This window comes from Sturnira hondurensis, unplaced genomic scaffold (assembly GCF_014824575.4).
Source record: "Sturnira hondurensis isolate 20B ecotype Veracruz unplaced genomic scaffold, ASM1482457v3 Scaffold0000648, whole genome shotgun sequence".
Classification (NCBI taxonomy): domain Eukaryota; kingdom Metazoa; phylum Chordata; class Mammalia; order Chiroptera; family Phyllostomidae; genus Sturnira; species Sturnira hondurensis.
Window position 1 is genome coordinate 8,670,706 of NW_028073279.1, and position 220,386 is coordinate 8,891,091.

The following is a 220,386-nucleotide window of genomic DNA, read 5'->3' on the forward strand; positions in this document are numbered from 1 at the left end:
AATTTCCACAATTTACTTATCCATTTTACTATTGATGAGCATTTGTATTGTTTCCAGGCCTAAGCTCTTACAAATAGTGCTGCTAAAAATTTCATGAAATTTTAAGCAATATTTTTAACACAATTTTTTTAAGTCAGAGTTCCAAATTCTTGGAGGTAGCCAAGAGCTACCTTATAACCACAGGATCACTGCCTTTGGTTACTCCTGCCCAGAGCCCCAAAGTCCACCAGACATTTGGGGAATCACTTTTTCTACCTTATAGTTACAAAACTAAATGAGCTTGAGAGAGAAAGGCACTTTCTGTAACTGTGAATCGCTCTCATTGTTCGTCTTTCTGGTGCTGACCAAAATGCATTTATTTTTGTTTTCTGTGGTTTTTTGTTCTCTTTGTCCCTTCTTTCAAAGACAAACATAGTTCATTTGGAAAAACAAAATTGTTTTCCCCTCTCTTTCTTTATAAAGTAGTTTTAACTAAAACACAACTAAAGGAGACTCACCGAGAGTTAAGTCCTATCATACTACTCCTGCTCAGATCCCTCTCGTGGCTTCGCATCTCTAAGCAAAAGTCAAAGTCTCACAATCACCTATGTACAAGGCCCATTGGATCTGTTGAGCCCCTCAATGCACTATCTCCCTACACTCCCCCGAGGGTGCTCCTGGCTAGGCACCAGGTGTACACTCCACCTTAGGGTCTTTGCCCCTGCTGTTCCCCTTCTTGGATCATCTTCACCCACTGCCACCCCCATAACTGCATGCATCTTCATTTACTTCCTCCAAATGTCAAAGTAAACCTTTCCTGGCCACTGTATCTTAAATGGAAAACACTATCACCCACCCACACCCACACGCACACTCGCTATACCTTCCTTCCTTTCTTTTTTGTGGGGTTATTTTTTTGCCTTTGTATTTCCACTAACATACCATACATTTTACTTATTTATGTAGTTTATTCTTTGCTCCCCTACAAAAAATAAGATCGATGGGGGCAGGGGTTTTTTTATCTATATCATTCATTGCTATATCACCATCTCCTAGAATAATATCAGGCACATAGTAGGTGCACAACAAAAAATTATTGAAAAAATTAATTGCACCCTAAAAGTAAGCCCCATCATTATGCTCCTTCCTTCTTATTACTCAGATCTCTTCTCAACAATCATCTCTACCCACCCTATTAAAGTAGCCTGCGAGTCATTCTCTGACTTTTAAAAAATATTTTATTTTATTTTTTAAAGATTTTATTCATTTATTTTTAGAGAAATAGAAAGGGAGAGAGAGAGGGAGAGAAACATTGATGTGTGAGAGATACATCGACTGGTTGCCTCTCACATGACCCAAATCATGGACCCGGCCCACAACCCAGGCATGTGCCCCGACTTGGAATTCAACCACCAACCCTTGGGTTTGCAGGCTGGCACTCAATTCACTGAGCCGCACCGCAATGCCTTTATTCCAGCTTATTTCTTCATAGCATTTTCTACTGTCAACTTTTATTACTCAGCTATTTGTTTACTTTGGAGAATTAACTATTTGTCTTGCCCATTTGAAGGTAAACTCCATGAGGACAAGGGCAAAGAGTTTTTCCTGTTCATGAGTTTCCCATTATGTCTCCTTGGCTTCCTTTTTTTAACTCAAAAATCATTTGGCCACCTATGTGTGGTTCTATTTCTGAACCCTTGATGCTCTTCCACTGATGTATATGAGTGTCCTTGCTCCAATATCACGTTGTCTGAACTAATGTGCAACTTTAGAATCAGTCAGGAAATCAGGTCATATATTAATTTCTCCCCAAAATCTTACTGGGATTTTGATTCAAATTGTATTGAATTTAAAATCAGTTTAGAGAGAGCTGACTTCTTACCAATGTTGAATTCAAGCCATTCAGGGATGTATATCAGAAGATCCCATAAGCAATAATGACCAGGCCCTGTTCCCTGGCAGCACTCTGGGAACTTGGGAAGGTCTGGAAGAGAAAGGGGCTTTACACTTTTAAGCCTCATCAGATGCCCTTACACCAATGGTGGCCCCAGAGGTCCAGAAACCATTGACCCTAAAGAGATTGTGTAATCAGAGGCAATGAGTATCTCAGCAGTGATTCAGGATGGGTAAGGATCAATGATGGGTGAGGCAGAATGCTTGCTCAATGGCTGAAGGTCTGAGTTCTCTGTGCTACTCTAGATTTCAACTCCAAGAAAACTGGAGTTGAATTTCTCAACAGTCCCATGATGTGGGAGGCATAGAGTAGAAGTTGGTAAGAGAAAAATAAGGAAATTAAATATATTAGTCTGGGTTCTCCAGAAAAACAGAACAATAGGATAGAGATAGCAACAAAGATAGGGATATGTAAAGAGATGCCTTTAAGGAATTGGCTGATGTGAATATGGAGGTTAAGAAGTCCCAAAATTTGCAGTTAGCAAACTGGAGATAACTGAGAGCCAAATGTCTGAGAATTAGGAGAGCTAGTATGTTTCAGTTCAAGTCAGGCTCGGTGTTGGGGCAACAGGGATGTGGGGAGAGAGAGAGAGTGAGAGAAAGAGAGAAAAGAGAATTCTCCCTTGCCGAGCCTTTTCTGTTCTACTCAGTCCACTAACAATTAGACGAGGCCCAGCCACACGGGGAAGGGCGATCTGCTTTACTCAGTCTGCCAATTAGAAAGTTAGCCATATCCAGAAACACTCTCATAGACACACCCAGAAAAATGTTTAACCAAATATGTGGGCACGCCACGGCCAGGTGACTTAACCATTACAGGAGATAATTATCGTACCCAAATTTCTAGACTACAACTTACGCTTATGATCATAGAATCACTCTTCTAACTCTGTTCAGGAAAACACATATCCACAACCTAGTGTACAGGAGAAGGAAAGGAAGTTGTAGAAGCTTTTCACAAACACTGCCAAAGGTAAGAGAATAGGCATTTTAAACTATTAACAAGAGAGCACAACGAAGCATATAAATATCCCAGGTGAACTGTGAGTTAATATAATTCAGCAATCAGCTCAAACACTCTTTACTCACATGTTAATAATAAGGGTTGCATCAGACCCAAACAAGGGGCAAAGAAAGAAATTGAGAATGACTCATTGTGTGAAAACAGACAAATTGAAAATAAACTAAAGAAACCTTTAAGAAGACAGCACACAGTCCTAAATTACTACATGTTAAAAAATAGAGGCTAAACTATACGTCACAGTGGAATCTCTGTAAAAAAATAAACATATTTTTAGCTAAAGCTATTTTAATCTTACTGCACTAACCCTTCTCTAAGAAACTCCACATCAATTAAATTGCAATTTCCCATTCGGAGTTCCCATTATGTGCTAGCTGTATTTGACATGATTAAAATACTGTATTTCTCACTCTAAAAAAAAAAAAGAAAAAGAAATCCAAACCAAAGTCAATTTCACCTGATAAAACATGTGAAATGAAACACTTCTAATTGCTAATGCTGCCCAGAATTACATGAGATTCAACAGTTCTCTAAAAGCTTTTGAACCTGGATAATCACTTGGTTTATCTCAGAAAACAATGGGGTTTGTCATTGTATTGATTTGGCTTAGAATTTAAAAAGCCCATAAGAATTGGCTGTTGTGGGCAGTTTCCAACCTGCATGAGGATAATTTCAAATAATAAAGAAAAAGTCTTTATAAAAATAGAAAAAGAAAACCAACAATTTCCCTGACATACCTTCATTAGTCCTCAAAGTTAACAGCTGCTAAATTCAGACACCATCCATGAGGGCCACTGTACTTACTCTCCAACTCAACCCTCCTTTCTGGTCGTGATCTGGCCCGAGTCCCACCTAGCACAGGACTTCACTTCCTAGATTAAAAGCTGTTCCATTTATAATTTTTATTTGTCATGCTATAGATGCCAAAGCTAATTGGAATATTTTTTAATAAAAGAGGAAGAAAAATTAGTGCAGAATTGTTCTACCAAATTTAAAACCATGTTGTAAAGCTACACACATTTTTTTAATGTGGTACCATTTCAGGAATACGTAAATCAAGGAGAACAGAACAGAACATCCAGAAACAAACTATGTGGATATAAATGTTTGATATATGTTAAAGGTGGTATTTGAAATTAAACATATTATTTAACTGGCTCACGAACTTCCTGAGATACTCAGCTAAAGATATCAGAAGAAATACTCTTATCTGATATCATTTAACAAAGTAAATTCTAGGTGAACTAAAGATACATGTATTTTTAAAGACATTAAAAAATGCTAAAAATTCTCTTTTCTTTGAATAGAGAAGACCTTTTTAAGAGTACACACAGGACTTCCAGCCTGTGGAAGCATAGGAGGAGGCATAGGTAGACACACTGTGCCTTCTCACACAACCAAAAGAAAGGCAACAACAAATTTAAAAACAAAAAATAACCAGGCTGCCAGAAAATCGAACTGTATGGAAGTCCGACAACCATGGAGTTAAAGAAGAAACACTCATCCAGACTGGTCAGAGGGGCAGAGACAGGCAGTCAGGGTGGAGAGGACTCGAGGCAAGGCAGCAGCTGGAAGACCGGGACAGTCAAGGTGGCGACTGGTGGACAGGGCAGTCGCAAATTTGCTTGCAAATAAAATGTGAGGAACAACTGGGGAGCGAGATAGACCATGCAATCCAGGGTCCCAGCACAGGGAAATAAAGCCCCAAAACCTCAACTAAAAAACCTATGGGGCTTGAGGCGGTGGGAGAAACTCCCACACTCACAGGAGGGTTCATTGGAGAGACCCATGGGCTCTTAGAATGTACACAAGCCCACCCACCCATCTGGAATCAGCACCAGATGGGCCCAATTTGCTTGTGGGAAGAGGAACAAGTGACTGAAAGCCAGCCAAGAACCAAGCAAATGGCATTGGTACTTCTCAGACCCCTCCCGACATACAGCATCACAATGCAGCGACATGGGTTGCCCCACCCTAGTGAACACCTAACGCTTGGTCCCTTGCTACATAACAGATGCACAGAGACAAAAAAATATGCCTCAAATGAAAGAATAGATTAAAGCTCCAGAAAAAAATACAACTAAGCAATGAAGAGATAGCTAAACCTATCAGATGAAGAGTTCAAAACACTCGTAATCAGGATGCTCACAGGATTGATCGAGTATGGTCACAAAATAAAGGAAAAGGTGAAGGCTACAAAAAGTGAAATAAAGGGAACCAACAGTGAACAGAAGGAAACAAGGACTCAAATCAACAGTATGGAGCAGAAGGAAGAAATAAACATTCAACTGGGACAGAATGAAGAAACAAGAATTTTAAAAAATGAGGAGAGGCTTAGGAACCTCCAGGACATCTTTAAACATTCCAACATCCAAATCATAGGGGTGCCAGAAAGAAGAGGAGGAGCAAGACATTGAAAACTTATTTGAAAAATAATGAAGGAGAACTTCCCCAATCTGGCAAAGGAAATAGACTTCCAGGAAGTCCAGGAAGTTCAGAGTCACAAAGAAGTTGGACCCAAGGAAGCATACACCAAGGCATATCGTAATTACATTAGCCAAGATTAAAGATAAGGAGAGAATCTTAAAAGCAGCAAGAGAAAAGGAGACAGTTACCTACAAAGGAGTACCCATCAGACTGTCAGCTGATTTCTCAAAAGAGACCGTCCAGGCAAGAAGGGGCTGGAAAGAAGTATTCCAAGTCATGAAAGGCAAGGACCTACATCCAAGATTGCTCTATCCAGCAAAGCTTTCATTTAGAATGGAAGGGCAGATAAAGTGTTTCTCAAATAAGGTCAAGTTCAAGGAGTTCATCATCACCAAGCCCTTATTACATGAAATGTTAAAGGGACTTATCTAAGAAAAAGAAGATCAAAAATAGGACCAGTAAAATGACAACAAACTCACAACTATCAAGAACCAAACCTTGTTGGGGACTACTTCGTGTGGTATCAGGAATTGTAGCCCCTGCACAAGCCAGGCCTTGAATAGGGCCTGTAATTCTTGACCAGAACGCTGGGAATGCTGGGAGGCAGGTAGGACGTGATGCTAGCATCAAGGGTTCCCGTGGGAAATCTGGCCCAAAGAATGCATTGTATCTACTGAAGTTTGCTCTGCTACAGCCCTGATAATGGATAACCAGGTGTTTAACTTCAAGGCAGGAAAGAAGACTCCTGAGTCCTGCCTTAATGACTGTCTGGTGTCAGTATGTCTAACAGACCCTAACCTTAGGCTAATCTCTGTGTTCCTTCTGTTGTTACCTCTAAATAATATCAGTTTTGCATTAACTGTAGCCCTCTAACACTGATTAATGAGCTATGCATGCATGCTGTACACCCGGACACATATTGTTCTCAATAAGTCTCAGGAGAAAGGACCCCAGGGCTCTTCTCCTCCAAGAGATTAGCTAACCTTTTCTTCCCAAGAAGATCTTGCATTGAGAGCCTCATTTCATCCGTGACTCCAGGGGACACTGCAGGATGGGGTCCCTCATAGACACCCCCTGCCCAAAAAAATCGAAAACAAACTAAGCAAACTACACAGGAACAAATTCACAGAAATAGAAATCACATGGAGGGTTATCAGTGGGGAGGGGGAGGGGGAAATGGGGGAAAAGGTACAGGAAATAAGAAGCATAAATGGTAGCTACAAAATAGAAAGATGGAAGTTAAGAATAGTAGGGGAAATGGAGAAGCCAAAGAGTTTATATGTACGACCCACGGACATGAACTAAGGTTGGGGAATGATGGTGGTGGGGTACAAGGCAGAGTGCAATAAAGGGGAGGAAAAAATGGGACAACGGTAATAGCATAATCAATAAAATACTTTAAAAAGAAGATTACATGCAAATTCAGATTTGGAGGGGTGTGGTGGAAACTAACGTATTGGGCTACACAAAACTCAGAAAATTCTGTATGTAGGAAAATTACAGAAGCAAAGTTTAAAATCATAGGACTACTTTTGCTAGTCTATTATCTGATAAAATGTATATTTGAAAAATACAATCCTAGTATGTAGAGAACTCTTCCAAATGAATAAAAAGATAAATGTTCTAAAAGACATTTAGGCAATTCACAAGAGAGAGAAAAGCAAGTATAAAAAATTCAATATTACCCGTTTTTACTTTTATTTTTTAATATGATCAGCGTTTTAAATAAGCATTTAAAGTGACAATGAAGTTAGGTCTGTGTCCTGAATTAGCAATTCTTTTAAAATATGAAGTCACATATTGTGGTAGGGAGAGAGCATTCTCAGAACTGCTGAGTAGGAAGCGATTTGGCACAATGAAAAGTGTGGATATTCTTCAATCCACCTTTGCTCTCCTAGAAAAGCACTTTAAAGAACTCAGTAAGGATGTTCACAAAGATTGACATTTACGTCAGAGATTCACGTAGCTCTCTTTCTCACACTTCTGGGTCTGACCTCAGTTGGCTCCTTCACAGGGAGGCCCACAGGGCTGCCCTTTCTGTGCCTGCAAGGCCTCACATCCTGTTTACCCCCCTTCCCTGCTATAGTTTTCTCCCATGCCACCTATGAGACCATGTATTTTATTTTGTACTTGATTTTTCAGTTACAGTGGCCATGCAATATTATTTAATTTTTATCTATTTTTTTCTCCTACTGAAATATAAACTCTCTGTGGCTAGTGCATTTATCTGGGTTGATGACTGCTATGCTAAGACTTCTAATGGACAGTCTTAGATTTGGGGGGCCCGACACTTATATTGTACAATTTTAGGGTCTTTCTTTAAAAAATAAACTGTTTTTAGATATAGTTAAAATTTTCAAACTTAAAAAAATCTGAGAAATAAGAACAATTTTATAAAATCTGTAAATATGACAATGCAAGTAAATTAAAACCCCCTTATAATTGTCAGTATTTTGGTATTGGCTGGATTTCTGAAGATATTGTCCCACAAAGCCTGAAATAACTGATATATATTTTTTGTAGTTTGGAGTTCATTCATTCGTTTATTATGTTTTACAGATTTATTGAGATATAAATCAACGTACCAAAAAATTTGCCCATTTAAAGCATACAATTCAATGGTTTTTAGTACAGAGTTCTGCAAATAGCACCACGATCAATTTAGAGCAATTTTATCATCCCTAGGTTTACACTACACTCATCAGTTAATTAGATATTTGGGTTGTTTCTACTTCTTTAACATTTTGTTTTTGGGGTTTTTTTTTTCATTGAGATAAAATTCACACCCTGGCTGATGTGGTTCAGTGGTTGGAGCGCTGGCCTCCAGACCAAAAGGTCACCAGTTCAATTCCCAGTCAAGGCACAAGCCTGGGTTGTGGGCCAGGTCCCCATTTGGGGGCGTTCCAGAGGCAACTAATCAATGTTTCTCTTCCTCTTATTCTCTTTCCCTTCCCCTCTCTCTAGAAATAAATAAAACCTTAAAATTAAGTTCATATACTACACATTTCACCTTTTTAAAGTGTAGAGTCCAATGTCCTTTCGAATATTTAAAGAGCTGTACAACTATCCCCACTAATTTCAGAACACTTTCTTCTTCCCCCAAAGAAACCCTGTGCTCCTCTGCAGCCGTTCCTCACTTCTTTCCCTGGAAACTATTTATAGTCTTTTTCTACAGAGTTGCTTATTCTGGACCTTTCAGATAGAGGATATTATGCAATATGGGGGCCTCTGTGACGGACTTTTATTTTCACTTAACACAATGTTTTCAAGGGCGCAAATGTAGTAGCACGTATCAGCACTGCTTCTCTTTTTACGGCTGAAAAACATTCCATCCTGGGGATAGACCACATTATTCATTCATCAGTTGACAGACATCTGGATTGTTGTCACTTTGTGGCTACTGGGAATAACGCTGCTATGAACATTCATTTACAAGTTTTTGTGTGATGTATGTTTTCATCTCCCTTGAGTATATGCCTAGGAAGGGAATTTGGGGGTCCTCTGGTTAGCTCAATGCTTAACATTCTGAGGAACTGCCAAACTCTTCTACAGTGGTGAGAGCATTGTACATTCCCACCAGCAATTTATGAGGCCTCCAATTTTTCATATCCTTGTCAACATTGTTGTCATCCGTCTTTTCTGTTTTAGCCATCCCAGTGGGTGTGAAGCAATATCTCATAGTGATTTGGATTTGCATCTCTGTGATGTCTAATAATGTTGAGCATCTTTTCACGTACATGTTGAGGGCAAAGTGGAACTAGCCAGAACATAGCTGTAAGGAAGCAAAAGGTGTTTTACTAACTAACGCAAAGAGGCTCCGGAGCACACCTGAGGAGCAGGGTGTGTTCCAGGATGTGGTGTAAGAGCAACGGTCAGTCAGGCAGATAGCCATCTGGACAGTCACTAGGGGGAAAAATTTTACCCCTGAGCACGAGTTCAACTGGCCGATCAAGTAAAGGAGCACGAGCCAGTGCATGAGTTAACTCACCAATAATCAGTAACCCTACTGTGCCCCTGAGCCAACCGCTAACCGCCACATCTGCTTCTGTATCCAGCTTGCTTGCACGCCTCCTTAAAACCCTAAGCCTGTAAGCGTTTGGCGCGGCTCTCATTTGCAGCCCTTGTGGGCACCATGTCTCTGGACACTTTGTAGAGTTCGCCCTTGCGCAGGTTAAACTTGGCCAATAAAGTAACATCTTTGGAACCCTGAAAGTCTCCGACATTTGTTCTCGCGGTTGGTGAATGCAACATACATATTTTCCACTTATACGCCTTTGGAAAGATACCTATGCAAATCCTTTATCCATTTTTTAAAAATAACTGGGTTATTTGCCTTTTTATTACTGAAATTAGGTGGGATCCCTTTGGAGCAGAGGAGTGACAGGATCTGATTTACAGTTTACAGGCTCACTGCTGTGCTGAGACTAGTCTGATGGAGGAAAAGGTCAAAAGCGGGGAGACCAGGGAGGAGGCTAGTGCAATAACCCAGAGAAGACACAATGTATCTTGAACCAATAGAAGCAGTGAAGGTGTAAGAAGTGTTTTGATTCTGAATACAATCCGAAGGTAGAAGTGAAAAGATTTCCTGATGACTTGCATCTGGTATACGCAATAATGAGAAGTTCTCAAACACTTTCGTTCTGAGAAATGGAATGATAGGGAGTACCAGAAGCTTGATTTTGGACAAGGCAAGTTTGAGATGCCTAGTAGGCAACGAAGTAGTGAGTTTATACTGGCCGTAGGATATACAAGTTGGGGGTTTAGAGAAGTCTGGGCTAGAGATGAATATGTGAACAAAAAAGGGGGGATTCTATGGAAGGTAACCTTATGAAGTGCTCTGATCATAAATTCCTAACTGGGCAGATCATGAATATAACCTCTTAGTAAAAGGTTTATCTTCTTTTTTCCTTTGCTTCAATTGGATGATTCTATTTTTTAAGAGCTTTAGACAATTGCAGAGAGTTTTTTCCCCCAAACACAAGAGGAAACAGGGCACATACTTCCTCTTTTTAAAGACAAGCAAAGGTTAAGGGAGACAAAGTGGAATGAATCTGCAGAAGACAAAGGAAGGGAGAAGAGGGGTCAGAGAGGGCTGAGACAGAACACATGAAAGAAGAAATTACCTTACAGCTGGGCATGAAAATAACGAATGCAGCATACTTCTTAAAACTGTAAAGACCCTGGCTGGTGTAGCTCAATGTATTGAATGCAGGCCTGCGAACCACACGATCGAGGTTCGATTCCCAGTCAGGGCACATGCCTGGGTTGCAGGCCAGTTCCCAGCAGGGGACTCACGAGAGGCAACCATACAGTGATATTTCTCTCCTTCCCTTCCCCTCTAAAGATAAATACATAAAATATTTAAAAAACTGTAAAGAGAAGCAAAAAGAAAAACTGCGACATAGTTTTCTGCCATCATCAAAGGGGAGTTTAAAACAAGCAGCAGCAGTAATACATCGCACTACAATTCATTTTAAGAGCTTAGGAAAAATCCCAATGTGATCAGGAAATTATACATACTCTCAGAAGAACAGGAATAAACCAGTTCCCAAACTGTCTGGTTGAGAATCTTTGGGATAACAAAGAAAACACAGCATGTTCTAATGATCTGGTTTTAGAAATAGATTTGGAATATAGGTTACAAATATAGGAATTTGTCAAATTTCCATAACCAAAATGAACTGTCTTCTCCAAAACTAGTAATAAAATGTGAAAATTAATAAAAAGAAACTTTATTTAAAATTGAGTCAGGAAGCTTGAAGACAGAACTCTCATGCACCTGTCACTCACACTACTGACCCCAACAGGAAGAGAGTACCCTGCATCTCCCACAGGAAGTGATACTACATTACCACCTCAGCTGGTGGAAGATTTCTTCTTGCCCAGCAACAGCTCAGCCAATGGGATACTGCCAGAACTCAGCCAATGAAAAGTCACTGTACTTCGAATGTTCAGTTTCCTCCAATGGACTCTTAGTTTACAACAGCCTTTCCCTGAGTCTATAGAAGATGTTCCTCTCCTTTGTTTCTTGAACTCACGAATAGTTTGTCTTTATTTTTATTTCTTAATTTATTTTTATTACAGTTGGACAACTTTATTTTTGGATTACAGTTTGCATGTGTATTAGTTTCAAGTGTACAGCACAGAGGATAGACATTTATATAGGTTAAAAAGTGTTCCCTCAAATAATTCAGGTGCCCACCTGGCACCATTGATAGTTATTATAGTATTGTCATGGGGATGTAAGGTAAAGCACAGGGAATAAAAAATTATCTTTGTCTTAAGCAAGCTCCATCTGTTATTTCTTTGCACATGGGTCAACACACCTGTGTGCTTTCCTCCTACTCTGAAGAAAGTACACAATCTTGCTAACTATCCTGTACTCCAATCCCTGCCTTGCTTCTTTCCACCTCGTGTAATCTTCCTTACATTCTCTCCTTAATTTCAAATGAGTAAAAGAAGCTGCAAAACTTCTCAGGACCATTTGAGGTCTTGCTCCCCAGCATGCGTGGTCAGTTTGGCACAAATAAACTCATAAAAATTTTCTACTTGTTTTCTACAGCTGCCTACAAAAGCCATGAGACAGCATGAGATCACCAAGTCAGTGAGTATAGAGACAGAGTAGGAAAGATTTTTATTGAATAAATGAACTTTACTTATTAGTATATGGTACATATAATTTTCCAATGACTGAACTTCAAATTAAATGTGTGGAAAGTGCATTCATTCTGTAGCTACTCAATAGCCCTCATAAACATTTTACATGACACCCTGCATTCAGCTCTTTCTGATATGCTTTAGGTCAGAAAAGTTCCATCTTCAAACTGCTTGTGTGCCTTCCCCACAGGCTTCAACTTCTCCTTATTGATAGGCAATAGGAAAAGAGGAGGAAAATGTTGGTGCTATTTTTCGGGAGGGCCTCAGATTGATTGTCCCAGGGTGACAGAAAACCTCCCTAACAGGAAACTCCACGCTTACACAAATTGAGACTAATATTCCAGAAGTGAGTAGATTACTGTAGATTACAACTGAAAAGCACATTGTTAGGATTTGGGCTGTCCTGGGTTGTCTTAGGTGCAGCTGTGAGTCTCAGCAAGTACTTAGTGCGGTATCTCGAATAAATCAAGCATCAGAGTAAAACCTGTGTTTAAACTCATTTGACTCATTTCCATCACCAGTAAGTGGATTTTAACAAAAGCATTATCAAGGAACCAGAGTCTGCAGCAGTAATAAATAGCTAGAAATGCTGAAGAACTCTGGATTCGTCAGGGAAACAACCATAAAGTCTTGTTGGGAGAGCTGTAAGAGTCATGACACTTTACAGAACGAGGTGATAGAATTCATTTTTCTACTCAGAGGACATGAAAACATTGCGGCAAAAGCACAGGTGCATCTATGCTGTAGATTATTAAGTGAAATAATTACTTAACAAAGGTTGAACTGAGGTTTTATTATCGAGTTATTTTAAGGACAAAGAAATGAATCACAACTTTTTACTTAATGACACCTAGAAATTAATTTGGTAGTGTGTAAAGCAGCTGTAATTATCCAGTTTTGGTAGAGATAATCAACAGTGAAGACATACTGTGCAAAACCTTCAAATGTGTCCTCCAAATGAGCAATCTTAAGACTAGGGCCACTTTATCTGTATACCCAATATTAAAGATGAATAATTGTTTCAAATGATCACCTATTAATTTTGCTCTATGCCTAGTGATTACAAGAAAATTTTAAAAATTGAAATTTTCTACTTTTTAAAAACATGAGGAAAGGCTTGAAATGTAAATTCCTCGCTAACTTTAGTTCTTTTTTTTAAAATAGACATTTGTTTTCTACTTCTGCAAAAACAGAAGATAAAACTCGATTAACTGAAATGGAAACTTTTCAAGAACCACGAAGAAAGTACAAAATAATAATCTCCCAATTATATAACTGAACAAGGTCTTTTTATTCACATTTCATGGACCCCCCTCAAAAATTATACACACACACATACATGGTCTGTCCGGAAAAAGTTGGGCCATTGATAATATCACAAAAAGTTTGTGCAACATCGGTGGCAGCCAGGGAGAGTGGACTGGAATGCACATGCGTGAACAATGGTGATTTCACTGTATTAGTCAGTGAAAGTGGTAGATGCCGATGAGTGAGCGTGTGTACTGTGTGGCCATCACATTCAAAATGATTGAGTAGAGCAACAAATCTGCATCAAACTTTGCATTAAGCTTGAACATTTCTCCATGATAACTATTTGGATGATTCAGAAGGCCACAGTTATGGGCAACTGGTGATTGGCAGCTTCATCACAACATGCCCACTCATGCATCCTGTCTTGAGCAGAGATTTTTTTTAAAGCTTTTATTTATTTATCTCTAGAAGGGAAGGGGAGAGGGAGAAAATATCAATGTATGGTTGCCTCTCGTTCATCCCCTGCTGGGAATTGGCCTGCAACCCAGGCATGTGCCCTGACTGGGAATCCTCTGGTTCACAGGCCCGTGCTCAATCCACTGAGCTACACCAGCCAGAACTTGAGCAGAGATTTTTGACAAAACATCAAATCACTCTAGTAATTCAGCCACTTCACAGCCCAGATTTGGTGCCCTGTGACTTCTGGCTTTTCCCAAAACTAAAAGTCACCTTTGAAAAGGAAGAGACTTTAGACCGTTGATAACATTCAGAGAAATACGACAGGGCAGCTGATGGCTACTGGGAGAATTGTGTAGGGTTCCAACGAGCCTACTTTGAAGGAACTGAGGCGTCATTGTCCTATGCACAATGTTTCTTGTATCTTCTTCAACAAATGTCTCTGCTTTTCATATTACATGGATACCTTCTGGATAGACCTCATACACACACACACACACATGCGCACACGCAGATGTTAAATAGTACGTAGGAACATGCTCTCCCCCGACATTCCCTCTCAGCCCAGATGAAGTGTATCAATGCATCCTGCATGTTTCCCTAATGACAGTGCGCATGTACAAAGCCCTGGACCGGAGATGCTTCCTTGGGAACTGTTTTTTCTCATGGGCATTTTCTAATTGTGTTGGCAATGTTAAATCTCTCTACGTATTTAACTTGATACTTGGTTGGGCAACACAAAGAAATATCTAACTCAGTTTCTTTCTAATCTAGCTGCATAAATCTACCTGTAAGACATAAAATGTTTCGTAAATGTTTGTGCATAAGGACACTTCATACACAAAGTAGTCCACTTTATGCATAAAGTGTCCTTAGGCACTACTTTTCTTAAGTAGTATTTTATATCAGTGCTTTTTTTTTCTGTAGTGTACAAAAAGTCTTCAGAGCATGTACAGGACTTTTTTAAGGTATGAGATTTTCTCTCTTTCTCAATACATCAAACTTTATCAGCCAGGCCCCCCACACCCACCTCTACCCCCGGAGAGTGTCAGAGGCAGCAAAGCTATCATTAGGGACTGGATTCCTCCCAGTTAGCACACACTCCCGGACTGCTTCGCTTCAATTACAATGAAATACAAACAGTGTAATAACGTACATAAAAGTCTTTGTTAAAGTATAAATGCCAAGTTTATTTTAAAAGTAATCATCCTCATCATACATACACAATAATGCATTCTAAAGCAGTCTTGAGTTTACATCCTAAGGGTTCAGAATGAGTCGCCCCAAGGTGTGCCTTGAGGTATGCAGATTATGTTAAACTAAAGTTAACTGAGACCCTGCAGGATAGAGAAACGTCTGCCCCCTTCCCTCAAATACCTAAAAGAATTTGAATTAGAAGCCTTGCCCCCAATAAGAGATTATTGGAAATAACCTCCTTTGACCTATGTATTTGGCAGGGCAAACCACTGATTTAAAACAAAAAGCAGTCTTGGGATCTTTCACATCATGTGTGGGGTCACTGCTCTCCTCCAGTGGCATGGCCGCTTACAAGCAGATTATTAAGTCATGAGCTATTTAATACCAGAATTTTTGTAAATAAGGTACTCATGAGGAGGAATGGCAAGAAAATTCAATTGAACAATTTATATTCACCTACAAAATTACTATTTCCCAGTTGTAAACCAATTACTGTGCCTGGAAAATGCTAGCATCCTCATAAATATTTTGGTGACGTGGCGCAAAATCTAAATTTTGCAAACTTTGAAAAAGCACATTTTTTGTGACATCTAAGCATTTCCTTAAGAGCATAGGAATGTTATTCATGTAATGAAACACTTGAGCTACACTCTGGAAGAGTCTTCATGAAGAAGATACCTTGAGGAGACGGTAAGAAAAATCTGTGGGTTCATAAGTAGAGGAAAAGAAACAACTATGAAAAGTGGGACGAGCTGAGAACTCACCCTGAGGCAGAGATGAGATACGACCAGTTGTCCCTGCCCCCAAACATTATTGTCCTTCTACAAACTGTGGGAATGCCTCCTCCACTGGACTCTGAAGCATCGCCGTTTTCTGTGGAAGTCACTGGGTCCCAAGGCGTGCCCTTGTAAGAATGCAGCAGCAGCACCGTGTGTGGCAATTGCCAATGCAGGTATTCGTGCGTTTCGGATGTGGGGAAGTTGATCCCAAGTCATTCATTCTTTCTGGGAAGGAGTTTGATCACATGATTTTCTTCTTATCACCACATATCAGTTATACTGAGAAAACTAATTGGTTGGTTGTAAGAAGTGGGTAATTCTGGAGTATGAAAAACCTCAACAGGTGGGGCAGGCTAGAAGGAGGGCCCTGGTCCGGGAGAGGAGGCCAGCAAACCTCACAGGGGTTCACCTGGCCCCTAAGGGTGTTAGGGATTGGAAAGGGCTGCAAAAACAGATGACAGACCTTGTTCTTTGGAAAAGAGATAGGAATTTGTACTTTCCTGCCTCCAAACTATCCACACTCCTGATACCTGGACCCAAATCTCAGGCAGGTACCAAGAACGGCTAGCTCCTTTAGGGTTTACTTCAACACTGAAGGTGTGGCCTGGGGACTCCATCACTAATGCATGACCTTGTTTCTGTGGGAAAAGTGCTCCAAAATATACCTGTAAGCCAACAGTTTGGAATGCGAGGGAATCCTTTTATGAGATTACCTACTTACAGGCAATCCTTTATGTATACTCTGTTTTAGAATGTAATCAATGTGCTTTGAATCTCCAAGACATATTCTATGATATATATAAAAAAAAACATTTTTAAGGAAAGAATGCCTAACATTTTTGTCACCAAGATGAAACTGTTGTATTGCACATTCATCTAGAGCAAAACTTCCTATTGACATTTACTACTTAAATGATAGGTAGGCATTTCAGAATAAATGTCTCTGTTTTCAGACATATAGCAAATCCAGTAATCTACCACTTTGACAAACCATTACATTATTAGGGAATAGCTACAAATATTCTATATGAAAGTATTTTATATTATCAAGAGGTAATGCTTTAAGGCTACACAGTAAGGCTACCTTGGTTATTTGAAATGGGTATAAGCAACAAAGACATTTTTCAAAAGGTAGTATAAACTCAACACTATTTCCATCTTAGGAAAAGAAAAGCTATTATTAGCCAACTAGACATTTAAGATGGAATCTTAAATCTTATTGCTATTATCCTATTGCAGGACAGATCAGCACTCAAAACTGCCCCTTTCAGAATAACAAGAAATTTTCACTTTTTTGTTATCTTTTAGTTTAGGCTATATCAGAATAAAGACTTTTAAAAATAAACTTTTCTTTTGTGTTTAAAGTAAAATTTATTATAATACAATAAATGTAAGTGTTATTAAAATGCTGGTTGTAATGATAAAGTGTCTATAATTTTTCTAATATAAATATTAGAAATAACTTCAACAATTCTGTATATACATAGAACATTGAAAACATAAAATCATGCACAAGGTCAAAATATAACTTTGCATACTGTCCTTTTAGGTATCACTTTTATCTTCTCTCGTATGATTCTAGAATACAAAGGGGGATGCAAACTTAAAGGGCTTAGTGTGTCCAATGTACATCAGTTATCACACATTAACAGTATTCTAAAATCACTGCATATACTATTTTGATCAAGTGGTTCTAATTCCCATATTTCCCCTTCCCAATAAGTCTTGGATATAAAGTTGAACAAGAAAGCTGTGATTACAGGATCCAGAATGACATGTATTCCTAGTGATTCATTAAAAGCGGCCAAAAGTGTTATATATATAAAAAGTCCCACAGGACATAAACGACGAGTACATTAACGTATAAATAAAATTAAGCCCTTAGCCCTCTGCTTGCTCACTTGGTTCCATGTCTCTACAGAAAGGAGGAACCAGAGTCATGAAGAAGAGCGACTCAGAATGCCGGGGCGTGTGTTTGAGGGTGGGGGAGGAGCAGCACAGGAAGGAGCGGGGCAGAGTGTCAGATTCTAAAGGGAAATTGAACAAATTACCTCCCTAGTCTACCTCACCCTGCTAAAGCAGGGACTGGTTCCGGCTTGGCCTCCCCCGCTGAGTCCCGGGGAGCTCTGGGGCTACTGTGTCCCCCAGCACCAGGAAAACAGCCACTGCCGTTCAGACAGGGCGAAGGCATGCCTAGCTGTTCCCTACTGAGAGCAATTCATAAATAGGAGGAACAGCCTATGTATTATAGGTTCGGACTTTCCACAAATACCTGAACTAGGCCACAACATGAGGGCAGGTGAAACAATTACAAATGAGTAGCTAACACCCAGAGAGGTTAAGGGGCACAGCAAAGGGAAAGAAAAGGAAGTTGTATGTGATGCTTAGTCCTCTATGACAGCACTTCTCATCCAATTCCCTTAGGTCTGGGGTGGGGCCTCAGGTTCTGCGTTTGTAATAAGCACCTAGGCGATGCCGGTGCTCTTGGTGTATGGACAATGCTTTGTGAAGCGAGGGTCCACCACACAAAGAGGGGCCACCGCTGTCTCTCCGGGCCCCAAGTGTACCTTGGAAGTCCTGAGCAGAACTGAGACCTGCTCCTATCCAAGCACATCCCCAGGTAAAAGGTGTAGATGTGCTGCATACATAGGCAACTGTCTATGAGACTGTGCTACCGTGTTTTCTGAGAGCACCATGACTATGTGAACAGCCAGACAGCATGATTCAACTCGAGTAAATGGACTGATCTATTCGCTGGTAATAAAACATGTAGTCCTCCTTAAAGTGAACATGATATAAAGTATAAAAAAACCCAGCATATTAAATTTCATAGTAAAAGGCCACATGTGCACATACATACACATAGCATGAGTTTGAAGGAATTAAATGCATATCATCAGAATGTAGTGCTACCACTGCTCCCAGCTAAAATCATCTCCTCTTCCAAACACAAGGAAAAAACCTTGAATCGTAAGGAAAATGACCGCATTGCCAGCCAGCACAAGACCACAGGCTCCCCATTTAATCTGGAACACAAAAAAAGAGGGTTAAATCTTTACTCGCTTCACATCGTATTCTTTGAAAATCTATTATTTTCTTCATTAGAAACGTCCAATGAAATATTACATAAAACTGCTACAAGGCTTAATGTACAGGCAGGAGGCAGTGGATTTACTCAGTAATTAGTGTAATTACTTCATGAGGCCTGTTAATCAAGGGCACTATCATCCTTAACACTTCCCCCATTAGACAGAACTATCTCTCTACTTGTTTTCAGTAGACAATGACGGCCCTGAGTAAAACAGGCAGATGACACAGGGTCCCACTGCACACTGGGTACTGAAACCTCTGTGCACACTGCCTTTTGTCATGAAAACAGGAATTGGAGAGTTAAGGACTGATCTGTTTCTTTTCAAGGCAAGAAAAGACAAAAAAAATCTGCATGCAAATGAAAACAGCCTTTTGGAGTGGCACAGGGTTTTAGAGGCACAGCTGGGGATGACAGTACCCTCTAGTGGGCATTTTTTTGTTTCAATTTAACAGAAAACTTCAATGAAAGTTCCTTCACAAAACATGCAGTATTGAAAGGGAAAAAGAGACATTTCTAGAACAAAATTTAGGAAGTACTTAGTCTGAGATATAAAGAGAATAAGGTCATGACAACCTTGCATTCAAAGGCCATCAACGCTTCCTCCTTACCTAGACAGAGCGCAAACGGGCACGACATCCAAGACCCTCTCTGTGATACGCTTCACCAGCCTTTCTAACCTCAATCTCAGTCACTCCTCTTTAGTTCCATCATATTGGAATACTGCTCTTTTTCCACAAATTGATTGCATTTTTCTCACTCGGGTGCCATTCCATTTAATAGCGTTCCCTACTTTAATCAAAATTCTATTTATCAAAAACCACATCAAAGGCCAGTTGGAATTTCACTGTGTTCCCAAGGCACTGTGATCCTGTTTCAATTATCACACTTATCATATGCTTACCTATCAGGCTAGTTTCTGTCCTCTTTGGGAACAGAGAGAGCACCTGACTCTTATTCCTGGTATCTTACAAAAAGCAAATGTTACAAAAATATTTACTAATGAATAAACAAGACTTGTACATATCTTATAGTCAATGCCCCCAATAAGTTTCGTGAAACTGAAACAGTATGTAATTAGGGAATAAGAACAAAGAGTATGAAAGACAGTGAATGTCAAAGAAAGGAATCAATTATACCCACAATGTGTTTTTTATTCACTGTACCTTCAAAGCGCTATATATAGTTGCCCCTCAACATATGCCTATTGTGTTGAGTTGAGGACTGTGTCCATGACCCGCCAGGAGAAGAATCTGGTATGATGCTGTGGTACTGTGATTTATAGAAAATATTTGGTCTTCTCCTCTCTGGCACAGAGACCTAAAACACTTGGAACTTCTAAGTGATAACAGTGATAAATGTGACTTTTATTTTGTTAATGAGGTGACTTTTGGGAAGCCCCTATGGACAAGGGCTGGTGCCCAGAGAGGTTAGCCATGTGACTGGAGGGTTAGTAGTTTTGGTCGCCCCTCCTACCCTGCCCACCTCTGGGGAAGGGAGAGGAGAAATTAAATCAGTCACCAACGATCAATGATTTTACTGATCATTCCTATGTAATGAAGCCTCCCAAAAGCACCAAAACGAAGGGATTTGGAGAGCTTCTGGGTTGGCAGTTTGGTGATATGAGCAGACTGGTACACCTAACAGGACTAGGAAGCTCCTTGCTCCTTCCCCATACCGAGCCCTATGCATCTCTTACATCTGGCTGTTCCTTCTAAAATAAACTAGTAATCTAGCGAGTAAATGGGTTTCCTGAGTTCTGTGAATAAGTCAATCAAACCCAAGATCAGGGTCATGGGGACTTCTGATCTACACAGCCAGTCAGTCAGAAGCACAAGTGCGCAAGATGACTGGCAACTGAAACAGGACAGTCTTGTGGGACTAAACCCTTCACACATGTAGGATCTGATGCTCCCTCTGGGTAGACGGCGTCAGGACTGAGTTGGACGGCAGGACACCGAGCTGGTGTAGAAGACCTGCTCACTGGCCCTGCGGGGACCCCGTTCCACACACACTGCAACTGGGCCATCAGGAGCCATTTAGACGTTTACTTTGAAGCCAGAAGAGTATTGCTATTACAGTCACTGTGGATTGCCCTACCCGAAGAGGCAAGGATTTAAGAACAATTCCAGAAAACAGTGGAATAAAGTACAATATAAAAAACAAAAAATCACTTGATCACGCTAAAAGTTATAAGAACTTAGAAAACATCCTGAAAACATGGCCAAGACATTGATAGGTAGATCTAAAATGTACACTAGATTAACTAAAAGTATACCTGGCTTTGAGTATTAAGTCTAAGCAATAAAAAAGAAATTGAGGTTCCAGACGCAGGCCTCTGAAGTAAACTCAGAGACAACTGGGTAAAACAATGGAGAACAAAACTCACCACAGCCACACGAGCAAGAATAACAGGAAATCCAAAGGCAGAAACGACGATGCCAGTGGTGAAAAAATAGGCCAGCTCCCGACAGGCACTGCTTGTTGCATCAGAGTCATACGTTGCTCTCTTGGCAATGAAATAGGGAATGGGAGAGATGGCGTGAAATACCAGGACGAACAGGGGCCAGTACACACTGTCGGTTGGACCAGGAAGAAATGCAAAAGGAAAAGTTACGGTTAAGACATTCTACTGTTTCAAGGTTAATATTGTTTTAAATGTCTAGGCCCCAAAATTATTTATTCAATTGTCAGTGTTAGCATTTAAGACAATTTCTACCAGGAGCACAGAAGAGATAGTGGTCATTAAAAATTACTAGTCATTAATATATAGATAAATGACATTGTGTTAAGAAACTGCATGATTGCATACATGAAACCTATAAAATTTTATTAACCAATGTCACCCCCATAAATTCAATTTTAAAAAGAAACTACATATATATGTATAATCTAGAATCTTTACTGTTTTCTGTAACTACTGAGCTGTAATTGAAGAGCAGAAGCTTAAAAAAACCCCAGAAGCTTAACTTGACATCTTTGCTTTCCCTATAGAACACAGCACAGTGGCTTGCACGTGCTAGTTCAATAAAGACTTTTTTGAGTGCTTGCATGTTGGAAACCTTTCAATGAGTCAGAATAAAACCCAGATTCCTTGCCCTGACCTACAGTCTTACATGAGTGGGTCAACTTATTTTATTCATTTTGTTCCATCTTCCCTGCATTCGCAGCCACACTAGCCTTCTTTCTGCTCCTTAAACAACCCCATCCTTATTCTAGGGCCTTTGTATGGCCTTTGCTTGGAATGTTCCTCCCCCTGATCCCCTCACTGGCTGGCTCCTTCTTATAATGCAACCTAAACTGAGAGGTCTCCTCCTAAGAATGGTTTAACCAGAGCATCCGTTTTATTGTTTTTTAATTTTTATTTTTATTTATCTTTAGAGGAGGAAGGGAAGGAAAGAGGGAGAAAAATATCAATGTATGGCTGCCTCTTGTACATCCCCTGCTGGGAACTGGCCTGCAACCCAAGCATGTGCCCTGACTGGGAATTGAACCTCGATCCTCTGGTTCGCAGGCCCGTGCTCAATCCACTGGGCTACACCAGCCAGGGGCAGAGCATCCATTTTAAATACCTCAAGTCACCCTTTGAGCATATCCCCCTCTGAACTTTCACACAGCACTTATTCCTACCTGGCATTTCCTTGCTCATGAAAACAGGAATCTGAATTATCTTTACCAATCACCACTATGTCCAGGCCCCAGAATGAGGTGCTTCATTAACATTTATTGAATGGACAAAATAACAAATAGATTTTAAGTTTGGAAGACATGAAAATAGATATGCTTATTAGTAAAAACTTAAGATACACTCTAATTTTTATTATAAGAGGTCACAATAATTCTGTAATGCAAAACATAAAAATTTCAATGTTTTGAATGTATAAAAAATTGCCATCTGCTTTCCAATTACATTTCCTGTACAAATACTTCAGAAGTATTTTTCTCCATCAGTTAGACATTTAGTATATTTTATTCCATGGGAGGGGGATACAGGCATAGTTTCTACTCACATACATACATACATACATACACCCACACATACACACACCGTAATAACACAGATCACCACAAAGCCTTGCTGAACACAGACCCACCAGGGCGCGACACCGCCACGCAGCAGTTGGCGTGAAGGCACTTCGCGATGAAAGCTTCCCATTCCAACCACAGCTCTGGGAGGGCAGGACAGTTAACCAAAACGCAAGAAAGGAAAGTGCCCCTAAGAGACTTAGGACAGAAACACTGAGTTGGGACTTCTAATTTTACAGTACAGGAATTATAGTGTATTTCAAGAATCACTGAACAATACCGTGGAAAGGGAAGGGGTTTCTACAAATTCTCTAGTTCAAGGCCCTTTTTGTACCAGTGAGGAAAGACATCGGAGAAGAGGTCTGGAATAGACCCAGCTGTTGCCTGACATACCCACGGCCATGAGCTCTTAATTCTTCCTAGAACACAGTAAGTTTTCTAAAGAAAATCTGAGCATGCTCCCATTCACTGATTCCAACTGGCATTAGTTATCATGGGCAAAAACAGAAGGAGGGTATGTACAAGTTCAGTGACGGAAAGTAACCTAACAGCATGATCGGGCCTTAAGTTTCTAATGAGCAGGACATGGTGGGTAGTGACACCCAGACCTGTGACTTCTTTAGTAAAAGATTTAACTTTGTCTTAGGCCAGCCCTGTCTGTTTTGCACGTGCGCGTGCGGGGGTGTGTGTGTGCACCGAGGTTAGCGCCCCTCTGAAACAAGAATAACCACCCTCAAGAGGGTGTATAAGCGTAACTGTCCTGCACCTTGCTTCCTCCACCTTCATGGGACCTCCCTGACATGCCTCTTTGACATCAAATGCGTAAAAGAAACTACAAAACTGTCACTCTCCCGAGCATCTGAGATCTTGTTTCTGAGCAACTGTGGTCAGTTTTGGCTCAAATAAACTCATAAAAATTCTCTACAGGTTTGGGCATTTCTTATATCAACAATATAAATTGTACATGCTTCCAAAACAAAATTTGGACCCAACTGTTCTTTTATACACTAGTGAGTTTTTCTCAGGGCCAGAGGTCTCTGTTTGTGTCTGTTTATGTCTACATAGGAATGATGAAAATGTGAAATACTTCTCAACTTCCAAGATGGCATTATTAAAATTAATTTAAAGGCAAGCACTTATAAAAACTGGGTATTTTAAAATCCTCAGAATACAGAAACTAACTCAAATGCTTTTTAAGTTTACATGATCCTTAGTTTACATGAGCATTAATCCTTAGTAAATAAAAGCCAGTTTAAGTTTGTTGGTTTAAGTAGAAGACACGTCTTTTAAGTTGATATTTTAAATTTCATATATTTATATTACATTTTACTTGGGGTTTTATAAAAATAAGTCCATGTTAATAATTGACTTTGATGTCTATGAAATGTTTGTTACAAAATGTCTTCATATACATAACTTCTTAGTTTTCATTAGAAATTGAGGTTTTAAGGGTTAAAATCTCAATATATGTAGGAATAACTTTGCTGTGCTGCAGGAGGGACCCTGGAACAACGCAAAAAGGCTTGTTTTCTCTCCTTACAAAAGAGAAATTTTAAGCTGACCGGGCATTTTTTAAAAATGTGCAGTTGCATGGGAAACACTGTAAAGTGATGGGAGTTCCTGGGGCAAGTTGTACAGGGAAACGACGGCTGTAAATTCAATGAGTGGTTGGGGTGTGGGAAACTCAAGATGGCTGCTTGGTTCTTCCAGGCTCCCTGGCAAACCCCATTTTCACTCGGTGTTTATGTTCCTTCATGTGTCCTAGTGCACTCAAACTGGGCTTAGATGAGATGAAGGAACTTAGGAGCTAACATTATTGAAAGGAGACATTTTATAGAACTGCAAAGGTTTGATGGAGTCACTTCAAGAAAATGCTAAATAGGTAACTGCTTCCTCTCCTGGGGAGCAACCAGGAGATAAAGACTTTAAGAATTATCAACTACCACCTTGTGATTTTGTTCACTGGAAAGAATAGCAAATAAAGACACTCTCCAACCTCATGGGATCAGGCACCTAACCACGAACGGACACCTACCCCCATCTTGGACCCTCGCCTCTGCCTACCCCAGACATCCAAGTCTCCTTTAGGATGAGAAGCTGCTGATGGAGGCCTGTATTCCTAGAGATTGATGCTGAACTCAAAAAATAACTTGACTGTCTTTACTTGTATGCAAATTACATTAGTTATAATGATATACTTGTTCTTTGGGTTTTGCTGATAGTTCAGCTGTTTATAATTACAGAATTTAATATTTTATAGCCATATAAATGTAATACTAGATGCAAAACACAGAAAACTGAACCAGATGGCAAAACTCAGATGGTGAGAGTTTACGAGACAGAGATGACCCAGAGTGTTTCTCGTAATGAAGGCCCGTAACACCTGACCACCTTCCATTTACCTGCCCTTTCCTTTTGGGGAAAGTTCAGCCCCAACCCACATCTCAGGGTTACTGTACTGCCCCGCCCCCAACGATCCACCATTGCAACAAGACGACCACCCTCCCCTGAGCCCCTCTGCCCATTATGACCCTTTATTCTTCCCTTCTACCTCTGACAGCATGTACATTTTAACATCTGATTATCGTCTGTCTCCCCCACTGAAATACAGACTCTAAGCGGGGCAGGACTTCTGTTTTCTTATTTCTGAATCGCCAGTTCCCATTAACTGTAGCTGACACACAGTATGCACTCGGACAACAGTTGCTGAACAAAGAAATTTGTTGAATGTTCCCTCTGCCTGAAATGCCCTCCCCTGACCTGGCCCAATAAACTGGCTTATCCATGAGGTCTCGGCTCAAGACAACCTCCATGCAGCCCTTCCTGACTCTCCCGGGGAAACCGTGATGCTTTCTCAAAGCTCTCACTGTACTTTTCACACATCCCCACCCACTACAGCTGCCGTCCTCCTAACGGGACTGTTGGCCGGTCTCTCACTCGGGACTAGAACTACGAGCTCCTCGAGCGAGGACAGGACTACGTCTCTTCATTTTTGTAGCCCCAGCTGATCCAGAGCAGATATTCAATAAATGCTTATTAAATGATTGTATCAACTGTAAAATGACTACTTCTCTACACGAGTACAGCTGACCCATGATGGGGCTGAGTTCATAATTTGGGCTTCACTAACTCATTGGTTAGAGCTTGGTACTAAATTGACCAAAATCCCTAACAGCCATGACACACCACACACACACACACACACACACACACACACACAATAGTGACAAAGACACAAAAAGAAAAATAGGTTTTTTTTAATAACTTACCCATAATCTTCTAAGGCACATCCCAGCATAAGAAAAGTCAGTCCAATAGCCCCACTGAAGGATAATAACACGAGAGCTGTGAAAAATAAAACCAAGAGTTACAGGTTCCAGATCCCTGGGTGCCAGGACCTGGGGGAGGAGAGGCAAAGTGGGGAGTGACTTACTAATGGGCATGGAGTGTCCCCTGGGGGTGAGGAGATGTTTTAGAATTAGATAATAGTGATGGTTACACAACCTTGTGAATGTACTAAAAACCACAGACTTTAATACTTTAAAAAGGTTAATTTTGTGGTATGTGAATTATATCTCAATAAAATTTTAATTAAAAAGTAAAAGGTCCCAAATTAAGCAGACGTAGCAATTCACTTACTAGCTGATGTTATATTTGACTAGCAAATCAGTGCCCACACACCTGCCCCCTTTAAATTACAGTATTAGTCTCAAGAAGGTCCAGTGCCTGGCTTCCAGCTAAGGCATGAATCCCCTCTATTTCTGTCACAAGCAGCCAGCCAGCCAATCTCGACAACTCCAGTGAAGGGAGCCTCATTATCTCCTGAGGTAGGTCATTGCATCTGACAGTTTCTAAATGTTGAAAATCCTCTTTCCTTAAATTGTATGCAACACGGCTTCCCTGTAATATACACACTTTGATCATTTTTGCCTCCCCGAACCTTAGTACTTTTAAATATTTGCAAATTGCCTTCGTGTCTTCATAGAAAATGATTCTCAACTACTGAATGAAATATGTATTCCTGGCATCTGTGTCTCTCCTTACGCTACTGACTTGTTAAAATTCATGAGTTCTGAGTCACTAACATGGGTTCAAATCTCTTTTGCCACCAACTGCTTGTGTGAACTTCTTTAAATCTGATTTCTCTCCTGTAAAATAGTAATAACAGTGTAACCTTATTAGGAAGCTCATGGTAATTACATGAGATAAATCTGTGGAAAGTAATGGGCAAAAGGAGGGGCCCAATAAGTAAATATTGATTGATGTAGGTATCTGTTCATTTTAGTAATGTTCTTTGAATAAAGATATAAATTAGAAGCATCTGACACTATATTATCCAATTTTGCTTCTGAAAAAAAAATACAGGATCCAGCACAAATAACGCCCCATTTTAAATACAAAATCTTTGATTACAAAATCATAAGCATGTAATTCTGTAACATAACAATATCACACTCAAGCACATCACATGACATGTTAGGGGAAACATTCAAATTAAAACTAGAAACTATCACACCCGTATTATTGCCCTACCAACCACACTCAAGCAGCTGTTACTTCTGCCGGACCCTGTACAGAGCACTCAAAATTAGTCACTGAATAAACTAGTCAGCGTTCAGATGGCTTCCTGTTGCATCAAGAGGAGACGTGGGGAAGCGGGGCACTGTTGTATAGGAAGATGCCAAGGTGCTTTTAGAAACCATTTAGAAGTATGCAGATATTAGGGGACAAGGAAGAACTTCAATTCTAATTTATACATCTTTTTCCATTTGGTAGATGTCACTTTTTAAAGAAAGCGGTACAGAAGTAAGTTTTCATGTTGTTTCGTTAGAGAGGATCTCTTCCTCGTCGGCTCTGTCCCCTCCCTGCCCCTGACCACGCCTGACCACTGCACTCCTTGCTGTCCAGCACAGCCTCCACAGTGGGGAACCGCAGCCGTATTCCTTCTAGTCTGTGACACCAGCCTCTCAGGGTTCCGGGGTTCACAACCGTGTATCTCCAGTAGATTCTTTTTAGCCCTTTTTCCTTTTTCAGGAATTGCATCCTCGACATCTCTTAAAGATGGAGCTGACCAGATCCCAACTTCATCTCTTTCCACTCAACACTCTTGCTGTGACATTACTTTCAACTCAAAGCTCCCCGGCACCACAAGGGCCCGGCCACACGAATGCTACACGTCCAACTCCAACCTTGACTTCTCCGCCTGAGTAGCCAACAAGGACCCTCACATTCACATGTGAAAAACTGAAGCATCCCACGCCACCTCCTCACAAAACACACATCTTCCCTTTGAAGGAAAGTTCTATCTTGAAATACCAATACCATCATTGCGCTCCACTTTACAGAAAAACAGCAAATCAAGGAGATCAATCTCCCAGACCTCACTGCTAAAGACTGAAAGCTTGTATTCTATCCCCATCCCCACTGCTCAACAATTTGCGTTATCTCCTAATGCCTGTGTGACAGTATTGGGAGGCGAGGCTTTGGGAGGTGATTAGGCCAAGAGGGTAGAGTCCTCACGGATGGGATTAGTGACCTTATAAGAGACTTCAGCGAGATCCCTCACCCCTTCCACCATATGAAGGTACAGCAAGAAGACAGCTGTCTATGAACCAGAAAGCAGGCCCTCATCAGACATCAAATCTGCCGGCATCTTGATCTTGGGCTTCCCAATCTCCAGAACTAATAAATTTTTTTGTTTAAGGCATCCAGTTCATGGCAGCACTGTTCTCCAGAACAGCCCCTCTGCCACCGCCCTGGTGTAGGCCCTTATCATCTCAGGCCTGGCCCTAGTCATCTCTTCCACTCCACCCTCCACACAGCAGACAGTGATGTTGCAAACAGATAAAGCTGGTGTCACCCCTTCACAGCTGCTTTCAAGCCTACAAGCTGTTCTGGCACTTGAGGCTCAACATGGCCTAGCCCCTGACTACCTCCCTCACCACTCTCCCACTAAATTCCAGTCTTAAAAACATAGTTTAAGCTCCTGGAGAGAACAAGGTGTGCTCTTTCATGCCCCCTGCCCTAGGTTACATGCTGTTCTCTCCACTTGAAAAAACTCTGCCCTCACCCCTTGCTTTGTCAGGTGAAGCCTTATCAATCTTTTTAGCTTCAATTCAAGGATTACTTCTTGTGTAGAAGTGGTCCTCTTCGTCCCTGGAGCAAGTGACCCCATCTGTGTTAGTGACTTGAGCTGCTATTAACAATGTACCAACTGGGTGGCTTAGAACAGAAATTTATTTTCTCACAGTTCTGGAGGCTTCGCAGTGTCAGCAAGGCCATGCTCTCTCTGAAGTTTCCAAGGAAAGAATCCTTCCTGCCTCTTCCTCACTCCTGGCGGTTTCTTTGGTGCTCTCTGGCTTGCAGCTGCCTCATTCTACTTTCTACCTCCATCTTCACATGGTGTCTCCATATGTCTCTATGTCTCCATATGTCCACATTCCATATGTCTCTATGTCTCCATGTCCACATTCCTCTTTGCTTATAAGGACACTAGTCATTGGGGCAGGGTCCAATCTAATCCAATAGCATCTTAAACTTAACTACATCTGCAAAAAACCCTATTTCCAGACAAGGTCACACTGACAGATCCAGGGGAGTTAGGAACATAGTTCAACCCACAACACCATCTGTGCTCCCACTGTATCTAAGCACACCTCAGTCAGTTAAATAGTAAATTTATCTTTTAAGCCCAAACCTCATGTATACAGTAATCCCTCAAGGGTTGAACTACCAGAAAATACTTCCTTCCCTCAATCCTTTTCCATTTCATAACCTAGCTTCCTTCACAATTTCTAACACATTCGCACATAAACATTATTATTTGATAGTTTCTGGGCATGACTAAATGCAGTACAATTCTGAGATACTACTCGTTGCCTGTTTTCTGCACTGGCTTCAAATGGCTGTATTACTCACAGGAAACTGTCCAAATAAATCATGTTAACTAAACTGATGTTGAAATAAGGCACCCAGAAATAATGACAAAATATGTCTGCTGGTAATAGCTCACACACTGATATATTTCACAGTGAACATACACATGTGTGTAAACACACTTAATACAAGTTTATAGCAGGTGGGGAGATCTTTGGGTACACATTTCAAAGAGAATATGAATTCGAACAAAAAAACAAGTTATGCTACTCTATTCAAAAGATTAGAAATCTAACGGTTTCCACCCAAATATCACAGGAAGCCTTCCAGTAACCTCTCCCTCAGCGAGCATCCCCCTCTCCCCAGAAGGCATACAGATAAGGGAAGAGGTGTTCTTGGTACCCCCTTTTTATCAAGCGCGCCATTCAAAAACACGTAACTGCACAAATACCACTTTCTTGTTTGTCCAATGATGAAAGTACCGATAAAATTCCACCTAATAGGCTTCCCACGACTATGAGAAATACAGCTCTTCTGGGCGCTTCCCATAAACACCCGCCTGCCGTCAACTCCGCCCAATAGGAAAAACTATCAGGAACAAGAGGATTAAGTGCCCCAAATCTGAGAACGCTAGAGACAATAGCTCCTCCGGAAGAAATTGGAAAAGTGCGGGATGAAGGAAAAGACGGAGGAGTTGGGATGCACTTGTCAGGAAGTGGAAACCTCCTCAAAAACAAGGCAGGCGCGGGTGGGGGCGAGGGCGGATGGAAGCTCCTAGGAACTGCAGCCGGTGAAGTGATGCCCCGGGGGCGGGATCCGGTCTCCCAGGCAGGCACCGCTCCCCGCGAGGGTGCCTCCTGGAGGGTCCGGAGGGCCAGGGGAAAGCGTGAAGGCGAGTGACCTAGCAAAAAAAGGGGGGGCTGAGTTTCCCCAAACATCCTTCCACCCGCACCCCAAGAAACGAAGGGAGTGAGCGAGTGCTTTCCCACCCGGGGAGGCGGGAAGCGTGGTGAGTCTCCGGGAGGCCGCTGCCTGCCCACGCGCTGAAAGCGCAGCTCCAAAGCCAGCCCGGCGCGGAAGCGCTGACCCCACCGCAGGGCCAGCGAGCGGGGGCCGCGGATGTACCTTTAATCCCCGCCATGTCTCCCGCAGCTGCTTCCGGCTTCCCGCCACAGACTCCGCCCATGCCCGGCCAAGGGCTGGACCATGGGCCCCGAGCCCGCCCCTGCCCCTCACAGCCCCGCCCAAACTTGTCCGTAACCCCGCCTCCATTTCACAGAGACAAGCCCCCATCTGCAGAGCTCGGCTCGTGTCCCAGTCCAGATCCTGGGCCATCCCCGCAAACCCACTTGCTGCCAGTAACCTTGACCTTGCTCTGGGAGCCCATCTGCTATGTCCTCAGCCCACCTCAGAGGGCCATGTTGTACTTCACTTTCTTCAAGGGAATGGAAAGTTTTGCTTGTTGGGGCAATCTGGAAGAGTACTTCATTTGACCTTTACGGAAATAGGCTCAAAAAGGTTTAGGAGCCTCAGCTCTTTGGAGGTTGGATTAGGGGCCACATATCCTCTCATTCTAACCGAGAACCACTTCAAAGTATGGTGCTTCCCTCCCCTCTATTGCTGTTTCTGACTTTCTAAAGAAACAGAAAGGTAAACGGGTTCATGGGAATTCAGGTTCCCCTAGCTACCTGAAGTTCAAATCCTCAGCACCTTTCCGATTCCTGCTCCGTTTACTTTCACAAAAACCGTATACAGCATATTATTGTCTCAACACGTGTAATTACCTGTGACTTTATTCTTCTGGTTCCTTCCATGTCTCCTCATAGATGGAAGGTACATTTATTAAAAACACGGTGTTGCTAATACCTGGCTCCTGCAGATCTCTGAAGACCCAGAATTACACTGCGCTCTACTTTGTAGCTGCAATCTAGTCAAGATAGTTGAGAACTCTTTTCCTGTTTTGGGTATCCTATTCTTTCTTATACCTGTTAAAGTGCTCAGGGGAAACTACCTATCGCCCAAACACCCACAGTCTGTCTTTTTTAGCTCACTTACTGTAGTGCCATGGAGCTCTCATGAGGAAGTTAAGATTTTTTCTTCTCCTAAATTGATGAGGATTTCCTAATTGGGTCAAATCTCTCTATTTCCCCTTTCGTTGCCAACCACCCAGCAAGTATCCGGAAACCCATATATGTGTTTGCTAGAGCCTTCCATGACAACCTGAGGCTAGCCCCACAGAAAGAAGTGCTTTTGGAGAAAAGTGACATTTCTTCAGAGGCACAGCTTGGCTTTGAGTGCTTTAGGCTCAGCAGTTCGAAACTAGAAGGCTGTCTGAGAAGCAAAAAGATGAGCTGTTCACTCCAGGGTAATGTCAAGATGTAGAAAACTGCAGAGCAAGGGTTGGTCTCCAGGTTTCCTGTCCTTTCCAGCTTACTAAGCACTTAAAGAGAAAGTTAGCTATCTTGCTCGAAGTTTTAACCATTTGAAAAATTCTGCTTCCCTCTTGCCAGATGCTGCACTGAAAAATTGGTCTTCTACTTACCCATTCCATGTTTCTTCAAGAATAAGTGTCACCAAAAACAGAAAGTAAAACCTTGGAAGCTTAAACCCTCTCGCTGACTTGCCATCAATGCGTTATTCAGGTATGTAAGATTGTACCCTCTGTCACGCTGTATAGAACTACAGTGATTGTCTTTGGAAATATATTTCTATTTCCTGCTTGCATTCAGTTCTCTCATATTATAAACTTCACCTATTATTTCCATTTTACGGATCGGAAAACTAAGGCTCAGATATTAGTAACTAGTGAGTAGGGAAGCTGAGGCCAAGCCCCAAATAGTTCAACTCTGAAGTCATGTGGTCAGCACTTGTGCAGTGGGTCTCGCACACAAGTAAGGCAGGAAATGTCCAAGTAATTAGAAATAACAGCCCCTTATATTTCACAGAGCAATAAAATCTGTCCATTAACTTGATTTTCCCTTATATATCCATTTGTATCTTGCATAAAGCATACACAAGATAATGGCTGAAATAACAGAAACTAATAAAGTTCACCTTATATATTATAGTATCTCTCCCTATCCTACAGAAAAGATCTAGCCCCAAACTCCAGCACTGAGTAACCCTCTTCATGTATCCATTTCCTGGTGTAGGATTTACAAAACCTGCCTCTCAGAACTTTTTGAGGATGAAATGAGAAAGAGTGTATGTGTCTATGCAATAGCACATAGGGCCATGCATGAAAGACAGATGCAATGGCACTGCGCTGGGGTTGGTTCCCAGGTCCGTGCATAAGTTAAATGCAAGTATGGTGCAACACTGTTGAACTCAGTCAATGTTAGTTTTCTTTCCTAACTCTCAACAACTACTCTTTTCACATAGTCAGCCCCTTCACAAAACTTACAAGGCAAGTCTTGGCCATTATATGCAGACAAATCTCTGTCAGGCCAAGGAGACAAATAAGAGCAAGGCCCTGGCAGGGTAGGTCAGCTAGTTAGAGCATCGCCCTGACACCCCCAGGTTGTGGGTTCGATCCCTAGTTAGGGCACCTCAAGAATCAGCCAAGGAATGCATAAATAAGTGGAACAGCAAATTGATGTTTCTCTCTCTAATCAATCAATAAAAACTTTTTAAACAAAAAAGAGCAAATCGGTTGCCTGTTCCTATTCATGTCATCCACTTCCCACAACCTGAGGTTTCTGTGTAACTCCAGCTTCACTACTGACCTGCAGCAATGCACTTACTGACTCTTCATAACAGCAACTACTGTTCAGTGAGCACCCATTTAATAACCGTTTATTTGTGCAGTCTCTAATTCCACCGTTACAGGGCTGTTGGGATTATCTCTATTTTACAGACGGTAAGATTAAGACTTAGAGACTTTTAAGAAATCTGCCCAAAATAACAGTCTTAAGCGAAAAAATCAGGATTCAAACTCAGTCTTCTGGTCTCAAATCAATACTGTACCATTATGCACAAACACCACAGTTTAGCTTTAGAACAACCAGAACATGTTTACTTGACCTAAATTCCCTGACAGATGTTTCCACTGGGGGAAACTGTCCTGTTGCTGTGAGAACTATTTCTGGAATTCAACCTTTGTGTTCCTTCCTTAAACAGCGGAGTTTTTCAGCAGCATTAGGACTCAGCTTGTGTGTTCTTGCAGACACAGACAACACAGTGCTGGTTCGAATGCTTTTGATTGGCAGCATTTGTTTCCAAATGAACATGCTGCTTCTGTCGGAAAAGAACTAAACTATGTTTTCTACGACGAAGTCTCAGACTCCCAGGATCGATGCCTCTGCTTCAGTATCCGAAGGAAGCTCCGTAAGCCCATTAATAATATTCTAGTTAGGAGATCGGGATTTCTATGCTGATTCCTTTTGAAACACAGTAGTCATGCAGCATGATCCAACTGTGTGGCCCTATGGGGCAAGGATGGCAGTGGGGATGGTTAGAGTATAAATCCAGAAATACTGTCAGATTATATTTTGGTACAAATGTGCATGTGCTTTTCATATTCTTTCCCCATAACTTTTCTTACATGTGATCATGTCAGGAGGTATAATTCAAGCTTGTCCTTATATTCCTATGAGTGCAAAAATAACTTAGATTTCTCCAAATATTTTTGAGCCTTTTAATATACATTACAAATATTTTAGACCAATCACATTTTGTTGTGTGTAACATATTTACAAAACAAAAATATATTACAATAAATACGAACGAAACAGTGAGTTTGATCAACAAGAAACTCTGTCACAACCAGATATTTGAAACGAATGCAAAAACCTGTTGGCCTGCGTATGCTAAGGGTTTTGAGATAAACAGGGGCCTAGAGTTATACTGTATCCAGAAAAGAGATGGGTGAACCCAAAGTTAAGTTAGGTAAGATTCTTTCTCACTGCTAATTACGTAATGTTTAATGATGTTTTAAACTGTGGACATTGATGAATTATTCATGATTCAAACATGATTCAAAGCTAATATAGATCTATCATTTCAGAATGTATGTGACATTCACATAATATCCTTTTAATTATTATCATTATATACTGTAGTTCACACAATATCTACAATTGTGAATGAAGAAAAAAACGAGTCACAGCAACATGTCTCACATTCCAATTTTAAATAAGACAAGCACATACTGGATCAAATATTATTTTATGACACGTTAATAAATAACACCTAGTTTGTTATGGTTACCTTGAAGAGTTGACAGCTGTAGATTTTAAAAGAACATTTTTTGCGAGTTTCACTTTGTGAATAAAAATTGAAATTTTAAAAAAAGAACACTTTTAATGAAAAAAGAAAGTTCTATATAGAACATGAAGCATATTTTTCTTTTTTCTAATTTGGAACATAAAGCATTTTTAACATGCTGCTTTTCTAGTAAAGTTTGCCATAAGAAACTTAAAATAGAAACAAAAAATGATTGTCTTTGAAAAACAATTTTTGAAAGCTTTTCACAATGTTGAGTATGAACCTTTCAAAGTTAGCATGGAAATCTTGCTGCCCTTCTGCTTTGCACATGCATACTATGCGCACTGTGTGCACGCGCGCCAAAGAGACCTACTAAAATCACGGGATAACAGTGGCTTACCCTCAAAACCAGAAACAGCCCAACACTGAACTAAAACCAACCGGTCTGAATTCTGCAGCGGTTTCACTCTCGTTTTGCTTTCACAGATGTCTCTGTGGAAGGTGCTGTTCCTGGGGATCCCCAGCAACTTTGACAGCAGTAAACCCCACTGAAGGAATCCAAGGGGTCCAGTTTCACCTGCTGGGAGAGGAACATGGAAACCCTGACGAGCCACCTGCCCGGGTCTGCAGGTAGCACAGCTCTCCCCCTGTCGCTGGGCCTGACTGCTGCTCACGCTCAGTGTGCCTTCCCTCCTCTCGCCACAGCCACTCACACACCTGAAGGACTCTCAGTCCACACCAGATACCTGTCCCGATCACACGCGAATGCGCCAAACTGCTTCACAACAAGCTAAGAACATCTTCCTGGCTACGTGAAAGGAAGAGCATTAAGCCTGATGGCGATTTAGACACTTCTTTCAAATCCGGTTGTTGTTTCCGTGTTAAGACTTTTTTCACTGAGCAACCAGGTTTCTAAAGGGAAAGGAAGGTAGCAGCCCAACTTTCTGACCAGCAATAAAGATTTCTACCTCCTCGGAGTCCCTATTTTCTCTAACCAATATTTTCACTAATTTTTAGCTTATCCAGGAAGAGTTGGTGGTCAGCACTGGATTATAGTACCATCACTTCCCACAACTCAGGTTCTTTTGAATGTGTTAGTCCTCTTGACCAAGAAGTATACAGTGTTATTCTAAAAACCATAGTAAGTTTCCATTAAAAAATACTTGGTGGTTATATTCCTGGAGTCTAAAGCAGTTGCTCAGATTATATCTTTCCATAAAAATCTAATAACCATGAGTTAAAATCCATTATGTAATCCTATTACCATAACTTTGCTCATTAATCCTATCCCCAGAAAATGAGATGGGTTATGCTTTTGGTGGCCTCTATTTCCCATTTCCCCACAATATGCTAAGTGGGTTCCGCTGAGGGCAGGCTGGAACGTTATAACTGTGCAAGGTCATCTAACTGAAAGGTCCTGTCCTGCTTTGGACCTTTTATGGTGGGGACTTGAGAAAACAAACATCCACATTCCTTATTAATGAGGAATTAACTCACAAGTAATTGAACAGTTTAGTACTGGTATGCGTTCCCAGAGTTTTTGGTTCATCTTTGAAAACCTCAGAATTATGACACACACTAAGCATTTGCACAGGTCTGCAGCAGAGATGGAAAATTAATACAAGGGCTTTTGGCCTTGATTTTCAAATTCAGACCAGGCATCATTGAGCTCCATGAAAATCATCTTTGCATACTGTTCATAGGGTTGCCCAGTAGCCTACAGAAGAAAAGAAAACATACATTAGACACGAGAGACCAAGATTTTATTTATATTAAATTTGTACTGCTACAAGTGGTCTCTACATTATTAAAATGTTTTTCTATCAGGCCGTTTTTCTTCTTACAGCCCAGTCTACATGACCCTGATTACTATAGCCTCCCCAGAATGCCCTGCCCCTAGACATTCACTTATGGTAGTAGTAATAGGTCAATGAATAGATAACACAGAACTTATTAGGCTGCAAAAGATTCTTCTCTATCCTCCAGAAGTATTTGTCAAATGACAAAGATTTATGACAGCCTATCTCCAGTTGACTGTATTTCTAAACTCCCATTTTCCCATTTCTAAAAGCAGCTAAGTTCTTGCAGCCACTAAAAATTAGTCACTGATAAATCTTACACCTCTCTAAGAAAAGCTCCCATTCTGTTATTTGTAATATATAGTTTGATTTTTCCCCATCCACTTAATAAAATATAAGTGTTTGCTTAAACACCTGATTTTAGCCCACGGATTTTATTTTATCATATAAATTTCTTAATAACCAGCAAATAGAAAGTATGCTTTTTTAATATATGTTTATAAACTAATGAAATAAGGACCAAACAGGCCACACAGGAGGACAGGTTATGCTCACTTTATCTGGATGCACCACCAGCACAGCCTTCCTGTACACCTTCTTCACCTGCTCTGGCGTCACCAGGTCTGCCATGCCAACCGGCTTCCACTTGGTCTCCCCAGCCCAGAGCACAGTGTGCATCGTGGACAGAAGTGCTCTGATATTTCTCTCTTTGCCTTCAATCCACTCCAGAATCTGCAATGCATGGGAATTAAGAAATTCAGAAGGTCTCCATTGGGATTCTGCTCCAGGAACATCAAAGTACCTGAGGCCCCCTGCAAACTCCCAGCTGTTTCCTCTACCTGTAATGCTTTTCCACCTCCACTTCCTGCCTTCTCTTTCTGGTTGACTCTTCACCATCCTTCAAAAGCCTGCTCAGGAATTTCATATTGTTCCCCTTTGGGAGTCTGAATTCCTTCCTCTCTGTGCAACGCCAGAGTTCATTGTTTACTCCTGAAGTATGGACCCATTGAGACACATTATCATGTCTATTTTGGTCTCTATTATGTGATTCTGTACAGTATCTGGCACACAGACGCAAAAATAAATACGCCTTGGAAAAAAGAAAGAATTTTCTGGGCCATGCCCTTAAACATGTTTCTATCATAATATGTGCCACACTTGATTGTAATTGTCCATGTGTTTGTCCTTCCCTGCCATGAGGCCCAGCTGCCTGAGGAAAGGTACTCCTCCTTTTATAATGTCGTATCTCAGAAACCAAATAACTCTCCTGCCACAGAATAGAGCTCACAAAAGGTTTGTTAAATGAATTCACCCATTAAGTCACTCATTCATACTATTTGTAGTTTGGATCTTCATATTTTGAACAAATGATGTAATTAAGTTAATGGTTTTGTAACACTGCACGTGACTGAGGTCAGGACAGGAGCTCGGTGCGTGCTTATTGATGGATGGTTCAGTCAAGGTTAGTGATGGCTGCTCTCCCAAACAACTAAATACCTCTGTACTGACTACATAACCAAGCACGGTTTAAACGGCATACATGCCTTCTTTGATAGAAAACTGCCAGAGTTTGCCTAATGAATAAAAGTCACCAAATGGAACACCAAGATTGAGGAAGGAATATAAAACCTCTGTAATGTTACGTGAAGTGAAAAGCAAATGCAAACAAAGGATCTTTTATCATATACAAAATAGTATCAAAATATCTATACATCTTCAAAACCGTTTGAATCTATCCAGAAACATGTCATATTTCAAAATGACTGCCTGCCTGCATGAGCCCTGGTTCGGAAGAGGCTTTGACGCAGTGACAGATGAGACCCTCGTCTTCCAGTCTGCTCCAGTGGCAGCACGCTTAGGATTCGGTCACACAGCAATTGGACCACCCCCTCTGCAAAGGGCATTCCTATTCTCTCAACGTTTGCAAACTTGCCCACTACCTCACACAACTCACCGGCATGACCACACTTTTGTTTCCAAGCTAACCTGTCCACATAACATCCTCATATACGAAGTATCACCTGCTTCCTCATCTGCGAAAAACGAGGTGAGAGTACCTGGTTCACACACTTAAAAAAAATGGAGAAACATTCTTTTTCTCTAAGTCTATTCTTACCTAGACTTCCAGAATCAAAAACAGCTAAAAGCAAAACCGCTCTGGTTAAACGTGGAGGAAAGCAGCGAGGAGGCCAGGAATGAGCAAGGCCAATGGCTCCACACACCTTGTCACACAGGATAACAATACTGAGTCACGGGCTCCCTCACCTTCAATTTCTCAGGATCCATCTCCTTCGCCATTTCTTCTTTCCTCATCTCAGCTATTGTTCGAGGCCCCTTTTTGTCTTTGTGCGCATTGAAACCTTGACCAGAAAGTAGGTCTTCAAAGTCAGCTGCTTTTTGTTTCCCTTCTGCAATACAGTTTTTAAAAATCATTATAGTTTTCACTCTTAAACATAACTATAATACAATGTCTTAGAACACTTAGAGTCTTCAAGGTGCTTTCACATGCATTAATCCCCTGAATCCTCACATTTACCCTGTGGGTAGAGTAAGAGACTGCTACACCCACTTTATAAATGAGGAAAATAAAGTCTAGAGAACTTTAGAGATTTGTCCAGAATCACATACCATGTCCATGGCAAAGCTAGGACATGAGGCTAGATCGTTAGGCTAAATGCAATTCCATAATTGCATTTCCACAGCACTACCTATTTATAGATGAGGATACTCATGATTCTCCCCGACCCCCTGCCTCAGTCATACAACTGGTTAGCATCAGTGGCAGAACGAAGGTCTGGGTTTTGGTACTTGAAACCCACGCATGCCACTGCTTTCCTCCCTACACCCAGCTGACAGTTTTAGTCCTTCATAGTGGCCTTTTTCTCCAAGTCTGGCTGTGGTCTCAGTCTTGGGCTATTAGGAAAGGCAGCCTAGCATGGTGGTAAAGAGCAGAGACTCTGCAGACAGACCTCCCTGGGGTTGGAATTCCAGCTCTGCTACTTATTAGCTATGTTACCTTGGGGCAAGTTACTTATCTCCATGCCTCAGTGGCCTCATCTGTACAATGGGGACAGTGTTAATGACACTACTTACCTTACAGGTTTGTTATGAGAGTTGATATTAACATTTTAAAGTGTGTAGAACAGTACCTGGCTATTTAAATGTTTGTTAAATTAAAACAAACAGAACCACAACACAGCAGTCCATGCCAGCAGTGCCCATCAACCAAAGCTGGCATCTGAACTGAGACCCATTTGCCATCTCTACACTGTAAGGTGCACTATACACANGTTAATGACACTACTTACCTTACAGGTTTGTTATGAGAGTTGATATTAACATTTTAAAGCTAGAACAGTACTGTGTAGAACAGTACCTGGCTATTTAAATGTTTGTTAAATTAAAACAAACAGAACCACAACACAGCAGTCCATGCCAGCAGTGCCCATCAACCAAAGCTGGCATCTGAACTGAGACCCATTTGCCATCTCTACACTGTAAGGTGCACTACACACACTCACACAAGCACACACTGGGACTAGGGATTTCGTCTGTCTTCTTCGCTGCTGTGTCCCCAGGGTTTTCTACACTGAAGATGCTCCATAAATATTTGCTGACTGAAGACACTCACCCTATATCTACTCAAAATAAAGACAAAAAGAAGCCACAAGACTCACGGATTTGTCCTAGGAATATCCACTGCTAACCACAAATCATGATATTATACATTCCCAACAAAAGAATCCCTATCACATTAGCAGTGTGAAAAGGCACCCACGTCATGGCCGGTAGAGAGTGACAGTGAAGAGAGGGCTTTCTGGGGCCAAATTGCCTGGGTTCAAATCTTAGCTCTGTTACTTACAAGCTGTTTGAATTTAAGAAATTACTTTATCAGTCTCTGTCGCAGATGCCTCATCTACAACATAGGGTTAGTTTAGAAAAGTATATTAAACAACACATGAAAATTGTTTAGAATGGCACCGGATGTCAACCAAGTAAGCACGTACTCAATAAATGTTACTACTGCGAATGGAAAGTGGACTTTCCTTGGAGTCCGCGGTCTCCCCACGGACTCCACAGAGGGAGAGCCCTGTTTCCCATCATGCACCTACACATCCAATTCTTGGATATGGTCAGACCACCTGCAATGCAAAAATGTATCATACCGGGCCTTCTAACAAACTCAAATTTAACCATCCCTGCTATGCAAAATATGGTTTTTCTAAATATTTTTAAAGATTTAATTTATTTATTTTTAGAGAGGGAGGGAGAGGAACGTCAGTCGATTGCTTCTCATATGCCCCAACCAGGGACCTGGCCCACAGCCCAGGCATGTGCCCTGACAGGAAATTGAACCTGTGACCTTTCGGTTCACAAGTTAGCACTCAGTCTACAGAGCCACACCAGCCAGAGTGAGCAAAATGTGTTTTACATGTCAGGAATCCCATTCAGAAAGTAAAAATTAATAAAACTTCCGTATACATATGAAGGCCAAATCTGGGATACAACTACAGAATTAAAAATAAACCTTTTTATTTTATTTAAAAGATAATAATAAAAATAAAAAAGAACACCATCCAGATTATCCTCCAGCCTTACGCTATTGGCCCATTTTGTGTTCTTTTAACTTTCTGCTCAGAAGAGAGAAAAAACACATCACAGGAAACTCAATGGTCTCAGGAACATCCACCAACCAGAGCATAAGAAAGACTAAATGCCTAAAATACACACACTCTCATCAGGACCCAAGGGCACATGTGAACACAGTTCTTCAAAGGTTCCCAAGCCTTCTCTGCTACTCCCTCTTCAAAGGAACGACAGTGTCAAGGTCCATCCGCCCCTCCCCTCATCCACTCACTCTTCATTTAGTGCCGAGATGTGCCAAGCGCCATGCTATGTGCTAATGATAACATGGCAAAAACACACAGAGTCCCTGCCCTCCACCTGGTCTCGGTGTGGCGAGAAACACACAAGTGAGCCAACAGTCCCAAATGCTATGTGTTAAGAGCATGGTAAACGCAGGTACTCTAGGCACAGAGTTGGAGGCAGGGGTCGGTTGTGTCATCTCTACAATGACAAGACTGCCTCAGAAACCATCGGAGTTGTTTTCTGTCTCCTTCTACAGACATACGTCCATACAGGCAGCATGACAACAGAGGCCACCCCACATGGGGCTCCATACCATCACCCTTACCCAAATTGGTCGGTCCTTTCCCACGTTCATTCTGGGCCCCAGGCATGGCTGAGAAGCTCACGTTGTAGTTGGGCCGGTTTTGGGGAGAGGAGTGCGGCATGCTCGGCTGTGGCTTGGACTGTGTCTGCTGCCAGTTGTAGCCACCTCCCTGGGGCCACCCGCCACCCATAGGCTGCGGAGAAGCTTTCTGCGGGGAGCTGAGAGGTGGAAACCCCCCACCCAGTCCAGTTGGTGTGGTGGGTTTGCTGGCAAACGAAGAACTACCTATAGAAAAAAAGGGAGAAAGAAGGTAATGTTATTTTTGAGTAGCCTCTAATGTTTGTGTCCTGAGTTATTGTTTGCAGTAACTTTAGTGGAAATTGCCTTAGTGATTAATAGCACTATTAACCTTCCTAGTAGTTAAAAAACTGCAAGTACATATTTCCTTTAACCCTTGCAATGATATTTTTAAGTTTGTATTAACAGCTCCATCTTTTCTTTAGATGAACAAACTGCAGCTCAGAGCAGTTAAGTGATTTTCTTAAAGTCACACAGCCAGTAAGTGACAGAGCTGGGACTTGAATCCACATCTTTGACTCCAAACCAGAAGAACCCTGGCTCTTCCCCCGGTGCCATCCCTCCTTCCGTCCCGTCTCCTAAGCAGTTTCTATTTCTTCAATAGAGTAAAAACCACCAAATGATAATAGGAAATAAGATACAGTCACTCATTACACTTCGATGATCAGGTTTATCATTGTTTGTTTTAAGTACAAGAGTGCTTAATGCTCAAGAGTAAACAGGTGTGTTTTGAAATCTCACAAGTAGGTTTCAATCTCACACTACTTGCATTCATCTCGGGGAGCAGACGCAGCCAACACTGACAACTCTGAACACGGTTCACAGCCTTGGCTGCAACAGAGCCACTGGGGGGAGTTTGAAAACTCCCTATTTCCAAGCCACAGACATATAAATGCTGGAATCAAATTAATTTAATCAATTAAATCAAAGTAGCTATGGGAGGAACGAAGGCATGAATGTTTGTACTGGAACTGTTCAATGTGCAAATACCTTAAAGAGAAGAACCTGTCTTTTGTCTTTCCCAAACTGCAGCTATATAATTTGGAAGTGCAATTTTTACTGTGAAGCAACTACCAAGGAGTAAAAAATTCTAGCTTGTAGCCCTTGCTCATATTCCTGTCCACTGTGTGGCTTTAGGAGAGTCACTTAACTTTCCTAAGTTATGTGACTATAAAAAGTAGAGAAATTTATAAAACTAATTTTTCCAGCATTTGTATAACTCACTTCATTTCAAAAATGGCAAAGAACACTTGAACTCCCGCTAGTAGATTTGTTACAGTGATATGAAACTATTTTTGTTGTCTGACTATTAATGTTGTTGCCACACAGGGAACAGAAAGATACACATGGATAATACGGGAAGGCAAGGAAGAACACTGTGGTATTGGATGGAAGTCTAGACATGAATGCCCCATCATCTCATATCTCTATCTCCTAAAACGTACAGCAACGACCCCCAGCCCAGCACCAGTGAACACACTTAGTGTACAGATTTGAATTTCTAAATACCATTCCCCACAAAAGGAAGTGAGGATACTTTGGAGAATGACTGTTTCCAGGACTAGGGTATAAAAATTTTAACACAAATCTGAAACATCTTGTTGTACTAAAAAATTCTCAGAAGATGGACTTGTTCAGGGAGAAACTTGGTTCTTCTTCTTTATTGCCAATGCAGTAAAGAATTACCGACCAGCAAGTCTATTAGCTTGCATGCAGTGCTTTTTAGTGGTATGTTCTCAGGGAAGAGATTGGGCCTTGCCGAGGTGGGGGAGAAAGACAGAGGTTCAGGGCAGGACAAAGTAAGGGCAGCAAGGGCATCCAGTCCCTTGTCCTGAGGACTTACATAGTTGGTGGGGTGGGGTGAGGAAGTTACATGTTGAGTGGTGGGTAAAGGTGGTGCCAGTTTCCCTGGGGGGACAAACATACATATGTGTGGGGGTCTGTTAGCCAGAATTTTTATCTTGCTCCAGACTCCATTTGTTCATCTTGTCATAAAACAAGTATGTGACAGGAGATAGTTAATTAGAGTTGAGGCAGCTATCCAAAGTTATTTATGGCTCTTTCTGTTAGCACTAGGGACCCCCTTCTAAAACAGACAGTGACCAGAGGTAGGCAATTAATCAAAGTGGTTTTATGGGCTTCTTCTTTGGGCACTGTGGACCCCCCGCCTCTTCCCCGGTCTAGACCTTGGGATGAATACAGTTTCAAAGGCTTTCTTTTCCAGATAGTGGAAATGATACACAGAATTTCAAGGGCTCCACATGGCATTTCTTGTGATGCTGGAACACCTGGCAATATTATCGGACCAGGCTCAGGACTGCTGGGTTAGTGATTTCTCCCTCCTCCTCCTGCCTTAGTTGTCTCCCCCTATCCTGCCTAACAGAATCTAGTGAAACGGATGCAGAAGGCAGAACAAAGGGACTTTCACAAATCAAATCTGGGACAATAAGGACAGTAATGAGTGATAACCCACTGAGTCAAAAAAAATTCATCAGTCCATCTGATGTGAGGAAGAGGGAGGGAGGGAGAAAGAAAAGATTTTTCCTTACAGTGAAATGCTAATTAATAAATGTAGAAAGAAGGAAAGAATCAGAAAAACCACAGTTTTGCAAACATCGTAGTAATGACTACTTCAGGCAAGAAATATTAATGAATGCTAAAATCAGTGGGTAAAAGTCAGATGGAGAATAAAATATTCTCCAAAAGGTCTGTCTCAAATAGAAAAGTCTCAAATTATCTCCTCTAGGTTACTCATTAATTACAAAGAGAAATATATTAACTTTACAATGAAGGAAACTGGCAGACATCACCTTAAGCAAGTGATAAAAATTAACAAATTGAGACTTTCTTAACTGTCCTGTATCCCTCAAGTATCAGTTTCATAAATGGCAATGAAAGGTTGAAGAATGATTCCAGATTAATGGTGTCTAAAAGGACATGAGAACAAAATGCAAGATATAATGCTGGATTTTAAAAATGAACTTTCTATAAAGGTCACGCTTCAAAGAGGCCTTCCGTCACCACTTGAATCTATAATAACACCCCGTCCAGCCATCACCCACCTTATTGTTTTCATAGCCCTCTGCGCCGGGCTCTGAGCGCAGGCTTTAGCGCTAGAACCTCAGTACTGAAAGCTTATCACTTGGCCATGTCACTTTGCCTTTTGTGCCCAGTTGCTTCATCTACAAAAGGGGGATTACAACAGTCTCTACTTCAAGAGCTTATTGGAAGACAAAATAAATTTGTATGTGTAAAACACATAAAATAGCGCCTGGCACATGGTAAATCCCCTAATAAATAGTGTTATTAGATTATAAATTTATTCATTTATTATTTGTTTTCCTTTCTAGAATATAAGCTTTAGAAGACAGAAATTTTATTTTGGTTTTTTTTTGGTTGGTTGGTTTTTATTAGCACATTGAAAGTACTTACTAAATAGTTGTAAAATGAAGAAATGGACTTAAAATAATAACCCATCAATGAGGTTTTATTTATTTGAAGTAGAAACTCACCTGATGTTATTTTAAATGTTTCAGCTTACATAAAAATACAAAGAACAAAAATAATTTTTAGAGTTCTTCAAAGAAAAAAATTCTCAAACGTGTAAGGAAAGGTCAAGATTCCGACACAGTTACTGTGAAAAATGGTAGCACGCTCTCCTTCCCTGCACACAGTTTGGCTCTAAAGACTTCAGGCATTTTTGAGAACCTGAACTACCAACATGGCTAATTTAAACCATGGCGTCAGGGCTCACCCCCCACTATTTAACAACTCCGCACCACCCAGAGGAGGAAGGGAACAGGAGGAAGACAAGGCTTCAGAACACCCAATGAACTATTCCTCAAAAAATGTTTTCTTGGTGAAACAGTTTGAGAACATGGCAAACTTTGTCCCTTTTGGAAAACATCACTGTGACTACTCATTCTCAGATGTGTTTGCTGCAGTTGGAGTCCACTGAACCCAGTGATTCCCAAACCACTCACTCATGTGACACTTACTCTCTAACAAAAATTGACATGTGGTGAAAACACTGTACACAGAGTGAGTATGTGTGTGTGCAATTTCACAAACGGACCAGAGAGCACTGCAGTCGGTGACGAGAAGGGGGATGCCCACGTGAGGACCTCACGCGTAACATCGGAGGAGGGCCTGTGCACAGCCGGCCCCGTGTGGCTCAAGTCTCTCAGACCAGCCTCGTCTCTCAGCGTTTCCCTACACGTCCGTTACTTCTGCTGCGGCCAAACTCTGTTGTCAGATGCTTCTGGAAGTTCTAACTTTATTCATGTTACTAACCCCAAATTAGGCATTGGAGAAATAGATTAATAGGGGTACATTCCAACCCCTTATTTGAAGCCTGCTGTTTTTAATCAGTCGCAGGATTTAGAGTATATATAGCTTAAGACGATATAAGATTTTAGGTTCCAGCTTATTATAACACTAAAGATTCAGATTTGAGGTTTTGTAGCCATAAGTGAATATGTTAACCTGTTAGGTTTGTACCTAGTGCCCCAAGGTCAGCAAAAGGATCCAGAGTCTGGGGTTTGTTTTGATGGGTGGGAGTGCCATGCGCGGATCCCGTTGGGCTGGTGGCAGCTGACTTGCTTCCCATTCCAAAACCTCCTGAAAAGGAAACAAGATCAGTGAAAATGAGTCAGCTGCCCAAGGCTAAAGGCTGAAATTCAGAAACCCAAACGTACTGCTCATCTTGTCTCCAACTGCAAATGAGGACAGGCTTTGGACATACATTAGAAGTTCACTAGACCTCACTTTTCTGACGTAAGTGAAGAGCGGCTTGGGGCAGGGGCAGGGCACAAAGAAGGCACAGGCTGTTTCCTGGCCATACCTGTGAGCTACTGCCCAGGTTACCTCTCCTGTCACCTGACTTCATTCTTTCCATGGAATTTGCAGTCCAGCCTGCATCTGAATTCTGGCTCTGCTATTTCCTGGATGAGTGGCCCTGGGCACATTGTTTAACTTCTCTGAGTTCCATCATTTTCTTATTGGTTCAGTAAAGAAACAGGAACTGCTTCAGAAAGTTGCTGTGATGAGCACATTGTGTGCATGTGTGCGTCACCTGCACAGTGCAGGGGATGCGGTCACACACATGGCTCTCAACAAGTACCGTCTAGCCATGAGGAAGACAACTTACTTATCAGAGACAAACCCAGCCTTAACCCAAGTCCTTTGTTAAGAAGGAGGACCATCCACATTATATAGCATCTACTCTATGCTAGAAATCGTCATGTGATTTCACTTAAACTGTACAACTGTGTGAGACAAGAATTATGATCACCACTTCATAGAAAACAAAACTGAGATTCAAACTTTTAAAAAACATCCAAGAGCTTCTAAGTGGCACAGTTAGATATACATCCAGATCTGCCTAGTTCTAGTGTCAAAACATGTTCAGCAAATGAGACTGAGAAAAATAAAATAATGTATAATATATTACGTTATACCACTACCATGTCATCAAATGCAACAGGGATGTCCTACCAGAACATGTCTTTAGGAAAAATCAACACAAATTACATGGGTGGGCTATGATACTCTGTACTCACTTATCTTGGATGAATGGTCATGCTTTAACAACTGGCTAAGTGCGCATGGAAAAATACCCTGCTGACCTTTACCTGGTTTAGCATGCCAGTCCCAACCTCCTGAAACATCTGGCTGAATGTTCACAGCAGGTGTACTCGAAGCTAAAAATTAGGAGAAACAAAGAATCAAAACAAGACAGCTCAGAGCCCACTTTTCGAAGTTCACATAGCTATTCCTTCCATGACATTTAGCTAAGGAGAATCAGCTGTATAAGAATAATATACATTGGCACTAAGTTTTTTCTGAATCTATAAAATGCAAGTAATAAACAGGATGTCATAAGAAAGAATTTCTAAAGCGCCTCTAAGTTCTGTCCATAAAGTCAGTGAGTAAAATACTGAGCAAATACTTAACATTAAAGGTAGAATTTGAAACATACACGTATTCATCACCACCACCACCCAAAGAATCATCAATTCACCAAGATTAGCATTACCAAGCCTTATATTTGTTTTGTTTGCTTAGTACAAACCAAGACATCTTGATCTTCCTACCATTAAGTTTAAAAAGAACATGCTATTATGAGTAATAATAGTTCTTTCTATTCTTATTCCACAGTAATTCCTGAAACCTGAGGTGTAAATTAGACCTTTTTTTTCTAACGTTTGCTGTCTGACTTTCTTTATACTCAGACTTTACTTGGATATCTAACTAGGATGAACTCAGAAGTTCAATGTTATAACTAATCAAACCCCAAATCATTATGACTACTTACCATATGCAAGGCACCCTGCCAGGGAACAGAGAACTAAAAGACATATTGCCTGTTTTCAACAAACTTAAAATCTGTTGGAGAGGGGGACATACAAATTAAAAGGTAATTACCTAATACTTGTATTCTCTCTGCCCTTTATTACAGTTATTTTTTCTCCTTCTAACACTATGCCCCAAAGTGCTTATCCTTTTTAGAGTAAATGTTCACTAAGTATTTGTAGAGCAGAAAGGTCATATTCCTTGATTTTAACAAAAGATGGTGGTGCTTTGTGGAAATCTGAGGAAAATGACTCCAGGTTTCCCCTTGCATAGCTGGATACAGAACGGGAACAGGCACCTTTTGCCGAGGTAGGGAATGCTGGAGGTGGGCAATTCTGACCTCCCAGTCTGACATCTGGGTCTCACATATATGTTATCCTATATGAAGAATATGCAACGGACCCACTAACAGTGGGGTGGTCACTGACTTCCAAGCAAGGATGGTGGAAAATTCTTTTCACTCACTGGCAAGACACAGGCCAAAATGAGAAGTGTGGCTCCCAAAGAGGTGCTAACTGGCCTACACTGGGTAAGGACCAGGCTCTAACCAGCTCATAAGACACAGAGAACCAGACCCGGAACTGCCAGGCTGAAGTACGAACATCCACGTCCATGGGGCATGAAAGGTGGTTCTCTTACAGAAACAATAAATTCAAAGTATTAAAATCAGGAAAATAGCCCTGGCTGTTGTGACTCAGTGGACTGAGCACTGGCCTGCAAACCAAAGGGTGTATGGTTTGATTTCTGGTCAGGGTGCATGCCTGGGTTGCAGGCCAGGTCTCTAGTTGGGGGTGTATGAAAGGCAACTGATCAGTATTTCTCTCCTCTCTTTCCCCCTCTTTAAAAATAAATTTTAAAAGTCTTTTTTGAAAAAAACAGGAAAATATACAACCTCATTAATTCTATCATTATGCATCCAAGAGGCTTAAGTAGAAAAAAATGAGTTAATTAATTTTATATTTACATATCAGAAAGATAGATAGATAGCACCTATTGTGTGCCAGTAATTCTTCCAAGCACGAGGGCAGCCTTAACCAACAAAACAAACAAATGCCTGCCTTGCTGGAAGAGAGAGACAGCAAAAAATAAACATACCACATAAGTAAACTATTAAATATATTGAAGTTGATAACTGACATGGAAAGGAAAATGGAGAGTAGGGGCAGGGGGATAAATTGTGATGTGAAATGGAGTGGTCAGAGCAGACCCCGCTGAGAAGGTGACAGGTGGGCAAAGGTCAAAACGGATCGGCCAGAGCAACAGCAAGTGGGCCAGCAGGGCCGGGATGGAGGGAACAAGAGGGAGAGAACGGGAAACGAGGTCACTGGGGTTCCAGGGCACATAGGGCCTACGTGGGCCACTTTGAGGCCTTTGGCTCCCACGCTGAGTGAAATCGGGAGCTCTTTTGAGTAGAACACTGATGTGACTTACATTTTAAGTAAGTGAGCAAACCAACAGATTCAACCTCTACCCCTGCATCTTTCTCTCCGGGTGAAACAACTTCCAGTCAGGAGATTCTCTTAGGTAGGCACCACTCAAGGGTGAGAGGAGCATTTCTTGTATGTTATCCTGTGGACCTTCCTCAAATCATTTGATATATAAGACTAACTGGAAATTACCTATAAAGGTTATTCTGAAATTGATTTATATTTTTAGTCAAGTTACAGTTTGACCAATGTTGTGGAACTCATCTTCCTTTTGCATTTGCAAAACTTCCACGAGGTCAAGCTGATGAGTGGGTGGCAGACTGCAGACAAGCTCAGGGTGCCTTCAACAACATGTCACTCTCCAGGTTGAGGCCAGAAAAGTTCAATAGTCTTCAACGTCAAGAATGGGACACAATTCTCTAGCTCAGAGCCATTTGTCCTTCACTGAAGGGCTCTAGTTTAAATCTGTTACCTACGTGATATCCTATTACTTACAAATGGATGTGACTGCTATTCTTTCCACACAAGCTAAAGTCTCTAACATAAAACTAAAATGTGGGCTGCATATGTAATTTAAAATTTCATAGTTGTCACATTAAAAATGGTACAAATTTAGGCATCAGTAAAATTAATTTTAGGAATGTATTTTATTTAGTTCAATGTATTCAAAATATTAACAAGTGACCAATATAAAAATAGTAATGAGATATTTTATATTCTTTGTACCAAGTGGCCACTTCCTATTAGACAGGATAGCTCTAATTCATCAAGGTGTTGTATTCCTTTTTTTTAAGGGGTTATTTATTTATTTTCAGAGACAGGGAAAGAGAGGGAGAGAAACATCGATCAGTTACCTTCCACACGTCCCCAACCAAGTCCTCAACCCAGGCATGTTCCCTGACCAGTAACCCAACCCTTGACCCTTCGGTTCACAAGCCTGTGCTCAGTCCACTAAGCCACACACAGCATGGCATGGTTTTGTATTCTAAAGTTTGTTCTGTAGAGCACTAATTTTGTGAAATGCTCGTATCACATTTTATTAACTGGACTCATATTTTTTACATTCCAAAGATTTCCCCAACTAGGATATATCTTCTAATCAACTAAAAGTGACAGCATTTTTTCTTCCTTATCAGTACTTAAAAAAAAAGAAACATCCTATAACCAATGGTGTCTTAATTCTGTGTATGTAGCTCTAATACAAAAAAAAGAATTCCACAGTCAAATAAGGTTTAGAAAAGCTGAGTAAAACAAAGTTAAGCAGATTTGTTTATGGTCTGGACAGACCTTTTAATATGTTAGTATGAAATGTTAATTTCCAAAAGACAGAGATACCTTATATAACTTCTCCCCCACCCCACCCAAAGCACCTACAGGATGCTTTTAAATCTAAGTAGCTACTGATAACTTGTGGAAATCTATGTTCCACTGAACACAATGTAAAATCTTCTCACCATGCACTGTAGGTGAAGGACTTCTTGTAGGCTGAAGAAAAGGGTCACTGGAAGCACTGGATGTGTTCAGAAAAGAACCCAGCAGATCCTGACCCGATGGTTTAGAAGGTGCTCCAAATGGGTCAAAGGCGGTACCTAGCAAACAAAGGGAAAACAGACTTCTTTGTCCTATGAGTTCATTCATTCACTAAATATGGAAGAGTTGTCACTATTGCCAGGCCCTAGCCCAAATACCTGAAAAATTAGGATTATTCTGCCTCCTGGGCCCATCTTACCCTTAAATTTCCTCCAGGGCTAACAAGTTTGTGAATGAACTAAGAAGGCCAGAACTAAGTGAGCTTCTGAGGTTTCCAGCAACAATGCAATAACACTAGCGTTGTATCATTCTGTAGGTTACATTGCCTTACATAAAGAATACCTCAGAAGTGGTATTATGTTCATTCTACAGTGAAACTGAGGTTTAGAAAGACAAGTTGCTTGCCCAACATCAAGTAAATAATATGGCTGAAATTCATGCTCAAGTCTTCTGACTCCAAATTCTAGGAACTTCTCAAAGGCACCTCATATTTCTCAAGGTGTAAAATGAATGTGAAGAAAACCACATAGAGTAACACGCATGTAATTGCCCTTTAATATCTCATTACTGGGCAAGGAACAAAACTCCTTCAGCTCTTTACAGTGAGATGGCACTTCCTACTAAGTAATCAACTAATGAGCTGATTGCCTCCTGTAGAGGGACTGACCTATTTAGGAATAGACAACTAGAATCAAAGAAGTTAACAAATAAACCCCACTCTCAAAGCCCAGGTAGGACATATGGTTTAATGCATTCTCTGCAACTTCATTGCCACAGTGCTCTCCTACACTCCACGGGGCAATGAATTAGCCTCGTGCAGCACCAGTAAATCAACTACCTGCCAGGCGCTTTGCTACACAAAGTTTATCGCTTATCATTTAGAACTCACACAATTTTATCCCTTCTATCAGATGAGAACCCTGAGATTTACAGAGTATAAGAGGATACTACATTTAAGTTTGATGCCAACTAGTGGAGGAAGCTAAAAATCTTCTAATGCTTGGTACACTTAACATATCAACTTATGTCAAATTAGAGGCATTCTCCAATAATTAAAAGTGAACTTTCTAATACAAAAAGTTAAGAGCTCAAAACTTAGTCTTTAATGCTGATAGGTAAATATTACCCCCTTTTACAACCAAGAAGATTAAAGTTTTATCAATAATCCTACACAGATAGTTAAGTGTTGATCCTGGGATTCAAACCCAGGTCTTTAATTCTGGACTGTGTTCTCTCTACCGCATTTTTCACACTATAAGACGCAGCCCCCCCCCCCAAATTTGGGAGGAAATGGGGTTGCATTTTATAGTCTGAAAGTAGCTTACCTGGCCCACTGTGTGAGGGGCAGGGGAAGCAGTGGAGCGGGGTCACAGGTTATTAAGTATTTTACCATATTTTTTGCTTCAAAACTTTTTTCCCCATTTCTCTCCTCTAAAACCTAGGTACATCTTATGGTCCTAAAAATACGGTACCTTCTCTTAGGGGAAGAATTTGAGAGGAGAGTTCTAGATCTGGGTCTGCCACCTACCAGCTATGCATCCTTGGACAAGTCAATCAATATACCGAGGCCTCAATTTTATTGTCTGTAACCTGAGGCACAGATTCATCTACTGTCTCAGAGGGTCCTTCCAGTTCTGACACTGGGACAGAACTACGTGCACAGAATTATCACGGATTAAATCATCCAAAGTCACTCGGGGTGCATGGTCTTAACAGGTGACCAGAGAGTGCCATGCTATCTTGGATCCTGGGGATTTTTAATTTCATGATAGAGTTTTCATTCACTTTGGTGAGTAAGAACTAAATGGAAGGAGGTGAGGAAGAGCAGATATCCTGGGATCCAGGGCCCCTCGCATCCTGGCTCCACCAGCAACAGGTAGCAGCTTGAGCCCCAGCACCTACATTCAAGGATGCTGAGGCTCACTCTTACAAAGAAGGCCTCCCGTTGAGCTACCATGAACCAGCGCCAGCCAAGGCCTTCTGAGCAGTGAAGAATAAGCTTGGGGAAAAAAGTTCCCAGAGGCCAACATATACCTGGACTATTGAGACAATTTTCTTTCTTCTTTCTAATGTGATGCTATCCTGGTAACGAGAAGCAACTGATTGTTAGATGCTCTAATAGGCTTTTGTTTACTCAGCAACACTGTCTTGCAAATATCAAAAAACTGTGGATGTCCAGCCACAGGAAGGGCTGAGTCCCCAGCAAGATGAAGCTCACTGAGTCACAGGTGGCTCCAACTCCTCACCTGGCACCAACAGCTCTGCTACGGCCAGCAGTGCTGCTAGAATGGGTCCCTTAAATACATCCTGATGTAACCAAGTACTTCTCTGCATAGCCAAGGCGTATTCAGAAAACTACAATTCCAGGAAGGCGTTACAGGAAAAAGCAAGGGAAAGCCTGGAGTCAAATAGCCTACTTTTGGACACTGGCCCCATCAACTTCTAACTGCATGAACAGTATGCTACCAATTTGACTCTAAGCCTCTATTTCCTCAACTATGAAGTGGGGATAATAATTGCACCAATTTAATGGGGTATTATAAAAACTGAATAAATGTTTGGCATTAAATTCCATGTTTGGCAAATAGTCAATACCCCACAAATATCAGATGTCATTTTTAATAATTATTCATCAGTCTACAACTCAAGCTCAGATACCAAAGCCCTGAAAAAAAAATTAAAGTAAGTACAAGAAGCTCAAATATTCACTCTTACTCTGTCCTACATTCTACTTTGTCTTGTATTCCCCATTTAAATAAAAATATAGACTTCTGAGGGACTTTCAGTGAGACCAGAAATTTCTAGCTTATTAAGAAGGGTCAATTCTACCTGCTTGGCCCAAAGGTTATATTTCAAAACTGCGAAGTCTAGAGCAGGAAAAATTACCTTCCCCCACCCTCAGAGTTGGAGATGCAGAGGTGGAAGCGGCAGACCGGCGTGGTGTTGACTGGGCAGATGCGGGTCCACTTGGATGAAATGCATCTTCCACCCCAGCCTGTCCGGCCTGGGCAGGGCTGGCCGCACCTGCACCCCCAAACAGGTCACTGAGCAGATCAGAATTGGTGGGAGGAGCCACTGGTGCGGAGAAGTTCTGACTCACTGTAGACCCTTCTAGGCCCAGAAGGTCCACATCCTCGGGGGGTGGAGGGGCAGCTGGCTCCTGCTGCCTTTTGCTGGGCTTCTTGGTTCCATGATGTCTGTCATCGGTGCCACTGCCGTGTGGACTGGAAAGGGTCAGAAGTTCATCATCCGATTGCTCACTTTCCTGATTCACCAGGGCAGCATGGTCTTCCTCACAGAATGATTTCTCTGATTTCTGATCTAAGAAAGGCCAGGATGCCAATAAATGTTAGCTACTGGCCACAGCATAGTTTTTTAAATTATGTGTGTATAGGTCAACACACACACACACACACACACACACACTCCAGAAAGACAGAAGCAGTCCTGAGCAAACAATGCTCTCGGACCCTTTCCCATGGGAAACTTGATGTATTTCACTTTGCATTAGATCAGCATTTGTTAAACATCTGAGAGTCACTACAGCATAAGGGTAAAGAGCAGAAAACCTGGAGCCAGATAACCTGGGTTTGAATCCCAGCTCCACCACCTACTGGCTCCACGGCACTGAGAAAGTGACTGTACTCTCGGTGCCCTAGTCTCCTCCCCCTCAAAACAGGGGTAATGAACATGACCTAACCTAACTCACATGGCTGCTGTGAGAATTACAGGAGATGGTACACAGGGAATGTTCAGATAAAGAGTAAGAAGTAAAGTATTTATGTCTTTTTATTAATAATGATAATTATTATTACTGTGGTTATCTTCCAGGCACAATGCTAGGTGCTTTAGAAAACCATTATTTCCTATTCCTTTGCTGACTCCTCTCATGTTTTACTTTTCTGTGTGGCCTGTAGCCAAAAACAAGGCTTTCTCCCACAGTCTGGAACTGAAGCGAACCATACACCTAGTAAGTAACTAGAGGGAATGGCTCTGCTTAGGATGGTCCTTACACCAAACTGAAAGGCGGTACTTTCAGCATAAAATAGGGAGCAGGAAAGAGGCATCTTCTGAGAAGGAACAGAGATGCTGCCTTTCCAGGCCCTCCTTGGGACAGCCCCTCCCATGGAACTTTATTATTTAATGTCAGATAGACCCACATCCCTGACCCCAGTTCTGAAATGAAAAAAGCTATGGGAAGGTAAAGGTTCTCCTAAGTTTGGTGCAAACCAAGGAGGCAGAGTAATCTGACCAGAGCTGATGTGAAAATACTTACGGTCTCCAAGACTTTCGCTCGTGGTCATCACTTACATGTTTCACTGCAGAGATGTTCACATGTCTGAGTACAGGCTGTTGGACATGCCCTTGGGGATGCCACCTGACACACAGTCTGTCCTGCGTCACCTTTCCAAACCCCCCAAATTCTGCACTCCTAAACACAACTGGCTCAGTGAAGTGAGGATAAGAAACTGTGCATCTGCACTAAAACCTATGTCAGAATCACTTACTAAAATCACAGTAAGAGATAAACCTGAAGTTTTATGGAAAGCCCTGTGTGGAAAAGACAAGATGTAGAGGGAACCAAGAGGGAGCTGGGACATCTACCTGCTATCTAGATTTTCCAAGTTTCCCATTTTTAAAAATGTTATTGGTCCTATTTCTGAATGTAGGCCTTTCAGTTCAAAGGAATTCTATGACCAATTTCTTTCACCAACACAGGAAATTCTGTGTAGGCTATGGGAATACTGTCTTATGTCCACACAGCTGTGGAAGGTCCTTCAAGAAAATGGTAAGCAGACCATTGCCAAAGCCAGTGTCCTATCTCTTTCACAGAGGATTTCTTTACTCTTGAATTCTACATTGAACCCTGCAGTTAACTTCAGCAAACTCTGAAGCAAGGATTGAGACAGCATAGGGACTTGGGCCTGGGGCCAAAGGAACACCAGATAAAATAACTGCAGGAATGCAACCATCCCTCCATTTCCAGATGTGGAAACTACCGTTTCGCATTCACAATTAAGGTTTCCCTGCAATACAGCCTTCCTAGGGCAGCAGTGATGAGCCTCACGGCCATCTTGCCCTCACAGTGCAGGCACAAAGATTATTGCTAAGCAACTCAAAGGACAGAGGAAGTGGTCCAGGCCTAACCCAGAAAAAATCCATGTCTTGCCCAACTTTGAATCATCCCTGCTTTATCCGCAGCCTATTAAAAACAACCCAACATGGACAACAACTGAGAAGGGTGGAAATGGGAGGGGGGGAGCATGGGGGGTGGGATGGGATGGGAGTAATAGACAGAATACTGTACTTGAAAAATAACTAAATAAATTTAATAAATAATTAAATAGTTTAAAAAACAACCCAGCAAAGCCATCAGGGAGCGAGTCAGGAACCCTGTCCTTGCATGCTATCTCCCTCACACTTGCTACAAGTCCAATAAGATTTGTCTGGAAATATCTTGGGTGGTTCTTTCTGATTTCCAACTTGAGAAACTCACAGCCCCAATCCTTGGTGACAGGATGGCAGGTGGGTATCCATTAGAATGCCAATGCCAGTCTACCGATGGCAGCAATTGGAAGTATTATGTTAGAAAGATTCTGAAACACCACCAGGTTCAGCAGAAAAGGACCCTGAGATGGAGCCTGATTTCGGCCACCGCTGTTAAAGCGAACAGCAGGGGCCCAGGATGGTGTTCACCTTCTCTGCGGCAAGGGAAGCTCAGCTCTGCCAGATTTTACATTTTTAGAATATTTAGCTGAGGGCAAGAGACAGAGTTCATTTGTGTGTCGTCAGTGTAAAGGGAGATCCTGGTAAATATCATGCTTATTTGTAAACTCAGGGAAAATGTGATCTAAACTATACCCCGCAGAGAGAAACGGCAGCATTCCGCGTAAAGAAGCCTCCGCATTAGGCTAGTGGCAGTTATGGACGGGAAAGCAGGCGGCTGCTTCATTTGAAAAAGGAATGAGCCAAGACAGTGACAAATAAGGGGGAACGTGCTGACTTCCAAGTGCTGCTTTACTTTAGGCTGCTTCGAGAACCAATCACCTTTGTGAAAGAACCACGTGATTTAACCAACTAACCATAGCTTAAAAGACATGCTTGGAAGTACCTTGCCAACAGAGAGTGGAAAAGAAGCCGCCTTGCCCAAAATGCCTGGGGTTGTCTGGAGGGATATCTATCGGAGCCTGTCCTGCAAGACAAGAGGCCACACAGTGTCAATAAAACATGGGAAACAAGTCAGTGTGACTTATTAACAACACAGAGGCTTCCAGCTAAAAACACAACCATCAGGTGACTCTCACCTCCTAAGGCTATAGTATCTTGTTGCTCTTGGTGAGAAGAAAAGAGGATGCTGGGATTGATATCTTTTGTGCAATAATGTTCCCATGGTGGGGTCAAGTCTACCACTTTGTCATGGGGCTGTAGTTCTACATCCAGAGTCACCTGAAATAGCTGAGGATATTTTTCTGGTACATCACATGCATCCAACTCAGGCCTAAATAGAAAAGTAAAAGAATAAGATCAGTGGAAAAACAATGGAATCAGTACAGTGTTCAGCACAGGAACCACTGGAGGCTGACTCCTAGGTTAACTCTGAGATGCATTTTTAGGAAAAGAACCATCATTAACCAGATAAGTTACTTTACTTACGGGTCTAAGCCTCAGTTTACTCCTCTAGAGTAAAGAGGAGAATAATGCCTACTCAGAGAACTTGGATACTACTACACATGAAAGTACTCTAGAAAGCAGGGGTGATATATACAGCCACTATGCACCAGCATGGCCAAATCAGTTATTAATATAGTGACATAGGCCCAAGGCCACCACCCTGAGCTCTCAGATGTCTAGCCCCACCCTGACCCAGCAACTCCCATTCATCACCCCAGCCACCTCCCTGAGGTCTCTAGACCGCACTAAAATACAGCAACGGAGGGTTAATATCTGATGCAATAGGGTCTCAATGCTATGGCCTGGAATCCATTCTGAAGGGCCACTGCTCACATGATACTCCTGACGAAACTGCCATCCCACAAAGGGAAACACAGATGCAAAGGATCGCAGCACTGACACTTTGTTCCCTCTTACTCCTTCATGTGGAATTTTAGGCATTCTGGGCCTTTCTGTTTCAAGTCCTTTGAACCATTCGTGTTCAAGACAAATCAGAACCAGCCTCTCTGCGTTGCTAAGCTACATTCCCAGTCCCGCAGCAGACTCAGGGATGCTACAGCACAGCACTAATGAGCACTGAGCAACTGGCTCCCAGAAAATCACAGCTGTTTCGATTGAAAGGGTTTTCGGCCCAAGCAGCACTCACTTGGTGAACTTCAAAACTGTTGTTTCCACTGGTATGAATCCAGTATGAAACTGCAGCTGGAATATTTGAGTGTTGGTCACCTAAAAACACAGGAGAGAATCCCATTACAGTCAATCCATGAAGAGGGAATCCAATCAAAAGATTATATTTTGGGGAGCCATGAACCTCCAATTGTTTCTAAGTCTGAGCCTGTGCTTATGATGAATATTAAATAAACCCCTATTTGAAACAGGCTGAGCTTTGTTGTGGCCTTCCCCCTCCATGACCTCTGCCTTGGCAAGCCATTTCCTCACCTGCCAATGTCCATGTTCTTACACACTGCTACAGTTTGACTCATTCCACCCCTTCCATCTAGAATGCCCCTCTTCCAACCTGATAAGCTCATCCCCACCTTGTAAGGTCACAGCCCCTCCCTCCGTAGCCTTTCTGGGCCACCACTGGCTAAAACAAACTGCTCCCACTATAGCATCTAATCTGGCCTCTAGGAGGCAGTGCACATTTGTACATGTGCAACGTTTCCCCTGCTAGTCTAAGTGTTTTAAAGACAGGGACACAGTCTTATTCTGGTCAGCCCTGAACTAGGTGGCAATGAATGGCACAGAGCAATTTAAATGCAATTACTTATAGCACGATTTGTAATATCCAAAAAGTGGCAATCAGTCAAATATCCATCAATGGATGAAGAGATTAATGAGGCAGTATAGTCATACAATGGAATATTATTTGACTATATAAAGGAATGAAATACTAATACATGTATGATAAATGAATCTCAAAAACATTATGCTAGGTGAAAAGAGCCAGTCACAAAAGACCATATATTGTATAATCCCATTTATATGAAATATCCAAAACAGACAAATCCTTAGAGATAAAAAAACAGATCAGTGGTTGCCTAGGGGATAGGGAAGGGGGAACAGGCAGTGACTGCTAATTGGTGCAGGGCTTCTTTTGGGGGTGATGAAAATGTTCTGGATTTAGACAGTGCTTATGGCTGCATTACCCTTTGAAAATGCTAAATACAAAGGGAGTTGTACACTTTAAAGGGGTGAATTTTATTGTAATAAAAATTTAAAAAAATATATCATTACTCAATCCCACATTCCCCAATAGAGACAGCCACCCTCATGAGGGTGACTATCTTTATTAGTGTCCAAGCTGGGTAGATCATAGCTTCTCTGAGCCTTAGTCCCCTCCCTTGTAAAACGAGGGAGATGGGCATCAGCAATCTCTAAAGGCTCTTTCTGGGTCTAAAACCATAAGCCTCTCAAGCCCAAAATGATATAGAAGGAAGACTCTGAAACACTCCCATTGAAGGCTCAAAGGTACTTCCGCCGTGACCCTTCCTGAGACCATACCTTGGCCTGTAGCCGGCTCCCGATGGTTGATCTCAAGTGATACATGGAAACCACCACGTCTCCTTGCACAGTGATGCTCAAGGGAATGAAGATTTTCCCATCTTGGACACGGTATTCTCTTTAAACAGACAAGAACATACATGAGAGAGAGTCCAGTTTGGTACAATCACAGGTATAGTCCTCTGTGGTTTTGGCCAAGGGACCTGTTGTTGGCCCAGGCCTGGACCCAGGAATCATGTGCTATCTGAGCAAAGTAGGAGCACAGCCAGTGCTAACTGGGTGCACACTGGTTCCACCATGGCAGGGCACTGGTCCAGAGCCTTGGCCTCTCTTGCCATCCCATTTGGACTTCTAGACACACAATCACCCATCCCTACTTTGCAGATCTCATTTTCTTCAATTACATCTAGCCCTGATGTATCCACCTTTCCTTAACTTTAAATTAATGGTAAAAACAGAGACAGAAAGAACAAAAAGTCCAACTGAAGTCCGTACAGAAGCAGCAAAGACATGTTCTGTGAGGACCCTGGATACTAATCCCCCAATTCAATAGATTCCAAAATAATTTCAGTTCATGCTGCTGCCTGCTACCTCCTCTCCACTCCCTTCCCCTAACACGTCCCACTGGCGGCTGCTCTTTCTTACAGATTCTACAATGTCTTCAATTTCATCAGCATCTACCTAGCTGTTCACCTAGAAACCTCATTATCTCTGACTCCTCCATATACTCACCAAATTTCTTCAAGGTCAGGCCCTCTGTCCCACAGCAGAGTCTTAACCCTCATTACAGCTCAAGTAGTCTCCTTAGCTTGTATTCCACTGGAAAGGGGCCTATGACTTCCCTTGACCTGATTGTGCTTTCCTACATTTACCACCAATGATAAACTTTTTTAAAAAGTATCCGCCATGATCCATCTTACAGAATTGAGCAGTGCACAAGAAGAAATGAAGTATCATGACTTACTTCATTCGTTCAAAATCGGCACAGGTTGTATATATTTTGGTTTCTCCAATCAGCACATCACAGTAAGGGCGACACCCATTTCTCTGTTTGTTAAAAAAAGGGACCGGACTGACAGTGATCGACTTAATTGTGAGAGGTTTGAAGTGAGGGCGGTAGGGCTTGTCTGCCAGGAGGTCACACATGTAGCCCAGGTATCTGGAACAGAAGACAGTCATTCTGTTGGTGCCCACCACACCGGAAGAAAGAAGCAACTGATCTTTGTTACGATGTCTATTTCCGTAAATGATTAACTTGCAATAAAAAATTACTATGTTAGTTTCTTTAACATGAACTAGCAAAAGAGAACGCAGCTGACAGTTGAGGAAAGCTTTTATCTAGTGACACTGCTGTACTTCCCCCTGAGCACCAATAAGGAGTATTTATTAAAGGAAAACACTTCTGGGAGCTTTATATTAGCACGGTATCTGAACAACTATTCCTATTTGATCTAACTGATAAAATTTGTCAGTTAGAGGTTGGCATTGAAAACATTTTAGAATTTTATCATCAGAAACACTTTTAATCTCCCCCCAACATGGCAAGGAGACACAATTTAAAGAAGAGAAAGATAATAAGTCAATTATCTAAAAAGGTGTTTGCTGCCCTGGCTGGTGTAGCTCAGTGGATTGAGCGCGGGCCTGCGAACCAGACAATCGCAGTTTGATTCCCAGTCGGGGCACATGCCTGGGTTGCAGGCCAGTTCCCCACAAGGGCCAATTCCCAGCAGGGGATGCACAAGAAGCAACCATACATTGATGTTTCTCTTCCTGTCTCCTTCCCTTCCCCTCTAAAGATAAATAAATAAAATATAAATAAATAAATAAATGAATAAAAAAGGTGTTTGCTGTTTTTTCAGTGTGTGATACCCATTTGACTATGTCTGCACATCTGCGCCTACCCTGCATCTACTTTACCTCCTGTGGGAAGGCGAAAGTCCTATGCCCGGCCGCTTTGCATATAACAATCGAACAGCTGGTCCAGGAGTAGAGTAGAGATTACAGAAAATGAACATAGCACCAACCAGAATTGACGATGCTGCCCGTCCATCCTGCCAAAGGAAATGCATAAACTTGTCATAAATATAGTCCAACCAGCCACTCACCACTAAAAGAGATGAGTTGAGGGTGGGGTAGGGGGAGAGGAGAGAAATCCTTTTCTCTCCCCCTCCCAGGCTGGCGGCATGACTGTCAGTTCAAAATTGTTTACTCAAAAAACAAACTTGGTCCCAGCTATTTAAATCACCAAGAAGAAAGAAGAGACTTATTCTTAGGATGAATTGACTCTCTACTAACCTAAGAAACCCAGCCAATATAAGTTTGATTTGTGTGTATTTACTAAAAAATAATCTAACCTTCAAAGTAACTTTGGACTTGAGGCATCAGAACAGCTAAGGTATCTTGGTTTGGGGCTGGAAGTAGACTTTGCAGGTTAGGTAAATACTGCATTTTATTGTAGAATATGCTATGTCTAAAATTCATTCAATATATGTTCCTAGATTCATACAAAGTCATATAAAAGAAGACTCAACCTCACTCAGTGGAGGAATACATACAATAACAGTCCTGACAGATGGTGGCCCAACCTCTTCCAGAACACTGGAAGTTACAGGGAGCTTACTGCTCCTTGAAGAAGGCCAGTCCCTTTACGAAGGTCTTCCTTACACTGAATATGTTGAGTTGAAGTCTATGCCACTGGGTGATCCTCATTCTTCCTTCTGGGAGGACCAAGAGTGAACCGACTTCTTTCCCTCTGGGACAGCCCTCCCTCTCCATGAATACTTTTATTTTTCAGGTTAAAAACACATCCAATCTGTGATGGTTCATTTTATGTGTCAACTTGGCCAGGCAAAGGAATGCCCATCTGGGCATCTGTCTTGCCCAGATGGTAAGACGTCATTTCTGTGTGTGTGAGAGAGAGAGGGTGTTTCTGGAAGAGGTCAGCATTTGCATCAGTAGACTTAGTAAAGAGACCCACCTTCATCAAAAGGGAGGAGGCATTATCTAATCTGTTGAGGGCCCAAATGGAACAGAAGGTGAAGGAAGGGCAAATTTTCTCTCTTCTTGTGCTGCGCCCTCCATTTTTCCTGCCTTCAGACATCGGAGCTTCTGCTTTGGGGGCCTTCGGACTCCTGGACTCCCACTGGTGGCCCCCTTGGTTGTGAGGCCTTCAGACACAGACTAAATTGTACCATTGGCTTTCCTAGTTCTCCAGCTTGCAGAGGGCAGACTGTGGGACTTTTCAGCCTATTCCTATAATAAATTTCATATGTGTATTCCTCTCTACATATCCTATTGGTTCTGTTTCTCTGGAAAACCCTGACTAATATACAATCCCTTCAATTCTTCCTCATTTAATATTCCATTTTAAGAGACATCATCATTTGGTGTATTTCCTCTGAATAAGACTCCAGTTTTAAAACAACCTTAAATGTGCTGCCCAGATGTGAAATGCAAGCTATGACATGTGATCTAACTACACTAGAGAGGAAATAGCATCTTCCACAGTTTGGACACAATGCTTCTCCCAACATATGCCCAGGCCAAGCTAGTTTAAATGCTACGTCATACCATAGCTCTGATCTTTCTATCTATTAAGGCCCCTAGCTCTTTTTCAGGTAATGTGTAGACATATATATTTCAATCTTTTAGAGTCATAATTCAAGAGTGTATACTTATCCTGTGTTTAATTTCACATAGCTTCTGTTAAATGACCAATCTCCAAAACTGATCAGTTTGATCTCCATAGTCATTAAAAATGTTCATTAAAAGGGCAACCAAAAAAACTTGGGAGGCTGTTGATCCATTAACCATCTACCTTTGAAAGCAGATATTCAACCACTATTTCCCTAAACATATAACAACCTAGCCCAAGTCTCTCCTTCTTGATTATAAGAAACTGATAAATACCTTGCAGGAATCCAATAAACTATTCTCTACTAATCTGCTAGTCCTCTTGCAAAAAGTTTGGTTGGTTTGATATGTGTGTTCATCACGAACCAATTTTTAGTGTTTTTCCTAAGAGTTGAAAATCACTTGTGTAAAAATTTATATGAGAATTTCACCTGAATTGCTACCAGGCTCACCATCCTATAGCTTTCCAAGATCAACTCCCTCTCTTTTGGAAACAATCTATCTTTGCTTGCCTGCCCCCTCTTCGAGTTTCCTCATACTCCATACGGGATCCACAATTGCTTTTCCTAGTGCTTTTGGCGTTCAGCCCCATAATGTAAGTCTGGAGAGTAGATTACTGTTCAGTACTGTGAGTCTCTCTGACTACATCACTACCTATCGGCTTTGTCTTACTTGTTGCTACTCCCTTTGTAACTTGACATTTGTCCCCACGACAAAGGAACAGAATAAAGGAGTTAAGGCTATGCCATGTGCCTCAAGTATTTATTGTTGTCCTTATTCCAAAGACGTTTTTATTTTATAAAAAAAATAGTTTTCTCAATTCTTTTTAGAATTTAGTCCTCCAGACACCCCTTTAACATGCTCAAGTGCTTAGGTATGCATCCCCTCATTTTACCTGCCATGCAGGTCTTTTAAGAATTTTCATTAGTTTTTATATTAAAAGTTAAGTATTTGAAGTGAAAAGAAGAAAAAATGCTCTGCTTTTTTCCCTTCTTAGCCAGTTGGCTCTCAAGAAGAAGGGGGAGAATCATCAAGTAAGATCATAGTATTAATATACACACATACACACACACCCTGAAGTTTACAGAAGCAGTGAATATTTCCAGTATTGATGCTCAGATTCCATTTGTGTGTTCATTTGTTCATGTTGACAACCCTTTTTTCAAATCTTTCATACTTGTGGTGCAAGAGGAAGAAGACACAGTTCTTGACTGTAATACGCTCACAGTCTAGGGGGACAACAGTCAGTTTGCCACCAAAATAATGATGCAGTGGAGGGACAGTGGGAGTGTCTCCATTGTGAAAATACTCAAAAGCATCCAAAAAATTTTACTGAAGGTTGAGTTTTATTTTTTTTTAAAGATTTTATTTATTTATTTATCTTTAGAGGGGAAGGAGAGAGGGAGAGAAACATCAATGTATGGTTGCCTTTTGTGCGTCCCCTGCTGGGAGTTGGCCTGCAGGGAACTGGACTACAACCCAGGCATGTGCCCTGACTGGGAATTGAACCACGATCGTGTGGTTCGCAGGCCCGCGCTCAATCCACTGAGCTACACCAGCCAGGGCTGAAGGTTGAGTTTTAAACCATAGGTAAGAGGCCTCCAGAAAAGGGAATCGGGAAAGGGACTCTGAGTCAGTTATCAGAAAAATCAGCAGTCCTACTGGCAATTGCTGTAAAATGTTTTATGTGACTACTTATAAAGCACAGGTATCTTTTTTTCATTTTTAATCAAACATAAAAAGTAAAGAAAGCATAGGGAGTACAGTCAATAATGTTGTAATAACTATGGTTCAGCTGGGTACTACACTCATGTTGCACACCTGGAACTAATAAAATATTATATGTATGACAACAAACACACAACTTTCAACAATGGAACACAAAAACAAAAATAAAAACAAACTAAGCAAACAACTAGAACAGGAAGAGAATCACAGAAGTGGAGATCACATGGAGAGAGATCAGTGGGGAGAGGTGAATGGAGGAAAAAGTACAGAGATTAAGAAGCATAAGTGGTAAATACAAAAATAGACCGGGGGGAGTTAAGAATGACAGAGGAAAGGGAGAAGCCAAAGAACTTATACGTGCGGCCCATGGACACAGACTACGGAGGGGCATGCCAGAGGGAGGGACTGCAAGGCAGAGGGCGGTAAAGGGGAGCGGAAGTGGGACAACTGTAACAGCAAAACCAAAAAATACACTAAAATATACTGTGTATCAACTGTAACTGAAAAAATAAAAAAGTGTTTTAAAAGAGTAAGAAAGAATTGCCCTGGCTGGTGTAGCTCAGTGGGTTGAGCGTGGGCCTGTGAACCACACGATCGGGGTTCGGTTCCCAGTCAGGGCATATGCCTGGGTTGCAGGCCAGTTCCCAGCAGGGGACTCATGAGAGGCAACCATACATTGATATTTCACTCCTTCCCTCCCACTCTAAAGATAAATAAATAAAATATTTTTTAAAAAGAGTAAGAAAGAATTAATATTCCAATGTGTTTGTGGCATACAAGTTCAATGGCATTTTTATCTGCACACCGTGGCTCATTTCTACCTTTTGTAATATTCACCACACTCCAGAGGCCCTGTATGAAGTGGGTTGTGTACATACCTGCCTCTCCCACTAGTGTTCAAATTTTAAGGCAAAAATAATATGGTCATTTCTCATTTTTATATCCTTTAGATTACCTAATTCCTAAGTAGGAGCTTGCTAAAATGATAATGCAACTGAAATGTTACCTGTGCATCAGTTTGCATAGGGCCAGCTGTGTTTGACTAAACTACACCAAACTACCACAGACAATGACAACAACAATAAAGGTTACTCACCAAGCAGTGGACAACACAGACGTTTTTGGGATTCTGTAGGAGCCAGTTATACATATTCCGACACACGGCGAAGAGGTTGTGCAGACTGGGGGCCTGCCTAATAGGCCAACTGCACTCCGAAACCTGAAGGAACACAGTAAAAGGAAGTGGGTTCCCCTGGTGACTTCCCCTCCTTCCACAGGTGTTACACCACACAACTGCTTCCAGAAGTGATACCCTATTCTCGTTCAGCATAGCCAGGAACAGCTGAGAGTGGTCCAGATACCGAAAGAAGAACTAACTTAATGCAGCAATTTTTTCATTAAAAAGTTCTGTCTCGGTAAGGTATAAAAAAACATTGTAAAATACATTTTTAATTCAGCTAGGCCATTTAAACTACATATTTGGGCTTTTCTTACTCTGTGAGGTTATCCCAAATTTTACTTCAATTAGCAATAATTATACCTCAGATATACCTCACTGGCTATAATACTACTCACTACACAAAGCTCCAAACTTAATTCTATTAAATATAAACTGTTTTGACCTGCCTACTAGATGTTTAATTACAGATGTGTCTTGTAGATTCCGCACTCGCCCTAATTCTACACCAGCTGTCACGATCACGTGAGAGGCACAGCGGAGGGAGCCAAGCCTTGTTCGGGCTCTTCCCTCTTTGCATGAAGGAGCCCACAACTCCATGGGGCCAACCTTCAGCATTTTCATTCATCTAACACACATATTCTTGTAACACATTATAGAGCACCAACTACGTTCCCAGACTTCTGCTTGGCTCTAATCTGTACAGCAATCATACAAGACAGGTATTGGTATGATGCCCATTTTGCAATGAGGAATCTGATTCTCAGAGGTTGTCTTGTCTAAAATCACACTGCTGGTCAGTACCAGTGTTGCAACTGGGCATCAGCCTCAATTGATTAGATATTCACTAATTTAACTAATAATGAAGAGAAGCTTAGACTTGGGCAAACTTTGGGATCTTGTTAAGCCCTTTAAAAAACTTTTTAATTGAATTTATTGGGGTGACATTGGTTGACAAAATTATATTCAAGCTTTTCTCCATAAAATGTGGTAAATGATACCTACCTGCCTACCTGACAGGGCTGTAGGTACATGAGAATGCGTTTCAAAGTCTTAGATCAGTATCTGACACACACAAAGTGATCAATAACTGTAGCTATTATCCTTATTGTATCAGGTGACTGCCAGTGCAAAGCCCAAAAGCCAGATAGAGCCAAAAGTGTCTTGAAAATGCATGGCTAGAGTATAGACCGAAGGGGGTCAGATCATACATACAAGGCCCTGCTAGGAACTGGGAAACGTATTTAAGAAAAAGAGTGACTCTCGGATCTGCATTTTCCAAAGAGCTCTTGAGATCCAGTATCGGGAGTGGATGCAGATGGCACGAGAGTAGTTGGGAGACGGGTGTGGAGGCCGCTGAGCAGTCTAAGTAAGGGATGGTGTCGGCTTAGGCTTAGATGGGTAGCACTGGGGTGTGAAAAGGCCTGAGGGATTAAGAATTAAAGGAAAAAGTAGAATAAATGTACACAGGAGTGACTGATTGACCACATAGTTGGCAGTGCATGAGAGTGGAGAGGTGTACATAAGAGAGAGACGAGGGAGAAAGAGTCCAGGCTTCCAGCGTGACTGGCTGGATAAAAGAATGGGAGTAGGTGCCATTTGCTGACATAGGGAATTCTGGAGAAAGAACAGGTTTTGTGTGGATGGTGTCATCAGAAAGCACTCTTACAACACTAATAACACTGGCCTAAGAAAATACAAATGTCTCAAATCCCTAATATTTAACAGTGTGGCAAGGGAGGTAGGAGCAATCTGCTTGGTTTGCCCTTTTCTGGAAACCAGATAATAACCAGTCAAAGATAAATGGTAAATTATGTGTGGTCTCTGTAAAGCTGACATCTAAAAGCAAATACATGATGCTCCTCTCTCCAGGGCTGCCAAGAAAGCCCACTCTCTTTTTCAGTCTGTAACTTTTTTTCTGCAAGATGATGATGGGGTAGAGGCAGGGAACTTTTCTGGCTACCCTTTTTTCTATACCTTTGTGAAGGTATAGATGTGGTTTATTAAACAAAGTAGATGAAATATTTGCCATAGCTACCAAACAATGCAGGGTCACCCAGTATTGGGCCTTTGTTACTTTAAACTCCGTAACCGTGGTCCCTTTTACCCAACATGATTCAGGGCTGTTTCTGGCCCATATTTATCCACCAAATATATTTCCATTGATATCTTCTCAGAAAAAGGAGCTGATATACCAATTTAAAAAATAATTGGGAAGATAAATTTTTGCCATCAAAGGAAATACAAAATGTACATTTGCACAAGCTGCTTCCTGTCTGTGATGTTTTTTTCTTCCCTAGTAAATCCCTATTCATCTTTCAAAACGATGAATCCCTATTCATCGTTCAAGTGTTCTCTTGTCTCTGACAGTTTCTCTAACACCCCCACAGGCAGAAATGTTTAGTAACTTAGTCATCTTTGTGCCCAGGCTCTTGTCTATTTTCATCTATTACACCTTTTATCAGTAGAGCAACATGGATGAGCCCACAGGCTGAGTTTTCACCTTGGCCTCACCACTTCCTACCTGGTGAACCTTAGGCAAGTTACTAACCTCTCCACGCCACAATTCTGCTGTGTGGAAAGAGCAAATGGGCATTTGTTTTGTGAGAATTCAGTAGTAAAACAAGGTAAATATAGTAAGTGCCAGCTTATCGTCAAGCTACGTTAAAGTAACTGTTTCTGTCTGTCTCCCATCTAGACACTAAGCTCCAGAGAAGGCAGACCAGAACTTACTCATTTTCACAATTCAGTTCCAGGATGCACGTGCCAGTTGAATGGCAGGTGCTCAATAGGTATTTGCCGAGCTAATGAGTGAAAGGATGAACCCCATTTGGCAATCCCTTCTTGTAATAAGATTTGTCTCCATGTGCACTACTTGCAGAAAGAAACAGATGAATCAATTTTGTTGTGTTTTTAGATCACAACTATGCCAAAGTGTAGGAAATTTGTTTTCCTAGGCAATATTGCAATATTTTTAAGCCTTTTAGAAACTGTATATCGCCCACACAAACATGAAGTGTCAACATCTGTAATGAGTCTCTGCTAAAAGTTGACTAGATTGTTCTTAGCACAATAGGCTAATAGCTTCAGAATAATTAAATCAATCAAGTAAATAATATTAATTTCAAACTGCTCTGTAATTACATATTTACTTGATATATATAATTATAATCATTAAGCAAACATACAATTAGAATTTTTTAAAAGCATGTGCTCTGTCTAAAAGGGAAAATACTTCAAGGCATAAACAAACCAAAACATTTTAAAAAGGAACATAGTCACTCAAGCTATTTCTCTTTCTGTCTGTCTCTCTCTGGGGTTCACAGTTTCACATAGTGAGCACTGTCATAGGGCCAAGTGACACTTCACTATGCCATCTCCAGTCCCTCCGCACACCCCCTGGAGCCGCGGAGCATCAGAGAAAGCCATATGGGTTCCAAGGCTGCCACGGTATCTCCCAGTGCGAAAAGAGGCAAAAACAGAACCAGGGCTGGAGGCCGTTCAATTCTTATCCGTCTGTCTCCCCAGGCACGAGATAAGATGGCACAATGTGCTGAGCCTAAGAGCAAAAGGTGCCATGGAAAATCGGCCTAAAGAGCCAAATCCAGTGTTTTCAGAATCCGAAACCATTTTTGGAGGACAGGGGCATTTCAGCCAGTCATTTACCATGGGAGTGTTATTACCAGTGTTAATCATGGCTACCACTCATTGAATGCTTATTCCATGACAGGTCCAGCTATGAAAAAATCTGTTTCTTAAGCACACTCACAGAGGTTGTGTTCTAAGTATTTAGGAGATAGGTATTCTTATTGTCACCCCATTTTACACAGCAGAACACAGAGCCTCGGGGGAGGTAAAGTAACTTACCCAAGAAGAAGAGCAGCTGAGATAGGAGCCTAAGATAATTTCTAAAGTTTAAAATTTGTGTATATTTATAAGTTTTACCTTAATAAAAACAGTAAATTAAATTTGTGTACTTTCTATTATACCACACTGTCTGATGAATATTGACTGCAATTCCATCTTACATTTGTGGAGCTTCACGTAATGGCCACACGTCACCACAGTTAAGACAATTCACCAAAGCTTACAGAGCTGCACTGTGGGGCACCATGGCCCTCTGGCCCCCAGGCGGGGGCTTCTTTCTTGCCCATCATCTCCTGTCTTTACACCGATGCACAATGGCAGAGGGAAAGATGCAGCACCACCCCGTGGCCAACCCCCTTCACCTATACGCACACCAAAGCAGAAACAAACAATCACCTACAAACAATCGTGCCCTCTCAAATCAAGTTGTTCCCAAAAGGGAAGAAATCCTACAGGACTACGTGGTTCGGAAAGAGTCAAAATGGAGGAAGAATCTAAAAGAACCAGCTGGGTTTATTTTCTCCATGTTCCTAACCACATACCTTCCCTTCCTGGTTGGGCAGAGGGAGAGACAGGCTCCAAGTGGCACTGGAAGAGCACTGATCAGAGTGTGAGAGCCTCAGGGCCAGCTAGATCTGGTGGCCATTCCTCCAGGTTTCCATTTATTCACAACAGCATGACGCATAAAGCAGTGGTTCTTGGCATTCCTGGGCACAGCTAGAAACCATCTGCGCAGAAACTGAACCTGAGTACACGCACGTGCACACACTCCCAGAGTGGATGGGGTGATGGGGAAAGGCTGTGGCTATGATTGCACAACATAGTGACTGTATTTAATGCCACTGATTTGTACACTTAGAAATGGTTAAAATGAAATACTTATGTTCTGTATATTTCTCCACAATAATAATTTTCAAGATGAAGTGAAAGCAGATGCTTAAATTTCCTGAAGCTTATACATGAATCTAAATACACAGTGGACCCCTGTCTTTTTAACTCAGATCAAAGAACATCTGGTCAGATGATGCATCTCATTAGTTCCCAGGACTTTATGGTCAACATTGGTGCTTTTTACTTCCTCCAGGTGGGTACTGGCTAAAAAGAATAAAAAACCTGACCTTCAATACTTCTTCTGTGCCTCTGAACAGGTATGCTGGCACCTCACTTTGAACACAGGACTATCTGCCATGTGATGTTTTGAGTTGAATCTTCTGCTAAAATTGATACTAAACAGAGAATCCTATTTTTAATTTTGTTACATGTATAAATACTCAAAAATGGTTTTTGATTATTGCATAGGATTCCTGTCATTCCATGTGGCTTCTAAGCATGAGAGCTAATCAAAATACAGAATGACACCTCTCAGCAAGTGAATTCTTCCTAGAAACAGCCTGTCTTTTTCACTGCCACCCACATCCCCAAACACACACCAAACCATAAAAATGTACAGTGACTGAGTTCAGGTTTTAAGGCACCGAGGTAAAGACAGAGCTGGACTCCGGTGAGTGCATAAGTAAAACCAGTCTCCTTTTCCCGCTCTGGTACCTATGGAACACTCTGCCACACACACTTATTAAAATGATGTGGAACTGCAGGCCTCGCACTTCGCTGACCTAAAAGGAGGAAGAAATGGTTCAAATCTTCACAGAAGGGAAGATGAGAAGCAAGAGAATTTTTCTAAGTAGTGCCACAGTGAGATGCAAATCAATTCAGTGCTAGTACTGGGGGAAGAGAGGAGTAGGAGCTTGAAAAAAGCCACGTCAAAAAGAGAGCTCAGGTGAATATAGTAAGGTTTTGGGGACTGTCTACCTGATACGTAAGTGAGGGTTGCAGGAGCTCCACCCGCGGGTCTAGTTCCATTCTACAGGGTCCGGAACTACCTGTGAAGGGCTAAGGGCATCATGCAATCCTGTGCTTTAGGGAGAAAGAATTGGAAAAGCCTCGGGGAAATCCTGCCCATCATGAAGTTAGGTTAACAAAGAAGGCGTGGAGTGGTACAGCAATGGGTAGCTTTTTAAGGTGAGGGAGCAGCTCACACAGAGACAGTGCGTGTTGTTGCCTGGATGAAACACGGGTTTCTGGGCATGCAAACAGTGAAAGATGGATCTAGAGAGGTGGGCAGAAGCCAGACCATGAAGAACCACATAAGACACCTTCTACAGTTTGCCTGGAAGAGAAACAACCCACACTGTTCACTAGTACAACACTTCTTCATGCTTCAAGTTTCGTCCTCACTGCTGTCTCCCTTCATTAATCCCCCTCAGTAGGTACCCTACATATTGGTTGCATTTGTCTTTAGAATGTCCTGGGTTTTCTCTCCAGCTAGGCTTAAGTGCCTTGAGAACCAGAGCCAAATATTTATTGTATGATCTGTGTGTTTAACAGTCCTTGACACTTTCATTTGCCTGATAAACTTGTAGCCATTCCAGGCACTGTTCTAGGTAGCAAATAAAATGAACATGCTTCCTGCCCTTCTAAGGAAAGCGAGAGCAGCCTGTGGCAGAGGAAATTCATTGTGTGATTCCCGGTTCCTTTGGTAAGATTGTTAAGACTGGTCATGACACTAATAGATGCCTTTCTTGTAATGACACTAATTTGTAAAATTAGTGAAATTTGTCATTACGAAAATTTGCAATGTCTTGATAGGTATCTTTATAGAAACTGCTTGTATAAATACTACCCCTAGAGACATTTCCATATGTATGAATGCTTCTATAATGACACTGTATTTTTATTTAGTTTCAGAAGGAAAATGTTCCAGACTATCACAGATCTTTCAAGATCAAAAAAAATTTCTATGAAATATCATGCAGGATGTTCCACTGTCCTTCAGTTTTAAAAAGGATGGCACTGATTTAGTCTCCAAGCAAGAAAAAAAAACAATTCAAAAGATGTGCATCTGAATTAGAAATAAAAATACCTACTTTGCATTGTTGTTTGACTATGAATTCACTTGTTCTGAATTAGGTAATAGATGGAATCAGAGTTGGAAGGGCAGTTAATTACAGGGAATTTTAAGGAGCTGCATTTAAAATCTCCATTACAGAGTGGCAATTTGGACCAAACCACTTCAGAATTGGTTTCATCCTCACTTCTCAGAGCAGCGCAGGGCCACAGAGGAGCCGCAGCCAGGCACTGTTACTGACGCAGATTCTCACAGCCCCCTTGTTCCGCTGGAGCAGCAGTGCTGGGCCTGGTGTTTAACAAGCCCTCTAGGTGATCTGGGGTGCACTGCAGCTTTAGAACCACTGGGTTACCTACTGGGGGAACACCCTGAGAAGAGAGGGTCCATACCAAAACCCTCCCTTAGCAGACTGAACATTAGGGCAGGAATCGCAACATACAGATCACCCTTCTTGGGTTTTCTACAGCCTGGAAACTGAGGCCCAGAGATTATCAATGGCAACTGGAATCTGGAGCCAAATGTGGTCTGGCCTCAAAGCTGAAATCCTAGATAACATGGCACAGACAGCCAGCTACCATTTTACGTATTTAAAATCAAGTTTCACTTTTAAGGGGCCAATGCATAGAAAATCCTTTCTGTTTATCCACAGATCCAAATGTAGTTGCAGAAACAATCTTAGCTAAAGGCTAAGTCAAAATATTTAAAGATGTTCTTGAGAGAGAAAAAGTCTTATTTTGGTGAGTAAATCAAGAATTTAGCCACAGAAGGAGACTAGACTTTTGGTGGTGAGCACACCATGCAATAGACAGATGATGTATTCTAGAATTGTACACTTGAAACTTATATAATGTCATTAACTAATGTTACCCCAATAAGTGTAATTTAAAAAAATTCAGTGGCCAGAAATATCAGCCTTGACATTAGATTCAAACCAAAGCCAGGTCTCAGAGCTGCAAAACTAGGAATATTTCTGTTGAGTTCCAAAAACCCCTTAAGAGTACAATCCAACTTTTCCAGGTAATACTGTCTGTCTAGGGTAATGGTTAAGAATGCAAGCTCAAGGCCACTAACTAGCTGGGTCTTGGGCAAGTTACCTTAGCTCCTTGTGACTCAGCTTCTCCATCTACCTCAGAGGACTGTTGAAAGAATTTAATGATACTGCATGTAGTTTCCAGCACAATGTATATGCTCTGTAAGTGTTGGCTGCTGCTCTCACTACTACTAATGTTAGTAACAGTACTACCAAGCCCACAGTGTAGACTATGTGTGTGCTATCTTCTCTTACAAGAGGAGCTTTTGTGCTGAATGTCAGAAAGCTATTTCAAGTTAATACTAGTGTGTCACTGTACTGGACTAGCTACACTGCCTCATCATGATGCCCAAGTAGCAATAAGGAAGGGTTAAAGGCATAATTAATGTTATAGTATAAAGGCAGCCAAATACCTTACACAGCAGTTCGTTCAATCTCCAACTGAGCCTCACAGCAACACACCCTAACAACTGAGCAACAAACCACAGCTGATTTAGGGCCCCAACTCAGATGGCATTTTATTGACAGATAGATTTTCCTACAAATGTCTTCACCCAAAGAAAATCTCATTAAAGCCTAATGAATATTTTGTGTCTAGAAGTGTCCAGAGGGTGCAGTTTTTCAACTTTGGGGGCAAAGGCATTGAAGATAGATGTTAAAAGAGAAATACCCTCTTATATCTTTAACTATGTGACCCCAGAGCTAAAACTCCTTACCCTGCTGTGAAACTTGGCAGTTCGGTAAGACTTGGGTGACAGATTGTACACCGTGTAGTGGTCAAGATGTCTGGAGTCCAAAAAGCTTCGAATGTCATCCACCTGATTCCTGAATCCTATGTCAACGTTGTCCAGAGGAAAGGACATCACTGGGAGGGCCACACAGAAAGAAAATAGATTAAATGAGCAGCAACTGGAAATCGAGTCTGAGCAGTGTGTAAACACGAGAAACTTACCAATAATTCTGGAGGTAACATAAGTGAAGTCTAAGTCTCCCTTTGTGTAGCTAAAAGGGAGACAAGAAAGGCCACTCGTTAAAATGATCCAAATACGCCAAGCTTTCTCTCTCTCAGTCACCTGGGGCACTTCCCTCTAGCTGGCATATTCTCACTCCCCTGAAGGCCTTCTCTCTAACCAGGGAGCATTGTTGAGAGAAGAGTGCCCACACCCCAAGGAGCTTCAATCTACAACTCCCACCAGATCACCCCAATAGTCTTTATAAACAGATGCCACTTTATGAACAGAATCCACTTAGAAAACAATGCTTATTATTAACAATGGCTGTTTCAGGCTCTTTGCCTACAGAGAAATATCACCCACAGGTGTTAGCAGCTAGGGCATAGGGAGGGAAGTGATGGAGAACGAACAAAGGACATCCTTTTCCTACTTATCAGGACCTAGTTGGGGATTAAATGTTGATTAATATATTAAATTTGCCATTTGAATTTATGATTTATAACTATACATTGTAACTTAAAGTGAACCTAAAATTTTATAACTAAGAATAAAAAAATTCATTACGTTCTACCTGTAAAAGTTTCATGTAGTGAAAGGATAGAAAAGTTCTCCCACTAAATAAATTTTAATGGGGTATTAAAATACAAAAACAAAATTCTGTTTTGATTGCAATCCATGAGCATTGCTTATGCAGACTGCATAAACATGATTAGCTCATTTAATTCTCAACACCCAAAGGCACGAATGCTACCAGGGTGAAAAAGCACAGCTGAGAGCTTAATTAACTTGCATTAGGTCACATGGTTAGCAAGGGCAGATAATGCATTAGAATCCAGAATGCTGGATTTGAAAGCCCATGTGGGCAACGCACTGTACTCTCAGGTATCCATCTATGAGCTGAGTCTTCCCAGCCTGTGCTTGTAGCTTTTGAAGGACTCAACTTCATGGTTTCAGTGACCTTGCTCAGTCAGTCAGACCCCATGAAATTACATCACAAAACTGTCAGTCTTTGAGCCAGACAAGCGTTGGCAGGTAACCAGATCCTTTGGGGATGCAGCGGTCCGTTAACTCACTCAGGAAGAGCACACGTACCTGGTAACAGATTGTATAACTCTGGAAGAGGTGTCCTTGAGGGTGTCTTTCAGGTTGTCCTTCAGGTTACTGAAGAGCCTCCCTGCACCCCCTTTCACCATGTCAAAGAGGCCACCCCCATAGCTGGGCTCCATGTCTGGCGATGAGGCACCTGCCAAGGAGAAATGGAAAAGGAGGTGAAGCCACAGGCCACACAGAAAATCAGCCCCTCTTTGTTCCTAAAACATAGCAATCCTCCTTTGGCAGCCTGGGACAGATGTCCCTGGATGTTACATCTTGCTCTCAGCTTACCAACTCTGGGTGACAGAGGTGCCACTGGCTCTCAGAGACTAAGTGAGTCCCTCACAAAGTTCCAGGAACTGAACTCTCGGAGCAGGACAACCAGTACTGCAACCACAAGTCACATGTGCCAACTGAGCACTTGAAATGCGGCTCGTTCGAACATAAAATACACACCGAATTTCGAAGACAGCGGGGAAAAGAAAGGAATATAAAATATCTCGGTATTCTTTACATTGATTACATGTTGAAATTATAGTATTTTGGATATACTGAATTAAGTAGATTATACTAATTAACTAATTTCACTTGTTCCTTTTAACTTTTTGTATGTGGACATACTAGGAAATTTTACACTATATGTGTAGCCTGCATTATACGTCCTTCGGACAACACTGCTCCAGAGAGACTGCTGACGGGGAGCAGCGGGCAGCTTATCAGTGAGTCCTGGGTCTCCTCCGTCCTTTGATGGAGGTGACTGTGTTAGGTGCCCCATTCAATGGCTATCCCTCAAAGTAACAGTTTGCCTCCATCATGGAAAATGTCTTCTGAAGGGCCTTTATGACAGCTTTTAGGCCTCAGGATGCATGGTGGCCATTAGTGTTGTTTGTCAAGTATTTCTGGTTCTGATCCCTTCCAGCTTCAAAAATCGTACCTGCTGGCCCTGTGTAGGTAGCTCAGGGTTTCCCAGCCTTGGTACTATTGACATCTGAAGCCAAAGACTTGTTTGCTGGGGAGTAGGGGCTGCCCTGTGCACTCCAGGGTGTTTAGCAGCATCCCTGGCCTCTATCCACTAGATAGCGCTGACATGCCTACTTCACAGGAAACGGTTAAATGAATGCACATAAAGCTACTGGCAGAGTTCCCAACATATCTAGGGGTAAGAGACTGTAGCTATGATTATGCACTATGATTTAGCACTTACCATTTGCTAGGTATTATTCTAAATATTTTACCTATATTCACTCAACCCATAGCATACCTTTGAGCTAGGTAATGTTATTTCATTTTACAAATCAGAAACTCATCTAAGGGAATATAGCTAATAAGTAAATGGCAGAGTTGGGATTTGAGCCCTAGGCAACATTTCCAACCACATCCCCCATTCATCTCTTAATATTACACTGAATTAAGTATTTATTATTCCAAATAACTTCTTTAAACTTTTATTACACATGTGGGTATCCATAGGTGATATATTAAAATTGTTTTCCATGCTTTTGAGCTATATAAAAATGGTTTTCTGTTTGTAACTTTATTTTTTTCACTCACTATTGTTTAAAATTCACCTATGCTGGTACCACACGTGACTTTGGCTCACTTAAGGTATGCATCCACTACCCGTTAAGGCTGGACACTAAGGTTACCCACTAAGGTGGACAAGGAGGTTATTTTGCTAAAACAATGCAGTTCTAAACACACTGACTTGATTACATATAGGAGATCCTCTCTCGGTTATACCTAAGAGTGAAATGTGCTAGTACATAGCTGGTGTGCATCTTCAAATTTCTAGGTATTGACAAATCATTCTCCAAAGTAGCCATGTCAGCTTAAATCCTACTAGTAGTGTATATGAGCGCCCTCACTCTATTTTTCCTTAGCACTTGATATTGTCAAACTAAAATGTTTACAAATCCTGTAAGTATAAAGCAGTATCTCACTTTGGTCTGTCTTTGTGATTTCCCAGTTATTAATGAGGTGGTCTATCTTTTCTTGTATTTATTGGCCAGGCAACTACATTTTAAATCATACTTGAGGTACCTACCATACTCCTATGTGCTATTTAGATGTCCATACATACACCTATAAATACATGTTGACTGTTACATGCTTCCTTTCTGATCACAAGAGCTATTGCTGTCTCAGTCACCATTCAGCATCTATTTGAAAAGAAGGCTCTACTTGAAATCACAAAGAACAATCAATGCTATGAATAAGCAAGTGAATAGACACATATTAGTAACGTCTACTGCTTACAGAGCTCCCCTATGCACCAGGAACTGTGCTTGGACTTTTATGTTAGTACAATTTCACATAATGGGAGAGGGGAGAGTGTTTATTATACCCATTTTATAGATGAAGAACTGGAGGCTCAAAGAAAGGGAAGCAGCTCACCCAAGACCTCAGCTAACGAGCAGGAGAGTCAGGGATTCAAACTCATATCTGTGCAGTTCCAAAGCCCGTGGTACTTCTACCATTTTGCACCCTTCTACAGCTGCATACCAACTCACAATTCTAACAGCTGTAATTGGAATGATCCTTGCCTGCCTTAAAGGGATTCCTCCCTCTCCTAGTCCTTGATCTCCTTCATCCACCTCCTGTGTGCCTTTCATCTGGTGGCTCTCAGCAGCAGATGTGCCTTAACAAGCACTCTCATGAATCACTGCATCTGTCAGACCAATCTCTTTCTGTAGGCGGCCTGAGACTCTGTCGCCCCCGTGGCTCCAGGTCCCTGAGCAAAATGCCAGGCACTCATCTGCTGGACAGCTCCACAGGCTACAGCAAAAGCTACAAATCTGAGAATGTGCTCTTGTGTCTGTTCCCCTGTCATATAGGGCACATGATCTCCTTTTAAACATACCCCTCATAAAAATCAGCATTGTGTTTTCTTTGTAAGTATAGGAAAGATAAAGCAGTATAAAATGTTTATAATTCCCCTGTTTCCATTGCAAGTTACCACTCCAGCCTGAATACCCTTCTCATTTACTATTGTTCTAAGAGATGACACCAAATTGATTACCCAGACCTCTCTCTGACTCTGTTTCGTGCTGGAATAGAACTCCAAGGCACCAACATAGTAAAAGATATAAATATCCTTGATTACCTAAATATCAGACTCTCGCTATCATTTGGGCAGCACACTCTTTTCATTAGACCCCAGGAACCCTGCAGAAACCAGAACCACTGCTCAGAGTACAACTGTAAGCTTCATTTTCCCAAATTATATGTCAAGTTAGCCAGGACACAAGAAAGAGAAGAGGGATATTAGCTGATTTGGGCCTAATGGTCCTTCTAGGCAGGGATTCTGGCTCTCCCTGATGAGCTACATGAAGGCTAGAAGCTCCAGAGGATATTTGCGCCTCAGCTACTTTAAAGAAAGAACAGGGATGTTTCAAAAAAATGACAACAAAAAAGGAAAAGTCAGAAAGTGATGTAGAAGAAAACCAATAACTATAGATTAGGAGTTGACAAACTACAGTCCATGGTACAAATCAGTCCACTCTCTTGGAAATAAGAATTGCTTTTTCATCTTTCAATGATAGAAAAAAGTCAAAAGAATAAAGCTTAATAAGGTGAGAACAATACGAAGGTCAAATGTCTGTAAGTAAAGTTTTATTAGAACACAGCCAAACTCATGCCTCTACATATTATCTCTGGCTCTTTCATGCTATGATGGCAGAGTTACATAGTTCTGACAGTGTTCACTATCACCCCCTTTGCAGAAGTTCCCTAACCCCTGCACTAGGCGGCTGAAGAGACTTCCATTCTTAGGAACCCAGAGCTTGCCACCTCTGACATGTCTCTACATGCTTCAGCTAAAATGGCACCAGGGGAGGAAGCACTCACCCTGGGCTTAATAAATGGTCCTCGGGGATTTAAGGATGTCACATGGTGGGAGTGAAGAGGACAGAACTGAGAGAGCACCAGAGTGCCCTCCTAAGACCAAGACCTAGATCCATGTTCCTAAGGCTCCAAGGAGATCCTTGATCTTGTTATTTTAAAACTAAAGCCCACCAGAAACACGCATCAGAGAACCGCACCTTGCCCTCAATATCATTTCTAAGGGTGTAGTAAACAATCCTTCTTGGAATTCCTACTGTTTATAAGCAGCATCCTATCCTTCCCAAGTCATCGGAGCTCACCACATGTATAACCTGACTAGTTCTCACTGGTGCCGTGACACAAAATGGGAATCTCCTGGAAGAGAATCTGCTTCCTGCTGGGCTAGTAGTTAGCTATTTGCTCATTTATTTAAATCAGGCTTCATTTCAAAAATGATTTGAGGTGATTTGCTAGTTCTTTGGAACAGAATATATATTTTAAGGAGAACAGCACAAATGTTAAGACTGGTCTTAATCATCTCAAGGTAACTAGAAATACAGAAAAAGTTAAGTGTGGTGACTTTTCTTAAACATCTTACTGGCTATCAGCTTTGGACAAACACCACGAGAAGTACTGAAAGAAGAAGGAAAATGCTGACAAAGGCCTTGCCTGGAGAGACTCTCATGCATAGTGCAAGGCCCCACATACACTCCCACTGCTCATACAATACAGGTGCCCATGACACCCTAGGCCGCATACAATTCTACTGGGTAACCCCTAAGGAGAGGTGCTCCCTCATAATGTAGTTATCAACAGAAAAGGATTGTATGCAAATATTTAGCCAAAAAAAAGATGGTCACCGAAGCATTGTTCATGGAGGTATTGTTCACAGAGGCAAGAGAGTATAGCTAATGCATTATTCTACATAATTAGCTATTAAATCACTATTTATTGTTTAATATACTTTATTTTTAATGTTTATTTTAATTGTTATTTAAGTACAGTTTTCTGTCTTTTACTTCCATCCCAGCCCATTCCCCCAGTCCTCTCCACCTCCCTCCCATTTCCACCCCCACTAGTTTTTGTCTATGCGTCCTTTATACTTGTTCCTGTAAACCCTTCCCCTTTGCCCCTGAAATTTCCTCCCCTCTCCCCTCTGGTCACTGTCCCCCTGTTCTCTATTTCAGTGTCTTTGGTTATATTTTGCTTGTTTGTTTGTTTTGTTGTTTAGGTTCCTCATAAGGTGAGATCATATGGTATTTGTCTTTCACCTCCTAGCTTATTTTGCTTAGCACAATGCTTTCCAGTTCCATCCATGTTGTCGCAAAGGGTAAGAGCTCCTTCTTTCTTTCCACTGCATAGAATTCCATTGTGTAAATATACCAGAGTTTTTGGATCCATTCATTTACTGATGGGCACCTAGGTTGCTTCCAGCACTTGGCTATTGTAAATTGTGTTGCTATGAACATTGGGGTGCATAGGTTCTTTTGAATTGGTATTTCACAGTTCTTAGGATATAATCCTAGCAGTGGAATTGCCAGGTCAAAAGGCAAATCCATTTTTAGTTTTCTTAGAAAAATTCCATACTGTTTTCCATAGTGGTTGTACCAGTCTGCAATCCCACCAACAGTAAACTAGGGGCCCTTTTCTCCCCAACTTCTCCAACACTTGTTGTTTGTTGCTTTGTTTATGACAGCCATTCTGACTGGTGTAAAGTGGTATCTCATTGTGGTTTTAATTTGCATCTCTCTGATAGCTAGCGATACTGAACATCTGTTCATATGTCTCTGGATCCTCTATATGTACTCCTTGGAGAAGTGCCTGTTCAAGTCCCTTGCCCATTTTTTAATTGGGCTGTTTGTCTTCTTAGAGTGGAGTCATGTAAGCTCTTTATATATTTTGGAGATTAAACCCTTGTCTGAGGCATCACTGGCAAATATGTTTCCCCATACTGTTGGTTCTCTTTTTATTTTAATACTGTTCTCTTTAGCCATTAAATCATTATTTAGAAGAGTACAGACATTCATGACAAGGGCTAAGTAAAAACAAGCAGAGTATAAAACATGCACAGTAAAATCTCTTTTTTGTAAAAGAATAATATTTGCGATGGAAAAGAACTCTGGGCAATGATTAAAGTTCTTAGGACACCAACCTTTTTCAGTGGGTCCTCTGGGCCATCACAAAAATACTTCCTGTTTTAAGAAAGTTGCTGTCACACAGTTCTAGTACCTGTGAGTTGCTGTTGTTGTTCTTATTATCACCATCATTCCATAGTCTTCAGGATCAGCCTGTTCAAGGGATGACTGATCACCTGAATTTTGGCATGATGTTCATATTCATGTTCCTTTTCACCAATGGGCGCATTGTCCTCTGTGGTCATTTAAGTGTCATGATGCTACAAGTGTCCTTCCCTGGCTTGTACAAAGTTGCAACTGCAAGATAGAAATTTCCAAAACTAAATGGACCCTGCAGAGATGTCATTCTCTGTCCTAGGACCATGGTGTTTCTTTTCCACGACACTTAGCAAGGGTCAAGGGGCCAGTGTCATCACCACAGAAGGCTTCATCATCCTTGTTTATAACAGATTTTTCAGCTTTTGGCTTCCCACAATGAGAGAAATGGTCACATGGGGACAACAACTAGATACATCATAGAAAAACCCAATGCCTTTGCTTCCACAATCAAAGATGGTTTAAACCTCACTTCCCATTCAACCTACTTAGAGGAAGCTTAGAGGAAAGAGGATGGACCTTCAGGAGGGAGATCTTACACTGGAGACGTACGTAGTTTCTCCACTTAAAATTTCTGAACCACATATCATGACCTTAAGCACGATACATTATTCCTCTGAGATCTCTTCTCCCTTTATAAATTGGAGCAGATTAAGAATGAAAACTTTCCTATGTGTCTCATGTAGGCATCAAAAGGATCAAATGAGATCATGCATATGAATGTGACTTTTAAGTGGTGAGATTTTCTAAAACAATTAGGAATTTTAATTTTGATTCTTAGAAATTCAGCTGTCATGCAGATGAGTCATTCAACTGACTACCTACCACAAAATGCCCAGGAATCCAGCTAGAAATAACAATTTCACAGAAAAACAACATTCTCTACATCAAACAAATAATTACTCATGAAACAAAACCACCTCAGTCAAATATGGGCTTTCCATCAGCCAGAACTGGTTTGACTTCCACTTTTGCTAGTAGCTGGATACACAACCTAAAGAAGTTAAGTAACTATCAAAGTTCTGGTTTCCTTATCTGTAAAATGGATGAATTCCTGGAATATCTCAGAAGGTTGAGGTGAGCATTACATAAGACAAAGTTCTGTAAACCTTAGCACAGTGTAGGGGCGTTGTCAGCACTTTGGGAATGACAGCTTCCAGGTCGTTCTGGGAAATGGAAAGAATAAAGCCATGAGACATGTTGTCTCCAATGGCTAGGCAGCCTCAAGGGAAAAGAAAAGCCATGCTGTTAAGTTTCAGGGTTGACAAAGCCAAACCAAAGATGCGCACAACAAGGACAGAATCTGGCCGGGAACTCCCGCTACAACACTCGTGAACTCTTCACTTTTGGGAGTTCAGAATCCCGAGTACTGAGTAGAGGTGAACCTCTTCATGGCTCTGGAGTCTCCCCTTCCTACCTTGAAGTGAACTGGTGTGCTATGTGTTATTTGTACAACCAATATTCAAGTTCGGTGGTACTGGTTTTTGAAATACTGAACTACTGCAGGACTATTTGCCACGTAGTGTGAGCTATTAAAACTACCAGTCACTTGATGACATTGCACGGCAGTGGCCCTAGACATGGACAGGTCTGGCAGCTGCTCAGTGGACCAAGGGGGTAGAGACCCAGGCATGTGCAGCACCCACCAACAGTTCCCGATGAACTCGGCACTGCAGACACAGGCCACTGAGCAGGTGGTGCCAATGAGTCAGGTGATGAGGATCCAAACCCTGTGAAGCCCTAGCATCCAAGTGCATCTCAGGCCTGACAAGTCGACACATGCTCAGCCCTTCTTCACCTGGAATAACGTGCCTGGGCCCTTAAAGACAATCAATGTAATGGGGAAGTTGACTGAAGGACTTGATGCCATTCCTAAATGTCAAACCATGACTCGGAAATGGGCGTCATTTAGCTAACAACAAGGACACTTTAAAAAAATGTCCAAAATCAACAAAAATGTTGAAAAGTCAAGTAAGTCTTTTGTTCTATAAATATTATCACCTGGTAAGCAGTTACAAATACATGTGTATATTTGTTTGTTCAGATAATTAAATGGGGCTGTACTTTACATTATATATTTATATATTCATTTACATTATCATACCAATTATAAAATATTTTATTATCACTCCTGATACCATCAAATCAGTGTGTATAGTATTTCCACACCCACTTTTCACAACCTTAATGGAAGGATCAGCCCCAGCTAAGTGGCTATGAAAGAATCAGACACTCAAGGACTCAAAAAACACAAAAACAGGAATAAATTAGATGATCCCCTAAATCCCCTCCAGTTCTAAAAACCTCTGACACTATCATCATTGTAAAAAGGCCATCTCTTGAATGTGTACTCCAGGCTACACACTCTGCCAAGCAGTTTTCAGAAACTATGAAATTAGACCCTCAAAACTAAGCACAGTGGCAGGCAGGCATCCCACTGAGGAAACTGAGGCTTTGGGGAACTGTAGCAACAGTCACAGGAGAATGAGATTGGACCTACGTTTGGCTGAACCACAAGCCTCTTCCTTTATCCACCTCCCCATCCTGTCTTCTTTCATGAGGGACTTTGTTCTTCATGCCCCCATTTTCCCACCTCACTTTGTGCCTCCAACCTAGGATTCAGAAGAATCTGACTTGTGTTAGAATTACCTGTGAATGGGTGTGTCCCCCACTACCCCACTGTCTCTGGCTCTTCAATAGCAGGGACCATGTTTCATGCTTCTTCAGACCCCTCTAAAATCTTAACAGAGTACTTGGCACACAGTAATCACTCAATAAATGTATGCAGACCTGGGCTGCTATAGAATACAAGAATCAGAGAGAAGATGGCAGGGATGGCCAGGTACACCAAACAGGTAAACCTTGGCAGAGACCTGGTCTTTGACTAACTGGCAAATATAATCAAATGCTTTCCATGTCTCCTCACACATCTCTGAATTTCTGATTATAGCCTTGTATCTTCTAGCACCCACAAAGCTTGCCTGCCTAAGCGATAGGGACCTTCCTGAAACCCTACAACAACAGTTTTATTGTATAGAAGACTAATAGTTGATGAGCAGACCAGGGAGAAATTTTTACCTTCAGACAGATAAGAGGAGCTGATTAAGTAATCATTACTAACTTCTCTTCCCCCAAAGAATCCAAGATGTAAAAAAAAAGAGAGAGAATGAAAAATGCAGTCAAAGTGAAGACCATATCAAGATTAAAACTGACTCTGTGTAGAATAAAGGCAAGGCACAGGGGCCACTAGCAGGCTGTCAGTGCTAGGGAAGTTCCAGCTAAGTGAATGCAAAACATTTTATTCCGGCATGGATCATTGGAACCAGACCATAGTTGCCAATCCAAACTCTAGCCAATAAACTCTCATACATGGCCTTTATTATATTGAGGAATGTTCCCTCTATTCCCATTTTTCTGAGTCCCTTTATCATAAATGGGTGTTGTACCTTATCAAAAGCTTTTTCCACATCTATTGATATGATCATGTGGGTTTTGCCTTTGCTTTTGTTTATGTGATGTATTACATTTACTGATTTACAAATATTGAACCATCCTTGCATCCCTGGGATGAATCCCACTTGGTCGTGGTGTATGAGCTTTTTGATGTATTGTTGGATGCGATTTGCCAATATTTTATTGAGGATTTTAGCATCTATGTTCATCAGTGATATTGGCCTGAAGTTTTCTTTGTTGTGTCTCTATCTGGCTTTGGAATTAGGATGAGGCTGGCCTCATAAAAAGAGTTGGGGAGTTTCCCTCCTTTTGGATTTTTTGGAATAATCTGTGAAAAATAGGTGTTAGCTCTTCCTTAAAAGCTTTGCAGATTCTCCTGTGAAACCATCTGGTCCAGGGCTTTTGTGTGATGGGAGTTTTTTTATTACTTCTTCAATTTCATCTGTTCTTATTGGCCTGTTCAGGTTTTCTGCTTCTTTTTCATTGAGTTTTGGAAGATTATATTTTTCTAGAAATTTGTCCATTTCACCTAGGTTTTCAAATTTCTTGGCATACAATTCTGCATAGTAATTCCTTACAATCCCTTCTATTTCTGTGGTATCAGTTGTGATCTCTCCTCTTTCATTTCTGATTGTGTTTATTTGGGTCCTCTCTCTTCTTTTCTTGATGAGCCTACTTAAAGGTTTGTCTATTTTGTTCATCTTTTCAAAAAACCAACTTCTGGATTCACTGATCCTTAGAATTGTGCTTTTAGTCTCTATGTCATTTAGTTCTGCTCTGATCTTGGTTATTTCCCTCCTTCTACTTGCTCTGGGCTGTCTTTGCTGTTGATCCTCAAGTTCTTGGAGGTGTCGGGTTAGGTTGTTTGTTTGAAATGTTTCTATCTTCTTTAGGTAAGCCTGTATTGCTATGAACTTCCCTCTTAGGACTGCCTTCACTGTGTCCCATAAGTTTTAGGTTGTTGTGAGTTCATTTTCATTCGTTTCCAGAAGCTTTTTGATTTCTTCCCTAATTTCAATCTTGACCCATTCGTTGTTTAATAGCATACCATTCAGTCTCCATGCTTTAGGGTGTTTTGGGTTTTTTCCTGTGGGGTTGGTTTCCAATTTCAGTTCCCTGTGATCAGAGAAAATGCTTGGTATGATTTCTATTTTCCTGAAATTGTTGAGACTCATTTTGTGTCCTATCATATGATCTATCTTTGAAAATGTTTCATGGGCACTTGAAAAGAATGTGTAGTTAGCTTCTTTGGGATGGAGGGCTCTATATATATCAATTAGGTCCATTTCATCAAGAGTGAAAGACCTACAGCCAAGATCATAGTCAATGGGCAAAGCCTAAAATCTTTTCCACTAAGATCAGGAACAAGACAAGGTTGCCCACTTTCACCACTTCTATTCAATATAGTATTAGCAGTTCTAGCCACAGCAATCAGACAAGAAAAGGAAATAAAAGGCATCCAAATTGGAAAGGAGGAAACAAAACTGGCATTGTTTGCAGATGACATGATAGTGTACATGGAAAAGCCTATAGCCTCTACCAAAAAACTGTTCAAACTAATAGATGAATTTGGCAAAACAGCAGGATACAAAGTCAATATCCAGAAATCAAAGGCATTTTTGTATACCAACAATGAAACAGAAGAAGCAGAAATCAGGAAAAAAATCCCGTTCGATATAGCAAAAATAAAAATAAAATATCTGGGAATAAACCTAACCAAGGAGGTAAAAGACCTGTACGCAGAAAACTATACAACACTGAAGAAAGAAATCAAGGAACACACAAACAAATGGAAACATATACCATGCTCATGGATTGGAAGAATTAACATCATCAAAATGTCCATACTACCCAAAGCAATTTACAGATTCAATGCAATACCTATTAAAGTTCCAATGGCATATTTCACAGACATAGAACAAACACTTCAAAAATTTATATGGAACCATAAAAGACCCCGAATAACGGCCACAAGTTTGAGAAAGAAGAACAAAGTAGGAGGAATCACAATACCTGATATCAAACTGTATTACAAGGCCACTGTAATCAAAACAGCCTGGTACTGGCATAAAAACAGGCACATAGACCAATGGAATAGAACAGAGAGCCCAGAAATAAACCCAACTCTCTACAGTCAATTAATATTCGACAAAGGGGGCAATAACATAAAATGGAGTAAAGACAGCCTTTTCAACAAATGGTGTTGGGAGAACTGGACAGCTACATGCAAAAAAATGAAACTTGAGCACCAACTTACACCATACACCAAAATAAATTCAAGGTGGATAAAAGACTTAAATATAAGCCGTGAAACCATTAAAACCCTAGAGGAGAGCCTTGGCAAGAAAATCTCAGATATTCTACGCAGCAATATTTTTACTGATACGTCCCCTAGAGCAAGGAACATAAAGGAAAGAATAAACAAATGGGATCTCATCAAAATTAAAAGCTTCTGCATGGCTAAGGAAAACAGTATCAAGATAAAAAGAGAAGCAACAGTTTGAGAAAACATATTTGCCAATGATACCTCAGACAAAGGTTTAATCTCCAAAATATACAAAGAACTCACTCAACTCCACTCAAAGAAGATGAGCAACCCAATTAAAAAATGGGCAAAGGACTTGAACAGACATTTCTCCAAGGAGGACATACAGAGGATCCAGAGACAAATGAAAAGATGCTCGATATTGGTAGCTATCAGAGAGATGCAAATTAAAAGCACAATGAGATACCACTTTACACCAGTCAGAATGGCTATCATAAACAAAGAAACAAACAACAAGTGCTGGAGAGGTTGTGGGGAAAAGGGGACCCTAGTTCACTGTTGGTGGGGTTGCAGACTGGTACAACCATTATGGAAAACATTATGGAACTTTCTAAGAAAACTAAAAATGAATGTGCCTTTTGACCCAGCAATTCCACTATTAGGAGTATATCCTAAGAACCCTGAAACACCAATCCAAAAGAACCTATGCACCCCGATTTTCATAGTAGCACAATTTACAATAGCCAAGAGTTGGAAGCAACCAAGATGCCCATTGGTCAATGACTGGATCAAAAAGCTATGGTATATTTACACAATGGAATTCTATGCTGCAGAAAGGAAGAAGGAGCTCCTACCTTTTGCAACATCATGGATGGAACTGGAGAGCATTATGTTGAGCGAAATAAGCCAGGTGGTGAAAGACAAATACCATATGATCTCACCTTTAACAGGAATCTAAACAACAAAACAAACAAGCAAGCAAAATATGACCAAAGACACTGAAATAGAGAACAGGCTGACAGGGTCCAGAGAGGAGAGGGGAGAGAATCATAGGGGAAAAGGGGAGGGACTCACATGAATAAGTATAAAGGACACATGGACAATAATTAAGGTGTGGGGCGGAAATGGGAGGGAGGTGGGGAGCACTGGGGGTCCAGGGCAGGGAATATAAAACAGAAAACTGTACTTGAATAAGAATTAAATAAGTTTAAAAAAAAAGATTTTATATCACAAAAAAACAAATAAAAAAATAAACTCTCATACAAAACATATATGGATATTGCTTAATATGATTCAACAAATATTTTAACTATTTACAGTAAGCCATGGAAACATTTTTATGTAAGAGATAGTCATGTCGAACACTCTATCATTATGAATAAATACGACCAAATCTACTTAAGGAGATCAGAAGCCCCAAAGGGACTCTAAAGAAATAGAATGGGTTCTGCCCACCACATGTCACAGTTTTTTTCTCCCCTGTCTAACAAAAAGGCCAGGTCTTAAATTGCATTAAACGGACCATGACTTTTCCTTTAATTACTAATGTCATTGTCTGGAACAGAGAAAACATCCTCATTGTTATCTGACCCCGTCCATGATGGAAGATGGTGATAACAAAGGACCCATGGCCTGCTTAAAGAACACTGCAAAGAAAAAAATGAATCAGAAATCTTCTTTTCAACATTTCAGTTCCATTTAATAGAAAAAGGGGGCACAACAGAGGCCTCAGAGAGTGACTGAGAGAGTAACAGTCCTCCCAAATAATCCTCAGACACAGAATTTTAGGAAAACAGTGTCTGTTATCCAATTAAGCTCTAAGAGATGTTCCTCAACCCCGTCCCCTTCCAAGAAGACTGTCTTCTCTTAGCTCCTCCTAGGAAGAAATTCTGGAGCTATAATGCAGGCAGACTTCTTCGAGAAAGATCCAATCATTACTCTCCATAGGACAGAAACCATCAGCATCAATGTACATATACCATATACTACATATAACACACGCATCACACGCATATGCTACACATACACCAAGGGAGCCTTACTGCATGCTAAGTGCTATGCAAGAATGTACAGTATTTCACACAATAAAACTAAAAGACAATTTTGTTCTTATTTTTTTAGATAAGGAAGCTGTGTCTCAAAAAGACAGACTAGCTAGGACGTAGCTAAATACAATGCCATGCACTTTCCATTTCCTCAGCTACGGTCAGACACAGATGGCCGCAGCAGCACAAGTCCTGCTTGACCCACGAGAGGAAGCTGTACATGTTTATAACATTTCACCACTTAATGGGCATCAGAAATGGGCCTCAAATGGACACACCAGGAAGGTAAAATGACTTTCCCCAATTATTGCTATGATTAACGTTTTTACAAACCAGATATATTGCCCTGCCTGGTGTGGCTCAGTTGGTTGGGTGTCATCCCACAAACTGAAAGGTTGCTAGTTCAATTCCCCATCAGGACACATGCCTGGGTTGTGGGATTGGTCCCCAGTCAGGGAATGTGTGAAAGGCAGCTGATCAATGTTTTTCTCACATAAATATTTCTCTCCCTCTCTTTCTCCCTCCCTTCCCCTCTGTCTAAAAATAATGAAAAAAATTTTATTAAAATAAACACAGCTTTATTGACACATGAAATTGACATTAAAGAAATTGTGCATATTTAAAATGCAAACATTTGATAAGCTTTGACATATATATGTGTGGGTATACACATATACACATCTCTTTAAAGCCTGTGTCCCTCTCTATATCCCTGAATAGGGTGCCCAGACTAAGAGAAGATAAGACAAACACAGTAATCACCACAAAATGCCATCCTTGATCCTACAGAGCTATTTACTTTGCCACGGCCATTCTCTGCTAAGGTCTGTACTGCGCTAAAAAACAGAAACTGTGCTTACTTACTTGGGACAAGTCAGAGTGAAAACTCCATTCATAACCGTATATCACAGAGCTCAAGGGAGGGGTCAACCAGTAAGCAATAAAGAATACTGGGATCTTCAAGGTGTAAGTGCAGTTGGTCGTGTGTGTGTGTGTGTGTGTGTGTGTGTGTGTGTGAGTGTGAGTGTGTGTGTGTGATTGTGAGGTTGAGGGGAGGAGAATGAAAGGAGATACAATACAGAGATGTCAATTCTGGTTTCTACTTTAACAGTTTTATTTATTTTTAGAGAGAGGGGAAGGGAGGGAGAAAGAGAGGAAGAGAAACATCAATGCGTGGTTGCCTCTCAGGGGGCCCCCATTGGGGATCTGGCCCACAACCCAGGCATGTGCCCTGACTGGGAATCGAACCAGTGACCCTTTGATTCATAGCCTGTGCTCATCCCACGGAGTTATACCAGCCAGTGTTGGTTTCTACTTTAACAAAAGCTTTCATTCAGATGTACATAGCTATATTAATAACTATTATATTTTATTTATTTTTGTTGTATTTTGTTATATGTCACATATACTATAAACTTTACTCTGTCACAGTACAAATATATAATACAGAGGTCATTAATATTCAATATGGGAAATCTGAGCACATCTAAGGATGTATTTCAAGATCATTCTAGAAAAAAAGGAAATGACTTAGAAAAGAGGATGGGATTGGGGATGAAGGGAAAAAAATCTAGAATAAAACCAGAGCATGGCCTTGTGCAGTGTGAAGACTGCAAGGTAGTATGATTACCACTGCTCTGTGCACCTGAGGTTCACTAAATTGGAACCGAGAAGAAACCACAACAAGAGAACAAACAAGGGTAACCACTATTAACATGTTAGAGAAGTGTCTATCTTTGCATTTTTAGTTCTGCATTTTTCTGTATATTGTAAACCCCAAGAAAGAAGACACCTAAAGGGCTCCTGAGGGCTAACTGGACTCAAATTTTTTTTTAAAAGCCTAGCAGCCATTTCCACACTGGGACCTCTCACACAACTGCACTGCAGGAAGAAGCCTGCACTGAACTGCCCACCTGCAATGTGTTTCTGACATCTGAGCCAGCCCTCATTAAGGAGCTCCTGGAATTCTATAGGACTAAGGCTTTCCCCGTCCACAGAAGCTGTGCAGTTCTAACCAACCAGAGCAACTCTACTCTGACCAATCAGGACAGTGCTTATTGGGCCAAACTGTGAGGATTTGGAGTTCTTATTTGCATGAGGACAAAACAACCAGAGATCAGGGACAGGGAATTCTGTCTGTATAATTCAGCTCCCCTCTGGCTCTAAAAGTGTACTTTCCGTTTCCACCAAAAACTGAAAACTATGTTTCCCAGGCTAGGCTGAAGAGCTGAAATATGGAAGATGTTTCATTGGATCAGAGTAGAGTACATCAACACAGCACAAGGCAAAGCAGACCAGCAGGGAGCAGAGCAGAACAGACCATCAAGGAGCAGAGCAGAGCTATCTAGCCAGGGAAGGGCCTGGGCCCAGAGCCACCAGGCCCCCAGAGCCACCTCACAGCCGTGCTGCTTTCACAGCCGTGCTGCTTTCACAGCCGTGCTGTATCACAATCAAGCAGCTTTTCACTGAACACAGCTTCCTTCTTCGCGGAACACCAAATGGGGGCTTCCTGGTGGTGCTGAATTGTTGCAAACAACCATCTGTTGACAATGTGCACATACAATTATTTTCTGTATATACATACACAAAAATAATAGTATATTATATATAGTTCTGTACCTGCTGTTTTTCCCACTTAATACTGAAAAGTGTTTTTCAAGTCATTAATATTTTTTCTCTAATATCTCTCATAGGGCTGCAACATAACTAGCAACTGATTTTCTTTGCAAGGACTCACCAAGTATTATTATACATACACATGCATATAAAGTGGACAGGAATTTAGAGGAGCTTATTTCCAGCTTGAGGAGAGGGATGCAGGTGGCTGGATAGAGGAAAGAGAAATGCTTCATAAAAGAGGTGGTGTTTAAATTGCAGTTTGGGCAGAAATCGGTTACAGGGCATTTTGAGCTAAGGGAGGAGGGCAAGCACAGGCATAAGCAGGGAAAGGGTCCTACCTGAGCACCAGATAGAGTCGTACCAGGGGCCATGCTAGAGCACTGAGGTTTGGACATTACTGTCTCCACTCAACAGATGAGGAAGGAGGGGACTCAGATGATAAGTTATTTGTGTAAGGCACCAAGCTACAAGTTGAGTATCATGCTGTTTCCTCAGGGAACTAGGAAGGGGTAGAGGGTGGTATGTTAGAGAGAAAGGGAGGCGAAATTGAGGAGGTGAGTGGCCCTCAGATCCCAGAACAATTGAGGTTCAAGCTAAAGAGTAAGAACTTTTCCCTGCTCTCAGTACAACCATTTGTGGGGTTGGTTGTCACACTGACATAACAAATGACAAAAATGGTTATCAAGAGACTTCCAAGAAGCTATTCACAGAGCATATTAATATTGTCTCAGACAAGTGGAATTTCCCAGGGCATTTCACAGGAATTTCACACCCTTTAGGGCACATTTCAAAAGCCAGAGCTCCATCTCAGGGCAAAGGAAGGAAATTTCAAGGCAGTACCTTCAGAATCTACTTATCAGATACATGCATTAGTAGGACTCCTTGACAGGCAATCTGTGAATAAGCTGGGCCAGGCATAAAAATGCTCAATGGGGCGAAGCAAACTCAGACTGAGGACACGTGTAAATGCTAACTAAACAGAGAATGCACAAACACTCTGAAGGTGAATCCTGGGACAAACAAAAACAAAAGAAAAGAAAAGAAAAACCCATAGCAAGCATGCGGAGGAAAAGCTACCTAAATGCAAAAAGAATCTGCAACTCCTCAGCTCCATTGGTCTCCAGGACAAAGTCTGGTGTGGACTTGGCTTGTGGAGACATTCTCATAAAGGTCTGACCACTTGCCCTCTCAAGGGGGAAAACCACTGAGAAAATTCAGTCAAAGCCTAGTCTGGCCTCGGCACACAGCAGACTGTGCTAAACCTCAACGGCGTACCCTTCCCTGCTGGGGAGCAGACTGGTTCATAGCCTCTCTTCAAAACCCTGCCACTCAAAGAATGACCCTCCATGTGCTACTTGTGCCAAAAGCCTCAACTCAACAATAAAAACTCCTGGAAAACCAGAAAAAAAGAAGCATTTGGTACCAGCATGATCAGGTTGAAAGAACAGAAGCTTTGCAAATAAGCAGACCTGGATTTATGGCACTGGCCTTTCCTTACTACCTTTGTAACAGTGTAATCTCTGAGACTCAGCTTTCTCCATTGTCAAACAGGCAGAGTATCTTCCTTCAAGAACACGATGAGGTTTAAAAGAGATAATGACAGAGAAGCATCTGCCATCTGAAAGGCAATCATAAGTAGTATCAGCCTGTGCATGCCTACCTTATTCCCATATGGGAAAGTGAAAGAGATCCTATGGGCAAAACATCCATGAGAAAAGGAAAGAAACAGGCACATGGGGAAGGTCCGCATCTAGGAACTGCCATGTTCTTCCACTGACTCAGTAGAAAGGCCACCTACTGCATATAACCTTATGCAAAGAGAAAGACTATGATACCTTCCTCATAGGACCATCGCAAACATTAACTCCACCATCTGTAAGAGCATGCTGTCTGCTACGTTCTCAACTTAGGAAGTGGTAGCTTGAGGTGGAGGTGCATGTGGTGTCACTTGAATTAAGTAAAACATTGCTCACAATGGATCACCAACTGGGACTCTGAAATGCTTTCCTTGCCTGGAGATTTTTCAAAATAGGGGGATTGCAACTGCACAGATGAGACAGCCAAGAAATGGTCCTCAGAGGGAAATCCTCACAGTGCTACTTGAGGCAGGCTTCCCAAGCAAAGAAAGGGAGTCCCTCCCTGGTTTCCAAGTTAACTTGCTGCTCAGGCTGTCTTTCTGGCTTAATTATGCTCCAATAACTCTGACAAGACTGGCTATACATCATGACAGTGGAAATCCTAAAATAAAAGCAAGATTAATGTTATGACCTCAAACTGGGCATAGGGGCCCACTAATTGCAAATCATGGACTTAATTGAATCTTGGGCATGGCACTGCCAGCTGGACTAAATTTCTTCACCTGCATGAAAAATGATGGAAATACACCAATGACAAAGAAGCCAAACATTAGCTGTTGCTGAGGAGACAGGTAATTGGTTATTTCCCTGGCATACTAGCTACCCAACCCTCAGAAGAGCCTGAAGTCATACTTTGGAGAGCCCTTCACCATCATTTCAGATCTCTCCTGTCTTCCACATGCTCAAGGGTTCTTCGTAAGCTCTCTGAACCTCAGTTTTAAGGTAGTAACTGTTAAGTTTTATATATGTATATATATATATGTGTGTGTGTGTGTGTGTATGATATTGTATGTCCTATATACAATATATAAAACAATTTTAATATATTCAACTGAAATATATATATATATTTATGTGAATGTATATATAAATACTCAAGAAATGTGCCATAAGAAGTAGCCGTATCATCATCCCACCTTCACCATCACCCACTATTACAAGGAGCCTAGAGGGGAGGGAAAACAAGAAAGAGCTGTGTGGCTTCTCTTCTGCAGATTGCAGAAAGGCATCACAGGCAAACAGCACAGACAAATCGCTGCACAGCCAGAGCCTCCGTGAGCTCAAGGCAGCTTCTGCCTCTGCTTGGCATCTGGCAGATAAAGATTCTACATCTCTTCTTGTTCCCATAGCCTGATCTGTGTGGATCTATCTGCTCTTGGGACAGAGATCTGCAGGCATGAATCCCCACCCTGCATGGAGAGATGGATGTGACAGCCTCCACTGGAGGAGGAAAGAGGGGTTGCTGAGATGGTGACCAATTTGTCTAAGGCACTGCCCACAGAGGGTACTGGCACCCAGATAGCATGCAGTTTCCTCAGAGAATTGGGAGAATGTAGAGAGTGTGTCATGTGTTAGAGAGGGAGGGAAGGAAGATTATGAAATCCCAAAAGGCTTGAAGTTCAAACTGACTCTGAGAAATATACAGAGTTTTTTAGAATTATGGGGAGGGGTGTGGGAATGCTTTTCCTGGAAGCTGCAATAAGACAAAATTAATTGAGAATGAGCAAGAAGAGCTTAGTGAGAATAGAGACAGGGCTCGATTTATACTGTACCATGGTATCTGTACCATGCACCAAGCAGGACACTGACCAGGGTAAACAGTCCAAAATAGAACACTGAACTAAAGTGAATTAAATGTTGAAAACCATGAGCTCCATTTTGGCCTTAAACCAATTAGAGTTGCATTGAAATGTTGCGAGGTAATAATGGTGGTAGCTATCATTTATTAGTCATCTTCTGATTATTGGAAACTGGAACTATGAACTTTATATCCATTATCTTATTTAATGCTCACAATCATGTTGCCAAGTTAAGTTCTATTATGCCCTTTCCTCAGATGAGCAAACTGAGGACCTGAGGGGCAAATATGGACACACAGTCAGGGATCTTCCCCAGGTCTGTCTCATTCCAAAGCCCGTGTTCTTCTCATGACATTTTGCTGCTACACATGCACTAGTTAAAAGCTTCAACCATAAAAGGAAACAGTCAAACCAGAAAGCATTGCTGGATAATAGAGACCCCAGACCCCGGTCGGGTTCTGCTCTGTATATGATCCAAGTATGCTTTTAAGACCAGACACTTAGGAGAGAAAAACTGCTAACCAGCAGATGCTTGGAAGACACAAAGGAAAGAAAGTGACCTTCTGAGACTTTGACAGGCAGCTAAGGAAAGCCAAGGCCTAGCTATGCTCACAGTCCCTCGTATGGACTTGGCCACACAAAGGGATGGTGGCAGCAGATTAAGATGCTCTTTGCTCGTATGTGGAATCTAAAAAAGCCAAACCAGAGAGTAAAATGGTGATAACCAGGTTCTGGAGTGTGAGGGGGTAGGAGAGATGTTGTTTAAGGGTCCAAACTTGCAATGAGTGGTAAATAAGTCCTAGAGACCCAATGTACAATATAGTTATTATAGACAATAATTATAATAATTGAATATAATAAAGTTGAATATAATAAAACTTGCTAACAGACTAGATCTTAATTATTCAATCCACAAAAAAAGAAACTATAATTATGTGACACGCTAGAGGTGCTAAGTATTGCTGTGATGGCAATCACACCACAATATATAAATGTATCAAATCAAAATGTTGTACACCTTAAATTTACATAATGTTATGTCATATGTATATATATATATTTATATTTATATTTATTTATTTAAAGATGTTCTTTCTTAAATGAGCCTCTTCCTGCTACTCAATCCATCCACCCTCCAGGCACACACTGTCTTTAGGGTCAGCAGCTGCTGCTCTGACTTTGATTCTCAGGTCCACCAGCCACGTGCATAACCATTTCACTGATGGCAACAAAGCACAAGAGAAGGGGTGGGCAAGAGCTCAAACCAGCCTGTGAATAAACTCTCCATCTTCCCCACAGAAACCATTCTACAGACTTTGCAGACCTGCCCATTGTCAAGTCCCTTTAAGGGATAAAATCATATTAGTGCCGGCAAACCCAGGGTCACAGCCTTCTTTGACAAGGCTATGTATGACAGAGCTGATAAGACATTAGCACTGTCTGGTCTCCCTTGGTGCCTTTTAGATCCCAGATAACAAGATCAGAGCTCCTAGGCTGAGATTTCAAAGGTGGACACAACCATAGGAAGATCTTGGTAAAGGAGGGACAGCACGAGAGGCTGAAAGCAGGTAGCCTTCCTTCACAAGTAACGCATCCTCTTCAAAACCTGAAGAATGGTGAGAGTGGGCTAGCAGACGCATTTTTAAGATTTGGTTTCCTTCCTTCTTCTTTTTTTAAAATTTAAATTATTTTATTGTTGTTCAATTATGGTAGTCTGCATTTTCCCCCCACCCCTCCAAACCCACCTCCTTCTCTTGCTTCCACCCTCCCCCTTCATTTTGTCCATGTGTCCTTTATAGTAGTTCCTGAAAACCCTTCCCCCCTCTGCCCCCCCTCCACCCTGGCTATTGTTAGATTGTTCTTAATTTCAATGTCTCTGGTAATATTTTGTTTGCTTTTTTCTCTTGTTGATTATGTTCCAGTTAAAGGTGAGATCATATGGTATTTGTCCCTCACCACCTGACTTATTTCACTTAGCATAATGCTCTCCAGTTCCATCCATGCCATCACAAAGGGTATAAGCTCCTTCTTTCTTTCTGCTGCATAGAATTCCATTGTGTAAATGTACCATAGTTTTTTTTTCCTCAGAGAACTAAAAATGGAACTTATGCTACTGGATTATACCCTAAGAGCTAAAACACCAATCCAAAAGAACCTATGCACCCCAAGGTGCATAGCAGCACAATTTACAACAGCCAAGTAATGGAAGCAACCTAAGTGCCCATCAGCAAATGAGTGGATCAAAAAACTATGGTTTCCTTCTTTAAAAGGAGGAAACAGGGTTTCAGCCAGCTCATACAGAACCTTCGTACATACTGAAAAGGGCACTCTGGCCCTTTGGTATCTGATCTCAGTCCACACTCACCCCCTCAAACACGCCCGTCTGTGTGTATCATAACTATACAAGCAAATTGCAGCAGCTCTGGGGAAAACTGATTTTCACTGGGCTCCCCTATGTGCCAGGTCCAAGCAAGATGCTTCACATGTACCACTTCATGTCACCCTTACAAGGACCCTGCAAAAAAGGTTACGTTGATCCCACTTTACAGATGCCACCACAATGAGGCTCAGAGAGGTTACATAACCTGACCAATTAAGAAGCCCAGCAAGTAGTAGTATAAAAGGTTCCCAGGATTCAATGCCAAGTCTGACTCCAGAATGCAGAGGTGCCAAGACCTCAGGATCAAAGTACCTTGGGATGCCATTTAAAAACGCAGAGTTCCATATTTTTTCTGAATCAGAATACCTGAGGGTGGGGCCCAAAGTCTGCATCCTTCATCACCCCTCAGGAGCTCCTGATGAACATGGAAGTGTAACAACACAGACCTGACCCTATGCCACACGTCCTCACTGAGAAGAAGCGATCTTAAGTGAAGATGGGTCAGGGTTGGGGGAGGGGGAGAGGGAGGAGCTACCGTTTACGGAGCAATTTTTACCTGGCAGGTGCTTCACGTATGCTTTCATATTTAATCCTTACAACAACCAGTGAGTAAATAGTGGATATCATGTAAAAGATATGATGGCCATTTTACAGAGGAGGAAATTGAGGCTCATGAAAGTTAAATAATTCTAGAAAGGTCACATTTCTAAGCAACAGCAGGTCAGAACACGAACCAGGTCTGCCTGGCTCTAAATCCTATGCCCCTTCACTAAATCCTATGCCCCTTATTTCCCATTCGACAGAGAGAAGAGTAGAGGTTTCAGTGTGATCGTCAATAGCAGGTGCATGGGTGGGTGGCCCTGAAACACCTGCAAGGAGACCGAACCCGATCTAATCAGGCAGCACAAATGGCTATGCTCTGGGGACACCCAACTCTCTGGGCAGCAGCCACCATCACTGTGCTCTTAATGGAAGTGGGGCAGCCCGAGTGTCTTCCCCTTTCACTTCCTCCCTGCTGTCCACTGCCTCCCAGGATGAGCCCTGGCACTAGGGAATTTCCATGATCTGACCCATGAGAGAAACCAAAGAAGTTTATGTCCCAAATACCTGTGTGCCCTTAAGTAGATGGCTTTCCCTCTCTGGGCCAAGTCTCTTCCTCTGTGAAATGAGAAGGTGGCATTAGCTATTCTCCAAGGTCTCTCAACACCAGGTGACTCATGATTCTCAGACTCTATAAAACATGTGTTAAACTTTGATGTATGCAATTTGCTACAGGGCAAGGTATGGGGAAGAGCCCCGCCATAAGGACATGACATTTTAAGTGCCACTAAGGGTGGCAGCAGTCAAACAAAAGCATTCGAGTCACCATTAAGGCTTGTTTTCTATTTCTGTCTGGGAAGCCCTGCTGAGGGCTGGTATATAATAGGTTGGCCAGCTGCAAACCCCTTCTGTCCTCTTTCACTGACCTTGGCATCACTCTCAAATTGAATGACCACTCCCCATTCACCAGCTGCCCATATTTATAACCTTTAACATCTGCATCTTGCCTTTTTACCTCAATGTATGCTCCTAGAAGGCGAGCTAGGAGGGTTAGATAACACTGCACACATGGTGCAGGGTGCAGAGCTGTGGACACTGATAGTAAGAGTATCCTAGCGTTCTGCTACTGAAAACAGCAAATGCCCTGGCTGGAGTGGGTCAGTTGGTTTCAGCGTTGTACTGTAAGCCATGGATTTGATTTCTGGTCAGGACACATGTCTAGGTTGCAGATTCGATCCCCGGTTGGGGCACATTCAAAAGGCAACCAATCGATCGATGTTTGTCTCTCACATTGATGTTACTCTCCCTCCGTCTATCCCTCCTTTCCCCTTGCTCTGAAATCAAAAAGTGTGTTCTTGGGTGAGGATAAAAATAAAAACAAAAATCATTGTTAAAATAAATAAATAACAAAAATCAACAATCAGCTAACATTTGAGTGCCTACTATGTGCCAGGCATTGTTTTAAATGCTTTACAATCCTACAAGGTACATATTATGACTAGCTTATATTTTGTAGATGTGGAAACACAAACAGAGAGGTATCCTCACTTTCTGAGGTCACACAGTTAACAAAGGCACTGTGGATAGTCTCCCACACCTCCTGTTAAATGACTACACCAGGAGAAAACAGTTGGGGCTGTGTGCCTTTGGCATCAGACCCGGGCCAAAACTCCAGCTCNAAATCAAAAAGCGTGTTCTTGGGTGAGGATAAAAATAAAAACAAAAATCATTGTTAAAATAAATAAATAATAAAAATTAACAATCAGCTAACATTTGAGTGCCTACTATGTGCCAGGCATTGTTTTAAATGCTTTACAACCCTACAAGGTACATATTATGACTAGCTTATATTTTGTAGATGTGGAAACACAAACAGAGAGGTATCCTCACTTTCTGAGGTCACACAGTTAACAAAGGCACTATGGATAGTCTCCCACACCTCCTGTTAAATGACTACACCAGGAGAAAACAGTTGGGGCTGTGTGCCTTTGGCATCAGACCCGGGCCAAAACTCCAGCTCAACAATTCACTAGCTGTTTCTTTAGACAAGCTGCTTCAACCGTTCTGTGCCTCAGTTTCTCCATCTGCAAAATGGACTAACAACATCTACCTTGTGGTAGATGCTGAAGGCCATAGATAAATACCTAGGAAAGAACCTAGTGTTGTACCTGGCCTAGTAATTTACTGATGGATATGCTGAACTGCTACTCAGTAACAGGCTCTGTGCTAGGTGGTAGGAACACAGAAGAAAGCACGATCCCAGCCCTCAAACTGCTCATAGTCCACTGACTGGACAAGCATAAACAAGAAATATATACCACGTGGGAAGGGCCATGTTACTGTGCATAGGATATCACTGTAACACAGAGAAGAGCACCTGAGGGCAAGGCAAGCTGGACAGAGTCTGCAAGGAGGAATGAGGCTAACCAAGACAGATGATGCCCAAGGGCATTCAGGGCCAGGGGATTCCATTCCATCAGCAGATTGAACCATACCCCAGGGTATTGGTCTTAACCCTATTCTCAAACCACACACTCACTTTTGGGAAATATTATCTGTGCTCCCTTCAAATTTTATCCAGAATCTAAAATGTATGTAGAACTCCTGCTTATCTAAAACGGAATGGAAAGACATGGGGGGAAAAACATATAAAACTACCAATGGGACACAGAGGCAAGGACAGGAGCTGGATTTCTTCTAATACAACTTATTTTATAGTGCTGAACTTGGAACTATGTAAATACGCTACATAACTACAAACACACCTTGAAAAGCAACCTCTACAAACTGAGAGACAAATGAATCCAGCTAAGTATCAAACTGATGATACAGCCACACTGAGGAATTATCTCAAGTGACTTTAAGGTGCAAAGTAACCATCTGAAACAGAAATATGCCCTGGCTGGCATAGCTCAGTGGATTGAGCGAGGGCCTGCGAACCAAAGGATCAAAGTTCGATTCCAGTCAGGGCACATGCCTGGGAAACAAAGGATACACTAACTGAAATACTGAACAATTTACAGGAAAACAACAGTATAGTGGATGAGGCCAAGAATAAAATCAATGATATGGAACGTAAGGAAGCCAAAAAACAAACAAACAAAAAACTAATCAGAACAACAAGAAGAAAAGAATCCCAAAAAACAAGGATAGTGTAAACAGCCTGTGGGACAGCTTCAAGAGGTCCAATATCTACATCATGGAGGTGCTGGAAGGAGAAGAGGAAGAGCAAAAAATTTGAAATCCATTTGAAAAAATAATGACAGAAAACCTCCCTAATTTAGTGAAGGAAATAGACATGTAAGTCCAGGAAGCACAGAGAATCCCAAACAAGATGGATGCAAAGAGGCCCACTCCAAAACAAATCATAATTAAAATACCACAGGTTAAAGAGAGAATCTTAAATTCAGCAAGAGAAAAGCAGTTAGTTACCTAAAAGGGAGTCCCCATAAGACTGTCAGCTGATTTCTCAAAAGAAACTTTGCAGGCTAGAAGGGATTGGCAAGAAATATTCAAAGTCATGAAAAGCAGGGACCTACAATCAAGATTGTTCTACCCAGCAAAGATATCACTTAGAATTGAAGGACAGATAACATGCATCCCAGACAAGAAAAACTAAAAGAGTTCCTCATCACCAAACCATTATTACATGAAATGTTAAAGGGACTTATTTAGGAAAAAGATAAAAATTATAAGAATAAAATGGCAATAAATACATATCTATCAACAACTGAATCTAACAAACTAAGCCAAAAAGAACAGAAACAGAATCATGGATACAGAGAGCATTTTGATGGCTGCCAAATGGGAGGGGATATCAAGGAATGTGAAGAGGTAAGGGGATTAAGAAGTACAAATAGGTAGTACAAATAGGATTAAGAAGTACAAATAAGAGCCCTGGCTGGTGTAGCTCAGTGGATTGAGCACAAGCCTTCGAACCAGAGGATCGTGGTTTGAGTCCCAGTCAGGGCAACCCATGCCTGGGTTGCAGGCCGGTTCCCTGCAGGCCCACTCCCAGCAGGGGACGCACGAAAGGCAACCATACATTGATGTTTCTCTCCCTCTCTCCTTCCCCTCTAAAGATAAATAAATAAGTAAAATCTTAAAAAAAAAAAAAAGAAGTACAAATAGGGATGTAAAGCACAGTATATGCATGACCCATGGAGATGAACAATGGTTTGGGGATGGCCTAAGGAAGTTGGGGCAAAGGGGGGGAAATCAGGACAACTTTAATAGCATAATCAATAAAAAATAAATTAAAAAAGAAAAGAAAACTGCTATCTGTGTCTATGAGTTCTTTGTGTCCTGGGTTTTTTTGCTCAATCCCTTCACCTTATTCACCCAGCCCCGCAACACCTCTCCCTTCTCACAACTGTCAGTCTGTCTGTATCTATAAGCCTGTTTCTATTTCATTAGTTAGTTTATTTTATATTTATCTCTGATGTCTTTTCCCTGATAAGGGGAAAGAATCAACTCTTTTCCTGCCTTTGCAACTCCTAATAAAATAATGAAATTAGGCAGTGATCACAAAAGGAGAACATGCATCATGTTCCCTCAATTGAAATACAGAACATGATCTACAAAGCAGTCTTGCAAAAATCTAATCTGAACCTAAATCTAATCAAGCCTCCACATCTAACTGCCAGGCAACACAGGGGACAGAGAGAAATGAGTTAAGTGCCACCACAGGCATGCCTTCAGCAAAATCCAGATGTTAGGGGAATTTATAGTGCAAATAACCTGGTTTTCAACAAAGCAATTGCAAGGGGACAAAAAAGAGATGAAAGGGAAACTTTAGAAGATACCGAGAATTAAGAAACATTCCCCATTGCCAATGCATGAACATGATTCAGAACCTTGTTCAAACAAACTGTAATCAGAAAAAAATTAAGGCTCCCAGTTAAAAGAATTGGGAAGTTTTGAACAAAGTGGACATTTCATTACATAAAGGAACTACTATTAATATTCTAGGTGTCATGAGGATAGTGTGGTAATGTTTTTAAAAGGAAACCTTATATTGTAGAGACACACTGAACATTTAAGAATGAATTAATATTTTAGCTGGGATTTACTTCACAATAATCCAGAGAGGCAGGTACAGATGAAATGTGATTGGTCATGAGTAGAAAACTGTTGAAGCTAGGTGATAGAGACATAGGTTTCTGCTTTCTATTTATGCTGTTTCTCCCTCATATACATATGTGTGTGTATTTGAAATTAGAAAGCTACATATACTGGCACAGAATACAAATGATATATCATAATAGATAACATACAGATTTTATACACACAGGGATAAATATAATCCACCTTTTCTCACTGCCTATAGTACTTCCAACCATAGATCTAAGTCACCATCATTTCTCACCTGAATTACTGCAGTAGCCTCTTAACTGGTGTCTTCACCTCCACCCTTGTCTCCCTGCAATCTGTTAGATAGAGAGCAACAAAAGTATTCTTTTGAGAAATAAGGCAAATCACGTTACTCTTCTGCTTAATATGGCTTCCCATCCCACTTAGAGTAAAAATCAAAATTCTTATTATGGCCTACAAGGCTCCAGAAGAGTTGCGCCTTTCAGCCTTATCTCCTGCCTCTCCTCCCCTGTCTCTCCTCAGCAGCCACATCACTCCTGCACTCTATGCGTCCCTGCCCCAGGGCCTTGGCACTCACTATCCCACTCTCCCCCAGATACCCACACGGCTGGTTTTCTCCCAGACTTCCTACACAAGTTTGCGTAAACGTTTCTTTTTCAGAGAGGCTTTCTAGATCATCCTATATAAAGTAGCTCCCCCCACCTCCGCATCTTCTTATTCTAGTTTATTTTTCTTCACGATATTTTTGAAAACTGAATTTTATTCTGTCCCCACCTACTAGGTGTCCCCACCTACTAGGTGTCCCCACCTAGAAAAGTTCTGTGAAAGGATAGATATGGTTTGTTGTGGGCACTGTTCTTTCCAAAAGTGTCTGTCTCAATAAATATGGTTGATTTTGACCTTAAATTCTGAACCATAAACTAGTCAGTGATACCTCACAGAGTGCTGAGTGAAGGGTGGTGAGGTAGGTAGGAACCAATTATGGAATGCTTGCATGATCCTTTAAGATACTCAGATTTTACCTTGAAGGTCATAGGGAGCCTCAAGCTACATAGAACAGGCCTTCAGATTTTAGTTACAGTCATTCTTCCCACTTTCACTACCATATTAAAAGCAGCACTGGCATTTTTGGCGTTTATATGGTATATGGTATACACATTAGAAGGTCTACCCCCTTCTAATTTGAAGGTGAACCACTACACTTCTGGTTAGCCACTTAGCACAGTTGTTTCCTTCTGGGTTAGAATAAAATGTCCCTGCATAAAGAGATATGAACATACACAAAAAGGCAATTATTTGCCCACAATGCTCTTTGAATAAAATCCCCCAAAGCATTAGCAACTTGGGGTGGGAGTGGCTACTAGGAAAGAATCTGGTAAGCCAGTAGCAACAAGGGTTTCATGACAGAGGAGACTGGGGCAGGAGTGGGCGATACAAACAAACCTGAGCGCGGCCTGTCTCCTCCTGTAGTCCGTACAGGCGAACAGCAACTCCCCTCCACCTTTCCACACCCACTGCTGGTCAGCACCTTAGTTCAGGCCACTGGCACCGCCAGTCTCCTAACTGTCCTGCAAACTGATCTTACCGCCAGCCTAGCACCCTTCTCTTCCACTCCAAAGGGACGTTGTTAAAGTGAAAACTTAATCTGATCATTCTCTTTCTTAGAAACTCTCAGGGACTCCAGGTAACTGGGTTTTCAAAGCCTTGAATTACCTGGGGCTGCTTACCTCTACAGCCTCCCCTCCCCTGTGCCTCCCCGTCCTCAAGCTCTGTGTTCCCATCTCGAGGAACCACGGGCAGTTCTCCCAACAGCCCCCTTTCTCACTTTCTCTAGAACTTCGCACGTGCTCTCTTAGGTTCCTAGGTTTCCTTAGCTGTCTCCAGGATTTTGTGTTGCCTTCCCTCCAGCAGCAATTCTCCATGTGTTACATGTGTTACATTTTGTGCCTTATCCTAAGAAAAGCTATTCCACAAGGCCTCACATTATTTACCATCTTGCCAGAGGCTGTCAGGTTAAGGGTTTTTCGTAATTTATGTTCTCCTAGCTCTTGTGTTGAACATGAATACATCTTATACTGGCAGTGTTCATGTCTGCCTGCAAAATCTTGCAAAGTATAATCTCTTGGGAGTCTTCTTTTTACTTTGATACTGTTTTGTCATGGCCCTCTCCCAAAGCAGGGGTAGGGAAATTAACCTAACAACAAAACTGCCATCTTGTCCTCAACGATCTCGTCCAAGAGATAAAAAAATCTGTCTTCAAAAGAATTTCTTATAATGAGTGAATCAGATAGACATGGTGGATGTCTAGGTAACTTCGTGAAATAGATTTTTTATTTATTTCTATTCATATCTACGCTTCTTTTTAAATTTTATTTTTTAAATATAGCTGACATACAATATCTTATTAGTTTCAGGTGTACAACACAGTGATTATTTATTTATATAATGTATGAAGTAATTACTCCATAAGTCTGCTACCCCATCTAACACCATGCATAATTGTTACAATATTATTGACTATATTCCCTATGCTGCATCTTGTGGCTACTTTGGTAACTGGAAATTTGCACTTCTAATCACTTCATCTTTTTCACCCATTTACCAGCCCCTGCCCATCTGACAACCATCAAAATGTTCTCTGGGCCTACAAGTGTGTTTCTCTTTTATTTGTTCATTTATTTTGTCTTTTAAATTCCACATATAGGCTCTGGCTGGTGTGGCTCAGTGGAGTGAGCATCAGCCTGTGAACCCAAACGTTGCCAGTTCAATTCCCAGTCAGGGCACATGCCTGGGTTGCGGACCAGGTCCCCAGTAGGGGGTCTGTGAGAGGCAACCACACAGAGGTGTTTCTTTCCCCCCTCTCTCCCTCCCTTCCCCTCTATAAAAATAAATAAATAAAAATCTTTCAAATAAGTTAATTAATTCCACACACATGTAAAATCATACAGTATTTGTCTTTCTCTGTCTAACTTCTTTCACCTAACACAGTACCCTCTAGGTCCATATCCATTGCTGGATATGGTAAGATTTCATCCTTTTTTATGGTTGAGTAATAGCCCATTGTATACAGGAGCCACACCTTTTTCTTCTTCCTTTTTTTATTCCTCACCTGGGACATGATTACTGATTCCAGAGAGATGGGAAGGGAAGGAGAGAGAGAGGGAGAGAAACATTGATGTCAGAGAGAAACATCAATCAGTTGCCTCCTACATGTGCCCCACCAGGGAACCAAACCCACAACCTAGGCCTGTGCCCTGACTGGGAATCAAACCCACCACCTTTCAGTTTACGGGACGACACTCCAACTGAGCCACACCAGCCAGGGCCCACATCTTCTTTATTCATTCATCTACCAGTGGACACTTAGGTTGTTTCCATAACCAGTTATCTTGGTTATTGTAGATAAGGCTACAGTGAACATAGGAGTACATATATCTTTTCAAATTAGTGCTTTGGATTTCTTTAGATAAGTACCCAGAATTGGAACTGCTAGGTCAGACAGCAGCTCTATTTTCAATTTTTTAAGGAATCCCATACTGTTTTCTACAGTGGCTGCACCATCTATGCTCCTTCTTTAAAAAGGTCATGCAGGAGACTTCTGCCAAGATGGAGGCATAGGTGGAAACACTGTGCCTTCTCCCACAGCCAAGTTTGAATAAAACAAAGGTTTGGAGAAACAAAGACACAACCAAAGGACAGAAAATTGAATTATACGGAAGTCCGACAACCTCTAACCGTTCAACGGGGATGGTAAGAGGAGCGGAGCCAGCAGCGAGCAGGGTCGGGCAGGACAGGGCCCCAGACCTAGGCGCGCAGGCAGACGGGAACCAGTTGGGGTGCGGGGCAGACCGCGGGCGCATATTCGCGCACAGTGAGACAGACCACGCAGGTCCCAGGGGGCGAGGGCTGACGGCGGTGGCACACTCGAGAGCAGTGGGACGAAACGCGTGGGCCAGGTGACGGCAGCAACTGCGGCACCGGTGAGGGCCGTGGCGGCAGGCGGCGGACAGGACGCCATAGTCCCTCTTTGACCCCGCCCCCACATACAGCGTCACAACCCAGCGACTTAGTTGCCCTTCAGCACCGGTGAGGGCCAGGGCGGCAGGCGGCACACAGGACGCCAGAGTCGCTCTTTGACCCCGCACCCACATACAGCGTCACAACCCAGCGACTTAGTTGCCCTGCAAGACCAGTGAGAGCCATTGTCTCTCTTTGACCCCGCCCCCACCTACAACGTCACAACCCAGCGACTTAGTTGCCCTGTTCTAGTGAACACTTTAGGGCTCTGATCCTGCTATGGAACAGGCACGAACAACCCGAAAGATGGCACAAGAAAAACTCAAAGTCCCAGAGCCAATAACTCTAAGCGACCGAGAAATTGCCAGCCTCTCAGAAGCACAATTCAGGACACTATTTATCAGGATGCTCACAGAACTGGTTGATTATAGTCACAAATTAGAGGAACAAAGTTACAAATTAGAGGAACGTGTGAGGGCTGGACTGATTGAAATGAAGGGAGATGCACAGGAAACCAATAGCGATGGAAAGGAAACGGGGACACAAATCAATGGAATGGACCAGAAGGAAGAACAAAACATCCCACCAGAAAGGAATGAAGAAATGAGAATTCAAAAAAATGAGGAGAGGCTTAGGAACCTCCAGGACATCTTTAAACGTTCCAACATCCGAATTATAGGGGTACCAGAAGGGGGAAAGAAACAGCCACGAGTGGAAAACGTATTTGAACAAATAATAAAGGAGAACTTCCCCAGTCTGGCAAAGGAAATAGACTTCCAGGAAATCCAGGAAGCTCAGAGAGTGCCAAAGAAGTTGGACCCAAGAAGGAACACACCAAGGCACATCATAATTACATTAGCCAAGACCAAAATGAAGGAGAGAATCCTAGAAGCAGCAAGGGATAAGGGGACAGTCACCTACAAAGGAGTACCCATCAGACTGTCAGCGGATTTCTCAAAAGAGACCTTACAGGCAAGAAGGGGCTGGAAAGAAGTATTCCAAGTCATGAAATCCAAAGACCTACAGCCAAGATTGCTTTATCCAGCAAAACTTTCATTTAGAATGGAAGGACAGATAAAGTGCTTCTCAGATAAGGTCAAGTTCAAGGAGTTCATCATCACCAAGCCCTTATTATATGAAATGCTAAAGGGACTTATATAAGAAAGAGATGATGAAAAATATTAACAGTGGAAGGACAGCAAACACACAGTTATTAACAACCACACCTAAGACAAAAGCAAACCAAGAGGACAGCTAGATCAGGAGTGAAACCATAGAAATGAAGAACACATGGAGGGTTAGAAACAGGGGGGTGGGAGGAGGAGAAGGGGGGAGAAGGTACAGAAAATAGCATAGATGGTAGGTAGAAAATAGATAGGAGGGGAGGGCGAGAATAGTGGGGGAAATATAGAATCCAAAGAACTTGAAACACGTGGTTATAAACTAAGGGGGGGAGAATGGTGGGGGAGGGAGGGTGTGGGTGAAGGGGATTGAAGGGGGGGAATAGAACAACTGTAATGGTATAATCAATAAAATATATTAAATAAATAAATAAATAAAAAGGTCATGCAAACAACCTAAAGTCCTTAATAATGATTCTCCAGGCTCTGCATTCCATATGATACAACCAAACAGAAGGTTATGTTAAAGAGTAAAACTTGAGGGAAAGTCAAACAGTCTTGAGGAATTCTGGACCCAGGGACATTGTAGAAAGCATTTAGGGTTAGTGTGCAACAGAATTTGCAGCTGTTTCCTTAAAATGTTTCAAACAATACCCAATCAGTAAGGCATTGTCCTAAAGATGGCACTGATGTTTTTTAAGACTTTAAAGCTACGGTGTTTTTCAGGAGTTATAACTCTATGCACAACAACGTCTGGGTTGGAGCCCTAATTCTGTTACCTGCTGGTTTTGCTGTGGCCTTGGGCAAGTCACTTAGCCCTCTTAAGCCTCAGTCTGCTCAATCATAAAGTGAAGATAATTAAACTCATACGGCAGTTGTGAAGTGGAGTGAAGTGATGTTATGGAACTGCTCTATAATCTAAAAATACGGCACTGAAGGTTTGTATTCGCGGTCAATGCTAAAGAGCGATGCAATTAGAAGATAAGCTCTTCCTAGGACCTCCGTTCTCCACCTAAGAGCCCATGTATTTCACCAAGCTGCTATTTTCATTTTTATTGGAAGAACATCAAAGGATCTCTGCTGAGCCTTGGCAAATAACAAAGAAGCCCAGAATGTACTACCAAATCCTCACAATTAATTACTGGACTTGTGTTCTTTTGCTTGCTTTTTTTTTAAAAAAAAAAAAAAAGAACATCTTGGTATGCATGTTATAAACTTGAAAATGAATGGCTGAATTAACATCAGATTAAGAACCCAGGTGCCCAAACGGGAACCATGTGCAAATCTGCTAGTGATGGATGGGCTGCTGCTGGCTGATGCGCATCTGTGGGGCTCCAGTCACTGTAAATAAAAGAACCTGCCATCGTTCTCAGAGCAGCTCAGCCACTCTGCCCACAGAACAGCCTCTGAGCAGCCTCCCATTTTCTACCAATTCCAGGTTTGAGACTGGTACAATCATGTGATTTCTACCCCTTGAAGTGCTTAAATGAATTTTAAGAGGAAAGGGTAAGCTGAATATTTTCATAAACCACTGCTAATATCAAAAACATTGCTCCTTTCTTAGTTTCAAAGTCCTTGGGGTATCTCAAAAGAATTCTGAAAGGAACATCATCAATGTGACCACTTTCAAAGGTGAGTTTAGTGAAGCAAAAGATAACAATGATTCATCAAGGATATTGTTGCTCTTTCTTCCAAATATACCTAAGAAAGGGAGGATCTGACAAGCAGGAAGGTGTCACTGAGGCTTGTCCAAAAATAACCACGAATTCTCCACTGGCCATGGGGTGGGGGCACCACTCACAATGAGCTCTGTCGCCCCTTCTATAACAAACAGACGCTAAGATATATACGGCTCAAGCCTGATATTTCTTGCCTGTTTTACATTTTCCCCACTCAGGACATTTGCTTTTGTTATTCCTTCTATGAGAAACTTCTTCCAGACTCTTTTCATGATTGATTCGTTCTCATTCTCCCAAACATCCTACTGTAAATGCTACCTATTCTGAAAGGTATCCCCTCCCACCACCTCTAAAGCAGCCCCCCCTCGCCACCCCACAATTTGCCAAGTATTTGTTATTCTGAAATACCCTGTGGTCTATATATTCTGATTTGGGATTGGGAAAGGGACTTGATTATAGAGATATGCTCTCCTCACAGAATGCCATATGGTTAATATTTGTAATGTATAACTCATTCATCATACTTATAAGAGGAAAAAGAACCCAAATGTTAAAAAGCAAGGCTATCATCAAATCAGGGTCTAGAAAGATCTGTGATCAGTCAGAGCCTACAGTCTCTAATCAGGCACAGCAAGGCTGGCAAACACAGGCCTGGCACCAGGTCTAAGGATATCCTGAGAGACTCCAGAACAGGAGGAAACAGAGTTCAGGCTCAGGGAAATAATGAACATGAGGCAGTGGGCAAACTAAGATTTCCAGCTTGGCATCAGACAACTCTACCACATGTAGTAAGTCCTTTGATATCTCTACGCCCGTTTCCTCATGCAAAAGAAAATATCCCAAGGAACACAGCTGACAGCAAGGTGTAGCACAAGGACAACAGCCTTTCCCAGTTTAGTCACCATATATTTTTTCCTGATCTGAGCTCAAAGTTAGCAAACAGGATGTAAGATCCAGCCCTTCAACTTGGGGCTCATAACCTATTAAAAACAACACTTTCTGTTCAGGTTATATTTAAAAGTGTCTGATTATTACATGACATGGAAGTGCTTTATAAAGTGTTAATGAGCAACTTGGATTTGTATGGCATCAAAGTAGAGAAGGCAATGACCTTAGGACACCAAGGCACCCAGATAAATGAGTGGCAGTGTCATCATGTATTTGCTATGTGACCTTGGGGAAGTTACTTCATCTCTCTGTATAACTTGATCTGTAAAACTAGGGATTAACTTTAAATAATAGTACTTGTTACCTAGGATCCTTCTGAGAATTAAATAATATAATGCATATTAAAATGCATATTAAATATTTAATGCACAATAGTTCTAATCAAGATGGAGGTTGTAGGTGGAAATGCTTCACTTCCTCACACCCCCAAAAGAAGGATAACAACCAATTTAAAAACAAAAAAAAACCAGAACTGCCAGAAAATAAAATTTCATGGAACTCGGACAACCAAGGAGTTAAGGAAGAACCATTCATCCAGAACAGTAGGAGGGGCAAAGATGGGAAGCCAGGCAGAGAGGACTCACATCAAGGTAGCAGACCACCTGGCTGAGGCGGGGGATGGCTGACCAAGAAACTAAAGACTCAAAACCTCAGGCTGTAAAATACTGTGGGGTTGTGAAGGTGGGTGAAACTCCCAGTCTCACAGGAGAGTTCATTGGAGAGGCCCACAGGATCATAGAATGTACACAAGCCCACCCACCCAGGAATCAGCCCCTGAAAGGGGACAATTTGCTTGTGGGAAGTGAGGGAAGTGATGGAAAGCAGGGCCAGAGCTGAGCGAGCAAGCAGCATTGTTCCCTCCTGACCCCTCCCCCACAGGCAAAACCACAATGAAGCAAAAGAGGTGGCCCTGCCCTGGGGAATACCTAAGGCTCCACCCTCTTATAATATAACAGGTACCCCAAGGCAAAAAAATATGGCCCAAATAAAAGAACAGATCAAAACTCCCCCCAAAAAATAAACTAAGCAATGAAGAGATAGACAACCTATCAGATGCAGAGTTCAAAACACTGCTAATCAGGATGCTCACAGAAATGACTGAGTCCAGTTGCAAAAAGAAGGAAGACATGAAGGCTATACAAAGTGAAATAAAAGAAAATATACAGGGAACATAAGACAGAAAACTGTACTTGAACAAGAATTAAATTTTTAAAAAAGAAAGAAAATATATAGGGAACCAATAGGGACGGGAAGGAAACCAGGACTCAAAATAACAATTTGGAACAAAAGGAAGAAATAAACATCCAACAAGAACAGAATGAAGAAACAAAAATTCAGAACAATGAGTAAAGGCTTAAGAAACTCTGGGACAACTTTAAGCACTCCAACATACTAATCATATGGGTGCCAGAAGGACAAGAACAAGAGAAAGAAATTCAAAATTTATTTGAACAAATGATGAAAGAAAATTTCCCCAATCTTGGGAAGGAAATAGACTTCCAGGAAGTCCAGGGAGCTCAGAGAATTCCAAAGAAGTTGGACCCAAGGAGGAACAAACCAAGGTGCATCATAATTAAGTCATCCAAGATTAAGGATAAGGAGAGAACTTTAAAAGCAGCAAGAGAAAAGGAGACATTTACCTACAAAGGAGTGCCCATAAGACTATCAGCTGATTTCTCAAAAGAAACCTTTTGGCAAGATGGGACTAGAAAGAAGTATTTGAAGTCATGAAAGGCAAGACCTACATCCAAGATTACTCTACCCAACAAAGCTATCATTTAGAATGGAAGGGAAGATAAAGTGCTTCCCAGATAAGGTCAAGTTAAAGAAGTTCATCATCACCAAGCCCTTATTATATAAAATGTTAAAGGGACTTATCTAAGAAATAGAAGTGGATCAAAAACTATTAACAGTAAAATGAACACAAACTCACAGCTATCAACTGAACCTAAAAAACAAAAACAAAAGCCAAGCACACAACTAGAACAGGAAGAGAATCAGAGAAATGGAGATCACATGGAGGGTTATCAGTGGGGAAGCAGAGGGAAAAAATGGTGGGGGAAGGACAGGGATTAAGAAGCATAACTGATAGGCATAAAATAGACAGAGGAGGTTAAGAACAGTACAAGAAATAGAGAAGCCAAAGAACTTACATGTATAACCCATGGACATGAACTAAGTAGGGGGGAATGCTGGAGGGAGGGGGGGTTGCAGGATTGGGGGGGTATAAAGGGAAAAAAAGTTGGGGCAACTGTAATAGCATAATCAATAAAATATACTTTTAAAAAATCCTAACCACAAAAAAATATTTAATTTATGTATGGCAAATAAATAGTAAGTCCCAAATAAATGACATATGGCAATATTTTGCCATATGGCATAAATAAGGCAAGTTTCCATCTTTTACAAAGTCTCAAGAGTTTATTGCCATATTGGCAATATCTGCCATATTTTTGCCACTTTGACCTCCTCACCAAAGACTCTGAGTTTCTGTCTTTCACAAAGCCTCGAGAATTTCTCTTGACTTCAGTGAGAGTTCCTGTTTCATCATCTTTCCTAGAAATGGAATTTTATGAGCCTGGGAGGCCACTGGTTCCAGAGTACTGACCTGAGGCTTGTTTCCTAGTGCTGAAATACAAAGAGGGGTATGGCAGAGACTGCTACTGGTCAAACCAATATCCATTCTCTCCTTCTTCTTCCTGAGGAATATTTTTTTTCTGGTCATGTGGCTTCCCAGAATAAAAGACTACACTTCCCAGGCTTCCCTTCATCACAGTGTGACCATGTGATTCAGTTCCCACCAATGGGATGTGAGTGGAACTGAGAGTGCAAATTCCAGGGTGCTGCTTAGAGGGAAAATGCATGCTGGAAAACAAGGGTGTTTGTTGGCCATCTCACCTAACAAGAAAGAGAGTAACACACTAAGGAGCATAAAACAGGACAGAAGGAGCCATGGAAATAGTTATTTTATAGATTAGAGCTGCCATTCAGATCAGCCTTTTATCTGAGCAAGAAATAAACTTTCACCTGATTAAGCCATAATTTGAATGGCCTTTGTTACACATGACCAAACCTATAGCCTCATAAATATTGTGGATAATGTGGAGAAAGGAAGAAGAAAGGCAGAATGTGGAGACCTTGGCACATTATAGGTTCTCATAACTACTTGCAGAATTAAGCATCCTCTCTAGGACTTCAGGCAATCAACCTAAATTTGGAATACTGAGATCATCTCCAAAACAAGAGGGACGGTGGCCAGCTGGAGGGTGTCCACAGCAGAATGACTACAGTAATGAAAGATTCCAAAAAAACATCTCATGAGCAAAGACTGTAAGGGCCAGAAGGAGAAAGGTAAGCCAGAGTAATAGCATTAGGTTTCAACTATCTCAACAGTAGTAAGTTGAACAGGCCTCCTCTCTTTGCACTCTAGTTTCCTCATCTGTAATAGATAAGACCAGAAAATCATTCAAATCCCTTCTAGCTATAACGTGGGGGAGCTATAGATTCAGAGGAATTTGTGTGGCACCATGGGACAAATGTTGGGGACCGCTCTGCCTGGTTTCAGGAATTGTAACTCTACCCCCGGCCGCCCCGTGGCTAAGGATGAGCAAGTGACCTCTGGAATGTGAGCCACAGGAGACAAAGCTTGTCTCTGGTAGCAAATGCTGCCTCGGTTTCCTCTCCCTGCCCCCAAAGCTTGGTCGGAAGTCAATGACAAGTAAGACCCCTCACAGCAGGGGGCAACCTAAGCCAGACTCGATCACTTGGGAGGCCACCATGGAAGGAGTTGGTGGGGAGGGGCTCGGGGAGCTGCAACAAAGAGGGAGCAATGGACTCTCGCCCCCCAGCTTTGACAAAGCCCGAGTCCCCATGTCCTCTGGGAGAAGCGCTTCCTGGCTCTAATCCTCTTAAGCCTGAATACCTGATGGGGAGGGGTGCAGCTCCTTGCCTTGCCAGAGCAGAATGGGGGGAAAGGGGGAATCTGGCATCACAAAGAATTCCTGAAAAACCTGTGAAATCCTCTCTGCTAAGAGTGCTTTCATTCATATGTTAAGGGTTCGAGCAGGAAACCCTAAAGTTTCTGCAAAACTCCCTTCCTGACAGACTCTGACTCAGACTAAGCCCTCAGATTTCTTTGAAATGTTATATCCTGTTTGATCCTTGCCACCCTGTATTCCTGTGTATTACAACCCAATGAAAGCCCCTGGAGGAAGGGGCTTGAGGCCTTTTTTCCTCAGAGAAACTGGCTACTCCAGGCCTTCTTCCTCTGAGAAACTGGCCACCTCTCCTCCCCAAGCAGATCATGTCTTGTCTTGTTTACTTTCATCTGTGGCGGACAGGGGGGGACTTGTGGGAAAAGTCTCCCCCACAGACAAAACTACAACCTAGTGAAATATAGTACTGAGAAAGTAAAGGGAAGATTTCTACTGAACGTCAAAGACAAGTTCCTAGCGATGTGTCTTGTCCTGAAATATAATGGCTGCCTCCCAAAGTCCTGAGTTACCTGACTGGGAGAGTTCAGTCAAAGGCTAGACAGGTTCTTAGAGGAAGTGCTAAGTTTTGGGAGGACCACGGAGTTAAAACAGACTCAGCTCCTTTGTACAGACTGGGCAGTACACAATCCTGGATTTCAGTGCAGTTCTGTCACTTACTTGGCCACATGTCACTTACCTTTCTTAACTCTCCATTTCTTCCTTTTAAAAACCAGGATAGTAAATATAACTTGAGACATACCGTGTTAAAAGAGATAATGCATGTCAAGCACATAGCACAGTGCTAGGTTCATAGCTGCCTATGGCAGTCATCTCCAGCATCCTATTAGCTTTAGAAATGGAGAAGGAAAAGAGAAAAAATGTGAAGAGCTCAGAATGTATGAGTCGGTTATTGTGGTATACGTACCAGCAGATACAGGGCTGCCATCTGTGGACTGGCCAAGTCGCTGCACAGCCTAAATAAACTCGGCTGGCCACACAAATGCTGTGAAGTGCTGGCAAAGAGTGGGGGCTGAGGGAGCTGGCAGTTGGAGGCCCATCGAAAAACAGGGTTGGAAAGAACTAGTGCAGGCTCATCTGCCCACGCAATATGTTTTATCTATGAGCAATTACAAGGTGAGAGGAGTGAGTCCTGGCTGGGTAGCTTAGTTGGTTAAAGTGTCATCTCAATACACCAAGGTTGTGGGTTTGATCCCTGGTCTGGGCACATACAAGAAGCAACCAATAAGTACATTAAAAAGTGGAACAACTTGATATTTCTATCCTCCTCCTTCTCTCTTTCCCTCTTCCTCTTTCTTTAAAATCAATCAATAAAATGTTTTTAAAGTGCACAAAGAATACAGAGTATAGTCAAGGCCCAGAGAAGCAGCAGCTGACCCAGATTTAGAGGGTCAGATAAGGGTTTTCCAGAGAAAGTGAGAACTGAAGCAAACGCGTTCGGGGTGTAGGGCAAGGAGAGAGCTCAAGCTGACATGGTGTTTGCAAGAGGGCAGAGATTCACCGAACCTCTCCTACTTGACTGAAATTCCCACATTAGGTGTGACCAAGAAGACTGCTATGTTCTTCCAACTCTAAGGTTCTACAATTATTGCTTCAAATTAAAATAAATTAAATGCCCTACACATTTGCATTCACTACATTTCTTAAAAAGATCGTGGTGGATGTGGATATGGTTATAAAAGGGCAAAGTTAGGGCTCTGTGTGGTGCTGGAACTTCTCAGCACCTTGACTGTGATGGACGGATGAGCTCACACAGGCAACAAACAGTAGAGAGCACACACAGGAAGACAGATGAAACCAGGGGTATGAGGTGGGACGTATCAACATCAATATCTTGACTGGATATTACACTACAGTTTTGAAAAATATTATCGTTGGGAGAAACAAGCATAGTTCACAAGGATCTTTCTATTGTTTCTCATCAATACATGTGAATCTATAATGATTTCAATAAAAATTTCAGTTATATAAATAGCTACAGAAAAAAATAATATAGTTATATAAAATTGCAGTTATGAGGTACAAATTCATTATTGAAACTGTGGCAAAACACATAAAAATAAAATGTTAAAATTATTCATACCAGGGTCCTGGCTGGTGTAGCTCAGTGGATTGAGCACGGGCCTGCAAACCAGACAATTGAGGTTCGATTCCCAGTCAGGGCAAATTCCTGGGTTGCAGGCCAGTTCCCAGCAGGGGCCAGTTCCCAGCAGGGGATGCACGAGAAGCAACCATACATTGATGTTTCTCTTCCTCTTTCCTTCCCTTCCCCTCTAAAGATAAATAAATAAAATATGTTTTTAAAAAATTATTTGTACCCCACTGTCCCAAAATCCTTTTTTATTTTGATTTACTTCCTTAATTTTTAGAATACTATAGATCCTTACAATGCTTTTCCTGTGTGATTATATAAGTATATGTTTGTTTATATAGCTTAATTCAGCATGTAGTTTGTTTCTTATTTATTCCAAAATTTTATATTTCAAAGATCTTCCCATTATGTTAAAAATAATTCATTAAGTGATTATTTCTGATGGCTAGTTAATAATACTGTTAGGCATATCATAATTATCTGAACCAATCTGTTATTTTAGAACACTTTAGGCAGCTTGAACTTTGTCACTATTATAAGTAATTCTGCAATAAATTAAATCTAACTGGCTGCAGATATTACCAAGATGAAAGAGAACAAGTCACTGAATAATAAAATGTTAAAGTTAGAAAAGATCTTGGAAATCATTTGACCGAACAATCCTCATAAAACATACACCCACACATAAGTCGTTTCATGGTTAGGGACACCGTGTGCCTACTCTCACTTTGGGAAGCAAGGACAAGGCACCACTTCAACAACTACTGGGGTGGGGGGGAAGCACCAACCAGGTTGCTCCTTTGTTTGGAACATCATCCTGTGCACCAAAAGTTTGGGGTTCAATTCCCCATCAGTGCACATACCTACGTTGCGGATTTGATCCCCAGTCAGGGTGGGTACAGGAGGTAACCAATCGATGTTTCTCTTTCTCCCTTCCTCTCTATCCAAAATCAATAAACATATCCTCAGGTTGGGGGGAGGAGAAACAATGAGCCAGGAACCTTGTTCTAAGAAGTCATTTTTGGCTCTGTAGAATCAAATAGAAAAAGCAAAAATGAAGAAACTATAGAGAAAAAATGGTTTAAGATGGAAACATTCTATATATTCATATTTCCAATTCTCTATGACACTAGGGAAGTAATTGAACTATTTTAATATAGTTTTTCATCCATAAACATATCCTTTTCCTAGCAGGTCCTCAATACATATTTGTCATCTGAACAAGTGACTGAAGCACATACAGGGACTCAGCAGCTCACTGTTACTCAAAACTCAGTGTTCTCCCTCTTTTCTAGTCGGCTCCTGTTTGGAATGTCCTTCCTCATCCTCTTCTTCACTTCAGGGCTAGCACTGGTGTCCCCCTTTTTTAAAATCTTCATCTGAGAACATTTTGTCATTGCAAATAGACAGAGGAGGGAGAGAGAGAAACATCAATGAGAGAGAGAGAAGCATCCGCTGCCTTCCTGTATACAACTGGACCAGGAATCAAACTCACATCCAGGCATGTGCCCTGACTGCAAATTGAACCCTTGATCTTTCAGTTACAGGATGAAGCTCCAACCAAGAGCCACACTGGCCAGGGCACTTGTGTCCCTCTTCACAGAAGCCACTGCTTACTTCTCACCCTAATTATCTACCCCTCAACTTTGTTATAGATACATAAATGCCTGTCTCTACTAAGTGCAACTTGAGGGTCAGTCTGTTCCTTTTTCAACTTTGTGTAGGGCTTTGCCAACCGTATTAACAGGGCAAGACGGGCTCCTCACATCCCCCACTCTGGCTACGGCGATTGGATGAGAGGAGCACAAGCAACGTGTATTGAGACAATTGGATTCTTTTCAGGTAGAATTTAGAGTTTGGGATTCAGAGACAGATGATCCATGAAGACTGACTGCTTGAATCGGTGACGTGAAAACTTGGGAACTTCGGGGAAGCCAGGTTCCCAGACGAGAAAAAGAAGACGAGAAAGCTGATTTACAGAGAGAGAGAATAAAGCAAATGCATAAGAGAGAGCAAAACAAAAACCATCAAGCACTAGAGAGAGTGGGATGGCCCAGAAGCTCTCAGCTCAGGAGTTCCAGGCCCCAGTGAAACCAGGCTCCATGTTCTGACCTGGGGTCCAGAGGTGCCCTGTGACTTTACAACTCCCTCTCTTTGGTTTTCAATTAAGATGGACCTTTACTATTTGCAGCCAAAGATAATTTACTAAGACATGCATAAAGACCCCAATGCTTTTCCTTCCATCCCTTTATCATTCTATTTCTTCCTCTGAAATTACTTTTTCCAGCTTCATCTGAAATGCTCAAATCCTACCTATCCTTCAAGACCAGTCTTAAATATGACCTAAAAAGGAAGAGCCTGTCTCTGCTGTCTCTGAACTCCTTCATGGAGCATCATTTCTGTGTTTGGCACACACACCAGAGGTATGCATGTACTTGCCTTATCCATCCCCCTTTAAATTACTTCCTCTCTCTTAATATGAACAGACTGGACGAAATCAGCAGTTATCAAACTGGGGTCCTACACAGCCGCATGTCCTGCAGTTATGCACAGAAACCACTTTTCGGGGTAGAGAAGTGAGTGGTCCCAAGAAAGCAGTGTCTGGCCTCCCCTCCTCATTTTAACCAGAGCTGTTCTGCTTTTGTGATTTCATACATTGCCATTCTGGGCTTACTGAGAAATAGAAGCTAGTACTAATTCAATTGGAAAACCTTAAACCAGATCATTCAGATGGCTCCAGGATTCTAGTAATAATAGTGAAATGAAATAAAAACAACTAAAATTTTATTGAGCTAGACAGTCTTCTAAACACTCCATGTGAACACTGACGCATCACAGCAATCATGTGAGACAGATATTCCTTAGCTCGTCCTAAAATGAGGGAAGTGGCAGAGGCAGAGTTTGAGGCTGGAAACACAGATCCAGATGCGAGCTGTTTGCCACAATAATACGATCTTCTAAGCTCCTCTAGGGAGGATACCATGGCTTTAATTTCTTTTCTTTTCTTTTCTTTTTTTATTTCACAGCACAGTACTTGGGCTATTTGTCACTTAACAGTGTTTGCTGAATGAATAAATGCTTGAATGGACACAGGAAGTCTATCTTGGATTCCACAGAAACTGAGACTTGGACTTAAACTTTCTCATACTTTGGCTGCCTCCAGTAACAACTCTACCTAAACAGAACCATTTTACAACTCAGTCTTTTTCGATGCTATCTCCCCTGCAGCCAGGAGGAAATTCCTCTTACATATGGTTTAACTTGCAGCACTGACCATACCATCGACTTGATGGGCCACGGACCCACATTTCGCCACTTGTGCTATTTTCAACTCATATTCAATACATCCATTCCTTCTCTAACAGGATTTCTCAATCTTTGTACTGATGACATTTTGGGCCACATAATTCTTTATTGTGTGGAGCTGTGTTTAGCAGCACCCTGGCCTCTATTCACTAGATGCCAGTAACATCTCCCCCCCACCACCAACTGTGACAATCACGTGTGTCTCCGGACATTGCCGGGGGCGGTGCAGGGGACACGAAATAGTCCCTCATTAAGAACAACTGCTTTATATGAACTCGCTTTTGCAAGGACACTGGGAAAAAATAAATAAAGATAGAGAAAAATAAGCAATGCCTAATCAGGCTTAGAACATAAATGCAACTTTTCCTTCATCCTTGGAATGTTCCTAGGTTTCATCGTGCATCCTCAAAATTGCCCTCAAACTGGCCTGGCCGGAGCACCAATAATGTATCAAGCCTGTTGACTGGTGATCAATATCCTGCACCATTATGAAGGCCACATAACGGTGCCCACAAACAGCCTTCAAGATTATGAACAATCCCAGAATGAATGTAATGAGAAAAATGCTCAGAACCTAGCAAAATGAAGAGAAAAATGATCCAGCTTGAAGAAACTTCAGGATAATAAAATACTCCCAACATGGTCTCACTTAGCTTCAGCCTCCTGATACAGCCAACAGCAAGCATCGACTCCAGGGCAGGGAACGCAGCAGCACCGCCCTGTACCTGTCGCATTTGATTTTCCTAACAATTAGCGAGAAAGGTATGGTCTGTTTCGCAGAGGAGCCCATGAAGTAAACGGACTTGTCCCAGGTTACAAAGACAGTCGGTGACATCAAACTTGAACCCAGAACCACCACTAGTGCCCACCCAGTGCTCTCTGCACTCCCGTATTGCAGTTTTCTACCAGAAAAATAGCAGCCGTGATCACCGAGGAGCCACGACGACGACGGTGGAAAAAATTTTCACACAGATGGGGGACAAAGAGTCAAAATGTTAACAATGGCCGTCCATGGGAAATAAGTTCATTCATCATTTTTCATTTGCCCTTTTCTGCATTTTCTAAATTGTCCTAAATATGCATTACTTCTGCAATAAAAAAAAAATAATTAAAACCCATCCAACAACCAAAATAACTCAGGGAGTATCAACATTTAAGACCACTTTTAAATGAACCATTACCACTATTTCTCACTTATGAGACTGCCAGAAACAAATAGGTTTGATAATACTCAGCTTTGACATGGATGTGGAAAGCAAGGAGTCTCGTACACTGTTAGTAGGAACGTAAGTTTGTATAGGTTCCAAGACAGCAATCTGGCAAGATCTATCATAACGTGGAGTGCACAGACTCTTTCTCCAGGCCGGTCCACTTCTAAGGATTCATCCCAGCAGCGTACCACATAGGCAGTTTACCAAAATATATGCTCACAGACATTCACTGCCTATTGACAAAGGAACTGAGACAGTGGAATTCAAAGCAGTCACTAGAGAAAATGAGGAAGGTGCATCTCTAGGTACCAATGTAGAAAGTTGTCCAAGACATGGTGTTGAGTAAAACCTAAGTTAAACACCAGCGTGAATAGGATTCTAGGACAGACAGGCATACATTATCTATGAATGTGTACATGTGTATATGTGGTGTACAGGAATCTGCTTATGTCTATATGGCTATGTATAAGCTTACATATGTATGCACAGAGAATTCTGTAAGTCTGTACAAGAAACCATTCATATTAATTATGTCTACAGAGCAGGACTAAAAGCTGGGGAGAAAGGAAATGGACTTTTACTTTCATTTTTATACCACTCTCTGAATTTTGTTCTGTTTAAATTTTTTTTCATGAATATGTATCACACTATAAGCAAAAATGGGTTTTGTTTGGGTTTGGTTTTGGTTCTTAAGATCCAAGAAGCCCCGCTCTCAGGCAATGGTTTGAAAACAAAGCAGCATATGAAACAGAACTGTCTTCTGTTGCGAATGCAAAGGCTCACAAAACAGGACAGTGTGTGAAAGCTTCTCAGGCTGTACGTGCCAGTGAGAGGCATAATGGAGACAGCTCTCTCCTGGCACACCGAGAGACAAAGCCGGCTCCTACCCTACTCTGCCAGGGGAATTAGGGCTAAATTTTAAGACCAATAATTAAATGAAACCCTGCTATATTTTTGAGGAAGCCTCAGCTAATTTCCCTGGCAGTTAAAAGCCAATTTTTCCTGTCCTGCACCTCTAGCGTGTCTCCTCCTAAAGGAGCTGACACATCCTGGCCACGGGGTGCACAGTCTCAGTTCTCCTCCTTTGCCAGCCCTGTCACTCTGCAATATGTCAGAAGACCTGGGCCATGCTGCTGGCTTGGTTGTGTATCAGCTCACTGAACTTAAACGAGCTTCTCATCTATAAAACATGTTGTTGCTGCCCCTACTTCACTGGATAATTGTAACAACCAGATATGATAGTGTATCATAAAGCATGTTGCCAAAACTAAAATACCATGAAAATGTTAGTTCACCTGAACTTGAGAAAAAAATATACATAAAGGCTGACCATGAATGTGAAGAAGTACTGCTGCTGACTTCATCTGTGCCATGTAAATCCAGCCAACGAGCTGGAACCTCAAATTCAGCCCATAGAGCCACCTCAAATTATTTCTCCATGCAAGCAGTCAGAACGGTCTATTAAAAACACAACTCCGACTCCTTTGCAGCCATTGCCTCCTGGCTCCCTAAATGCCAGCTGTACCACTTACCTACTCCTTTCTACAAAACTTTCTCTCTCTTCTAGGTCTTCACGTTTGCTTGCTCTAGACCCAGTTCTTTTTCTTTTTTTCCTGTTTCTGTTTTTTCAGGTGTCATCTCGAATGTTTCCTCCTCAGAAAAGCTTCCCTGATCAGGGTCTGGAGAATAGGCCACCCTCCTCCCACCAGACCCTGAGTGCTTCTCTCCCCACTCCAGTGCCCGCACAGCAGTTAGCATGTGACATAATCCTTTATCTTGGTTTCCTGGTTCACGGTATATCTTCTGCACAACAATGCAAGCTTAAAAGTGCTGAGGTCTAATCTGTCTCGTCCTGCACTGTATCCCAGTACCTCGAACACTGCCAACACATAGCAGGCGGTTGGGAGACATTTGTGAAATCAAAGGTTAGTTATTCACCCATAGTGCTTTCATCTGCGTTCTCACATTTCACCCTGCCTGTGTGAAACGGGTAGGGTCAGTATAATTTTTCTCACTTGCATTACTTGCCCAAGGTCTCAGTTTGTATATGACAAAGCCAGAGATTGTATCTGGGGTTTCTGACTCATGATTCCCTGATACCCACATAGCTCAAAAGCATCCAAAAATTGGACTTGGAAGGGTTGAAAATAGGGCAATTTATCTGGGCTTCAGCAACAGGGGAGAGGAAGAGAAAGATCTGCAGGAGTGAGGCTGGAGATACAGGAACGGTAAAGTGGCAGCTATTACAATATTTTGCATTCCCTTGTTGCAAATTAGTACACAATATTCTTTCCTTCACTTGAATGAAACACAGCTACCTCTGGGATGGAGACTTATGAAACTTCTCATCACCAAGCCATAGTGTAAAACACTTTGCTAATTGAAACAGTAAGTGAAAGTTTAGGTAGGTCAGATACAGTTACCCAAATTGGAAAGTGACACCGGTGTTCACACCTACTGGACTGCACACAGCAAGCTGGGATCTAAGCCATACACACACCCACACACTACCCCCAATCCTACAGTCATCCACACACCTTATGGCACAGGCGCCAAGTCTCCCAAATACGCTGACTCACTGGCAGGGGCCACGGGAGAATCCTGCACAGGAAAGGGCAGGAGGAAAGAGAAGGAGCAGAAGAGCAGCAGACAAAGGAGAGAGGGACAAGGGAGTCACAGATGGAATGGAAGGAGAAAGAAGAGAAGGAAGGGGGACTGTGGGAGAGGGAGAAAGTGAAAGGAGAACAAAGGGCGGTGGGGGGGGGGAAAGGGGAGGACTGCTGTCCTGCTAAGATTTTTGCTGCAGTGCTGAAGTGGCCAAATGCTGGTACAAGGCAGTCCTAGGGTCAGGGTTTTGTTGGGGTTTTTTTCAGGCATTTGTGTTTCCATAGAGACCAAAAATTCCTGCATCAATAATTGTCTTCCAAATTTCACTGGTATTTGAGCTCTCTTCCTGTGCCCACATCACCAGGCAAGGAACCAGAGGCTTGCCCAGTGAGAATGGACATAAAGGCAGGCTGGCCACCCTACACCATGCTAGCCTCCGGCCTAGGCCTGGACTCAGCCCAGGGCCAGAGAGCTTCAGTTCCAGCATTTCCACTGGTTACCTGACCCCTTCCCTAGGCAAACACTGCGCTTGCCGCTGCCTCCTGCCCACTCCTCCGCACTCCCCCGCACTCCCTTGAAGATCTGCACAGCCTAATGGGCAGCCTACCAAAAAGCGGAAAGCCTGGTGAAACCTCGAGCCAACTATATGGAGCATATTCAACCCTCCACAAGGTGTGCCCATAGTGCATTTTGCAGCATAGGAAACCAGCTGGTCACGTTCTCCCTTTCTGGCCAAGGCTGGAAATACTCCCTCCTATCTTGCCATCCAGCCTAGGTATTTCTAGTTTCCCCAAATCTCCCACCCCACATCTGGTCAGTTGTCAGTCTGTCCATTCGTCTGTGTGATGTTTCCCAGGGCTGCCTCTTTCTTCCATGGTCCCACAGGCACTGTCCTGCTGTGGGCCCTCAGTATTTCTCGCTGTCCTCCAGGCACTGCACCCCTCCCCCCTAATTAAACCAGAAATTCCTGGGGCCCAGGAGCCTGTGTTTTCAACTGGCTTCCCAGGGAAATGGGACACAGCTGACAACCACAGATGGGATTCAACCTTTCCATACCTGCAAATTATCTCCAGGACTCACACATTCCATTTTTCTCCCTGGGCCTGCAGTAAGTTTTTTGTAGGTCCTAGGTACTTTTGCCTTCAAGGGCCCATTCATATAAATATAAATATAAGTAATATAAAAATAAATATAAATATAAATTGCATTTGTATAAAGAATAATTCCTAAATGATACTCGTTTTAGAAATTATGATTTTTTAAAGAAATTAAAATTAAAACATATTTATGGGCCTTAAGATTATTGTGGTCCCCAGGCACTATGCTTACTGGATAATTTGGCCCTACCTCACCCCTGTTCCCAAATCTTCCGTGCCCTCCCACTGCCTACAAAATAAAGCCAACCTCCTCTGCAGGCTCACCCTGATCTGGATTCAGTCTCTCTTCCCAGCACCACCCACCGTACGACTTCCCACCTTTGTGAGCTCCAGCTCTAGGCTGAAATGCAGTTTCTCTCAGCACTTCATGCAGGATGATGCCACTGTGCCTCAGCCCTCAGCCCTCAGCCCAAAATAATCTTCCTTTCCTTCTCCACCTACTGACTTCTGGCTCAAGCACCACTTTCCACTATGGCCTCCCTAGTCCTTCTGGTTGAAATTATGGCTCCTTCTCTCCATCTCCAAAGCATTTTATTATATCTATTATTATATTACTTTATAGCCTTGTTGTTGGCCAAATTCTAATGGACTCTTCTTTCACAACTTTAACATTTCTAAAATCAAGAAGTGGCTTATAATATAAGCCAAGACAAACTTACCAGCCGCCAGGTGGAAACTACACTGCAACACCGCAAAGCAATGTTCTGCACATGCAAACCCAGCACTGCACAGAAGGCCCTGAGCCATCTGACTGCTTCCTTGGTGGGATTATGTCCATTGTTAACACCCCACCCAGTTGAATTTTACTTTCTAACCCTGGTGCCTCTTAAAATTATGCATCAATGCATTATTGAAATAAAAAGATATTTTGGGTCCAGGCTATGGCCTGTGACATGTCAGGTAAAGCAATTAAAGGTAAAGAACACCGCCAGATCTCTTGGAGCATGTCATCAAATTTTCTAATTCTTTGGACTGTGAAGGACTTATTCCTCAGATACTGAGTTTTCTGTCAAAAGCTTCCAAGTAAATGTCAATAGATGGTGTTTAATATGCAATAGCTATAACTTAGTTTTTTTCCTGAATTACAAGTTTTGCCAACAAGAAAATGTACAATATAAACCCCAGGATCCTTTTTTTTTTAATCCTCACCCAAGGATATGTTCACTGATTTCAGAAAGAGAGGAAGTGGAAGGAGAGAGAGACAACAAACACTATTAAGAGAGAAACATCATTTGGTTGCCTCCCAGATGTGCTCTGACTGGGAACTGAAACTGCAACCTAGGTTTGTGCCCTGACTGGAAATCAAACCTGCAACCTTTGCTACACAGGACGATGCTCCAACCAAACAAACGACCCAGCCAAGGCAACTCCAGGATTCTTCAGTTCACCTCAAAATTATACATTCTTTCCTAAAGAGGTTCAAGATGTTGAGTGCAGGTTATAAAAAGCAGTAGGTCACCGTAAAACTTACATATGACTGCAGATAGCCAAAGAGTATACAAAGAATTTTTAATACTAAACCTGAAAACAGCTAAGAGTCCAACTTTGTGATAATGATGAAGAAACACAGATCTACAGATAACTACCATATTTTCAGACCATAAGATGCACCTAAATTTTAGAGAAAAATAGAAAAAATTTTTGAAGCAAAAAATGTGGTAAAATATTTAATAACATAAATAACAATATTTCACCAATGTAAATGTAAAGCTACATTTGGACTATAAGACACACCCCCCTTTCCTCCCAAATTGGGGGTGGGGGGGTGTCTTATAGTCCAAAAAACACGGTAAGTCATCTACTATTAGCCTGCTTAAAAAAATTGTGCCCTGGCTGCCGTAGCTCAGTGGATTGAGCATGGGCCTGCGAACCAGACAATCGCGGTTCGATTCCCAGTCAGGGCACATGCCTGGGTTGCAAACCTGTTCCTTGCAGGCTAACTACCAGCAGGGGATGCACAAAAGGCAACCATACATTGATGTTTCTCTCCCTCTCTCCTTCCCCTCTAAAAATAAATAAATAAATAAAATAAAATAATTTGTATACGTTTAGTTTTTCTTTTTCTTTCAGATAAAAAAAATGTTACCGGGATGACGAATCATACAGTAGTTTGCATTTTTTTGGTCAAGAGGGCCCAGTCTTTTGGTGAGCTAATTATTTCTTTACATTTCCACATTACAAAACTCTTGGGATTCTTAACTATGGATTAATCATCTTTCTCTCCCCTCTAGGGTCCTTGCATATGAAACATGCTCATTAATGAATTGGTCTAACTTTGTGCCAACAGCTTCATTTCTTTCAACTCTGGCCTCATTTCTGTTAAATTCTAGCTGTATGATTATTTTTAGTTTGGATGGACATATTTCATTATAAATGCCCTTTAAAAATATTCAAAATCTGTTCATGCTTCCATTCATTCAACAAGTATTTATTAGGCTCCTAATAAATGCCAAGCAGTGATGAGAATGCAAAGGTGAATAAGACACAGCTTTGCTCTGAACTTTACTCATAGTCTGGAGGGAGAGGTGGGCCAGCCAGCATATCACCACTCACAGTGATGACAGCTATGGCAGGATGCACAGGCTGCTGCAGGGGTGTGGAGAATGGCCGCCTCATGCAGCCTACAGGGTTTAAGGATACTGAAGCCAACTCCTGAAGAACGAGTAGGAGGTAACCTGGGAAAGAGAGATCTAGATGGCTACTGGAGAAGCTGGATAAGCTGAGAGAAGAGTGTTTGCAAAAGCACAGAGATGGAGTGGGGAAGGGGACCTACCAGCAAAGAAAAGACAAGAAATTCTGTTGGGCCGGCTTGCAGAGGTACCAGGATGGGCTTTGATGTCCTGTTACGAATACTCTGATGAGGGGAAGACTGGGGAGGGTTTTTAGGAACAACTATAAAGAACACATGAACAAAACCAAGGGAGAGTGGAAACAGAGGAGGGACGTGGGGATGGCTGGGGTCAGAAAGTAGTGGTGGGAGGTAAATGCAGACAACTGTACTTGAACAACAATAAAACAATTAAAAATAAAAAATAAAAATAAAACAATAAATTTTAAAAAGATACTCTGAACTTTAATCTTAAGAGTAGTGGGAACTCATTTTTATTGGCAAGACATTGGTCCCTAAATTTAGAAAGCTGAACCAATTATACAGGGTGGGGCAAAAGTAAGTTTCCAGTTTTCATATAGAAAATATACACTAATCAATAAATAATAATATAAGAATAAACTGCATTTTGTGTATTCACAACTATAAACCTACTTTTGCCCCAGCTATATTTTTCTCTCTGTGTCATATCAGGACTCAATCAATCTTAGTCAATACTACTCTTTCTCTATCTCCTTCATTTCCAGCATTTTGAAATCCTTTGTTATGTTTAAGTCCAGAGAGATGTTTGTTTTATTGCAGGAGATCAAACTGAAAAACAACTGCACTCATTTCAGTTATCTGAGACACTCCTATTTCTCCTTATCTCAGGGAAAGAAGCAAATAGAAAAACATCCACCACTAAATTCTCCACTTGCAATCTTATGGGCATTTCTCTATGGCATTTTACACAGTACAGAATAAGTAGAGCCTGTGTAGCCTCAAGCAACTTGCTTAACCTGGTTTATTTAACTTTAAGAGGAAAGTAACTGTCACCTACCTTCAAAAATTCTTACGAGGGTTAAATAAAATGCCTTATGCACACTGTTTAGCACAATGCATGGATTATAATCATTAAATTATAGTTACTTTTATCTTTAAGTATTACTGAACAATATACATAAATGTGCATGATTACAACTTTAAATTTGTATTTTATTACAATTTTAATGGCATATATGTGACATATGTATATGGTGTACACACGCAAATACACTTTCAATAGAGGTTTTCTGTGAGGCAAAGGCCTAAAGAATCAGGGAGAGGAGAGGAGTACTTTTTCTACAGAAGTATTATGTAAGGGGGAAAGGTGAAGAACCTAGGTAGGATGAGCCTAGAAGAGAGCTGGGCTACGAGGAGAAACAGAATCTATTCTCTGATTTTCAAAAGGTTTCCATGTGGACAAAGGATTGGATTTATTTGTACCTAGCGGGCTGAAAGACTGATTGTGCCAAAATAAAAGGAAGAACTCTACACCAGTGTGAACTGCCCAAAGGCACTGCCTCGGAAGACGGTGACAGCTCCATCACTGGTGTGCACCACAGGCTCTATGGCCACCTTTTAGAAGCTTGATTCAAGTGATTGCCTCTCTAAGTCTTAAAAACCTGGCAGTCTCCGAGAGTTTGAAATCTGACAGAGGTGCATCTGTACATGGTTATCCAGTAACATTTAAACTTTAGCTGCACAATAAGTGAGTTAAATAAATCAACTTTGCCTTCAAATTACAAGACCCTTAATGTGAGCAGTTATTCCTATGTAATATTAGTACATATATGCTTATAATATTTCGATGATGTAGGAAGTTACCCAAATAAAGATTTCATTATGTTAAAGCCTGTGTTTAAACACTACTTAGAATAGTATTCATTAAAAGTAATTTTTGTTTCCAATCAGATCCACATGAAACATGCAAGTATTTCAGCATTCTTCATTATCCTTTTACTTTTAATTGGCCTGCTGCTTTATGGCTTGTCATTACGAATTTGGTAAGTAAAGCCTATCGTTAGAACACTTCAGTGAGTAAAGATTGGGAGTTCTGCTTTTGCAAATTCTACTTTCCATGGAAGGTGAGATGCACACAAGAGAGATGTGGGATTTCAGAGCTAATGAATTGGAACAGCTGAAGAGCCACTAGGATATGAGAGGATGACCTTTGAATGACAATGTTTCATAGCGAAAAATTCAAATGAAGACAAAGTGAGCAAGAGCAGGCAAAGAGCATTGCAAGTTATACCCAGCTATGGGGTTGCTTTGGAATCTACCACTTGAGAATCTGTTGACTTAAACAGTTATTACACTCCTCTGCATCTGTCCCTCTAAAAACACTCATCTAAAGACGGAGGGGAAGGAGACATACCACTTCAACAATCGGTTGGTATGCCTACACAAAAAGACAGTCTAGTTCTGTGTTTTGGGGGAAAAAACTTAGACCTTAGAGTCAGATACCCAAATCTGGCTGTCACTAAGTAGCTATTTTACCTTGAACAAGTCCCCCACCATGTCTAAGAATAAGTTTCCTCATTTGATAGGAAGGGCACAGAGAGCAAAGTGATGAAAAAATGCAAATATATTCTCATGTTGTTTTAAGCCTCAAACTAAAGCTCTAATATGATTCCCCTTTTATAATGGGGAACTAGCTTAAATATTTTCTAGGTTTTACAGCTAGTAACAGTAGTGCAGAGGTTTGATCCCAAATCCCTAGGCACAGGCACACACTGCTTACTCTACCTAATACAATTCTGGGGAAATGAAGTAAGATTACTGTCCAAGTGTTCTATCTGTTACAAAGAGCTATAAACATATTAGGTATTATTATGACTGAGAGAGACCTCAACTCATTTTCTCCATTCATAAATATGTCTGTTAGAGCAAAACCTCCATGAACCACCTAGCCTATGTGGTATGTAACAGTGCAATCAGTTAAATGAATGGGCAGATTAATGCTACTTTAGAAATGATCCATGAGTTTAATTAAATATCTTAAACAAATGGATACATTTACACTGTGCAAGGCCACTCACTGAGACTCTTAGAAGAAAGAACTATAATTAGACGAGACAGATATAGTTGCACTAGTAAATAAATTAGGGAACTTGCTAAAAGAAACCCCACCCACAGGGTGCAATCCCACGTGCAAACTGAACAAAGAGCACCCTCCCAAACTGCATTCTCAATTGCAAATACACATCAAAATAGTCACTAAAGACACAGGACTGCCACAGCACAGCCACAGCACTCCCCGAACTACAAGGGGAATCCCTGCAACCTCTTCTACAGTGCTAGTGTGATCAAGTTGAAGCACCAACTTTCTTAGTAATAGCACTTTACAGATAACAATATTCTTAATAATAATGCTTTCCCATTACAATAGTTTATCAAGACAATTAACTCTTCTTCTCTATACCTATTGGAAAACTCTCATTTAGTGAAAAAGATGCTTTTTAAAGAGACAGGATTTTACCATAGGCTGCTATGTGACTGATTTACTGGCCCTCTTAAATGGCCACCCCCGAGGGGCCAGAAGTGTCTCTCATTCACTACTATACTCCCCACAGTGTTTAGCAAGGCACCCGGCATGTAACAAGCTCAGGAAATGTGTTGAATTTATTCTAGAGTGTAACCTACATTAAACACAAATTCCAATTTGAAAAATGAAAATTTGTATAAAAGTTAAATACAAAAAATGTCTCAATTTTTTCATTTCCCTGAAGTGGGACACCTCCAAACTCATTTGGAAACTGTTCATTTTCATTTCAGTGATTTGTTTGCATGCCCACTGGGTTCCAGGAAGGATTGCAGTGGCATCATCTGGAGCACATGAACATTTTTAAGATTTAAAGGAGATCACATGCAGCCTGAAGATGGTTTGTACTTTGATACATCGCAGATTTGGAAACACATAAATCAAATAATCATATGCAACATCAATACCAATGCTTTTGAAACCATCTGTCCCATCTTAGCTTTAATTTAAAGTGATGCTGAGACCCTGAGAGAGCGTCCCACCAATGCCTTATCTAACTTCAGGGAGAGTTTGCACGGGCGAGATTCGTTTTGAGGTCAGAATACTTGAACATTTGTTGATAATATTTCATCCCTCTTATGGGATGAGAAAAATAAAAAATGGTAGCCCAAAAAGAGCCTTCATACAACTAAACAGAAGCAAGCTTTTGTTTGCAAAGTGCAGGAATTAAATTCGGCTTAGTTTTGTTACTTCCCAAACAACCCGACATGAACCTTCCCGCTGGAGTCCTCAGTTGTCCAGTATTAAAGCTATTAATGTAGAAGAAGCCACTGAGCACTTCAATTATATATTATCTCTATATAAACAATCCTCAGATCCCAGTTCCTTGAAAAAGTCATAAGCAGCTATAATAATACTCCTGGTCCGACATGGATATATTAAATGACTGTTTCACTATGGAAATCACTAAAAGAATTTTCAAGACTGAAATCCAACGTGTTAAAATGCTTTGTAGAAGACAGCTGAAAGCCCAGATACAAAGTTTGGAGGCATTTCCATTTTCCTTACATGGAAAGGTTTATGAAATATTAATATACTCAATGCAAAAAGTATGCACAAGATCAAAACCAAAACCAGAAAAAAACAACTTTAATTGTGCAAATCATAAAAGCTTTGTAAAAGGGCTCTATATCCCAGGTAACAACTGCTCAAGAATCAGCATTAACCCTAGCAGACAGCAGAATTGAGAAGAGGCAGAGCCTCACACAACTGCAAACAACATCAGCATCACCAGAACAATTGGAATAAATACCGTCCCCAGGCTGCACTAGCTCCTTCACCTCTCCCGCTCAACCAGCACCGAAATGAAAGCAGCTGCCTCTCCCCGCCCTTTTCACAGCTGCTCCTCGAGCCAACCCTCCCCTCCCAGCTCCCAACTGGTGAATTCAGCAGCCTAGCAAGATTAAGAGGTGCTCATTAAGGTCACTGGGCCTCCAGACTGATCTAACGTTTCCTAGCTCCCCGGACTAGAGAAATTAGAGACGCGACACCCCGGTGGTATTAGATGCCTTCGCCTCTATCTGGCCTCTCCCAGGCTACAGCTGGGGTGGGAGCCTCGGGAGGGGTGTGCAGAGTTCAGCCCGGCGCTCCCCGAGGGCGGCACTACCTGAGCTGTCCATGGTGCTGGCGCGGTCCTGAAGCTGCCGGGCGGGACTCCGCGCCGTCCCGACATTCACTCTCTGCTTGACGCCACCCCCGCCGCTCCCCGCACTTAAGTCCCCGTTACTGTCCACCAGCTGCAAGGATTCATAACCATCGTTGCTGGTCTTTTTCCGGTAGCTCCCGAGGAGGCTCATGAGCAAACCCAGAGAAGAGGAAAAAAAAATCAACCTGGGAAATGAATGAGGAGGTGGAAGGTGGAAAGGACTAAAGGAGAAATTTTTTAAAAAACAAAGAAAGAAAGAAAAAAATTATCAAGTGCCCAACATGACGCAAAGAGGACGGAAAGAGGGAGCGGCCACCGTAGAGGAGCCGTGCGGGGTGCGCGAAGCCACCGCCCTGGGCAGACCGAGGCTCCAGGCACCCAGCGGCGCAAGGGAGGGAGGGAGGGAAGAACAGGAGGGAGGGGGCAGGGAGAGCGGGAGGGGGCGGGCACGCGTCCTCGGCCGCAGGCGCGCAGCCCGGGGCCCTGCCGAGCTCCAGGCTCAGCGCCAGCCAACCTCCGGCTGGAGAGTGCCCAGAAGCAATCCTATGGGTGTCGCCACGTCGCCCCACGGCACAGCAGGGCAGCTCCAAGAGCACTGGCCCACAGGGAAGGAGAAAAAGAGGGAGTAAAGGAGGGGAGATTCTCAGGGAGGTGGGCTGAAGGCGGAAAATGGGGCAGGGTGGGAAGGGGAGGGGACGGCTACGACTGGAGTAGAGGGTGTTTTCGAGGGTGAGGTAAAGAAGAAAGGGGCTGGGTGACTCTGACTGCTAAGCTTTGGGGAGGAGGAGGGTCTCTTGGTAAGATCCAGGCACGCCCATTTCGTATAACTTAACCTATATTTGCTGGAAGATTCGGCAAGTCAAAGCCACTCCGACGATTACCGTCCTGGAGGATGGACTTGCAACTCAACTGAACAGAAAAAAAAGAACGTATTTTAAGTCAGGCTATATGTATACTAGAGTAGAAAAAAACAGCAGTATTTTTGCACACTTCACATAACGGGGATGATCCCTATGTGGATATCAAAGAGCTCACTATTCTAACGCTAGGAGGCAATTAGGGTCCATTGCACCTAGTGAGTATATGTTTAGTGACTACCCATTGAAGAAATAAATTGAGAAAGCGTGGGAAGCACGGTTTTATCATGTGCAATTTTAGATCTGACATTATTTACACCTTGGGACTTGGGGAAAGGACCAAACCACTCAGCTGGCTTGAGGGGATGGTTGGGAAGCAAGGTAAACGAGAATTTTCTTTCCATTCTCTACCCTGTTCCCATTTTTTTCTTTCACAATTTTGGGCAAGGAAAGCAGTCACTCATTATTAGAGGAGAATTTATCATGAAGATAATGAAGCTTAAGGGTCAGGGCCTCTTCTTTGCAGAAGCCCCTTTCAAGGCTATGTACCTAATTCAACATTTGTGATTTCATATTCTTATTCTTAAAGTGGACCCCAAGAGTGTGTAAGTTTCAAGCCTTACAAAACCTGAATATAACTCTAAGTCTCAAAACATAATTACCAAATGTTCATTTTCACCCGAATTAATAAGACTGCGGAGGCATTCATCATTCTCATCCTTTCAGGTGAAGGCCAGGTGAAAATCTTGATTAAAAATGATCCTTTTCCCCACTAGGATTTGGCATGACTAAGTGAGCTTCTCAAAAGTCATGACAGAGTTTCATCACCAACACAAGCGAAAAAAAAGCACATGTGTGTAAAATCTGCTTAAGCCCAGACACAAAGTCAGCCTTGCCTTCTCACTTTTCAGGACTTTCTTCTGCTATTATCACTGACTTTGATCTCCTCCAGACACAAAATCAAACTATATCATCTAAGAGACTTCAGTCCAAATCCTTTGGGACCCAAAGGGTTTCCTGGAAGCTCCAGCTGTACATAAGTCCACAGAAAATAAATTATTTGGGTTGGGAGACATTTTCCATTTAAGGATCACTCAAATGCAAATTCCCGTAGTAAGAGGATGAATCCAGAGAGACTGGCTTCTATCTCCAGTTCCTGACCAGCTGCTTTCCTAACTGCATTGCCTAGGAAAGGTATGGTCTGACCTGAATCACAAAGCAGTTGATACTCATTTACAAGACCAAACAACTTGAGTGGTGACAGTTAAAATTCTAATAAAATTTTAAACACAGCTTTTATATTTCCAATTTTTCAAATCTGTCAGATTGAGCTACATTAGTCATTTGACTGAAGCAATACTCTGTAAAGTCTAGTAAATAAATCTTTTCCAATTACATTTTAAATAATCTTTTTCTACACACTTCCCTCTCTTTTAATTTATTACTGACCTTCAGCGATAGTATAAACCCAGAGTCCATCATGTGCCTTGACCAATTCTGGATTTATAATCATCGGATTAAGGAAATTTAGAGACTATTTTTCAAAAGTGAAAATTATTATTTTCAAAAAGAGCACACTCGGTTATTTTTGCTCCACTGTTTTCAGAGTTGCAGACATATTGCTGGAAGAAACTTAGATGAAACATACGCCTTTGTATTTTTGGATATCTGTCTCCTCAGTTTTCACATTTAGAGAAAAAACATGAATGGGCCACAGAGACCATTTTATTTTTATCTTTACTCTTAATTTAACATACATAAAATCCATCAGAATAACTAGTAAAAGCCCTACAAAATTAGGGGCATAAAGAATATGCTGAGGCAGGAAAATACAATAGCTAGATTAATTCACAAAATTCTAAAAACTAGTATGGGGCTTAAATTGGAATATATGCCAATTTTAACACTAAATTTTTGTTTACTATCCTAAGATCAAACGATAAAGAGTTTGCTTATCCATGGAGATCTCATTTTTCCACCCTATAAAATACAGCATAATAAAAGTACCTAACACATATAGAGTAAGTACTTCATATATATTCTCTATTATTATGAGTATCGATCTGGCTCGGACACAACTCTCTCCTTAGTGCTTGACAATCCTAATTCCTTGAATGGGAGGAGCTCAACAAAGACTAAGCTCAACAAAGACTAAGTTTCCACTGGGACTAGAGCATTGGAAACTTATCTGTATGATTCTGAATGAGAACTTGCGCTTAAAGAAGGGAGATGGTGCTGGTAAAGCCCAAGGTGAACATTTAGAGCCAAACTCTCCTGTTTTCCCAAGATCAAGTATGTTCCATAATTTACCTTATCTCAAGAATACCACATCACACATGGGCAGGGCCAAAAGATTAGATGTCTTCTTTGGGGGAGAACATTCTTTCCCTTTGCCGTTTTAGTGCCGACTTCTGTCACGTCTATTAACTTGGTGAGGTTTATCCACGCTGAGGAACGTTCAGGAGCCAGCCTCTACTTCTCCCCATCTCCTCCACCCCTGAAATGCTCTCCTGTCACCACAAATGCCACACTACTTTTGTGGTTCGGATAGGAGAAGATGATTACATGACACGACCTCTCTGGGATTATGATCCGTGCTGTTTGATTTCAGGAACTGTAACATATTGGTTAAGATTGAGGTTCTGGAGTAACATTTTCTAGGACTGAATCCTAGTTCCTGGGACTCTCAGTTCTATGACCTCAAGCAAGTTCCTTAACCTTCTCTGGATCACTGTTCTCCTCTGTAAAATGAGCATAATAATGGTAGCATAAGAGTAAGAGTATAGCGAGAACTAAATCAGTACCTAACATAATAGTAAATGCTTACCAAATGCTATTATCAAGGTTGTTCTACTAATTTCATATGGGTAAGTCATTTTTTCAAAAATGCAATTTTCTATCTGCAAAATTAGGCTAAGTTCTGCCTGCTTAAACAATTTGTTATCATTATGATGTATGATAATAAAAATGTCATATAAAAGTAAAGTGTTTTTTCTGCCTTGTTTTTTTTCATACATGTCTTTCTCATTAGATTTTGGACTCTTTGAGAAATCCATGTTTTGTTCATGTCTGTATGTCCTATGATACCCAAAGGAGCACTTCATGCTCATTGGAGACTGAGTAGATATCTATTGAATTAATAAGTTAATGAATAAATAAAAATGTATTGGTATCACCTACTCTAGTGACTTTTTAAATTTTTGTAAATTACTGATTATTACAGAGGGAGAGATTTATTGTGCTACTTATTTATGCATTCATTTGTTGATTCTTACATGTGCTCTGACTGGGCATTGAACCCACAACCTTGGTACATGGGGATGATGCTCCAACCAACTGAGCTACCCAGCTAGGGCTAGTGATTCTTTTTTAAACTACATGTGGTTGGCAATTCATAACCATTATTTTAATAAATATGAAACAGGTAGAAAAACATCAGTTTAGGCACATGGTAAGAAACTGTTTCCTGAAATTTTATTTTGGGTTTGTGCTGTGTGTGTATGTGTGTGTTTCTGCTCAAAAGATGACATAAATATATTTCTCACTACAGGTCCCAGTATTAAATGTTTGAATGTCTACTTAGGGCCGAACCTCCAGTACTGAAAGATCCTAGTTTTCCCAATTTTTAAAGACCTACGTACAGTGATTTCTAAATTCACTTGGACAACTGGACGACAAAGAATCCTGGCTAACCAGACAGTAAATGAGAACAGAGCTCCTGCTTGTTCTTTCTGTTGCAAAACGTATTATGACTAGTTAACTAAAATGCACTTCTTCGATTTTCTGCTTTAGCTAATATAAATCAATGAATAGTATTGAAACTTTTGTTGGCAACATGCCTCAGGTACATAATTCAGATTATCTCCTTATTGAATAAGGCCTGTGGATATAGTTGGTACAAGGTACCGAAACTGAGACCAAAGTAGTCAAACTGGCCCCCACACGTTTTGTTTGTCCTGTACTTTTAAAAAAGGAATCTAGCTTAGAGGCCTTCATAGAAAGTAGACAGGCTTCAGTGTGAGAGCCACATTTCATCACCACTTCCCAGTGTACGAAACCCAGCCTGTCCCACTCATTCCCACGGTCAGTCAGCCCTTGCAAGCATTTGACTTTGAGACCTGCAGTGTAGTGGCCAAAACCAGAGGAGCAACACCACCAAGACAAATGCCAAAAGCCGTATGTTTAGGCCACAGTCCAGAAGAAAGAACAATAGGCTGGAATCCTCTGCTGCCTGTATTATTAGTCAATAGAGTGGCCCTAATAATCATTCTCTTTCTTTTAGCAATAAAATTAAGGTATTAAATTACATGATTTTCCTATCTTTCTCAAATCTTCAGTTGTCATTTTTCTCTTCCTTCTCTAAATGAAGCCCAGAGGGGAAAATCGTGACCACATAAGTGTTCTAGTAGCTAAGTCCCAGTTAATCAAGGTCTTTCTATAGAGCATCCACATAAATAGTGCCAGTTGTCAAGAGTTACACATAGAGCAGTGATTTTCAACTGGTGTGCCACAAGAATTTTTAAGACATGCAATACCTGACTGTTTAGTCAGGAGCACTGACCTCTTCTCCCTTAAACTGTCAAAATAAAATACGACAACAGACAACAGAAGAATAGCTGTCTGGTATGAATGCCCTGTCTTGAACCATAAACACACAGGTCAAGTAACAGTTGCATCTTGTTGGTCACATTACATAGTAAGGTTGTGTCTGATTGGTTAATTGTCGGTGCCAGAAATCCTTATATAGAAATATAGGCACCTGACTTTTTAAAAAGTAACTCTGGAGTAAAAGGGGTAGGCAATTACTACTATATTATGTTTTGTAAATCAATCAAAACTGTACCTATTTTTGTCAGATCAGCAAAAAACATATTTTTTGGTGTGCCACAGAATTTCAGTAATTAGTTTATATATGCCATGAGATGGAATAGGTTGAAAATTGCTGACAGAGCAATACATAAGACAGATGAGGAAGTATGCTAGAAAAAAACTGAGTGAGCTGATATTTTTTAAAAGATTTCATTTATTTCTAGAGACAGGGGCAGGGAGGGAGAAAGAGAGGGAGAGAAACATCAGTGTGTGAGAGAAACATCAATTGGTTGCCTCTCACACACTCCCAACCAGGCATCTACCCTATAACTCAGGCACGTGCCCTGACTGGGAATCAAACCAGTGGCCTTTTGGTTCGCAGGCCAGCACTCAGCACACTGAGCCACAAGAGCCAAGGTGAGCTGACAGCACTTAATAGAAGACAAATCTCAACTATTCTTACAACATTCCTGAAGAATGAGGTTGTCTGTTCCGGGTGCCTGATGGAGTGCTAGGTTTTCCAGAAAATAGGACAAATTTTCCAGGCAGGATATATTTTTTTAAGATGATTCCCTGAAACCTGTGTGTTCTTGAAGCTCTAGTGGTAATAAAAATAACTGCTGTTGGTTATTTACCATTTGCCAGGTACCTTAACTACCTTAACTCTCACCTTCCCAACAGCCCTGCAAAGATATTATCCTTATTTTGAGGCATACTGGAGAGGGTGAGTAACTTGCCCAAGCTCACACAGCTGCCAGTCAGTTAGGATTCCAACTCCTTTCTTTCTCATCATGCTCAGGCCACGGGCCAGTCTGAAGAGGTGATTCCAGTGGTCAGCATGAAAAATGGTTTGTGCACATTATGGGAATGACTTTTGCTTTGCTACCCACATGGCAGGTTCTGCTCAGTGAAACCTCAAAGTTTTCCATTAATGTGGCTTCCCAACAGGCAGTCTCATTCTGTAAACATCTGGCTTAGAGGAATTGTATGTTGAGCTCCTGAAAATTGATACTTGGCTACTTTTTGCCCTAGTTTTAAATCACTAGAAGAAAAAAATCTTTTTTTACACTAAAAGCAAGCTTCTAGATGTAAAAAAAGCTTGACCTCTGTGTTCACACATGTGTATGTATAAATATGTGTGTATGCTAATTAAAAACACATCAAGGGCCCTGGCTGGTGCAGCTCAGTGGATTGAGCACGGGCCTGCAAACCAAAGGATTGCGGTTGGGTTCCCAATCAGGGCATATGCCTGGGTTGCAGGCCAGTTCCCAGGAGGAGACTCACGAGAGGCAACCACACATTGATATTTCTCTCCTTCTCTCTCCTTCCCTTCCCCTCTAAAGATAAATAAAGAAAATCTTAAACACACACACACGCACACACAGCAAGGCATGGTGGAAAAGCTCCAGCTTCGGAGCAAAAAGTACGACTCTGTTTGTGTTCTGGACCTGCCACATGCAAGTTTTCTGTAATCTGTCCACCACTTATACCCACATCTCCTCTCTATGAAGTTGAGAAAACTACTTTTCCTCCCTTATAGGAAGAATCAAATGAAATGAGGTACATGTAAGCATGTAAAAAACACTAAAGCCCTACTCAAATACTGTATTCCATCACATCTAAGAAATTATCCATTTTCTTTTTCTTTCTTTAAAGATTTTATTACTTTATTTTTACAGAGAGGAGAAAGGAGGGAGAAAGAAGGGGGAAAATGTTGACATATGAGAGATACGTCAACGGCTACCTCTTGGACACCCTCCTAATGGGGACATGGCCTGCAACCAAGTCATGTGCCCTGAGCAGGAATGGAACCAGGGACCTTTTGGTTCACAGCCTGGCACTCAATCCACTGAGCCACACGAGCCAGGGTGAAATTATCTGCTTTCAATCACAGCATTAAAAGGGGAAATATCGGCCCTGGGTGGTGTAGCTCAGTGGATTGAGTGCAGGCCTGCGAACCAGACGATCTCGGTTTGATTCCCAGTCAGGGCACATGCCTGGGTTGCAGGCCGGTTCCTTGCAGGCTAACTACCAGCAGGGGACGCACAAAAGGCAACCATACGTTAATGTTTCTCTCCCTCTCTCCTTCCCCTCTAAAGATAAATAAATAAAATGTTTTAAATAAATAAATAAATAAAAGGGAAAATATCCTACTGATACAGTATGACACACATGACATGCTATCAATTTTAAGATGCTTCAAGTTGCATAAATGTTAACATAAATAAAGCTGTTTAAGAATTGATGTAACCCATTTTATTATTTGACTATGTTAGCCTGAGAATAGTGTCTACTTATAATTCAGGTATTTTGAGCAACTCTGGTAGGTAAAGACAGTATTCACCCAGTTTGGCCAACTTGACACAGTGGCTGCTAAGTAGCAGATCCTCAACAGTATCTGCTAATTGAATGACAACACAAACAATTGCTCGGAGGCCATTTTAGCTGACAGAACACTGTCCCTGGTTATTGGTTACCCTCAGTAAGCACACTTAAAACACAGTTTCATTTGTAACACTTAATGTACCCTGGACTTTCAAGGACAGGCTCGTGGTGTAACAATGTTATACCTACATTACCATTTTAAGAGCATCTCCTAAAAGCACCAGCCCCTCTCATCTGTCATGTTACAAGCAGGGAAACTTCAGCTTCTCAAATGGACAGACACCAACAAACCACCGTAACTTGGCTCTGTGCTCAGTCACCATCATTCCTGGGAAAAACAGAATGAAAAACTGTGTACAGTGAATAGTTTCCAAAGTCAGGTACAAATCTGACTCTGGGAAACTATTCTAGGAAGTGAAAGTTTTCCTAAATCCTAGATACTCCCACGTTTGACCCTGAGCTCATTATATATGATTTTATGCAAAGATCCTTAAAATGTGGATACTTATTCTCTGTAATCTCTTTGTGCCTAAAGATTCTGAGCCCTAGAGCATGTGGTAAATGGTGACAAGGACAGCAGTGGTCACCCCACATGAATATAGAGCTAATTCTCGGAATGTTCAGTCTCCAAGCAGTTTCTAAGGCACCAAACCTCTGCTGCCCACTTGACTGTATCTAACTGGAGGGAAGGAACCAGAATTTCCTGAGCACTAAATTAAGAGCCTGGGTTTCTTATGTATTTACCCATTTAAGTGTGAAAGGTGTTTTGAAAAGGATTACCATGCCTATGTCATACCTAAGGAGATCAGAGCTCTAAAATGCAGCTGAGCGTGGGCCAAGCAGGGACTCTTAGTGATCCCCAATACTCCTTTCCATCTTCTATGCCAACAGAACCTTGATCTTTATCTAGGCACAAGGTCATGGAGTATGAAGATATATTTCTCAGTCTTATTTCATGCCTTGGACCTGTCACATGCAAGTTTTGTAAAATCTGCTAGGTACATACATGGGACTAAGTTGTGATCACTGTATCATAAGCAAAAATGATAAGTGAGATTTCTGATATGCATCCTTAAAAGGGAGAGTGGGTGGTATGCTCTTCTTTCATTCCCTGTCCCTTTCGTCCAGGTAAAATATAGAGCTCCAACAGGTATCTTGGCCCATGGAAGACTCTGGCAATGAAGCAACAGGATAGGAGAAACCTGATCCCCAGAGCACCATGGCAGTCCTATATTGATTATTCTAAACTTCATAAAAATGAGAGAATAACAAACGATTCTGTTTTAAGCCATTATTGTTTTGCTTTTTTTGTTATGTGCACCCAAACCTAATCCTAACTATGATACAAATTGCAAGTTAACCACTGGGTTTTAGTTATTTATTTATCATAACATTTACTAGGAATGATACAAGTCTGTGTGGTCATGGACAAATTACATAACTTCTCTATGCCGCAGTTTCCTCATTTGTAAAACAATAGCATCTTTGGGCAGCTACTAAATTGCATGATATAAAACACATAAAAAGCTTAGCTTAGTGCTTGGCAGGTAGAGTTTCAATGAATGTTACTTTTGTTACTTCCTGTCATTGTCCTTTGACTGATACACCGCTAAGTCTACTGTGCATAACTCCAAAGCCAGTGACCTCTCCACCTCACCTGCTGCCCAGGGACTGCCCTCTGCGGCAGACCCAGCCCAGAGTTGCAGACCAGTGACTTGTGTCATCAGTGAACTCCCTAGGGGAGCTGCCCCTCCCTGGATGCAGTCCTCCTCTGATCTGCCCAAATAGTGCAGTCGGGAACATGCTAAGCCATCAAAGGTGACCCAAAACTTAAAGTGAAGTGTCAACATTTATGCCATAGTGGTTCTGAGTCTATTTACTTCAATACGGCCAAATAAGAGTGTATGACTCCATCTGTCCTAAAAGTAAATGAGGAACTTGAGCAATAGGTTGGGGCATCTTATTTTATTATTTTAGCATTTTACTTTCTATTATGGAAATTTTGAGACATATACAAAATAGAGAAAATTATATAATGGACCCATGTGTCCCCGTCACTCAGTATCAACAACTACCAAGTCATGGCCAGTTATGTTTTACATACACATATAGATGCCTCACTACTTTTAAGCACATTCTAGACTTTGTATCATTTCATCAATAAATATCTTAGCACTTTCATTTTTGTAAAATACCAAGCAGCACAAGGTGACATTAATCTGTCTGCTCAGTTTAAAGCTATTCACCAGGTGCCTTTCAGGAGACTGTCAGAGAGACCTGCATATTTTCCTATTTTCCAGTGGAAATGTCCTATCAGTCCATTCAACTTCCTGTCCCCACTCTCACCCCACCATCCCCACAAACTCACCTCTTCAAGCACTAGTTGTGATCTGAAGCCTTGCTACCTGAGAAATCTAGAAATCAGCCTGGAATTAAGTTTCCCCAAAATAGAAGGAATGTATGGGATATCAAAGTCTGAAGGAGTTGTGAAAGGGTAGCTCCCTTTCAATCTGGAGATAAGAAAATTGAGACAGAGAAGTGAGCAAACTGATTCACATTTGAGCTTTCAAAAGTGCAGATCCAATTATGTGACTCAGCTGCTTAAAACTATTCAAGGGTTTCCATCATCCTCATTCTAGGGTATTTAATATAACAGACCCCTTACACTCTAAGATCAGATGTATTCTTCTGGAGAGCCAGCCCACTCTCCCTCTCCCCCTCCCCCATCCCACCTTTAAGTCCACAGACCTTCTTTACCATCCCCTGCCTGCCTTTAGATCCCTGCATAGGTAGCACTTCCCTGGGAAACTACCAAAGCCCTGAAACCAACTTAGACATAATTTGATGCAGACACCAGCCCACAGTGTCCCCAGCATTATGGATGGGACAGGACAAATTCACACGGACCACCAAAGTCCTGTGGAGGAAAAGGGACAGCACAGCCACTCTCTCAAGAGGAGAGTGCCCCACCCTTCCCTTGACAGGCTTTTATTGGGTTTAATTTGCACAGGAATACAGGGTGTATGCATAAAGCTCAATCACTGTCAGGCAGTAATAATCAAACAGACAACATTCAAAGAACTCTGAGGGCTCATTTTGAGTCAGGGTCAGATGGTTAAAGGGCCATAAAACTTTGGGGCACAAATTCACTTCCTGCTTGGATCTTTATCATTTAAATTGAGCGAATTAGCAAAGTAGGTTTCATAGAATTTTATGCATTCTTCCTTAGGCCTGATCACGCCAGGGAACCTGCCCTTTCCAGCACAGGCTGCGCCCACCACCAGCATTGTTTCAGGCTTAAGTCAGGCAGGGGAAGTAAGGCAGCCAAGACATTAGGAGACTTCTTGCAGACAGAATGAGGACTCAGGCTATGTCAAAGCCAAGGGGCAAAGGTCCATCACCCCCTTTCTCCATAGCCTCCCCAGTCCTTCCTTGAAGGCTCCTTCATGACCATGCCTATCTTATGTCATCCCTCCCTTGAGGAATCTTACCCATCATTGGCTAACCAGTCATGCACTGGGGGCCAGGCAGGGTAAAATAAAAGGGGCAGAGGCGGCGCACCTGCCAGGAAGATAAACTTTGTCTCCTTAGTGGCTTAGGGTCTCAAGGTCTCTCACTCAGCCTTAGCCATGGGGGGTTACAGCTTCTGGAACCAGGCAGGGCGGTTCCCAACAATAATTCCATGTGGTCCCATACAACACTGTACATATTTTAACACGCACTTACAATGCACTACACTGAGATTTCCTGCTAGATGCATGACTTCCCACATCAGAGTGTGGGCCATGTTTGGTACCTAACTCCCTATCTGACACAGTGCAGACACCTGATAAATACTTGTCAAACAAGTGAATGACTACTGCCACTGGGAAGAGTCCATGTAAGACATATGGGAAACTGCTCTGTATATTGTTTAGGACACAACAGAGGTTAACTACTACACTTATAACTGCACAAGGCCACAGAACTACAACTACAAACAGGGGACTGGTTTTCTGCCCAATCCATACCAGAGCTCTTAGCATTCCACCACATTGCTTAACATGAGTTCAGTAAATAAAGTTGTCACTGTTATTTTCCTATGCAAATAAAATCACTTCTACTGAGTTAAGGAAAACACACAGAATTGTAATATGTTGAAATCATCTTAGTTTCAAATTTTGACTTTTTGATCTGAGTAGGAAATTCATACACTCCAGATAATTTTTCTAAATAAATTAGGAATCTTCATTTTTTAAAGAATATTTTCTGGCACATCAATGTTTCTCTCCCTTTCTCTCTCTTAAAAATATAAATAAATAAAATCTTCAGTCAAGGTGGAGGGGTAGGTAAACATGGCTTGCCTCCTTGCACAACCACAGCAAAAATTACAACTATACTACAAAACAAAGTTCACCCACAGTCATCAGAAAATTGCACTATACGGAAGTCCTACAACCACAGATTTAAGAAGCTACATTCATCCAGGTGGATAGAAGGGGCAGAAACACACAGAGAGGCTCCAAGAGGCACGAAGAGACATGGAGAGGCACCAAGAGGCATGGAGACATGAAATGGGTAGTGCCATACCCACATGTGGTGGATAAAAATCAGGAGGGATACCTCAGGAGCAAGGCACCCCAGCCCCACACCAGACTACCCAGCACAGGGTTCCAGCACCAGGAAGGTAGGTCCCCATAACTTCTGGCTATAAAACTCAGTAAGGGTTGGGGCAACAGAAAACTTTGAATTCACAGGAGTTTCCCCTGAAAGGGCCTGCAAGAGACTGAGGACTTATGCAGACTCACTCCCTCTGGGCTTTTGCACCACAGCAACAGCTGGAAGGGCACCAGTGGCATACAGGGAGAAACTGCAGTAACTGGCATCAGGGTGAGTGCCAGGAAACAGCTTCCTCCCAGATGAAACCCCAGAGGCCAGGCAGTGACATTGCCCCCTCTCTGAGCCCTCCCCATGAGCCACACAGCAGCAACTCAGGTAACCCTGCCCTGGCAATTACCTAAGGCTCCACCCCATCCAACTTACTAGTGTAGTTTTCTACAATAGACCACGCTACTAAGACAAGGAGTCTAAGCACTTCCACCTAATACACAGAAACACACACAGGGAAGTTGCCAAAGTGAGGAGACAAGGAAATATGGCTCGAATGAAAGAATAGAACAAAACTCCAGAAAAACAACTAAATGAGATGGAGATAAGCAATCTATCGGATGCAGAATTCAAAATGTTGGTGATCAGGCTGCTCAGGGAACTCATTAGGTACTTTAACAGCGTAAAAAAGATTCAGGCAGAAATGAAGGTTACACTCAGTGAAATAAAGAAAAATTTACAGGAAATCAACAGTGGAAGAGATGAAGCAAAGAATCCAATGATTTGGAACATAAGGAAAGAAAAAATATGAATCAGAACAGCAAGAAGAAAAAACAATTTTAAAAAATGAGGATAGAGTAAGGAGCCTCTGGGACATCTTCAAAAGTACCAATATTCAAAACATAGGGATGCCAGAAGAGGAAGAGGAAAATCAAGAAATTGAAAACTTATTTGAAAAAATAATGAAAGAAAACTTCCCTAATTTGGTGAAGGAAATAGACAAACAAGGCCAGGAAGTACAGAGAGCCCCAAATAAGTTGGAATCAAACAGGACCACAAGATACATCTAATTAAAATGCCAAAGGTTAAAGATAAAGAGAGAATCTTAAAAGCAGCAAGAGAAAAGCAGACAGTTACCTAAAAAGGAGTTCCCATAAGACTATCAGCTAATTTCTCAAAAGCAATTTTGCATGCAAGAAGTATTCAAAGTAATGAAAAGCAAGGACCAATAACCTAAATTACTCGATCCAGCAAAGCTATCACTTAGAATTAAAGGGCAGATAAAGTCTTCCCAGACAAGGTAAAGCTAAAAGAGTTCACTATTACCAAGCCATTATTATATAAAATGGTAAAGAGACTTGTTTATGCCTTGGCTGGTGTAGCTCAGTGGATTGAGCGCGGGCCTGCAAACCACATGATCGAGGTTCGATTCCCAGTCAGGGCACATGCCTGGGTTTCGGGCCAGTTCCCAGCAGGGGACTCACGAGAGGCAACGATACATTGATATTTTTCTCCTTCTTTTCCCTTCTAAAGATAAATAAATAAAATCTTTTAAAAAAAGGAGACTTATTAAAGAAAAAGAAAATGATCAAAACTATGTACATTAAAATGGCAGTAAACTCACAAATATCAACAACTGAATCTAAACAACAAGTTAAGCAAACAAGAACAACAGAAACAGAACCATAGATATGGAGATCATTTGGAGAGTGATCAGTTGAGAGGGGGAAAGAGCAGAATGTGGGAAAAGGTATGGGGATTAAGAAGTATAAAATGGTAGGTACAAGAGAGACAGGGGAGGTTAAGAATAGTATAGGAAATGGAGAAGTCAAAGAACTAATATGTATGACCCATGGACATGAATTAAGTGGGAGGATTGTTGGAGGGAATCGGGGGTACCAGGCAGAGGGGGGCAAAGTGGGAAAATCTGGAAAAACTGTAATAGTATAATCAATAAGATGTATTATATAAAGAGAATATTTCCTTTGAGCCCTGGCTGGTATGGCTCAGTTGGTTGGGCATCATCCTACAAACCAAAAGGTCACCATTGATTTCCAGTCAGGGTACATGTGGGTTCAATCCCCAGTTGGGGCGCATGCAAAAGGCAACCAACTACCAACTAATGCTTCTTTCTCACTGTTTCTCTTCCTCTCTTTCTCCCTCCCTTCCCCTATCTATAGAATCAATAAAAGAAAAAAATTGGAAAAAGGAAGCATATATATATATATATATATATATATATATATATATATATATATTCCCCCCCCCCAACCCCCTGGCTGATGTGGTTCAGCAGGTTGAGTGCAGGCCTGTGAACTGAAAGGTCTCTGGTTTGATTCCCAGTCAGGGCACACGCCTCGGGTGCAGGCCGGGTCTCCTGTTGGGGGCATGCAGTAATCATTGCCATTTCTCTCACACATCAATGTTTCCCCCCTCTCTTTCTCCCACCTTCCCCTTTCTCTAAAAGTAAATTAAAAATAAAATCTTGAAAAAAAGAATATTTTCTTTGGGCTAGATATCGTTTGTGAGTAATAAAACATGACACTTTCATCTTTGGCTCTGAAACCACCATGCCCACATGCACAGAAAAATGAGACGGGAAAGTTTTCAAAAGAAGGTGTTGTATCACAAATTACAAAAACAAAATGCCCAAGTGGTGGTGAATATGTCTTAAACTTCTTACTATTCAGGTAATGTTAGAGCTTTTCTGTAACCTTTAAGTCTTTGACTGCAAGACTGAAGAGCACATAGGGTTGGTTTCCTGTTCCAGAAAGATTCATGGGGTGTTATAAGGGGGCCCATTTCCCTTACCCTCGTTCCCATTCTAAGCTTCAATGGGAAGCAATCTTGTAGAGAGAAAAATAGAAAATTGATGATTCAGTACAACTTAAGTTGACACAAACCCAATTTACTAGAAATCTCTCACCATAGTGGTTAAGAACATGGACTTTGAAAAAAGACCCAGCCTTCCAACCTGGATGTTTGAACTTTGGCAAAATATATAACTTATTTGAGCCTTACTTTCCTCGTTTCTAAATTGAGTGGCTGTACTTACTAAATTAGCTAGGGTAATTATAGTGTATGTTTATTATTTTATCAGACAAAAGCAGCATACTTTTTCTGGGAAATATTTCCCTCTATGGTAGGAATTAGAGCTTCCATGGTCCAGTGGTGAGTATCTGAAACCAACTAAGTTAACCATGGCATTTTCATAGGACTGTTCAATTGAAAGCCAAAAACAGTAAGTCTGAGCCCTTCCTGAAGCAAGGATGACAGGCAGGAGTTGTAGGAGCCATGCTTTCTGACATGTGGAGATAAGTGACCTAAGAGAACAGTGTTGCTGATGAGGGAGAAGTAAACTTGAGAGAGGAAGAGAGAGAGGAATTCACATCCTAGGAATTCATGAGGCCCAGCTGCACTCCTACTGTGCCTACAAAGAAGCTCCATTTCTCTAACAGGACCCTTTCTCCTGTCTGTTCATCCACTCCCTTCCTTAATCAGTAAGCCCTTAGGACATCAGATTCTGGTCAGTATCAAACCATCTTAAGAACAATGCCTCAGGTCTGTTGACCACAGAAACAGAGTTCTGGTGAAGCTGAAGATAACATCTTGACTTCAGTTGTTTCAGCCCCAGCCCCAGGAACAACCCAACCCTACTGATTGTACCCTCACGAAACCAGATGCAACAAACACCAGCGCTGACATCAGGACCTGACACAGTGACCAACTACTCCCTACCCCGGCCCCTACCAATCAGTGGCCACCATGATTAATGATTTTCCTTATATAACCCATCCCCTGGAAGCCACTGGAGAGCCAGGTGTTTGAGCATGAGGAGCTTACCTGGGACCCCAGGTTTGGCACCATTTCCTCATCTAATAAAACTATACTTTCTTTCCTGCAAACTCCTGTTCAGGTTCAGTTGGGCTTTACTGCATGGAGGGGAGGGGACCCATCAGTCCCACAACACTACCCTTTCCATGGTTACAAGAATGCCCCCCTTTTCAACTCAGTTACTTCAAAGTGGGTCTCTGTCACTTTTAACCAACAGAACCCCACCAAGTACAGCACTTAGCACAATGCCTGAAACACTGTGATTCAATGCACTGAAGTTATCATTTGCTCAGATAATTGGATTAGCACTCCTCCCACTACTTCCCTACTTCACATCAAGATGAAAAATTAAGGTGCCTAAATAAAAGTTTGCATTAGAAATTTAGTAAAAATAATAAGTTTCATGATATCACTTAGAATTCCTATCCATTTAACTAAACTTTCTACATCTTTTCTGGCTCTAATTAACATTTATGCTGTATGCCATGTTCGACAGAGAATTTCTATGTAACAGCATCGCCCAACAGAAATACAATGCAAGCCACATGTATGACTGATATATGTAATTTTAAAGTTTCTAGTAGCCATTTAAAAAAAAAGAAACAAGCGGATTAATTTAAATAGTACACTTTAATTCAGTGAGTACAAACTATTGCCATTTCAACAATAGTCAACAGAAACAAGTAATCATTAAGATACTTTATATTTTTGCATACTAAGTTTTCAAAATCCAGGGTGTATTTTATACTTACAGCACATCTCAATTTGGACTAGCCACATTTCAAGTGCTCAACAGCCACCTATAGCTACTATTAAATACCACACACGTAAAATGGCTCAGGCAACCTTCACAGCAACTGTAAGAAGACAAGCTTTTGTGATTATGCATGAGAAATTCAAATGAAGAAATTAAGAACTGTACATAGGAACTGCTCACACATTTGGGGTCTCTGACTTATGTATGCAGGGCTCCCATACGTAGGTATATATTAAATTTGATCATTTTGCTTTTGCCAATCTGTCTCAGGTCTACTTGATTAGTTTAGACCAGCCACCAACAACCTTGATGGAAGGGGAGAGTTTGTTCCTCCCCGACAGATGGCGCTATGAGCATCACACTCACTGGCTGGAGCCCTGCACTCCCCCTTGAGGCTGCTGCAGATGAGGAGATCCTGGGGCATGTGACACAGGCGGCCACAAAGATGCCTTGCATTAAATGCCTGCTTGCTTGCACCATAGGCTTAACTTTAGGAGGCCACCTGCATAACCGCTGCTGAAATCAGATACAACTGTTTACCTGAAATGAACTCTTCTCAAGAGTGAGACTGGTTCAATGAGATATAGAACAATCTACGAACCCAACTTCTGGAATGTGAAACTTCCAGGAAAGTTTCAGAGGAGGGCACTGTGGGGTCCAGAAGAGTCACCTGAGATGTCTCTGTGGTATGCAAGTTATTTTGAGCTAAAGTCACCTTTGGCCAAAGGCTCAGGAGAAACGTATGCCCTTCCCTTAAACTATCTAGAAGAACTTGAATCAGCAGACTTGTCCATAGTAAGAGATTACCAGTGATGACCTTTCCACCCACCTATTTTGGCAGGCAGGGGAAATTCCTGTTTACTAAACACCTGCTCTTCTTATCATCCTGCAATGACCCTTTGAAGCCCCCACGGTGCCTCACCTCAGCCCTAGCTCAGGAGGTCTTATATAGCGCAAGCCCCCTTTCTGTCTCGAACCTCTCATACACATAGGATCTCTGACTCTCTTATGTATGTGCAGTTTCCATATATGTGTATGTATTAAATTTGGTTATTTTCTCTTACTAAAAAGAAAGAAAAATCTGTTCATAGTCAATACTTTGCACCTAATTGGTGCAAAGCCTGGACTCAAACCTTGGTTTTTGACCTCCAAATGTATGCTTCTTATTGTGCTGCCTGTACAATAAGAAGTGATGTTCAACATGACCCTGAAATATAGCCAGATTGATTAAATAAATTAATAATGATGTGGCCTCAACTATAAAATAAGCGCACTGCACAGGTGGTTTCTAGGTTACCAGGGTTATATTTTCTGACTGATCACTTAGGACACACAGCCTGCCAATGGGACAGAGTAGCTCATAGGGAACCCCCCAAACCCCACGCCTCTCTGCAGCTATTGTTTGATGAATACAATTCACCTCTCCCTGTCACCAATGGATGTGTTCCCTCCAACCCACCTTCTTCTCTAACAAGCTATTACTTTGTTCACAGAATCAAAATCAAAATCTTTGCAAATAAAATTGTTTGCTGAAATGGTTGGCGATGCCCTTCAGCATAACTTAAACATGTGAGTGAGTCCAGCTTTCTCAAGCAACAGGGAGAAATGGAGAACACACAGCCTCATGTCCTGCCAATCTCCCAACCTCCCACCATTTACAATGAGACTGCCCTTCCCTACAAAGTTACAGTTCAAAGGTTAGGCTTTCCAGAGAAAAATGGGCATTACTGATCTGTCTTAACCGTTACAATTTTCTCTGGACCTTTTCATACATAATCCATTGTTTTCTCTTTGTAACAGCAGATGAATTCTTTGGTGGCAGAATGTCAATCCTGCAAATTAACAAGAATCTTTCTTTTTAAGATAACTGTGTGAAAGTGCTTAGCATTGTGCCTGGAACACAGCAATTATGTTGGTGTCCTCTGCACAACAGAGCAAACCATGCTTTCAAGATTTAATGCCTAAGAAAACAACTACAATATCATGTTAAGGGAAATTAATGGACCACAATCCTGATTTTATTTTATTTTTTAAAGATTTTATGTATTTATCTTTTAGAGGGTAAGGGAAGGAGAGAGGGAGAGAAATATCAATGTATGGTTGCCTCTCATGTGTCCCCCACTGGGAACAGGTTGCAACCCAGGCATGTGCCCTGACTGGGAATCGAACTGCAATCCTTTGGTTTGCAGGCCCATGCTCAATCGACTGAGCTACACCAGCCAGGGCACAAACCTGATTTTAAGATGTGAATCAGTCTTTTTTAAAAAAAGAAGAAAAGTCTTCCTTTACATGTGCACAAACAAAACAATAAAAGGAAATACACTAACATATTAACAATAATTATCTCTTGGTAGTGGTAACAGAAATGATTTGAAGGCTGTTTAGTTTTCTACGTTCTGGAAGCCTGTTTAGAAAAATGGCTGCAATCATTCACTGCCCACCGTCTCCACCCACTCGGTGGCACCCACACCACTCTACAACATTACTTCTCATTAGCTCTCAAGAGGTAGAGTCTACTTCCACAATTCTTGAATCTGGAATGGCTGGCAACCGGCTTTTAACAACAGAGGGTGTTATGCACTGAATGTCCCACCCCTCAAATTCATGTTACAGCCATTAAGTCCAATATGATGGTATTTGGAGGTGGGGGCTTTGAAAGGTAAATAGGTTTAGATGAAGTCATGAAGGTGAGGCCCCTATGACGGGACTAGTGCCCTCGTAAGAAAAGAAAAGACCAAAGCTCCCTCTTTCCCTGTCATGTGAAGACACAGTAAGAAGGTAGCCTTCTGCAAGCCAGGAAGAGGGTTGTCACCAGGAAACGGAATCTGCCAGCACCTTGACACTGGTTTCCCAGTCCCCAGAACTGTAAGAAATAAATGTCTATTATTTAAGCCACTTAGTCATATGGCGGGGACTAAGAAAAAGGGGACGTGCTATTATACCGGTTCTGAGTCTACACCCAAGAGGCCTTGTAGACTTCTGCTCAATGGACTTCGGCTGGCTGGACTTCTGCTTGCTCTTTTGGTTTCTCTCCTTCTCCAGGAGAAGAAGCCCCAGCTACTCTGCTCCGGGATGGGAGAACACATGGGGAGGCTGGCCCAGTTACCCCAGGCCTGTGAGTGAGCCTCACCGTCCAAAGCTGAGCTTGGCCCCAATCTGAAGAACTACCTGGCTGAGCCTACCTACCGGTCTGCAGAATTGTGAGCTGACTAAATGTACATCATCTTAAACCACTAAGTTTTGGGGTGGCTTTTTATACAGCCAAACCTAATTAATGCATATGTATTTTCCCAAACCTGATACATAGGTATTTTTCAAAGTTTCTATAGTGAAAAGCATAACATCTGTGTAATTAAAAAAAAAAAACTAACTCCATTTGTAAATAGGAAAGGAGACAGATAAAATACAGATCTAGGTTCAAATCCTGATTCCACCAATTGCTGTATTAGCCAAGTTATCCAAAACGTATCACTTTTCTAATACGACCTACCTCATAAAGATGCTTTTAAAATCAGAGGTGCTAATACTTACAACATGCAGTACAGTTAGCTTAATGGGTACTCAGTTCATCCCAGATACCTTCCTGACGTTCTCCTCCTCACATTCCCAGCAAGATAGCTCAGATTTATCCCACTCCAGCACACAGGTCACAGGTCACTGTGTGACCCATGCTATAGGTCACTTTTTATTCTTATGTCATATTCAACTCATTTCCCAGATGGAATAAGCCAAGTTACTCAAAATCAATTTAATTATGTCCTCATGTACCTTTTGCCTTAGATAAAGGAATGCTATAACTAACAACTCCCTGAGTATTTATAAAAATTTCAACCATGCCAAAAATTTGAAAGAATTTCACATGAAGAATACTCATATATCTAATACCTAGGTTCAACAATTGAAAACATTTCACCAGTCTGCTGTATCTAGATATTTGAGGGGTTTTCCTTTTTGCTGAACTTACCAAAGATGAACTGAGGCATATTTACCTCTCAGCTCTTCACTATGCATCTCCCAACACTGGACTGAGTCTCTGACACAACCACAGAATAATAATCATTCCCTAAGACCATCTCATATCCCATCTACACCCAGATATCCCCAATTGTCCCAAAAATGTCTGTCACAATAGCATATCTTTAATAATAGCTTATATTTAAATAGACATGATGCTTACAATACTTTGAGGTACATATTATTATTCCCATTTATAGTGGAAAAAATTAAGCTGAGAATGCTAATTGGTCTGGCCAAAGATCACACAGGTAAGGAGCTGTAGAAAAGTCATTATTTAAACTTGTTCAGTACTCAACTATTTTCAATAGATCAAGTTGACAGGTAAACAAATGCATTAAATTTTTTTTAAATCATACACTCTAAAACAATAAAGTTTTTATAAGAAAATACAAAAAAACAACACCTTTATGACATTGGGACAAGCCAAGATTTCTTAAACAGGACCCAAAAAGCAGTGCTATAAAGCAAAAATTAGTAAAGTGTACTACATTAAAATTTTTCTGATCATCAAAAGACATTTTAAACAATGAAATACAAGCCCCAGATAAGAGAAGACTTTGCAATACATCTATCCAAAGGACTCATATTTAGAATATATAATTCAATAAGAAATCTTCAAATCAGTAAGAAAAACACAGACAATCCACTAGAAAATTTGCAAAAGTCATAATCAGGTTTTTGTCACATACAAAAAACCCATACAAATGACTAATAAACTTTAATCTCAGATTTACCATGGAAACTTGAATTAAAACTACAGTGCTATATACTCCTACACACCAGCCAAAATGGCTAAAATTCAAAAGACTGACAGTATCAAATGCTGGTAAGGACGTGCAGCAAGTAGACTTCACATACAAGGCTGGTGGAGGTAAAACCTGGTACAACTTTGTAAAACTGGCATTATCTATTCAAGTATAACATACATTCTGTGACCTAGTACTTTCATTCAATATATACCAACAAAAGTATGTACAGATGTGCACCAAAAGACATATTAGAGAGTGTTCATAGTGGCACTTTTTATAATATGCCAAAACTAGAAATTACCCAATGTCTGTCAACATTAAAATAAAAATAGTAAAATGATTAATTCAGTAAAAGGAACACTCTATAACAATGAGAATGGATGAACTACAAGTACCACACAAAACAGCACTGGGCAAAAGAAACTGGAACAAAAGATTATATAAGAATGATCCCCTTTACATAAAATTCAAAAACAAGCAAAACTGCACTGTTAGACCTGAGATTAGTAGTTACTCCTAGCAGGAGCAGGAGGATGGGTAGTGACTGGAAGAGGATTCTGGCTTGCTAGTAACATCCTGTTACTTCGTCTGGAAGCTTGTTTCACAAGTGTATTAACTTTACAAAAATTCAACAACCTGTCCACTTAGAAGCTGCATGTACTTTTTTACTTGAACTTAATTTAAATGTTTGTTTAAAAGTCTGATAGTCTCAGGACATAATCAAGCTCACAATTCAATATGCAGAATTCTGAAGCCAAAACATACCAGTTCATCTCCTGTAAAGATTAAATATGCCTACCTGTGTAATGTCCTTATTTACTTTTATATATTACTAATCGGCCCTTTTCCAGTGCTGTCATTAGTTATAAATTTCTCATGCTAGAGTTAAGCTTCTGGACCTTGATTTTCCTTCAAACTTTTTAACCCTTTTTAAATGAATTCAGAGGAACCCAGCAACAATTTAGGAAGACTAAAACCAGAATCAAGAAAGCTAAAACCTAAGCTGGCAAGCTGGCTTAACATAGAGAATCCCCTAAGAACTCAAGATCTGACAGCACCCCCACCTCTGAGTGATGTGGTGAGGGGTGAAGGCAGAGCCTCAGTGCTCCCCAACCCTCGCCCATGCAACTGGGCAGGTGCCATCCCCCAACCCCAGAAGACCAGAGTTTTATTCTGCGGAGAGAGCATCAAGAGGCTCACTAGACAAAGGAGCGTCGGGCAAAGTTTAAGGCTAAGGAATTAAAATAAATGTTGACATTCTGACTGCTAAGACCCCCAGCATTCATGAGATGTGTTTGCATCCTGTTCAAAGAAATTAAATGGCAGAGCAAAGGGAGGCAGGCAAACAGGAAAGGACTTATTCTTCACTTAAACTATGAAGCTTAATAAAATAAGCCTCTTCCCCAAGGATTAAAGAGATAAAATGAATAAAAGGAAATACATTGCAAGCAGGAATAAATAACCATTACTGGACAGTCACTGAGGAAGTGACTTACTTGAAGGTAAGGACGAAAGGGAGCAAGGCCAAAATGAACTATTATTGTATCTCATTTCTCCCCTCATTTAGGAACTATAATATAATATCAGTTTTTAATTATGTTGCGCATATGCTCATGATCCCCTCCATTTTTTACATTGTGCTCCCTCATTTGCCTGCAACTTTGAATAGACTTTAAATTTCTTTTAAGATCAATTTCTAGGAAATCTACCATTATAAATATCTGATTTTAAGTGCAGTAGAATAACTGGCACAGTAATACACACGGTACTTCCACTCCATCCACTCTTTTATCCACTCTTTTCCTAAAAATTCATACATTTACTCACCAGTTTGTGCATTTTTACATGAGACAGGAGTAATTTAAAGATAATTTTCGGAATATAATTTTCAAGTGGTCATTAACTCTCCACGTGGCAGTCTCTGCTTTTGTCAAAAGAGACACAACAGCACATAGAACATAAGCTGTGGGATCGAAGAAACCTGTGTTGACGCCCTGGATCTACTACCTACCAGCTTTGAGTAGATCATTTCCTGATTCTGATCTCCAATGTTTTAATCAATAAAATGGGTACATTAATACCTGCCTCTCATAATTACTGCTAGTATCAAATTAGATAAAATATACTAAGCATTTAGCATAATGTTAGTATATAGTATAAGGTAACTAAACAGCAAATTATTTCTTTTTTTATTTAACTCACTTTTTATTTTTCCATTACAGTTAACATAGAGTATTAGTTCAGATGTGCACCCCAGTGATTACATAACTTACTAAGTGATCATCTTCATAAATCTTGTGCCCATCTGACACCATCCATAGTTATAAGTATATTATTGACTGTATTCCCCACACTGTACTTTACACCCCCTAGAGTATTCTGTACCAACCATTTTGCGTATCTTAATCCCTTCACCTTTACACCCACCCCTAAAATGCCTCCCTATCTGGCAACTGTCAAAATCTTCTTTGTATGTATGAGTCTGTTTCTGTTCTGCTGCTTTGCTTATTTTGTCTTGCACATTCAGTTGCTGATAGACATGTATTTATTGCCATTTTATTGGCCATTATCTTGATCTTTTTTTTTTCAAACTTCTTCTTCTACAAGAAGACCCTTTAACATTTCATGTAATACTGGTTTCGTGGTGATGAACTCCTTAGTTGTTTCTTGTCTGGAGGCTCTTCATATGTCCTTTGATTCAAAATGATAGTCTTTCTTGTTGGAGTAACATTGGTTGTAGGTCCTTGCTTTCCATCACTTTAAATATTTCTAGCCAATCTCTTCTGGCCTGCAGTTTCTGTTGAGAAATCAAAGTCTTATGGAAGTTCCCTTGTAGGAAACAAACTGCTTTTCTCTTGCTGCTTTTAAGATCCTCTCTTTGTCTTTCACCTTTTGCATTTTAATTACAATGTGTCTTTGTGTGAGCCATTTTAGGTTAATCTCATTTGGGACTCTCTGCGCTTCCTGGGCTTATATATCTATTTCCTTCACTAAGATAGGGAAGTTTTCCATCATTATTTTCTCACACAGGTTTTCAATTTCTTGTCTCTCTATTCTCCTTCTGGCACCCTCATGATGCAAATATTGATATGCTTGAAGTTGTCTCAGAAGCTCCTTACACTATCTTCATTTTTTGGATATCTTTTTAAATTATACTTTATTGATTACACTGTTACATTTTTCCTGATTTTCCCCCTTTGCCCCTCCAGCCAGCCTCCCCCACTCCATTAGGCAATGCCCTGACCATTGTTCATGTCCATAGGTATAAGTTCTTTAGCTACACCATTTCCTATACTATACATCCCCATGGCTATTCTGTAACTACCTACTTGCACTTCTTAATCCCCTCACCTCTTCACCCCTCCCCCACACCCAGCTCTAACCTAGTAACCATCAGAATATTCTCTGTTCCATGAATCTGTCTCTGTTCCTTTTGTTCGCTGTTTGTTTTTTAGATTCAATTATTAATAGATATGTATTTTTTGCCATTTTATTACTCATAGTTTTGATCTTTTTCTTAATAAGTCCCTTTAACATTTCATATAATAATGGTTTGGAAATGATGAACTCCTTTTATTTTCTTGTCTAGGAAGCTCTTTATCTGTACTTTGATTCTAAGTGATATCTTTGCTAGGTAGAGCAATCTTGGCGTAAGTGCCTGCATTTCATGAATGAATATTTGTGAATCCCTTCTAGCCTTCAGTTTCTTTTGAGAAATCAGCTGACAGTCTTAAGGGGACTCCTCTCTAGGTAACTAACTTCTTTTTTCTTGTTGCTTTTCAAATTTTCTCTTTATTGTTAACCTTTAGCATTTTAATTGATTTGTCTTGGAGTGGGCCTCTTTGCATCCATCTTGTTTGGGCCTCTCTGTGCTTCCTGGACTTGCATGTCTATTTCCTTCATCAAATTAGGGAAGTTTTCTTTCATTATTTTTTTCAAATAGATTTCCAGTTTCTTGCTCTTTTTCTCTTCTCCTTCTATCACCCCTATGAATGTGAACGTTGGAATACTTGAAGTTGTCCCAGAGGCTGCTTATACAACCCTCATTTCTTTTTTTTTGGGGGGGGATCTTTTTTCTTCTTGTTGTTCTGATTGGTTGTTTTTTTGCTTCCTTATATTCCAAATCATCGATTTGATCCTTAGCTTAATCCACTCTATTGTTGTTTCCCTAAAAATTGTTATTCCAATGAGTGTATCCTTCCTTCCTGATTGGATCTACTTTATGTTGTAGAGGTCCTCACTGAGTTCCTTGAGCATCTTTACAACCAGTGTTTTGAGCGCTGCAGCTGATAAACTGCTTATCTCCATTTTGTGATCTCCTTTTCTGGAGCCATGATCTGTTCTTTCATTTGGGCCAGGATGTTTGCATTTCGGCAGCTTTTCTGTGTTTGTTTCTACATATTAGGTATAGCTGCTTTGACTCTGTGACTTGGTAGTGTGGCCTCATGTAGCAGGTGCCCCGTAGGATCCAGTGACACAGCCTCTCCTATTACCCAGGTGGGTACTCGATGTGAGCCCTTTATGTGGGCTGAGTGCACCCTCCTTTTGTAGCTGAGCCTTGATTGCTACTGGCAGATCAATGGTAGAGATTTACCCAGGCCAGTCAGCTGCAAGGATTGGCTGTGATCACTTATCACCAACCTCTACCCTCTGAAGGATCAGCTGTGCAGGGGCAGGGTGGTAGTGCTCTGATGTGGTCTGTTTGTCTACGAGTGTGCTGGCCCCTGGGGTTTCCTGGGTGGTGCAGGCCGAGGTCTGCTCCCATCTGTGTTTTGCCTAGAGCCACCCTGACTGAGCTATAAATCTATCTGAGATGACTGCTACTTGTCCTGGGCTTGGAGATTCCCAGGCAAAGCCAAGCTGCGAATCTAGGCTGGCTGTGGCTAGTTTGGGGCCTGGGGCTCACTGAGGCCAGTTGTTGCTTGTTTGAGAGGATTTAGGAAGTTGTGAAGTATGAACCATCACCAGCAATTCATACAGAACAGCAGCCTGGGTGGACCCATAAACTGGGTGTGATGAAGTCTCTAAGGATCTCCAAGGTGGGTCAAACAGTGTTAGGCAGGTTAATGGAGTCTCAGACATGGCACCAGCTTGCCAGCTCTCTAGGGGGAGGGTTAAGGAAAGAGACAATGGTCTCTGTTTGCCTGAATGCCAGAGATTTCAGTTTCTCCCTGCATGCCAGCAGTGCCTTTCAAGCTGCTACCCCAGTGCTGGAGCTCAAAGGAAGTGAGTCTGACTAGGTGAATCCTGTGTGGGTTCATTAAAAGGAACTGCTTGAGAGTCCAGCAGTCTCTTCTACTGATTCAATCCCTGCTGGGTTTTGCAGCCAGAAGTTATGGGACTCAAGTTTCCGGCACTGGAACCCTGGGCTGGAGTTTGTCATTAGGACTCCTTGCTCCTGAGATAGCCCTCCCTAGTTTCTATCTACCACATGTGGATGACAGACCAGCCCATTAAGCACCTGTGCCCCTCCTACCAGTCTGGATGAATGTAGTTTCATTAATTCCATAGTTAGCAGCCTTCTATTCAACTTGATTTCTGATGGTTCTGAGTGATGTTTGTTCTTTCAGTTGTAATGTTGATGTGGTTGTACAAAGAGGTGAGCCACGTCTGCCCATGCTGCCATCCTGATCAGAAGTCTCTTTTTACTTTTTGCTATTTTAACTGGGTCTTGTTTGCTTCCCTATAATTCCAAATCAGTGATTTGATTCTCAGCTTCATTTACTGTACTATTGATTCCCTGTACATTATTCTTCATTTCAGTTAGTGTATCCATCATTTCTGACTTTTCTATGGTTTCCATGTCCTTTTTTAAAATGCTGTTAAAGTTCTAAATTCATTGAGCAGTCTTATAACCAGTTTTCTGCACTCTGCCTCTAATAGATTGTTGGTCTCCCTTTAATTTAGTTGTTTTTTCTGGGATTTTGTTCGGTTCTTTCATTTGGAGTATGTTTCTTTGTCTCCTCATTTGGAGGCCTTCCTGAGTTTGTGTCTATGTATTAAGTAGAGCTACCATGTCTCCCAGGCTTGGTAGAGTGGCCTAATGTAGTAGGTGTTCTGTAGGGTCCAGGGGCACCACCTCTTCAATCACCCAAGCTGGGCACTTCACATGCCCCACCCTCCCATCCTTTTGTGGGCTGTGGAACCCTATTCTTGTAGTTGAGCTTTGATTGCTGTTGGCACATCTATGAGAGGGATTTATTCCCAGCCAATTAGCTTCAAGGACTAGCTGCAGTCACCAACCACCGATCATCATGGAGTATTAGCTGTGCAGGGGCCCAACCCACAGAGGAAGACTCACTTCTGCAGGGTTCTGGTGTCTGCTGAATCCACCCCTTGAGTGTGTCTCTTGTGGAGGTGGTTGGGTAGTGCTTCGATGTGGTCTGAAACTGTCCCTTGGGTACATTGGCTCTGGGTCCCCCTGGGAGGCACAAGCCAAGATCAGCCCCTGCCTGTGTTCTTCCCATGGCCACCCAACATAAACTGCAAAGTGATCTTCAGATGGCTGCTACTCGTGCTGGGTTTGGAGGTGCCCAGGCAAGGCCACGCTGTGAACCAAGGCTGGATGCTGCTAGTGCTGGGCCCAAGCCACTTATAGTGAGTTATCGGGCACTATGATGCCTGAAGTTGCTTGCTTCAGAGACTTTAGCAAGGTCTGAAGCATGAGTCAAGACAGGCCATTTGTATGGTAAAGCTACTAGAAACAGGTTGGGTGGGCCCACAGGTTGACAGGGTCAGGGTCTAATGGAATCACCAGGTTGGATTGAACCTGGTTGATGAAGACTCACATATGGCCCCACCTGTTGGCTCTTTGTGTGTATAGGGGAGGCAGCTCAGAAAAGGAAAAATATCCTCTGGTAGCACTTTTATCTGACTGAAAGCTGTCCCTCCAGCTCTTGCCTTATTGCCAGATAATATAGTTCCATGTATCTCTGGTGTCTTTCAAACTGCTGCCCCAGCACTGGCACTCAGAGGGAGTCCAAGTAAGTCCATGCACGCCCCTTTAAGAAGAATGCCTGGGACTCCAGAAGCCCTCCATCTCACTCAGCCATAATCCTTGCTGGTTTTTACAGCCAGAAGTTATAAGGACTTCTCTTCTTGGCACTGGAACTCTGGGCTGGGAGGACTCATGTGGAGCTGGTACCCCTTGCTATTCTGGGGAGCCCTCTGTATTTGAAATCTCTTGATTATTATCCATCACATGTGCATATGGGACAAACCTGTTTGGTGTCTCCGCCCCTCTTATCTATCTGAATATGGCTTCTTCTTTAAATCCCTAGTTCAGCCAGATTTCAGGTGGCTATTAATAATGGTTGTTCTATAGTTTAGTTGTAATTTTGATGTGGTTGTAGGAAGATGCAAGTACCATGTTTACCTACACCACCATTTTGACTGGAAGTCTCTGTAACTTCTTTCTTAAGTTTATTAGTAACCTACTTTCTATAGTTAAGATTTTAAATTTGTATGCATCACCTCACTGGAGTTACATTAAGCCCAACAATTCCTCTCATTATTTCTGCCCTAGTTTCCCACATTCACCAAACAAGATGAAAAAGATGGTCCATGAGTTTTTCAATCGTAAGAAGTGATGTGTAGATGATCACAAAAACAAACTCAGATGGCCACTGTTCTATCCAATTTGGAATTTTGCTATTCAAATGACTAATGCAGAGTACTAATTAACACAATGAAAATTAGGTTCTGGTTTTGTGGGAGAACAATGCACACACAGTAAGAGTCAGTTTCATGCAGCCCATGCTCATCCGTCCCCCAAGCTGCAGGTGGGGGATATATGAAATGATTCCATAAATGTATCATGGGCATCACCTTTGTTTCGTTTTTTTTAAGATTTTATTTATTTGATTTTTTAGAGAGAGGTGAAGGGAGGGGGAAAGAGAGGAAGAGAAACATCAATGTGTGGTTGCCTCCCATGCATGCCTCACTGGGCGTCTGGCCCACAACCCAGGCATATGCCCCAACTAGGAATCAAACTGGCTACCCTTTGGTTTGCAGGGGCGCTCAATTCACTGAGCCACACCAGCTGGGACAGACATCACCTTTGTGACAAGCACAGTGCAATGTGAAATGACTAACCTAAGGCGAGTCAGTGACTGGACTATAAGTAGGAAAATTTCAGATCTCTTAACTTCTAGAACGACAAATTTTTCATTCCACCTGGCTGCCTCATTTCTTTAAAAATCTAAACTAATCTTCCAGGCCACCAAAATAAACAAGCAATGTCATTTTTAAAAAGAAGAATAAAAGAAAAAGTCATGATGTACCCTATCTACTATATTATTTATTTACTCTGGAATGTCAATTATCCTCCTAAAGCAAAACACTTTTTCCTACTAAGTGGAGTTTGGTTAAAAGCACCGGTGTCTAAATCTCCTTTAAAAAAAACTGAAAGCCAAATTAGTATTATGAAATATTGTTAATTCAGTAGTATTTTTCAGACACTAAATATGTGGAAAGAAGGTAGTCATGTTAAGTGACAAAAACAGATCTCAACAAAGTAAAGCACTTTTATGGATATATAGATTTATCAGAGAGGGAATACATTCAAATTTTTTCTGTCCTCGCCAGAGGACATGCTTATTGATTTTAGAGAAGAGGGAAGGAAGGGTGAAACATTGATGTGAGAGAGAAACATCGATAGGTTGCCTCTCATACACGCCCCAACTGGGGATCGAATCTACCACCTAGCTGCCCTGACCAGGAATCAAACTGGTAAATTTTTGGTTTACAGGATGACGCTCAAGCCAAGGAACCATACACACCAGGGCCCACACTCAAATTTTAACAGCAATTATCTCCAAGGGATGGAATAATAAATGGTTCTTATGGGTTTTCTCTGAGCTTTTGTGGTTTTCATAATTTGCTTTTGGGAACATATACACTTTTTTTAAGATTTTATTTTATTTATCTTTAGAGGGGAAGAGAAGGAGAGAGGGAGAGAAATATCAATGTATGGTTGCCTCTCGTGCATCCCCTGCTGGGAACTGGCCTGCAACCCAGGCATGTGCCCTGACTGGAAATCGAACCGCAATCGTGTGGTTTGCAGGCCCGTGCTCAATCCACTGAGCTACACCAGCCAGGGCAGAACATATACACTTTTTACTTACAATGTATGGAGTACCTACTATGTGTCAGGCACTTGCTAGATTCTTTTGATATATTATTTTAGTCTCATACCTACCCTATAAGCTGGGTATTACTATTTCAATTTTGAAAATGAGAAAACTGAGGCTCCACCTTGTTAAGTTTATGAGGAAGGGTCCAAATGTGGCTCCGTCGCCTCCCCTTCCTTTCCCTCTCCCACTCTCCTTTTCTTCATTTCTTTTTTCTTTCCTCCCTCCATTTTACAGTATTGAAGGCCTACAATGTGCCAAAATTTAATCTACTAATTAAAAGTATGGGAAGGGACATGAAAGGGAAAACACAACATGTTAGGAGTGTGTTACAAAGCAGGGCATAGGGAGGGGACTGTAGTCGGAGAAATCCTTCCAGAGGAAGCTACCATTTGAAAAAAGAGAAGAACTATTTGAAAGGGGGGGGGCAGAATATATTCCAGGTGGGAGAAACAGAATTGGAAATTCAAAATCTAGCCTTTCAAGAAGTGAAACAAATCAGGATAACTTAATGACATACCGCCAATTCAAAGCCAAGCTATGTGTGTGTGCCACTGTGTGTGTGCATGTCTGTATGTGTGTATGTGTACGAAATACCCTCACCACATCCTCGGTAGGCCAAGTCCCATAGGGGCTGGAGGGAAAGAAGAGACACCTCCCACTGTTTCTTTCTCCCACGCTCCCCACTACCCCAACCAAGGTAAGTCTGCTCTCTTGCATCCCCCCCCCCCCGGAGAGCCCTCCCCTGCAACAGTGGTTTCTTGATTTTACCATGTAACTTGCAGCCGCAGGAGTCACAGCTGGGTTCATCCTCTGTACCAACACCCCCACCCCCAGTTTGGAGAAAGTATTCTAAATTTAAACCATACAGCACCAAACTAAAAATGGCTTAGAAAGGGAAACGAAGTACCTTGTGCTGGGCTGTTGTTGAATTTCACAGGCACAGATTACTGTTTTTTTCTAAGCATATGCAGTCAAATGATTCTTAGGTATTAAAATAACCATCTCCGAGTTCACATGAGATAAAAGTATCTCTTTTCAAATGACCAGGGAAGAGGTTTAAGAGGGCAAAAAAAGAGTTGGGAGTTAATGATGACTCATGTGAGATGCATTTGGGGTTGTGAGAATGTCATCAAGCTCCAATGCTAGTGCATTCTGGATTTTTCCTCATCTCCTTTCAGAGTCAACCAGCTACGAAAGTTAAGACAGTACTAGTCACAGGCCTGAGAGTCAGTCCCTACTATATGTGATGCTCCCTCCAACCCCCAAATAATTTTCCCTCTCTAAGCTTCAGTTTCCCCATCCCTAGTCATTCTGAGACTGGACACTGAAACTGGTCAGTGGTTCCCAAGCTGTTTCATCCTTGGCACTTTTTTTGTATTTAACAACATTAGTTCATTTCAAAATTTCTAATGAAGTGTAATAGACACACTGAAGTATGATCAAATCATGTGTTTTAGCTCAATGAATTTTCCCAAATGGTACCTAAAAAACCAGCAACCAGATCACGTACCAGAACATTACCAACACTGAAGTAGAGAAACACATTTGAAAAATAAGTTTGTTTATTTAACTTTGATTGAAAAATCTGGGTAGTGTGATAGCTCCATATTTGGGTAATGCACCAATTACCCTTCACTTTTAGGTCCCATTTGAGTAGAGCTATTTATTGTCCTAACCTAGAATTATCCTAGTGTGTATCTGAGAAAGAAGGAGATTCTATTGCCAAAAAATGAGATGAATAAGTGAATGAACTGAACTTGCATTTGAGAGACTAAGGACCTGGGCAACGACACGAAGCTCATGGGTACAACTAGCACTATACAGCGCCGTGCAACCTGAGAAGGATGTTTAAAAAAATACAGTCTTGGCTATGGTAAAAGGTTGAGTAAAAGCTAAGGTAACAAGTTTTCTGGAATGTTTTGTAACTTTATCATTCAAGTTATCTTGTAACTTTCAGAACAGTATTAAACTTGGGAGGTGAAAGTTGACAATTACAGATAATAAAGACACAAAAGTATTAAACATGTGGGTGGAAGGCTACTACTAATGAAGAAGTCCATATTCTCTGGAAAAAAGCAACAGAACTTTGTAATCATTTCAGAGAAAATATGGGAAAAGATGATATTGGCAAGCTTTAATAAGCAAGAAACAGTAGCTAGAAGTCAATTATACATACGTTTTTTATTTATGTAAGATGTTTAAAATGTCACTGGTATCTGGGTTCTTTGTTCCGCTATTTTTATTTTTTAATATAGTCTACATTTTTTTAAAAAACACCAGGGTGTGATTTAACTTCCAGTTATAATAGAGTGAATTGTAGCAAACCAACACTTGTGCTGAGGGCAGTGAGAAAAGCCAAATAAAACCCACAAACATCTGCTTGAAGTAATAGGAGACCTACTGATCAGTCGGAGTTTGGGGAGCCAGATCACAAAGAGACAAGAAGCTCCCTGAGGTAAGCCCATCTCCCTGAAAGCCCATTTTACCCACATAGGGTGTTTGCTGATTTTTGTATGTAGTAAGAAGTTAGAAACAGGCAGAGAGCAGCCTACACAAGTCACAAGTTTAGACACTGTCACGGGGCTGTAGAGACAAAAAGTGAAGTTCAGGACTGAAAAATCACACCCTACACGGAATCAGAGAAGTCAGTCTGATATGAGCTTTCGCCTTGAAATATTACTAACAGAAGTTGCACAGGGCAAGGGGCTCAGAACAAAAAAAAAAGAGAGAGAGAGAGAGAGATGAAAAGCAGAATGAACATTTTGCAGAGTGAAGTTTTCAGTGAATGCACAGTACTAACAAGACAAAAATTGGACGTTAGGACCTGCCAAGGGAAATATCTCAGGTTCTCAGTCAGTACTCCTGGGACCTAGGATTAGGGAAAACTAGAGCAGGCAAACTTTAAAAGTCTACAAAATGGCCCTCCCTGGAGTGGCTCAGTGGATTGAGTGCCAGCCTGCAAATCAAAGGGTCGCTGGTTCGATTTCCAGTCAGAGCACATGCCTGGGTTGCAGGCCAGGTCCCCAATAGGGGGCACTCAAGAGGCAACCACATATTGATGTTTCTTTCTCCGTCTTTCTCCTTCCCTTCCCCTCTGTAAAAATAAATAAAATCTTTTAAAAATGTTTTCATTATTAAAAAGATAAAAATAAAATAACATGACTTATTAATATATTTGAGGAAATAATTGACAAGATGGAGTATCTATTTTCTTAAATATAATAAAAATTCTAGAAGTGAAAAATACAAAATAAAATCAAGAAATTAATAGATTGTAATAATAAATTAGATGCAGCAAAGAGAGCCAGTGAACCCTTAGATAGCAAAACAATAATCAAACTGATAAAAAGAGAAAAGTTCTAAAAATACAGAAAATAAAGAATATATACATGGGAAGGTAAAAAGTTCCAACATAAAAGTAGGAATCCCAGAAAGAAAAAAGAAAATGAAACAGAAATAATATGTTAAAATATAGTAGCAGACAACTATGAGAATTATAAAAAAAAAGCAAGCTACACAGACTCAAGAAGGGTTAGACACTACAAACTGAATACTTATATATTTATATAATATTTATATAATAAATATTTATATTGTAAATATTTATATAATAAATACAAGAAAAACCACCGGTTAGGAAAACTGCTGCAAACCAAATACAGAGAGAGAAGTTTTAAAAATAGTCAAATGACAAAAGATGTAACATCAAATAACAAAAACAAGTAACAAAAATAAGACTGACAGCCAACTTTTCCAAGGAAGGATGAAAGCCAGAAGACAATAAAGAGACATCTTTACAGTAACCGGAGTAGGGAGAGGAAATCTGCTTCCCCAGAATTCTACCACACCTAATAAAATTATCTTAAAAATCAAAGGAAAAATTAATTCATTTCCAGACCAAAAACAATGATACTATTCTCTTATAGTAAATAGGTACTAAAAGAGCCCTGACTGGTGTGGCTTAGTTGGTTGGACATCATCCCACAAAACAAAAGGTCTCTAGGTCAATACCTGGTCAGGGCACATGCTAATGTTGCAGGTATAGTCCCTAATGGGGATGCATACAAGAGGCAACCAATCGGTGTACACCGAAAAACTGAAGTGTAAAGATGGAAAAAGATATACCATGTATAAATTAGCCCAGAGAAACTGGGTATGGCTACATTAATATTAGTAAGGTAGACTTCAAGGCAGAAAGTATTACTAGAGTTAAAGAGAGACATTTCATAATAAAGATACAGTAATTCTAAACTTCTATAATACATACCTAATAACAGCCTCAATGTTAAATAAAGCAAAAGTTGGCAAATATAAAAAGAAAAACAGGTAAACCCAAAATCATAATGGGAGAGTTTAACCCTCTCTCGGGAACCAATTGAATGAGGAAAAAAAAAGTAAGGACAAAGAAGATCCGTCTATGATAAAAACAGCACAACTGACATATTAGAATATGGAACTAAACAACCTAAGTATGCCCATTCTTCTAAAGTATACATACAATATATATACAAAATTGATAATATGCAGAGCCCCAAAGCAAGTGGCAAAAAAAATATTTCGCTGGCCAAAAAGTTCATATAATTTTTTCCATACAATTGCTGTAGTAGTGCTTAATTGTCTTTAACTTCACTCAAAGCAATTTTGTTAAATTGNACATATTATGGAACTAATATGTTCCATATTCAGTTCCAACTGAATATGGAACTAAACAACCTAAGTATGCCCATTCTTCTAAAGTATACATACAATATATATACAAAATTGATAATATGCAGAGCCCCAAAGCAAGTGGCAAAAAAAATATTTCGCTGACCAAAAAGTTCATATAATTTTTTCCATACAATTGCTGTAGTAGTGCTTAATTGTCTTTAACTTCACTCAAAGCAATTTTGTTAAATTGTATTATGACAGCTGTCATATCACCATGCAATTTTAAAAAACTTAGACTTCTGGCCAAGATGACAGTATAGGTAGACACACTTTGCCCCCTCACACAACCAAAAGAAGGACAACAAGAAATTTAAAAACAAAAAACAACCACAACTGCCAGGAAATCAAACTGTATGGAACTCTGACAACCAAGAAGAAACATTCATCCAGACTGGTAAGAGGGGCAGAGCCAGGGTAGAGAGGACTTGTGGCAAGGTGGCAGTTGATAGACCGGGAAAGGCAGTGGCTGGCGGACAGGGGAGGATAAACCAGGAGGAACAACTGGGGAGTGAGACAGACTGTATAACCCAGGGTTCCAGCATGGAAAAAGAGAGCCTCAAAACCTCTGGCTGTAGCCCTGGCTGGTGTAGCTCAGTGGGTTGAGCGCGGGCCTGCAGACCAGACGATCGCAGTTCGATTCCCAGTCAGGGCACATGCCTGGGTTGCAGGCTGGTTCCTTGCAGGCTAACTACCAGCAGGGGACGCACAGAAGGCAACCATACATTGATGTTTCTCTCTCTCTCTCCTTCCCCTCTAAAGAGAAATAAATAAATAAAATCTTTTTAAATTAAAAAAAAAAAAAACCTCTGGCTGTAAAGACCTTTGAGGGTTGCGGCAGTGGGAGAAACTCCCACCCTCAAAGAAGAGTTCATTGGAGAGACCCATGGTCCTAGAATGTACACAAACCTACCCACCCAGGAATCAGCACCAGAAGGGCCCAATCTGTTTGTGGCTAGCAGGGGAAGTGATTGAAAGCTTCCCGAAAGCCAACCGAGCGGCATCATTCCTTCTCGGACCCCTCCCCCACATACAGCACCACAACTTAGAGATGTGGATTTCCCCACCCTAGCAAATACCTAAGGCTCTGCTCCTTGCAACATAATAGGTATGCTGAAACAAAAAAATATGGCCCAAATGAAAGAACAGATCAAACCTCCAAAAATAGAACTAAGCAATGAGGAGGTAGCCAATCTATCAGATGCAGAGTTCAAAACACTGGTAATCAGGATGCTTACAGAAATAGTGAGTATGGTCACAAGGTAGAGGAAAAAAAGAAGCCTATGCAAAGTGAAATCAAGAAAAATACACAGGGAACCAAGAGTGATGAGAAGGAAACCAGGACTCAAATCCATGATTTGGAGCAGAAGGAAGAAATAAACATTCAACTAGAATGAATGAAGAACAAGAATTCAAAAAAAAAAATGAGGGGAGGCTTAGGAACCTCTGGGACAACTTTAAACATTCCAACATCCAAATCATAGAATCATAGGGGTGTCAGAAGGAGAAGAGGAAGAGCAAAAAATTGAAAACTTATTTGAAAAAATAACAAAGGAGAACTTTCCAAATCTGGCAAAAGAAATAGACTTCCAGGAAGTCCAGGAAGCTCAGAGTCCCAAAGAAGTTGGACCCAAGGAAGCACACACCAAGACACATCATAATTATATTACTCAAGATTAAGGAGGAGAGAATCTGAAAAACAGCAAGAGAAAAGGAGACAGTTACCTACAAAGGCGTTCCCATAAGACTATCAGCTGATTTCTCAAAAGAAACCTTGCAGGCAAGAAGGGACTGGAAAGAAGTATTTGAAGTCATGAAAGGTGAGAACCTACATCCAAGATTACTCTATCCAGTAAAGATATCATTTAGAATGGGAGGGCAGGTAAAGTGCTTCCCAGATAAGGTCAAGTTAAAGGAGTTCATCATCACCAAGCCTGTATTATATGAAATGTTAAAGGGAATTATCTAAGAAAAATAAGATAAAAAATACAAACAGTAAAATAACAACAAACTCACAACTATCAACAACTTAACCTAAAAAACAAAAACAAAAACCAAGCACACAACTAGAAGAGGAACAGAATCACAGAAATGGAGATCAAATGGAAAGTTATCAGTGGGGGAGAGGAGAGGGAAAATGGGGGAGGAAGGTACAGGAATAAGAAGGATAATTGGTAGGCACAAAATAGGGGGAGGTAGGAGACAGAGAAGCCAAAGAACTTATATGTATCACCCATGGACACGAACTAAGGTGGGATGAATGCTGGTGGGAGGGGGGTTCAGGGCACAGGTGAATAAAGGGGAGAAAAAATGGGACAACTATAATAGCATAATCAATAAAATATATTTTAAAAAATAAATATATAATACTTAATTGTTACACTTTATGGTGACAATACTTTTTATAAAGTGTTACTGTTAACCACAAGCACCATATTGTACAGCAGATCTCTTGGACATATTCCTCTTATATAACCAAAATTTTATACCATTTGACATATACCACCCTGTCTCCTACTTCTATTTCCTCTTTTTTTAAAGATTTTATTTATTTATCTTTAGAGGGGAAGGGAAGGAGAGAGGGAGAGAAATATCCACGTATGGTTGCCTCTTGTGCATCCCCTGTTGGGAACTGGCCTGCAACCCAGGCATGTGCCCTGACTGGGAATCGAACCATGATCCTTTGGTTTACAGGCTCATGCTCAATCCACTGAGCTACACCAGACAGGGCTCTATTTCCTTTTTAAAATTTTGTTATTAATTGATTTACATTTCCTGGACCAAAAAAAAAACTTATCAAAATTGGTAAATTTTGTGCAGACATTTTAATATTGAAGATGGAAGAAAATATGCAACACTTTCAGCATATTATGCTTTATTATTTCAAGAAAGGTAACTGAAATGCAAAAAGAAAGGTAACTGAAATGCAAAAAAAAAGATTTGTGCCATGTATGGAGAAGATGCTGACTGCCATGTATGGAGAAGATGCTGTGACTAATCAAACATCTCAAAAGTGGTTTGCAATGTTTCTTGGTACTACTGATAATTCTTTGCTGTGGCACTGTCTTATGTATTTGAAGATGTTCAGCAGCACCCCTGGCCTCTACTCACTAGCAGCCAATAGCAGAAGATAGCCGACATCTTCAAAATATCAAATAAATAAAGTTATTGGTGAAAGTGAAAAATGTGACTTTTATTTTATAGTAAAAACCATACATACTTTCTGGCCAACCAACTATGTTCTCTAATCACATTAAAAGTAAGCTAGAAACCAAGAGCAAAAAGATAACTAGAAATTCTCCAACTGCTTAAAAATCAAAAAGTAAATTTCTATGTTACTCTGTGGGTCAAAAAAAATCACAATGGAAATTATGGAGTAAATTAAATGATAAGAATACGCCATAAAATTTGCAAGATGCAGCTAAAGCTATGCTTAGGGGGAAATGTCTAGCCTTTAAATAAAAACATTTGTTAAAATAAAACTTTACCTTCCACTTCAAAAAAACTAGAAAAGTTTTCAGAAGATTAGAACCAAATTGTATTTAAAATAAGTACACTCTAGAGGTAGAAAACAAATATGTAGCAATTGTCAAAAGTAGGTGTACAGTTGTGAGCATGCAAAACACAGTGGTTATTCTTGCATTATTATTTATCAATTATAGCATTATTTATTTGCATTACAACTGTAAACCTACTTTTGCCTACCCCTGTACAATACAAAAAAAACCCACAAACAAGTAAAAAAATGCTAGTCATTTGCAAAGATTATAAAATTCATAAAACTTCAGCAATACATTGAAAAAAATAAGAATTACCATTATAAAAGAAAAATGTTGACATCAGGAATAAAAAATAGGGGCAAGATCAAACAACCTAAAGAATTTATAAAGATCACAAGAGAGTATATATAAAGAAAACCTTATGACAATAAATTTGAAAATTCAGATGACATCAACAAATTCCAAGAAAAATACAACCTACTAAAACACACACACAAAAAATAGAAAATTGGAGTAAGTCTATATATATTAAAATAAATGCATTCATAATTTAAAACCTTCCCAGAACAAAATTTCCAGACCCATATGGTTTCACCAGGGAATTCTCCAGACATTTTTAAATGATTCCCATCTCACTAAACTCCTGGGAATAGAAAGAGAGAAAATACTTTCTAACTTGTTTTATAAGTTCAGCAAAACCTTGATGTCAAAACTTGAAAAGGGGACCACACCAATAAAAAATTACAAGTTAATATCTCCCATGAACAAAGTTATTCCTCAAGAAAATATTAGCAAGTCAAATGCAGTAATATATAAAAAAGAAAACTTACCATAACTGTTCAGTTTATTTGAGAAATGCAAAGTTGGTTTAACACTCAAAATCAATGCCATTCATCATATTAACAAAATAAATCAGAACAACCACATGATCATCACAATACAAACATTTGATAAAACTCAGCACCAATTTATAAAAACTTAGCACAGTAGAAATAGAAGATATCTCTACAAATCTTACATCAAACAGCATACTTAATGATGAAAGGTCGATGGTTTTTCCCCTGAGATGAGGAACAAGATACTCACAATTGCTACTTCTATTCAATATTGTGAGAGAGATCTTAGTGCAGTAAGGTAAGAAATAAAAAGGGTAAGATTTGAAAGGAAGAAATAAAGCTATCAGTGTTCATAGAAAAACAAGTGACTACATAGTAAACCCCCAAAATCTAAAAGCTATTAAAAATAATAAATGAATTTACCAAGAACATTGAACAAGTCAATGAATAAAAATCAGTTATACCCCCTGGCTGGTATAGCTCAGTGGACTGAGTGCGGGCCTGTGAACCAAAAGATCGAGGTTCGATTCCCAGTCAGGGCACATGCCTGGGTTGCAGGCCAGTTCCCAGCATGGGCCAGTTCCCAGCAGGGGATGCACGAGAAGCAACCATACATTGATATTTCTCTCCCTCTCTCCTTTCCTTCCCTTTCCTTCTAAAGAGAAACAAATAAAAAATTTAAAAAAAAATCAGTTATATTTCTGACCTGTCTGGTATGGCTCAGAAGATTGAGCACCGGCCTGTGAACCAAAGGGTTTCCGGTTGATTGCCAGTCAAGGCACACACCTGGGTTGTGGGCCAGGTCCTCAATAGGCAGTGTGTGAGAGGCAGCCACACACTGATGTTTCTCTCCCTCTTTCCTTCCCTTTCCCTCTCTCAAAAAATAAATAAAACCTTTTAAATATTTTTTAAAAATCAATTGTATTTCTATATCTAGCAACAATAAGAAAATTAAATTTTAAAGTACCAGTTACAGTATCATAAAAAAATTTAAAATGGTGACTTTTTTTAGACAAATAATGCCTACATCCCAGTATTTCTGCACTTAAAGAGAAAAATTTATGCTCAGCTCGATGTCACTGCGGTAGTTCTAAAATTTATTAAGGAACCAGAAATATAGAGTTAAATATATAATCTCGAAAAGTTTTACTGTTGGCTCAAATTTTTTTAAAATATTAAGGAGGACAAAGTAATTTTATAAATGGAGTAACACAAATATATATAAATATAAAACATATTTTATAGTTCCCTGTTTAGTATCTCAAAATGAAATGCAAAGATAAAATAACCTACCTAACACAAAATTTTTAAAAGAGGTATGTAACACATCAACTATAACATAAAAGAGAAGTCAAAGAAAAGTTATAATAAAACAATATGGATTTCAATATGTAAATGATCAAGCAGGACTATATCAGAGGACATAAAAAAGTGGTCAGATGCGGGTGCCTCTGTGCTCTGAATAAGACAGGTGTGTTGTATTGGAGTCTCACATACAAGTGGTGTCACTCTGGGTAAGTGATGTTCTCAACAAAATTAAGTACAATCTTTCCCCAATTTACACATCACTTTTAACCTGGAAATTGTAGGGTATATATAAAATCAATTTATGTTCCTGGCTCAGAAAAATTCAGAAGGTTTTTACTTACCTCTTGAGCAAAACATCCGAAAGTTGCACAGACTATAAGACATTTTGTCACGGGACAGAACAGTCTGGAGCATCACAGTACATCGAGCATTTCTGGTTTCCGCCCAGTGAATGCTTCTATAGTTCCCTGCATATTCCAGTTTCCCATGGGAAGCAATACCATTCCCAAATGCAAACCACAGACACACCAGTCTGTAAACCCAGCTTTCACACATGCTCGCCCTGACACCCGAAAAATCGCTCACCCATTTTACAGATCACCCCAGCCAAAGCATCATTTCCCCGATCCACACAACCACAAGCAGCAATAACAAAAATCCTGGAAAGAATTTGAGTTCTCTAAAAGTACCAAGGTAGGCATGATGGTTAAGAAAAAACACAATTTGTTTTTGGATTTCTTTACACTTATTGTATTTTGCATTACAGTCTGGGGGATGGACACTCAGGTCTTTTTAACATTTAGGCCCTAAAAGTCTGCACCTGACCACACCCAAACTCCCAGTCAGACTGTAGTAAATTTCAAACAATCTAATTCTTTCAGGAACCACTAGCATAGACCAATGTTCTAATCCCAGTTCTACTACATCAAAATATGCTACACATAACGTCATTGCTCATAAAATGTCATGTTTGTTATTTTGAGATGAAATATAAAAAACAACAGAGAAATTGGAAAGAGAACTATTTGCCTTGAACTCTTGAAGAAAAAAAAATGTCCACCCAATTTTTTTATTTTTCCACTCCTGTCCTTTCATATCTGTTTCTACAGACTTGTTGCATAAAATACTTACTAAATAAAAGAAAAATTTAGAGCTGAGTGTAAAGATGTCTATTTTCCAAATAAATGCAATCTAGAAAATTAATCAAAAGCCATTAATTTCCTAAGGTTCACATTTCCTTTTATAGTAATTAAACTAATTCTAACATTAATTAATGATGTTGAAAATTTTATTAAAAACTCGGCCAGTTTACCACACTACTTATTTTCCAGCCCTTGTCTACCATGTGAATGGATGGTTTGGGAGATAAAACCACCTGGGTTTGAATCCTGCCTCTGCCACATACTAACTGCATCCCTGTACAAACTTCTTAATCCATTTCTTTTACATGCAAAGTACCCACTACCTTGCAATGTTGTGACACCATGTAAAGCTCCTTGCAGACAGCTTTTCATGTACTAGTGGTTCATTAAACAGGGGCTATGGTTATTATTATAATTAGCTGCCATATTTGCCAATACCTACTTAATAATTCATTCAACTGTTTTCTTCTTAGTTGTCTCATACATGTTTCTTCTGGTTTGCAAAGCATTTTGAGTTATGCTGGCTAAATGTTACACAATGTCTCTTGTATAAGAGAGCCTTGCCAGACTGTCTTAATTAAAACAACATATACCAAAAACAGGGAAAAGAAAGGCATTCATTAAACTACAGTTTAACATTTACTGAACACAAGTCATGTGATGGCAGCTTATAAAAATTCAGTTTCTCTGACCAGCATCCTGAGTATTTATTTGCCCGTCAACCTGTTTAAATTTTACCTTACTCTTTTTTGGTCTTTGCAAGGAGAGATGACTTCCAAACCATTCACATTTTAATAATTTTTCTGTGGTACCTTTCAGCACAAAGACTAGAATTTTTAGTATATTTACATTTCTCATTCAGGTCACCACCTGATCCTGTGGAACCTATGAAGAGCTCTCAGGGTGTAGTTACCATGGTCACATCCTCTCTTCAACTTGCACACTCCTTCCACCACATCGCATCACACTCTCAGCTGGTCTCTGTCAACACCTAACCGCCTCCCAGTCCTGGAAGGATCCTTTAATCTCTAAGAAATTAGCTAGGAAGAGGGTTGAGAGAAATGCAGTAATTTATAACCTGTTTGGGGGCTTGTACCCCCTTTGAAAATCTAAGGAAAACTATAGCTATTCTCATATAAAAGCAAAAAAAGACATTCATATAAAATTGCATTTTACAGACTCCTTGCAAACCAAATTAAAGAAGTTACCATTTATTTCATTGTTTCTCAAATTTTCTGACTGGGATTCACAGTGAAAAACAGAACCTGACAACAATATAGCCCATACCTATATACCAAAACAAACATAAGTTCCTAAAACAGAAGTTTCAGGGAACAATGTCTACCCTTACCACGGGTAATGATTTCTGCCATTTTCTATTCAATTTCATCTTTCTAAAGGTTCCTTGAGATTCACTAAATGGCTTTCTTACCACCCACTGTCTGAATAACAGTGATCTAGTCTAACATTTCTCCATTTCTGAGATACAGAAAATGAGATCTAAAAAAAAAAAAAAAAACAGTCCTAGGTCACTTAGTGAGTTTGTGGCAGAACAAGCCAGAACCTAAAAGGCTCTTTCCAAAACAAAGTGAAACAAAAATTCTAAATACCAACTCACTTCAAAAAGCAGCTGGGATTTGAAACTTAGAACATGCTGATGCACTGAGAAACTGGGAGTGCTTCCATTCCAAACCATGGTGAATATTAACCACTACCTGAGCCTCCAATTCCAGCAGTCTTCGCTTTTTCGAAATCATGCCACTGGCCTAGCATAACATGGCATATAAATAATTTTTTTTCTTTCCAGAAATCTTTTCTCCAGCCACTGGGGGCGGGGGGAGGACAGGACAAGCTAACATTTTCCTTGAGCTCATTAAAATACTTGGATCACACGCACAGGTTTTATTTGTCCATGAGAGTCTGGCTTAGAAACAGTAGTGGATAGGCCTTCTTCCCACCTACCAGGCCCAGCATAGCTGTTTTCTTCCCTGCTAAGTTCGCTTCATCAAAATTTAAACACCCAAACCACAGAGATCAATATGTGGATATGAATGATCCACAGCCCATTAGATGTTATTACTACCAGCACCAGCTACCCCAGCCCCTTTTTAAGTCTCAGTTACAGACTGTGAGGTGGCTTAAGAGCCTTCATTACAAACAGCTTGGTAGCTTGAAATACCAGACTCCCCACTGACATCAGGCTGCGTGTGGTTTTGGGGGGTTTTGTTTTCTTTTCTTATTTTTAATTTGCAATAAACATTACTGCCCATCACCAGTTGGAATCTTACTAACAAGCCAGAGAGACTGACTGGGTCAGGAGAAAGCCAAGCCAGCAGCCGTGTGCACAAGAAGCAAGGTTTGGGGTCTGGGTTTTTCACAAATAACCTAAACAATTTCACTCTGATGCCGGTGACCTGCCCGGGTGCTGCTTGTCAGCCTCCGCCTGCGCACCCAAACCCCGGTGCCCAAGGGCAAAGTGCCGGGGCTTACTTTAATGCAGAGTGCACCGGTGAGGTGGGGGGAAAGGGTTAGGTGCAAATTGATGCGCAGTGGCTCCCGGAAGAGAACTGTGAAAACGCGCAGAGAACCGAGAAAGCGCGCGGGAGAAAGGGGGAGCAGGCAAACCCTAAAATTAGCACTCAGGCAGCAGCAGCAGGCCATGAAGGGGCAGAGATGGCGTCCTCTGCCCTGGCGGCCACATGGGAGCTTTCCCTGGGAGCCTGCAATCCCTGCGCCTTCCTCCTGCACCCGGACCAGGAGCTGGACCAACGCTGCGGAAAGGAACGGCTCCGTCCTGGAAATCCGATCGGGAACACGTGTAGCCTCCTAAGACCTTGGGGGTCTATCTCTCCTCCCCCAATTGCGGCAGAAATTTTAAGGAGTCTCAGAATTTAAAACCCCAGAATCCTCCATAATCCTTGTGGTTGACCTTAAAATTTGCTTGGCTCATTTTCAGCGAGCCCTCTTCTTTCCTGAGTTTTCATTTAAATCGTTTCTCTCCTCCACCATACCCCCAAAGGAATTAGAGTGATTGGGGGGTGGGGGTTTGGGAATGTTAACATATAGGGGATCTAGGGAGTGAAGCCTGCCTAGAAAAATGGGGAGGGAGTTTGTACCCGAATATCTCTCTGCAAGATAAACAGTTCTGAAGGTCAGTGAAAGCTCCCCACTGAGTCCTCCTAAAAAGATTAATGTTCATTAAGGGATTCTCAGTCACCACTTTTCTTGAGAACCCAAACTGTTTTAAGGCCAAAGTATCTCAGATATTCCAGTTCCAATGATGCACTGAAAACCTACATATTAATTCTTGTGAATACTCCCAATATAAAATTACCAAAACCCTGGTAGCTATCATAAGAAAATCCATGAAGTAGAAATACATGTTACTCAGCTAAGATTAAATGAAGAATGCAAATATATGGTTATATTCAGGAGCACAAAAAATGGAAAATTGAATGACACAATATTTGGAAACCAGAAGCCAGTCATTTTAATTTTTGCATATTTTTAGAAGCCAGTCAGTCTTTAAAAAAAAAAGTCATGTTTATTATATAACTAGACTGTTAAAATGATGTATGCTCAGTAACGCTAAATCAGTCATTAATACAAACTAAGCCTGACATGGAGTGCCATCTCGTCTCCAGCATCTTTTTGCCTCCCCCTCTGCAGTTGGGCCCTTACCTTTATTTTCAGAATCTTTCATTCTCTCCTTCCTCTGCTGCAAATGAGCAGGAAAGTCCAGCTGATTCTGCAAGCCTGACTTTTGATTTGTCATTCACAGACAGCCGGCAGTCTCAGGGGCCACGTCCCTCAACAGAGGAGCACTGGGTCTCTGATAATTGCATGCAAGTCAGTGTGCAGGGTTATAATTTTGCTTATACTGGAGCGGAAAGGACAGGGATGAAGGCAGACGTAAACACAAATTCCAAAACGTGGCATGGAACTGGATCTGGAGTCTAAGAATGTCTTTCCTTTCCTTAAGTAGGGAACCAATTGTTTAGCACCTCCTTGTCTCTGAAGAGATGTGGTTCAAGTTGAAAGGGGAAGATATGTGCCATGCACCAGGCTTATTTTCAAATGGAGACCTTAACTTTGGAGGGGGATTACAATCCCTGTGATTCATTTCCTCTTACATATTACTCATTCAACATTTCTTTTACCTCTATGTACACTAGGCTCTCTGCTAAGTACTAGGGACACAACAGTGAAGGGGACCAACCTCAGTCCTCAAGCTGCTCACAGACTGTTACAATACAGAGGCACACAGCATATGATGACTTATGAATGCTGTTTGGACATAGGTTATTGAGCCCATTTCACCCAAGTGTAAACTGATACTCAAGAATGCTTTAGTGATTGGTTTCAAGCCACTGAGTGGCTAAGCCAGAAATAGGTATGAGGAAACCAGACCATTAGACCCCTCTGTTAAAGGGCAAGGAAGATTCATGCAAATATTTCAATCATCCAATTCAACCTTACTTTCAATCATTACACAGCTCAGATTTCTTCCTTCCTTCCTTCCTTCCCTCCCTCCCTCCCTCCCTCCCTCCCTCCCTCCCTTCTTTCAAACAGTATTTGCACCAGGCACTATTCTGCTTGTTGGGAATTTAGGAATACAGAAAACAGACCAAGTCCATGCTCTCATGGTTATTGCATTCTTGTGGGAGGACTCAAATAGACTATAAACAAACCAATTAAATAGATAAGTGTCAATGAATAATGTGAAGAAAAATAAAAGCATGGTTATGAGGGAGCAGAGGTGCCATTTTAGATAGGGTGGTCAGGAGAGGTGATAGTTAACTTATTTCATGGAAAACTGATCCGGATCACATGGGCCCTTGCCAACGTCTTCACTCTGAAGTTGTTTTTTAAGTTTGGAATCCTCACAAGCTCCAAATACACTCATTGATGGGTGGTGTTTATTCCCCCATTATAGAGATTGGCACACTGATATCCAAAAAGATTAACTGACCCAATATAGGACTTCACTAAGTTGGACGAAGAGCAACAAAAAGAAATACACCTACCTATTGCTCTCATCCTCAGAAGTTGCTGGAACATCTGCTGGAGGAGGAGTCGGGGCAGGGGGTTGAAGACCTATCTCACCCAGTAGTAGCTGAGCAGTGCAGGGCAGCTGACTTAGCCTCTGTGGCACCAGTTTCCTTGTCCGTAACGTGGGGGCTAATCACACCTGCCTGTGTATGTACCAGGTTGTTTAGAAGATCAAAAGGGAGAACAGTTGTAATACTTTGTAACTAAGCCCTATATAAATGTAAGGTACAATTATCAACATGCTTGGGCACACTTAAGAGAACTAATTGCTAGTGTTCACAGTTCATTATCACAGCACAAGAGTCAAAACAGCTACAGAATGAAAGCCATTGTGGCCACTAGGGGTCCTGGAGTTGATTTCTAGCTGCCACACTTTAAAAACTCCCTGAAATTTGGGGGAAACTTTAAATATTTAATTTTTGCTCCCATTTTTCCTTGGTAGTGGATAATAACTTCCTGCTCCCCTTTGACAATAAAAGTCCAATGACCACGTTGGCCCATTAGTGACATCAAAATAACGGACATCTCTCTCTCCCAGGACCAACTCCAGGACAGCCTAACCGTGCACCTAGTAGGAGCACCTTTAGAGACTGATAGGGTAAAGGAAGAATTAGGTGGTGAGAAGCCACCACTCATTCACTCTTTCATTCAATAAATATGCATTGTGCCAGGCACTGTTCTGAACACTGGGAATAAATAACACAGCGCTGAACAAAACATCCTCTGTCCTCAAAGAGCTATGGTCTCAGGGCAAGAGGGTTCCACAAGATATGCTGACTCACTGAATTGGGCAGAGGAATGCCAAGCCCTGGGTCTGGATGGCTAGGCAGGCGCTCTAAAGCAGGAGAGACTGGGTTCAAACACGGGCTCTGCCATTTACCAGTCCTTTCAGTAAGCTGAGACATGTTCTTGCACCTCTCTGAGTCTATTTCTTGCTGAAGACAATAATGGTACCTACCTCCTAGGGCTGGGCGAGGCTCATATGGGTTAATCATGTAAAGGACACAACACACAGCCTGACACATAAAGCAAGAGCTCCATAAATGCTATGGACTAATATTAGTGCCTTGTGACCTGGGTCAAATTTACCCCTCTGCACCTCAGTTTCTTCATAAAATGCAGGAAATAATAACTAACCAGTGCTACTGTGAGCACTGCATCTCAGGAATAATATAAAGCCCTTGGCAGAAAGGAGTAGCTCGCTCCCGGCCAGTCTCAGTCCAAGCCCTTTTTAATCAAGCAGGCTCCCCAGGAGTAAAGTCTAAGGCTGGGAGGACCGAGGAGGGCAACTATTTATACTACAGAGGAAGTAATTCTTGGAGAGTGTGGTCATTTCTAAGGGCACCTGCATTTTACCCAACACTGTACTTTGAAAAGTTTCAAACATAAAAAAGTTTGGAAGAATTGCACAGTGAACTCCATCTTCAAGTACATTTTGCCATATTTGCTTTAGTGCCTATCTGTCCATCATTCTGTCCATCCTTAATTGATAGTTTATTTTTAAAAATCAGGTCAAAGAGGTTTGAAGACCTCTTCAAAGAGAAAGAGCCTTTACTTTTCTTCCTGACAGAATATGTACAGAAGCCTTAGACCTCCTGCTTCTGCGGCCATTCCTAGTGGGCCAGTGAATTCTCAGCAGCTTTGTCTTGCCCCACAGTAAGCTTTAAGGCCACACCTAGTTGAGGGATCAGGACAGACTCAAGCATTGGAGCTTTCCAGAACAAGGCAAAACTTCTACGAAGTAGACCCCATACTTCAAATAAACTGGTAACAAGGACCATTATAAACATGCACTCGTGAAAATGATGTTCTACCTCTGGTCAAGATGGAAGTGTAGGTAGACATGCATCACCTCCTCACACAACCACAAAGAGAACTGTAACTAAACCTCAAAACAACACCCAGAACTGTCAGAAAAATCGAACTGTATGGAAGTCCAACAACCAAGGGTTTGAAGGTGCCACATTCATTCTGACAGGCACTGGGAAAATCCCCACAACTTCTGACTGTAAAAACCAATGGGGCCCTGGCTGGTGTAGCTCCGTGGATTGAGTGCCGGCCTGTGAACCAAACCGTCAAGGTTCGATTCCCAGTCAGGTCACATGACTGGGTTGTAGGCCAGTTCCCAGCGGGGGACACATGAGAGGCAACCATACACTGATATTTCTCTCCCTCTCTCCTTCCCTTCTCCTCTAAAGATAAATGAATAAAATATGTAAAAAAAACAAAACAAAAAACAATGGGGTTGGGGCAGAGAAAAAAAACTGCCAGATTTTCAGGAGACTCCACTTAAAGAGCCCACACGGTCTTAGAACCTACTCAAACCCAACCACTCTGGGTTTCAGCAACACAGCAACAGCTGGAAAGGTCCAGTTGATACAGTTGATACAGGGAGTGGCTGAGGTAACCTACTCAGAGCCACACACAGAGCCGAGAGTGGTGGAGTGGCCCTGCCCTAGCAAGCACCTAAGGCTCCACCCCATATAATCTACAGGTGCCTTCTCTAAATAGGTCACTAAGACGGGGAGTCAAAGCAGCTCTAATACACAGAAACAAACACAGAAAGGCTGCCAAATTAAAGAACAAAACCCCAGAAAAAGAACTAAACAAAAAGAGATAACCTACTTATCAGATGGAGAGTTCAAAATGGTGGTGATCAGGATGCTCAAAGAACTCACTGAGTATGGCAACAACATAAGGGAAGAAATGAAGGTTATACTAAGTGAAATCAAGAAAAATCTACAGGGAACCAACAGTGGAGAGAATGAAGACAAGAATCAAACCAACAGTTTGGAATACAGGGAAGGAAAACGTATTCAATCAGAATGCTTTGAATTCAAGCATTCAAAGCAAAAGAAAAAAATAATTCAAAAAAATGAATACAGGCTTAGGAACCTCTGGGACAATTTTAAATGTACCAACATCCTAATCACAGGGGTGCCAGGAGGAGAAGAGGAAGAGCAAGGAATTGAAAACTTATTTGAAATAATGATGAAAGAAAACTTCCCTAATTTGGTGAAGGAAATAGACATACAAGTCCAGGAAGCACAGAGTGTCCCAAACAAGTGGGACTCAAAGAGAACCACACCAAGACACATTTAATTAAAATGCCAAGGGTTAAAGATAAAGAATCTTAAAAGCAGTAAGAGAAAAGCAGAGTTACCTACAAAAGAATCCCCATAAGACTATGACCTGATTCCTCAAAAGAAACTTTGCTGTCAAGAAGGGGCAGGCATGAAATACTCGAAGTAATGAAAAACAAGGACCTACAACCAAGATTACTCTACCCAGCAAAGCTATGATTTAGAATGGAAGGGCAGATAAAGTGCTTCCTAGACAAGGTAAAGATAAAGGAGTTTGTCATCACTAAGCTCTCATTACAGAAAATGTTAAAGGGACTTACTTAAGAAGAAGATTAAAACTATGAACATTAAAATGACAATAAACCACTTTATTGCCATTTTTTTATCAATAACTAAAAAACACAAATTAAGGAAACAAGCAGAATAGGAACAGAATCATAGAAATGGAGACAATTTGGAGGGTTGTCAGTTGGGAGTGGAAAGAGGGAGAATGGGGGAAAAGATACAGGAATTAAGCATAATTGGTAGGTACAAAATTGACAGGGGGATGTTAAGAATAGTATAGGAAATAGAGAAGTCAAAGAACTTATATGCACAATCCATGGACATAAACTAAGGCAGGGGGATAGCTGGAGGGGAGGGTGGGGTACCAGGCAGAGGGAGGAGGCAAGGGAGAAAAGATTGAGACAACTGTAATAGCTTAATCAATAAAATATATTTTTACAAAACATAAAATGATGCTCCATCTCAATAACTGGGTTTATGGAAAGCTTCAGGTGGGCTCCACTGCCCACCAAGTCTCTTCACAGCTCTATACAGCTTTGTCTTGTTAGATGCCACTTATGAGTCACTAGACTGGTGAGTCATGCCCAGTGAAGGAGGCCATCTTGAGAGCAAAACCAAACAGAATCATCAAGAACAATCAGTGGAATTCTGAATTGAAAGAGAAGAGGCTTTTTATTGTCCCAGCAAAATAAAAATGAAAGAAAAAACACTGCTGTAATATAGTAAGTTAAACTTCCCAGCTGTACATTTTATTCTGAAGAAAAACTGAGGGGGGGGAAAGGCTTTTGCATTTCCTTAGAAATCTGAGAGCAAAATAAACTAGGGGGCTGCCCTGGCCAGGTAGCTCAGTTGGTTAGAGCGTCATCCTGATACACCAAGGTTGCAAGTTTGATCCGGGGTCAGGGCACATACAAAAAGCAACCAGTGAATACATAAACAAGTAGAACAACAAATCCAGGTTGTGCTCGCTCTCGCTCGCTCTCTCTCTCTCTCTCTCTCTCAAATCAATCAGTAAAATTTTTTTACAGAAAGAAAGAAACTAAGAGACTATGTCCCAAATTGAGCAGATCTAGTGATCTTTCAACCACTTGCCTGGAACCTCCTCCAGCTCAGTCATTCATTCCAAAAACATGTAGGGTGAGCTGACAGGAGGGTAGCTTCACCTGAACCACCACATTCCGCCTTCCTCCATCAAGCCAAGCCTCTGTTTGGTTTGCTCAGTGCATCCAAGTGACCATAAAAGAAGTGATAGAGAAAAACTGCCTACTGATGGGTGGAGGTTTGTAATTAGAGTCATGGCAGAAGAGGACGGCATGATTCCAAGAACTGCTAGATAAGGTCTCAGGAAGCCAGGCCACAGGACTAGGGAAAGGGAATTAACATATGAAATACCTACTATGTTCCAGGCAATCGTCTTATGGTTATCATGCACTAATAGAGAATTTGTTATTCCCAAGCACTATCTTTAAGGACTTTTATTAGTTTGTATTTATTATAAGTATAATAAGTAATGATAAATAAATTAAATAAATAATAAATATAAATTCTATTTATTATTCCCAAGCAAGGACTTTTATAGCACACTGCCTGGGTCTGAAGTCCAGCTAACTAGCAGTGTAACTTTGAAAATGTTACTTAATCTCTCTGTGCTTCGGTTTTCTCATTTGCAAATTAGAGCTTGTAAAACAGGGTTATTGTAAGAAATTAAATAAAATAAAAATATGCACAGGTTTAGGACAGTGGCTGTTACATAGTAAGCAGTGTGTACATGTTAACTTTTGTCATTCCATCTTTTTAGATGAGAAAAAAAGGCAGGAAAGAGGCAAGTTGACTTGCCAAAGGACACGTAGATGAAAAGTAGGGGAACCAAGGTTATTCTTGTCATTTCCTTCTCACAACAACCCCAGGAGGGACAGATCATTTCCTTTTATCGATGAGAGCTTGGAAGCCCAAGAGAGGTCTAGTAACTTGCTCGTGTTACAGTGGCAAATGGGAGAGTTAAGGTTTAAAACCCACATCTGCTGATTTTAAAGCCTTGGCACATTGCACCAGGCCAGTGGTTCCCCAACTTTATCACATGTCAGAATTACTGCAGGGCTTGTTAAAACAGATGGCTGGGCCCCACATCCAGAGTGGCTGATTCAGTAGCTCTTAGGGCCGGGCCAACGACGGGCATTTCTAACAAATCCCCAGTGATGGAGATGTTGCTGGCCCGGGCACCACACTGGAAAAACTACTGCTGTTCTGTAATCACGTACCTGTGTGCAGAACAGGTGGGAGGGAAAGGGACAGGCCAAAGACTGTAGAGCAAAAAGGTTTTCCCACTCAGGCAGTGCCATTATTTCAAGAGCCTAGAAAATATACCCTATATTTGCATAGCCTTTTATATTTAGGATCTCATTTGACCTTTCCAATATCCCTAGGAAGGGATCATTATTTTCACTCAGTGTAATTTGTTTTTAGGGACATATGGCCAGAAAATGACAGTGAGGGACAAAACCACAGATCACCTGGCAAGTGCTGTCCCCTTCTCCAACTAACTTGTCCTGGAAAGCATTATCTTGTGATGGAGACTGACTCTAGTTCCAATCTGTGTCTTCCCAGGGAATATCGCAGCTAAGGAGAGGGCTCTTCACTCCAGCAGGATTTGGGGGAGATAATTTCTAATGAGGACTCATTTTCTACCATCACTTCAAGAGCTAGGCAAGTCTACTGCTCACAAAATTGTTCCACCAGCTATTCACTCCCTTTTCTACAACCTAAAAGCTTCAATATTTGACTAAAATATGGTTCATTGGAAAGGATGGGAGCGTACAGGGGGTCAACTTCCAGTGGACTCAGCTTGCTTGTGTTACCATTTAGAACCACTTGCAGCACGAGGTATATGTTTTAAATTGTTTGGACATATAAGCCAGGAAATGATTAGTATCCGAAATATTCAAAGAAATCCTATAAATAGATAGAGAAAAGACAAACGACCAAGGGGAAAAATGGAAAAGACATAAACAGGCATTCCAGAGAAGATCACACATGACCGATTTCATGTGAAAAACCTTCAGCTTCATTATTCGTCCAGGAAATTCAACATGAAACCATGCAGTACCATTTCACACCCACCAAACTGGCAAGCATCAAAAAGTCTGACAGTAAGAATCTCACGCACTACTGTGAGAAGAAGCTCAAATATACTACAGTAGAAAGGAGCTAAATTAGCTCAAATATACTGAGGTAAACTGAGCAATACCTTTCAAAATTAAAGAAGCATATACCTTTTAACCCAGTAACTGTCCTTCTGGGTATTTCTCCTACACTTAGAGTCAATGGTGTTCACACTATAAATTTCAGGCTCATTCTCTTTGCAGATACATGCATCTCCTAGAGAATTCATGCATTACAAACATATATATTGAATGTCCACTATGGTCCAGGGCACTGTTAGGCTGAAAAGATGCCAGGAGTCCCCAGAAGGTATGTTACTTCTCACAGAACTGCTGCCTTTTGTGAAAAAGGAAAAGGAAAAGGGGAAGGGGAAGGGAAGGGAAGGAAAGGGAAGGGAAGTGGAAAAAGAGGAATGGTGAAGTGGAAGACCCCCTGGTTGGCTCAGAAGGGATTAGCTGTCCCATAGGAACTTCCAGCTGTGGTTTTCTTCCCATAGCTCATTGAACTTTCCAGCCCCACAACTGAACATAAGCTGGGGTATGATCATATGGCGGCAGATCTGAATTAATATTAATAAAAATACCAACCGCTACCTGTGCAGTACTATGTACTAGGGATTTTGGAAACACTAGCTCATCACAGTAGCATTATGACACAGGCATTATCATCTTTATTTTACATATGATATACAAAGGATTTTTTAATTTAGAAAGATATCACACCCTGCCCAAGATCACGCAGCTTATTAGCATGTCACTTACTAGCGGCACATTCAACTCATAGTCTGTCTGATGCCAAAGCATATGATTCTAGATGGCCAAAGTCATGGTGAGAGCCTCAGGAGAATTTCAGGCTACCTTTAAAAAAATCGAAGTTGGAATATGAACCTCTTTCATTGTATGATATTTTTTTCATTTTCCTTCTCCCTTCCATGAGTATAGCTATTGGAGACGTGGCAGAAAGGGTGCTATGTGGGTACCCAGGCCTGAGTCTGCCACTCACCCGTCACATCACCTCCTGCATGTCACTCTATCTTTTTGTTGCATCTTCCTCAACTGTAAATGAGGAAATAAATCATCTTCTCTCCCTCCTTCCAGGGCCTTTGGAGTTGACCTATTCTGTAAACTGTAAAGTATTATGTAACATCGCACCTTATAAGGATCTCACCCCCGGGTTGTACCGGGAAATGGGGGTGTAGAGAAAAGCAGTGAGCAGCGAGACCCTAAGTAAAGAGTGGCAGAGCATGGCAATGGATGAACTCTAGGAGAGGAGCAGAGGCAGGAGGAGACGATGGCTGTGTGTGCAGTGTAGAGCTGGTTTTTAAAATTATAAAACTAGGAAACTGATTCTAACTCAGTTCGGTTCACTGGCAATATCCATTTATTCCTCTTTTGTAAATATTCACACAACACCTGGAATAACACTGGGTGTGAAATTATCACTCCAGGTGTACTTGTTGCAGTTCCCAATCTATTCAACTACTCAGGCAAGCTGGAGACACGGGTGGTCAGGCCCTTAGTAGGGCCTTTGACCCTACTAAGTTTCACCAACAGTTCCTGATACCAGTGGGGAAGGAATTTAACTGGCGTTTTGACAAAAGTAATCACACATCTTTGAAAGCCCCAAGAGGACAATGCCAAGCCGCAGAATCTCCCTAACTACCAACAACAGAAAAGCCTGTTTCTAACACAATAAATGTTTGAAAGATAAGTATCACTGCTCTTTGTCAAATTTATTTTTAGAATGCTTACTATGTGCCAGCACTTCACATTTATTAACTCATTAATCCATCTAATCCTCAAAACAACGTGGGGTGGGAGGGAGCTGGCCACATCACCAACAGGGCTCCGTGCAGTCTGGCCTCTGCCCTGGACCCAATCGGCCATTTTAGAACAAGGCATGTCAGTGTCTCAGAAGAAGAATCTTTAGAGGGTGGAAACACATGACAAGCATGAGATAAGACACACACACACACACACACACATCTACAAAGTATCGAATCCTGACTTAGCCTAGAGCGAAATGCAAAGATGAAATGGATGAGGACGTGGAATCTACAATACCAGATGAACAGCAACAAACGTCCTATGGGTGAAGAGATACTAAAAGAGAGGCCACAGGTGGCAGGAACCCCAGGAAAGGTTTTACAGAGATGCTATTTGTGCTAGTCTTGATGGATGTGTAGGAACTGGCCAGGCTGAAAGCTGAAGGCATGGCCATTGCAGATAGAGAGAAGGAGGCAGGGAGCCAGCAGACCATGTCATGTCCCTGCACAGAATGCTTCAATGGCTTCCCAACCCACTGAGAATGAAATCCAAACTCCTGGTCATGCGCCCCCCCCCCCCCCCCCCCGCCCCGGACCCTGATCCAAGCTGCGCACTCTCCCTCCGCACACTGGGAACCTTTCCACTTGCTATTCCCTCTGGCAGGAAAGCTCTCTCAGGCTCCACGCTGGAGTAACTCCTAACAGACTTCAGGTCTCAACTTACCTTGCACTCGTTGCAGCCCTTCCCTGTCCACCTCCAGGGAAACCCTTTCTCCTCTCCCAGTTGATTGATGCCTTCTAAGAGCACAGAGCAGTTTCTAAGGGGAATTTTTACCTGTTTGACGTGATTTTCTTTCCTCCTCTAAAAGTGGTCCTGAGCAGGGGCCTTGCCTCTCTTATTCACTCCAGGCCCTGGCAAACGGGGGCCTGGGTAAAGATTGTGGAATGAACGAATGTGCGTCTGTGACCGAAGAAGTCACAGGCACACGTTACCTTATTTAAGTGTGAGCTGAAGCCCTGATGAGGACAGGTGCTGTGTTTGGGAAATAGTGTATTGTGGCTAGAGCTTAGGAGATAACGGGAAGTCACCTCCGACGGGCTGGAAAAACGTGGGTCCGATGGGGAGGACCTTGAGGAGTCGGATTCATTCCCCCAACCAGTACTGCATTGCAGGTGCCGGCCAGGTGTTGGGGGTGGGGGCTGGCAGATGCAAACCCTAGTAAGACTGTGTCCCTGAGGCACCGTGGATTGCTTCTGTCCACAGCCAAAAGGACAGACAAGGACTTTTGCAGAAAATGAACTGAAACCACCAGGGCCCTTGGGAGACGGTTACGGGGTCCAGGGCTGAGACCGGCCCCTGCACTTGGTCGATCGGCCGGGGGGAGCTTGGGGACGGGTCTCGCTCCCGCGGCCGAGGGTCGCAGTGCAGGGTTGTGGGGCCAGACTCCCAGGCCGCCCGCCCCCGCCCGCGGGCCCCAGGGGCCGAGAAGTCCGCCGGAGTCGCCGCAGTCGGTGGCCGGCGCCTGCCGCGCGCGGTAACAGGTCTCGGGCCGCGCCCACACTCACCCTGTGCCGCCTTGGAAGCCGAGCGCGTCCTCCACAGCCGCCGGGTGGCCTTCCACGGCCGCAGAGAAGAAAACAGCCTCCGGCTCTTCTTGCCGCCCTTCTCAGTTGCTCCCATCTGTGCGCCCGCGCCCCTCCCACGCCGCCGCCCGAGGGTCGCCACCTGCCTCCCCCGCTGCCGCGCGTCTGACAGGTGCCCGGCAGTCGCGGGAGTAGACGCGTCCGCCGGGGGCGGAGCTTGCGGCCCGCGGGCGGGCGGGGTGGCGGGGGAGGAGGAGGAACGGGGAGGGGAGGGGGAGGGGAAGAGGCGGGGTGGGGGGCGCGGCAGCTGCTGGGGCGGTGCCTGCGGGGTGCGGCCCGGCCCAGGCGTGGGCGTTCCTGCGGTGCGCGAGGCCCAGAAGCACGTAGCGCTAGGCGGCTTTAAGGTGAATCTTCAGCTGTTCGTTCTTGGTTCAGGAGGTGTCGATGGGGTGCCCGGGTACTGTTAGGCGTCGTTAACTAACAGAAAAATCTTAAGGGGTGTGCCCTTGATTTTGTCCCCAGATTACAACGATAAAAGGGAAGCTCCGAGAGATCCAGTAGTCTGCCCAGAGATCGCACAACTGCTAAATGGTGGCGATTCTCAAGTCCTGGGCTCTAACTATGTTTTGTCATCCCTTGCTACTGCCTCCGAATGGCCCCACATTTTGTGAGATTTTATTTTGTCTGACAGATATTTCTATTTTTCTCATACAACAGATTATGAATCGCTTGATTTTTTGAAGACTTATTCTATGTGCGGACTTTTACATACATGCCATTAAGCTTCATGGCACACCTGTGGAGTGGGAGGCATTTTTTTTTTCCATTTACCGCAGGAGGAGACCGAAATGGCAGGGCTGAGGCTGCCCCGCTACCCCATTTTGTCTCCGTCCCGATTTTGCTTGGAATTGGGAGATTCTGAGACGAAGGTCAAAACGGAGATTCCTTCAAGACTGCCTTGCTGCAATAATAATAACTACTGTTTATGGAGTGCTTTTCATGGACCAGATTACACACACGTTACCTTATTTAACTCTCCCAATGATGCTCGTGGGAGAGAAATTATTCATAGCCACGCTTAATTAATGGAGGAAACAGAGCATCAGGGAGATCAGGTTTCACATATAAAACCTTAATAAACGTTATATGTTGGGCTGAATCATGAAATTGCCATCTTTGTAGGCCCAAACAAATCTCATGCAATAACGTCGCCAGATGATCAAAATTAAAATCGCCAGTGGAGGCAAATGAAAATGAAGAGCCTCCAGATGCATTACACTGAGAAAGACACATCACTTTTGTAATACTTTGGCCAAGAGTGCACCACCCGAATCTCGTGATAGGGAAATCTAAATGAGGACTGAACTATTAAAAGTTGGTTAAGGGGGGAGGGGCGTGTATTCTTCAAAGCGTCAATGGCATAAAAGATGAAGAAAGGCTGTGGGAATGTTAGATATTGAAGGAAGGTAAAGAAACATGGCAACTAAATGGAATGCCTGATTCTAGACTGATCTTGTGATGGACTTTTTACATACTTTAAAGACATTACTGGGTCAATTTTCAAAAAAAATTGAAATATGGATAGCAGATTGGAGTGTTTATCAATGATAAATTTATTAGAGTTGATAACTGTATTGTGGTTGTGTTAAAAATCCCTGTTTCTAAGAAGCACACATTGAGGTATTCAGGATAAAGAAGAATGATGAACTTAACTCCACTTTCTTTAAATGGTTTAGTAGCAAAAAAAGGGAGGGGTCAAATAACAAAGTATATTCAGCAAAATATAAATAATAGGTACATAAAGAGTGTATGTCTTCTAACTGTTTTTACTCTTATAATTTTTCTGTAAGTTTAACATTTATTCCCAAGTAAAAGGATAAAAATAAAAAAAAATTAAGCCCTGGCCAGTGTAGCTCAGTTGGTTGGAGCCTTCTCGCATTAAACCAAAAGGTTGTAGGTTCCATTGCAGTCAGGGCACAGGCCTAGGTGTCAGGTTCTGTTCCCTGTCTGAGCATGTGTGGGAGGCAACCAATCAAAGTTTCTCTCTCACATCAATGTTTCTCACCCTCTCCCCACCCCCATTCTCCTCTCTCTAGAAATCAATAAGCATGTCCTTGGGTAGAGATTAGAAAAAGTTAAATTCCATAGGAAAAATAAATAAAGTGATAAGGATTACTCTACTTGACATTAAGGCATGCTATAAAGCTATAGTTATCAAAACAGTGTGGTATTGGCAGAAGGATAGATACAGAAATCAATGAAACAGAATAAAGAACCCAGAAATAGACCCACATAAACATGCCCAACTAGTTGTTGATAAAGGTGTGAAAGCAGTACAATAAAGATGGATTTTTCAGCAAATGGTGCTAGAACAATTGGACGTCCATTGACAACAACAAAGAAGAACCCTGTCCTAAACCTCACCCTTTCTATAAAACTCAACTCAAAATGGATTGCAGACTTAAATGTAAAAATGTTTTAGAAAAAAATCTAGGACCTAAAGCTATGCAAAATGTTCTTAGATCTGTTACCAAAAGCACAATCCATAAGAGGAAACTAATAAATTAGACCTTATCAAAATTAAATACTTTTACTCTGTGAAAAACCCTGTTAAGAGAAAGAGAAAAGCTATAGACTAGGCAAAAATACTTGCAAACCACACATCCACCACAGAAGGCGTATGTATAATCTATAAAGAAGTCTCAAAACTCAAATTTAAAAAACAAATAACCCAGTTAGAAAATAGGCAAAAGGCATGAACAAGTACTTCACAAAAGAGGATATATGGACAGCAAATAAGCACATGAACAGATAGATACTCAGCATCCTTAGTGTTAAGGAAATACAAATTAAAGCCGCAGTGAGATATCACCTATCAGAGTGCCTAATGTGAAAAAGAGTGACAAGACCGAAATGCTGGAGAGCATGTGGTTGGCGTAAGTGGATCACTCATACTTGGCTGGTAGAATGGGAAATGGTGCAGACACTCTGGAGGAGTTTCCAGTTTCTAATAAAACTAAACACACAACCACTATAAAACCAGAAATTGCATTCTTGGGTGATTACCCCTGGGGAGGGAAAAAAGAAAAGAAAAAATAAACTTATACACAAATGTTGATAGCAACTTTGTAATAGCCCAAACTGGGAACAACCCAGATGCCCTTTAATAGGTGAATGGTTCCACAAACTGTGGCAAATCCTTACCGTGGATTACTTTTTCCTACTCAGCAATAAGAAGTAAAAAATTTTGGCTCTGGCCAAGTGGCTCGGTTGGTTGGAACGTTGTACCATGCACCCAAAGGTTGCAGGTTTTGCTCCTGGTCAGGACATACACCTAGGTTGTGGGTTCGATCCCCAATCAAGGCTGATGAGGTGGCAGAGGGGAGGAAGGAAGGGCGACCAATCCATATTTCTCTCTCACATCAGTGTTTCTCTCTTCACTCCCCTCTCTCTGAAACCAATAAAATCATAACCCTGGATGAGGATTAAAAATAAAAACAAAAAGTAACAAACTTTTCACACAGGCAACCAACTGTATGCATCTCTAGGGAATTATGTTGGGTATAAAAGACGATCTCAAAAGTTACATACTGTATGTAATTTTTACATACTTTTACAAAACATTGTTGAAATGGCAAAATGGAGAAATAGAGGACAGATAGTGATTGACAGGGAGGTAGAGTGGCTGTAAAAGGACAACAGGAGGGATCTTGGAACTGTTCTGTATCTTGCCTACATCAATGTCGATGCACTGGCTGTGATATTGGCCTATAGCTTCGCACAATGTTACCATTATGAGCAAATAGTTAAGAGTGTACATGGGTTCTTTATTATTTTTATACCTGCATGTGGATTTATAATTATTTTTAAAATTAAAAGTTTAATCTTAAAATAATTGCATCTCTATAATTTTGTATAGTTCACTCCATTATCTAAAATGGGATTGAAGTTAAAGGGACTTATCTAAGAAAAAGAAGATAAAAAATATGAACAGTGAAAGGACAGCAAACTCACAGTTATTAACAACCACACCTAAAACAAAAGCAAACTAAGAGGACAGCTAAATTGGGAGCAGAAACAGAAATGGAGATCACATGGAGGGTTAGCAACAGGAGTGGGAGGAGAAGGGGGAGAAGGTACAGAGAATAAGTAGCATAGATGGTAGGTAGAAAATAGACAGGGGGGAGGGCAGGAATACTATGGGAAATACAGAATCTAAAGAACTTGTGACACATGGACATGAACGAAAGGGGGGAATGAGGGGCGGAGAGGTGTGCAGGGTGGAGGGGAGTGAAGGGAGGAATGGGACAACTGTAATGGCATAATCGATATAATATATATTTTTAAAAGAAAGATAAAAAAATAAAATAAAATAAAATGGGATTGAGCCAAGATCCAACCTAGACCCATGCCTCCACGGCTTCGCTACCTTTCTCGAAGCCCCTGGCTCACCGTGGGAGGCCAAGGTTCATCTGCCCGGTCTCAGGGAGGAAGCACGAAGGACTCAGAAAGGTCACGGGAGCACAGGGACCCTGGACAGTCAGGGAGGGCTGGCTGCATTATTCTCCTATTTGGATGAGTCCCTCAGTGGTTCAGATAAGTGACACTAAAAGAAAGCACGAGACAGCCCTATTTCATTCTTTCTCTAATCCAGAAGAATAGGAAGATGTAAGTATGAAACAAAGAAGGGAGGTGGGAGAGACTGTCAAGAGGGTGAAAACTGAGAGGTGTCCCTCCTGTCTGTCGGCTGTAGATGGAGTTTTCTTCTGCACCAGCCTTCATGCTCCATGGCATCCAAATTGAAGTCTGAAAAAATTGGCTTTTAGGAGAAATAACCTAATTAACAAAGCTGCTCAGGAATAGCAGCTACATACCACCAACTAATGCCCTAGACAAAGATTTTGCTCTCTTCCTGGGACTTCTTACCAGGACTCGGGGTTAGGACACCTGGAATCTAGTACTGGTTACCCAAACTGTCTGTGAGATATTGGTTCTGTCCCTTCCCCCGCTGGCTTCCTCTGTTAACACCATCACCTCCAGTTCCATTAATAGAGGGGATTTAAAAAGATGACATAGACAGATCCTCCCAGGGTATCCCACCATCCTTCCCTGTCTGTCCTTACTCTCACTAAGACTTAGTAGCCCCAGTGGGCCTGGCTCAGAGATTTACCTTTTCTCCCATTGTCCTGATACATGCAGTGGACCAGAACAGTCCTGGGAGGGGCCCACTTGCTCACTGCTCAGACTTCAATGGTCAGGGAAGGATGAAAGAAACATTCTTTGGCTGGCCCTTTGAGTCCAAACATCATGTGACTTCATGGCACTGCCCCAGCCTGGAGCTAACACAAGGCCAGAAGTCTCTGGCTCGCAGTCACAGCTCGCTCCAGGCAGATCCAGGGGGCAGCCTTCTCCGCAGCCTTTGGAGCCAATGGGGAAAGAATGCGGCCTCAGAGAAGATCTGCCACCCAAACAGAAACACCCAAGTGCCCTTAGGCACATTCATGAGCACTAGCAACATGGAATTTCTTTTCAAATGTCAAAAATGCGAAACAAGCCCACTTATTTGTACATCTGACTCACTGGGCATAACAGGAAAGCAAAAACAAAAAAAAACTTGGATTTCATTTACATCATTGTGCTTTTGAGGCTAGGTCCAGAAATATGAAACTGTCAGTCCTCAAAGTCAATGGGACACCAGATTCTTCGTGTGTGTGCACGTGTGAGTGTATGTGTGTGTGAGAGGTAGGAGAGGGCGCTCTGCCACTTCCTAACTGTGTGCTCTCACCCAGCTTCCTTACTTTCTCTAAGTCTGGGTTTCCCCATCAGCAAAATGGAGATAGTAAATAGCCCCCACCTCACAGGTTTGTGATGTTTTACTATTATATTGAATTTGAGGAGCATTGAAGAGAGTCAATAAATGGTCGTTGATTACAATACTATGTCCATTTAGAGAGAGAATGAGAGAGAAAAGGCAACGGCACCTTCTTTTGCCACAAATAAATGTGTGTATGTCTAAAGAAAGAGAAATGGGAAAATCTTAATATTTAGTGAAGATCACACTCTTCAAACCTCAGGATTTAGTTCTGCGTCTCCTATTGTGCCAGAGAAGTCCTGTTACCTACGTTTCCTTACAGAGTTCCAGAATATAAACACGGCTGTACAACCTAAAGTCATCCCAAGTGCCTTCAGTGCTACCCCAGTAGCAATGCCGATAGGACTGTTATTAGTGCAGGATGCAATTAACAGCAGTCTCCTCTATAAGCTTATTATTTGATCTGAAGGTCTCCCAGTTTACAAGATTATGATACAGTCAGGATTTCAACAGCAGTACCTACAGAATGCCTCCCGACCCTGACATTGTCAGAAGTAGTATCTAGTGTGAGAGGAGAGGAAACTGGGCGTGTCAAATGTTTTCAGGGCTTCTAAGAGATCTGTTTCAATGATCCATTGCTGCATAATAAATCACCCCCCAAACTTAATGGCTTAAAGCAGCATCATTTGTTGGCAAATGATTTGCAGTTTAGGCAGGGCTCAGAGGGGGCAGCTCATCTGTGCCCCACAGGATGTGAGCTGTGGTTGCTCTGGGCTTGAAGATCCACGTTTGAGATGGCTCAGTTACACAGCTCACAGGATGCTGCCGGCTGTCAGCTGGGCACTCCACCAAGAGCCTTGCTTCTTCTCCACATGCTTCCTTGGACTTCCTGACAGCGTGTGGCTGGGTTCTCAAAAGAAGAAGGCTGAAACCGCTAGACTCCTTTTTTTAAGTATACACAAAATGTGTTTATTGGGACGGTTCCTCACTTATCTTGATTCAGGTGCTTTTAGTGTAGCTTCCTTCCGAAGGGACATCCTCCTGGAAGCCTGGCTTTTCCTCCCGTAGGCTGACAGAGGACGACAGAACAGCCAACACAGACAGCCACCGTTCATGCATGGCCAAAACCAGTGGTGGTTTTATAGCACCCGGGGCCATTCACACGCCTGAAGTAGGAATGGGGGCTCTGCTGCACCAGGCGCTTCCTCTCGTGCTTCCTCTCCTCTTCTGTAGGAATGAAGGAGAGGAATGAAGGAAATCCTCCGTGAGGGGCGCATTGTGGTGGGGTGGCCGTCACTGCTGGAAAGGCAAATTGCTAGGCTTCTTGAAGCCTTGCCTCAAAAGTCCCCAGATGCCTTGGCTCAAGTCCCCCAAAAGTACTTTTCGCATGTTCTATTGATCAACTCAGTCACAGGCTCAGCTGTTCAAGGGAGAAGTCATAAGCTTCACCTCGTGGAAAGAGGAGTAACATACACTTAAGAGGAAGGCAGAATAATTTGAAATTGCCTTCGAGAACGAGCTAGCACAGCCTCCCACCAGCCAAAGAATAACCCCAACCAGCAATATGAGGGGTTATACCCAGGTCTCAGAATTAGGGAGCAGAAGCACTGTACTGAATGAACACTCCTCACACAAACCGGGGTTCTGCAAGAGGCCCACTAAATGGAAAAGGAGGCACAAAAAGGGGACAGTCATTCAAAGGGAAAATCATAACAGCACAAATTAAAACCGTAGAAACCTTTTTTGAGTACCACCTACAATGTGCATGCTAAACTTTGTGCCTCTCTCTCCCACTGAGTGATGTGAAAAGAACACGAGACTTGGCGTCAAAATGCTGGATTGAGTCTATCTAGTTTACTTGCCATTGAAATGTCCTTACACAAAGTCACTCGATTATCTGAGCTTCACTTTCCTCATCTGTAAATTGGGGATAATACTAGTTGCCCTACGTGTGCACAACAGAACATTTCCAATTACCCTGGGATGCAGGGAGATTTCAGTGAAAACTTGTGTGGCAGTACTCTGTTGACAATAATCCCAGCAACTGCTTTGTAAACGTTGTACTAATACATGATGCATCGACTTTTAAGATCTCAGAACTTTAAAGGGAACAAAACCCCTGAACCTCACTTTCTGCCAAATCTGTGTGTGGAGCCAGCTGGTGGGGAGGATGGGGGCGGATTGAATCCGTTGTCTGCAATGCAGATTTGTCCCCACAGGTGTCAGGTGCAAAGAGGGGGTGAGGTGGGAAGACGAAAAGAAGAGATAGAAAGTCTAGTATGGAGTTCGTTGGCCTACTCCATACATTATAATGTTATTGTAATGCACTTTGTCATAGCACTAATTCAGGCCTTCGAAAATGCTGATTCATTTTTCAATTGACCTAAATATATAAACAACATTTATTGAGTGAGGTAGAGTGCCACAGTTATTAAAAGTAGAGGCCCTGGCCCTGGCTGGTGTAGCTCAGTGGATTGAGTGTGGGCCTGTGAACCACACAATCAAGGTTTGATTCCCAGTCAGGGCACATACCTGGGTTGCAGGCCAGTTCCCAGCAGACTCACGAGAGGCAACCATACATTGATATTTCTCTCCTTCTCTCCTTCCCTTCCCCTCTAAAGATAAAATAAATAAAATCTTTGAAAAAAAAGTAGAGGCCCTGGTGCCACACTCCTCCTGACTCTACAGTTTACTGGCACATTGACATCAGAAAGTTGCATTAACATCTCCGTACCTCAGTTTCTCATCTGTAAATGGGGATAATAAGTGCCCACTTCCTGTGGCTGTTATGAAAACTTAATGAGATGTGTGTAAACACTTGGAACAGCACCTGACAAGGACTAAATGTGAGCTGTTGCTTTTTAGAAATACCTCATGATGTTCATTGTGCTAAGAACTTTACACACATGACTTATTTATTGACAACAACCTCTGAGCATTAACTAATAAGCACCTGCTGCCCTACAGCTACAACCGTAGGATCTTGGGATTCGTGGAATGAATCAGATACGGATCCTGTTCTGTGGGGCCCACGTTCTACTGGAGAAGGAGACGGATTGTAAGCACTAGGTAAAACAAACGAGCCGTGAAGTTTGACAGAAGATATAAGTGCTATGAATAAAAGAAAAAGTAGAGCAGGGTGAGGGGACTAGAAATCCTGGTGGAGGAAGGAGAAACTGGGACAGGTTACAATGTTTTTTAAATTTTTACTTATTAATCTTTTTATAAAGAGAGAGGGAGAGAAAGAGAAATATCAGTTTGTTCTTCCACTTATTTATTCATTCCTTAATTGCTTGTATGTGCCCTGACCAGGGATTGAACCTGAAACCTTGGCATATAGAGATGATGCTCTAACCAAATAAGCTACGCAGCCAGGGCAGCTTACCATTTGAAATAGGATGGTCATGTTCGATCTGGTTGAGAGAGCAAATGTCAGCAAAGATCTGAAGAAAGGAAAAGAAGTGAGCTATGCAGGAACCCAAGGGAAGAGCATGCCAGGCAGAAGGAAGTGTTAGATCTGTTGGATTAAAGGTATTCCATTGAGGGTGAGCCTGGTAGGGCTGAAGGGTGAGGCAGGGGACAGTGGGGACAGGAGTGGATGGAAGAGAGGGAGCGAGGAGGTCTGCTGTAGGAGAAGAGGTTGGGAGTTGAAGGAGTAGAGGGTTAGGAGAGCTTGGTAGGATACTGCTTGGCCATAACTTCTCTCTGAGTGAGATGGGAGCCAGTGGTCAGGGCTGGGAACCATTACCAATCCACTTACTAATGAATGAACTGGGCAGAAAGAGGTTAAGTAACCACACAAAGTTATGTAACTACTAAAATGAATAGTTGGGATTATTTTCCTACAGGTTCTTTTGGAGGGGGGCAGTGTAGAGAGGTGATGCAAACAGGAGTGGGGAAAGCAAAGACTGAGGAAATGCGGCCTGCATGTCCTCCTTTGTAAAATGAAGAGATTGAATCAATGATCTCGAAGGTCTAGACACAATGGTCTATTGTCCCTTGTGTCTATTGGTCTCCAGAGGACAGAGGACCTAAAGTCATACAAGATACAGAGAGACAGCTATTGCTCTTGCCTGGCCAACTGACCATGATCTTGTGTTCCCACAAAACCTATACATAGCTGTCATAGTTCCTTTCATACTGTATTAAAAATATGTGCTTAAAAATCTGTCATTCCTTTACAGACTAAAGCTCCCCATTCTTGCATCTGACAGTTGACTTATCACAGGATTCTCTGCACTTGGCAATGGATTTGGCAAAGAGGAGGCTCTCAATAAAAATGTATGTACTCTGTTTTCGTTTTAAATCAGAACAAAGGGACTTCTTATTGCAGGGAAGTTGTGATCATGAGAAAACAGCAACAGCAGAAAGTCACCACCACTCTCGGCTGGAAGGGCAGAAGGAGAAGGGGTTACAGCCGTCCACAAGTTGGGTCACCAGCTGGATACCTAGGAGAGGACACAGCCTCTGTCTCAAAGTGTTTTCTGACCTGGAACTTACTGTGCAGCCTGACACGGCCCAGACACCAACCACTTCATAGGAGCTTTTCCAGAAACCCTCCTCCCTCATCCTCCCTGTCACACCTGGAGCTCAGAGGCACTGAGAAGACAGATCAAAGGCACAGAATCAACCCCTTGTGGGCAATGCTGAGCAAGATATTGGCTTCTTTGCGACTTAGTTGTCGCCCCTGTAAAGTTGGGAAATTAATATCTGTCTCAGAGGGTACTTTAAAGACAAAAATATGAGATTACATGTATAAAGCATCTAAGCTTGCCTGGCAAAAAGCAAATGTTCAAATGACTCTAATTCCCTCTTCCCCTTTTAAATGACACAGAACATAACTAAAGGGTTTTGTATTCAATTCTTCTCTATTAAAGGAGAACTTTGCTTTTTTTAACCCTCACCTGACGAAATGCTTATTGGTTTTAGAGAGGGATGAAATGGGAGAGAGAGAGAGAAACACTAATGTGAGAATTATCAATTGGCTGCCTCCCATATGCACTCCCTTGTGGGGTGAAACCCTCGGTCTTCGGTGTATGGGATGACACTCCAACTAACTGAGCCACCTGGCCAGGGTGAGAGGAACTTTTATGTGGACACTGGAAGACCTATCAGAGGGCAGAGGACCTTCCTGGAGGTTTTTGTCCCATGGCTCAGAGTATAACTGTGTGCCTTAATGGATGGGGGATGGAATACAGAGTGAGTGGTTACAGACACGGGGTTGAGAGGCCTTCACTGTGGAGGACAGGACTGCGGGAATGGCTGACAGGGGTTGAGGGGCATGCTCTGGGGGTCCTTCCCTCCTTCTTTAATCTCCTTTTTGAAAATGACAATCCAATTAAGTGATAAATGATCTTTTTCTTCGTGTCTGTCTTTTCTTTTCTTCTATGAGTGGATCTTACTTGTATAAGAAAAAAGATTAAGTGTCAATTTTTGGGTCCACTGAGAAGACTCCGTTGGGGAGGGTGTATAATGGATGGTGACAGGTAAATAGAAATAAGATGGGCTGTAGGAGGGGCTGGGCTACAGCTGCATGGGACAGCAATGGCCATTTCAAACCAGCCTCACCATCTGGGTCTGCAGCCCTCACACCTTTTCTTTTATCAGAGAGTGCCTTTGCAATAGCTAGGGTCATGGTGCGGTTCCTTTGGAGAAAGTGGGCATGCTTTCAAGACTTAGAATGTGTACTCACTCCCTTCCAGGAGTTGAGGTATAATCACGTTAAAAATTGGAGTTTTTACCTCCCCTCTATTTGCTGCGCATTTTCTTATTATGGTATTTGGTATTATTTTGCCTTTGTGACAGTGAAGGCTGGTGCTCACCCATATCCATGTATGTGTCTCTCTGTGTTGGGTACACACTAGACTAATTTCCCAGCCTGACTTGCAGTTGGTCGTGGCCATGAGTTTGGCTATGGGAAGAGGGGACAGTGATTCACACTATTTAGAAGTCTGGCCTCTGAACCTCTCACATAGTCCTCCAGCTCTTTCCTCAATACCACCTGGCTGAAGGCTGAAGATCTAGTAGCTGACTTTGAAGCCCTGAAGGATGGAAGGAGCTACCAGAGGAGAGGAGCCGGGGACCCTGAATGATTGGATAAAGCAAATCCCTCCCCATTCTCCATCAATCACATTGGACTCCAATGTGAGCAAGAAACCCCTGGGCCATGCCCACCATCAAGATTCTGCTGTTGTGTTGTCATAGTGTTAGAATGCTCTTTACTAATACACCTGTAGAGGGTGCATTCTGGGGGAGAAACAGTTTACTCTGAGTGATATCCCTGGCAACGCGATGCCAGATGGACACTTCCAAGGGAGGACTGGCTGGAGCTGGATATCAACTTCGGTCACGGGCCACAAAAAAGCAAATCAGATCATCTCTAGTAACTCATGAGGACAAATGTATCTGAATTACATTTGCTGGTTTATGTTTCCCTCTTCTGTGAATAACTACCTCTGCTTCTTATTATCAGCTGCAGGTTGTTTGTGATGATGGAGAGAACTGAACAGGGGGAATAAAGTGAAAGATGTTACAAAGTGGAAAAGGGTTTTGACAGTGTGAATATTTGAGAGAGCTTGCTTCTACACGTTTGGCTGGACATATTAGGTGGCCCTGTCCCGTGATACTGACAGGCCAGCATGAATTCATTCTTTCCTTAAATAACTGCTTTGAACAGATACTACACCAGTCTCTTAGGATACAACTCTGAATGACTGAACAGCTATGGTTCTTTTACTCAAGAAGCTTGCAGTCTAGTGGAGGAGAAATCTATTAATCAATCACCCAAACCGATAATCATGCAAGTGGAGCAGGAGATATGAAGGAAAAGCCCAGTCTCCTTGCACTGTTAGAGCATATAATGGAGACAGGGCGGAGAGATGACTAATGTCACTGAGAGGAGAGTGTCCCTGAGGAAATGACACTGATTTGAGACCTGTAGGATGACCCTTTCTTTGCTCAGGAGAAAAATATTCAAGGTATAGGAGGATTATTATTCCTAATAATAATAACCTACACTTACCATGTGTCACGCAGTGATCAGGTGATCTAAGTATTTTACATATATCTGTGCATTTAATTCTTCAAGCAACCCTATGAAGTAATTACTTACTATTGTTCTTTTAATTTTAAAAATGAAAACAACTGAGGCAGGATTGTTAATAAGTTGCTAATAAGTGGCAAAGGAAGAATCTGAACTGCAGCAATGTGGCTCCAGAGATTGTGCTCCTAATCACAGTGGTCTGCTGGGACTTGGAGCATTCCGGGCAAAAGTGGAGAAGACCCGTGCGGCTGAAGCTAGGTGGGCAATGGAGCAGGTGGCACAGGGAAAAGCAGCAAAGAACTGGATTTAGGACCCTTTTTAGGGATGGGGATGTAGGGAGCTGTAGCAAAGACAGGTGTGTCAGACTCGTTTTCACAGGATGTCTACATCAGCCTTGCGGTTGCCTTCAAAAGGCTGAATGTAATTTTAGGACTGTATAAATGTAACTACTCCTGCCCTGGCTGGTGTAGCTCAGTGGATTGAGCACAGGCCTGTGAAGCAAAGGGTCGCTGGTTCGATTCCCAATTGGGGAACATGCCTGGGTTGCAGGCCAGTTCCCAGCAGGGGACACATGAGTGGCAACCACACATTGATGTTTCTCTCCCACTTTCTCCTTCCTGTCCCCTCTCTCTAAAAAATAAATAAAAATAAAATATTTTTAAAAATATAACTACTCCTTAACTAGGGGCAAAAAGCTCGGTGCTGCCACCAGGTAGAAACAAGGTGCCGGGCCAGATAAAACGAGATGGAGGGCCAGATGTGGCCCTCGGGCCTTGTGTTTGCTACCTGTGCACTAAGAGATCAGTACTCTTCCAAAATTCCATAAGCCTTCTTGGTCTTTGCTTTCTCCACAGAGCTTTGTGAGCCATGAACTTTGGAAGCCATGACTTCTGGGTGACAGGGAGGTGGTCCTGCCATGTCAGCAGCTCTCAAAGCCTCTCAGCCACGAGTTCTGCCCAAAGGAATTCAGCAGTTCCCCCTCTGGCTGATCTATCTGCCTGGGGGTCACCTGGGCATCCTACCAATGGGTTCAAGGTTTCCACAGTCCCAAGAAGTGAGTTTTGCTGATGCTGCGTGTGATTCCCCCAGCCATCCTGCTACACTCCCCAGAGGAGCCCGGAGTAAGGTGACTACATTTAACCCTGTCGGCACAGTCATGACCTTTGTGTGCCCCCTCCCATGAGTCACCCTTCTTGCAGTCAAGTGCAGAAAATGCAAGGAACATCAAAGTCTCTAAAGCTATATCGTTCAACATGGTATCCACTAGACACATGTGGCTATTTAAACTTAACTAATAAAATGCAAGTAATTGTAAAACAAGTTCCTCCATTGAACTAGCCACACTTCAAGTGCTCAATAGCCACACGTGGCTAATGGCTGCTCTGTTGGACAGCACAGTTAAAGAACATTCCTATCATTGCAGAAAGTTCTACTGGACAGCGCTGCTCTGGAAACATGCTTCCTGACTCTTGGGCTCAGGTCAAGATCTATACCCACGGCAGAGAGCTGGGCGAATTTAGCCCCAACGCCATTCTCATCGCACTACACTTCATTCCCATTCAGAGATTATACTTTCTCATTCAACTAGTGCGCACTGATCATCTACTGCTGTCAGACTCTATGCTGCGTCTTGAGACAGGCTGAATCATCATTTTGCTAAAAAAGATGGCTACAGCAAAAAACCTTCTTTTGTGGGTTTGTTGGATGGGCTCCAAACTTGATGAAGTTACTTAGCTTCTCTGAGCCTCATAGCACCGTTGCAAGGTGATATGTGAAAAGTACTTAGTAGACTCAATCAGGAATAACCATTTTTGCTCACAACATCACCATCATCATCCCAGCTGACAGGGAATACAACGGGAAGGGAACTCAGTCTTATCCATTAGGGGATAGTGGTGACTGGTACATGCCTTCCCTGTACTGGTGAGAGATCTCCCTTCTTTATAGCGTTTAGTCACGGGTCTGAGCTCTCCTTGGGCTGCTCATAACAGCTCTTCAAGGAAAAGAATATGTACTCCTGTCCCCCCACCCGGCGCCAGGTCCTTCACTCCCTGATTCTGCTTCTCTTTTTCACTCTCTTCTGAATGTTTTCTTTTTTCACAATATCTTCCTCAAAAGTAGAACCTGGAACATTCCCAAGTACTTCCAGCATTGTTTATATACTATCTACTCACTGTCTACCAAGGTAAATGGCCATGAGGGGGTATTCATTTAAGTTTTTAAAATTAATTTGTAAAGGTTTACTTCTGCAACTGAATTTGGAAAGTTAAATGTAAGACAGTTCATAACCACCACTTACACACAAACATATGCCCTTTCTACATAAATGAAAAAGGTAAAATGCACATTTTTCATTAACAGTGTGTCTGGAAATATGTGCAACGCTGAGTACAGTGATATGATAACCTGCAGTGATCTGGACACAATACCACATTTCTTTTATAGGAGCTAAGATTATTTACTTGTTTTTTGGGAGGTGGGGGTGGGGTATTTTTAACATTAGGTTGGGCTACTATAGTGTCATCTAAAATCTCAGATTTCTTTTCATAATACTTGTTATAGGCCGAATTCTTTCTATTCTATACTTCTACAACTGAATTTTTTAAACCTAAATGTAAGATTTGGCATTCATTCCCATTAAGTTGCAATTTGTTGTTTTGACCTAGACTCGGGGTCTTTTGAAATCTTGAGTCCTTTATCCACACAGTGATCCCTCCCAGCTGTGAATATAGTAAACATGACTTTACTTCCGAATCACTGAAGCATCCAAGGCCAAGAACAGAGGCCTGTATATAACAAAACAGATGTGACCTTGCTCCATCTACATAAATCTGCTTACTCCTGCATTGATCTCTACAGGAGTGCTGTTCTGGGGCACGTGTTCTCCTGGAACCTGACCCTTTGCTTTCCCCCTCCTTTCTTTTAGGTCTCCCTGTTTAGACCAAAACCAAAGGACCATCAAACACGGTAAAGGAGAGAATGCGTCAGTTTACCTTACTATACCTTAAGAGCTTCAATGACAAAAACAAAATTCAATACAGGAGGAGTTTGAAACAATGAAGATAAAACAGGGTTTGGCGGTGCATGGAAGATTCCAACTAGAAATTAAATATAGATCAGCAATTCATTTGATGAATTCTTCCCTTATTGCACATCCTCAGTCAGGAGAAGATGAAAGACAGGTGACACTCACTCTCGCTGTAAAGAATCCGCGAGCACAGAGTGGGAAGAGGAACACCACTCTACAGGTCTTTCGAGAGCGTCCGGTTTGGGTATATGAAACCATTCCTGGGGTTCATGGATGTCAAGCTCCGTCTCCCTCCAGGCACTGGCAGAGGCGGCTCCCCACAGTTCACTGCCTTCCCAGACGCAGTCACTGTTAACTGTTGGACACACACCTTTCCAGATCTTTCTTCTGCATCAAATAAATAAATGTGAATTTAAACATGTCACAAGAAAACATTTAGAAACGGTAACCAAATTCTTCCCTTGCTACAGCTCTCTGGTTCAGACAGCTTGGGTCTTTTGGGCTCGTTGCCATAGTGAAAGAAGTAAGAGAAAAAGCAAATATAGAAGGTTGTGTGAGTTTTCTCCTGGCTTTGGTTTTCTAAAGTTGAAAACCTTTGGAATAAGAATGAATCCTGGTATCTGTACAAAGCCTTTAAAAAAGAGATACAATCAATAGGAAAAAGGAGAGGATTTGAGGACAGAGGAATTGCCCACTTGGCATTTTCCCTACCCTTGGATATTCTCCTGGGGATGTGGGAGCATAGCGACAGAGAAAAGGCTGTGAAGATACAGATTTTGGAAAGTCCCGGAATGAGGGGCTTGGAGGCCTGTCTCTGAGGCAGCATCCAGGGAAGTTGCCCATAGACAGTATCTCAGCGTAGACAGTTTCTCAGTCTCTCTAGGGTGAGCAAGAATCAGGCAGGATGACATGAGGCTGCATCTTGTCAGGTGCCCGTGTTGACAGACAACCTCAGGTATCAGGTGGACTGCCTGTTTGTTACCCCATCTTCCAGTTCCTGGCACCTCAGATGCAGCTCTGGAGAAAAGGAATGAGAAACTTCAAATTCACTGAGACTATATCTATAAGGTTGATACAATGGAGATTCAAAACAGAAATTAGACTAAATTATAGACAAATAAGAGGAGTTTTATTTCTTGTACACCTGAGTTATAGACCTACTGATGCACGCACAGTATTTTTACATGAATGGCATCATAATCCACATATTGTTCTTATGTTTCGTGTACAATGTATCTGAAAAAATCTCCAGTGCATACTGTTACATATATGGATAGACTCTGATTTGCTACTATTCAGCCATACCCTTTCTGTAAGATATTTGGGTTGTTTCCAGTTTTTGCTGTTGCAGCCTGCAGTGGGCATCCTTATGCACACACTTTAGTGTCCATATGTATTTCCGCAGGAAGGGTTTCTTCAAGTGAATAGGATCAAAGGACATGTGGATTTTTAATTTTTATATATACTGGCAATTTGTCCTCCAAAATGATGCTATCAAATTTGTCTACCCTGTGACAGTGTGTGTTTCCCTTTATAACTTTACAATCTTTTTAAAAGTCCATTTTATTATGTTATTACAGTTGTCCCAATTTTTTTCTCCCCTTTATACTCCTCCGCCCTGCACCACTCCCTCAACCCTCCAGCACTCCCCACCCTCTTAGTTCATGTCCATGGGCCATACAGGGAAGTTCTTTGGCTTCTCCATTTCTTATAAAATATACTATTCTATACTATTCTTGACCTCCCTCTGTCTATTTTATGCCTATCAATTATGCTTCTTTTTCCCTGTAACTTTTTCCCCCATTCTCCCCATTTCCTTCCCTACTGATAACCCTCCATGTGATCTCCATTTCTGTGATTCTGTTCCTGTTCTGGTTGTTTGCTTAGTTTTTGTTTTTTAGGTTCAGTTGTTGATAGTTGTGAGTTTGTTTTCACTTTACTGTTCATAGTTTTTGATCTTCTTCTATTTCTTAGATAAGTCCTTTTAACATTTCATATAATAAGGGCTTGGTGATGATGAACTTCTTTAACTACCTTACCTGTGATAACTTTACAATCTTTAATAATACTATTAGTATTTTAATTTTTGAGAGTTTGATAGTTAAAAATGTTCATTGTTCTTTTTATTTTTATTTCCTTAATTGAGAGGGTTAACCATTCAGAGATCAATAAAGAGTCGGTGCTTTTTAATTTTTTCCCAACTTAGTATTTAAAAATATTGCCATTTACAGAATTCTTATTTATGGCAAAACATGGAAGGTGGTTCTTCTAAGGTCAGGAAAAGATAAGGATGCCACAGTCTCCACTACTATTTAATAGTGTGTTGGAAACATAAGCCAGTGCAATCAGACAAGAGAAGACAATTGGAATTAAAATTGAAAAATAAGTAAAACTATTTCTGTTATAGATATCATACATGGAAGCCCCAAAAGAATCAATACTACAACAAAGCAAAAATAAAGGAAATATTCAAAGCAACAACAAAAAATATTCTTAACAAAATATAAAACTGACATTCAGTAGCCCACTGCCAATCAGCCAACTGATTGGAACCGATCAGCCAACCGATCTTCAAGAAGAGAAAGAGCAAGCACCCGCATCCAGACCAACCAGGCCACCGAACACATACTCGGCTGCACTGGCAGTTTCTTTAAAGAAAAACCCTCCAGTTTCTGAGGAACACAGTGAGTTGATTTACATGGCACTGGTAGTAGCGCCAGGATAAAGCAAATAAGTAAATACATTGCTGTTAAGAAGAAGCAAGATTTGCAGTGTGACAAGAAAGGTATAAAATAAAAGAAGGTATGGAAAAATTCTGTAATGGCTAACTTTGAATTAGAAGTAGAAATTTATCATTTAATATATATATTTCTTAACTCCAACACCACTACAATAACAATGAGTGCACCTGGTGCCAAGATCTCGGTGATCTCTAAGTGACATACCCCACTGAAGGAAACCAGAGCTCTGTGGAGAAATGGTTAATTCCAGGAGTCGAAAGGGGAAGCACAAGGTGAGGTTGAGATTGGCCAAAAACCAAGCAAGTGTTCAAATCCTGAAGGAGCCATATAAAAAAGAAACAAGAACAAGAGGATTCTACTTGACAAATTCAGAACAATTTGAACATGAGAAAGAATAATTACTAGAGCTAAAAATGTTGTTCAGCAATGTGTTGAGACACAAGATCAATATATAAAAATCAATTGTATATGTGTAGACTAGCAATGGACAATCTGAAAATGAAATTTTAAAAACAAATCCATTTAAATAGCATCATAAGCACAAAATAGGAATGAATTTTTAAGTATAGTACAAGACTTCTACACTAAAGAGAAATCTTTGAAAGAAACTGAAGAACTAAATAAATGAAAAGACATCACATGTTCATTGACTGGGAGATTTAATATTGTTAAGATGGCAACACTCCCCAAATGGATCCACAGATTAAATACAATCCCTATCTAAATCCCACCGGTCTGTTTTGCAGAAGTTGACAAGAAGCTGACTCTAAAATTTTTTTGGAAATGCAAGAGACCCAGAAGTGCCAAGACATTCTTGAAAGAGAACAAGATTGAAGGACTTACATTTTTCTGTTTCAAAATGTATGACAAAGCTACAGTAATCAAGATGGTATTGTACTGGCATAAGGATCAATATACAGATAAATGAGATCGAATTGAGAGTTGAGAAATAAAACTATATACCTATGGTTAGTTGATTTTCAACAAAGGTATCCAGGCAACTCCAACACATTGTGCTGGGAACATTACATCTCCATGTGCGGAAGAACAGCTGGAGCCCTCAGTCCCATACCATATACAAAAATTAACTCAAAATAGATCAGAAACCTACATGTAAGAACTATACAATTCTTAGAAGAAAAAAACATAGGGATAAATCTTTGTGACTATGATTTTGGTAGTTGTGTCTTTTAAAAAATAATTTACACAGGTAATTGTTTGTTAGATATGACACCAAAAACACAAAGGAAAAAATAGGTATATTGGACTTCATCATAATTGAAACTTTTGTGCTTCCAAGAACACTATCGAAAAAGTGAAAAACAACCCACATTCTGGGAGAAAATACTGAAAATTTTACGTCTGAGAAGCGTATATATCAAGAAAGCTTCTCTCTTTGTGGCACCACGGAAGTGGTTGTCTGCTTCAGGATGAAACTGAACATCCCTTTCCCAGCCACTGTCTGCAAAAAACTCACAAAAGTGGACAATGAGTTCAAACTCTGTACCTTTTATGAGAAGCATATGGGCACAGAAATGGGTGCTGATGCTCTGGGAGAAGAGTGGGAGGCTTATGTGGTTCAAATCAGTGGTGGAAACGACAAACAAGTTTCCCCATGAAGCAGGGTATCTTGACTGATGGCAGTGTCTGCCTGCTACTGAGTAAGGGGCATTCCTGCTGCAGACCAAGGAGGACCGGGGACAGAGGCACAAATCTGTTCAGGGTTGCATTGTGGATGCCAGTCTCAGTGTTCTCAACTGAGCCATTTGTAAGAAAAGGGAAGAAACATATTCCTGATCTCACTGATACTATTATGCCTCGTTGCCGGGGGTCCAAAAGAGCTAGCAGAATCCATAAACTTTTCAGTCTCTCTAAAGAAGATGATGTCTGCCCTGGCTGGTATGGCTCTGTTGGTTGGGCATTGTCCCCCAAAGAGAAAGGTCACTGGGTTGATTCCCGGTCAGGGCACATGCCTGAGTCAGTTCAGTGCCCCATGGGGGGGTGTGCAAGAGGCAAGCAATTATTGTTTCTCTGTTTCTTCCTCTTTTCCCCTCTAAATAAATAAATAAACAATAAATAAATAAATGTTTATTTGAATGATTCACCCCAAAGGAGAGGAGGGTTAGGGAGAGTACAGTATGTCTTAGATTTTATGAAACTCTGATTTCTGTAAGAAACTTAATTTCCACTAACTTCTTTATTTTTCTCTCTTCATCAGCAAATCTCCAAAAGATTTCCTCCAAGTTCCCTTGTTCTCTTCCAAAAATTGTGCCATCTCAATACTTACATGTTTCAACTCATGTATTTTCCAGCCCTTACTTTTCAATTCCTCATTGGCAGGTGCTCTAATCCAGCAGGGCTGTTCTCAGTTATTTCTCTACTTAGTGTGGGACTCTCTGGGACGAGGCTGAGCTTTCTTTTTTCCAAAGAGTCTCTGCTTAACTCTGCACTTCCACATGGCCTTTATAGCTGGTGCTTCTGATCTCAGGCATTTATTTCCCCACTCAAAGGAAAGGGGCATTTGCAATATTCTATTTCCTGGTTATATGGTAGATATAATTGTGTTGTGTGGTGAGTTGTGATTTTATTTGCTGTCCTAATCCGCATGGTTTTTGAATGATGTGTAGAAAGATTCAGTTTAGGCATCCGTCATAGCTACAAAGAGCCCTCACTCTGTGGCCTCAACTGATCATTGTTGACACACAAATTATTAGATAAGACTTTCAGGAATTTCAGTCAGGATGGTGGTGTAGGTAGACATGCTTCACCTCCTCACACAACTATAGGGAGAATTACAATTATATCTCATAACAAACAACCAGAACTATGAGAAAATCAAGCTGTATGAAAGTCCAACAACCAAAGATTTAAAGAAGCCGTATTCATCCAGTTGGGCAGCAAAGTCACAGAGACAGGTCGAAAGGTGCAGAGCCACGGTGTGGACCAGACACGTGGTGGCAGTGGAATGGGCAGCCCCACACTCACGTGTGCTAAATAAAAATTGGAAGGGATACCTTGGGAGTGAGTGATCCCAGCCCCAGGCCAGACAACACAGCCCAGGATTCCAGTGCCGGGAAGATAAATCCCTATAACTTCTGGCTGTAAAAAGCAGTGGGGCAGGGGTGGCAGAAGAAACTATTGGATTTTCAGAAGAGTCCATCAAAAGGGCCCACGTGGACTTAGAATGTGTGCAAACCCACCCACTCTGGGACTCACCACCAGAACAACAGCTGGAAGGGTGATAGTCGCATATGAAGAGTGGGTGAATTAACTGGAAATGTGGCAAGTGCCAGGCAAACATGCAGAAGTATTGTCCCTTCTCCAAGCCCTTCTGCCACACCGAGCCACAAAGTGGTGAAGAGGGTTACCCTGCCCTAGCAAGTACCTAAGGCTCCACCCCACACAATGTACAGGTGCTATTTCTGAGACAGGGAGTCAAAGCAGCTCTACCTAATACACAGAAACAAACACAGGCTGCCAAACTGAAGAGACAAAGAAATATGGCCCTAATGAAAGAACAGAACAAAACCCCAGGAAAATAACTAAACAAAATGGAGATAACCAACCTGTCAGATAGAGAGTTCAAAATGGTGCTGATCAGGGTGCTCAAAGAACTCACTGAGTATGGCAACAACATAAAGGAAGAAATGAAGGTTACACTAAGTGAAATCAAGAAAAATCTACAGGGGACCAACAGTGAAGAGAGGATGAAGCCAGGAATCAAACCAACAACTTGGAATACAAGGAAGGAAAAAGCATTCAATCAGAACAGCAGAAAAAAAACAATTCAAAAAAATGAGGATAGGCTTAGGAATCTCTGGGACAACTTTAAATGTACCAACATCCCAATCATAGGGATGACAGAAGGAGAAGAGGAAGAGCAAGAAATCAAAAACTTATTTGAAAAAATAATGAAAGAGAACTTCCCTAATTTGGTGAAGGAAATAGACATGCAAGTCCAGGAAGCAGAGAGAGTCCCAAACAAGTGGGACCCAAAGAGAACCACACCAAGACACAACATAATTAAAATGCCAAGGGTTAAAGATAAAGAGAGTATCTTAAAAGCAGCAAGAGAAAAGCAGAGTTACCTACAAAGGTGTTCCCATAAGACTATGATCTGATTTCTCAAAAGAAACTTTGCAGGCAAGAAGGGACTAGCAAGAAATATTCAGTGTGATAAAAAGCAAGGGCCTACAATCTACATTACTCTACCCAGCAAAGCTATCATTTAGAATCAAAAGGCTGATAAAGTGCTTCCTAGACAAGGTAATGGTAACAGAGTTCATCATCAGCAAGCCATTATTAACATGAAATGATAAAGGGGGTTATTGAAGAAAAAGATTAAAAATATGAACATTAAAATGGCAATAAATTCACAACTATCAATAACTGAATCTTAAAAAAAACAAACTAAGCAGACAACTGGAACAGGAACAGAATCATAAATATAAAGATCACTTGGAAAGTTATCAGCTGGGAGGGGAAGGAGGGAGAAGGGGGAAAAGGTGCAGGGATTAAGAAGCACAACTGGTAGGTACAAAATAGACAGGGGGATGTTAAAAATAGTATAGGAAATGGAGAAGCCAAGGAACTCATATGCATGACCCTTGGACATGAACAAAGGAAGGGAATTGTTGGAGGGAAGGGGGTACTGGGTAGAGGAGAGCAAAGGGGGGAAAATTGGGACAACTATAATAGCATAATCAATAAAATATAATTTAAAATAAGACTTTCATATGAGCACTAGATAATTGGGCTGTTGTATTGGGTTCCTATGAAGGAAACACAGTTTTTGATACAGATAAAATATATTAGATAGTTCCCTCAGGTCTCTAAGCAATTTTAGCCTGCACCCCATTCTCCCTTACCCTGTGGCACTAATAGAATTTCTCATTGTGGTGGGTATATGAGACAAATATATCCAGGGTAGAACGTCCTGGTGGTCAGTGGGCCCAGAGTAGCCTGATGACTAGTGCACCCAGGATGATTGATACATATGACATAGTCCATAGTTCTAGAGTGTTTATTGTATGTGGACCATCACTGTGAGGAAGAGTGAGTGGCTGGTTGGTCTGTCCTGACTGATTCGGACATGGACCATCCATCATTTTTATACCTGATTCTTCCTTGTCAGGAAATCTTCTTTTTCAGGTGTATGGGGGAGTGTATGAAGGTATGAAGTCCTAATGGGATATGAGATCTCTTCTCTCCATGGAAAGCCTTCTAGATTTGTTGAAGAAACTGGTCCTAGGATTCTGGCTAGGCAGACAGCTGGCCATAGGAGAAACTCATCACTGCTCAGGTCCTGGTCACCTCCAGGTGGCAGGATCTCCACCCTGACTCCTGTAAGTTTTGCCCAAGGTCAAAGGTACCTCGATTGCAGGGACCTTAATTGTGGTCCCTCTAAGTCTTCGGGTAGTGAAAGGCAGAATGAAGCAGAATGGCTGAGTGATCTTATAAGCAAGCATTGGAGTTGAAGTCTTCATTCTACAACTTACTGGGTAAACTAGTAACTTAACTTCTGTGAGCCTGAGATTCATCACCTGTAGCTATTGTGCAATGCTGGCCTACTGCCTGACACCAGGGTAAACTGTCAATAAATTTTAACTGTTATTTTCTATCACATATGCATTCTATCACATATGCATGTGTATACACTCACACACAATTCTACTTACACACTATACATATATGCATACACATATGTACATAGAACACACATATAATTTATATAGGTTTCTCCAAGTCTGGGTATGTTTTTCATTTAATTATTGGATGCTTACATATTAACTGGCTGTAATGAATATAAGAAAAACCCCAATCAGTTGAACTCTGGAAGAGAAAACTCAATTTGAATAGGTGGTATTCTCTGATAAATCAGAATTCATATATAATAACGTGTTCTGTTGTCATTGTTGTCCAAACTGGAATCCCTCCCCTTCACACCCTCTGCCCTTACATAGCCCATCTCCTTACTTCACCAGTATCTAGCTGGCCACGAAGATCCTCATCCCTACCTCCTGTGTCTCTGATGCAGACATCCCAAAATGGATAGGTTATGTGGTCTATGCAACAACAAAATTTAAATCACAAACATTTAAACACAAGATTTTTATTTTAAGTGTATTTTTCCCACTACCATTTAGTCCTCTTATACTCCCTCCCAGCCAACCCCCCCAATCACCACTCTTTTGTCCATGACCATGAGTCCTTTTCCCTTTGTGCTCAACCCCTCCACCCCAACTGTCCCTCCCTGCCCAAAGCTGTCATCCCACTGAGTATGTCTGTTTTGCTTGTTAGTTCATTTTGTTCATTAGGTTCCACATGTGACTGAAATCATGTGGGATTTGTCTTTCTCTGACTGGCTTATTTCAGTTAGCATAGTGTTTTTTAAGTCTATGCATGTTGTCACGAAGGGTAAAATTTTTTTTATAGCCAAGTAGTATTCCATTAAACTTGAGATTTCACACAAGAACTTCTCATTTCTTTTCACAAAATGAGTGACTAGACAGCACTCCTGAGGTAATGACTACCATCCAGAGCCCAGCAGTGATTCCCCATTTAGAATAATCTCCTCACAGCCCCTCCCCTCCATAATGCCTCACTCACCCTGCCTTTCACACATTGCAGTTCCTGACTTCTCCCCGGAGGCATTTGACTCTTTCACTCCAATTCTAATCTTCCTTTTGTGTTGAACTCTACTACATCTTAGTCCAGACCTCTAGTACAATTGCAGTGTTGTTATGCAAGCCTGATGAAGCACTTTTAGTGCAGAGATGTGAACTACGGAGGTTCATACAACTTGGCAATACTACTCAACCTTACTTATCCTTATCGCCCAGTCCTGCCTTACTTGGCACACACATCCCTTCTCTCTGCCTGGGTTCCTTACCTGGCATCACTAAGCTCAGCTAGTTCTTCCTGTCTCTACTTGGTCAGCTGAGTCACTCTGTGTTCTCTCAAGTATAATCCAGTGACTAATTTCGACAGTTATGTGTAGTGTTATATAATCCTATGTCCATCACCCCCAGGAGACTGAGGCAGGAAAGAGCAAAAACTGGGTCTCACTCATCTTTGCATCCCCAGAGCTTCAAAGTGGTTGATAAGGAATCAAAGTTACAATTGCATGACATATACGTACTAGATGCATTTCGATCAGCTTGAGCTACATTATGCTGTGGTGCCAAATCTCAGTGGCTTGTAAAGCAAAGGTTTATTTTTGCATCATAGATTAACTGCATCCTGGCTCCATTTCTTCACCTTAGGTTCCATGTTGAAAGTCCCACGAGACTGCCAATCTCATTGCATGTAAGAGACTGGTGTCCACATTCTGGCTCCTAAGGCTAGTAGGCTTCTGCTCAGAAGTAGCACACTTCCTTTCTTCTCGCATTCCATTGGCTAAAGCAAATCATATGCACCAGCATGCAGCCAATGGGGCAAAGATGCAAAACCCTTTTAAAAGGTGAATGGCTTGAACTTTAATAGAATTTACCACATTTGCCATCGCATCCAGTTCAGCTTTCCAGGAGCATGGAAATCTGTGTAACATGTTTCTCAGGCTTCTGTCAGCTGACCCCTCCTAGTGGGAAGCCCGCACAGGAGGCCGGAGTGTGACGTTGGGAGAAGCCGGGGCACTTGCCCCACTCCCTATCACAGGGGGCTCCCCCTGTGGAGGCTGCCTTTCCTCCATGGCTCCAGCTCTCACCAGACGGGCTTGCTGAGGTTTCTGCCTCTACTGAGTAGCCTGGGACACTATGACTTTAGTCAGTCATGTACTTTAGTCAGTCTCCCAATCTCTAGGCTGTGATCTGCTCACATCATCCAGTTGTTTCACAAACAAATTTAAAGCATGTCCATGAAAATATGTGAAAAATGAAGTGGTGGGCAGATAAAGTACTCGAGGGAATACAAAATGAGCCAACATGGTGCCGACGAAAAGAAAATGAGCTTGTGGGGTCAGAAACTTACTCTGCCACCAACCTACCCAGGCAACACCATGTTCTCTGTTTTCCCCTCCCATACATGGGAGTTACAGTGTTGGTAATGGACTCGTTACACAGTAGCCCAAAGTGAGAATGAGTATCTGTGAAGATGAATATGGTCGAGTATAAAAAGCTATACAAATGTTACATGAATTTACCAGTTATAAGCAGAAGACAACTTTATTTCTATCAAATTAAAAAGATGAATACTCTTCAAGCAAGGTAATCAAAATAATCAATAAGACAATTAACAATTAGAAGAGCATTTACAGACCAGGTTTAGAGGCTTTGAATTAAACACAGACACACAAATCAAGCGGCCGACGACTTTCACACACAGGGAAAACGCTGACTCATCGTAAACACAAGACTTCTGGGAAAGTGGGGCTGACACTTCACGGGACAGTAAACCAAAGAGACGAGCTGTCATTAGGTTAGAGAACTGATTTGAGCTTGAGGGGGATCACAGTGAAATGCCATTGGAACTCAACAACTTCCTCCCAGAGATCTCTTCATCTCAAAGACAAGAGTATAGAAAAATCAGTAGTACAAATTCTCGTAAAACTAGAAAAGCCCTCTAAACCCTAACACTTTGGAGCTTACATAAAGACTCAGCTTTCATTTTTCTTCTCTTTTCTTTAAATTAAACATGTCAATTTGTTTTTTATTTAGTACACTTCTGACTTCATAGCCAAAGCTTTAAAATAAAGGGAAAAAAGTTTCAATGAAATGGAGTTAGACACACACTAACCCCAGGGAGAACCTTCTAGGTGCATTGCTCCTGTGGAAAGTTTTAAACAGGAAATCTTTTATTTCAAAAACACTGAACTTCCTGGAATAGCCTAATTATCACTGAAGGAAGGAAGGAAGGACCATCCACACCATAAGAAAACACTCTCCCTTTTGGAAGTGTTTTGCCATCTCTATCTCTCGTTCTCTCTCTCTCACACACATACACTAACTGGGGAATTCCCTGAAGCATACGCATACTGGCATTTATTTTGGCAAGAGTTGTGCAATTTGTTAAAAGAAAGATAAGGTATGGCATTTATAAACAATTGCAATTATAATATATCTGAACAGATGCAGGAAGCAGATTCTTCTTCAGAGCTGAAATATGGCTTCATGGTTCCCCGCCATCTGCGTGTGGCACACGGCTCCTCTGGAAACCAGGCTAGGCCAGTTTTATATGGAAAGGGCTGATAACTTATGACCAGACCACATTCCTGTATTAAAAGAAATCTCCATTACTGGGTTCTTCTTTTGAGACACCAACAGACAAGGGAGTTCACTAAAAATGGAGGGGAAGAGAGAAGCAATTTGTGCTGTGAACATAACTCTGCCTCATGAATCGCCTCTCTGGCAAAATTAATTGCAGCAAGAAAAGATATTGTCTGTTAAACGGAAGGTAAGAAATGAAATTCATCAGGCGCGTACAGATGCCTCCCAAGATCCCGTAAGCCAGGCGGAGTGCAGATGAGGCATGGTGCCCTCTGTCTATACAGTGTGTAACTACCACCAGGACGCACCGAATGCCCGCTTCCTCTCGGCACCAGAGCGCCAAAAACAAAGATTCCAGGCAGGAGCAAGTACATTGCTGTATCTATTAATGAGAATAGAGAGTTCAAACTAAAGAAAGATACCAAAAAGGCCCCAAGTTCATGTAAGCAGGATTATTTCAGTTTTTAAATGCAAGGAGGCAAGATAATTGAAATCATATCTATCTAATTGTTAAGGATTTAATTAGACAATGCATGTAATGTTCTTAGCGTTTAGTAGCAATTACCAGCAACTGCTAAGAATGTCTGTACCATAACATTGGGAAATCTGTGGTCTTCATGATTTGAGCAAAGACCTCCAACAGGCTGGTAAACTGTTTAGACAAGCAGCTAAAATCAAATACTAAACTCAGGCTCCAGTGAACTAAATTTGATAAAAGCCCTATTTATGGGTTTGCGCAGGCATCCTTCTACCATGCTCCTGTCTCAACAATTTAAGTGGCAGGCAAAGCCACAGCAGCAGCTCTCTCACCCACTGCTATGATCACTTTTCCCTTCCCTGCC

At 41.5% G+C, this 220,386-nt stretch overlaps 2 protein-coding genes and 1 pseudogene across 8 annotated transcripts; all 3 read right to left on the reverse strand.

The window, feature by feature from the left end:
- Window positions 1-17,071: 17,071 nt before the first annotated feature.
- Window positions 17,072-30,871, reverse strand: LEPROT (leptin receptor overlapping transcript). The gene is made up of 4 exons (XM_037043226.1): window positions 30,836-30,871; window positions 26,104-26,179; window positions 21,198-21,384; window positions 17,072-18,746 (listed from the first exon to the last, which is right to left on the reverse strand). The coding sequence occupies exons 1-4, from the start codon at window positions 30,849-30,851 to the stop codon at window positions 18,630-18,632; spliced, it is 396 nt and encodes a 131-aa protein (XP_036899121.1). The 5' UTR covers window positions 30,852-30,871; the 3' UTR covers window positions 17,072-18,629.
- Window positions 30,872-34,332: 3,461 nt separating this feature from the next.
- On the reverse strand, window positions 34,333-191,910 carry DNAJC6 (DnaJ heat shock protein family (Hsp40) member C6). 7 transcript variants are annotated; one of them, XM_037043287.1, is made up of 20 exons: window positions 191,701-191,718; window positions 104,498-104,558; window positions 76,338-76,488; window positions 75,245-75,294; window positions 75,009-75,157; window positions 66,410-66,532; window positions 61,870-62,003; window positions 60,917-61,111; window positions 59,953-60,070; window positions 58,595-58,674; window positions 57,582-57,775; window positions 57,389-57,469; window positions 54,163-54,597; window positions 51,201-51,335; window positions 47,599-47,667; window positions 46,451-46,585; window positions 41,909-42,172; window positions 38,980-39,122; window positions 37,270-37,446; window positions 36,531-36,632 (listed from the first exon to the last, which is right to left on the reverse strand). In XM_037043287.1, exons 3-20 carry the CDS (start codon window positions 76,469-76,471, stop codon window positions 36,531-36,533), a joined length of 2,718 nt encoding a protein of 905 aa, XP_036899182.1. In that variant the 5' UTR covers window positions 76,472-76,488; window positions 104,498-104,558; window positions 191,701-191,718. The 7 variants fall into 7 exon arrangements, with proteins under 7 accessions (XP_036899137.1, XP_036899182.1, XP_036899154.1 ...); XM_037043242.1 differs by lacking the exons at window positions 104,498-104,558; window positions 191,701-191,718 and adding an exon at window positions 134,130-134,389 and having other exon boundaries at window positions 34,333-36,632; XM_037043259.1 differs by lacking the exon at window positions 104,498-104,558 and having other exon boundaries at window positions 191,701-191,910.
- Window positions 191,911-198,539: 6,629 nt separating this feature from the next.
- LOC118985617 (40S ribosomal protein S27-like) lies at window positions 198,540-203,647 on the reverse strand (annotated as a pseudogene).
- Window positions 203,648-220,386: the final 16,739 nt, after the last annotated feature.

Bases quoted from the DNA above. Each gene is read 5' to 3' on its own strand.
- LEPROT (XM_037043226.1), bottom strand. The intron at 21,385-26,103 runs GTAAGTTATTAA...TCCAACCGACAG, and splicing joins TGTGCCTTAGAAGATTATGG to TGTGTACTGGCCCCTGTTCG. The intron at 18,747-21,197 runs GTGAGTTTTGTT...TTTGTGTTCCAG, and splicing joins TTCTTGCTCGTGTGGCTGTG to ATTAAATGGGGAGCCTGTGG.
- DNAJC6 (XM_037043242.1), bottom strand. From the start codon at position 134,319: ATGAGCCTCCTCGGGAGCTACCGGAAAAAGACCAGCAACGATGGTTAT. The intron at 60,071-60,916 runs GTAAGTCATGAT...GTCTGTTTAAAG, and splicing joins GCCGATTTTGAACGAATGAA to AGAATACCGTGTCCAAGATG. The intron at 46,586-47,598 runs GTAAAGGTCAGC...TTTCCTTTTCAG, and splicing joins GGACTGGCATGCTAAACCAG to GAGGTTTTGGAATGGGAAGC.